Here is a 288,358-nt window from a genome sequence, read left to right as displayed (position 1 = left end):
CTGTGGCCCCCTACAAAGTGAGCGAGCTTCGAGCATTCGCGGAAATGTGTATGCAGGACCAGAGTATTCTGTACACCAAGGAAAAGTGCTTCCTGAGGGAATGGGTGGAGAGCATGGGGAGTAAAATAGCACCTGCTGCTCCTAAATCTAAATTGGAAGAAAATACCAAAGAAGGAAAAACAGATGGCAAGAAGCTGGAGGAAAACATAAAGACAGAGGAACCAAGTGAGGAAAGTGATCTAGAAATTGACAATGAAGGTGTGATTGAACCAGACACTGATGCACCTCAAGAAATGGGAGATGAAAATGTAGAGATAACTGAGGAGATGATGGATCAGGCAAATGATAAAAACGTGGCTGTCATTAATGCCCTAAATGATGGTGAACTACAGAAAGCCATTGACATGTTCACAGATGCCATCAAGCTAAATCCTCGTTTAGCTATTCTGTATGCCAAGAGAGCCAGTGTCTTCACCAAGTTACAGAAGCCAAATGCTGCCATCCGAGACTGACAGTGCTACTGAAATAAATCCTGATTCAGCTCAGCCATATAGAAGTGGGGAGGGAAAGCACACAGACTTCTGGGCTACTGGGAAGAAGTTGCCCATGATCTTGCCCTTGCCTTTAAGCTGGATTATGATGAAGATGCTAGGCAATGCTAAAGGAAGTTCAACCAAGGGTCCAGAAAATTGCTGAAAACCAGAAAAAGTATGAGCAAAAACATGAAGAGCGCAAGATCAAAGAAAGAATAGAAAGGGTTAAGAGGGCTTGGGAAGAACATGACAGAGCCCAGAGGGAGGAAGAAGCCAGAAGACAATCAGGATCTCAGTCTGGCTCTTTTCCAGGTGGCTTTCCTGGGGAATGCCTGGTAATTTTCCTGGAGGAATGCCTGGAATGGGAATGGGAATGCCTGGAATGCTAGGAATGGCTAGGCTCAATGAAATTCTTAGTGATCCAAAGGTCCTTGCAGCCATGCAGGATTCAGAAGTTATGGTGGCCTTCCAAGATGTGGTCCAGAACCTGGCAAATACGTCAAAATAACAGAGCAACCCAAAGTTTATGAATTGTCAGCCAAATTTGGAGGTCAAGCATAATGCCCTTCTGACGTAAAGCCCCTGATGGAGGAAAAGCAACTTAGATCACCTAATGGATGTTGCAATAGTACAAACCAATGTATCTCTGACCTTCTCATGAAGAAAGCTGGGGTGCTTTGAAGATAATCCTTACCCCTTTCCCCCAAATTCAGCTGAACACATTTTACAGTGGTTTGCCATTAGGGTATTCATTCAGATAATGTTTTCCTACTAGAAATTAAAAACTTTAAGCAATTTTAAAACCTTACAAATACTTAAAATTAAAAGGATGTATTAACCCCTACATTTTTCTTTACTAATCATTTTGATTTTTTCCTTTGAATTAATTAGGCAAGGAAGATACATCAGTGTGGAAGATTTACTGTTCCAAGTTTGAGTGAAATAAATCCATGGGAAATAAATGGGGAAACAGTGGAAACAGTGTCAGACTTTATTTTGGGGGGCTCCAAAACCACTGCAGATGGTGACTGCAGCCATGAAATTAAAAGACGCTTACTCCTTGGAAGGAAAGTTATGACCAACCTAGATAGCATATTCAAAAGCAGAGACATTACTTTGCTGACTAAGGTCAGTCTAGTCAAGGCTATGGTTTTTCCAGTAGTCATGTATGGATGTGAGAGTTGGACTGTGAAGAAGGCTGAGCGCCGAAGAATTGATGCTTTTGAACTGTGGTGTTGGAGAAGACTCTTGAGAGTCCCTTGGACTGCAAGGAGATCCAACCAGTCCATTCTGAAGGAGATCAACCCTGGGATTTCTTTGGAAGGAATGATGCTAAAGCTGAAACTCCAGTACTTTGGCCACCTCATGCGAAGAGTTGACTCATTGGAAAAGAGTCTGATGCTGGGAGGGATTGGGGGCAGGAGGAGAAGGGGACGACAGAGGATGAGATGGCTGGATGGCATCACTGACTCGATGGATGCGACTCTGAGTGAACTCCGGGAGTTGGTGATGGACAGGGAGGCCTGGCGTGCTGCGATTCACGGGGTCGCAAAGAGTCGGACACAACTGAGCGACTGAACTGAACTGAAAGATTTGTTAGTGGGAGGCAAATACAACATTTAAATAGATAAAATTTCAATCGGACATATGGTTACTGAGGCATTTTGATTTGTCTTTTTAATTGCTTTGTTATTACTATTTTAAATGATTTGCTTCTGTAAATTCTTGGGACCACCAGTATTGTAGTAGGACCTGGGTAAGGACTGGAAGTCCTTGGCAGGACAGCAGCCATCTTAACACATTTTGTATCACATGTCCCCTTGTGCACACGCAGTTAAATCTTACACTGTGGTGAAGGGATGGCTTTTATAATGCTGCAGTAAAATCGGATTACTTAGCTCTGTCCTTGTCTGATACCTAAAATAAATGTTTCATATTTCCACAGGGGGGAAGAAAAAGCATCATGAGAGAATAAACCTGAGCCTCTAAAAATTCTATGAAGCAGAAATCTCAAGTTATTTCTATCTTGTTTAAGTCAGTGTTGTTGTTGTTAGGATTACCTATAAGTAACAGAGATACTAAGCAAATAACAACCACCCCATCATTGTACGTGAACACATGATTCAGACTGGCCCTTTATAGTGTTCCCTATCCCCACAGTGCTTAGAATTCTCCAAGCCAGGCTTCAACAGTGCATGAACTGTGAACTTCCAGATGTTAAAGTTGGATTTAGAAAAGGCAGAGGAACCAGAGATCAAATTGCTAACATCCATTGGATCATTGAAAAAGCAAGACAGTTCCAGAAAAACATCTCCTCTGCTTTATTGACTACGCCAAAGCCTTTGACTGTGTGGATCACAACAAGCTGTGGAAAATTCTTCAAGAGATGGGAATACCAGACCACCTGATCCGCCTCCCAGGAAATCTGTATGCAGGTCAAGAAGCAATGGTTAAAACTGGGCATGGAACAACAGACTGGTTCCAAATTGGGAAAGGGGTACATCAAGGCTGCATATTGTCACCCGGCATATTTAACTTATATGTGGAGTGCATCATGAGAAATGCCAGGCTGGATGAAGCACAAGCTGGAATCAAGATTGCCAGGAGAAATATCAATAACCTCAGATATGCAGATGATGCCACCCTTACGGCAGAAAGTGACAAAGAACTAAAGAGCCTCTTGATGAAAGTAAAAGAAGAGAGTGAAAAAGTTGGCTTAAAATTTAACATTCCAAAAACTAAGATATGGCATCTAGTCCAATCACTTCATGGCAAATAGATGGGTAAACAATGGAAACAGAGAGAGACTTTATTTTTTTGAGCTCCAAAATCACTGTAGATGGTGACTGCAGCCATGAAATTAAAAGACACTTGCTCCTTGGAAGAAAAGCTTTGATTAACCTAGACTGCATATTAAAAAGCAGAGACATTACTTTGCCAACAAAGGACCGTCTAGTCAAGGCTATGGTTTTTCCTGTAGTCATGTATGGATATGAGAGTTGGACTGTGAAGAAAGCTGAGCACCGAAGAATTGATGCTTTTGAACTGTGGTGTTGGAGAAGATTCTTGAGAGTCCCTTGGACTACAAGGAGATCCAAGGAAATCAGTCCTGAATATTCATTGGAAGGACTGATGCTGAAGCTCCAATATTTTGGCCACCTGATGTGAAGAACTGACTCACTAGAAAAGACCTTGATTCTGGAAAAGATTGAAGGAGGGATGAGAAGGGAATGACAGAGGTTGAGATTGTTGGTTGGCATCACTGACTCAATGGACATGAGTTTGATTCAGCTCCAGGATTTGGTGATGGACAGGGAAGCCTGGCATGCTGCAGTCCATGGGGTCACAAAGAGTGGTACAAAACTGAGCAACTGAACTGATCAACACAGTGGCAGCTGGCTTAGCAACAAGCACAAACTCTAAGTTGGATCAATCTGGGGGCTTCACAGAGACTTAATCAATATAAATGTCTTTCCTTTGGGCTGCTAGTCTGAATGATGTAAGTATAGCAATGGTTGCAACCTCTTAATGTCTCCTACCACATGGAGACCGTTTCCACAGTAAAAGAGAATGTGGAAGGAACACAGAGGAAAACAAAGATTAAAAAAAGAGTAGAAGAGACAGAAAAATATTTGACATCATGTAACTTTATGATACCAACTGTGCCCATAGATTTACCAGTTCCTTACAGTACTCATTTGGTGGTGAGGGAGAAGTTGACAGAATTAAGGTCCTTGAGTTGAGTTTTCTGTTACTTAATCCTATAAGAAATCTGACTTAACAAGTCACTTTTTATAAAACGGCCATTCCAGAAGATTAATTGTTTCGGGTGTCATACACACTTCCAATCCTCTTGATTTTTGTAGATGTTTTTACTACCTAAGTTACAATGGGGAAAAAAAAGAGAATCCATCACATGAAATTTCCTTTAACTTTTCAGACCACCCTAATAATAGTGTGTGATAAGACCTGTTCTATCCACCATTATCCTTCTCTCCTTTGGTACTATGATTGGGAAATCTGCCCAACTTTCTTTCCCAAACTAATATTCAGCCTCATCTTTCATTAATTTCTTCTCTCAACAAGCACTGAGCATTTGTTACTATGCACTGGGCACCAAGTTTAACTCTGGAAACATATGGGTGACTAATACTCAGCCCTTGTGCTATTCTGTGCTTAGTTGCTCAGTTGTGTCAGACTCTGTGACTCTATGGACTGTAGTCTCCCAGGTGCCTCGATCCATGTGGACCCTCCAGACAAGAATACTGGAGTGGGTTGCCATGCCTTCCTCCAGTGGATCTTCCCAACCCAGGGATTGAACCCATGTCTCCCACATTGCAAGTGAATTTTTCACTGTCTAAGTCACCTCTTAAGAAACTCACAACCTAGAAGAGTACACGGACATATAAATGGACAATTGATTGTTATTGTATTAAATGAGTAAAAACATGCATAGAGCTTTGGGGAAGGAAGGAAAGCAGTTCTCTAACCAAGCATGCAAGCAAAGGAAGAAGGAATGAGAAATAATATCTGGGAAAATCTAAGAGAAGAGAGACGCTCTAATTATAAGAGTGGGTAGGAGTCAGGCAAATAGGGAGAAAGTACTCCAGTCAGAGGAACCCACTATAGAGGACACAGAGGTTAACAGCAGCATGGTATGTGCAGTAAGCCACAGTCCTGAGTTGGTGACAAATTAAAGTCAAATGAGAAAACCAAGAAATAGAGTCCTTATGGCCATTGTAAAAGGTTTAACAGAGGGTCCAACCTGGAAAGTGGAATTATTGGAACATTTTAAGCAAATGAGTGACATTATAAAATTTCTATTTTATAAGCTTACTCTGGATGCTCACAAATATTGTAGAGGGGTATGAGATGAGACAGAGAAATCAGCTAAGAGAATATTTCTGGAACCCAAGGGATGAACAATGTGGCTTGCAAAAGGGTGAAAGTGGTAAGAAATATTTCAAAGATGGAGCTAACAGGATTTTATCAAGGAGTTAGAAATGGACAAGAGAGGAAACTAGAATGGTACCAACAGTTTTGGCCTGAGCAAATAGAAATGCAGAGTATCAGGATGAAAAAGATTGGAAGAGAAACAGTTTCTAGAAGAAAATAAGGACATTATTTATGATCACGGAATGATAGACATGAAAATTAAACATTCATATAGAAGTCTGGGCTAAGAGGATTAATCAGGATTGAAGATAAATTTAGAATGAAGTAGTATTATGCTAAAGCTGAAACTCCAGTACTTTGGCCACCTCATGCGAAGAGTTGACCCATTGGAAAAGACTCTGATGCTGGGAGGGATTGGGGGCAGGAGGAGAAGGGGATGACAGAGGATGAGATGGCTGGATGGCATCATGGACTCAATGGACGTGAGTCTGAGTGAACTCCGGGACTTGGTGATGGACAGGGAGGCCTGGTGTGCTGAAGTTCATGGGGTCGCAAAGAGTCGAACACGACTGAGAAACTGAACTGAACTGAACTGAGTACATATACATTATCTCAAGATAGGAGGCTATGTAAGACGACTCAGAGAACAGACTATAACCAGAAGGAATCTGAAAACTCTAAGATGTTTCAATATTCAGGGGCCTTTACAAGATGAGGATTCAGCAAAGGAAAGAGAGGAAAGAACTACCAATGAGATTCAAAGGTATCAGAAAGGAATATATGAGAATGTTTCTAGGAGGAAGAAGTAACCAAATGCTACTGAGCACTTCATTTTCAAATTTAGGGTTAGAAAACGTTTCCAGCAATATCATTCTGTCACCATTCTGTGCATCCCCCAGCTCCAACCTTAACCCTTATTCTGTCTCCATTGTAGTCCTGCCACCTGACAACTGGTTCTGGCCTAGTAGCTAGGAAAGTGGCCCTTCTAAGTTTTAGCATCTCTTCCCAAAGATAGGGTAACCTAATCATATTTAATATGTATCAGGGGGCAATAGTTTAATAGTGCATAAGACAGCAGAAGCCAAGAAAAACAGACTCAAAAAGCAATTACCTTGGACATAAAATTAGAAGGTTTTTAAATTGGGTGAAAAATGTTGCAATCCTTTATGCTTTTCTAATTTTCTTGCTTCAACAATTCACTGAGGCAGCATTACATACAGCTCAGGGATTACCCCAATTTGAGAGCTTCAGTTCTTTCCATTTGGAAAGTGATTCTGATGGATAGTATTAATATTATAGTACTGCATCAGAAAAGCTATCAAATATTCATTTTTAAGTAATTGTAACACCAATTTTCATTACCTAGAATGATAGCAGAGATCACCTAGGACAGTACTGGCAATTTCACAAATAAATCCTAAGATGGATCTAAAGTTTTGTTGATTTAACTTGAAAGCAAAGACCAGGTCATCATGTCAGTTAAAGAAGTGCCTTTTAATGTATTGTTCCTGGACCAGAAGCAGCAGCAGCCCCTGGAAATTGCTGGAAATACACATTCTCAGGTCCCAATGCAAATATACTGAATTAGATACTCTGGGGGTAGAGACCAGCAATAGTGCTTTAACAATCTCCCAGGTGATTCCAACAAATAGAGTTTGATAAACGCTGGGTTAAAGGATGAGAAAGGGAGACAGGAGGACCAGGAAGAAAAGAGTAGGGAGGAGAGAGACAAAGGAAAAAAAGAGAGGTGGGAGAGAAAGAAAAGGTGAGGGCACAACAAGGGGACGAGGGCTAGGGAAACTGAGTGGAAGGCTGAGAAGAAAGATGGGAGGGACATAGGAGTGTGAGAGGAAGGGAGAACCACAGGTATACTTTGATGGATATCTAGGGCTTTCCTGGTAGCTTAGATGGTAAAGAATCTGCCGGCAGTGCAGGAGACCAGGGTTCTATCCCTGGGTCAGGAAGATGCCCTGGAGAAAGAAATGGCTACCCACTTCAGTATTCTTGCCTGTAGAATTCCATGCACAGAGGAGCCTGGTGGGCTACAGTCCATGGAGTCACTAAGAGTCAGACACACCTGAGCAACTAACACTTTTCAGTTTCACATGAGTACTTACACGTATGTGATCAACAATTTTGTTCTTGTTTACTCACTAAACCATGTTGAATTCTTTTGTGACCCCCGAAGACTATGGCCTGCCAAGCTCCTCTGTCCATGGGATTTCCCAGACTAGAATACTGGAGTGGGTTATCACTTCCTCCTCTAGGGAATCTTCCTGACTCAGGAATCAAACCCACATCTCCTGCATTGGCAGGTGTATTCTTTACCACTGAGCCACCTTTGAGGTGGTATTTGGAAGTTAATAATAATTACCTCACAATATTATAAGAATTCATCTGAGAAAATTAAAGTAAAATGCATTTCTGGCACCTAATATGGGTAATATCTGTATAAAATTACTAATCCCCAAACAGCTTAATATTAGCTCACAGCCCCTTCAAAATCCTAATTTTCGTCCTTTATTAACTATTATTTATTTTCTCCAAGGCACATCTGTCTTAGGAGGCCTATTCTCCATCTAACTTGCCTCTTGGCTTACTTTAATTTTGCTTTCATTCTAAATCCTTCATTACTTTCTTGAAACCCCTTTACTGCCTATGTTCAAACTCATCCAGCTGATTTTCAACTAATAAAAAAGTTGAAAAAGATGCCAGCTGGGGAGTGGTGAGACTTAGACGGCCATGTAAAGTCCACTGCTGTAACATCTTGGCAAAGAACCATAGATAAGATTAATGTTTGTTCACATGGAGACAGGAACACTTTCCATTTAGAGCCAGAGAGAAGCAGAGTCAAATTGTTTTTAGTATCATTTGACTTCCTTATGGAGACCTAAGATTTCCTGGAGTTTTATTATCAGCAGAAAGTACCTGAGAGGCCAACTAATTCCAAAGATTCAGCTCTTCTTCATTGTTGAATAAAAATCATAAAATCCACCTGGCTAGGAAATTTAAAGCTAAAAAAACAACTAATTAAACTTAATTGGGTCAGTCTGGGCAGGCTGATTAGTCTGATTGGCCTCGGGAGAATCTGATCATGGATTCACCAAGAGAAACTTGGCAAAGGAAAGCTTGAAATCAGGACAGGTGCTATATTTCTGTCTGACTGGAGATGTGATTTTTAGTGAGAAATACACAAAAGAGGTTAAAGAGGAAACAGGGTATTGGGGGAAGGCACAATCAACTATAAGCAAGTCATTTCAGGCCCAGCCTAATTTTTCAGAGGGAAGCAGAGGGAATTATTATAATAAGGTCACAGGCTTATATTATAGTCCCTGGATTTCTTTTACCTGAATTAATCAAATACATTTTATCAGGTTTTATTTGTTGATATTTTGTTGAGGCTTTTATTTTTTCTTTTGCAAATGCTTTCTTGCTGGCAACCCAGAAGAGGAACTAAAGAAAGCCGTGTAGAACGACCATTAATGATGGTCTTATCTGTCTGAGGAACCCAGACCACCATACAGTAGGAATGTCAATTCCTAGAATTTGAGTACAATCTTATCCCACCAGCATATATGCTTATGATAATTATTTACTTGGAACCTCTTCTTTTGAATGTAGTATTACTCTGGTTAATTAATATTGATTTTGATTACATCAAGATAAAAATGTTTCAGCATATAAAAATGATTTTTGCACTTAGAAAACCACTTTGGAATTTCAGCCTTACCTTATAGAAGAACTCCAAGGATTCAATGTTTTATTTAAGGTTATATAGATCCATGCTTCTCAAACTGACCCGTGGAACTCCTGCACTTAACTCATTAGAAATATGGCTTAAAAATATAAATTTCTAAGCCCTAACCCAGGCTACCAAATCAGAGTTTCTTATATTAGTTTCAGGGAAATGTTCTTTTTGTTCGTTTGTTTTCCAGTGCTTCCAGGTGGCTATGATTCACTCTAAAACCTGAGAAATATACTTCCTGATTATGAGATAAGAAATGCCTGGCTGAGTAGCAAAGTAGTAAAAGGTGCCAGCTCCATCATACTATAAGCAGCTTAATTTACCTTAAGTAAGTCATTTTAGTACCTTGTACCTTGTTCCTAAAATGAAAATATTAAGAGTCCTTATCCCAAAGTATTATGGCAAAGATTAGCACATGGCAAGTGTTTAGTACATTGCCTTGGCTCTCACTGTTGTTATTAAAAAGAAGGTTACCTGGGTAAAAATGGTATGATCCTGTTTTACTCTTGCACGTTCAGTTCCTGCACTATTCTAGACACTCTTTATTAAAAGCTAATTTTTATGGTTGTTGGACCTTCTTTTTTGTCTTTTACTGTTATTCCTAACACTATGAATCTCTTGAAAGAAAATAAAGCAACAGAGAAGGAAACTTTCTAAGACACAAAGATAACACGAGAGATTCAGGTTTAAAGAGATGTGGCAGGGATATCCATACATGACCATAGGAGGAAATAGCTGTAGCTCTTATGACCCGCAATTACCCAACATAAAGGGTGATGGCCTAGAGAAAAAGAGCCTAGAGAAAAAAACAAACTCAGACACAAACCACATTATTTAAAAAATTAGTTATGTGTCTTATGGAGTATGTTTCTCATCACTCTGAGATATGTACATTTTTCATCAAAAAATAACAACAAAAGAAGATAATGAGATGCATACCATGGAAAAGCCACAACCAAGTTATCTGTGCTTCATCAACCATAGTTTTTATGCTGTTCCTATAGATTGATATGTGTGACTTCATTTACTTTAATTCTCAGAAAACCATGCAAGGCAGATAGTCTTTTTCACAGGGAAGGAAAATAAGTTTAGAGAGATTAAGTAGCCTGCCTAGGGTGGCACTCTGCATTCAGCTCTCAGCTGATTGTTTCTGGCCCCAAATCCTGTTCTTTATCACTTGACCTGAGCAGTAGATACACAGCAGCCTGCTGGGTGCCCAACATTACTAGCAGCTGAGGACACAGCCCCAGCTTGTCCTCCAGGACCTTTCAGTCTAGCCGGAAAGCCAGACAATGACTACATTCTGAGCAGCGTTACAAGTGGACCATGGGAGACATAAGGAGTTCTAAGAGCATATATCATGGAGACTAGTTTTACTGAGAGGATGTGGAAAGGCCTCCTCAGGGAAGGGCCATTTAACCTGAGAGGTGAACTGTGAGTAGGGTCAATAAAGGATAGGGAAATAACGTATTGGTAACGGAGGGAGCAGCGTGTATGAAAACACCCAAGCTACACTGAAGGAAAACAATATCCAGGAAGGCTGGAGCACCGAAAGCAAGAGCTGAAAAGAGACTAAAGAAAAAGTAATGGGAAGTCTTACAGGTTATGTAAGGTTCTGGGAATTCATCCTAAAATCAAATAATAATAATACTTTAAATTAAAAATTCAATAGAAATTAAGTAGATGAAAGACATGTGCAGATTTTCTGATTTATAAGGCTCTCCCACATCAGTGACTGGCATAGAAGATTCTACACACTATGCCCAATGTGTGTTTGAGCATCAGATCCATGGTTCTCAATACTGTACTCTTGCCAGTTAAACTGATGCACCACAAATACAATAAATACTATAAATACACTGCAATTTCTACTAAACTATAGCTCTAAGCACCATCTCTTATCTTGATTTCAAGATGTACATCATCTGTTTCTCTCTTGGCTTATTGTCTGCAGCTGTGTAATAATGACACCCCAAGCACCCGTTAGAGTCAATTTTATTGGTAACTTCTGCTTACTTAGGAAGACTATCATTAATCAGCCTCTGGCAGTCAAAGCCAACCACAGCCTCTGCTCTAACATATACCTGCAGTCTACCAAGTACTAGAACTATGAGGAGAGACAGAGCAATTAAAAGCAAACAAACAAAAAAACTCTGTATAGAGAAATGGCCCTTCTGTGTCTCATTGATAAGTCACTGGCTACCTTAGTTTTTAGTTGGAGTCACTGCTGACTGTAGAATGAAATTCACTGTGTTCATCTTGACTAATATCTTAGCCTTGAATGCTCCTCACACTTTCTAAACTTTAAAAAAAAAAAAATTCATTTAGCTGATTAACTGAAGATTTTAGAAGGTGTGTGTCAATAGCTGAGCTGATTTTATTCCTTTTCTTTTGATTTGCTACTGAACTGTAAAGCAAGATTACAAAGTCCTTCCTTTTGTCCCCTTGCTGTTCTTGTTCTTATCTCATGTATACATTTGTCTCCTAAAATCCTCCCCCTGGCTAACCCAGTCCTGCTTCTTCACACCTTTCCTCTCCCAAAGTTCTCACTTTCAACATTGAGTTTGGAACTAACAGTTTGCAAGGAAAAACCCTACTCCTCGGAGGCTGAAGCCACAGAATGTAAAGGAGAAATGGAAAATAAATAACGTATGTTGTAGTCTGATGTTGTGGTTCTCATCAGAGCCTGCAGAACAAATAGAGGAAGATCGGGACACTCCCTGGATTCTGCATCAGGGAGGCTTGGAAGGAAGATGTTGATCCTGCTTTTCTCCGTGAACTGACTGTTCAACTAGTACTCGCCACTGACTCTCCTAAAATTAAATAAAACCTTGAAGACTGGCGAGTGTTAAGCATTCTTTCAAAATGTTCCTAGTATAGAAATTTAGTGGACACATCCTAAGGTGACCCCAGTGAGACATGCCCTTATGTAACTACCTCCCTTGGAGCAGGGATGGAACCTGCTAGAGCTTCTAAATGATAGATTATGGCAAAAATGATAAGATATCAAGCCTTTGATTAAGCTGGTTTGTATAGCAAATGTGATGCAATGTCACCCCTGTGAATATTGCATAAGACTCTGGCTTAGAAGACTGGAGAGAGAAATTCTCCTGTTGGCCTAAACGTAAGGCTCTCATATTGTAAGATGGCCCATCAAGAAGCTCACGTTGTATTGAAGTGGGGGGCCTCTGGTAGCTGAGAACAGCCAACAGCAAGCAATAAAACAGGGACCTCAGTTTCACAACTGCAAGGAGATAAACTGACAGCAACCACAGAGAGCTGAGAAGCAGGACTTCCTCCAGTCAAAGCTCTGATGAACCTACAGCTTGGCTGGTACTGAGAGAGCGGACTGTGAGATCCCAGAGGAACCATTTCTAGCGAAGCTGAGCCTGTGCTCCTTCCCGACAGACACTGTGAGATGATTAGCTGGGTGTTTCCCACCCCCGCCCCCATTTTCCTTTAATACTTGAGTAATATTTCATTATCTTCCTACAACTAGTTTTCTGTTGCAAAAATTGTGACTTAAAACTGATTTGCAGTTTTTCGTAGGTGATCCCCCCTTGTTCTACTGTAGTTGTTAGAATTTTCATTTTGTCTTAACCAAACTGGGATTTATATGGATGGCACAATCTCAAGGAAGCACAGGTACAGATGTTTCTGAAATGGCACAATAGGAGCTCTGTTGACCCTATCACTGGTGAAATAACCATAACCGGTGAATATTAGTGACATTAAAAAAAAATTAAGCCCTGGATATTGCCCTAAGGACATAAGCAAATGGAAAAACACCTAAAATACATGCAGCCTTGGTAAGAACACAAAGTTTGTGTTATTTTAACCCTCTACTTTCCTCCCCCCAGCTCACCATGACTGTGACCTTAACTCCACCTCAGGTTCAACCAAGAACCCAGGGATCTCTTCCCCTGGGGTCGCACCATCTTCCCCTGGCAGGGCAGGCTGCCAGGGCATTTCATGCTCCAGCTCTGTGCTACAGAAGCCATATTCCAGGCAAGTGTGGCTGAGTGATCCAATGATCCCTTCTTCCACCCAGCTCTCACTCAAATGGTGGAAGCCGACTTCTCCGTGCATCAGATTAAAAATACTGGTTCCTGACTGGCTCATCTCTACTGGCTTGTAGATAAGATAAAGTTTCCATATGTGAAGAGGCAAGCCAAGGCCAGAAGCTAATGGCACACCCAGTGGCCCACTTGTGAGAAAGGAATGTCATCTCTTGAGAAGTGGGTTATAGCCCTTGGCCTCAGCTCTGGACCAGTGGTACAGAGGTTCAGTGGTAAGCAGTTAAAAGGAGGCCCATAGCTCCATAAATAAGCAACCAGCTAAACCTTAGACCCAGGAGAAGTTTAACAAAGAGCACCAAGGAAAGAGACAGACAGCTAAGAGGATCCCTTCTGAGGTCAGAACAAACCTCAAAGGCAAGCTTCAAAGACTACCCTGCAGAGAATGGACTTCAGTTGGATTGGACTGTGGAGTGGTTTATGCCCCAGGACATTGTCAAAAACAATAGAACAATCAGCCAGCAATTAGAGGAGGCTGGCAGCGGGTGTGATACCGTCAGAGGCAGACAGTTTAACAAATCAGGGAAACAGAGAGATCAGCTAAAGCCACTGTCGTCCCAGGGTACCTGTGTATACTACAAAAGGCTACATTCTCTGACACTGCGTGCTGTGAGGAAACAGATTTCACTGAAATGTCCAGCCAAGCAACTAAAAGTATAAACAAACATCAACAACCACAGCGAGCCCTGGAGGGACAAATCAGCATCCAGAGGTAGAACCCACATAGAAGACTGACAGAAATAAAAAATGGTGCAGTCACTTTGGCAAAGAGTCTGATGGTTCTTCCAAAGATTCAACAGGCAGCTACCATATGATCTGGGCTTCCTGGGTGGCTCAGTGGTCAAGAATCCACCTGCCAGTGAAGGAGACACAGAAAAAACTGTTTGGATCCCTGGGTTGGGAAGATCCCCTGGAGGGGGGTAACTGACTCCAGTATTCTTGCCTGGAGAATTACATGGACAGAGGAGCCCAGTGAGCTACAGTCCATGGGGTCACCAAGAGGTGGACACGACTGAAGTACGGAGCACACACGCACACACCACATGATCTAACAATTCCACGCCTAGGTGTACACTCTTCCCCCACAAAAGAAAGCACACATCAACTGAAATAAAAGTACACAATGTGAAAGCGATGAGTTTCCGTTTTTATTTGGTGACTTCCTGAGGACTATTACAGCTCAGGTCACAGTCAAGGACTGCAGTCCTTGGGTCAAGGACCCAATTCTTGTAGAAGTGGGTTCAGTTCAGTTCAGTCGCTCAGCCATCCAACCATCTCATCCTCTGTCGTCCCCTTCTCCACCTGCCTTCAAATCATTCCCAGCATCAGAGTCAATTCGCCACATCAGGTGGCCAAAGTATTGCAGTTTCAGCTTCAGCATCAGTTCTTCCAGTGAATATTCAGGACTGATTTCCTCTAGGATGGACTGGTTGTGAACAACATTTCTTGTTGCCACAAGTATGGGTAGGCCATTCAAGATGGCTGTTGTCTGGCTCTCTGTATATCTCATGTTTGACCAACTCTGATTCACTCATAGGACTATCCAATCCCCTTAATTATGGACCTTAATTAGTAACTGCACACAAGCTGTCCCCTGCACCAGCTGCTGGTTTCTGTGATAACTGATAAGCCACCTTAACATCAACTCCCCTTATAAATGGTAGCCTCCTCCCCTAAGTGGTGAAAGTTGCTGCCGTGTTCTTCCTGACTTCTGCAATCCATGATGGGGTGTTACTCCAGAACCTTTGGTTCAGACATGTAAAGTCCCCTGTCCAATAAATTGTTGATTTCTCTGCTGCTGTCTTCAAGGTCTTTGTTCAGTCTTAAGACTGGAAAACTATCAAGCTTGCAGGCCTTCGGGGTGCAGCCTAATTGAACAGGTTGTTGTTGTTTATTCAGTAAGTCATGTCCAACTCTTTGCAACTCCATAGGCTGTAGCCTTGCAGGTTCCTCTGTCCATGGAATTTCCCAGGCAAGAAAACTAGAGCAGGTTGCCATTTCCTTTTCCAGGGGATCCTCCTGACTCAGGGATAGAACCCACATCTCCTGCATTACAGGCAGATTCTTTACCACTGTGCCAGCTGGGAAGCCCTAACAGAACATGTCTCCACACAAAAACATACACAAATGGACATAGCATTATTCATAATAATCAAAAAAGGTATAAAAATCCAAATATCTAACACTGGTAAATTTACAAATGAAATGTGGTCCATATATCCATATAATGGGAATATTATTTGGCAATAAGAATGATGAAATACTGATACCTGCTATAATACGAATAAACCTTGAAAACATTTTGCTAATGAAATGAGCTACTCATGAAGACCACAGTTTGTCCATAGAGAGAGAGGGTGAGTGGTTGCCTAAAGCTGAGGCTGTTGGTAAGAAATGGAAAAGGACTGCTAAAAGTTATGAAATTTCTTTTTGAGGTTATTAACAGTTTCTCATGTTGATTGTGGTAATGGTTACACAACTGTGAATTTTCTAAGCAAAACGGAACTGTACATTTTAAAAGGGTGAATTGGATGGTAGGTAATTTATATTTCAACACAGCAGTTTTTAAAAAACTAGCAATTCAACCAGTTACCTTCCTTGATGAACTAACATACATACACTATTAGGATTTTACCTAAAATTTTGTGCTTTTTCCCAACATTTTTAGAGTATTCCTATAGTTATGTGGTGGAGAGAGGGGACATTTTTAAACTACTTTACAGTCTCTTTTTTCCAATCATAAAGTACGTATTGCTGTAGATGAACCCCTGGCCAGGAACTGAAAGATTCAGTATTGCTCTGTGATGTGAGATTTGCCTCTAAAGACCTGAGGCTTAGTAAATAAGATCCATAGTTTTCCTTCCATTCCCACATCAGTGATTGGCTTAATTCATTATTAGTTATGTATTCTGGTATACAACGTGCTTCGATGCCGTGCTTTGAGTTTAGGAGAGTCAGCTTTTAAAATTAGGCTTATTTACCACTCAACGATATTAAACCCATAGTTTTTGTCACCACACCACATCTATGCTTTTTAAAAAAGCTATTTATATTTAAGAAAAGAGATTAGAATATATCTTATGATTCTTAAACATAACCCTTTATTAAAGCAAATAAATATAAGGAATATTAGTCAATGAAACATAATTCTTTTAGAGAAAGATTTCTTTCAGAAATAAAAACCTAGGGTGTATTTCTTAGTAATTCCTTTAAAGGGGTTAGGGGGTGGGGAAGACCTCAGACATTTCTCTTTTAACACGCATCTCAGTTTGTGCTTAAAAAACCTCACCAGAAATTTATTCTCAGCCATCCCCAGTATTTGAGTGTCTGAGGGTCTCTTAACTTCTCTGCCACAACTACAGACTGTAAATCTGTGTCCACATTAATTAAGGAAAACATTGGTTTACCTTTTCTACGTGAAGGTAGAACTTCTGTATTTCTTCCGTGCACTTAGCAGAAAAGATGAACTTCTGCACATTTCCTTATATACCTTTCACATTATTATGGTTATTCAGAAACTCCATTTTCAAAGAGAGCAGTACAGTCATTGGTCATTTCTTTCCATGAATCATTTTAACTCCTCCCTCCCAGCAGTCATTTGTCATTTGGTGCCAGATGTCACTTAATTGATGTGTATCTATTTATATTTTGAAAACAATCTAAGGTAGGCCCCACCAAAAAAACTAAATTGCAGAAACTATCCTAAGGCACTGAGGTTCCTTAAATGATCACAATATTTTGAAAACAACTTAAACTAGACTTTTAAATAGAAATAGTGCTTGTCAAGCATGGCAAAATGCTGAACCATATTGGGCACAGTAAGAAGCCTGTATCTAGCCAACCACATCCAATCCAGCATCTCCCAGCTTGTGGCAGCAGCAATAAATTGATGGCAATGATGGATCATTAAATTCTGGTAATTAGTGGGATATTATTCCTTCTATCAAATTTAAAGTATAATTGATTAATCCCTTAACGTCGAGATATGTCATATCAATTTATTTTGCTTGTCTCAATAACAGTCTTTCCACGCTCTTAATAGTTATTCCAAAATTATAGGTCAAGCAATCAATACAAATTTACAAGTGACAAAAAGATGTGAGTGATTATGCTGGACTTTACGAGAAATACATTAGATAAAATCTCTTTTGTTACTAAGTCATTTAGATTTTAGATGGACAATTGGGAACCGCTAGGGAGGGGGAAATTTCCCCTCTACCCATGTTGTGTTCTTGCCGCCAGACCAACAATGAAATTGACAAAAAAACGGTTAATAGAAGAAAAAGAACCAGATTTTAATTCAGGCATTTGGAGGTCTCAAAGAAATGAAACCTAAGAAGTGGCTAAAGCAGGCAGCTTTTATACTTTTTTGACAAAAAAAAAAAAAAAAAAAAAATTAACATATAAACAATTGACAGGATGGTGCTGAATTAGCGAAGAATCCAAACAGAACTGGGGCTTGGGTGGTAAATTAAAGAGGTAATAATATTTGTTTATACAGGCTTCTGGGCCTAAATTCCCTATCTCTGGCATTAAGGGTGTCAAGACAGGGATCAAGACCATTCCCATGGAAAAGAAATCCAAAAAAGCAACATGGCTGTCTGCGGAGGGCTTACAAGTAGCTGTGAAAAGGAGAGAGGCGAAAAGGAAAGATAAAAGCATCTGAATGCAGAGTTCCAAAGAATATCAAGAAGAGATAAGAAAGCCTTCAGCGATCAATGTAAAGAAATAGAGGAAAAGAACAGAATGTGAAAGACTAGAGATCTCTTTAAGAAAATTAGAGATACCAAGGGAACATTTCATGCAAAGATGGGCTCGATAAAGGACAGAAATTGTATGGACCTAACAGAAGCAGAAGATATTAAGAAGAGGTGGCAAGAATACACAGAAGAATTGTACAAAGAGATCTTCATGACTCAGATAATCACGATGGTGTGATCACTCATCTAGAGCCAGATATCCTGGAATGTGAAGTCAAGTGGGCCTTAGAAAGCATCACTACGAACAAAGCTAGTGGAGGTGATGGAATGCCAGTTGAGCTATTTCAAATCCTAAAAGATGATACTGTGAAAGTGCTGCACTTAATATGCCAGCAAATTTGGAAAACTCAGCAGTGGCCGCAGGACTGGAAAAAGTCAGTTTGCATTCCAATCCCAAAGAAAGGCAATGCCAAAGAATGCTCAAGCTACCGCACAATTGCACTCATCTCACATGCTAGTAAAGTAATGCCCAAAATTATCCAAGCCAGGCTTCAGCAATATGTGAACCGTGAAGTTCCTGATGTTCAAGCTGGTTTTAGAAAAGGCAGAGGAACCAGAGATCAAATTGCCAACATCTGCTGGATCATGGAAAAAGCAAGAGAGTTCCAGAAAAACATCTATTTCTGCTTTATTGACTATGCCAAAGCCTTTGACTGTGTGAATCACAATAAACTGTGGAAAATTCTGAAAGAGATGGGAATATCAGACCACCTGACTTGCCTCTTGAGAAATCTGTATGCAGGTCAGGAAGCAACAGTTAGAACTGGACATGGAACAACAGACTGGTTCCAAATAGGAAAAGGAGTATGTCAAGGCTGTATATTGTCACCCTGCTTATTTAACTTCTATGCAGACTACATCATGAGAAACGCTGGACTGGAAGAAACAGAAGCTGGAATCAAGATTGCCGGGAGAAATATCAATCACCTCAGATATGCAGATGACACCACCCTTATGGCCGAAAGTGAAGAGGAGCTAAAAAGCCTCTTGATGAAAGTGAAAGAGGAGAGTGAAAAAGTTGGCTTAAAGCTCAACATTCAGAAAATGAAGATCATGGCATCCGGTCCCATCACTTCATGGGAAAAAGATGGGGAAACGGTGGAAACAGTATCAGACTTTATTTTGGGGGGCTCCAAAGTCACTGCAGATGGTGACTGCAGCCATGAAATTGAAAGACGCTTAACTCCTTGGAAGGAAAGTTATGACTAACCTAGATAGCATATTGAAAAGCAGAGATGTTACTTTGCCAACTAAGGTCTGTCTAGTCAAGGCTACGGTTTTCCCAGTGGTCATGTATGGATGTGAGAGTTGGACTGTGAAGAAGGCTGAGCGCCAAAGAATTGATGCTTTTGAACCATGGTGTTGGAGAAGACTCTTGAGAGTCCCTTGGACTGCAAGGAGATTCAACCAGTCCATTCTAAAGGAGATCAGTTCTGGGTGTTCTTCGGAAGGAATGATGCTAAAGCTGAAACTCCAGTACTTTGGGCACCTCATGTGAAGAGTTGACTCATTGGAGAAGACTTTGATGCTGGGAAGGAATGGGGGTCAGGAGGAGAAGGGGACGACCAAGGATGAGGTGGCTGGATGGCATCACTGACTCAATGGACATGAATCTGAGCGAACTCCAGGAGTCGGTGATGGACAGGGAGGTCTGGCGTGCTGCTATACATGGGGTTGCAAAGAGTTGGACATGACTGAGCGACTGAACTGAATCGTGCTTCCAGATGCAGGGAACTTATCTTTCATATGAGAGATTTATTTCCTGTTTTCAGGGAGTGGGAAGGAAGGGTCAGAGTGTCCCTCTTGTGTTGACTGTTTTTTCAGTTCAGTTCAGTCACTCAGTTGCGTCCGACTCTTTGCGACCCCATGAATCGCAGCACGCCAGCCCTCCCTGTCCATCACGAACTCCCGGAGTTCACTCAGACTCACGTCCATCAAGTTAGTGACGCCATCCAGCCATCTCATCCTCTGTCGTCCCCTTCTCCTCCTGCCCCCAATCCCTCCCAGCATCAGAGTCTTTCCCAATGAGTCAACTCTTCGCATGAGGTGCCCAAAGTACTGGAGTTTCAGCTGTAGCATCATTCCTTCCAAAGAAATCCCAGGGCTGATCTCCTTTAGAATGGACTGGTTGGATCTCCTTAAAGTCCATCTCTAACACCACAGTTCAAAAGCAGACTGTTTTTTAAGTAGCTTTAATTCAAAATAATCAATATGCCATTGTGGCGTATTTGGGGGTAGGCTGCCTTGAGACCCAACAGAACTAAATAAATATATTTTTTAAATAAAAGAGAAAGAGAGAAAATGGGATGTAATAAGTATGCCAATGAGTGGTTTGAATCTCTTTAAACCAATGACCACCATATTGGTCTTCAGATTATTATGCACCAGGTTTATTGCTCATAGTGTTCACACTGGTTGACCAAAACTTCTCGTACTTAGTGGTATAAATAAGAATATTTTCACTTTCTTCTAAAATGAAAACCACAAAACAGCCCTATTTCTAGTGGCAAAGGTATTTTTGTTTTGACTTGGCATTGAAAAATATTCGCCTTCAGATTATTGCTGAAAATATTGCTTAAAGCATTCTGATAATCAATTATTACTTTCCATACTAGGCTTTCATATTTATTAGTGAATATTCTAACAACTATGGTATAAATACACATTTTTGAAAAATGTAATCTACCAAACCAACTAAACTATAAACTGCAGAGTTGCCTATGTTGCAGTGAAAAGGAATAAAGGGGAGTGAGTTTTTCTCTTTCCCTTTCCTGAAAACAAAGAAGATGAAGAAATAGTGAGTAGGCTTGAGCATTCCTAGTTTTTTTACTTTAATTGCTCCTAATTCTAAATGTCTGTAACTAAGTTTGCTTTTCTGCCCTCTAACTCTGCAGGAGCGAAAATTCACTTTTTTTTTCCCCTTTGACTGTATGCTAAATACATCCCCTATCTAGTTTTCCCCTTACAACACCATTCCCCTTGTATGAGAAAGTAGGCCTCAGAGCCACCAAACCAGCAGCCTCAATTACTGGGTTACTGACATGAGTTCACGACTGTCTGAAACAATGCAAGAGGAAGGAATCAAGATCCTATCACCTTTATTCCTCATCACCGACTTCTGACTGAGACCCTTTCCTTATATAAGACCCTAGGCTCCTCATGGAGGGGGGCACAGTTCTAGAGGCATGAGCCTGGGTTCCCCTCTCCTCCAGCTGAGAATTAAAGCCACCTTTTTATTTCCTCCGAACTTTGTCTCTGTACTTTTTAAATTCAGCGTTGGTGGGCAGAGAGGGCCAAGATTTTGGCCAGCAACACCTACACTTCACACACCAAGAAAGAAAAGCAGTGACAATTTGGGAGAGTTTTGAAATATATAGATTAGGCAAGCCACTGGGTGTGCAGTCGTAGCTCAGTTACTTTAATTTTCATTGCTCTTCTTTTAAAAAGGAAACTTTTCACATTAGATTATTTAATTAATGATAGATGTGTGACCCTGTGTACATTTCAATCCACTCTAATTGCTGGCTACACCAATAATTTATATCAAGGAAACTGCTTATATAAAGGAGAGAGAAGCAGTGACCTGGAGCACCATTATCAGCTTCATCTCTAGTAGGTGTCATATTATAATTCCTTCTTCCATTTCCTTTTAAATTTGATTAAACAAGAGCAAATATGTTACTGCTGTGCAAGAATGACACATTCATTAATCACAATACAATTTACAACTATGAGCTACATTTGTTTTTTATAGTAAAATAATAGCTGTCATAAGACTAACTAATCTGACAATAATATTCTGTTAAGAACATTCAACAGCGCATTATAAATCTAAACTATAGAGAGAAATTAGAGTGATTGGAGAGTCATTGTGTTCCAAAATAGAAGCTATCATATGCCAGCTATTGTCATGAGATGGTCAATAGAAAATACATAAGGCACAAATTCCACTGTGAAGATACCTACAAGTAAACACAGAGAAGAAATATTTCCTTTTATCCTTCTAGCATCTTAACTTCAGTTATAAAAGCTATTATTCAAAGAGTACATGAAGGCTTAGGGTTATTAAAGCAATAAGTTTTATGATATGTGCACAAAGATAAAGGTAACTACAAATGTCTGCCTTCTAACTCACGCTGATAGTTCAGAATTTTCTCTTTTCACAAATTCATGTTTCTTCTAGATAACAAGCTGCCCTGGGGAAAAGGGCCCTGGAGAGAAAAGGGTAGTAGCTATTACTGAGAGTTTACAAAGTGCTGCACTCCATTAACATTTCTGGTTCCCTGGGAGGCTGTTTCTGAAAGCTCCCAAAGCTCAGTACTAATGCAAAAGCTTAAACAATTGGATGGTGGGCTGTTATACAGGCACTGTTGCATTCTGGAAATAACACAAGTTTAAAATCACACAGATCTGGGTTTGAAACATAACTGCCACCTACTAACTCTGCCTGCCTTGGGTAGATAATAACCTCCTGAGTTTTAAGTCACTAATATGTAAAATAAATAGAGAATTCTCTACCATCTAGGTAAAATGATATAATTCATACAAACATCTGGTAAAACTATAAAGAAAGTGAAATGAAAGTGAAAAGTGAAAGTGAAGTCGCTCAGTCGTGTCTGACTCTTTGCAACCCCATGGACTGTAGCCTACCAGGCTCCTCTGTCCACGGGATTTTCCAGGCAAGGGTACTGGAATGGGTTGCCATTTCCTTCTCCAGGGGATCATCCCAACCCAGGGATCAAACCCCGGTCTCCCGAATTGTAGGCAGATGCTTTTCCATCTGAGCCACCAGGGAGTCCTAAATCTATGTGTTCAATTAATTAAGCTAAGATTTACTTGAAATGCTTAAGATCCATAAACTTTTGGTACCTGACATGAAGTGCTGACTCATTGGAAAAGACCCTGATGCTGGGAAAGATTGAAGACAAAAGGAAAATGGGACGACAGAGGATGAGATGACTAGATAACGTTATAGACTCAATGGACATGAATTTGAGCAAACTCCAGGAGACAGAGGAGGAAAGAGGAATCAGACACAACTTGTTGTTGTTCTGTCCCTCATTAGTGTCCAACTTTTTGTGACGCCATGGGCTGCAACACGCTAGGCTTCCCTGTCCTTCACTATCTCCCAGAGTTTGCTCAAACTCATCTCCATTGATGCTATCCACCATCTCATCCTCTGTCTCCCTCTTCTCCTCCTGCCCTCCATCTTTACCAGCATCAGGGTCTTTTCCAATGAGTCAGTTCTTCCCATCAGGTGGCCAAAGTATTGGAGTTTCAGCTTTAGCACCAGTCCTTCCAATGAATATTCAGGACTGATTTCCTTTAGGATGGACTGGTTGGATCTCCTTGCAGTCCAAGGGACTCTCAAGAGTCTTCTCCAGCACCACAGTTCAAAAGCATCAGTTATTCAGTGCTCAGCCTTCTTTATAGTCTAACTCTCACATCCATACATGACTACTGAAAATACCATAGCTTTAACTATATGGACCTTTGTCAGCAAACTGGTGGCTCAGTTTTCTTTAATACATTGTCTAAACACAATTTAGCAACTGAATAACAATAACACCATGTGGCAGCTACCATGCTGGGAGATAGTGGTGACTAAAGTAGAGTGGCTTAGCATGACCAACTGTCCTCACTGGTCCAGGATTTTCCTGGCTTTAACAAAGAAAGCTCTTCATCCCAGAAACTCCTCAGTCATGGACAAATAAGGATAGTTTGGTCATCCTACCAGGGTATTCAGCCAAACAGACTATACCTAGATGCCAGCAAGGGTATGAGTATAGCATGAAATCATAGTTTCAGAGGGTGGTCAAAAGGGAAAGTAAAATTGTCATCTCACATCCTGAATTGAAGTGAGCCTGAGAATTATTGGATTCCCAAGGGGTCAGTGAGAGAATAAAGAACTGGGTTATGAACAGGGAGTTCTAGAGAAAACAGCTCAGCAAAGAGATAACAGAGCCAGACAAGATTCCCTGAAGCTCCAGCCTGTCTTTGAGGAAACTTTCTATAGTATGTAACCTATCTGGAGGCAGCCAATTCAGAAAGAAAGTATCAAGGAAGCTAGGCATGTGTGTAGGTAAGCACACCACTTGATGAGGAGCCAAAACATAGCATATTTTGCAAGAAAGGATCAGTGGGCAAAGCCTGACTAGACTATAGATGTGAAGTGTTGTATGAAAGTAAGAGTGACTCAGTCATGTCCAACTCTTTGAGACCCCATGGACTGTAGCCATGTAGCTATAGTCCATCAGGCTCCTCTGTCCATGGAATTCTCCAGGCAAGAGTACTGGAGTGGGTTGCCATTCCCTTCTCCAGGAGATCTTCCTGATCCAGGGATTGAACTCATGTCTCCTGCACTGCAGGCAGATTCTTTACCATCTGAACCATCAGGAAAGTATTGTATACACTTGGATAATATCTCCATGGTGTCTCCATCAAGTAGTGATAGAGACTAAAGCTCCAGATGTTACTCTCACTCTTGCCTTTCAGAGCCACTCTTCCTAATATAAGTGAATCCTCTGGGGATTTCCCTGGTGGTTTAGTGGCTAAGACTCTGAGACCCCATTGTAGGGGGTCCAGGTTCCATTCCTGGTCATGAAATTAGATCCCACATGCCACAACTAAGATTTACAAGACCCAACCGAGCCAACTGGGCTTCCCTGGTGGCTCAGATGGTAAAGAATCTACCTGGAATGTAGAGACCCGGGTTCAATCCTTGGGTTGGAAAGATCCCCTTGAGAAGGGAATGGTAACCCACTGGAGAATTCCATGAACAGAGGAGCCTGGGAGGTTTACAGCCCATAGGGTTGCAAACAGTTGGACTCTGAGTGACTAACACTTTCAGTTTCAATGCAACCAAATAAATATGATAAAATAAAGTTTCTTTTTTAAAAAGGCTCCTCTGTTTTTTCTTCCTTTCCCAGATTTTTATTCCAATACTGCTCCAAGCTTTCTGCCTCCACTGCTTCCTCCCACTGCCTGCCCTCCCAATCAAACTTTCCTACAGCCTCCAAAACCTGATATTGTTATTGGTATTTCCAATCAGATTTTACCTGCTTCAGCAACATCCCCCTTGTTTATCCTCTCCTCTCCATTCCATTGCCACTGCTTTTGTTCACACCAGCATTGATGTTCTTAAAGGCCACATCAGGATCTAATTAGTCTCTCTGCCCCTTTTCCAACATAGGCTCCAAAGCTGGCAGCATCCAAACTTTCAGAGAGAGTTCTAAAATAAATGCTTCATCATATCTGTTCCCTGCTTTAAGACCATTCACACACACACAAATAATAATGAGGTAGGAGGAAACTTCTGGAGGTGCCAAATACATTTAGGGCATAGATTGTGGTGGTAGTTTTATGGGTGAATGCTTATCTCCAAACTCATCTAGTTTTATACATTAATTCTGCACAGCTTTTCATTAGTCAAAAAGAAACTTTTTTAATTATTAAAAAGAAAATTTTAAGTTGTTTATGGCTAGCAGAATCATGCTAAAGGAGGTATTTATTATTAAAGAAATATGATTCTAAATAAAAATACTGATTTCAGAAAAATATAATGATGATTAATGACATTGACAAATGTGTTGAGTTAATGTCAAAACTCCATTCAGCTGTCTGCCCACATGTTCCCAAAATGAAATCTTTCTTTCTCTGGGTTGCAAAAATAATCCTGACCTTTTCTTCTATACTAGGTACATGTTTCCCAAAGTGAGCACTACAGAGTAGCATTTTTGTGTATTGAAAGTGTTGTATTAAAACAGGAAGTTCTTTGGTACAATAGGTTTGGTATTAAATAAAGTTTAATAATATCAATTCAGTTCAGTCACTCAGTCATGTCCGAACGTTGTGACCCCATGGACTGCAGCACATCAGGCCTCCCTGTCCATCACCAACTCCTGCAGCTTCCTCAAATGCACGTTCATCAAGCTGTGTTGACATCCAACCATCTCATCCTCTGCTGTTCCCTTCTCCTCCTGCCCTCAATCTTTCCCAGCATCGGGGTCTTTTCCAATGAGTCAATTCTTCACACCAGATGGCCAAAGTATTGAAGCTTCAGCTTCAGCATCATTCCTTCCAATGAATATTCAGGACTGATTTCCTTCAGGATTGAGTGGTTTGGTCTCCTTGCCATCCAAGGGACTCTGAAGAGTCTTTTCCAACACCACAACTCAAAAGCATCAATTCTTCAGCTCTCAGATTTCTGTATCGTCCAACTCTCACATTCATACAAGACTACTGGAAAAACCATAGTTCGACTGGAGAGACATTTGTCAGAAAAGTAATTTCTCTGCTTTTTAATATGCTGTCTAGGTTTGTCAAAGCTTTTCTCCAAAGGAGCAAGTGTCTTTTAATTTTGTGGCTGCAGTCACCATCTGCAGGGACTGTGGATCCCATGAAAAGAAACTCTGTCACTCTTTCCATTGGTTCCCCATCTGTTTGTCATGAAGTGATGGGACAGGATGACATGATCTTAGTTTTTTGAACGTTGAGTTTTAAGCCAGTTTTTTCATTCTCCTCTTTCACTTTCATCAAGAGGCTCTTCAGTTCCTCTTCAGTTCAGTTCAGTTCAATTCGGTCTCTCAGTCATGTCCGACTCTTTGCGACCCCATGAATTGCAGCACACCAGGCCTCCCTGTCCATCACCATCTCCCAGAGTTCACTCAAACTCACATCCATCGAGTCAGTGATGCCATCCAGCTATCTCATCCTCTGTCGTCCCCTTTTCCTCCTGCCCCCAATCCCTCCCAACATCAGTCTTTTCCAATGAGTCAACTCTTCGCATGAGGTGCCCAAAGTACTGGAGTTTCAGCTTTAGCATCATTCCTTCCAAAGAACACCTAGGACTGACTGGTTGGATCTCCTTGCAGTCCAAGGGACTCTCAAGAGTCTTCTCCAACACCACAGTTCAAAAGCATCAGTTCTTCGGTGCTCAGCCTTCTTCACAGTCCAACTCTCACATCCATACATGACTACTGGAAAAACCATAGCCTTGACTAGACGGACTTTTGTTGGCAAAGTAATGTCTCTGCTTCTGAATATGCTATCTAGGTTGGTTATAACTTTCCTTCTGAGGAGTAAGCGTCTTTTAATTTCATGGCAGCAATTACAATCTGCAGTGATTTTGGAGCCCCAAAAAATAAACTCTGACACTGTTTCCACTGTTTCCCCATCTATTTGCCATGAAGTGATGGGACCAGATGCCATGATCTTCATTTTCTGAATGTTGAGCTTTAAGCCAACTTTTTCACTCTCCTCTTTGACTTTCATCAAGAGGCTTTTTAGTTCCTCTTCAGTTTCTGCCATAAGGGTGGTGTCATCTGCATATCTGAGGTGATTGATATTTCTCCCGGCAATCTTGATTCCAGCTTGTGTTTCTTCCAGTCCAGAGTTTCTCTTGATGTACTCTGCATGTAAGTTAAATAAGCAGGGTGACAATATATAGCCTTAACATACTCCTTTTCCAACCAGTCTGTTTTACAATGTCCAGTTCTAACTGTTGCTTCCTGACCTGCATATAGGTTTCTCAAGAGGCAGTTCCTCTTCACTTTCTGCCAAAAGGGTGGTGTCATCTGCATATCTGAGGTTATTGATGTTTCTCCTGGAAATCTTGATTCCAGCTTGTGCTTCATCCAGCCTGGTATTTTGCATGATGTATTCTGCATGTAAGTTAAATAAGCAGGGTGACAACATACAGCCGTTATGTATCCCTTTGCCTATTTGGAAACAGTCAGTTGTTCCATGTCCAGTTCTAACTGTTGCTTCCTGACCTGCATGCAGATTTCTTAGGAGGCAGGTCAGGTGGTCTGGTATTCCAATCTCTTGAAGAATTTTCCACACTTTGTTGTGATCCACACTGTCAAAGGCTTTCAAGTAGTCAATATAGCAGAAGTAGATATTTTTCTGGAGTTCATTTGCTTTTCTATGATCCAACAGATGTTGACAATTTGCTCTCTAGTTCCTCTGTCTTTTCTAAATCCAACTTGAACATCTCAAATTTCTCGGTTCATGTACTGTTGAAGCCACACTTAGAGAATTTTGAGCATTACTTTGCTAGCATGGAAATGAGTGCAATTGTGCGGTAGTTTGAGCATTCTTTGACATTGCCTTTCTTTGGGATTGGAATGAAAACTGACCTTTTCCAGTCCTGTAGCCACTGCTAAGTTCTCCAAATTTGCTATCATATTGAGTGCAGCACTTTAACAGTATCACCTTTTAGGACTTGAAATAGCTTAGCTGGAATTCCATCATCTCCACTAGCTTTGTTCGTAGTGATGCTTCCTAAGGCCCACTTGACTTCAGACTCCAAGATGTCTGGCTCTAGGGGAGTCATCACACCATAGTGGTTTTCTGCATCATTAGGATCTTTTCTGTACAGTTCTGTGTATTCTTGCCACTCCTTCTTAATATCTTCTGCTTCTGTTAGGTCCATACCATTTCTGTCCTTTATTGTGCCCATCTTTGCATGAAATGTTCCCTTGGTATCTCTAATTTCTTGAAGAGATCTCATTCCATTGCTTTCCTCTATTTCTTTGCATTGATCACTTAGGAAGGGTTTCTTTTCTCTCCTTGCTATTCTTTGGAACTCTATATCCAGATGGGTATATCTTTCCTTTTCTCCCCTGTTTTAGCTTCTCTTTTTTTCTCAACTATTTGTAAGGCCTCTTCAGACAACCATTTTGCCTTTTTACATTTCTTTTTCTTGAGGATGATTTTGATCACTGCCTCCTGCACAATGTCATGAACCTCTCTCCATAGTTATTCAGGCACTCTGTCTATTAGATCTAATCCTTTGAATCTGTTTGTCACTTCCACTGTATAATCATAAGGGATTTGATTTAGGTCATACCTGAATGGTCTAGTGGTTTTCCCTACTTTCTTGAAGGTAAGTCTGAGTTTTGCAATAAGGAGTTCATGATCTGAGCCACAGTCAGCTCCTTTTCTTTTTTTGTTGACTGTATAGAGCTTCTCTAACTTTGACTGCAAAAAATATAATCAATCTGATTTCAGTGTTGGCTATCTGGTGATGTCCGTGTGTAGAGTCTTATCTTGTGTTGTTGGAAGAGGGTGTTTGCTATGACCAGTGTATTCTCTCGGCAAAACTCTGTTAGCCTTTGCCCTGCTTCATTTTGTACACCAAGGCAAAAGTTGCCTGTTACTCTAGGTATCTCTTGACTTCCTACTTTTGCATTTCAGTCCCCTATGATGAAAAGAACATCTCTTTTTTTCTTTTTGGTGTTACTTCTAGAAGGTCTTGAGGGTCATCCTTAGAACCATTCAACTTCAGCTTCTTTGGCATTAGTGATAGACTTGGATTACTGTGATATTGAATGGTTTGCCTTTGAAATGAACAGAGATCACTTTATCATTTTTGAGATTGTACCTAAGTACTGCATTTCAGACTCTTTTGTTGACTATTAGTTAACACTATAGGGTTTCTTAAAATGATAATCTAATCACATATTTTTAAGTCTCCAGAAGAAGGATAAAATTATTTGTTTCTTCAAATCAACAAAGTCCAAAATAGTTGTCTTCATTGCTTCTAGCAAAACTAATATTCTTCAAAAGATATTTGGAAATTGTTATTCTAGCCTCACCTTCTACTAACCTCTACATTTACCCACTACCTATGGAACTTCTGGAATCCATCACACGCTTGTCAACCTCTTATCTTTTTAGTTCCAGAAATGTTCTGCTTTCACTCTTTTGCCTAGCTAATTTATACTGGATCTTCAAGACTAGGTTCAAACACATCCTAGGCCCCTCTATCCTGTTTACATTCCCTGCCCATACCTCTAGAACACCCAGTTCATTCCACTTAGCTATCTGTTTCCCAAGGGAAGTGGTCCTCTTCTTTGCTTATGTTATTTCAGGGATTTTTATAGTATCTGACATATACTACATGTTTGCTAATTGTTGAGCAAATAAGATTTGAAGACAATAGAGAATAAATCATTGAAATAAAATTCAATGGAATTTGGACAAGCAGTATAGCAACTGCAAAATTAATAAGAGGAAGCAAAGCTGTCTTTCTGGAGTGCTCTTAGAACAGGAAAATGAACTGCATGACCTCTGGGGTCTTCTACTTGCCTTTGGAGTCTGTAAAGTTCTGGGAGAATAATACATATCTCTATGAGTTTGATCTAGTCCTTTCAAATGGATTTATTATTCTTTATTTAAATAATATATGACTTATGCTTTCAGCTGAATATCAATAGGAAAAACAAATCTGATCTTAGATTTCCTAATATCTTCAAGTTAGAATCACATTCAAATTCAATGAGATTAAAAGACCTTAGTCAAAAATTATTAAGGACTTCTCTCCATTCATTTAACTGTCACGTGTACGGTGTTTTTATATCTATTTTGACTTCCCAAATCTTCCTTGTAGAGATTTAAATTATCCTTTCTTGACTTGTTTAGTGAAAACATTTGAATATACAGAGGAAATTTGTTGCATTTATAACCATCTTTTTTTTCCCCTTTCAGATTTTTTTCTGTTCTTTTATGACATTTTTTTTCACTAATCTACTCTGCCAGGGACTTTGACAGCTGAAATATGTGATTATTGCCATTTTATATCTCAGTGTATTCATCTAAAGTTAGTCACAGTGGTTCTAGTTGAAGTTTTGATTTGTCAAAATATTTTAGTCTTAAATGAAAGCTACCCACACATGCTTTTTACAAAAACAATTCTTGCATAAAAAAATTTATAACATCTCTTTCTTAGTAATTTTGAATAGGTGACCTGACGCATCTAAAACTAAAGGTTTCATTTCATTTTCTATATTTTGGGCTTAGATAGACACAGTAAAATTTTTCATGCACACCAGTACTTAAGATTTAATAAATGAGCTAACTTTCTTCTCTTTGGAAAGTACTATCTGCTGTCTTCTCTGCCCCCACTTCCTGTTCACAACACACTCAAGTGTGGCTTGCAATCCAACAATTCATGAGAACATTGTTTAAATTTTTTTAACCTTTGTGACATGCCTCAGCATTGTATGAGAATTAGGGGGAAATTAAGTATTTCAAATTCTTATACAGGTAACAAAAAATAAAATTTTGTAAAATTTTAGCTTTTAGGGCTTCTCTGGTGGCTCAAACCATGAAGACTCTGCCTGCAGTGCAGCAGAGCTGGGTTCAGTCTCTGGGTCAGAAAGATTCCCTGGAGAAGGAAATGGCAATCCATTCCAGTATTCTTGCCCAGAGAATCCTAAGAGGACATAGGAGCCTGGTAGACTACAGTCCATAGAGTTACAAAGAGCTGGACATGACGGAAGCAAAAAAAAAAATCAAAATGCGAAGTTAGAAAGCAAAAGCAGTAATATGTTAAAACATATTGCTCTATAAATAACTTGGTTTTAGTCTAAATATGGATTTATAAATGTAAATTTAATATTTGAAGTTACAGAGGGGCCTGGTGGGCTTCCATCTACAGGGTTGCACAGAGTCAGACATGATTCATGCGACTTAGCAGCAGCAGCAGCAACATACAGTAGAAGTTTGATTGTGTAGATAGATCACAACAAACTAGAAAATTCTTAAATGGGAATACCAGACCACCTTACCTGCCTCCTGAGAACTTTGTAGGCAGATCAAGAAATAGACATGGAACAACTGACAGGTTCAAAATTGGGAAAGGAGTACATCAAGACTATATATTGTTATCCTGCTTATTTAAATTATATGCAGAGTACATCACTTAAAATGTCGGGATGGATGAATCATAGTTGGAATCAAGATTGCTAAGACTAATAACAACAACCTCAGATATGCAGATGTTACCACCCTAATGGCCGAAAGCCAAGAGGCACTAAAGAGCCACTTGATGAGGGTGAAAGAGGAGAGTGAAAAAGCTGGCTTAAAACTCAACATCCAAACACTAAAGCCATGGTATTTGGCCCCATCACTTCATGGGGAAAAAGTGGAAGCAGTGACAGATTTTATTTTCTTTGGCTCCAAAATCACTGTGGACAGTGACTGCAGCCATTAAGAAATTAAAAGGTGCTAGCTTATGGAAGGAAAGCTATGACAAACCTAGACAGCGTATTGAAAAGCAAAGAGATCATTTTTCTGAAAAAGATCCATATAGTCAAAGCAATGGCTTTTTCAGTAATCATGTATTGATGTGAGGTTGGACCATAAGGTCTGAGTGCCAAAGACTTGATGCTTTCAAACTGTTGTGCTGGAGAAGAACTCTTGAGAATCCCTTGGACAGCAAAGATATCAAACCAGTCAGTCTTAAAGGAAATTAGCCTTGGATTAGTTGGAAAGACTGATGCTGAAGCTCTAATATTTTGGCTACCTGATGAGAAGAGCTGGCTCATTGGTAAAGATCCCTGATGCTGGGAAAGACTGAAGTCAGGAGAAGAAGACGGTGACTGAGGATGAGAGGGTTGGATAGCATCACCGACTCAATGCACATGAGTTTGAGCAAACTCTGGAAGATGGTGAAGGACAGGGAAGCCTGGCATGCTTCAGTCCATGGAGTCACAAAGAACTGGACACAACTTAGCAACTGAAAAACAACAACAAAAGTTTTAATGCAAATATTAAGAAAACAATCTCTTTAAACTCAGAACATCATGAATTCCTTGCTTTCTGTTTCTTTATCTATAATGACTATCACACAGGTAGGCACACAATGTTAGTGTGTAAAAAGCACTCCAAATTGAACTCAAAATGAATGATTAAGACAAATGATGGAGTAATCAAGGATAGGCAGATTTTAACTTCTGACTTCAAAAGCCACCTGTTGGCCTTACCAGTCACCGCTCCACAGGGAGATTTTATTTAAGATAGTAGAATTACCTTACAGAGTAAACCTGCCACAAGACTTTCCTCAATTAAGCAACAAAGGGAGTTTGCTTTCAAGCTGCTTCTCTGTGGTCTGGTATTAAAGTACATTGGAGAGAGACAACACAGAAACTCAGCCAGGCTTGTGTTGCCAGGGTCATATCTTGAATCTTTCTTTTGCTGTTATTGTTGTTTGTTGAGCATTTAAAAATAAATTATTTGGAGTATAGTTGACTTACAATGTCTTGTTAGTTTTTTAGATAGCTCCAAATTGTTGGAGAGAAGTAACATAGTGGGGCAAAACTGGGAGTTGGTTATGTTTTACCAACTCATCAAGGCCCTTAGGACTGCCTGCCTTGCTTTCCTACTCTCATTTCAACATTTCTGCTTTCCCCTAATTTTCAATCCTTCTCTATCCTCTGGAATTTCAATGCAAGATCCCCTCTCTGATTTTGCAAATAAATTAGAAGCACAATTCTCATCATCAAATACATAGACCTACTCATATAGGCTCCCAGATTCACCTCTTTTTCTACTTTAAAATTGGAGGAAATATCCCGCCTCCTTAAAAGGGCCTTACCTGTCACCGCCCATAACTCCTCAACTAGAGGTTATCTTCCCTGCCCTCTCTGCTTTCTCTCTTTTAGGCCCTGTTTTTGTTATTGTTTGGTTGCTAAGTCACTTCAGTCTCTGAAACCCCATGGACTGAAGCACATCAGGCTTCCCTGTCCTTCACCATCTCCTGGAATTTGCTTAGATTCATGGCCATTGAGCTGGTGATGCTATTCAGTCATTTCACCCTTTGCCACCCTCTTCTCCTTTCTCCTTCAGTCTTTCCCAGCATCAGGGTCTTTTTCAATGAGTCAGATCATCACATCAGGTGGCCAAAGTCTGAGCTTCATCTTCATGAGTCATTACAATAAATATTCAGGGTTGATTTCCTTTAGGATTGACTGGTTTGATCTCCTTGCTGTCCAAGGGATGCTCAAGAGTCTTCTCCAGCACCACTTGAAAGCACCAGTTCTTCACTGTTCAGCCTACTTTATGGTCCAACTCTCACATCCACACATTACTACTGGAAAAACCATAGCTTTGACTACACAGACCTTTTTCAGAAAAGTGTTATCTCTGCTTTTTAATACGCTATCTAGGTATGTTTTAGCTTTCCTCCCAAGAAGCCACTGTCTTTTAATTTCATGACTGCAGTCACCATCCAAGTGATTTTGGAGCCCAAGAAAATAAAATCTGTCACTGCTTCTACTTTTTCCCCATGTATTTGTCATGAAGTGATGAGACCAGACACCATAATCTTAGTTTTCTGAACATTGAGTTGTAAGCTAGGTCTTCACTCTCCTCTTTCACCCTCAAGAGATTCTTCAGTTAGTCTTTGCTTTCTGCCATTAGGTTGGTATCATCTGCATATCTGAGATTGCTGATGTTTCTCCTTGCAATCTTGATTCCAGCCTGTGCTTCATCCAGCCCAGCATTTCACACGATCAATTCTGCATAGAAGTTAAATAAGCAGGATAATAATATACAGCCTTAATGTACTCCTTTCCCAATTTTGAACCAGTCAGTTGTTCCATGTCCAGTTCTAACTGTGGCTTCTCGATCTGCATACAGGTTGCTCAGGAGACGGGAAATATGTTTGTGTGTGTCTGTCTGTGTGTCTTTTTGTCTATGTGCACATGCATTCAGTCTCTCAGGTGTGTCTGACTCTTTGCAACCCCATGGACTGTAGCCTACCAGGCTCCTCTGTGCATGGAATTTTCCAGGCCAGAATACCGGAGTGGGTTGCCATTTCCTACTCCAGGGGACCTTCCCGACCCTGGGATAAAACCTGCATGCCTCGCACCTCTTGCACTGGCAGGCAGATTCTTTCACCACTGTGCCACCTGAAAAGCCCCCTTTTTATATTTAAACTTGCTTTAATTATTCCCTTAAAACACAAGAAAGATAAACCATCCTTGGATCCTACGTTCTCCTAACCTGTTCTTCCCTTTTCTCCCCTTAACTCTTGTAAAGATTTCTCTGCCTTTACTCTTCATACTTTCTATTAGCTCTTCAAGCCATTCCAGTGTGGCTTCTGTGATAGCACCAATGAAAGCATATTTCAATAAAGCAAATAATCTTTGTGACTCAAAGAAAATTTTTACTCTTCATTTTATAGGGCTTCATAAAAGCATTTCGCATAATTGGCCTCTCTCCTTTTTACAATACTTTCTTCCTTGGATTCTGTGACCACAGATTTTCCAGGGTTTTATTCTAGTTTGCAGTGACCAGCCGTCTCTGTTTCCTTTGATAAAATCATTTTAAAATACTTTAAGAAGGAAAAAATAGAAAAAGCAAAAGGCAAGCAAGAAACAATAACCAGAAAAAATGCCACAAAGCAGATAAAAATATAGGCCAACCTTATTGCCATGTTCAGAGTAACTAAGTAAATTAGTAAAAGAGCTCAAAGAACTACAAATCTCAGAAAAAATACACTGAAACAGTAGAGTGAGATGAAACATAATCATAATCCTTAGTAAAAACTAAGGAACTATGACCAAAGTATTGACTTTAGTTGATAATATGTCACTATTGATTCATTAATGAAATATACCATATTAATATAAAAGGATTATATTAGGGGAAACTGAGTATAGATTATATGTCAACTTCCTGTACTATCTTTGCTATTTTTCTGTAATTGTAAAAGCATTCTGAAAAAAAGGTTGACTTTCAAAAAGCCCAAAATAGCAACAACAAAAGAGGAATGGACACATAAAAATCAAGCCTAAATTTTGATTATGTGAAATAAATGCTTGTGCATTTAAATAAATGTGACTTTGAAGACTGAAAAAAGCATTATGAACAAAGGCTTACCTATCACAGACAAATTTAAAATCAATAAATAATAAAATCAAAATTTGGCCATAAACATAATAGCTAACCAAGCTGAATATAGAGACAAAGGTATTAGTAATAAAATAAGGTAGGACATTTTTAATGATATTATTCTATGTCAATGGAATATGCCATATACAAAAATGCAATATACTATATGCAATAAAGATCATTCTACCTTGAACATTTTGTGCTAAACAAATCATTAAAATTCAAAATATAAAATCTATAAGAAAAATACACAAAAGTAAATTTGCCTATCTCTGCATGATATATCAAGTGGACAAAATAAATAAATATCAAACACTATACATACTTTCTATATACTCTTGGAAATTCAATTATACCCACCATATGTAAAGGGAAAAAAAACTTCCATTAAAAATTAAAAAGTGTAAATATAGCAAACAATATGATTTTTTTTCAAGATGTATAAGTCTAATTGCTGTTGTTTAGTCACTAAATCATATCTGAATCTTTGCAACACTATGGATTATAGCCCGCCAGGCTCCTCTGTCCACAGAATTTCCCTGGCAAGAATCTTGGAATAGGTTGCCATTTCCTTCTCCAGGGCATCTTCCCAACCCAGGGATCAAACCCTCAGCTCCTGTATTGCAAGAGGATTCTTTTTTACCACTGAGCCACCAGGGAAGCCCGTAGATATTAATAACAAAACACAAAAGCAGTTAAAATCCAAATACTTGGAAATGTACAGCTTTTTATTAGAGAATTATTTGATTTAAAAATCAGGACTCAAACTGCAGATTAGTTAGGAAATACCTGAAGTAAAAACGACAGCTATGAGATTCTATTGAAAATTCATATAAAACGGTGGCTTAGAGTAGTATTCTTAGCATTGGAGACACATTAATTATAGAGAAAGAATGAAAACAAATCAGTAGATCAATCATCAAATGATGTCACAAACAAAATATAGTAAAATAATGTAAGAAAATTGGAGGAATAAGTCAAGGGAATAGTAGAAATCAATGACAGGGAAAAAGGAATTTTTAGAATTATAAATAAATCTGGATAGATTAATTGTGAAGAGAAGGAGGAAAAAGTGATAGAATACCTTACCTATTAATTAACACAATGAAGGAATAAAGGATTGGGGAAAGCACAAATACACAAGAGAAGCATGGTAATGGGGATCCAATCATATAAAAATTTTAAACATGGAGATATCTTGCTTAACTCTAAATAAATTTATTCTAAACCCCAAATTAAATAAATAACTTTTCTTGAAAAATATAAAGCTCCAACAAAGCTCCAGAGAGATTAAAAACCTAGATAGAAAAATTATTTTAGATTAAGTGATGTTCAGAAATCAATAACTCCTCCACAAAAATAATGGCAGTCCTGGAAGCTTCACATTGGATTGATATCATGTCCTTAATTTTTAAAACTTAATATATCAGAGATATCCAACTAGACTAAGATAAAACATAAAGGCACACTTACAGTCTAATTCCATTTACTAATATGGATATAAAAATTCTAGATACAGTAAACTGATATTTTTCTTAATATGATTATGCTTAATGGAAAAAATAAAAAAACACCCCCCCTCCTTAAGATCAGAAACACAGCAAAACAACAGCTATCATGACTATTACTTATAATTCTTTTTGAGAAATAGCTAGAAAAGAGAGGAGTGAAAAAAGTGAAGGTGAACAGAAAGAGGAAAAAAATTCTTTGCTTAAAAAACTCAAGGAACTGTCAGTTCAGTTCAGTCGCTCAGTCGTGTCTGACTCTTTGTGACCCTATGAATCACAGCACACCAGGCCTCCTTGTCCATCACCAACTCCCGGAGTTCACTCAAACTCACGTCCATTGAATCAGTGATGCCATCCAGGCATCTCATCCTCTGTCGTCCCCTTCTCCTCCTGCCCCCAATCCCTCTCAGCATCAGAGTCTTTTTCAGTAAGTCAACTCTTCGCATGAGGTGGCCAAAGTATTGGAGTTTCAGCTTCAACATTAGTCCTTCCAAAGAACACACCCAGGACTGTTCTCCTTTAGGATGGACTGGTTGAATCTCCTTGCAGTTCAAGGGACTCAAGAGTCTTCTCCAACACCACAGTTCAGAAGCATCAATTCTTTGGCGCTCAGCTTTCTTCACAGTCCAACTTTCACATCCATACATGACCACTGGAAAACACATAGCCTTGACTAGACGGACCTTTGTTGGCAAAGAAATATCTCTGCTTTTGAATGTGCTATCTAGGTTGGTCATAACTTTCCTTCCAAGGAGTAAGCGTCTTTTAATTTCATGGCTGAAATCACCACCTGCAGTGATTTTGGAGCCTCCCAAAATTAAGTCTGTTTCTACTGTTTCCCCATCTATTTCCCATGAAGTGTTGGGACCAGATGCCATGATCTTCGTTTTCTGAATGTTGAGCTTTAAGCCAACTTTTTCACTCTCCTCTTTCACTTTCATCAAGAGGCTTTTTAGCTCCTCTTCACTTTCTGCCATAAGGGTGGTGCCATCTGCATATCTGAGCTTATTGATATTTCTCCTGGCAATCTTGATTCCAGCTTGTGCTTCATCCAGCCCTGCATTTCTCATGATATACTCTGCATGTAAGTTAAATAACCAGGGTGACAATATACCACCCTGACATACTCCTTTTTCTATTTGGAACCAGTCTGTTGTTTCATGTCCAGTTCTCACTGTTGCTTCCTGACCTGCATACAGGTTTCTCAAGAGGCAGGTCAGGTGGTCTGCTATTCCCATCTCTTTCAGAATTTTCCACAGTTTATTGTGATCCACACAGTCAAAGGCTTTGGCATAGTCAATAAAACAGAAATAGATGTTTTTCTGGAACTCTCTTGCTTTTTCCATGATCCAGCAGATGTTGGCAATTTGATCTCTGGTTCCTCTGCCTTTTCTAAAACCAGCTTGAACATTTAGACTGTAAATAACTATAAATAATAAAAGACTTCAGTTATGATGGCTGGATACAAAATCAATATATGAAAATAACAGCCTCAATATATACAAATAAAAGACTGCTAGATGTTGTGATGGAAGAAAACATGTTCTTTATAGAGCTAATCATGGAAAAAAAGTAATATAACTAGGAATACTCTTAAGAAAAATAAAAGATCTTAATGTAGAAAAATCTTAAAGTGTTACTTCAAGGATTAGAAAATACCCAAGGAAGCCTAGGATAAATATAAAAGCAATCCCTCATCTTAGATGTCAAAGCTTCATGAATTAGCTTATAAATTTAAGATGACCTCATTAATTAAAAAAACAAGCAGTATAATGGAGATAACTTTTAAATGAATAAGATTAGGAAAGCAATTAATCCTAACTACTCATAATACTTCATATTCTGTAAAAATAAGTTCTAGATGGATTATAAATGTAAACATGAAAGAGAAGTACTAAGTTCCTAAATTTAAGATATAGGCAAACACATTATGATATTTAGTTGGGAAAAAAATCTGAAATGGTGCATGAAATATCCAACCAAAATGTAAAATATTGTTAAACTTAATAGTTTAAGCTTAAGAATTGTCAAAATATGTCGTAAAAATCTGAGAAAAGCAAATCATGGACTAGAAGAAATATTTACCCTACACAATCACACACATTCAACAATAATCAACAAAGGGCTCAAATTTAGACTATACAAAGCACTCCTATAAATTAGTAAGAAAAGAAAGATAACCCAATAGAGAATAGATAAAAGATTTAAATAAGCAGTTACAATAAAGTGTGTCCTAATGACCAAGTATGAAGAGCCATTCAGTTTCATTTATCATCACAGAAATGCAAATTTAAACCATACTATAGCATCACCACATGTCCACCAGGTGAGCTTAATTACAAAAGAAAAAGGAAAAACAAATTTTGATGAGAGTGTATAGCCAATAAAACATTGATCTTTGGCAGGAGTGTAATAGTTTCAGCAACTTTGAAAAATTGCTTGGCAGTATCTGCTAGAGCTGAAAATGTATGCATACTCTTTGACTCTACAGTTCTCCTTTCAGATAAATGCCCAACATAACTAAACTCCTATCCACCAAAAGAGAACAGGATGTTCATAGCCGTATTATTCAGAATAGCCAATTAAGATAGCTATTTAATGAGGTAGATGAACCTAGAGCCTATGATACAGAGTGAAGTAAATCAGAAAGGGAAAAACAAACATCGTATACTAACATATATATATGGAATCTAGAAAGATAGTACTAGTGAACCTTTTTGCAGGGCAGCAATGGAGACACAGACATAGAGAACAGACTTATAGACATGGGGGCAGAGGTGATGGAGAGGGTGGGATGTATGGAGAGAGTAACATGCAAACATATTTTACCATTTGTAAAATAGATAGCCAATGGGAATTTGCTGTATGACTCAGGGAACTCAAACCAAACATGGGCGCTGGAACAACCCAGAGTGCTGAGATGGGAGGGAGGTGGGAGCGAGGTTCAGGACGGAGGGGACATAGGTATACCTATGGTTGATTCATGTTGATGTTTGTTAGAAACCAACACAATACTGTGGAGCAATTATCCTTCAATCAAAAATAAATTAATTTAATTTAAAAAACAGCTGTTTAATAACAGCTCAAGTCCCCATTAAGAGTTAGAATGGATAAATAAGAAATAGTATATTCACACTACAGACTATGATTTAACAATGAGAATGAACAATCTACAGCTATACAAAACAATGTGAGTGAGTATTATTACCATATTTTTAGCCAAAAAAGTCCGATACCAAAGAATACATATACAATTCTGTTCTGTAAAGTCCAAAGCAGGTACAATGAATTTATGGTGTTGGTGGCAAGGTAATGGTTACCCTGTGAGGAAGTAGAGGCTAGAAGTGGCATCTAGGGAGCTGGTATGTCTTTCTCTTGGTTTGGGTGATGATTAACTGTGTATGTGAAAATTTGTCAATCTGTATATTTATGACTGATGCACATCTCTGTATATATGTTATAGTTCAAAATCAAAGTGACTAAAGCAGACTTTCAGAAAAAGATAGGATAAATTTTATATACAAACACATCAACAATTAGCTGGGAGATTATAAAAGTTGAAATATAACAAGAAAGGACAAATCTTTTATTAAATCATATCTCAATTAAACATATAATAGTGTAAAATAGTTAATTTCTGCTTTTTTCCTACAGATCCATTGTTGTCTTTGGCGACCCCGCTCTGGACAAGAGACATGACTATCCTGGGGGATAGTTATGGCAGGATGACATACTTTCTTTTCATATGTACTGTGTGTATAAACTACCTATCTTAAAAGTGAATTAGTCATGGTATTTTAATACAATATTTTCCCACTGCTCTTAAGATATAATCTAAACATTTCTTGTTGCCCAGCCTCATCCCTCTCTCAGTTGGCTTGGTGAGGCTGTCAACAGCTTGAGAATAATCTTTGTTATGTTGTTTAGTTACTAAATCATGCCCAACTCTTTGTTACTCCGTGGACTGTAGCCCACCAGGCTCCTCTGTCCATGGGATTTCCCTGGCAAGATTACTAGAGTGGGTCACCATTTCCTTCTCCAGGGGATCTTCCAGATCCAGGGATCAAAGCCATGTCTTCTGCATTGGCAGGTGGATTCTTTATCACTGAGCCATGTGTGAAACCCTGAGAATAATTATCTCACTCTTATTTTCAATGCAGCCCTCTATCAAGAAGGCCCAAGGACCCAGGTTATAGAAAGCAGACTGTCTACACTGGCTGACTTAACTGGTGAAATATCTGTCTTCTCCCTACCCCAAGAAAAGACCAAAAGTCTGAAAGAGGGGATGTCTGTATATACTGATCACGTGTGTTATTGTCATCAACTAAGAGTAGCCTCAGTGGATAACTAATTTTGTCACCTTATTACTAACAGAAAGTATGGCTTAATATACCTACTTGAAAGCTTTAAAACCTTTTGGCAGGCTTCCAAATCTTAATTGGCTTAAACTTAACAACTTTATATCATAGGTCAATTCAATTACTTATCTAGATGTATGTTTTTCTCATCACAGTTTATGTTGGAGATATACCAGGAATTGTGTTGGGTTAATATTAGGCATTCTGTTGTTTCCTTTTTGATATTTTTATGGCTACTATGGACAATTGAGAACATCTTCTTTGGCTTTGTGTTTTCAGAATCAAATATTTATAACCATGATATATAGCTATCTGGCATAGAATTTGGGGAACTCAAATGCCCCTTCACTCATTTGTTGAGCTATACCTGACACTAAAAAATGCCTGGGATCATATGGCTTGCAAAATGTTCTCCCCAAATTCAGATAATAAGAAGAAGTGAGAAACAGCTTTTAACAGAATTTCTGATTCCCAAGGCTTATTGGAGAAGATATTTTCAAATCATCTGATGTTCAATTTTTTAAATAGACAGGAAATAAAATTCAAAGAGGATTTCAATTACCCATTTTTCTAAACATTCCAAATCCTGAAACCTGTTTTCCACTGCCCTTAGAATAAAATCCACACATTTTACCACAGATTACTATGTCTCCTAATTCCATCTCAATTCCATTCACTATGGTCCAGTCACACCAGTTTCCTTGTAATCTGTCCTACTAACAAAACTGTTTCTTTCTCTGGAATCTTGAAATTACTTTTCTCTAATAACTTTTTTTCCTAATCTTGTCATGTCTATTTACTTATCATTAAAAATGTGCCTCAAAAAAAAAAAAAAAATGACTTCCCTGGTAGCGCAAGTAAAGACTCTGCCTGCAGTGCAGATCAGAGTTAGATCCCTGGGTCAGGAAGATCCTCTGGAGAAGGTAATGACAACCCACTCCAATACTCTTGCCTGGAGAATCCCATGGGCAGAGGAACCTGACAGGCTACAGGCCATAGGGTAGCAAAGAGTCAGACACGACTGAGCGATTAACACACAGACACACACATATATTCATCCGCCTAGTTATTCTCCATCACATAATCCTGTTGTATCATTTTCATTACTCTTAACACTGTTTGAAACAAATTTAGTTTTGGTTTTGATTGTTTTATTGCCTATTTTCCAAACAGTACCTCACTTCTGAAACCTTGTCTATCTCTAGTGTCTAGAACAGAGTTCACCACGTTGCAAATGCTTAACATTTTAAGTATTTTCTAATTGAATAAATAAATAAATCTGGATTTTTAGAGTAGTCACCTACATCGAGGGACAAACAGCCATAAAATCTCTCATTTAAAAATTTGAGAATTTAATCTACCATATTTCACAGTATTCCTTTAAAGGACTCATAGGAGTTATTTATTTTACATATTTATATACAAGAGCAGCTAGCAACTTGTATACTCAGACCTGGGATCACATATCTCTTGTACCCTATCTTGTTTCTAATCTTTGCTGCCAAGAAACCCAGGACCAAATCTGAGACCCATCTCCAAAAGCCAGACAGAAATTTATGGTGCATATTGGAAGTCCTGAGCTCAACCCCAGAGTCATTGCATAATATCATTTTATCCATCTCTTATTTTATTTTAATGTTGACCTGTATGCATTTCCATAAGTTGTTTCAAATTCTATTTGGAATAAGACAAGCTGAAAAAAAGAAAACTACATAAAATATGCATGTCATTTGGTGTCTGTAGGCAGCCTAGCTCAGGATTTCCTCCTGTGTAAATTTTCCAGGCGCTTAATTTTTTCAGAATGAAGGTAGCAGTCCATGAGGTCGCTAAGAGTCGGACACGACTGAGCGACTTCACTTTCACTTTTCACTTTCATGCATTGGAGAAGGAAATGGCAACCCACTCCACTCCAGTGTTCTTGCCTGGAGAATCCCAGGGACCGGGGAGCCTGGTGGGCTGCCGTCTTTGGGGTCGCACAGAGTCGGACACGACTGAAGTGACTTAGAAGCAGCAGCAGCTCTTGTCCATTGACTACAATCATATCTGTTGGTTACAGTTCAGTATTTGGTCAAATACTCTCTTATAGTATGTTCTAGTTGCTTTGTAACATAGATTCCATAAGTTTTTAAGTCCTTGAAAGTGAAAGTAAAGTCGCTCAGTCGTGTCCGACTCTTTGTGACCCTGTGGACTGTAGACTACCAGGCTTCTCTGTCCATGGGATTCTCCAGGCAAGAATACAGGAGTGCGTTACCATTTCCTTCTCCAGGGGATCTTCCCGACCCAGGGATCGAACTGGGGTTTCCTGCATTGGGGGCAGACGCTTTAACCTCTGAGCCACCAGGGAAGCCCTTTAAGTCCTTAGGTATCTACATACGTTCTCCACAGCACTAAGAATAGTACCTGCCACATAATAGGTATTCAATAGACCTCTACTAAATTAGTAAATGAGCAAATGGCTTAATATGGCCCATGGCTCAATGAAAGGATAAAATTGTTTTAAAACTTCTAGAAAAAGAGAAAAATCAGTTCAACCTTTCTAATAGTCTTTAATCATACGAATCAAAACAACAGGAAATTAGGGAATTTTTTTGTCTAACAGGTTTCCTACAAGAATAAAGAAAGCATTGATGATGTTAAACTGTATGAATATTAAGAGACAGTGTATGCCATGCTTTCAAAATACAGAATTTTACTAGACACAGATTCGTCAACTCTGCAATGTTTCTGTATTGATTTTAAAGTGCTTTTTGGATGAACTTTGAAAGCCATTTGCTGAGTGTGGGATTTTGCATGCTTGGGGTTGTCAATAAATATGTTTTGCTGTAATTATTAACTATATGTTCTTGCACCTGTGGGGACGATGAAGCATCTAATTTCACGTTCAGCAATAAACATGAGAAACTGTCTGCAGGATTCCTCTTTTGATTCCAGCTGCCAACAGCTTGGAATGCTTTGAGTCCAGCTAACTCTACATTCCCTCATTAGCTGGTGTCCCCATTTATTTTTCTGCCTAAATGGGTAGAAAAGTCATTTTGTTTAGCTCATTCGGATCTGTTGAGAAAGATACCAGCAAATCAACACCTGTCACTTTTCAGTAAATCCTAAGAGGCACTGGGGCTTTGTAGCAGATTTGCCTTGGCAGGAAACAAAATGCTTGAGGGTTGCAGTAAATGACTGGATTCTCTGAAACTGCCATCTCCTCCCTTAACATGGAGAATGAGCATCAGTCTATTATGGACATAATCCAAATCACTTTTAAGATAATAAAATTTAATTATGTATTCTTAAAACTGAGAACCCACCAATTGTTGTTAACAAGCTTTTCCTCATTTGTAGCTAGTGAGTTAAATTTGTTGAGGCTATTTTTCCAACAGTTAATTTTTTAAACACCATTTTATTTTTAGTTAAGTAGCTTTGGTATAACATTGCTTTTAGTGGTAGATTAAATACATCCATTATTTTCAACTTTCCTACATTTTGGAAACCAGGAACTAAATTCCTGGGTTTGTCTTTATATAATTGTCATTCTCTGCACCTTAGAGACTTTCTCTGTTTATTATCTATTAGGAGAAGTATTTCCCTCTCATCTCTGAACAGCTGGGCATCTGTCTTTGCATTGATTTTTAGGTACCTCTGTGCTTGAGAGCACAAACATGGCAAAGCATTTCAAAATTCATTCTGATTTGGTCAGATCCTGTTTTGAGTTAACTGTTGTGAGTGAGATCGTCCCTTAACAAGGACATTATGGACTTAATGACCTTTATATCCACAAAAGGTTAAACTGACCCCAGAAATCTGCAGTTCATTCTTAAAAAAGTAATTTAAGAACTGACACATTAATTGTTTTGCCGTATACCTGATATTTTTCTGTAGCAGTCTCCATGGTTTATCTTTCTTTTTCTTTTCCATGGATTATATTATTTACGTGAACTAAAATATTCTATAAACCAGATAATATTACCAACTCTCCTTCAGTTCAGTTCAGTTCAGTTGCTCAGTCGTGTCCAACTCTTTACAACCCCATGGACTGTAATAAGCCAGGCTTCCCTGTCCATCACCAACTCCCAGAGTTTACTCAAACTCATGTACATTGAGTCAGTGATGCCATCCAACCATTTCATCCTCTGTCATCCCCTTCCCTTCCTGCCTTCAATTTTTCCCAGCATCAGGGTCTTTTCCAAGAAGTCAGTTCTTCGCATCAAAGGTGGCCAAAGTAATGGAGTTTCAGCTTCAGCATCAGTCCTTCCAATGAATATTCAGGACTGATTTCCTTCAGGATGGACTGGTTGGATCTCCTTGCAGTCCAAGGCACCCTCCAGAGCCTTCTCCAACACCACAGTTCAAAAGCATCAATTCTTCAGTGTTCAGCTTTGTTTATAGTCCAACTCTCATATCCATACATGACCATTGGAAAAACCATAGCCTTGACTAGACGGACCTTTGTTGGCAAAGTAATGTCTCTGCTTTTTAATATGCTGTCTAGGTTGGTCATAACTTCCCTTCCAAAGAGCAAGTGCCATTCAATTTCATGGCCACAGTCACTATCTGCAATGATTTTGGAGCCCCCAAAATAAAGTCTGTCACTGTTTCCACGGTTTCCCCATCTATTTGCCATGAAGTGATGAGAACGTATGCCATAATCTTAGTTTTATGAATGCTGAGCCTCAAACCAACTTTTTCACTCTCCTCTTTCACTTTTATCGAGAGGGTCTCTAGATCTTCTTCTCTTTCTGCCATAAGGATAGTGTCATCTGCATATCTGAGGTTATTGATATTTCTCCTGGCAATTTTGATTCCAATTTGTGCTTCATCCAACCTGGTGTTTCTTATGATATACTCTGCAGATAAGCAGGGTGACCATATACACCCTTGATGTACTCCTTTCCCAGTCTGAAACCAGTCTTTTGCTCCATATCCAGTTCTAACTGTTGCTTCTTTACCTGCATAGAGGTTTCTCAGGAGGCAGGTAACATAGTCTGGTATTCCCATCTCTTAAAGAATTTTCCAGAGTTTGTTGTGGTCCACACAGTCAAAGGCTTTGGCATAGTCAATAAAGCAGAAGTAGATGTTTTTCTCGAACTCTCTTGCTTTTTCAGTGATACAAGGGATGTTGGCAATTTGATCCTCTGCCTTTTTACATCCAGCTTGAACATCTGTAAGTTCATGGTTCATATACTATTGAAGCCTGGCTAGGAGAATTTAGAGCATTACTTTACTAGCATGTGAGATGAGTGCAATTGTGTGGTAGTTTGACCTTTTTGGGGGGATTGGAATGAAAACTGACCTTTTCCAGTCCTGTAGCCCAGGAAATGAAGCACAAAGAGTTTAAGCAGCTTTCCCAAAGTTACACACAAGTCAACGGTGAAGACATACTTTAAACCCAAGAAATCCAGATTTTACTCATGATACTCCTATTATCTCACTTGGCTATAGAATAGAAAAGTATGCATATATATATGTTGACTCATTTCCCTAAAGCCTATACCATGCTTACTGTCACAAACCACTGTGATCAATGCCATAAAATTCCATAGACTATATGTAGGTGACTTTTTGGTAGATCATGTCCAAAGTAATAGCTTTGCCAGATGACAAGTTGCTCCTAGTTGTAGCTACACAGCTGTTTTAGAACTCACTGCCTATCTCTTTTTAAGCCTTATCCAAATAGAGATTTCTGGCAAGGATTCTCTGTTTTACTTTGAGTCAGTCAGAATTGCTATTATTATAGATCTTGACCTCAGTTGACTTTAAAGTATTGTCTAACCTTCAACAGAATTACTCTGTACTGTGGGAGAGTTGGGTTTGTCTTCAAATAAGAAAATACTGTTCACACACTGCTGATGAGATTTGCATTGTGAATGGTATTTGCAGCCATAACGGTGATGATGCACAGACTCCGTCAGGCCCATGAATCAACTGAAATTATTTGCAAGTTATCTAATTGGAGTTACGGGTGTGTGATAATTAAATACAGATATAAATTCTTTACTACTTCTCCCACTGAGAGGTGGAGTTTAATTTCTCCCTCTCCTTGAATCTGAGCTTGCCTTATTGGTGTATTTGACCAATTTCAATGGGGAGAAGAAAGTGATAAACTGGGAATTCCAAGGATGGGTCTTAAAACAAGAGCTTCCACTTAGGTCTTTCATTTGCTTACTCTGGGGGAACCCAGCTACCTTGTGAGAACTTCAACTTCCCTGAAATCACATGTTGTAGATGCCAAATATAGGTGCTCTGGTCAGCAGTCTCCACTGAGTCCAAGCTTCCATTCATTCTTACTATCTATTGAGTGATGCCAGTGTGGACCTTCAAAACCAACCCAACTACAATCTGAGTACACGAAGTGGCCTCACGCAGTGCCACAAAAACAGATGAGTCATACAGCCAAGTCTGTTCCAAATATCTAACCTACAAAATTATGAGATACAATAAAACATTGTTTAAAGCCACTGAGTTTGGGAGTAGTTTGTTATGCAGCAATGGATGAATAACCACAACAGAAAATGATAGATGGCTCTGCCACAAAGGAATCAAATATGACATTCTACCATCACATAACCTCAAAGTCCCCAGGCTCTAAAGAAGTCAGTTCACATTTAAAAGCAGATTTCACATCCATTTTTGGATTCAACTCAATAAACATGGGTTTCTGACTCTACTCTATTGCTGGCCACTCAGAGTAAATGCCCAATGTATTCAGAAATGAGTCCAGGGACTTCCTTGAGGGTCCAGTGGTTAAGGATCCACTTTCCAATGTGAGTTCAATCCCTGGTTGGGGAACTAAGATCCCACATGTCTAGGGGCAATTAAGCCCACAGGCACAACTACCCAGCCTGTGTGCTCTGGACCTCATGTGCTAACACAAGACCTAAAACAGCCAAATAAATAAATAAATATTTTTTAAAAGAAAAGAGTCCATACAAGCTGACTGCTTTCTTGGAAGAATTCTTTATCCCTTGGCCAATTGAAAGAGCTTCAGCTCCCATAGCTTCTGACCATAATTCATATTTTCATTGACATCTTCACCTAGACACAAAAATCAGTTCATGCAACTAAATAAGTATTCAGACAACATCCAATTCTTTCATCTGCATTTCCTCCCTGTCTGCCCTCCTCTGTCAACTTCTTGGATCCACCCCTTGCTCTCATTGATTCTCTCCTCTACAGCTCCATCTCCTTCCCAAACATGCTGCTTCTTTCTGCCTCCTCCTTTCACTTCTGTTTGACCTCAGGCAGTCTCTTTGCCTCTCCTCATATTTGTAAATTAGGGATGCAGTGAACATTAAAATTAGGTCATGTGTGCATGCTAAGTTATTCAGTCATGTCCAACTCTTTGCAGCCCTCTGGACCTGGCTATGATTTTTCCAGTAGTCATGTATGGATGTGAGAGTTGGACTGTGAAGAAGGCTGAGCGCCAAAGAATTGATGCTTTTGAACTGTGGTGTTGGAGAAGACTTTTGAGAGTCCCTTGGACTGCAAGGAGATCCAACCAGTCCATTCTGAAGGAAATCAGCCCTGGGATTTCTTTGGAAGGAATGATGCTAAAGCTGAAACTCCAGTACTTTGGCCACGTCATGCGAAGAGTTGACTCATTGGAAAAGACTCTTATGCTAGGAGGGATTGGGGGCAGGAGGAGAAGGGGATGACAGAGGATGAGATGGCTGGATGGCATCACTGACTCGATGGACGTGAGTCTGAGTGAACTCTGGGAGTTGGTGATGGACAGGGAGGCCTGGCATGCTGCGATTCATGGGGTCGCAAGGAGTCGGACAGACTGAGCAACTGAACTGAACTGAACTGAACTGGACCTGGTAAACTGCCAGGCTGCTCTGTCTATGGGATTCTCTAGGCAAGGATACTAGAGTGGGTTGCCATGCCCTTCTCCAGGGGATCTTCCTAACCCAGGGGTCAAACCTGTATCTCTTGTGTCCTGTATTGGCTGGTGGATTCTTTACCACCAGTGCCACCTGCGTCACATAATTTAAACATGAGCACAGGATACAGAGTAAGTGCTCAAAATATTTTCACCTTATTAAAACATCATTACTAATATCCTTCAGCCTAAAGCAATAGTGAACTTGACACTCAACTCATGCCAACACAGGCCAACAAACACTTGTCTGACTACAACTACTACAACATGTCAAAACTCCTTCTCATAAAAATCTAAATTCCATTTGGGCTCATTCAGGATCACTTCTACCATAATCAAAACCTTCAAATCAAAGTAACCACACTTCCCACGAAAACAGTGTGCCATGGTGGGAATAAGTATAATGTCCAACCCTAGTATGCAAAGAAACTATCTATCAAACTGTCACTGAGGTCATTCCAGAAATCCAAATTGTGCAACAAAATTACTCTTTTTAATTTCATAGTTTTGTTCAATATGATTGTATTATTTCTAATGGACATATCAAAATTATTTTAAATTGAATTAATCTGATTACCAAAATATTAAAATTTATTAGGACTTCCCATTTGGCCCTAGTGGTAAAGAAGCATACTATGATACTGAAATACATTTTTGTATCAACCAAGAAAAATATAATTCTTCCTAGAATACTTTTTAATAAAAATTCAGAGATCTCTAAACATTTTAACATTATGTGAATTTCACTTTTTATAATACGATAAGGTCAGTAATAACTATTAGAATTTCCCCTTTAGGATTCTTTTCCTCTCAGAATATAACAGATATTGAATAAGATGGGTACTTACTAATAACCAATTTGTAAAAATAAACATACAGCTGCCCACTAGACTTCTCTATTCAGATGTTCCAAAAAATAACATCAACAACAATCATAATAATGACTGAAACTTGCCACAGCACTTACACTGTACTCAGCACTATTTGAAGTACTTAATTTACATTTTCTCAATCTTATCATCACAGCTATCATTGCAACAAGCCTATGTATCGGCATTACTATTCCCATTTTATAAGGGAAACTGAAGTATGAAAAGTTTAAATAATCTGCTCAGGATCACACAACTATTGAGTGTCAGAGCCTGGATTTAAACCCAAGAAGACTCCAAAGTCTGGCTTTTAACCACTGCTTATACACCTGGCCTGCCTCTTGAGAAACCTGTATGCAGGTCAGGAAGCAACAGTTACAAGTGGGCATGGAACAACAGACTGGTTCCAAATAGAAAAAGGAGTATGTCAAGGTTGTATATTGTCACCCTGCTTATTTGACTTATATGCAGAGTATATCATGAGAAACACTGGGTAGGAGGAAGCACACGCTGGAATCAAGATTGCCAGGAGAAATATCAATAACCTCAGATATTCAAATGACACCACCCTTATGGCAGAAAGTGAAGAAGAACTAAAAAGCCTCTTGATGACAGTGAAAGAGAAGAGTGACAAAGCTGGCTTAAAGCTCAACATTCAGAAAACTAAGATCATGGCATCCGATCCCATCACTTCATGGCAAGTAGATGGGGAAACAGTGGAAACAGTGGCTGACTTTATTTTGGGGGCTCCAAAATCACTGCAGATGGTGACCACAGCCATGAAATTAAAAGATGCTTACTCCTTGGAAGGAAAATTATGACCAACCTAGACAGCATATTAAAAAGCAGAGACATTACTTTGTCAACAAAGGTCCATCTAGTCAAGGCTATGTTTTTTCCAGTGGTCATGTATGGATGTGAGAGTTGGACTATAAAGAAACCTGAGTGCAGAAGAATTGATGCTTTTGAACTGTGGTGTTGGAGAAGACTCTTGAGGGTCCCTTGGACTAAAAGGAGATCCAACTAGTCCATCCTAAAGGAGATCAGTCCTAGGTGTTCAGTGGAAGGACCGATGTTGAAGCTGAATCTCCATTACTTTGGCCACCTGATGCGAAGAGCTGACTCATTTGAAAAGACCCTGATGCTGGGAAAGATTGAGGGTGGGAGGAGAAGGCAACAACAGAGGATGAGATGGTTGGATGACATCGCTGACTCAATGGACGTGAGTTTGTGTAAACTCCGGGAGTTGGTGATGGACAGGGAGGCCTAGTGGGCTGCAGTTCATGGGGTCTCAAAGAGTTGGAAACGACTGAGTGACTGAACTGAAACTGAAATACACCATTTCAATTCTGCCTTTCACGGACACCTGAAAATCTCATGGCTAAAACAGAATGTACCATCTTCAACCAACACTCAGCGCTAACTCCTGGGTTCATTAATGCCAAAAATATCATATGACCTCTTACCTGTTGCTCAGGCAAACAGGCAGCTCTGAATCTGAGTAACTTCTCTGAGTCATCCAAACACATTATGCCAGTTCTTAGTCCCAAATATTAATACATCATTCTTCTTCTTGCTTTCTCTTTCCTGTGATTCTGTGTGTGTGTGTGTCCTAGATCGGATCACTGTATTTGCCTCTTAACTACTCTCTGCCTCCAATCCTAGTTCATTCGGTCCAGTCTCAATTCTGCAGTCAAAGTGACTTTCTCTAAAATACTGAAGCAATTATGTCACCTTCTAACTTAAAAAACACTTCAGCAGCTTCCTGCTATCCTTAGCCAAGTGTCCAAATTCTCTAACATGGCTTCCAGGGCACTTAGGTCTTAGTCTGAGCTATTTTACAGCCTTACCATCAACCCTGCATGCACAATGCTCCAGCCACACTCAGCTGCCTTCAGTTCTTCAAACTCAATAAATTTCCTTGCCTCGGGGTCTTCATACACATTATTTTCATTGTGCATACACACTGTAGAACACACCACACTTCTTCACCTGGAAAATTCTTACTTATCCCCTGGGGTTCCAGTTTAGATGTTCCTTATGGAAGCCTGCCAGGATCCACCCAGGCAAGTGTTCACACAGACCCTGAACTTTCTTATGACAGCATTAATCAAGTTCCACTATAGTAGTTATCTTTAAATTCTCTTCATCCACCTCTAAACTATAAGCTTCATTAGTCCAAATCTACTCTTTTATTTATAAATACTCAATAAATGTTTGTGAATTTAATTAATGAATTTAAGACACAAAGCACTAAAGAAAGGTGACATAGATATTCTATGTATAAGAAACTACACACTCCAAAATTGTCTATTTTCTGCCAGAAAATAGAGTTGCCTGACTATTCTATATGAAATATTCTAAAACAAGCCATTAAAAAGATGAAAAATGATAAGTGAGTGGTCATGAACAAACTATAATGGAGAAAGAATAAAGGAAGGTACAGATTAAATATAACTTTTGGAGGCTGATAAACACCTAACATGGTTAGATAGCACCACTGACTCAGTTGACATGATCTGAGCAAACTCTAGGATATGGTGAAGGACAGGAAAGCCTGGCGTGCTGCAGTCCATGGGGTCACAAAGAGTGAGGCACCATGGTCACAGAGATATACATAAGTATTGATAAGATTACTGAAATAACTAAGATTGAAGAGGATTTTTTGGATCTATAATAATCTTGAGGGGAAAGTTGATTGAAGATTTTGGAAAGTTAGTGTTTTCAGGATTTCCTTTACAAACTCTTCAGCCCCCTGAATATATGAACAGTGAAGTTAAGACTGGAGGCCCTATGTAAACTGGGCCTCCCTTAAGCCAAGGGAGGAGATAGGAACTTATAATTCAAAAGGAGGACAGGAAAACAATTATTCTGATGAAGCACTTCGCACCACAATCATTTTTTGGAGTCAAAACTGTGTGGAAGCTATAATTCTGAACACCTATTAGGTTCCAGGCATGTAATAGTCAATAGCACAAGTATGTCCCTACCTTCCATAGATCTGCATAAGAATCAGAGCCTCGAAACTGGCTCTCAGCTTTAGCTTTCAGGTGGAAGAATAGGTGCTGAGATGATCTGAAATAATTTATAGTGGAATAGCCCCAATAGATCAAAGGAAATCATCATTCATTAAAAGCAACCCTGTCTTAATGACATTAGTACAAATATAGAAACCAACAAATCATATGCTTCATGTATTTCTAAAAATATCTGTTTGAACTCACCTTTCCAGAGAGATTAGCATGGCAAAACCCAAACAGGGTAAGCCAAGGACCATTCTCTGAGAAATCAGTCTACAAAGTACCATCTGTTTACATTTAGAAGTCCCTGAGTGCATGAGAGCTAAGTCACCACAGCTGTGTTCAACTTTGCAACCCTATGGACTGTAGCCCGCCAGGCTCCTCTGTCCATGGGATTCTCCAGGCAAGAATATTGGAGTGGGTTGCCATGCCCTCATCCAGGGGATCTTCCTGACCCAAGGATTAAACCCAGGTCTCCTGTGGCTCCTGATTTACAGGTAGATTCTTTACTGCTGAGCCACCCAGGAAGCCCTTATAAGTCCCTATGGCCCCACAGATCCATAGATTTCAACAGAATCAGACTCTAGTGTGACCAAGTTACTTCTGAAAAGAATAGGACTTCACAGAGTACATCAAGGCATGTAATGATAGATTTAGCACAGGGTAATATTTTTTTGCTCTAGAGGCTCGCCCAGCATTGTGAAAGTTAGTATTGCTTTGTCTTATTGTGAGATAATGAATAAAGTATGAGCTTAATTTGCATCAAATACTTGTGCCTCATGGTTTTGAAAATCTCTGAAAACTCCTACTCATTCACATCTTAACTGCAATGAGACCATTTTCCCCCTGAAGCTCCCTATATATTTTAATTATGAGTGGGAAGGAAAGTGTATCAAACCTGGCAAATAATATGACATTATGTCCTTAGTTTAATTGGAAAACATTCTTTAAAAAGGATCCATATGTAAATCCTCTTGAATGGAGAGATTAAAATAAATGTTACAGTCTAATTAAATTATTTCATATAAATTTCCTTTGCAGCATTCTATGTGGAAATTTGTAAAGAGTTATGGGAAACACTTAGCAGAATATTTCTGTTATGCTAATGACCTCAATGCCTTGCTATATTTCATCCTTCAGGACCTTGCATAGGCAGGTAGAAGAGAGACTATGAAAGAGATTACTGAATGTGCTTAAATTTCAGAAAGAAAAATACAATTATCTGGACACTGGATATTAGAATGTATTTTTATTAATAAAATACATACATTTTCTAATTATTTCTTTTTTAATAACTTGCTTTGAACTTTAAGATTCTTTCTCTTTTCTATGTACTCATATCTTGGTCTTCATTGCAGCTGCCAACAGCACTAAGATTTGTGTGGGAATATGTCATTTGGGACACAGCATCTTTGACTTTTTTTGTGTGTGAGACTGCTGTGTTGCTTCCTTTGATGAACAGAAGCACTTCTCTGGGGTTTGTGTGTTTCTTCTAGGAAACACCTTACAGAAATAATTAGCTAGGCTGGTAGTTTCAGGAGAGAAAGTGAACCTTTACTGCTATCAGAAAAGCCTATTTTTTGTTTTGGTCAACAATCAATAGCTTTCTTTGTGAACACAAGTCCTTTATAAAATGAAAGTTGTAAAGACTCTAAAAATGATCTTTCAAAAACAAGGGGCTCTCACAAATGGTGCAAATTTTGATTTGCTGAGGTTTTGTGTGTTTTTTTTTTTTCCATTACTGCATGAGCTCAACAGCTGTAGGTACTTAAACTCTCTTCCTGGAACCCTTGCACCCTACATTATGCACAAGAGAAGTAGGGACAATTATTACCAATTTTTCACAGAACCTAGGGAGCCACTCAGGAGGATAGACATTCTTATTCCTGCCACATTCCCTTCGCACTCACCAACTGCAACAGCATCTCATAAAATAGCACAGTAATATTCACTAGGGAAAATAGAATTTTTATATATAAGAACAAAGGAAAAGGAAACAGAGAAAGAAGGGAAAGAAAGTTAAGCCAGTCTTTTTCTAGCTAAGGTTGTCTAGAATGATATGTAATGAAAGGTCTTTGTGGATTTGATTGGGTGTGTGTGAGTATTCGTGGCACCTGTGCCTGCAGGGGGGCCGCACCAGCAGCCAAATGGTAATACTGGTGTGTAATTACAGAGCACTTAACTGCATTCAGCCTTGGTTTGTTTCTCTGATAATTTCCACTTTCATTGTTCAAGAGGCTGTGGACACTGTGGAAGCTGAGGTTCAAGTACCTGCAGCTGTTGAGATGCACGAATGTAGTAGCTGTTTTTAAAAGTTTCCAGTAGGAATGCTGTTTAAGAGGAAAGTTTAACAGAAGTACAGTTAAAATATTCTACTTACCTTTCCAAAGCCATAAAATCCTCCACCTTTAACTGGATCATTCTTTAGTCCTCTTTCTTCTTCCTTTCACAAGCTGGCTAAGCTCTCTCTTCACCCCACCACTAGAGCTGGTCCTCCTTCCCTGCTATTAAATTCTCAGTGTGGAAAAAGCTACTTCAATTCCTGTTCCCCTCTACAGACATAGCCCCATGTTGTATGCAGTTGTGATATATAACAGATTCAGACATTTTAAAATGTGTTAACCTATTAATATAAAAAAATACAAATATTCCAAAAGGACAAAGACTTGCCAAATCTGAACACAAATCTGCTTCATTTGCTTCCATTTCCCTCCTCCAACCAAACTGTTGAATACAGTATTTGTGTTTAGTTTTCTTAAAGGTTGGAATATTGGAAAATACAAAGGTAACACAAGCAAAAATTAATATAATTTCATTTTCAGCACCTTTGGAGAGAGTGTATGTCATCTGTTTTCCCAAAACCCTAAATTTCAGGAACAAAAATATAGGGATTATTTAGAAACAATACTGCTTAATTATTACTCTACCATTTTATCATATTTTAGAAATAGCCTGTTCAAATTAATATACAAATTGAGAGCCTTTATTAAATTTCCACAGTATGAACCTTAACTATTGCTTCCCTGATAGCTCAGTTGGTAAAGAATCCACCTGCAATCCAGGAGACCCTGGTTCGACTCCTGGGTCAGGAAGATCCACTGGAGAAGAGATAGGCTACCCATGCCAGTATTCTTGGGCTTCCCTTGTGCCTCAGCTGGTAAAGAATCCACCTGCAATGCGGGAGATCTGGGTTCGATCCTTGGGTTGGGAAGATCCCCTTGAGAAGGGGACGGCTACCCACTCTAGTATTCTGGCCTGGAGAATTCCGTGGACTGTATAGTCCATGGGGTCACAAAGAGTTAGACACAACTGAGTGACTTTCACTTTCAATTGCTTTGAATATTTGGTACTTTCAGCAAGCAATTCTGTTTGTTTCAAATTATGAGTTAACATTTTTAAATTGGTTACTAACAGCGTGCTTACTTTTGTCCAAAGTGTAATTGTTCTCTTCCTCTGAGTGTGCATATACATATGCGTATTTAGATAGTTGGTGATAGATATTAATAGATTGATTGATAGAGGATAGATGGGAGTAAGCAATAATAAATCAAATGGGATAAAATATTACCAATAGGTAAATCTGGATAAAATCTGAGCAATTTTTATGTTTGCAATTTTTTAAGTCCAAAATTCTTTCCAAATAAAAAGTTTTGAAATTTCTGTGTGATTCAAACACGTACAACCAAAAATTCAGTCTCAACCTCTGCCCTTAGTCCTTTCTCTTCAAACATAGCCTGAGCTCCAGTTATACCACACTGCTTGTAATTTCTTCAGATTAACGTGCTTATCCTCTTATCGACCTGGAGAATGACAACACATGGTACAAGACAGGGCGTCTCGCCAGAAAAGCATTTCCCTGATCTCTGCAGGCAAGTGTTTTCTTCACCATAAGAAATGAATTCTTTTACATATCTGTCTTCATCAAAATACAAGATTTTAAAAAAAACGAAACTGCATTCTTTTGTGACTCTGGGCATTTTGGTATTTGAGTTTCTTTATCTGTAATGTGGAGATGGTAGCACCTACTCATAGGGATATTTTGAGGATTAAATGGGTTACCTCATATAAAGGACTTAGAACCACCTGAGGAGTAGCAGGTAGTTACCAATAGCAGGTAATGTTACCAATAGTTACTTATTATGCTGGTACTCGTGATGCGATGGTGTAAAGTAATACAGCATCAGAAAAGTACTAGACTAGTCAGTGTAGGAGGGATCATAGTGTATTATACACTAAAACTTTCATAAACTCATTAAATATTTTCAGGAAAATGAATGGATGACCAGGGAGTGCACTGCCATGATCTTGTGGGGAAGAAGTAATGAAGGTCTCAACCAAGGCCATAGAAAGAAGGAAATAAGATAAAATCAATTCTGAAAGACTTGGTGCAGATCTACATCAAGGGAAGGGATAAAAGTCATGTTGTCCTCATTGTCTTAGAAACTTTACAAATCCACATCTTAGGTGGTATTTCTAGGCTAGCTGTGGTGTCACTGCGGCCCTTGATACTGTCTATCAGACAATATGGATTAGCCTCTGACTGCCTTCAAATACTTTTCTCTGTGTTCCACAAGACATTTTTTTAAGCTTAATTTATTATATATGCATGGAAATCTTTGGTTAGTATGTGATTTTCATTCATTCATTCAGTCGCTCAGTCGTGTCTGACTCTCTGAGACCCCATGAATCGCAGCACACCAGGCCTCCCTGTCCGTCACCAACTCCCAGAGTTCACTCAGACTCACATCCATCGAGTCAGTGATGCCATCCAGCCACCTCATCCTCTGTTGTCCCCTTCTCCTCCCGCCCCAAATCCCTCCCAGCATCAGAGTCTTTTCCAATGAGTCAACTCTTCTCATGAGGTGGCCAAAGTGCTGGAGTTTCAGTTTTAGCATCATTCCTTCCAAAGAAATCCCAGGGCTTATGTCCTTCAGAATGGACTGATTAGATCTCCTTGTGATTTTAGCTATATATTTGAAAGAATCTGGGCATGCCGTACTGGTCCAGGGGTTAAGAATCTGCCTGCCAATGCAGAGGACGTGGATTTGATCTCTGGAAGGGAAACTAAGAGCCTATATGCTATGGAGCAACTAAGCCAGTGCGCCACAACTACTGAAGCTCGTGCAACTTGGAGCCCATGTGCCATAACCAGAGAATCTGTTATGATCTTTGTTGCACTGCAACAAAAGATCTCGCATGACACGACGAAGATCCTGCATGTTGCAACTAAGACCTAATGCAGCCACATAAATATTTAAAAAAAAGAAAGTATACAGATCAAAGGTAGTATATAACCACGTAACAAGAGAATGAATTTTTAATGAGATTTATAAGCAAGGAATAGGAGGAGGAAAAAAAGAGAAATTAACAGCTTAAGCTTCATTATGCTTAATATTAATTTGCTCATACCCTATAGGGCTTTGTGTGGAAAAAAGAATAAAAAAAGATATAATCCTGGCACCAAGCCCTGTTTCATCAGAGAAATGAACAGATTTTGTGGATCAATGCAAAGATAAATGAATCAATAAATGCGAGAATACCACTGTCTTATCTCTCAATAGTATTTTATTTAAAAGTTCACAATTAGAGCACTTGTAATAACACAAAGTTTAAAAGTGACAAAGGCTGCCCTGTAGCAAAGATTTTTCTTGTATGGAGAAGGAACAAGGACTTTGTGCCTAAAATGTATAAAACTTAACATTGTATCAGGGGACTCAGTAGATCAACAGAATCTCTCCTCTGAAGGGAATGAACATAACTTCCAAGTTATTCCAAAGTGGGCAGAAAGGAGGGGTATGGGAGAGATGGCATAAATCTGAAGATTTCACTTGGCTCAGGTTAAAAATCCAAAGAGAAACAAGAACAAAACCTCGGTGGTATCCACCATCTGCTGACATACTACAAAACACAAAATTGCAAACCGGTATCCTTTTAATAAATCCATACTTTAAAGACCTCTGCTACACTTCTCAATTTCAGCTCTGTGGGAGGGGATGATGATATTCCTGTATAAGCCAGAGAGAATGATTATTGAAAAGAAACAATACACAAACATCACGATGGAGGAGTTCTTAAATTAAATCCGTATTTCATTTGAACCATTTTTAGAGTATTCTGCCTTGTTATATGAAAGTGTCCTGAGTATGGCAGACGCTATTTAAAAATGGCAATAGTGTCTGTAAAGGATATATAGAAAGAGTTCAGAAGACAGAGCAGCAATTTTTTCTACCTTGATCATCATTAATCAGCACTATACAATGTTAGCTGCAAAGAAGCACGTAGATAAACTCGGCCCACCAAAAATAAGGCATTAATAAGCGAAGGCTCTCATGAAGAACAGTTACTTGGGGAGGACTCTCTAAGTAAAATTTTTTAAAGGTGACTGACAACAATTTAATTGTGAGAGAGAAGAATATTAAGGCACACCTAAGTACACTGAAATAAAGTTTGATATCAATATTTGTTTCTAGGAAAGAAAGCTGCAAATCAGTTCCTTTAGATAAAAAGTGGCTTAGGTTGATTTAAGAATGGAGACAGAGTGTCTCTATTTCTCTATAGTTTTTTCCCAGCACTGTACTGCCTGTAGTGGAAGAGACTCTTGGAGTCCACATTGCGAGCTTTCTTCACAGCTTCAGCAAAAAGTTTGGTCACCTGAAAATATGAAGTTAGGAATCTTAGCAACACACATGAAATGAAAGTGAATGTTCAATGAAGCAGGAGCAAAAAGTCACAGTTTCTGTTCCTGATTTTCAAAGGGGTATGGCATGAAAGACACAAACATTTTTATTTAATGGGGACTTTCTCCTATATCTCAGACCTCAACATGAATAAGTTTATTTCCCCTCACCATTCACAGAAATTAAAACTGACTCGGGGGAAAAAAATACAATGGCCAGAAATTTATAGGGTCTTTACAAACAGTTCTCCAAGTGATAAATTCGTTGGGTCATGTTCAAGTAGAAGAGAACATGCCTTCAGTAATCATTTCCTCTGGACTGGACAAGTGCTTGCACTATATCTGTGCTTTCAATTACCATTACCTGTTGCTTTTATGAGGTGCCTTTCATTTAGACACAATGGAATAAAATTGCATATCATTATTATATGCCATACCACACTTTTTATTTAGAGGATATTTGTATGTGTAATGAGAGAACCATGGTTATCCATGGCTTCTGGTTATCTCAACTCCTTGATCACCAACTGTCTCAGGCCATGACCTACCATAATAGACCATTAATTTAGATTCTATTTAGAAATTCTTCTGCTTTCTGAAAGTTACAAGAAAGAGAAAAGAGAGACGTGTACTCTCAAGAGAGGCACAGAAATAAAAACCCTCGTGTGGACTATGTTTGAGGAAAAGAACATACCTGGAAATTAGTGAGGAGAGCAATTCCACTGTCAACAGCTGTCCTCCGAATCACATAATTATCGTGGACAAATTTAGTGTTGTTATTGGGGAGGTTAATCACCAGGTCAATGCTGCCATCTCTAATCAATCTGAAGAAATAAACAAAATAAATACAAGCTTGCAGGTGATGATGTATATTTTATAATTAGTTTTCAAACTACTAACGTGAATTAGTCTCAAAACCATTCAAGTCAATGGCATACTGAGTTGACTGACACCTGCCCTCCTTTATTTCTAAGTAGAGGTTCAAACTATACACATTCGGGGGCTATAATATTTTTATTGTGTTCTTGAAAGAATGCTGTTGAATGTCTAACTAATCAAATGGAAATATATGGTTTATCTTTGAAATGCTACTGATAGCGAGAATTGGTAATTTGAGAGACAGTTCCTTATTTTACAAGAAGGTGGTTCTTCCAGCATCGAAGGCCATTCCACTCCCCACCCCTCACACCCACTTCAGATCAACTTGACTTCACCGCCTGCTTCCTAGTGTCTCTTCCTAGTGTCATAAATCAGCTGATGTTATGAAATACAGGCTGCCTGATTTTGAATTAAACCACTTCACATTCTGTTGCTGGGCTGCGATAAACATTAGGAGATATTTAAATGTCAAAAGCAGGAAGCAGTACTAATTCTTGTTTTACAAAGCCCTAAGAAGGGCCTCTGGGCTTCCCTAGTGGCTCAGTAGTAAAGAACCGCCTGCCAATGCAGGAGACACAAGACACGCAGGTTTGATCCCTGGGTTGGGAAGATCCCCTGGAAAAGGAAGTAGCAACCCACTCCAGTATTCTTGCCTGGAAAATTCCACTGGACAGAGGAGCCTGGCGGGTTACAGTCCATGGGGTCACAAAGGGTCGGACACAACTGATGGACTAAAAACGACAACAAAGAAAGGCTTCTAGCATCATTGGAATAATGTGCCTTCTTTTATTAATTTGATGATGATTTGTAGGTTACTTTCTCAAGAGCCCTGACAGATAGTATATCATATACTGTTTGTTAGTTAGGACTTAGCCATCCAGTAGGTTGCAATGTCCTGGAGCAACTGAGAATTTTCTCCTATGTACCTACACCACATAGTTCTGTATGTGTTAATGTGTCAGTGTTTCTGAAGGTTCAGGTAGTGTGCTGAAATAAATGTCTTACAAAACCTAATGAAGAAATAGCCTAAGGCATAATAACCAACCTAATCAAAGAATGGCAAATCAGGCAGTCTAATAGGTGACATTATCATATCTCTCCCCATGGTGCCCTTTAAGTAGCACGTTCTCAATAAATTGACTGTTTCATTGATGCACAACCTCAGTGAATGCAGCTGGTTAATCTTACACTTGATATACACATATATACACAATGCAAGTTGACATAAAACACAAAGCGCTGCATTACTTTCTTTGGGCCCATGATTCTCATCACTGAGATCTTGGTTGCTGTCTGTCAAAGGAATGGACATTTACTTGGAAATATTTTGAAAGATGCTACATATCACCATGTACATATATGGCATTATGTGTTTTACAATAACAGCAAAGTTCATGAGAAGGAGGCTTTACCGTCATGCACAAATTTCCTCATTTTAAATTGGTTAACTAAAAAGATTTTTAGAAGACTTGCAATAGGGTAAAGTATATTTATATCATGTGTGTGTGCATACTCAGTTGCTCAGTCGCAACTCTTTGTGACCCCACAGACCGTAGCTCGCCAGGCTCCTCTGTCCATGGGATTTTCCACGCAAGAATACTGGATTGGCTTGCTGTTTCCTCTTCCAAGAGATCTTCTTGACCCAGGGATAGAACCGGTGTCTCTATGGCCTCTTACACTGGCAGGTGGATTCTTTGCCACTGAGCCACCTGGCAAACCTCATACTTATATCATATTAGTTCCCAAAGCTAATTCTCCATCTATTTTGTTATCTCAGAATAACCTGCCCAGTTCTTACTTTCTGATGGGTGAGAGGCTGGGGTTCTGTCCTTCTTGAGATGGCCATGCCACTGGGGTAGCAGGTACATTGTTGGCATTGAGCCAGTCAGATGTGGCTTCCGTGGCGAAGAGCTGTATTTAAATTTTTTTTAAAAGTCAGTTACTGTAGCAGGGAAAAGCTTTCATGAAGCAAAGGGACCCATTGGGACACTTGAGTCATTTAAAACATAGAGCAGGAAAAAATGGTGAATAGGAGATGCAAAATGATGTCAGAAATAGAGATTAAGACAGAATCGATTGTTATAGGCATTTTAAATATTTTTAAAATATTTTCAATAAGAAAAAAATTAATAACCTCAACTATAACTGCTTTTGTAGGAGAGAAAAAGAAAGAGTTATTGGTGACTGAAAATTCAGTTATCAGACCAATAAAGCCTCATGACCACAGGCCCACCTTGAGCCTTGGGACTCATTCTGTTTTACAGAACCAGGCTTTGTGTGCAGATATTCATGGCAAAGAAATTTTGCCTATAACTGTTGGAAACTATGACTTCATATGGAAACAGGAAAAGGAAAAAGGGAAAATATATGGAAATCCATTGAAACTTTATCCCAGTTCTGTGTTAGAAAAAGTCTCTAGGTTTTTAGCCAGCAAATTTAGTAAGTTTGTGGTAATTGTGCTAAAACTTAAACTAGTCTTTCTAATTAGTTTATTTCATTGAAGCTTTGAAATTATAAAGTTAGTCATAGTTTTCATATGGAGAGGTCATATCCTGCATGATTTTATTCCCCAATATTCTTAAATATTCTTTTTTGTGGATAGATTGCTGACAGAAAGCAATTAAGAAAAATAATATCACATACCTTGAAGCCTTCATTGTGTAATTGTTCAGCCACACCAAGGAATTGTGGACGGAATGATTGCTGAAATTAAAGGAATTTAACAAAATTCACTTTCTAGATACACGTTATTAATTTAATCATGCAATACAGCATTCTGTTATGCCATAAAAGGAAATGCCATGTGTTGCCTGGTGCTTTATATTCAAAGATGACAAGTTTCATCCTCCTAGAGTGATTATAAACTCTTACTTATTTTCTCATATAGATGAAATTCCATCCACATTGTCTTGCTTTCTACTGTCTTACTTTTTACACCTCAAATTCCTTTACTCATTGTTTAATCTATTGAGTGTCTGAGTATAGAGTCAGATTTACCCCTGGATTTACTTCTGGCTGGATCATTTTCCTGGTTAGAGAAAATTTAAAGTCATCTCTCTCAGGTGCTCAATGCCACATCAGCCTTTTTGGATGTTCTGCCTTTCAACCTGTTCTAATGGCTAAATTCTAAGTTTGGACTGCACTTCAATTCTTAGGCCTTGACCTAGCAATTCATGCAAAGTTCCCTACAAGTCAATCATTTGGAACTCAGTTGGGCATTTACTCTAAAGCAAAGAGTAAAAGAAAAGTCACTAAGCTGCATTTCACTCTGTCTTTACCATGCATTTGTATGAAAAGTTAATGTCTTTGAGCCTCCATTTCCTCGTTTATAAAACAGTGACTCCGATAGTGTATCTACTTCTTGATGGTCCACAATAAATTGGGTGACCTTGACCAACTTACTTAACCTCTCTGTGATATATTTTCCTCAACTGTTAAATAGGAGTAATCGTACAGAGGATGAGACGGTAGGATGGCATCATCAACTCAATGGACATGAGTCTGAGTAAACTCTTGGAGATAGTGAAGGACAGAGAAGCCCAGCGAACTGCAGTCCACGGGGTTACAAAGAGTCAGACACAACTGAGTGACTGAACAACAACATAATGTCAGAGGGTCCCTGTGAGTATTCAGTGAGTGAAGTCCGCCATAAGCGGTAGTACAGTGGTCATGCTCGATTACACAGTTGTGTCCAGCTCTTTGCAACCCCATGGAATGCAGCCCTCCAGGCTTCTCTGTCCATGGCATGCTCCAGGCAAGAATATTGGAGCAGACTGCCATTTCCTCCTTGGGAAGGGGATCTTCCCAACTCACAGATCGATCAAACTGGGATTTCCCACATTGGCGGATGGATAATCTACCACTGAGCCACCTTGGGAAGCTGTCAATTTAGCACAATTGCTGGCTCATTAATAGTTATCATTAAATGTTATTATTATTAAAATAATTGTTTTTTCAGCCTCACAGAGGCTATATTCCTGTCCCTGCACTCTAGCTCTGAAGCCTGGGTTCCTCTACTGGCTGTCACACTTAGAACACAAACCAGTATCATCCTCATATATGTTTTCCTTCCTACCAGGCTCCCTAGTATTCAATCTTGCTGTTCAGATATTTTCTTAGAATTGTGTGCTCTTCTGAAAACCCCAGCTGGACCCATTCAGTTTCTGGGTCCTGCCTTTCCTGGACTGTCTGTCGCCATCAGGGTTCCTTAATTCTGAACACACTTCCTTCCTGTGACCAAAAGCACATATTTGCAATACAGTGATCAGAGTGGAAGAAAACAAGCTCAGTAGCCTACCCAATCATGAACTTCTGACCTTGATCCCATTAACATGAATGTCTGAGTAACTGAGCTAAACAATATGCAAAATTGTACAATGTTAAAAACATATCCATTCTGCTTCAAATGAGAAATTTTCACTTTTTTTTGAACTATTTACAAAAGTTTGTAAACAGATGATACAATTTGGTTACTTTTAAAATATTTTATAATCTATTAGAAATTATATTAGTAATGGTTGAGAAAAGTCATGGATATGATCTTATTTCAGTTTTAGAGAAACTAAGAATTGTGATAAAACATCCAGATCCTTGCACAATTTTGATAATGTTCAGCCCACAAAACTTCCTAATACTTGTAGAGGCTTTTTGAGAAAAGATCTAAATCCTAGGTAGAGACCCCAAGACTATGTTCAAATATAAAATCCTTTCAGAATCTGGCCCTCTCAATCCCAGAACTGCAATTTTATGAGAAGAAACTATTGGCAAATAGAAAAGATAAATGCAACAGGATGAATCTCAGCTAAAGCAGGCTCAGGGGTTATTCACAACAGCCTTCTAGAACACAAATTGTAACCATGCCCAAGGCAGTAGCTTTTCATTCCCACTTAGGACCCAACAGGAAGAAATGGGCTTAGATGCAAGAAGTTCATGGATAGATATAAAATTAAATAAGTATAAAATCAGAAAGTAATTCAAGACATTAAGGGAATTTAATGAGTTTTGTGGCAGTTTCTTTAAGAATAGATTAAGCAAAAGATTAGGACAATCTTTTACTCATTTGATTCTGCTTAAAAAGCAAGGGACTGAATTAAATGGCATTTTAGGTTTTCTTGGTGTTTTAGATTTCTTGAAATATAGCAAACACATGTGAAATATTATAAATAAACCTCTGAATTTCATCAAGCACACCTAAAATGGAACATTACCTTATGAACCTCTGCTAAACACACAGCAGACATAAGGAAGCATCAGAGCACACTGGAAGCTCACCATAAAGGTAACCAACACTTTTTGACCTGTTGATACATTAGTCAGGTACTAATCTCAATCTCTTACATTTCCCCCTAGCAAAAAGTCACTAATAACATATGGCCATATGATAACATAACATTGCATCGATTTTCTAGAATACCATTTCACACGCATAATAGTTCTCAAGATGTGGCCTCCAGAGAATCAACATCACCTGGGAATTTGCTTAAATTATGAAAACTTGGGCCTTACCCCTAGATCTATAGAATCAGGAACTCTGGGAGTGGTTCCCAGGGATCTGCAGTTTAACAAACCCGCCAGTGCACATTCACATTCACATTTACATTTAGGGATAGGAAGTAAGAGGGGATAAGAGGACTACCCTTCATTCATTTTGTAATTCAAGGTGAAGATGCGTTAACCTTGGCCAAAGACACTATGAAAAAGGTTGAGGGAGGAGTACCAGACTATAATTTTTTTTTCTTTGCTATTTTAAAGTAAAATAAGTCAGCAAGACCTCTAAGTCCTGCAGACACCAGTCAGAACCTCATTATGGAGCTGTTTCAGTGCTGTCCCCCAAGTGGAAAAGATAAATATTCGACATGACAGTATTGGCAGTTTCCAGCCAGGGAACTACTCTGCCTTCTGGTCTGGGGTGTTGGCTTTCATAGTCGCATTATAAACTTCTATCAAACATGTATTGAACACTTGTGACACATAAAATAGCCTCTCTACAAAAAGAAATTACAGCTGTCAGCTTTCATCTGAGTAGCCCCAGATTTAATAGCTGAATGAAAATACCTGGGTAAGAAACCATTTGTTACTAAAGGTGAAAAGTACAAGCTGATTTATTTCCTGGAAAACATTTGCAAGAAAGGAAGTCCTTTAAAAGTGGAAAAAAAAAAAAAATATATATATATATATATATTTCCTCCATTTATCATTTCACATTAATCCAAATTCTGGCTACAGAACCAAAAGCCAGGTTAAGATGGTGTGATGTCTGTGGACTCTACAGGGATGTCAGGATTGACAACTCTATGGTTGTTCATAATGATTCTGTATAGAAGATAAAAGGTTATTCATGTCACTTGGAGTTGTCTTTTTCAAATAAAATTCTTGCTTTGTGTTTCTGAGCCATGCTGAAGCACAGATATCAGGATGAGGGCTGTTTACGAGCATCACTGAATAGCCCAATCAGAGGGCGAAAAACAGCAAGGGCTCTTGATTTGCTCTAGAGTAAATCATTTATTGTTGGAAGAGTGTTCCAGAAACCTTCAAGACAAGGCAGATTGCCCACTCTTAGATACTAAAAATAAATCATGATGGGATGAAAAGAGGCTGGAAATATTGCAAGAAAATCAAAGATGATTTTGTTGCCACATAAACCTACATTATGCCTTTCTTATATTAGGGTCTATGCTTAAAAAGGCTCTTGGTAGACACACAGTGCCTGTAACAGTTAAGTTGACAAGAATCCTTTGATAAAACCTAAATCTTGATTTTTCCCCCTAAATCCTAGTTAGGCAAGATTGATGTTACCAAAATATTTCAAATTTCCCAGGTAATTTGACCATAGGATTAATAGTAAATGGACAGAAACAGTCTGTGTGCATAAAGGGGTAGGATAAGAAAAAGAAAAGAAAGAAAAATTAGGAAAATAAATATAACCAACAAGCGTGTATATACACCCGCATGCACATACACACACACACGATCTATTTATTAAATGTTGAAAAGTGGTTGATACTTGCTAGCGATAAACTGCTACTTAAAATATGAGTTAAACAACCAACAATAAGAAAAAATATTTCCTGTATCAGAGTCACTTTTGCCTTTCCTCCATAGTTCTCTTTTCCCCCTAGTTTTCTCTTGCAACCTGTTGTGAAAAATTAGAGGTAAGGTTTCTTCAATTAAATCCTTTACTCCTAGCAGCAGCTGCCTCAGGAGAGGGTGATGAAGAGAAAAGAAGGTCTTTTGAATGAGTTTATATGAATTCTTCTGGCTAAGTGAAATCATGTTAAGTAAGATGATTTTTTTAAGTACAGTGTATCCTGAAACATAGGTTCTAATTACTTTATTCACAGTTGCTATGAAGTTTAGGTTTATACCATTCTACTAAGAAGATGCCCAGTGAGTTAGCTATTAACTCTGATTAGCACCTTCTATCATATCGTTCAGTCAAATTTATGACTATACATTTGAAAAAAATCACTACAAATTAAAATCTTCCATATAGTAATGAAGATATTATACACTGACTATTGGTGACGGCAGCTTTTCTTTGCTTCCCATTTAAAGTAGGTTAGAAAATGGTTCTTACCTATCTCTAGAGATTTAGAATCTTGATGATTAATTTTAACACAGCTGCAAGTATTTTGTTAAATGTCAGTTTATTAAATATTTCCTTGAATTTACTTTTAAGCTCTGTAATTAAAATACGTATATATTTAAATTCCTAATATTATGCATGCATGTACAGAAAGAAAGTTCTTTGCAAAAATATATGTAGCTGCTAGAACACTGATTTCTTTAAAGAAGAATAAACTGAAAGGTAGAACATTGCTTTTAGAAGTCTTCTTGTTTCCCTATGAACTTCCTTCTTTCCCTACAAAGCAAAAATTCTGTTCACTCTTGCCAAAATCATGCTAGTACTTCATAGGGATCAAATTAATTTTTGCTTTATATTTCCCTGCAGCACTGAAACCAAACAAGGCACAATTTTATACATCACTGCCTTCTTAAAGTGGTATTTTAAAATGTTAGCACTATTATGATTAGTTGTGAGGACAGGGACTAAGGGCATGGTCTCCTCTGAATGCCCCCAGGTTTCACATTAAACTTTAAGCCGTAACTGGAAGCTGGACAAATACTCTCATACTTGTGACTTAATAATACTTAATACCCATTATAACGTGATGAGTCTCTCATATGGTGTGATGTGTCTCTAAACTGCCATTAAGCTTCACAATTGCAAGTCATCTTGTTAGCCTCTGTTCTAACTGTTCTCCATCGCCCTTCTGGCACCTTTGTGAAGCAAAATCCCAAGTGACTCTTTGCAGAAACTTCTCCAAAGCCACCCATCCAGTCTCCAGAGTCTAATTTGCTGACACTAAGGCACCCTAATGCAACAGCATCTATAATAATAACCCACTACTTGAAAATACCTGGTATTTTTCTAATTATAATTTTATTGATGTGTACAGAACCGTGCAGGGTTTGAATTGATTGAAAGAATGGCAGGGGTGATAGATAAGACCATCTATTGTTTTTATAGGCCCAGGGATTGCTAACCTCCAATGAAAGTGAAAGATCAGTTGAGAAACATCTAGTATTTTTTAAAACTTTATAAACAAATAGTTTGTATATTCTTGCAATAATTATTCCAAAGAGTAATAAGAGTTCCCTGGCTCCCATTTTGCCCTAAGATTTACATGTGACTTGCAATAATAAACCAATGATGTCCTTTTCATCATATGAAGATATTCACTTACAATTACTACACCCTGCTTTGACTTAGAAGGTTTACTAAGTAATAATATTTCAAGAACTTCCACAGTACACTGTGGGATGGGCTGACTTTCTTAAGCCCATTAGGTGACTGTCCTTTAAGAACTTTCACTCAGTCATGGAGAACTTTTAATTACGTTAAGAAAATTTCTCAAATAATGCCCATGTCTTCTTCAACTCTGAATCTTTGATATTTGTAGAAATTGAAATGCGAATGAATTCATGAATATAATGAAGGAAAGAACAGAGGTTTGGAGCGGGTAATATTCATTTCAGTTTGGGATATACTGGTTTTGAGACATCCAGATGGAGATATCCAGCAAACTGCTGGAAACAGAGGATGGCTGAGGATTAAGATTTAAAGATGATAGTTTGAAATGGGAGAGTGGATAGACATGAATAAGCTGGCAAAGGGGAAAGTCAAAAGAAAATGCTAGACACAGTCACAGAAAAAAAGCCATGAGACCAACTTTATGGAAAGCTTCTATTCAGAGGCTAAGGAGATAGTACTAAGAGCAAGCCATGTAGAAAAGATGCAACCAAGGGAAAGAACAGAGTGCTTTTAAAGGTACCCTGAATCCCACTCAGAATAAACATCCTTCACTAGAGCTTTTTTTCTTTCTTTCTTTCTTTCTTTTTTTTTTTTGTTTGTTTATTCACTTATTTGTATTGGCTGCTACAGAAGAAAAAGGCAAAAATTCAAGGACTATACAGAGAAAAAAATGTCCATTATTTCTCAAATTTGCTGGCTTTTTAGTGGAATCTTAAAAATATTTCCCCTCTTCTCTAGCAACATTAAGGTCACTTCCCCTACCAGCTCCCAGCATGCACACAACCACACACTACCTACCTGAATTCCAATCAGGATGCCTTTCTGGGGTATCTTAAATCCTGTCGAAAGCATTGCCTTTAGGAAAGCTGTATGAATACCTTCACCAAAGCAAGCCACCTGTTTAGAAGAAATGAAAAAAAATAAAGTAAAAGGAAGCAAATGACAGTCACCCAGCTCTACCAAAAAAGAAACACAAATGAAGTCATAGATTCCTATGCTAGATTTTATTGAGTCGCCCAAAGACCATGCAATCTGAATCTAGGGATTAAAAGTCTGGCCAGGGCAGATGTATCTTATGTTTTTAATTAAACATAATGAATGAATAAGCAATTCTTTCTCCATCCAACAACACTCCATGGAGCAACATAACTGGATTCTACTGTGAGATATTTGGATACAAATTACAGCTTCTGGCCCATAACATGGTGAGCTGCCAAATGTTAATACGACTTAATGTTTAAATAATAGTATATGTATGTGTACTATGCAACAATGCATGAATTCATGGGTCAGTAGCACAAATACATAACTGCTAATCAATTGGTTAGGAGTTATTTCATACATATGGGAAAGCCTTCTGAGAAATTCAGTAAATCTGTGAAAATCTCAAAGGAACTTCTTCATTTTTATTACCTTCATAAAATGAGGCAATATACCTTGCTATCAGTTCTTAATACTACAGCCCAAAGTTAAAAAAAAAAAAAGAGAGAAAAAGTCCAAATTAATATAGTGTTGGGATATACAGAGCCTTCCTGTAGGGTAATAGCACTACAATATAACTACAAGTTGATTAGCTACCCTAATGATGGAATAAGGGGTTAATCTGAGCAGGATGGAAGTACGCCTTGACTTGTACATCATTATTTGACAAAGGTAGAGAATCACCATTAGAGTAAATAACACTGATGGCTAAATTTGTTCCTTAAGCAAATGACTCCTTTACTGTCAAAGGAAAGTTCTCATGACTATGATATTCTGTGGACCACTAGGACCTGCTGCTTTTTACACCACAGTGAACATTTTCTGTGTTCAAGTACTGGCTAACCAACTTAAGAAATGTCAACCTAAGTTAATGGGACCCAAACCCTACCGAAAGAACCTAGGCAATTTCATCATAAGTGCATATACAAACACAAGGTTTCAGCAGTCTTCTACAAAAAAACAGAAAGTAGTTAAGGAGGTGCTAATGGTAAAGAACCTGCCTGCCAATTCAGGAGATGCAAGAAATGTGGATTCAGCCCCTGGGTTGGGAAGATCCCCTGGAGCATGGAATGGAAAGCCACTCCACTATTCTTATCTATAAAAGCCCATGGACAGAAGAGCCTGGTGGGCTACAGTCCATGGGTCACAGAGAGTCAGACACAACTGAGCACAAAGATTAGGACTATCATCCCCACCTCATCATTAGGAAAGCTAAAGTTTTATTTAATCCCACAACAAGCCATTTTAACACTGAAAATGTCTCTGGAGCATAACTGAGATTTCACTGAGCTAGAATTATTATTCTGATTTCAGTAATAACAGAACTTGTAACATCACACTAAGTGACATTTGGAAATATGACTCTAATAATGGAAGAGGAATTATCTCTCTGTACTTCTAAAACAGATACGAGGAAGGGGAGGGCTGAATTTCTAATTCTCTCATATGTTCATATTTCAACAATTCCAATAATGTATGTCTGAGGCAGAATGGACACAGGTGCTGAAAACAGGCTTGCCACACCAGAGAAAACAGCACGAAGGAAAGCAGATCTCACCCTGATCTGAATCCTAGGCTAGCTGAAAACAGCCCTGCTACTGAGTGACCCTGAGATCAAGATGAACATCAGAGGACCTCCTTAAACGGCAGGGAAATTCAGCATTATGTCCCTTGTCTTCAAGTTAGATTTTCTCGTCTATTAAATTAACGGAAGCAGCAAAGATACTAAGAGAAGGCAATCATCAGTCCAAATACAAACAAGATAGCCATTTATTCCTCACTGCCTCCCTTCCTGTCTCACTTGGCTTCTCATCACAGATTTTGCTTGTAACCAGGCAACCATATAAAACATCACATATTTGTTGCAATTAAGTCTTTTCCCCTCTCAGGTTTTCCTCAACACCAAGAGGAAACAATGATGCCTCCGAGTCTGATGTTGCCACTCTGGTGTGCACTGATGAGAATCTGAAGGTTGTGTACAGTAAGTCTGTCAAGGGCTAGGTGATTCATACAATGTCCTGACACTGACATGTAGGGAACTCTCTGGAATCTGACAGCTTTCTACAAGAAACACATTTCACATTCTTAAAGAAATCTCCAGCTGACAAAGGCTCCAACACAAGTGAAGAGGGACATCCAGTGGTCAGTCTCATTATAGTTTTTAGATAATCTCCAGGTGACTACAGTTGCTTTGGAAAACAGTGGTTCTGGGACTTTGCATATACCTACAGATCCCACAGTATTATGGCCCCATTAGCTTTCTACTGTTGTACCTTCATTCTACATGTTGCTATTAAAAGCTCAATGATCTAATTTCACAATAGCAAGGCAAATTAGAGGGGATGAGAGGTGCTTTACAGAGAGAACTGAGAACCTTTCCAGAGAAACCTGAGACCTGAGAACCTTAAGTACCTAGGAAGGTATTTCCCTAGACATCTAAAGAAATCTTTGAAAGATGCTCTCAATTTGTAATGTGAAAATTAATGAAACACACAGACAATATAGCCAACTGTTGAAATATAAGTGAGAATTTAGACTCTGGGCTACAAAATTCAAGGATTTTTTTCTTAGCTCAAAATTCCCAGGCCATTTCAGACTTATTCTGATCACAAAAGAAGTGTCTCGCTTCCTACTTACTAAACTACTTTACTATATTCTGATCATAAAACCATAGACTTTGAAGTAGATTTAATGAAAGTGTTCATGGATCATTAACTAGTTACCTCTCCAGTGGAAGCCATCTCACATCGTAGAATGGGGTCAGCATCTCTCAACCGGGGCCAGGAAAACATTGGAGCCTATCAAAATAACGGGTAGGAAAAATATGTGAAAGAAGGCTATAGCAAGACTAAAGGAGGATAAATACATTTAGTGAATCATCTCTCAAAGGATTCATTTAGGCTATGGTAGACACATAAAAAAACGTGTTTGGTCCAAGCATCTGACTTGAAAAATAGCTTTAAACCTGTGTTCCAAGAATTTCTTGAGCTTTTGGCCCAAATTGGGTTAAATAATCACAATTTATTTCTGTAAATAGGGCCCCAGTGACCAGTCTAAGCCAATGTTTCTGATCTAGCCTACACGTATTCTTACTGGAGTGATTTCAAACAAATTCTACTGGGCATTGGTCTCCCCAGACAGAGTTCAAACACACTTTTTCCTTGGTAGGCTTTTGAAACATTCTTCTTCTTGTTCTGATCATTTGGACTTACAACAAGCCACCTTGCCAGAAATGTCTGTCTGCAAGCTGACTTCTGAGACATTAAGCTGTTCTTGACACCTCTTAAAAACCTTTGAAAAGTATTCTGCTTGGAAATACTTTTGCCCAGAACTTTCATATGAACTAGAACATAGATAGGAGTGCTTTCTTTCCATTTATTTTATCAATGCAGTTCACTAAGAATCAAATTTTTGTTTTTTTCATATATCTATTTATCCAGCCTAGACTATTCCTTCTTTGATTCAGGCATGCCTCTAAGTCATTATGGGAATTCTAGCTTGGAGTTATTTCACTGGGTCATCTTAGTCATTATTACATTATATTCCTGCCTTCCAGCCTCTCTCTACCTCAACCATTGATATCTACCCACCTCACTAGTACAATATTAAGATTGACTATGAAAAAGTAATTTGACAAAAAAATCAAGATTCATGTACAAGGATAACTAGGAAAGACATAATCTAGAAGATAGTGCATTTTGAAAAATTCACATCTATCCATCAGTATTGTTACCAGTTGGAAATTGTTACATACACGTGTGTATATATATTTGTGTGTATATTCCTGTGTCCAAGAATAAAGAAACATGAGTTTGAAATTCATATACAGAATCTCCAGTGGAAAAATATTTGTGGGGGTCCTTCTACTTACTGGTCTCAAACAATAAAACCCTATGTATATATAGTCCCATTGAAAATTTAACACTTTATGTTGTGTCGTAGCATCCAGGAATAAAATGCTACCCTAAAACATTCTACCTCAGTGTACTGTAAAATCCAGGGAATCCTAAATTATTAACTTAAATAAGATTAATAAATATTTTTAATTTATAGCTTCAACTTAAAACTTCCACTGTAAAAGTCAGAAGTCAGAGTCTCAGTTGTAACATGATTATGGTTGAGGTCACTAGTATATATAAGGACAGAAAGCTCTGAAGTCACCCAGAATATATAAATATCACATAGATATATTATACAATATAAATTAATCTCATTGTGTACTTTATTTTAAAAAATTCAGATATATTTACATAATATCTCAGTAATCCTCATACTGTCCAGTGAGGTAGTTAAAGGTCATAATTATAAATACTCTGTTCATGGCATGCTGAAGCAGCTAGAGGAGCACAATGGATTTATTATTAAGTTATTTGAAATATGCAAATATATACAGGCATTTCTTGTCTTATGATGCTTTGTTTTATTGTGCTTCATAGATACTGAATTTTTAAAATATTGAAGGTTTGTATATTATGGCAACCCTACATCAACCAAGTCTCTTGGCACCATTTTTTCCAATAGCACTTAATCACTGTGTCTCTTGGTCACATTTTGGTAGTTCTCACAGTATTTCAAACTTCTTCATTATTATTACTATCGGAAAAAAAGATTGTGACTCATTGAAGCCCCAGATGATAATTAGTATTTTTGAGCAATAAAGTAGTTTTTAATTAAGGTATGTGCATTGTTTCTTTAGATATAATGCTATTGTGCACTTAACAAACCACAATATAGTGTGAATATAGCTTTTATATGCACTGAGAGGCCAAAAAATTAGTGTAGAATTAATGTGGTGGGTCTGGAACCAAACCCACAATATCTCCAAGTCATGCCTGTATTTAGTGAACAAACCTTACATTTTCCTGGCCATTCTTCATAAAGGTACCATCAATTTCATTACCCTCACAGTACTGCTACAACAAAATTATACCACTAAAGAAATAGGAACTAAGCAAAGGTGGTCAAGGCAATACAAATTTAAGTAACTCCACAAGGTAACACTTTTACAAGACTCATGCATTCCTGAAAGCCTTGGCATAATTCAAGCCTTATCCTACAAGTTATATCAGAATTTCTATTTACCAACTAAACTGGCAGCATTAAGCATCAACTTCATAAATGTAGCTTATGTCACTCGGCTAGTTGGTTTTGAAGTTATGTAATTCTAAATTTTTTTTTTTAATTTTTGAAATGCACAAGAGTACACATAAAGTTGCCTATAGAGAAACTGCATTGCATTATTCAAAGCAAACATTATAAATCCCTAGTCTAGCACTTTAGTTAGAAGGTTCATAAAGTATCAAGATTATTTTTAAAAAATTATTTTTGACTAGGATGGGTCTTTTTTGCCCCGTGGCATGTGGGATCTTAGTTCTGGGACCAGGGATCGAACCCATATCCCCTGCATTGGAGGGCAGATTTGTAATCACTGGACCACCAGGGAAGTCCTAAGATCATTTTTTGATGAAAAATCATTCCTTTAATTCCTTTGGAACTTAAAAAATGACTAAGATTTTTTAAAATATACCTTAATAGCAACATAGTCGGCTGGAATTATGGGATGCTCCAGTGTTGGAAGGGGTTTCTCATCAATGTGCTCTCCAATCATCACCTTGGTGGCCACATCAATGAAGTCTATTCCAAGTGTCTTGGAAACGAAGGGGAAGGATCGAGAAGCTCTCAGGTTACACTCAATCACCTGGAGAGATAACAAATTCAAAAGAAGAGAAAGGATGGTGAGAGACAATGACCATATTAATGCTCCCTGCAACTTGGCCCGGCTCTTGCTTTGCCAGCCTCTTCCTTGTTTCCCCCTGATAGACTTTTTTTTTAATTGATTTTTTAATTTAAGGATAATTGCTTCACAGAATTCTGTTGGTTTCTGCCAAACATCAACATGAATCAGCCATAGGTATACACGTTCCCTCCCTCTTGAACCTCCCACTCACCTCCCTCCCTGTCCCAACCCCTCTAGGTTGTTACAGAGCCCCAATTTGAGTTCCCTGTGTTATATAACAAATTCCCATTGGAGATCTATTTTGCATGTAGTAAATAAGTTTCCATGTTACTCTCTTCAAACATCTCACCCTCTCCTTCCTCACCCCTGGTGCCATGTCCATAAATGTGTTCTCTATGTCTGTGTGCCACTTGTAGACTTTTGCTAACTGGTTTCCTTTTTGGTCCCATGGTGGCTCAGATGGTAAAGCATCTACCTGTAGTGCGGGAGACCCAGGTTCGATCCCTGGGTTAGGACGATCCCCTGGAGAAGGAAATGGCAACCCACTCCAGTACTCTTGCTTGAAAAATCCCATGGACAGAGGAGCCTGGTGGGCTACAGTCCATGGGGTTGCAAAGAGTCTGACATGACTGAACGACTTCACTTCCTTTCTTTCTTTTCAGTTAGTGTCTTTGAACTCTGACTTTTTCCCACCCCTTTCTGCTATTTCATCCCCGCACTCTTTTGACATGAGTGTTTGTGTACTCGGCAGTTCAATCGTGTCTGATTCTTTGCGACACCATGGACTGTATTCCACCAGACTTCTCTGTCTGTGGCATTATCCCAGCAAGAATAGTGTAGTGGGCTGCCATTTCCTCCTCCTAGGGATCTTCCCAATCCCGAGAATCAAACCCACATCTCCTTCAGCTCCTGCACTGACAGGTGAATTCTTTATCACTAGCGTGACCTGGGAAGCCCCACAAGCTCTTGACAGATTTGTTTTTATGCAGAGTTCAGATCATGCCACATCCATACTGGAAAGTCTTCAGTGGATTTCTACTAGCCCTGAGAGTGAAGTCCAGTCCTTGACAGCCTTCTATCCTCTTGCTTCAGTACAGCCTTCTATGTTATCTTGTACCACTTTCCTGGTCTCAGTCTTTCTTTCTTTTTTTGTTCTTTTTTTTTTTTAATTTTTATTTTTACTTTATTTTAGTTTACAGTACTGTATTGGTTTTGCCATACATTGACATGAATCTGCCACGGGTGTACATGAGTTCCCAAACATGAACCCCACTCCCACCTTCCACCCCATATCATCTCTCTGGATCCTCCCCATGCACCAGCCCCAAGCATCCTATATCCTGCATCAAACATAGACTGGTGATTCATTTCTTACACAGTCTTTCTTTCCAAGTTTACCTTCTATGATTTCCCTGGAAAAATAATCTTGATAAACTGAACTGGTCACTATCTCCTAAAACGCACTGAACTTTCCCATAGATGTTGTATGTGTACTGCCCTCTCTATCTTCCTTTATTTGTTATTCATTCCTTAAGACCCAGCTCAAATTACAAAATCTTCCTTGAAATATTTTATTATCCACCCAAGCCAGGCATATGACACTCAATTACATGCTCATACACACGTGCAGGCACAGACCCCCACCCTCACCACCCCCACACACACAGGCACTCCCTATTCTATGCCTCCAATATCACTTTATTTGTACATTCCTTCCAGCAGCTACTATATTCTAACTTATATTTATCTACAAATTCATATTCTTCCCAGTTCTCACTAAATTATGAATCTTTGAGAGCAAAAGCTGGGTTCTATACATCTTTGTTGCCACTTTAGGACTTTGCGTAGTAGGTGAGGAGCAATATTGGTTACTGATTAGTTACATTAAGTAGATTAAATTAATTAAGACTAACCTAATCACCTTAACATTTTTTTAATTTCTTTCTTTCTTTCTTATTTTATTGTATTTATTTATTGGTAAATGGTATCCAAAAGAGCTTTCTTTTCCAGGAAATGAATAAAGCAAAACTCCAGTGCATGTAATTATGACTATTCCACAGTAATCCGAACAGATTAGTTTGTGATGGGTCACCGCATCTATCTACACTCTACTGTAGGTGGCAGACAGTGATCTTCTTTCCAGTGCATCAGGGTGTTTACAAAGCTGTCACTGACACATCAGTGCCTCCAAGACCAGTGTTTTCAAACAAGGCAGGTATTATATGCTGTGCCACAACCCACACTAAGACACTGTCAGCTGCCAGGGTCTCAGCTGCTCTGTGGCTGTGTTCCCAGAGGGACATAAACTAACAGGACCTAACATAGCAGTGGTGTCCCCTCAAACCGTTTGGCATTTCTTACCAAGACATCATTTCCTTTGACAAGAAACTGGACGTTGAATGGGCCAGAGATGGCAAAAGCCTTTGCGATCTTTCTGGTAGCATCCTTCACCTAGATCAAAAGGACAATGATACTGTACTAAAGAGCATTTCTTAGTTTAAAAACAAACAAAAAAGGTACATCACCTTAAATTTAGATTTTTTTCATTTCTCTTACAGAGAACTACATCTCTACAAATAATAGAGTAATAATATGTAATAATAATAATGGAGTAATAATAATGAAGTAATAATGGAGTAATAATAGAAGCCATTCTTAGGTTTCTATTAACAAAATAATAATTTTACTAAATGTTCTAAATATTCACACCAGGACAGCAGGGAAAAGAGCAAATAATGGTACAGGATTATCTTTTTGCCAAATGCCCCTATCTACCTACCGTCATATACTCTGGTTTCATTCTGAGGGCTAACTGGAATCCTTTCAGTCTGTTTGCTTCAGCACCAAAAGCTGCAGTCCAAACTGTATCAATCTAATGACCTACCTGCTGAAAAGTACAGGCCCTGAAATTACATGGTACTGCAAAGAGACCAGAGAGATTTCTTTTATGTGCTTTCCTTTTCCCCTGGACTCTGCAAGGGTGGCTATTACAGTCAGAAGGAAACACATTCCCATGCAGGGAGGTGTGTGTCATCTACAGGAATTCCCATATCCAACTAGAGCCAGAAGGATCACATGCATAGAGAGGGCACTGGCTGCTAGAATCAACAGCTTCTCATTCACTGATCTTACATGCCTTTGCAGTTCAGCAACTCAATCAGTTACAAAAGGAAATGGGGTCCATGACACACTGAGCTTTGAGAGATTTCAAAATATATGAGTTTTGAGATCATTTATTCCAATATGAAAAATTAAAGCACATTTGAAATCCCAGGATACTGTTCCTTCATGCTGCTGCTATTGCAAAGCAACCTGCTATCTTCACACTCTAGAACAAGGCAAGACCTTTGGAAACCAGCCCAATGTACAACTAGCCAGACCGGCTGCTGAGATTCTGATGGCAGGGTTATTGGGAAGTCTCATTTTAAAAGCTAATCCTCACCTCACATACCTGAAGACTAAAGGAACATCCCCAGGTAGTCTTTAAGATGAAACCTAGCAATGCATATTGAATACTGAGGCAGAATCATCATTCTTGGAAAGGTCATTAAAGTAGCAGTTTCAAAACCACTGGAAGAGACATATCTTAAAGTACTTTTTGAGTGAGGGTAAGAGTAGACAGTGAAAGCATTGGTTCCAGAAGGTTCTCAAGTGACTACTGCATATCTGCTTCTAACAGAAATATTACTTTAGGTGCTGCTCACCTGTAAGTGGCTCAAATATTAGAATCATCTGCAGCAGCAGTTATACAAATGTAGTCCCCAGACCAGCAGGAATAGCATCACAAGGGAACTCAATAAAAATGCAAATTATGGGCCCAGGAACTACAGAATCGAAACGGGGATGGAATCCCACAACCTTTCAACAAGTCCCCCAGGTGGTAACAGTGAGCACAATTAGAGGACTATTGTTCTAGAATACAATCAAGAGTTCTAAAGGGCAGAAAAAGAAGCTGTTATCTTTAAAATACACAGCAAACTCAGAGGAAGAAGTCCCCTTCATAATTAAATTTTACCTGGGTTATGTCCTATCCTACTACTTAGTTTTAAAAGCTTTTAATCATTTCCCCTCTTCCACCTTTATTTATAAATGATGACCTTTTCGATGGCTCCTTGGCTGATGGTTTGTGTCGGCAGCATCAGAGTAGCATCCCCCGAGTGGACGCCTGCATCCTCCACGTGTTCAGAAATGGCATGGGAGATGACCTGGCCAGAAGAAGATTTGAGAAAGAGTTGTCAGCTGTTCTTCAGTGAAGCTGCTGCCTGGCATACCCCCTTAATTCTAACAGATACCTCCAGCTTTGAGCAGTTTATTTGCTAAGTCTCCAGTGAGGGGTCAGAAGGAACCGCACATGCAGCCTCACCAAGCCTCCCTGTTCAGTGACAGACCACCTTGTGGGCAGCTGAGAATGTCTGGGAGCTTGCCTCCCTATTCCATTGATTAGAATCACTATAAATGCTAGGAAAAGAAGGTAAATAAGCCAATTCATGGCACTACTGGTAAAGAATCCAACTGCTAATGTAGGAGACACAAGAGACATGGGTTCAGTCCCAGGATTGGGAAAATCCTCTGGAGAAGGATACAGTAATCCACTCCAGTATCTTGCCTGGAGAACCCCATGGACATAGGAGATGTGTTGGGCTACTGTCCATAGGGTCTCAAAGAGTCAGACATGACTGAGTGACTAAAACTTTACACCAAACTTTCAAGCCAACTTGTAATGACTTTTAAGAATAGATAGGAAACTAATGCATTCTGGGGGCACTGGAGACATCTTTGTCCTTTCCTTCCAGGTTAAGTTTTAAACACTGGAAAAGAAAAGACAGAAGAGGTGAATTCAAGCTTAAGTAAATGTCATAACTTAGGTGGATCAGAAAGAAAATGTAAGATCTGAAGATCAAGGGATTCTTATCACCTCCACACCATAACCAAATGAGCTAATTCACCACCTACAAGAGATCTTTAAATGAAAATTTGAGACAGGAGGGAGTGCGTGTTTGATCACTCAGTCATATCTAATTCTTTGCAACCCCATGGACAGTAGCTTGCCAGGCTCCTCTGTCCATGGGATTTTTCAGGCAAGAATACTGGAGTGGGTTGCCATTTCCTCCTCCAGGGGATCTTCCTGAAGATAGAAGGAAAACAAGAGGGAAATATTCTTGTCCTCTTTTAAAGGTAAGAAAATCAAGGCAATATAAGAATAAATAATGCAAGTACAAGTGTCTATATGACCAAGACAGGATTTTGAACCCTTATCTGTCAGATTGCAAAGTTTATGGCCTCAGTCACTATAACCTAAATGTTAACAGTATGTGTGTCTTCAGAAAATGATAAAGCTGAGAGTATGGGAGAATAATTGGGTAACTGTAAAAGACTTAAATAAGTTACAGTGAAAATTTGTTTGTCAGATTTACAGATGACTTAAAGCAAAGTGACATTTGAGTGCCAGTACTCCTGCTGTTACTTCCCTGATAGCTCAGCTGGTAAAGAATCCACCTGCCGTGCAGGAGACCCGGGTTCAATTCCTGGGTCAGGAAGATCCGCTGGAGAAGGGATAGGCTACCCACTCCAGTATTCTTGGTGCTTCTCTTGTGGCTTACCTGGGAAAGAATCCACCTGCAATGCAGGAGACCTGGGTTCGATCCTTGGATTGGGAAGATCCCCTGGAGAAGGGAAAGGCTACCCACTCCAGTACTCTGGCCTAGAGAATTCCACGGACTCTATAGTCCATGGGGTTGCAAAGCGTCAGACATGATGGAGTGACTTTCACTTTCACTTCCATTCCTGCTGTCACTTATGAGTTCTGGGACCTGGGCAAGGTACTTTAGATGTTTAGCCATGGTTGCCGATAAGATAGGAATGAGAATGGTATTTGCCTCATAGAATGTTTGTAAGGATAAAAGAGAACACCAGTACAGTCTGGAATGATATTTAGTGTAGAGTAAGCTCTCAAATTTTTTATACTGTCTAACAATGGGCAGGCAATGTCCCACTGATCAAACCAGTCAATCCTAAAGGAAATCAGTCCTGAATATTTATCCGAAGGACTGATGCTGAAACTGAAACTCCAATATTTTGGCCACCTGATGCGCAGACCTGACTCATTGAAAAAGACCCTGATGCCAGGAAAGACTGAGGGCAGGAGGAGAAGGGGGCAACAGAGGATGAGATGGTTGGATGGCATCACAGACTCAATGGACATAAGTTTGACCAAACTCCAGGACACAGTGAATAGGGATTCCTGGCATGCTGCAGTATAGGAGGTCACAGAGTCAGACACAAATGAGACACTGAACAGCAACGATGTCCTATTGAGCTCTGAAAACATTATAACATGTCTGAAGTACTATGTACTTCATGAGTACATCATAAGAAACGCTGGACTGGAAGAAACACAAGCTGGAATCAAGATTGCCGGGAGAAATATCAATAACCTCAGATATGCAGATGACACCACCCTTATGGCAGAAACTGAAGAGGAACTAAAAGCCTCTTGATGAAAGTAAAAGATGAGCGTGAAAAAGTTGACTTAAAGTTCAACATTCAGAAAATGAAGATCATGGCATCCAGTCCCATCACTCCATGGGAAATAGATGGAGAAACAGTGTAAACAGTGTCAGACTTTATTTTTGGGGGCTCCAAAATCACTGCAGATGGTAATTGCAGCCATGAAATTAAAAGACGCTTACTCCTTGGGAGGAAAGTTATGACCAACCTAGATAGCATATTCAAAAGCAGAGACATTACTTTGCCGACTAAGGTCCGTCTAGTCAAGTCTATGGTTTTTCCAGTAGTCATGTATGGATGTAAGAGTTGGACTGTGAAGAAGGCTGAGCACCGAAGAATTGATGCTTTTGAACTGTGGTGTTGGAGAAGACTCTTGAGAGTCCCTTGGACTGCAAGGAGATCCAACCAGTCCATTCTGAAGGAGATCAGCCCTGGGATTTCTTTGGAAGGAATGATGCTAAAGCTGAAACTCCAGTACTTTGGCCGCCTCATGCAAAGGGTTTACTCATTGGAAAAGACTTTGATGCTGGGAGGGACTGGGGACAGGAGGAGAAGGGGACGACCAAGGATGAGATGGCTGGATGGCATCACTGACTCGATGGACGCGAGTCTGAGTGAACTCCGGGAGTTGGTGATGGACAGGGAGGCCTGACGTGCTGCGATTCATGGGGTCGCAAAGAGTCAGGCACGACTGAGCGACTGAACTGAACTGAAGTATTATGTCCATTTCTGAGTGTGACTGTTTAAAAATTATGTGAACAACCTGAAATACTTCCAAAAGAAGGAATCCAGAATGATAAGCAACGCTGGGGTCTAAGAGAAGCTTAGGGAAAGAGCATATCCTAGCAAATTGGAACTAAATAAGGCCAACAGACCAGAATTACTTTACAGCACAATATTTGAGAAAGCACAAATGTATGTAGGTCAGTCTTACATTCTCCACCTCCACATTGGTATAGTCACATTACTCTTATTTTACACCTCAGCCTCAAAGAGGTAAAGTATTGAAAAGAGGAAAAGATTAAACAAATGCTCCATAACTCTAGAGATCAGGAGGTCAGGGATGAAAATTCTAGGGAGGCGTACATTAGAAAAGGAATATATTAGAAGTCCAAGAAATAAAAGCAAAAACTATACACATATAAATATACATCATGTTGCAACTTTTTATGCTTTGTATAACCAAAAGAGTTAAACAGAAAACAAATGACATCTTTCCAGGGATAGGAAGGAAAACTAAGACAAACTGAGATAACATATTATAAAGCAAAGACATCGCTTTGCCAACAAAGGTCCATATAGTCAAAGCTATGTTTGTTTGTTTGTTTTTACCAGTAGTCATGTATGGATGTGAGAGTTGGACCATAAAGAAGGTTGAGTGCTGAAAAATTGATGCTTCTGAACTGTGGTGCTGGAGAAGACTCTTGAGAGTCCCTTGGACTGCAAGGAGACCAAACCAATCAAACCTAAAGGAAAACAACACTGAATATTCATTGGAAGGACTAATGCTGAAGCTCTAATACTTTGGCCACCTGATGTGAAGAACTGACTCATTGGAAAACACCCTGATGCTGGAAAAGATTGAAGGCAATGGGAGAAGAAGGCAGCAGAGGATGAGATGGTAGATAGCATCACCAACTCAATGAACATGAATCTGGTAAACATTTCATGCAAAGATGGGCTCAGTAAAGGACAGAAATGGTATGGACCTAACAGAATCAGAAGATATTAAGAAGAGGTGATAAGAATACACAGAAGAACTGCATAAAAAACATCTTCATGACCCAGATAATCACAGTGGTGTGATCACTCACCTAGAGCCTGACATCCTGGAATATGAATTCAAGTGGGCCTTTGGAAGCATCACGATGAACAAAGCTAGTGGAGGTGATGGAATTCCAGTGGAGCTATTTCAAATCCTAAAAGATGATGCTGTGAAAGTGCTGCACTCAATATGCCAGCAAATTTGGAAAACTCAGCAGTGGCCACAGGACTGGAAAAGGTCAGTTTTCATTCTAATCCCAAAGAAAGGCAATGCCAAAGAATGCTCAAACTACCACACAATTGCGCTCATCTCACACGCTAGTAAAGTAATGCTCAAAATTTTCCAAGTCAGGCTTCAGCACTACATGAACCGTGAACTTGCAGATGTTCAAGCTGGTTTTAGAAAAGGCAGAGGAACCAGCGATCAAATTGCCAACATCCACTGGATCATCGAAAAAGCAAGAGAGTTCCAGAAAAACATCTATTTCTGCTTTATTGACTATGCCAAAGCCTTTGACTGTGTGGACCACAATAAACTGTGGAAAATTCTGAAAGAGATGGGAATACCAGACCACCTGACCTGCCTCTTGAGAAACCTGTATGCAGGTCAGGAAAACCAATAAAATATTGTAAAGTAAAATAAATAAATAAAACTGAAAAAACTTTTTTAAAAAAATAAAGTTAATGTAGAAAAATGGAAAAAAAAAGAAAAAGAACTGGACATGGAACAACAGACTGATTCCAAATAAGAAAAGGAGTTGTCAAGGCTGTATATTATCACCCTGCTTACATAACTTCTATGCAGAGCACATCACAAGAAATGGTGGGTTGGATGAAGTATCAATAACCTCAGATATGCAGATGACACCACCCTTATGGCAGAAAGTGAAGAAAAACTAAAGAGCCTCTTGATGAAAGTGAAAGAGGAGAGTGAAAAAGTTGGCTTAAAACTCAACATTCAGAAAATGAAGATCATGGCATCCGGTCCCATCACTTCATGGCAAATATATGGGGAAACAGTGGCTGACTTTATTTTGTGGGGTCTCCAAAATCACTGCAGATACTGATTGCAGCCATAAAATTAAAAGACGTTTACTCCTTGGAAGGAAAGGTATGACCAATCTAGACAGCATATTAAAAAGCAGAGACATTACTTTGTCAACAAAGGTCTGCTAGTCAAGGCTATGGTTTTTCCAGTAGTCACGTATGGATGTGAGAGTTGGACTATAAAGAAAGCTGAGCACTGAAGAATTGATGCTTTTGAACTGTGGTGTTGGGGAAGACTCTTGAGAGTCCCTTGAACTGTAAGGAGATCCAACCAATCCATCCTAAAGGAGATCAGTCCTGAGTGTTCATTGGAAGGACTGATGTTGAAGCTGAAACTCCAATACTTTGGCCATCTGATGTGAAGAGCTGACTCATTGGAAAAGACCCTGATGCTGGGAAAGATTGAGGCCAGGAGGAGAAGGGCACAACAGAGGGTGAGATGGTTGGATGGCATCACCAACTCAATGGACATGATTTTGGATAGGCTCCGGGAGTTGGTGATGGACAAGGAGGCCTGGCATGCTGCAGTTCATGGGTTCCCAAAGAATCAGACATGACTGAGCAATTGAACTGAACTGAAGGAGATGGTGAAGGACATAAAGCCTAGAGAGCTGTAGTCCATCGAGTCACAAAGAGTCAAACATGACTTAATGACTATTCAATAAATGGGTGCTTAAACTGTAGATTATATAAGAGGTCATCATTACTATAAATGTAATTTTTTTTAACAACACTACTTTGAACGGTTAATCTGGAAGACAAAAACAAGCAGACAAAAAAAAAAACTTTATCATTTTCAGTAGAGTGTAAAGTAGAAGATGAAGTCCAAGATAAAATCCATTTTATTTCCTTAAAGCAAATAGAATGATATGGACTCTAAAGTATAACTTTCTCTGTTTCAAGATAAGTAATAAATGCCTTACTAGTACAACCTTAAAACTAAAGAAAGGCATTCTTCACACTTTCATTTCTCCCTGAAGTTAGAGACATTGATTTTATTAGTGATACCAGATGTGATGTGGTAAGTCAATTTTATATTATCTTTATCCATCAGCTCTGTTTAGTTTGTCTTTATTAACCCAATAAAAAGGGGGAGGATGGAAAATCAAGAGAGATGAAGAAGTAGGGATTCAATTAGGAACTTCAGAAAGAAAAGTATCAGATTTTTTTATGATATCCACTGAAACATAAAAGGAAACCCACAGACAAAGGAAAATTAGAGAGAAAATCTATTCAAAAAGAATAAGTACAGGATGATAATTAATTTTGAATATCATCAAAGAGAAATTCTAACATGAAAAGCAGAAGAAATGATACCTATGACACAACTGAATTGTCAGTGAATTTGAACATTTGTTTGACTGAGCAGCTTGTCCATTATTATTAGAGACCTATTTTGTAGAAATCATGAGCTCTAATCTGTGCTATGTTTCTAAATTGCCAAGGAAAAAAATTGATGGGAAGGCAGAGACGGGGGAAGTGGGGGGTGATGCAACACTTACTCGTCCATCTTTGCCAACAGCATCCATTTCCACTTCCCGGGCCCCCTCAATAAATTTCGTCAGCACCACTGGGTGTTCCTGTCAAGGAAAACAGGGTGGGGAGAATCTTTAGCTGAAATTTTATGCAAAGTGTCAAGTAAATCATGTACCTTAAGTCAATACTTGGGCAAAACTTGAAAAAAAAAACTCCTCAACACACAGCACAAATTCATTAGCCAATTTGTTTGTTAAGAACAAGGTCACTCTCTGCTTACAGTGAGGAACAGGAAATCTTTCTCCAATTTTGAGTCCTCAGTGTATTGAACATGAGTTTTGAAGTTTCAAATGTAGACTCTAGGTGAGTTAGAGAAAAAATGGAGGCAAAGGAGAGGACAGAATGCGGGCGGCTCCTTTACTTGTCTCCAGAATTATAAATATCTCTCTATTTTATTTATATCAGTTTTTAGTTCAGGTATTTTTTCTCTTCTTTATCTTTTCCAAGCACTACAATTTCCTCAATCACTTCTCTACATGAGAATTGAGAATGAACTTAGAAGGAGAGAAGTATTTTGTTTCAGTTTTGTTAGACCAAAGATGGAATTATTTACCTGAAATTGGCATGCTTTAAATCACTTCTACAATATGACGTTTGCAACTGCAAAATCAAACATTCTTCAAAGTGTTCTTGCTTTCTCAGCTGTTTCAGACCCCTTAATATTCTTTAACGTCTTCCCCCACTCAGCTCCTCCACGGCAGTACTGCAATGCCCTCCACAGCCCAATCACTACGTGCTTTTTCCAAACTAATTGAAGCGATTGAATGAATACCTCAAGAGTTTAAACATCTCTTCTCCTCTTTGCGCGAGACCCTAGCACACTGCACACTTGCTGTTTTCTTGTCAAAACCTGCCTTTACCTATCTCCATGCCTCTCCTCCCCCATTGAACACCAGCTTCTGTCCTCACTTCATCTTTCAAACTTCAACCCATCCTTCAAGGCCTGGCTCCAATACCACCTCCTCCCTGAAGCCTTCTCTAAACATCTCTTTTTATTCTGAACACAAACCCCTTTTGCCCACTATCATGGAGTTCATCATCTTTGGCGTGTGTGTTGAATTTAATATATCTTATCTCCTTTAGCAGAACACTTTAAATAGAATGGAATTTAGTGAAAAATTCAAAATAACCCATGTCTTACACCATAAATGAGCTGTTCTCTTCTCACATTTATTATTAAATGAAGAAACTTTCCCCACTCCCTTTTCTTCAAAAGCCTATTAGGCATTAAATTGTTGATTAGCCACACACATACACACACAAAAAAACATTTTAATCTCTGTTCCTTCTTTTAAAAATATTGAATATTTGGTGTTGGCAGGCCTGGAAGAGCTGTATTGGGACCTTTGTGGGAATTTTCCACAAAATATATAATGATAACAATATAATTGCAAAAAATAAAAAAAAAAAAAAAGATAAAGTTCAATAGCTGTCTTAGTTTCTCTAGCCAAGCCTAAGACAGAGGTTCTTGTTCAACTGATTTATTAAGGGATTGAGAAAAGCAGGATGGGACACAGGGAATAACACTAGGTAGTTTGTGGGGTCACTGGGGACTGGATTCAGCTTCACCCCACAGGGAGCTCTGAGTTACAGCACAGAGTAAGTCCTAACTTGAAGCAAAGGGCAGTCACTGTCCAGGGTTTGAGGGTGGTGGTGAGGTGAGGGGTCTTGCTTCCTGGTGCCAGAAGCTCCCATTTGACTGAAAATAGTCATCCTGAGTGGGCTTCCCAGGTGGCACAGTGGTTAAGAAGCTACCTGCCAGTGCAAAAGAAGTGAGTTTGATCCCTAGGTAGGGAAGAGCTCCTGGAACAGGAAATATCAACCCACTCCAGTATTCTTGCCTGGGAAATTCCAAGGACAGAGGAGCCTGGTAGGCTACAGTCCATGGGGTCACTAAGAATCAGACACGACTTAGCAACTAAACAACAAAAAGTTATCCTGAGAAATGTAGCTGGGAGGTATCATCAGCTCTCACAGCAGCTGAGGGGTGGGTGCTCCCACAGGTAAAGGATCTGAGGGGGGCAACAAGATCATTCTCTATCTTGACCAATCAAACACATTTGCAAATAGCCCTTACTATGTTGAGGAAGAAGATTTCTTAATAAACTTCAACCTTTCAGCAGTTGGCTTTCTTAAAGCACTTTCTTCCTTAGGGATCCATGATCACATTTTCAGGCTTCTTTCTCAGACTCCTTCATGGTTCTTTCTTCCCTACTCAGCCCTCAAATGCCAGTATTCTTTTCCTCTCTGTTTTAACTGTTCCTTTTCCTCTATACTCTTCCCAGTGACTTCTTCCAATCTTAAAACTTCAGTTCCAATAATAAGCTATTGACTTCCAAATATATATTTATCTCTCTTTAGCTGTGATCTTGATCTTCAATTTTGAATCTGTATAACCCTCTCCTTTCTAAACATCTGTATTTGAACTCTTCACAGGCACCACATATACAAAAGGTCAAAAATTAGATACGATTTTCCCCTCTAAAATTTCTCTCCTTAAGTGTTCCTTGTTTCAATAAATGGTGCCTCTGTCCATCCAGCTGACTAAGGCAGAAACTCGGGAATCATCCTTCATCCTCTCTTTACCCTCTGTCTCCATCCATTCACATCCTGAATGCACATCCTCAATATTTCTAGAACACATGCCCTTCCCTCCATCTGTACTATCACTGATCTTTTTTTTTTCTTTTTTGGCCCCAACACACAGTACATGGGATCTTAGTTCCCCAACCAGGGATCATACCTGCACCCCTTATCTTGGAAGTGCAGAATCTTAACCACTGGACTGCTAGGGAAGCCCCTTTACTCTCATTATTCTTTTATATAAATATATGTAATTTTATTTATTTATTTATTTGGGGGTGGGCCGGGTCTTTATTGCTGCACGTGTTTTTCTCTAGTTGAAGCAAGTGGGGGTTACTCCCCAGTTGTGGTGCGTGGGCTTCTCACTGCAGTGACTCTTCTTGTTGCAGATAGGGTGTGAAGGCTTCAACAGTTGCAGCAAGAAGGCTCAGTAGTTACAGCTCCCAGCTCTAGAGCACAGGATCAATAGTTGTGATGCACGGACTTAGTTGCTTCACGGCCTGTGGGATCTCCCTCAGGAACTGAATCTGTGTCTCCTGCACTGGAGGATTCTTTACCACTGAGCCACCAGGGAAGCCCCACTATCATCATTCTGATCCAAGGCACTGTCATCTCTACCCTGAGCTACACAATAGCCTCCTAACCTCTCTCCATGAATTCAGTCTTGTCCCAGATTTATTTCACTCTCTGTACTGCAGAAGAGAAATTTTTCTTAAGCTTTCAACTGCTCCTTTTTTAAAATGGAAGTATAATTGATTCACACTCTTGCATTAGTTTCAGTGATTCAGTGATTCAGTAAGAAAATATGACTGAAATCTAAACTCAGTGACTGACAAGGTTCTCTCTATCTGCTCCTTCACTTTCTACCCTATCATCATTATAATTAGCACTTCCTACCATGTTTGGCATCCTAGGCATAAAAGTGAGTGCTTTGTCATTTTCTAGCCCATTCTCAGCTTCAGGCCTTTATACTTGCTGTCCTTTCTTACTTCATATCCACGATGTAAACCTTTTAATTCTGAATCAACAATTCTGAACCAAATTAAAAGTCCCTTCTTCAGAGACTGGTCCCTAATTCTTTTACACTTTCTCTCAACATCATGTATTTTTGCTCATCATATTTAATCATCATTATTTGACGTCTTATGTTCCTAATAAAGAGAGTCATCTGTGAGCACAGAGACTCTCTTTTCATGAATGTAATTCCTGATTCTGAGAATACTGCCACTACATAGCAGGCACTAAATATGAATGGGGAGAAGGCAATGGCACCCCACTCTAGTATTCTTGCCTGGAGAATCCCATGGGTGGAGGAACCTGGTGGCTGCAGTCCATGGGGTCACTAAGAGTCAGATACGACTGAGCGACTTGACTTTCACTTTTCACTTTCATGTATTGGAGAAGGAAATGGCAACCCACTCCAGTGTTCTTGCCTGGAGAATCCCAGGGACGGGGGAGCCTAGTGGGCTGCAGTCTATGGGATGGCACAGAGTCGGACACAACTGAAGCGACTTAGCAGCAGCAGCAGCAAATATGAATGGATACATAATAGCTCATCGAACTTGGGTCTCCTGCATGTCAGCCAGATTCTTTACCATCTGAGCCACCAGGAAAGCCCGACATAGAAGGTCATAATGAATGGTAGTTTAACTCTGCTGCTGCTGCTGTCACTTCAGTCGTGTCTGACTCTGTGCGACCCCATAGACAGGAGCCCACCAGGCTCCCTAGGCCCTGGGATTCTCCAGGCAAGAACACTGGAGTGGGTTGCCATTTCCTTCTCCAATGCATGAAAGTGAAAAGTGAAAGTCAAGTCGCTCAGTCATGTCTGACTCTTAGCGACCCCATGGACTGCAGCCCACCAGGCTCCTCCGCCCATGGGATTTTCCAGGCAAGAGTACTGGAGTGGGGTGCCATTGCCTTCTCCAAGTTTTACTCTAAGTTCACTGAATTGAGAATCCCAGGTCCTGCTGTAGTTTAATGGAAGACTTCAACTTAGTACTCCATTAGGACATCTCTATGATACAACTTTGGGCCTGTTAGGATTCTATCCATATGAAAAAAAAAATTATTTAAAAAATATTCTACCAAATAGAGGGCCTATGAAATCCAATATCCCAGACAGAGAAAACCTGCCTCATCACTCACATGAGACTACCTGGGTGTAGCTGCTGTTTTCTCAAAACATCAGAGTTGCAGGATCCCTCTCAGGGAGTGCAACAGAGAAGAGGACCATGTCCGACTTCAGAACACATTAATGAAAACTGGCCTGTTGGAGAAAGTCCCTCCTCAGTTATCTAACTTTCACAAAGAGTGAATTCAAAATCCACTTGGTTGCTTTTTTTTTTTTTTACTCTTTGTCTCTCCTCACTCTTTATCATTACCCATTTTTTACACTGAACAAATTTCTATGGGGAGCAGCTACCACACAGAGAGGAAGCCCCACTTCATGCATGCAGGAACTATCCACACTCTTTATTCCTCTTTGAAGTGCCTCTGATTTCACTGCTTGGCTCCCTCCAAACTCTACTGCCTAACATCAAACTCTTCTCTATGAGTTGTGCTTTCTCTCTCTCTCCTTTTTTTTCTTTTAGCCCCAACTAGCTTTTGAAAGCTTTTAAAAAGAAAACGTTACTTTTATCCTCTACAGTATGAGGTCTGCAGATCAATAACCCCACTGGGTAAATCTTAAATGGATCACACTGAGGTAATGCCGAAGGAGAAAGTAAAAGCTGGGGGTAGTGGAGGAAGGTGGTTGAGTGGCCAGAAAATTATAAACATTTTCATTAACTTACAAATGGAATGTACCAGAATGAGAAAAATCAATAGGTGAGTGAGGGGATTTACTATTAAAGTTGCAGCGTTGACTAAGGCAAAGAGCATCTCTCCAGGTCTGAGAATTAAAAATCAGGGAAGCCGTCACTTGTTCGTGATGACCATGGTTGGGCTGCCTGTAAGACGGGGAATCCCATGGGTAACTTGACCAGCATCTAACTCGTGAACAAAGTTCATGCTTATTCAGGCTTGCTCCTGGAGACTAAAATTGTATAAAACTCTATTATGATAAAATATTCACTGGTCTTCCCCTTCCATTAACCCCAAGGATCCAAATATAATTAAATGCATTTGCGTTTTCTCATTTCTGTATTTAGGAGAATAATGGGTAGAAGAAAAAAAAAAAGGAAAAACATCCTGTGCAAAGCAAAACAACATATAAACAAGGTAGCAGTTAACACAAGAGGTAAAAGTCGCCAAGAAGAAACAGGACACTACCTGAGAGACTCTAGTGGCCTCCTCTAGGAATTTTTTCATTTCATCCTCGGAGAATACCACATTCATGGCAGACCCGCTGAATAAGAATGGGGAAAAAAAAAAAGAGGTCAATTTCTTTCACCACTTCGGACGTAAAGCATGCTATACACGATTGCTTCTCAGAGTAGTTCCAGGAAAACTCTAGCTCCAATTTAGGGTAAGTAAGAAGGTGTCTCTTTCTGCATTGAAACTTTATGTAATCAACAGGACAATCAACCAAAGTAAAAAGTCCCCCAGGTTGGGGATGGGGAAAGGGGGTGAGAACTGTGAGAATACCCAAAGAGAACAATGGTAGGTCTTAGAGATGACACATTCTCAAGGTTCATCCTTTCTCTTTATCATTTGAACTCTCTTCTGGTTCCAGGTAACACTTAAAACTGTAACAAGATCCCTGCCAGGACATAGTTTTCTAAACTTGCGTCTTCTGAGTTCACTACCTATAGCAGATTTTAACCCACAAATATGCTGTCAAAACAGATCATTCCACTATCTCAGCTGGGTTACAAAAGAATCAATTTTTTTTAGTAACATTTGCTAATATAAGGTGCAGTATCTGATTGAAATATATTCAACTGTGTCCTTTCAAATTCTTGAGAAAGAATACTATCTGAAATCAATTTATTCAGAAAGCTGGCATTTGCAGAATGGGATAGGAGGGGAGGAAAGAACGAAAACTAAGAGGAAGGGAAGCCATAAGGAAGAAAAATATCACTTTCTACTTCCTTTTAAAAAGTAGCATTCGCCTTACCTTTTCTACTATACTGCAAATTTTATGCATAAAGAGCTTTCAATTTCTTCATCTATTTAAGGCAAGAAGGCTAAGGTAATAATAATGTTGATAATTCACAGGCTAAGAAACTAAAAGATATGGAATGAAATGATGAGAAGCAGCACAGAAGTCAGAGTTGCTTTCTGAAAACCTCCTTAAATGTCTATGTTGTTGAAATTAACTTACATTAATACCTCAGAGAAGTAGTAGTATCAGAATGTGGTTTACACAAAATGTCATTTAAATAAAAAGGAAAGTTTTCCACCTCATTTGAAATTTTTCATTATTTTAAAGGGTCGCATCTCCAATTTCATTTACACTTGCAAATTGTGCTCAGCAAATTACGCTTCTCTTATTTATCCCCTGTTCACTGAAATTGTTCCTCACATGTGGTAACATCTGAAGAAAATAAGTAACAATTGACGGCTTCTTCTTTGATGATAAAATTTAGTTTCCAAGTTTATTATAAAAGACACTGTCCATGTCCTCCAACATTATAATTCACTTATTAAAAATTATGATCTCAAAAAGAACCCCACAATATTCAAACCACAAGCACTATTGGAAGGAGATGACAAGAGTCAAAGATTAACTTTCATTTCTGAGTATCAGAAAACAGACACTGGTGAGAGACACCCCAATCTTGTTTTGTTTTTGCTCTTCGGTTTTTTAAATTGTCCTCTTCTCTAATGTAAAGGTATATCCTCCCTTCACTTGGCAAGGAGAGGGCATAAGCCATGCTTCTAAGAGGTAGGACTGGAGACACTATTGTCACTCCCAGAAGGAAAAGCACGAACTGCGCTGAAGAATAGTGCCCAGGTCCTCACCCTGGCTTTGTTGGTGGCGGGATTGTCGATGGATTTACAAATTACTACACATCAAAGCCTAGTGCTCCTAGCATACAGAATGCAGTTTGGTATCTCCTATTTCTGAATAATTGTTTCAGAACACAATATATTACCTCAAAACATAGGAAGGTCTCAACAAGCAGGGGTAGCCCACAGACTTCGCAAATTCCAATGCCTCATTCTAATTAACAGAAACAACAAAATGCATGAATAGTGTAAAATAGTCAATAAAAATGCAGAATGGTATCATTAGAACAAGTGGTAACTCAACGCCTTTTATTCTTCCTCTCAAAAGACACCATTAAAATGTAAATTGGACATAGAAATACATAAAATTTCTAGTTTCTAATTCTAAATATCAAATCTAGTTCAAAAATAGTGTGAACTTCTTTTCATTGTCAGAATCTTAATGAGAATACTCCTATCAATTTATAACCCCCATTTAACTGCAATCATGGAAATATAGCGACTTTAAAAAGTAAATTCACTCAGCATAGTGTATTCTATCTGCCCTGCAGTTAACATCCACAGTAGCTAGCATTCAGGTCGTGACTTTTCAAAAGGAAATGTTAAAAACATACATGTAGTTCTCTTCTTACCAAAGTGTTAACAGCTTTCCATGGTGCCTGAGCCACCTTCAGCTCATCCAAGACAGCTGAGAAGATGGAGCGATCCTCAGCCCTGTCAATCTGCAGAGGACTTGTGCCCATGATCTTGACACCATTCTTGTACAGGGGGACTGCCAGGTTGTTTGGAATCTGGCCCCCAACTGATATGATGCAGCCACCACATGCCTGAAAAATATGTCCGCAATATCAGCTATCGGATGATGAACAACTGGGCTAATACTACTGCCTCCATTTCCTTACTGAAAACGTGGAACATGATTGTGATATTTTCATTACTCCCATCAATGGATAATATTAAGTTATGCCACAGAGAGATAAATGGATTTCTTCCTGACTTTCCAGGTACACACACATGCACATGCACACTAGTCACTCAGTCGTGTCCACCTCCTTGCAACCCCATAGACTGTAGCCTGCCAGGATCCTGTCCATAGAATTCTCCAGTCAAGAGTACTGGAGTGGATAGCCATTCCCTTCTCCAGGGGATCTTCCCAACCCAGGGATCAAACTTGCGTGTCCTGCATTGCAGGTAAAGTCTTTACTGTCTGAGCCGCCAGGGAAGTCCCCAGGCACACACCATCCAAAATCTTTGTTAAGACTCCCAGAAAACTACATGTGATTAGCATGAAAGACTCCTGAATATGATTACCAAGTATGACTTCCATACAATTGCATGTCAATGTATGACATTTGCATGTGTGGCAATTAGAAAATCAAGTCAATGAATATTTTCATCCTGTACTTTATATTATATTCAATTAATTCTTGAACTACTGTTGTAATTTCCTGAATGGATACAGATCTCCCCTTTTAACATTCATCTCTGCTGTTCCTCTCCACTCCAGCACTTCACATTCAGACTGTGCATGCGTACTGTCGCTTCAGTCACGTCCGACTCGTTGTGACCCCATGGACTGTAGCCTGCCATGGACAGGCTCCTCCATCCATGGGATTCTCCAGGCAAGAATACTAGAGTGGGTTGCCATTTCCTTCTCCAGGGGATCTTCCCAACCCAGGGATCGAACCCATGTCTCTTACATCTCCTGGACTGGCAGGTGTTTTGTTTTTTTTTTTTTTTTTAACCACTAGTGCCAGATGGGAAGCCACACATTCAGACTAATTGTTCACAAGACTCCTCACCAAGTTACTCCTATATTCAGAGTTCTCCAAATGCTTCTGTTGCCTAAAGGGTAAAGTGTTAACTCTTTACCGCCGGGGCCATTAAGGCTTTCCAGTCTCACTTACAATCACTCCTCTCAGCACCAGGAAGACCACCTACCTACTGTCACCACCTACATGCATTCCCACCAGCAAGCTCTCTCACCGCTTAACCTTTCCCGGCCTTGTTTCCTTCCTTCCTTCTCCTTCCCCTTATCTAAACTAACCACCCCCGAAGCGCAGTCTAAATCCTAATTCTCACTTTGACATCCTCTCCCCTTTATTGCTGCCTTGGTACCTGAACAGTACCCATAACTGATTTTAGTTCCTATTTCTGTACTATTTGCCATATAAGCAGTCCTTGAATCATTAACATTAATCTCCTATGAATAGTCAAAATAGTAAGTTTTTTTTTAAGCCCCCAAAATCTCAAATTTCTCAAGACTAGTGTTATAGAGATGATGGGGGAATCAGTGAGGGACAGTGGGGAATTGGATTTGGACTTAAAAGTCCCTCTCCTTCCTGGTTCCCTCTGTGAAACTCTCCCTGGGGTTCCATCCCCTTGTCTATAAAATTAGGATAATAATACCTGTCTACTTCATAAGATTTCTATGTATGTAGATCAAATAGGATAATAAACATTAAAGGTGCTACCCCTTGTAAGTGTATAAATAAGACGTTATTATTTATATTAGAAAATATTACAATATCAGATAGGCCGTTGATCTTGGCATAATTTACCTTTGCCATAACAACCTACAATTGAATGTTACTGAAGTAATAGACGGGACTAGTGTTAAAGAATCTACCTGCCAATGCAGCAGACAGAAGAGGCACGGGCTCAATCCCTAGGTGGGAAGATCCCCTGGAGGAGGAAATGGCAACCCACTCCAGTATTCTTGCCTGGAGAATCCCATGGACAGAGGAGCCTGGCAGGCTACAGTCCATAGGGTTACAAAGAGTTGGATATGACTGAAGTGACTTAGCACACACACAAATGTTTTTTTGTCACTGTTTGAAATTATTCTGAAATATTACCGAAAGGGGCGAAACTAATTTCTCTCTGATAAGAGAAATTATATACTGCCTAAGCAAACACCCTGCAATTGAGTATTTAAATGCATTGTAAACATTATGGAAAATAACGGTCCACATTTCTGCATACTTATGAGTACACTTAAGCTGCTTTTATCATCATTTTTATGTTCACTATTTATTTTTTGTAAAACTTTCAATAAAAATTATTTTCTTAACTATAGTATTTTTATTTGCTAATTATTTTAGTTTATTAGTGGCATTAATATTTTAGAGACTAAGAAACTAATTCTTCAATTAAATATTAAATATATACAAAAAGTCTCTTATGTGAAAGTCTTTAAAAATAAATTCTAAAATTAAGGGAGAAGTAACCAGCTATGAGCAAATATTAGAGTCAATTGGACTAAAATAGGCATTTAAAGATGAATAAAAAAGCTGCGTGTAATAAATACATCAGTAGTTTCCAAAATAACTCTATGGAATTGATTTCAATTTTTCAATAAATTAACAACTTTAGAAATAATAATACAAACTGCTGCTCCTGTTTTGTGTCCAACTGTTTGCAATCCCACGGACTGTAGCCCACCAGGCTCATCTGTCCACGGGATCCCAGGCCAGAATACTGGAGTGGGTTGCCATTTCTTTCTCCAAGGGATCTTCCAGATTCAAGGACCAAACTGGGTCTCCTTCTTGGCAGGCAAATTCTTTATCACTGAGCTACCTGGGAAGCCCCATAATATAAACTACTGCTACTTAAATACATTGTGTGTGTGCATGCTAAGTCACTTCAGTCATGTCTGACTCTGTGACCCCATGGACTGTAGCTCATCAGGCTCCTCTGCCCATGGGATTCTTCAGGCAAGAATACTGGAGTGGGTTGCCATGCCCTCCTCTAGGGGATCTTCCCAATCCAGGGATTGAACCTACATCTTTTATGTCTCCTGCATTGACAAGTGGATTCCTTACCACTAGTGACACCTGGGAAGCCCATTTAGTACATTACTATACACCTAAACTACATTTTGACCCTCATGGTTTTCACTCTGAGGCAATTATTACTTATACCATTTTTACAGCTAAATAAACAGGCTTGGTAAAGGTCAAGTGACTTGCTGATATTTCTTACCTAGCAAACACAGAATTACTTGAATGAGATTCTGCATATTGTAAAGCAGCTATGCTTACCTAATATGCCAAGTCTGAATTTGAAATCAATCCTGATTTTCCTGGCTTGTTTCAAAGGTGGTGAATGTTAAATGGTAGAAGAGATATTTCTTAAACATTCTTTTTGGGAAGTAGTAGATAGAAACACTTTCACTCCAATATCCTATTCTCATCATTGACCTCCAAAAATAAAGACCATTATTTGGAAGATAAATCATGTCCATAGGAATGTTTCTGAGTAATGGTGTGATGGTTGAGTGCAGATTTTGCCTGCACAGCAAAGGGAATTCAGTAAAAGAGAACATATTTGAGGGATGAAGTTAATAGAGGAGAATTTTGTGGAAGAATTTTATTTTAAATTGGTCCCAACTCTAAGCACAGAGCTTGTAGAGATAAGAGAAGAGAATCTGGTATCCTACACAGATGAATTAATATCATATACAATCACTTACACTTAATTTCAAGTAATTTACTGAAGCAAAATATTCTAAAATACAGATTTGTTTCACAGATTTCTAAATATGTTAGGCCTAAAATAATTCCACTAGGCTCCCAAAGTTCTACTGATCTTACCTAAACTTGTTTGTAGCTTAGTTTCCTAGTTTTTAAATCTGATATCATGAAGCTAAGGCATCACCTTACAAAAATATTTCTCCAATAATTTTTAAGCTGAAATCACACCACAAATTTATTTTTAGTGGTGAGGAATAAACAGAAAATACTTCAGATGTATTTCAGATCATTTCAGTTTCTTTTACATATTAATCACTTAGATCAGTCCTTATTTCACAGACAAATTAAATGTTTTAATATAGGCAGAATACAATATAAGAAAGTTTGTCTTACCAACAGAAATATCATTTACTTCACCAAAAAATAGCCCTGATTTTTGTAATTTCATGTATTTTCTCTAATTTACATTTTCACTATTTACACGTCAATCAGTGAGGTTGCGCATGCATTATATTTCAGTAATTCACATTTTAGTAAAACATTTGTATCATTTCAGACAGGATCTTAAGATAATATTTAATTGCAATGAAACCAAATGCTAGGAATGAACCCCATTCTAGTCTAGAGTGATCCATTCCCTAAGGTGTTTTGCCTATCACTGATTCACGTCTGTCACTCTCTGATTCACTTAACTCAAGCTGTAGTACAAAGGTACCACTGTCTATTATAATATGATGTGCTTAGTTGCTCAGTTGTGCCTGACTCTTTCCAACCCCGTGACCCACTTGCTGACTGTAACCCGCCAGGCTCCACTGTCCACAGGATTCTCCACACAAGAACACAGGAGTGGGTTGCCATGTCCTTCTCCAATACATACAGCATTAGGTGTTAAAAATAGAAGAATTAAATCATTAATCAGAGTACATCCTTATAGGGTATGATCCAGTAAATTACACATCGTAAAAGAAAAAAAATACATAATCAGGACTCAAATCAGACAGGACATCATAAAGTGTCAAACATGTTGCCTGAATTTTTAAACTCGACCTGTTTTTTAATGAGCAAATACTAAAAGAATTAAGAAATGGGTCCCAAATAGGGTTTGGAAGTAAAAGAAAATTAATGTGCTTTGCTTATAACTTTTCAAACCATGAGTCTCCAAAGAAAGAAAGGGAAATGTGAAGTTAGAAAGGATCTGTGAGAGTCTCCCTCATCGTCATAGTCTATAAAGATTATTGCATAACCCATCACGATGGAAGCGACTTAGCAGCAGCAGCAGCAGCATCCCAAGGAAACAGATCTAACAATAGATCTAATAAAAGAGGGGCTTCCTAGATGGTGCGGTGGTAAACAATCCATCTGCCAATGCAGGAGATGCAAGAGACGTGGGCTTGATCCCTGAGTTGGGAAGATCCCTTGGAGTAGGAAATTGCAACCCACTCCAGTATTCTTGCCTAAAAAATTTCATGGATGGAGGAGCCTGGCAGGCTACAGTCCATGGGATTTCAAAGAGTTGGACAAGACTGTGTGACTGAGCACACTACTAAAAGAGAAGACCAGTGTTAGCACTTCTATAAACAAAGTAATCATTTTCAACTCATATGCCTCAATATAATTTGAGAATATCTTTTTCCTTTTTAAGGAGTGTCCTAAACAAAACTGAACCAGGCAAAAAATATCATCCATCAAAGCCATGTAGATGGTGTGCTAAGTCGCTTCAGTAGGGTCCTAGTCTTTGCAGTCCCCCAGGATCCTTTATCCATGGGGGTTCTCTAGGCAAGAATACTTGACTGGGTTGTCCTGCCCTTCTCCAGGGGATCTTCTGACCCAGGGACTGAACTCGTGTCTCTTAGTCTTCTGCATTTGCAGGCAGGTTCTTACCACTAGCACCACCTGGGAAGCTTTATAGATGGCAGACACCCAGTTCTCAATGTCTTGGCTCCTCTCCACACTCACACACCAAAACATAAAAAATAAAAATGTAAAGTTCTTCTCAGGGAGCAGAATCCATGAATACAATCATAAGGAATTAATGGCTTCAGTTTAAAGGGTTTGCCCTTTACAAGTATAAAAAAAAAAAATGCCTGCAGCTAAAGGGATATATCACTACAAATGTTTCTATTTAAAAAAAAAAAGAAGAAGAAGAAGAAGAAGAAGTGGAAGGAGATTTCAGCATTTCTAGCATCCTCTCTCACTCAACTTCTGATCCAGACATCCCTCCAAAGCAGCCTGCTTTTCTCACAGGGCACATCACTTTTCTGACTTCCCCTCAAGGTTTTCTTTCGAGATGCTCCTTTGATGCCATGGAAACAAGCTTGGTCCTGAACTCGACCAAGTGACCTGGACCAAGGGACCTATCATGTTTTCTATCATCCCATGTAGCTATGTATCCTTGGGAAAGCCTATTGCCCTTCTAAGTGACTCAAATGCATGCTTTTAAATAAGATTAGACGTGCTTCCAATTTTCTTCAAATTTACTACTGAATGCTTCAGTGCCTTCCTGATCACTAGGGGCATCCAAGGTCGAACAAGGGCAGCCTCCTGAAGGTTGATGCACACCCATTATGAGAGACAATGCCTGTAAAGCCTGCTGTGAGGAGATACATAACAAGCTTATACGAGGAAACGTATACACAAATATACATACGTATGTGCCTGATGTGTGCATGTGATATATTAAAATCACATTTCTTGTAGGGTAGCATAAAGAATGTATCAATGGTATACTGTTCTTATGCTCTTCAACACAACATTTAAAATTACCTCAGTATATGTAGTGGCACTAAAAAAAAATTTTTAGCTTCAAATAAGGGCCAGTTTATTTATTTCTATCATACTGAATTCAGTTATAAAAGGACTTCATTAGCATTCATATGTATGAAGGCAACTATAGAAGTTTTTCATCTTTCCTTAAACCACTTCATACAGAAATCATTAACTACGTGTTAAATGCCTGCCACTACCGCTTGTAATGCTTCTTAATATTTTTTAATAATTATGTAACTTTTCAGATATTATGTCATTAATCCCAGTTTTATTTCAATGTCTCAAAGGTAAGGGCCTGGTTTTACAGCTCTCTATCCTCCCTGAATATTTCTCCCTTATGGCAGAAAGCGAAGAAGAACTAAAGAGCCTCCTGCTGAAAGTGAAAAAGGAGAGTGAAAAAGTTGGCTTAAAACTCAACATTCAGAAAACTAAGATCATGGCATCTGGTCCCATCATTTCATGGCAAATAGATGGGGAAACAGTGATAGACTTTATTCTTTTGGGCTCCAAAATCACTGCAGATGGTGACTGCAGCCACGAAATTAAAAGATGTTTGCTCCTTGGAAGAAAAGATGACTAACTTAGACAGCATATTAAAAAGCAGAGACATTACTTTTCCAACAAAGATCTGTCTAGTCAAAGCTATGGCTTTTCCAGTAGTCATGAATGGATGTGAGAGATGGACTATAAAGAAAGCTGAGCACTGAAGAATTGGTGCTTTTGAACTGTGGTGTTGGAGAAGACTCTTGAAAGTCCCTTGGACTGCAAGGAGATCCAACCAGTCCATCCTAAAGGAAATTAGTCCTGAATGTTCATTGGAAGGACAGATGCTAAAACTGAAACTCCAATATTTTGGCTACCTGATGCGAAGGAGCTAACTCATTGGAAAAGACCCTGATACTGGGAAAGATTGAGGGTGGGAGCAGAAGGCGACGACAGAGGATGAGATGGTTGGATGGCATCACTGACTCAATGGACATAAGTTTGAGTAAACTCCGGCAGTTGATGATGGATAGGGAGGCCTGGCGTGCTGCACTCCATGGGGGTCGCAAAGAGCTGGACGTGACTAAGCGACTGAACTGAACTGAACTGATCTTGCTGAACCTGATTTTTAAAAGATACTCAAGAAATATTTGTAGAATATGTACTTGCTTTGATCCCCACCAGTTTATCTAAAATGAATAAAGAAATTATGAGAAAAGTCTGGTCAGTGAAAGAACTGAAAATTGTGTATATTTTACCTAATGGTTTGTGTGCTGTGCTCAGTTGTGTCCAACTCTTTGCGACCCCGTGCCAGGTTCCTCTGTCCATGGGACTTTTTAGACATGAATACTGGAGTAGGTTGCTATTTCCTCCTCTAGGAGATCTTCCTGACCCAGGGCTCAAACCCTCATCTCCTGCATTGGCAGCCAAATTCTTCACCACTTAGCCACCTGGGAAGCTGTACCTAATGGTTTCGTTTCATTATATTAAAAGATTAGTAGGCCAGGCCTAAATAAAAAACTATGATTATACATTAATCCTCAATTTGTCTATTTCTTTTCACAATAATAAAATCATCACATTGTTCTAGCACTATACTTTATATTCAACAATGCAATCTCAACCACAAATCTATGCTACCATCACAGTACCTACATGTACCATGTTTTAACACTCATATGATTCATTAACAACAACAACAAAGATGAAGCACAGAGAATTTAAATAACTGGCACGAATCAACAAAGTTTCAAGTCAAAAATTTAAGTCTTGTGGCTCCAGGTTAATTGTTTTTTCCTTAAGTGACCATATTTTGTACATAGGGATGATTCTCTGCGGTAGGAAATTAATTATAATCAACTTCAAAAGGCAAGACTAAAATTTTCAAGTAGGCATTTTTTTAATTGTAAAATAACTTGTTAACCTAGGATCATATAAATCCACAGTGAACATACACTCTATAATATTGAAATTGAAGTAGAAGAGCTACTTAAGAGAAGGCTATAATGCTACCAAAATCATTTAGAATGAACTCATTGATTTTTACACTGAATTCTAATAGCTTCATCTGTAGCACAAAGAATTAACCAGTCTTTTGTGAATGACTAACTTGTCTCCTCTGAGAAGTGGTCATCATTAAACAACAGAATGTGAACTAAAGAGAGACTTCTTATCGTGGGTCTACATGATCAATTAAATGGCTTTACAAAATATCTATTGGGGCTGTCTTATGCTAATTAATATGTGTCTAGCACATGTTACCAAGAAGAATTTTCAGTATAGATGGAATGCTGAGAAAGAAAAGGTGTATTTTATATGAAAAAGAATTACTCTGTGCCACGGCCTCAAGAATCTAAGGCTAGAGTGATTATTTTTCAGAGTTTCATCTCAAAATTAGATAATGGAAGACACCAGAAGCTCTTTCCCTGAAGGTAAATTGCAACATAAATCTACATACATGGATACACATATATAAAGTATGCATTGTATATATTTTTATTCTTTTTTTACCCTTTTTTTTTTCTTTTTTTACCTCTTGATGGTAGATGTCCAGGATTCTCTCCAAAGACAACTCTTCAAAGTACAGTTTGTCACACTCATCAAAGTCTGTGCTCACGGTCTCAGGGTTACAATTCACCACCACTGTCTTCTTGCCAAGCTGACGCAATGTGCGGATACTGGAGACAGCACACCAATCAAATTCTACACTGCTACCTACAGAGACAATGAAATTGGGGAGAGAGGGGAAGAGAATCCTGAAGTTATAACACAAAGAGAAGCAGAAATATATTGCCATTCACTCAAGGCTAAGGAAGCTAATGCCCTTTCAATTCAATGTTTTTCCAAAATATAAATGTCAGATCTATTGATAGTATGCACACTAGTTCCTACTATACTATTATTAGGAAAAACGGGGACTCATTAAACCACAACAACAGGCTAGCTTGCTTTGTATATTAAGTTCTGCGAGAGGTAATCTCAGTATTTGGAACATTCAGAACCTCAAAGTTAATGGAGGAGAACTATAATAATAATTTTTACAAACCTCATTTACTGAAAAACTCAAAGTGAACATATTGACCTCAGCACACACAATAAAGTTTGTGATCAGAACACTTGAGTTCTTGTTTAAGTCCTAACTGACCCTGCTGTCTGAGAGCCAAACCCAATGATCCCTGAGGTGCCTTGCAGCTCTGACATGTCTTGATTGATTGGAAAGTCCTGGCCTTTCCAAGCATATCCTTTTAAGCTTGGCAAGGCCACCCCATGCAGAGTGAGTGACCTTCTAGGAAGTGATTTGATGTATAATAATGGCCTAAATGCCTCAAAATATCACCTCTACTGAGATGCCATAGAACTGAAGTTCAGGGATTTGTACTAATCCTTTGCATTAGGACTTTGTCTCCTAAAAATGCTTGTCAGCATAAGTTGTCCAAATATAGTAGCATGTTAAACCTCACTATCAATTAAGTACACACTTGATTATTAGCTCAGCTAATCTTTCTTAGACCCTAAAGCAATGTAGAATGGTTGCATAAATTAAGTGAAATTTGAAAAGGAAAGAAGAAAGGTTTAGAGAAAGGTAGGTCCTGGTGAAGGTGTCCAGGCTATTTAAGCATAAGATAAAGTGGCAAAGGTATAAACACTTTCGGCCTACTTTAAGGTTTGGCCAAAAATTGGCAAACTACCATATCCTGAAACAGTTAATTGTAAAAACTGTAATAAACTCTATGTTTAAAATACATTTAAATCATATGTTTCATCATTTCCATATTAGAACACCTTGCAGAGGCTAGATGTTTGATATATTTGCTAAGAAATATCTATTTAAATATATACTTTGCAACTGTAATAGATCTTGATTCATTATTAAATATCTAATTTTAAGTGACTGGGAGAAATACAACAAATTCTGGTGAGAATGTTTTAATTAAACTATGTGATACTCTTCCTGGGTCCCAATGAGATGAGCTCTTTGCATCTGATGTCAACCCACATCATATGTTAGGTCAGACATTGAATCTACAAAAATGATTACTCTTTTATGTATAAAATTATTGAGCAAATACAGATCTTTGTGAAAAATTATACAGGAAGAGAAAAAGTTAAAGTGTAATTCACTCGCCAACCCCAGTAAGAGGCTAAGTTTAGCTCATGAGAATGAAAATGAAAAAGGGATAACAAGATAAAAGGGAAGGAGATGGAATTTGTGGTTGAGACCTACATTTGAGTCCTACTTCTTTCATTTGCTGGTGGCTCAGATGGTAAAGCATCTGTCTACAATGTGGGAGACCCAGGTTCGATCCCTGGGGTGGGAAGATCCCCTGGAGAAGGAAATGGCAATCCACTCCAGGACTATTGCCTGGAAAATCCCATGAACAGAGGAGCCTGGTAGTCTACAGCCCATGGGGTCGCAAAGAGTCAGACATGACTGAGTGACTTCACTTCACTTCACTTCTTTCATTTAATAGCTGTATACACTGGGATACATAGCTCTGAACCTCTGTTTCCTAATTTGTAAAATTTTTATTTTGATAGCTTTTACTTTACATAGTTCTTAGAATAATGGAATTAACATATGTGAAAAGTACTATATAAACTGAAAAGTTCTATGTAAATATAAATTATCACTTTACCAATGTGATATGGACCACAGCCCAGCACCATCATTCCATGATCATCAAAATCGATATCATGCTCCTAAGGGGGAGAAAAAGGAAGATGTGGCAATTATTATGTTATTCTTCCCTCTAGTTAAACTGTATCATGCCTTTGAGTGTGTCTTTCTCATTCTTTCTTTTGTTGATATGCATCTTCTATTAGTCTTTGGGAATCCATAAGTATAAAATGTTTTATAAACCCTACTTATTTGTAAAAAATTATTCAGTTTCAATTAGCCATGAGAAAACAGTATAATTTTATGTTTATGTATGTCACCAGTCTTTTTTTATTAATTTATAATGTTGTATCAATCATGTAACCATTATCTTTATCTCTCCCTTTGTTTTATTTAATCATCTTAAGGCAATTCTTAAAAGACTGAGTATAAAAGTACATCATTACATTCAATTCAAATGATGTCATTTTTATTTACTAAATATACTAGTAAATAGACCATCTACTAAATGTAGAGCTTTCTGCATTACAGAACTTTGGCAGTTCCTACCTGACCATTGTAGGTAACATAGAGGTAGTTTGTTACTGATGGGTATTCTGCAGCCAGTGTATCAATCTGAAAGAGAAATAAATACATACATGAAATAAATACATACATACATGTGGATTTTTATTCCCCTTTAATACAATTTTTTTTTCAAGAAGATTGTGGATTTTTTTTTTGTTCTGCATTCATATTCTTTTAATGCCCATTTCTATCAAATATAAAGACAAGAAAAATGTATGTATCATCCAGTTGCTTTCTAATTACAGAAGTGAGAGCAGAGAAAAAAAAACAATATGATTTAGCTATCTCTTGGGCAATGAATAACAATACACATTACAGAGTATGAGATTACTATATATTAGCTCTCAGGAACACGAAAAAGTGTTCATTATAGTCAACTGGTTACCAGGAAAACTTACCCAACCATCTGTCTTAAGCAATTACAAATAAAACCTAAAATCAGAACAAAATGATCTCTATATATATGGATGTCTTTGGTTTGCAGATTAATGCATAGGACTGAGGTTACCTATGGCACTGCTCAATGGGATGATTAAATACCACAAAGCATAGACAAGTAGGGAAGGGGACTAGATCTCATTGAACATATTTGGGGAAAGTAAATCAATTCAGCTCTCAAGGGCCAGGAGCTCAGCTTAGTGAGCAAGATTTTTGGGGCCAACAGGGCAAACTAATGTAAGGCAAGTGAGAAGGAAGAAAGATAATAATCGCTGAGTAGGAAATATTTGGCATCAAGTCCCAGACCTAAGGTTATGTGTGTGCCCCCTGAGCACACAGGGAAAAGCCAATGATTTTAAAGGACAAAAACCAGCTGGTGGTACTTTAAGCCAAAGCATCTCTTCTCCTAAAGGCCAAAAAGAATCACAACGGTACACCTATGAAAGTTCTAGTGTTATTGTCATGAATACTAGATGAGCTCATTATGCCCAGCCCTATCACAATGAATACTAAATGGATCATAATGATAGGGCACTTAAAATAAAGTATTACCCTGTAAAAAGTCAGTGCCAAAAGAGATAACTATTCAAGAGAGTCAGCCACTACACTAGGGCATTTCAAGCCTTTCTATTACACTAAGGATTTCTCTTACTACTGATATATTTGCACATGGGTCAAAAAGTAGAGGAGAGGTCATTTTAATTTTTTTTTCATTCAGGCCAAGAAAATCATGTTCTCACTCTTCCTTCTACATCCCAATGCCCCTACATCCTTTCCCCTTTAAATCATAAATCAATCCTGTGCTGAATAAAATAAGTGACATCATGCACATCAGATGAATAAGTAAATTCACTTTCAAATTCCACCTCTTTCCATTAAAAATGGCTCCCGTGATTGGTGCCCATATTTTACCCATGGAATCCTAGGAAGAAAGAAAAATTCTTTTATTCCTTTACCTGTTTAACCCAAGGATGAATGTTTTTCTTTAACCTCAGCTCTCTTGTCTGGGCCTCAGTCAGCCCGAGGCATTTTGAAATCTGCTTGTCTGAGAACCCAATCTCCTTTGCCTTTTTCAGAGTTTCTTCTGTAATGGACTCACTAGGATTTAATGAAAAAGAGAATTCAAGTTTAGACCAGACACAGTAAGAAGTAGTGAACTAGTCAATTTTGAAATCACCAGTCTCCTTATTTTCCAACTTTCCAAGTAGGTCTGCTAACTTTTAAAAATACACACATACCCCACTAAGTGGTCTAGGCTCTATGAAGTCTACTATTAGCAGTACCAGCTTTCTCAAACATGTGGTTTCCCACTCCCACATCCTATATATCCTCTTCTCTTCCTATTTCCTGAAAAGTGGCTTCTGAATCTACTGTCCTAATGAAATTGTTCTTTCAAAAATAGTCAGGACCTTCTAAACCCAGGAGGCTTCCCTGGTGGCTCAGAGGTTAAAGTGTCTGCCTGCAATGCGGGAGACTCAGGTTCGATCCCTGGGTTGGGAAGATCCTCTGGAGAAGGAAATGGCAGCCCACTCCAGTATTCTTGCCTGGAGAATCCCATGGATGAAGGAGCCTGGTAGGCTATAGTCCATGGGGTCGCGAAGAGTCAGACACGACTGAGCAACTTCACTCACTCACTTACTCTAAACCCAGGAGCACTTTCTTAATTTTCATCCTCACAGTCTGTCAGTATGTGACCCTTTTGATGTTTCATTATTTAAAAATATATGTCTCTGGCAATAAGTTGCTTCCCACCCTACTTTATTACAACAACAATTTACTGTTTATTCTCTATGGCTCTTTCCTCCATTGCCTGCTTACATCTGGCCACTTTCTCTCCCTTCCTAAATTTAGCCACTGCCATTGGCTCATAATGACCAGTTGTCCTACATAACTAGTTGATAATTCCCAAATTCACAGCCCCTCCTCCAGTGTCTGACCTGTGCTCCAGGTCTTTATGGGCTTTGAGAATTTCTCTACCTAGGCATCCCAACATGGCATTGGGCTGGGTGTCCTCTTCATAAACTATCTCTATTTACTAGTGTCACATATCTCTCTGTGTTGAGAAGATAGTTCTGTGATTTTGATATTTTTTTCCACTCAAACCAGATTTGTCTCCTCACTTTCCCATGATGATTTCCACAGTGTAGACACCATTCACGTTACGTCTCTCACCTGTAACGCCTTTAACATTCCCATCACCTACCTGTCCTCTCTCCAAATCCCAGCCATGCCCCCTAGGTCAGTTAAAGCCAAAGCTCATCCTCAAAGCCTTCTTAGTCTGCCCTAACCCACATGGATCTTTCTGGACCTTTAACTGACTCTTGTTGGAGCCAGGGGCATAGTTGGAACCATATCCTTTAGCATGACATTATCTCCTGATATTTTTAATGTTTCTTAGTTTTTCTTCAGTATCCAGACATTTTTCCTGCTAGATTCAAGTTCCAGGAGGGCAAAGATATTTGTCTCATTTACCAGATTATTTCCAAAGCCTAGCTCACTGTCTGGCTCACAGACAGCATTCAATACATATTTATTACATGAATGAAGGAAACTGTAATTCTAGAGCTTTTTTACTTTACAGCAAAGAGAAGCAATTAAAATACACTTGTAACTAGAATTCAAAATGTATACAAAATAATTTTCAAAGGATTAAGGTACAAAAGAATTAAATACTACAAAAAGTATCTCTAACCAAATAGCTGCGGCCAAGCTGTTTCAAGCAGTAGTCGATACAATAAAATTCAATTAAAACAGTTTGATAGTCAATACAATGATTTTAAAATATAAAAGTTTTTGCCAGAAGATGTAATAATAAATAAAACATTTTCATCAAAATTCTAATAGAGTATGGTTGAATTAAATCTACAGCATTTTGTTCATTCTATCCTTCAGTTTTCTTAATTTAATTAATTCATATTCTAAGTTCACAGAAGAAAGAATCAAGCTGGTACATTAAATAACTATTTCTCTAGCTTTTGTGTATCAGCATTAGTTTGGATTTCTGAAGCTTCAGCAGTTCCTAGTCAATTTGCTTTCTCAATGGGACCTATTTTCTCTTCTATCTCTCAAATCTATTATTTCTCCTAGTGAATTTAATTTCTTTTTTCCTATTTCATTTTGATTTCTTAAACTTCTCAAGTATTTGATAAGCATTCTCCCCAGAACAACACATTTTCCTGTCAAATTTCTAAACACAATCTGCCTATTAAGTATTATTAGTCATTTACTATGTGCCAAGCACTGTGCTAACTAGAACTATGTCATCCCAGACGGCAGCCACTAGCCACACACAACTACTTAAATTCAGATGTTAATTGGCTTAAATTTTTTTAAATTATTCAGAGCCACACTTTCACTACTCACATTTCAAGTGCTCAGAAGCCATATAGGCAAGTGGTTACTATGTTGGACAGAGTAGATTACAGGATATTTTATCCTGTAATCCACTTGTAGATTACAAGATATTTTATCATCACAGAAAATTCTACCAGACAATGATGCTCAAGAAGATACAAAATAGTATTTGAGACGATGTAGCAATAGAGAGTGATTCTGAACATTTTATGGAGAAATAAGCTATGTAATGGTGAGGTCAGAGAACAGAGATAACCATGTGAGTGGTTGTACTTGAAAAATACTATGGCAGTGGAGGGATGAATACAAAGCCTCAAATAAATTCAAGTTTATACAGAAAAAAAGGGTTGACAAGCCAAGGGCACTGGGTCTGCAATAATGTGAGGAAGCAATGGGCATGGCAGGGCATATAGGAACTTACAGAGGATTTGTTGTTGGAAATCCGAGTTAGTAGGGAATTGTGGATGGTGAAGGTTAAGCAACACTAACTGTCATTCCTCCATTAGTGTTTTAACACTTGGTGAACAAGCACTCTGTGTATCAGAGCTCTGTCCTATGTGTTTTAATGATGGAGAGATTAAAATAACAAATCTCTGCATTTATGGAGCTGAGAGTATATTACAAGGCAACTGAATCACTATTTCTCTGATAGCACAGTGAGAGGTACTATGAGATAAATGCACACAAAAGAATGATGTGGTTCAGGGGAAATGCCCCCAACTTCCACTGGGAAGGGCTTCCCGAGGAGCTCCAGTTGGTAAAGAATCCACCTGCAATGCAGGAGACCCTGGTTTGACTCCTGGACCAGGAAGATCCACTGGAGAAGGGATAGGCTACCCACTCCAGTATTCTTGGGTTCCCTTGTGGCTCAGCTGGTAAAGAATCTGCCTGTAGTGTGAGAGACCTGGGTTCAATCCCTGGGTTGGGAAGATCCCCTGAAGAAGGGAAAGTCTACCCAACTCCAGTATTCTGGCCTGGAGAATTCCATAGACTATATAATCCATGAGGTCACAAAGAGTCAGACATGACTGGGTGACTTTGACTTTCAGTTTTCCACTGGGGAAGTCTGGAAAAGTTTTACCCAACAGGTGAAAGTGACTGATGAGCTTCTGAGGGCCCTTGAAACACTCAAAGTGATGGCATTTACTTTTAGTTTTACAAAAAAAAAAGTTCCAGACAAAAGCAGAGAAAAGATTTTTTGTTGTTGTTTCTACTTGTTTTAGAAATGTATATTTCCACTCTCCTTGCCAAGACTATGTTCCTACACCAATTGCTCATTTGTTTATGTGCAAATGTGCATTCAGGCTCAAAATGGAAATGCTTGACAAATACACTATTTTCCTAAATTAAAACTTTGGATGATGTTCTTTCTAAATCATGACTTTACTGAACAGTTTCAAATCATGTTTACCTGTGTGAGGAAAGACTACACATTTTCTCTGTGATCTGCAATCTTATTATAAACACTGGTATGAAGCTTGAGTTGGGTGGAGAAACACTGTACATATAACACTGAGTAAATTCTTACCCATAGATTTTTCTAGATACCTGCCAGAACACTTTCCCATCATTGCGGGATAGCAGTAAAAGGAAAAACAAGCAATAAATAAATAAATCTTTAATTAGACATTTCTTCATTATTGCAAAAAACTACCTGAGGCAAAACCTATATTATGTTACCATATTAACAATCACTTTAACTAAAATGACTACATTCTAACCTTGAACAACAATGATACAGACACACTAAGAAACATGCCTTGAAAAGAACCATCACACCTATAATTATTACTATGGACTAGCAGAAATGCAAGTTCTTCAAGTCAAAAAATAACCAGAAGTAACATAGTTATCTTTAGCCCTACTGGTGAGTCTTTTTATTTTTTTGCTTCAAATGATTTATTTTTCTTATAGTACAGAGGATCAGTCAGTTCTTCAAAGATTGTGATAATAATTTAAATAAAAATTATAAATAATAGTATTAAACAAACAAAAAAGAAACCATTCAGATTCCTCAAATTTCTATTAAGGATGCAGAAATTTGCATTTTTTTGTCTACATTCAGCTATGCATTTCTATTACTGAAATATGCATAATTCCTCTTATTCTTTCCCACCAAAAAGTCCAATAGAGCATATAAAGACATCTCCAGTGAATATACAGTATTCCTCCTGCACCCACCAAATAAAATTGAACTCTTACCAACAAACAAATTTAAAAAAAGAAAAGAAAAAGAAAGGTTGATTGATAAAATTGGCCCTCTGCATACAAAAGTAAACTGAATTAATTTTGTGTTCAGCTTTGTGGCAAAAAAATAGCTAAAACTAACTCAATCATTACTGCTCCCATAGCATCCCCACCACAGAGAGTTTTCATTATTTAAGGGGGATGCTGAGGAAAGCAACAGTAACATAAAATAATGAATAATGAATGACAGAGTTTCAGAATAGGGGTGAAAACTATTTCTCCATGGGTGCCCCTTCAAATCATACCTGGTGAGAGTTCTAAAATAGATACTTCAAGCTAGACCTGCAAAGTGCACGTTTTAAGCTCACAAGCTGATTTTCAGAATATTTTCTTGGTGAGCCAAAAATTGCTTTAACTTTCACTCAGTATTCAAACAACTAGATCAATAGCATGATATTTTTACATATCTTAAAAATTAGGGTGTACTAATTTGGAATGGCATATGAATATATTCATGTTCATCTATTTCAACTTGAATGAAAATCTGGGATAGATACAGTCCTATGGAGTTCAAAGTGATATGTCTTCTATAGGCCAAGAATGAAATCATGGCCTCACTGGTTAATAATTTCGACTCTTTAGACATGTTCATGAAATAGTGCAAAGTACATTGCAATCCTCCTCACTGAAAAAAGAGATGAGGATTCTGACCCAACATGGCAGTTACAAAGATACAGACAAGTTAGACTTCTTCCCATATTGACCAGAGTCCTTATTCTGTGAGGTGTCCCTAACCCACAGGATGACATAGGTGGCTGCTCTCCAAATTTCCCTCATTCACTCTCTCCACTGTATCCACTGCATCACATAAGATTGGCTGGCATGTCATTACACACAGTAGAAAATTCACTTCATTCCCTACTTGTTCTGATACAAAATTTTATTTTGAGTTCCATTATAATAAAATAAAAGAAGAGACAGTTTGAAGACACGATTCATTAGCTTTGGGCCAGTGATTTAGATAAGGTTAAATCTCTTCAGAATCAGATACAAGATGAATAATCTGAAGTGAACATAAAGCTCATTTAACAATGTGGAGACTTAGATATATGTTCCTCATCTTCATCAGCCTGTGTTGGGCTGCCCTCCATTTTGTCTGCTATAAAGAACTTGCATCAGAATGAGACTTGTTTTTTAAAATCAAGCTAGGTAAAAATTATTTTAGGGACAGGGCTATCATATTTCTATCTTTTTCAAAGGGAAATCTTAATTCAGAACAAACTTAAAAACAGAATAATTACTAAAATAAAGACAAAATTTGAATTTGTAATTCAAAACTATTTTTTGAATCCTCAATAGGAAATGTTCTATTGATATTATGTTGTAAATTGAAAAAGCATTATAGTAAGTGAGAAATGTGCTCAGCAGAATGGAGCATGTTGCACTAAAGCACACAGTTTTAAAATCTGTACAATAAATAAATTACTCTTCCATTATTTGATATGTATTTGTGTGTACTAGTAAGTCTATGTTTATCTTTACTGTTATGAATATGAACACATTAAATCCATATTTCAGAACTGTATCCTCTAAAATACATATACAGCTTTTCTTTCTCCTAACAGCTTTCCTTGCTTTCGGAGTTCAAGGGCAAACTCTTTAAAGGTTACACTTTCAATATCGCTTAATAGAATCTAAACAATAAAACAAAGAAACACCAAACAGCTCTGAGGCTGGCCTTTTCATAACCTTCAGTTTTTCTCTCCTGAGCAGCACAAAATGACAGTCTGAAATTTTAGAGGGGGAAAAAAGTCTTAAAAATAAGACGATCATACTTTTATACATTCTCCCATCATCTTTTAACCGTAAGACAGGATGGCTCAGCTTCTACAGGGAGAAGTGTTCTCTCCCGCCTTCTCTCCTTTTATAAACAAAATAAGCCTCTCTCTCTTCTACTTCCGGTGTAGATTTTGTTGTTTAAAATTCTAGCCTGTCATCTCTGAGGTTTCCTCCACTCACACTTAGTCTTTAATAATAAATGATAAAAGGAAATGGAATAAATTCCCCTTAATGAGGAAATTTCACCTGGCACAGAGGAGCTGGGGAAATCTATTACCCGACCAGAGGAACGCCTGCAGCATTGCAATTACCTGGGGAGCCCACGCACTTCACACAGTCCTCTCTTCCACTTGACTGGCTTTTATCTGATCCACCAACTCATAAGTAATACTAAACAAATTTCCCTCCAGATTGCACAAGGCCCTAATGTGAAAATGAGTGCTCCACCTGGCCTACAATTATGGGATGGGCTTGCAATTGTATTATTATCTTCTCTTAAAAAATCCCCCCAAAGGCAGGAGCTAAGAAAAGCTACGGAGAAGGCCTGAGGTTCAGTAATGACAGCAAATCTCAAAAGGGAAGAGAACTGAGTAAGATGTATGTTCTCTGTTCCAAGACCCCTCACCAGCCTCTCTTCTGAGTTCTGCAGGGCTTCATTGATTAGTTTTGGCATTTCACGGGTTCAAGCCCATGCCACAATCTCAATAATGCAATCAAGTGGAGAAGTTATTTGTCTTCTCATCTTTTCTTTCAAGGAGACAGGTTGTTACCTCTTTCCTTGAGAGAAATGAGATAGACATTTTTCAAAAGCAGCAGTAGCATTTAGGAAAGAAAATTATAAAAACCCAGGAAATTGGGTAAGTAGCAGCATTTTCTCTTAATTTTTGAGAGCACCACGCTTCATTTCTGTACAGCAGTGAGGTCCTCAGAGGATTTAAAGAAAACCTTAATCTTTTATCTCTCGTGTCCAGGACAAACAATTAGATCCCATGTTCATATGAAACTATGTGAGTATGAAAAGTATTTAGGATCTGAGTTCACTTAGCACTATCACAATAATGCTATAAAATTGCAAGTGCTGACGACACACGTAAAATTATACTTCACTTTAAAGGGTGTTACAAACAACAAATCACAACACGAAAGAAAATACCATGAGAAATTTATATTATAGGTATTTTTAAGTAGGATATTTTTAAACTCCTGAATCCTATGTTCATTTTTAACCAATCTGTAGCAATCCCAATAATCCAGAAATATTGTTATATAACGTTTAATCTGGTATATTTATATACTGTCGATTATAATATCATAATTGTATCCTATGAATGTGTATGCTCAGTCCCTCAAAAGTGTCTGACTCTTTTGCAACTCCGTGGACTGTAGCCCGCCAAGCTCCTCTGTCCTTGGGATTTGCCAGGCACGAATACTGGAGTGGGTTGCCATTTCCTCCTCCAGGGGATCTTCCCAACCCAGGGATCAAACCCGCATCTCCTGCATTGCAAGCATATTCTTTACCACAGAGGCACCATGTTTAATAGTATATAAAAAAAGTGCTCTGCTACACTCAAAAGAGCATATTTTTATTAAGAAAATAGCTTTTACCTGATCAGACTGAGCTAAAAGGCGAAGTTTATACTATGGGATAGTGCTTCTGTTATTTCTGCTTAACAAATTTATTCATAATTTTAAATGAATTCAGTGTATTCTTTTTTAAAAACATTAAGAGAACATTCAGTAAGCAAAATCCTAAACTTTTCTATGAACATAGGTTTGTTATACATCCAGAATTGAAATCCAACAGATAAAAAGAAATAATGTATAAGGCTCCAGTAGAAAACTGACACTGATTAAGCATTCTTTGATATTTTAAAATTTGTTATTTCACAAACAAGTTTCTTTGGAAGCCCTATATTTTAAAATGTATCCATCATCTTTGTTTAAAGCATGAGACTTCCCTGGAGGTCCAGTGGTTAAGACTTCAACTTCCAGTGCAGGGGATGAGGGTTTGATCCCAGGATGGGGAGTTAAGATCCCACTCATATGCCTTGCAATCAAAAAACCAGAACATAAACAACAGAAGCAATAGTGTATCAAATTCAACAAAGACTTTAAAAATGATCCATACCAAAAAAAATAAAAATCTTAAAAAAAAAAGTCATGTTCTCACAGAGGAGTTATCCAAATATCACATATATTGTCCAAGCAACAAATGTATTATAATTCTCAATATGTGAACTTCCTTTTACTTCTAGAAATTGTTACTTAGAATCTTGTGTGTTAGTCACACAGTCGTGTCTGACTCTTTGTGACTCCATGAACTGTAGCCTACCAAGCACCTTTGACCATGGTATTTCTCAGGCAAGAATACCGAAATGGGTTGCCATTTCTTCCTTGAACCCAGGTCTCCTGCATTGTAAGCAGTTTCTTTACCGTCTGAGCCACCAGGGAAGCCCAGAATTACATGAAGCCTATTTACTGATAATGGAACAACAGACTGGTTCCAAATAGGAAAAGGAGTACGTCAAGGCTGTATATTGTCACCCTGCTTATTTAACTTATAGGCAGAGTACATCATGAGAAATGTTGGGCTGGAAGAAGCACAAGCTGGAATCAAGATTGCTAGGAGAAATATCAATAACCTCAGATATGCAGATGACACCACCCTTATGGCAGAAACTGAAGAGGAACTAAAAAGCCTATTGATGAAAGTGAAAGAGGAGAGTGAAAAAGTTGGCTTAAAACTCAACATTCAGAAAACGAAGATCATGGCATCTGGCCCCATCACTTCATGGGAAATAGATGGTGAAACAGTGGAAACAGTGGCTGACTTTATTTTGGGGGGATCCAAAATCACTGCAGATGGTGACTGCAGCCATGAAATTAAAAGACGCTTACTCCTTGGAAGAAAAGTTATGAACAACCTAGATAGCATATTGAAAAGCAGAGACATTTCTTTGCCAACAAAGGTCCATCTAGTCAAGGCTATGGTTTTTCCTGTGGTCATGTATGGATGTGAGAGTTGGATGGTGAAGAAGGCTGAGCACCGAAGAATTGATGCTTTTGAACTGTGGTGTTGGAGAAGACTCTTGAGAGTCCCTTGGACTGCAAGGAGATCCAACCAGTCCATTCTGAAGGAGATCAGCCCTGGGATTTGTTTGGAAGGAATGATGCTAAAGCTGAAACTCCAGTACTTTGGCCACCTCATGTGAAGAGTTGACTCATTGGAAAAGACTCTGATGCTGGGAGGGATTGGGGGCAAGAGAAGAAGGGGACAACAGAGGATGAGATGGCTGGATGGCATCACTGACTCGATGGACTTGAGTCTGAGTGAACTCTGGGAGTTGGTAATGGACAGGGAGGCCTGGAGTGCTGCGATTCATGGGGTCGCAGAGTTGGACACGACTGAGTGACTGAACTAAACTGCTTAGATTTTTTTTTTTCTTGCTAAGAGTAACATATGTAGAAATAACTTTTGACCGATATTCCCCAATTCTTGAATAAGAAAATGTAAACCTTTTCTAGGAAGGGGGAAAATCTGAAGCCATTTTCAGGAGGATATGGAAAAATTCTCAGATTAAAGTCTTGTCACACCATGTCACACTAGATCTATGTTAATTTGAGGATTACTATCCACATGGAAGTCAAAAATCTTTGTCACTGAGAGTTTTTCAGAAGAAAACATATAATATCCAGATAGCAAAAATTCTCATCTATTTTATACTTATGACTGTAGATTCAAGAACTAACTCAGTAGCCCCCACTTCAAGCTAGCTAGAGCAAAGGATGATCAATTAAACCCAACCATCAGCCAAGGTAGATAGCAGGTGCAGTAAGAGGCAGTGTGTGTAATATCAACGTAACCATGTGATGGCCTTTACATTACCATCACTATATTTACATAGGCAAATCGTGCCTAACTGCCTACTCAGCCTGAGATAAGCCAATATTGCTGGCTGAATCTAGAGTTAGGCTCCAGCTAACTACACTAAGATAAAAATCCCGTTAATCAGATGAAGTGATGAACGTGTCAACTGTTTAGCACAGTGCCAATTAGTTAGTAAGTGGTTCATAGATGCCAAGGCCAGAAGACAAGAAAAAGGGGAAGGAGCAGGTATAAGAGAGGAGAAAGAGGAAGAGGAGGTAGAGAAGCAACAGGAGTTTAGCAGAACAAGACTGGCAAGTCCCCTAAACGTGGCCTTAGCACCTTGGGTTGTCTAAGTCTCCTCCCTCTTTCTGTAGCATTCCTGTATCCAGATCTTGAGGGGGCAAGGCCCACTATACTTCATATCCCTTGCAAAGCATAAACGATCTCCTGGAGATAATGTTCACTCAGGCATTTACTCCGGTCAGAAGTCAAGGCCACTGCCTCACTCCTCGAGGGAGGCATCACCCACTTCAGCTCCCAGCATACACGCGGTGGTCCTACTCCCATTTAAGGCATTTCAGGAATGAATGAACAGGTGAAAAATCCTGGGAGCCAGTGAGTGATTATCTAGCATCTGTAATTATTGCTCAGGCAGACTATTTTGACTAAGTTTTATTTCCATTGTATACTTCAGGAGCTTTAAACTCACACCTTCATTAACACGGGAGATAAGGCATTTACATTTTATTTAAAGAAAAAATATACGTATTTGTATGTATGTGTGCATACATACATGCAGAGATGTCTGTCTTATAAATACAGCAAAATTTCAAAAGAAAATTCTTATGCTAGCTCTCCATACCCTTGAAAATTCTGTTTACATCTTTTAAGGTGACTCACCAAGGCTTTCTCCCTGCCAGGCCCCCATGTTTTCCTCACAAGAGTTCTAGAGAAGGGCACATCTCTTACAAGGCTTCTGCTCTAAGTGAGGTCAACAATTCAGGCAGGAAAACATGCAGCTCGCAACTTGACAGCTAAGGAGGAACTGATCTCCAGCTGTCTGATTTAAAAGTCATATCTCTACAAAGAAGCTTTTGAAAAGGGTTAGTGACTAGAACTGAAGGCAGAAGCCCTGGGCTGGATTTATTGCTTCCCTCTGACTGGTGTGACATAAAGCAGGACACACACCTCTGTGTGACTCAGTTTCACCTTCTACAAAAATAGAATAGTAATTCTTTTACAACTGTATCATAACAGAAATGTACTTTGTCACGAGAGAAATATAAATCCTTGTATTATAAATATTATAGCTATGTACTTTTGCCTTAGTTGTGTTTGTTGGTTAATTAAATCATAGCCTTCACTACCACTCTACATATTTATGAATATTCCTTATAAAAACTTTTCTAAAAATTTGCAATTTTGAAGACTTAGATAATTTTTAAAATCAAAGCTTTCTTAATTGTAGCTCATTCCCAATAGAGTTTATAATGCCCATGTTAAGTATTATAATGCTCCCAGTGTATAAAATCTCTATTTGACAATAAAAAATAATTAGATAAATCCCCATTTATTAGAAAACAGTTTATTCAGAGCCTTCCTAGTAAATACATGTGTGCATGTGTGTATTCTAAGTCACTTCAGTCGTGTCTGACTCTTTGCGACCCTATGAACTATAGACCACTAGGCTCCTCTGTCAGTGGGATTCTCCAGGCATGAATACTGGAGTGGGTTGCCATGACCTCTTCCAGGGGATCTTTCCAACCAAGGATTAAAGGATTCAACCCATGTCTGTTAAAATCTCTTGCATTAGCAAGTGGGTTCTTTACCACTAGCACTACCTGGGAAGACCTTCCTAGTAAACATATAGTCACTTAAATAATGAAAACCTAGAGATGCTGCTTTCTAGTGTCTTCCAACTCAGAGCTTTTATATTTTGCACTACACATTTGCCAATTAATAATTTTGTGAGTCCCTTGGGCAATCAGGAATTATAATACATTTTCTTCCACTCCAATTTCCCTTCTGTGGCATGACTGAGAAATTCTGATTTTTACTTTCTGCCAAGAATATACTTTCATTTATTTAATGGGACTATTATCATACAAACATCATTGAGTTTCACTCTATGCAATATCAGTTCCCAAGAAAATATATAGTAAATAAAGACTTGGAAGCCATTCTTATCTATTCTAGAATTGACACAACACTTTAGAATGGTGAGCTCCATTCTTTAGTCACACAAATCAGCAAAAGCTCTTAAGAAAAATCTCCTAATAAAAGTAAAGTAAGACGTTATGGCCTTTGAAATTTACCATAATATAATTTACAGTTTAATTGGAGCATGTTAATAGCAGTAAACAGTGGCTGACTTTATTTTGGGGGGGCTCCAAAATCACTGCAGATGGTGACTGTAGCCATGAAATTAAAAGATGCTTACTTCTTGGAAGGAAAGTTATGACCAACCTAGACAGCATATTGAAAAGCAGAGACATTACATTGTCAACAAAGGTCCACTAGTCAAGGCTATGATTTTCCAGTAGTCACGTATAGATGTGAGAGTTGGACTATAAAGAAAGCTGAGCACTGAAGAATTGATGCTTTTGAACTGTGGTGTTGGAGAAGACTCTTGAGAGTCCCTTGAACTGCAAGGAGATCCAACCAGTACATCCTAAAGGAGATCAGTCCTGAGTGTTCATTGGAAGGACTAATGTTGAAGCTGAAACTCCAATACTTTGGCCACCTGATGTGAAGGGGTGACTCATTGGAAAAGACCCTGATGCTGGGAAAGATTGAGGGCAGAAGGAGAAGGGGACGACAGAGGATAAGATGGCTGGATGGCATCACCGACTCAATAGACATGAGTTTGAGTAAACTCCAGGAGTTGGTGATAGACAGGGAGGCCTGGCGTGTTGCGGTTCATGGGGTCACAAAGAGTTGTACACGACTGAGAAGCTGAACTGAACTGAATAGCAGGCAAGTTGTAATTATGAGTGAAACTGTATGGCTCCAACTATTTACATTGAGTAAAAAAATAGATAATCACCTTACTTTCTCTTCACAGCCTTAATCTTCTCATAGTAAGATTTTCATTTTTACAAAACACAACAGAAATATAACAGAAAAAGAGCAAACACAATTTGTCACTTCCTAAGTAGAATTTATCCATTTACCTACTTCCTCTTTCTCACTGCACATTTGTTCTTTATAATCTAGCTCCTACTCCTATCTCCCCATCATCAGTTTTGGTGGACTTGCTCAGTTCTCTCCCTTTCTGCTCTCCCTAAACCAGGCCATACTGTTAAAAGTGTCTTTTCCTATACTATTTATTCATAATTCTCTTTTCCTTTGGTTCCTATGACATAGGTATATATTGAAGAAAAGATACTGTCCTTGGATTCCAAAAGTCCTGAACTCAAATCCTGGATTCAATATGCACTTACCCTGAAATCTTGAAAAATTTACTTAAATATACTGAGTCATAATTTTGTTTATAAATTATGGGATAGGGATGGATACAGATGAACTCTTCAACTGTGACTTAGATAACATACACAAAGGTCTTAGAGCTTTGGTTTTTAACCTGCATTCTACTTCCCTATGGAGAAGGACATGGCAACCCACTCTAATATTCTTGCCTGGAGAATCTCATCGACAGAGGATCCTGGTCATGGGGTCACAAAGAACTGAACATGACTGAAGTGACTTAGCACACATGCACGTACTTTGCTGGCTTTGCATTTCTGCCTCTTGTTGGTCCATTAAAAGCATCCTGTCTTACGTATACCTAAGTGTGTACAAATCTTCAAATCCAAATTTGAAGATTACATAAATTTTCAAAAATAGGTTACAAACCCACTGAAGGGAACTAACAATATCATTTGGTCTAATAACATCTCCTAATAAAGAGAAATGTCATCAAGCAAATATACATCCTATCAAGCTGAGATCACTGATATTGACATAGGGAAAAATCTGTTAAGTCCTGACAATTAATAGATATATTAATATATACATACAAAGTATATGTTATTTTAAATTAACTTAAGGGTTTTGGAACTATCAAACATATGCAGAAAATAAATAATATTTATTTTATGAGTGATGTGGCCATCATTGAAAATATTTTAAATGAAACATGAATCTCACCCATGTGAGATTCAAGTTATCTCATATACTTTCAAAATGCACAATTATTTGTCAAAACAAAGAAAACATGGTTTAATAAATTCAATGAGATTTCTCAGGACATTAAATGTTTAATGTGAAATTTTATTCTATTCAAGATGTAACTGATACAATTCATTATTAACTGAAATTAATAGAGGCCTGTCAAATCTGTGACAGTGCATAAAATATCCTATCTTAACACATGGCCAATACTTTGGCCACCTGATGAGAAAACTGACTCATTTGAAAAGACCCTGATGCTGGGAAAGATTGAAGGCGGGAGGAGAAGCAGACAACAGGGGATGAGATGGTTGGATGGCATCACTGACTCAATGGACATGAGTTTGAGTAAACTCTGGGTGTTGGTGATGGACAGGGAGGCCTGGTGTGCTGCAGTCCATGGGGTCACAAAGAGTCAGACACGACTGAGCAACTGAACTGAACTGAACTGAACACATGGAACATAAATGTAAAAGGAAAAGTCTTTTTTGCATTAGTTCACAGGCATGGAAATTCCCATAGTAATGTTCCTATTTTACAGAGAAAAAATAACCTTTTATATAAGGTCCAATAATTAGTATTGTTTGTTAGATAAATGGTTTAGGGTATTGAAGATTAAAATCATTGGCTACTAATAAATAGTAACTAATAAAATTATTTTGCTTTAGAGTCAATTAATTTATACATAGTATATTATATATTCATCTTAGCAGCACAGTTAATAGTGAAATAAAACAATATATTTTTTAAAACTAGAGTGAAACTGAGACTTAGATATGTTGTATGAGTTGATAATGAAGTCAGAGGACACAAACTATTTTTAGTAAATCAGATCAATGGGTTCCACTAAAGTGAGCAACCATTTCTATTCTAGTTCTACATTCAAAATAATACACAGCCACATACCTAGTGTGCATATACATACATACACACACATATATATATATATATATATATATATATGAATTTCCACAGGATATAGTGGAGAAAACAATAAATGATATTGCAAGCCAAAGTAATAGTGCAGGCGTGCTAACTTATGTGTGATTCTTTGTGGCCCCATGGACTGTAGCCTGCCAGGTCCCTCTGTCCATGGGATTTCCCAGGCAAGAATACTGGAGTGGATTGCCATTTCCTTCTCCAGGGGATCTTCCCAACCCAGGGATCAAACCCGCATCTCCTACATTGACAGGTGGATTCTTTACCACTGAGCCACCAGGGAAGCCCCATAAATCATAATAGAGGATCATAAAAATATAACATGTGTTATATATTATACATAGTGAAATATATCTTTCCTTCTCTAAATCATTTCTATATTTAATACATTTTAAAGATATTTGCTTATTGCTATGTTTTCTACCAGAAAGTAAAAATTATCTTTAGAAAGTACTGATCTTTCTCCATCTTATGCTTAAGTTTTTAAAAAACATTTTATAAGAGTATAGTTGCTTTGCAATATTGTTTTAGTTTCTTGCTGCATAGCAAAGTGATTCAGTTATACATAGACATATATCCACTCTTTTTTAGATTTCCTCTCTAGGTCACCACAGATCACTGAGTAGAGTTCCCTGAGCTAAACGACAGGTCCTCATTCGTTACCTATTTTGTACATAGCAGTTGTGCCTAAGTTTTAATAACTTTTAGGTAACACTTCTCCCTTGAAAACTTCAATTAAATACAAGCACAAAACGTTTTGTCTGGTTTTGCCATGCCTCCTGAGCAAGTTACATAAAAAGGCAATAGAAACGAACACATGTAGAAGAGGACATTCAAAGGGAGTGTTCCAGCTAAGGTGATACTTGAATTATTATATCTGCCAGAAGTTTGTGGCTGCAGGGAAATGGCCAGCTTTACTGAGCTCAATTTAGCACTTGAATGCCCAAGTGGAACTCACCAGGCTTGCCCTAGATTGTTTTCCTAAGCTATAGGCACACCTATGACTTTTCAGCACCCATCAATGGATGTAGTTTATCACACTGAACACTGAGATGCTCACATGAAAATTAGTGTCCTTCAAAAGCGCACTTTATTCTTTTTTACTACACTGAGTACAGCAATACGTGGGCAGTGTAGAGGGAAGAGATATTAATATTATCAGAATTAGTACTTAACCAACACATGAATAGCGGACAAAATCTAAACAATCTGCACATTAATTCATAGTAAATTAAGCTTATATCAACAATTAATAAAGTAAATCAACTATACTCCAATAAACATTAAAAAATAATCATTTTAGAAATAAATCCAAATCTTAGCCTCATATATGGTATAAACTGTATCACAATGGTTATGCCCTCTACTTTTGAACATCTAAAGTGGGCGAAAGCAGAGTTCTTTTAAACAGTCAAGCATTATGTTACTAACATATATAGCAGCATTGTGAGGAAAAAAAAATAAAAACAGCAAAATGGACCATACTGGGAAAACTGCCCAATTTGAATGAAATGCAAAAGAACAGTCATCAAAAATGGTGGAAACTTTCCATTTGGCGACTTACCAAGAGACAGCACAAGCAGTGGCTAGCTGCCTTCTTTAAGCTAATAACTGAAAGAAGGACTCAAAACTTAATTCAATCTAGTTTTAGCCAGTAAAAAAGCAAAATTATACAATTTAGAAGGGTATAAGAAAATTCTTGAGCTAGACATGTCAGTCAGAAATAACAAAAGAACCTAAAAATTAAAACAAGGAAATAAAAAAATTAAAAATAATTATAAGCAGATGTTCAAAGCTGCTAATTAGCACATTCACATTTTTTTCTTGCCTGTTCAGATTGGGATTTTTAATCATGAGAGACAACCATGATTATCTTTCAATCTAAAATTGTTAATTCAACCTGGAATTATAAATAAAAAAGGTTTGGAGTGTAGTGTCTTGAAATAGTTCTTGCTCACAAAGAAGCTTTCCTACAGTTAACTTCCTTCCTTATTTATAGTGAAAGTGATATTTTGTACCTGTGCTTATCTATTAATTATTAATATTGTTGAAACCTTTATCAAACATATTAGTTCTGATGCTAGATCTGTGGTATGGGATTATCATCCCCTTATCAAATACTGTTACTGAACTGGAAGCATCTACTACATGTAATCTGGTTTCCAACAGATGTTATATAATCTACCTTTTTACATTTTCACAAACTTAAATATTCTTGTGTGTGTGTGTGTGTATGAGTGTGTGTGTTCCCAACCTAACATTAATCACTGAATTCACTGACTATATATCAGGTTCTGTTGTAATTACATTTAATCCTTACCACAACCTAAGAAGGTCAGTAATCATCCCAATTTTATAAATATGAAACTGAGGCTCTTGATATCCCATGCTAATAAATGATAGAATTGAACTCCAGAACCTAGAATATTTGATATTAAACCCTTAATGTATACATAAATGTGTATATGTATACACACAAACTTACACACATACTATTGAGTTGGTCAAAGTTTGTTTGTTAAGTGGATACATTGTTCAATAAGGTTCTTAGTGAAAATGAAAACTATCTTTAACTTTTACTTAAAACCATAGGAACTTTTTGGCCAACCCAATATCTTACACTTGGAATGTGTTTGAATCAAAATTCAGGTTTCTATATTAATAGAGTTTTAAATCCATTCTTTTTTTTTAATTTTTATTTTTACTTTATTTTACTTTACAATACTGTATTGGTTTTGCCATACCAGCTATGTCAAGAGAATCTAATGATAAAGACATTGACATATTTATCTATTTACTTACAGTACCGGTAATTCTGTCCTCCAATCCAGTTTTATTTGCACAACTAAAACTAAATCTGCCTATGAACCAATGGAGGAGAGAATTTCAGGTGAGATTTTTGTAATCTTTACCAGATCAAAATAAACATATTTTTCTTCTAGTGAAAATGCTATATGGGAGGAGCAATGTATATTCTTGGGCTTCCTTTGTGGTCAGCTGTTAAAGAGTCTGCCTGCAATGCGGGAGACCTGGGTTTGATCTCTGGGTTGGGAAGATCCCCTGTAGAAGGGAATGGCTACCCACTCCAGTATTCTGGCCTGGAGAATTTCATGAACTGTATAGTCCATGTGGTGGCAAAGAGTCAGACATGACTGAGTGACTTTCACTTTCACATTATATGTGAGTCAGTGTTGGTAAGATGAGTGAGTATGAGAAAAACAGATGTACTAAAGTCTGTATAGCCACTGAAGAAAGGTTTTGTAAATGTTGCAGTTACACAGAAAATTCTGACGGGCTTAGTTTTTCTTAAACTTGCTAAGTGATCCGGTAATATGCGGTTAATAGATCAAACATATAAATCCCAGTACATAAGCGTAATATGCATTGGAATCCTTCATGACACTACTCATCACATTAAGAGAAACTCTTCAAAAGCTAAAGAAATCCACTGTGAAATATGTTATCATTCTAGGTCAGTTCATGCCACTACAGCGGCTTATAAATCTGGGGAATGCCTAAAACAGTCAACTTTCCTAGCACACCCTTGGGCAGGAATAAACAATTTAAAAAGAAAAAGAGAAAGTCAGTGAACTGAAGCATAGAAGAGAATTTTTTTTCTTCTTCTTTTTTTTCCTTTTTTTGCTGAAGCTGTCTGAATAATGATTAACACCAAAGTTGGGAAGAATGGATATTTGCTCTGGAAGTTTCCAGAGCGTTGCCATTGCTATGCTCATACAGTGAAGACAGCAAACTGAGTTCTGATGAAAGCAAGCACTCAGACCTGGGATACTGAGTTCATTATTCTAACACCTAACTTGGCTCATCATTGAATAAGACTAGGATTTCAACATGATACATGTTAATCTCCACCCTTTAAGAAAATAAGAAAACTGTAATTTCTACTTTGTCATAGACACATAAAACATATCAGTTATTTCCATGGTGCTAACCTTGTTACAATCACTGTTGTTGTTGTTTTTTTTTCTCTACTCTAATCTGTGGACATCCATGTATATACCTAATGCATGGGTATTCCATTTGGAATTAAAATTCTGAGCTTCATTTCAGGTGACTATATGTAAATACAAGTAATAGATTGCCATCAATCTAAGTGCTAATCTCATCTGCTGCTAGTGAATGTGTTTATTGCATTTAGAAAAATTTTAGCATGATTGGGAATATTTGCTCATTAGTATAAAGGAGTATTATTGATCTTTTGATAAGAATGGCATTTGTATTATTGCTTCCTTATAAAATATGTCTGGTGTTAATAAGTGACAATGCATCATAAAAAATTAAGAAATGATATGTTATAAAATATATATACAAATGCAAATTATGACTCAAAATGAGCATATATCTAAAATCACAAAATAATCTTTGGTATAACAAGTAACATTTTCATTTTCAGGGGCCATAGAGAAAACTTTCCTGGACACTCATCTTGTTCAAGGAATCCTTTGTGTTTATATTATTTAAGCTCCAAAACAAAACTATAAAACAGACATTAGCAGGAAGAGGTTGGAGAATTGAGGGAAGTGACATGCCCGTGATTCCACAGTGGGTAAGACTGTACCTATCTGACTGGTTCTACAGAATATACTCCTTCTAATGTACAAGGCAGGAACCAGTTGAAATTTAACAAATGCCTATAATTCTATACTTTATCCTCTCTTTAAGTTTCTCCTTTTATCCTAATTAAAATTCCCATTACCTATTTTCCCAGGAACTTAGAAGAAAGTTGCTGAGGGACCTGGGCACACAGGTACCAGGGATATGATCAGGTAAGAGAATTTGGGAGTTGGCCCAAATCAGACCAAATAAAATAGCTACTTCCTGGGCCTTCATCTAACATCAGCCTTTCCAACATGGAAGCAGTTGAGATTTTGAAACAAAGTGAACCACAAATAAAGATGACCTTGACTTTCCTCCAAACTGGCAATACTTAACTGAAACACATAATACCAAATGTTATTAGAGAACTATCACTATTGGAGTAGTATCTGCCTCAATGACCAAGCTTCCTTGGATATTTAGAGGCTAAATTAAAAAAAATAAAAATACTGGAAGATGTCATAATCCAGGATAATCATGAAGATAATCAAAATAGGGGGAAAAATTAAAAAAAAAAAAACCTCCAAGTCCTACACTCACCCTCCATCAGCTACAATATCCTTCAACTTCATATCTCAATGTACCACAGAATGATTGAGACAGGTAGCTTCAGTAGTCATCTATTCTTATTTCATTTATCCAACTTCTCTAAATAACAATCATTATCAAACTGCTATGTGTATATCTAAGATACTTTTAAAAATAAACAATGAAGTGTCCATCACATAATAATAAGTTCAGGTTTTAAGTTTACCAGCACCATGGATCCTCTGTTGAGGTCTTGAAACAAGATAATTGTTAAGTACTATATTTAGATTCTTTTAAGTTATTAAGTTTCACATTAAAAAGTTTATTGTAGGTCATTATGAACAATAGAAAAATCTCTACTTACAACTATAATTATACCAGAAAGTGGAGACTTTATTTTAAAATGTCAAATTAACAGCAAAAAATACAACAGAATGTTGAAATCAGAACAATGTTGTAGGTGATCTACAACTGTGAGTGGTTCTAATAAGCCTCCAAGGAGCTTTTTCACTATCAATATACACTTTTTTTCTTAGTTAGAATTTCAACCTGCCTTCTGGTTGTAACAAAAACTATTCAATTAAAACACTGAATTTGTTCAAAAATCAGAATGTATATCAAGTGGAAATTTAAATCACAATAACATCTGCTGTTTTTCACCCCAGGTCTCTTCCACGGCTGCAACTGGCGTACTGTAAGTTTCTAGCACCCTCATGTGGTTTAATTGGAATGGTTTCATAGGCATTTGAAATCAGATGTCTGAAACCGAAAACAGTGGAACAGACTATAATTCAACACAGAAGTTCTGCTGACATCGTAAACCAAGAAAACAAACCTCAAGTCAGCAAAATTCTAAGACGAATGTACAGGCTCAGTCCTTAACTTCAATCTACTGTTCATTTTATGTGATCACTACAAAGGATGACTTACAAGCAACTATTGCTAGTTTCATTTTTGACAGATTGGAATCCCCCATTTTCAAAACTAAGAATTTGTTGTGGGTGATTGTTGAATAAATGAAAAAGAACCTCATTTTGCTCAAAAAAAAAAAAAAAAAGGCAAAATTTTTTATTGCCCAGTTTGTGTATTTTGATTAGGTAAACCCAGTAACCCAATTATATGTTGCAGTTTCTAAATAGTTGTGAAAATCAGGCTTTGAGAGCTTCCTCTCTCTTCATTATTTTAAGCGATTAATTCTTTTACATTTCCTAAAATCATTTGAGAACAATTTCTACAAACAAAAATTTTCCGTCTCTAAACATATGCCTAGGCTTTAGCTGAGATTTTTTTTTTTCCCAATAGTGGTGTATTTCAAAGCCTTCTTAAAGGAGACAAGCTAAAGAGAATTACACCATCTTTCCTAAATTGGTAATACATGCCCCTATTATCACAGATCCAAGTTTAAAAATCTATTGTGACTTATATGCCTGGATAGCCTCAACAAACATTCTCAGGAAATAGAAAAATGTAGATTTTAAAGCACTGACATTATCAGAATATTCTGAACATAAAATAAAAATTTTTAAATAATTGGTAATGAAGGAAATAAAAATGCAAATAACTGAGAGGTAAAAGTCTATTAACAAAAATTTGAGTGTGGCTTATTTGTATGATTAACTGGATGTCCTAAAATTAAAAATATCAATAGAATGCAAGAGGAATATGCTTGCTCACTCCAGACACAGAAATGAGTAGATTGATGTTAAAAGAGAAAAATAGATTTCAGCATTTTGAAAATGTATAGAAAGCAGAAATAGTTTCATTATTGATTAATAAAATTTAAATCTAGGTCATGTTTGAAGGGCTTCCCAGGCAGCATTAGTGGTAAAATTACCCACCTGCCAATGCAGGAGACTTAAGAGATGCGGGTTTGATCCCTGGATCTGGGAGATCCCCTGGAGGAGGGCATGGCAACCCACTCCAGTATTCTTGCCTGGAGAATCCCATGGACAGAGGAGCCTGGCAGGCTAGTCCATAGGGTGGTAAAGAGTCGGACACAACTGAAGCAACTTAGGACACACAAAGGTCATATTTGGTAATTATATAGCACAATAATTCATAAATGTACATAGATTTTTCATAAATTCAAAAGACCTAATAAAAACATCACTATGTTTCATGGCAAGAGACAGGGTAGAAAAGAAATAAAGTTATTAATAGATGCCTTTCAAAAGGTAAACATCTAAAAACTGCCATTTCTTCTGACTATGACTATGTCTTTCCAACTATTTATTTCATTGAAGCAGAATTTTGGCCAAACATGTAAGGAGAAAAGGAAGACAAAATTGCACAGAAGATAGCTGGAGTGAATCAGAGCGCTAGGGCCTTACCTGTTGAGCCCTTTCAGTGTCTTTTCCATGTTTAAAATGTCACGCATCTTATACAGAAACCACTTGTCAATGGATGTGAGCTTCATAATCTCATCAAGTGACATGTTATCTTCCAAGGCCTGCCAAAAGGAGAAGAGATGCTTTCTTTGGCAAACATCTCATAAACGTCTTATTTGGTTGAAAACATGGCAGGCATTCCTCTGCATGTTACTCAGAGAGCCTGAGGCTATATCATATCATTGACGTTTCTCCCAATAAACCTACAGATACTGCCAGCTATATCTACAAATGGGATACAAAGGAGGTGCCCTGAGTTAATCAGAGCAGTGTGTGCTCAGAGAAACCCCCCTAGCAGGCTCTGCTTCCTTGCTTTTTACATGACTGTGTTAATAATTATGTTCTAAATCTGCTACATCTTTTTGGCATTAAGGAGAATCTCTTGAAACTACAGTTGTGCCAAACTGGTAAGAAAATGTAGAATCAATATAGTGATCATTTAACTTGTATTCTGGATAATTACCCTTTAGCATATTTAACAAATTTTTATCACTTCATTCCACAGTCCAAAAACCAGTCATTGAGAATTTATGAATCATATCTGGCTTGGTGTTATTTCTCTCAAACATTTCCTCACAGAGACACTTCAAACAAGCAAAAAAAAATTATTTTGAATCAGTTACTATGACTTTTGTCCTAAGACAGGCATTTTATAATATCCTAATATATTCCAAAACAATGTAGTAATAACTTCTGATGGGCAGCTCAGCTTTTTATTCAAGCCTACTTTAGCAATTTCTCAAAAGTAAAATTACAACTATGGGTCATTAAGCTGAGTACAAAAGATAGCTGAAAGAAGAGATAAACTCTCAAGCCAAAACCTTCACTTTCAAAAGATGTCTACTCTTCTTCTTTACAATGTTTATATACACATTCATATCAATGAAAAATGATAATCACATAATACTTCAAAACACATAGTTTAGAATGGCACACTATGGTTTTAAATCCCATTAAGAAATATATGTAACTAATAACTGCTGCTATAACTCAATTCAGAGAGCTTAATTAAAAAAAATTTTACTCGTTTCTAGAATCAGAGAAACCATGATCATACATGTCGAGAGACAACATACCTCATAATTCTACAGATTAAAATAAAATGACCTCTAATGTGAATACTCAAAGACATGTTTTTTTCCTAAACCTATTTCTGTTTTTCGTTTGTTTGTTTAATTCTCCCTCTAACTACAGCCAGATTCCCAAAGACTTAATTCTGCCTTATTTGCCAAGTGATTAAAGGGACAATTAGCTATTTGGCCATCAACACTGTGAGGGGGTAGAAACTTAAGGCAGTGACACTTTTGACAGACTAAAGGACATTTTCATACAGTTGCACAGAGTAATTATCCTGCGACTGATGGAGGACCCAGAATCTGTAGTCATTTTACTGTGAGAAAGGACAACTAGAATCGCATCCACAGTTTCAAACAGATCCTGCCTGTCTTTCAAGCGCTGCAACTTTGCCATGTCACACAGCTGTAATGAAGTTCATAATGACCCCAACACACTTGAGGTGACTCTAATGTTCACCAAATCTAAAATAATGCCCTGTATGCTCCCCAAATCAAAAGAGGTGATGATCCAGTCATCCTGAAATGAGACTGCTGCAAAAATCAGGCCTCAGAGCAAGTCGCCCTTTCTAAGAATCATGAAAGCGAGTGAAGATTTACTCACTCCCTTCATTCTGTTTCCCCTTCAGCCCTCCACACTCCTTACACTCTTTGTCAAAATCACCAAGTTCCTGGTTGCTGTGGAAATGAACAGTAATGATGACCTCTAACAAACAGAAATCAGTTCCTTCTCCCGGCACGCTGGCAGGCAATAATTTATACCTCAGGCTCTGCACTTCATGCTCATACTCTGTACAAGAAAGAATCTCTACGCATTTTCCCTGAATTCTCATCCTTTATAAGTCTGTTAGAAAAGAATGAGAGATTTTCTTGAGTTTTACAGCCTCACTAGGAACTTGGAAAGACTCCCCTTTTTCATCCACGTCAAAATGGCAGAGGATGATGACTAGACTCAAGTGGGGAGATCTATTTACTGTTCTTTGTCTGGAAAAATAATTATATGTACACATACATACGCATGCACATATACAAACATATATAAATGTGACAAGTTGCTTTTTAAACAGAAGTCTGAAATAAGAACAAGAAGCGAAATGGCTTTCTAAAACAACTTCTCATCATTAGTATCATTCCTACCATCATGGAACAATGTTGACTATTACTCTGAGATTCAACACTGAGAAATGTCAATCAAAAAATACTAATATCTCTCAAACTACTTCAGAATTGATGAGCCAGGTATAAATTAAATGTAATGAAGGAAGCATTCCCTCCCCTCCTTCTATATATGAGCATAAAAGTTGCAGAGTTTGAAATCACTAAGAGCATTTTTCTGTCACCACCAAGACATGTTTGGGCTTCCCAGGTGGCACTAGTGGTAAAGAACCCGCCTGTCAATGCACGAGAAACAAGAGACATAGGTTTGAAGATTCCTACGATCCAGAGAAGATTCCCTGGAGGAGGGCATGGCAACCCACTCCAGTATTCTTGCCTGGAGAATCCCATGGACAGAGGAGCCTGGTTGGCTACAGCCCATTGGTCACAAAGAGTCAGACATGACTGAAGTGACTTAGTACACACACATTCACAAAAACAAGTTACAGAGACAGATTCCCATGATTCCCATGATCCCAAATTTCATATTCTCACCAACTCATTCCACATGTACACATACACACATAAAATGGTCAGTGGGGCTTTGCAGCTTCAGTGTGGCTTGATACTGTTGGAGGATTAATACCTAAGCTTCCTTAAATGTCAAAAAGCAATTCAGGGATTTCTGACCAGACAGATCTCAGCTGCCAAAATCACCTTTTATAAAATCAAATGAACTGAAACCTCAAAACTCTAAGCATAGTAAACATGAACGGAGATTAACATGGCATTTCATTTACATTAAAGGGAACTAGTGAGTGGAAGTGAGTAGTGTGGAGCTTTTTGGTCTCTAAGAACAATAAAATAATTACATAGAAAAGCCTATAATCATGGTAGTTCTTTAGAGTTTGTTGTTTAAACACAGAAGAACCACCAAATAAACAAAGTTTATTTTGGAGCCTTAGGTAGCACATACTAAATGACACCATTTTATGCATCTTTCTTTTTAAAATGTAATTTTGCCCATTTTTCAATAAGTAAGTAATGAGAGTGATGGGAAATCAAAAGTCAGTCTTATCAAATATCTAAGAGTATTGATAACATCTTTACTAAAAGGGAAGAACATTTAATCTATGTGATCATCCTTTAAAACTGCAATGTTGGAACTTTCCTGGCAGCCCAGTGGTTAAGAGTTCACTTTCCAATGCAGAGGGTACAGGTTAGATCCCTGATCAGGGAACTAGGATCCCACATTCCTCGTGGCAAAAAAAAAAAAAAAAAAACCACCCAAAACATGAAACAGAAGCAATATTGTAACACATTCATAAAGCCTTAGAAATCATCCACATTTAAAAAAATCTTTAAAAAATAATGCAGTGTTCTCCTTAAGTCCAGGCTTAAAGTGAAATAAAATTTTTCATTAATTAGGGAATGATCTGATGGTCCATAGAAATAAATCTCCAGTTTAATACTATTAAAAAGAATTAAAAACTTTCCAAAAGTCCCTGAATTCAAGACCACTTTGTGATTCAGTTTTACATTGAAGTCCAGACTGACTATATTATGAAAAGAAAATGAAAGGTAGCTCAGGGCCCCTTGTCACACACTACCTTGGCAATGGCGTAGATGCGGATGCTGGATGGGTCAGCCAGCTCTCTTCTGAGATCAATGTCGGATGGCCACTCTTTGTTCATTGGGAGACGGGAAGTGAAACCATCTATAGAAGGATGGCACATCCGTAATGCCTTCTGAAAACTCTCCTCAAAGGTGCGACCAATAGCCATGACCTGTAACACAGGTTTAAGACTCATATTTTTAAAAATAGCTTGAATATTTTTAATTTGTAACAAAGCAAGAAACTGAATATTTTGCAGAAAAGACTTAGGAACAAGATATATAAAGGAAGGATGCTACTAAAATTTAAGTTATTTTTCTTCCTCGCCTTTTCAAAAATTATTTATTTTTAATTAGAGGATAATTGCTTTCCAATGTTGTGTTGGTTTCTGCCATACATCAACATGAATCACCCATAGGTCATCCTTGCCTTTTTACCGTGGTTTTGATATAATGAGTCTTTAACATCATTAGGTCACTCTTTTACCACTTAGGGAATTTAGCTTGATTTGATGAGACTGATGAAGAAATCATCTGTACTTGCTCTGAACCATAGCATCAAAAAATAAGAGTCTGTGGCCAGAACATTAAGACCCTTCCTTAAAAAGATCTTGCTTTCATGTAGATGTCCTTTAGAATAAAAAGTAAATGAAGAGAAAAGACATATATTAACACAAAAACAGAACTATTTCTAAATGGCAATCAGTCAGTATCCGAGACAGGTTGGCTTTCTTTACAGCTAAGCATTAATATTAATACAACCTTGAGAATCACAACAAATACTGACCGATTCAGATTCTGAATATAGATGGAGACTAAATTTCCCATGACAAATTCAACATATCTTCCCCCAATCTTTGTAGCTGATTGTACACTAATCAATTAGGAAAACCACATGCTGACTTAGTCTGGACAAGTTACAAGTGAGAACTAAACTTAAATTAACCTTAAAGCCTACCCAGTTATTCAGTGGATAAACACTGGCTTTGATTCTTTCCATGGAATAATAGATTGCTATGCATTTTTGGTCTACAATTTAAAATAATAACAGGCATAACACTGCCTTCAGTAAACTTCCATGAGGCCTCAAATAGACTGGAATTCTCATTAATGTCAATTTGGTAAATCTTCATGTCAGTTGTATGACAAGCTGCATATTCCAAGATCACTAAAGTCAAACAGATAACCTTTTCACACTGCTCCAAACCTAATTAGAAATAAGGGAAGAGTCTCAAGAAAAGGATAAAGAAAATGTTAGCCCAATTCAGATATGCAATTTGTGAAGCATAGTGGTATTTGAACAGTTAGACAATGTATTCATAGATTTGCTAGTCTAAGCATAGGAGAGAATAGCAGAAATTAGGTATTTTATAGTATTACCAAATTAAGAAAATATTTTCAGAGTACTTTATAAAATTTTTAGTATCAGTAACTAGTTCTATAAGTAACTCAGCATGAATTTTCATTATTTTTGAGTGTATGACAGGATATGGAGAACATTCAATAAAAGAGAAGGAAATGTAATAATAAAAGAATATATAGCCATGTTTATTCAAAATTTGTGATTTTCAATACATTACATTATTAAAATTCATATCCATTAAGTGAAGAGTGCACCATTTTTCAGTGGAATAACTATTGAGGCTTTCCCTGACCCTAGCCAACTGCATTCGCACAATGCCTGCCTGTAAATACTGTGTTCTAACTTTTACCACAGTTTAATTCATATTATACTTAGGTCTGTTAATATATTCTGAATTTACAAGCTGGAGATAATGTGTCACCATTATCTACATCTCATTCACTATTTCTATCATTCCAGTGTTTATATGTAGTAGTTCAGTTCAGTTCAGTAGCTAAGTTGTGCTCAACTGTTTGAGATCCCATGGCACACACAGGCTGCACACCAGGCTTCCCTGTCCATCACCAACTCCCTGAGCTTGCTCAAACTCATGTCCATAGAGTCAGTGATGCCATCCAACCATCTCATCCTCTGTCATCCCCTTGTCCTCCTGCCTTCAATCTTTCCCAGCATCAGGGTCTTTTCCAATAAGTCAGTTCTTCACATAGGTGCCCAAAGTATTGGAGCTTCAGGTTCATCATCTGTCCTTCCAATGAATATTCAGGATTGATTTCCTTTACAATTGACTGGTTTGATCTCCTTACAGTCCAAGGGACAAACTCAGGAAATGTTTACTAATTTGAGTTGAACTGATTATGGCATCCAGTCCCATCACCTCATGGCAAATAGACAGAGAAACAGTGGAAACAGTGAGAGACTTTATTTTCTTGGGCTCCAAAATCACTGCAGATGGTGACTGCAGCCAGGAAATTAAAAGACACTTGCTTCTTAGAAGAAAAGCTATGACCAATATAGACAGCATATTAAAAAGCAAAGACATTACTTTGCCAACAAAGGTCCTTATAATCAAAGCTATGGTTTTCCAGTAGTCATGTATGGATGTGAGAGTTGGACCATAAAGAAAGCTGAATGCCAAAGAATTGATGCTTTTGAGCTGTGGTGCTGGTAAAGACTCTTGAGAGTCCCTTGGATAGCAAGGAGATCAAACTAGTCAGTCCTAAAGGAAATCACCACTGATGCTGAAGCTGAAGCTCCAATACTTTGGGCACCTGATGCAAAGAACTGATTCACTGGAAAAGACTCTGATTCTGGGAAAAATTGAGGATAGGAGGATAAGGGAGCAACAGAGAATGAGATGGTTGGTTGGTTGGAATCACCGACTTGATGGACATGAGTTTGAGCAAGCTCAGGGAGTTGGTGATGGACAGGGAAGCCTGGTGTGCTGCAGTCCATGGGCTCTCAAAGAGTCAGACATGACTAAGCAACGGAATTGAACTGAACTGAAGCATCTTCCAGTCAAGAGCCCAGTAACCAAGGAAACTTAAGACTTTCAATGACATTAAGGGTTTGACAAAATAACTGAGAAGAGTGAACTAAAGGAATTAACTAAGGACTCACCTCTCCTACACTTTTCATAGAACTACCAATTCGGCTAGAAGTTCCATGAAAACGATCAAGATCCCAGCGGGGAATCTTGGTAACCATGTAATCCAGGCTAGGTTCAAAGCAGGCTGATGTCTTCCCTGATACAACGTTCTTGATTTCTGGAAGTGGAATTCCCAGGGCAATCTTTGCAGCAATGAATGCCAATGGGTAACTGTAAAAGAGAAGACAATTTTTTCTTTCAGCAATAAGTATTAACAACAGCTCAAAATATAAATTGGCTTTTCTTAGAAATTTTTGTATTATTTCACATCAGGGTATAAAGCATACCTGATTTTTGGTTCTGAATGAAAATTTAATAGCTCCTTATAAAACATAGTGAGTCATAACAAAGTACAGAGGCATGAATCACAAAAGAGTTCACTCTCTATGCCTGACATGCAGTGTTACAACTCCCAACCTTCAACTCTTCAGTCCAAAATCAATAGTTTCCTTGATAAATAAAGTACTCACTTGTGTATAAACTTCACTAAGAATCTACAAAATATTCTTTTATAAAAATATATACATGGGAAGACGGGGAAGCTAGCTGGTACTATGGCGTATGTGGGCTTCCCAGCTGGCTCAATGGTAAAGAATCTGCCTGCCAATGCAGGAGATGTGGGTTTGATCCCTGGGTCAAGAAGATCCCCTAGAGAAGGAAATGCCAACCTATTCCAGTCTTCTTGCCTGGAAAATTCCATAGACAGAGGAACCTGACTGGCTACAGTTCATGGGGTTGCAAACAGTTGGACATGACTTAGCAACTAATCAACAGTAATAACAATGGAGTATGTAATGATCATAAAATGCAGTCCTTGAAAGTTCGGGTCCTTGCTTTGTCTCCATATCATCTTTGAACTTTGGGTTCTTTACACAGCTAATATTCTGGAAACTTGATTATACTCTTCTGGAATGTCAGCTTGGGTAATTGTATTTGATAAATCAATTCATAGAACTATAGAATTATATATGAGTCCTTTAGTACAACTTCCCAATCAAATAAGTGAGGAAAATGACAGAGACAATATTGATGCATCCAAAGTCCCACAGTCAATGGAAGAATGAAAAGGATAATTCAGGTTCTCTGACTCTTTCTTAGGTCAAAACTCCATGAAACACTGTAGCTACATAAAAATACCTTTGTGTGTGCTTAGTTGCTCAGTCATATCCGACTCTGTGACCCCCATAGACTATAAAGCCACCAGGTTCCTCTGTCCATAGGCCTCTCCAGGCTAGAATACTGGAGAAGGTTGCCATGCCCTTCTCTAGAAGTTCTTCCCAGCACAGGGACTGAATCTGGGTCTCCTGCATTGCAGGCAGATTATATACCATCTGAGCTACCACCACGGAAGCCCCCAAAATACCTTTAGAGGTAAATATATTTTCATATAAATGGCATGGAATTTAAATACCAGATGTTAAATATATTAAAAGATACAAAAGGCATTAATTAATTTTCCTTCCAGTTGTGCTTGCTAGCAATTGTTAAATAGATATAAATTCCTTTAGTTGTGAGATTTACCTATAGACAAACCATATGTTACTTGGTCTTGTGAAGTTTTGCTGAAATAAATAATGTGATTACATCCTTGCGTCAAGAGAACTATATTTTTTGTCTAACGCTTGCTATACACCTGAAAAAGATAGTTGAGGACTAAAATTAAGGATTCATTTGCACTTTTAACAACATCTGCAAAGTGCAATTAAGAAGCAGATTTTTCACAGCCGGTTTTGACCACCCAGATTTTGATTAGTTTATGATTAGCCAGCAAACAAAGGCAGCTCACAAAACCGTTTGCCTCAATCTGGCAGCAAGCTCATTAATAACCACGTTTATAGAGGACGTGACTGGGAGCCAGCCTACATAAATGGGAACTATAATTTGCAAATGCAGCACAGTCTTTCACTAGCTGTCACTCTTCCAAATCAGTCTGTAAAGAATCTGCAGACCCACGGTCAATCGTTCTGGTCTTACCCGGTAGCCTTTGAGGCCAGGGCAGAGCTTCGGGACAATCTGGCATTCACTTCAATGATGCAGTATTCCATGGAGGTAGGATGAAGGGCGAATTGAATGTTGCATTCACCCACGATGCCCAAGTGGCGAACGACATTGATTGAAACACGTCTCAACAACTGAAACTCCGCGTTGGAGAGTGTCTGGGCAGGGGCCACAACAACTGAATCACCTGTACATCCAAGAAACACTTGTTATTTGGAAGCATATCTAAACCAACTTAGTGACTTAACCATCCATTTGCGTGACCCAAGACACAGAATAGGCTAAGGGTTTGCTGGGAATAGAATTATCTTAAGGAAATACATACAAGGCACGTTCCCTCTGATTGTTTCACCTATGTTACTTGGACAATAGACTACATAGTCTATGGAATTCTCCAGCTCAGAATACTGGAGTGAATAGCCTTTCCCTTCCCCAGGAGATCTTCCCAAACCAGGGATAGAACCCAGGTCTCCCACCTTGTGGGCAGATTCTCTACCAGCTGAGCCACAGGGGAAGCTCAAGAATACTGGAGTGGGTAGCCTATCCCTTCTCCAGCGGACCTTCCCAACCCAGGGATTGAACCAGGGTCTCCTGCATTGCAGGTGGGTTCTTCACCAACTGAGCTATCAGGGAAGCCATGATAGCTCAGACATGTTTACAGAAATCACTCTAAGCTTTCCCAAACACACCCAGCAATCAAGGCTTAGTCATCTACTTACTCGACTGACATTAACTTCTTCAGTTTCTCTTCTCTGTATCATAAATCATGTCTCAAGTTCTTCCTTCCATAAAATATCAACTCCTCTTCACCTATCCTGGCTCATCCATCAGTTTTCTGCATCACATCCCTTCCCATTTTCTCACTTCTCTCCCATCACAGTCCCTGTATCTTCAACACATTGTTCCTTAGTCACCATCCTTTCCGCCTACAAACAAGCTCTAATCACTATAGCTCAAAAAGCCCCTTTCCCAACTGCCAGATGGTTGCAAGAAACATCTCTCTCATTCCTTAATGACTAAACCTCTTGAAAGTTTACCAGTTCTACTCATCACTCATAGCCATATAATTCCTTTCCACATGGCTCACATAACCGACCTTGCATTCAAACTGTTCTCTTAAATATCCAAAAGCAACATTAAATCCTCATTTTTTAGCTTTCATAGTATTTGCTACAGCCAAAATCAAAGCTCTTTTATAAAATTTGTGCCTACATTGGCTTACTTGGTAACTATCACTCCCTTTCTTTTCTTCGACACCAATCCTTTCTTTTTCTTCTGCCCTATAAATCTGTTTCCCAGGGTTTGATCATTGACTCTAGTTTTTTTTCTACACCTATGGTCTTGAATACTTAGTCAATGCTTCCAGTTTCCACTATTTCCTTTATACCAAGACTTCCAATAACCTTGCATTAACTTCTTTACTTTTATCCTTTTTCTTGAATTACAACTCTATATTCTCAAACCTCTTTTAGGGATTTACACCCACCCTTCAAATTTAGCATTTCTAAATCCTAAGTCATCATCTTTGCCCTCTTGTCTAACCAGCTTCACTTCCTGAGAAACCTATTTATTTCATCTATTTCTATTCACTGTGACTATTTTCTTATTCACTTGGTGACTAAAACTCAGTCTGCTTTAAGCCTTCTTAATCTCATGCCCTATGTCTCAACATCAAGTCTTACATATTTTACCTTCACTATATTGCTTATATTTGACCCCTTCCTCAAGTGAAATCAAGATAATAATACATCCCCTACTTCAGAGAGTTCTTATGAAGATGCAATTAAATATGGGAGTATTTTCAATCCTGTGAAGCAGGTATGTGTAAAATTTTATCACTATTGTGCCTGCTAAGAATAGTAATTTAAAGAAAGGAACTTAATAACAAGTGCTCTGAGCCATCAGAGACATGAGTTGAAGGCATTACCATAATGCTTGGAGATTCTTTGCCTACCTGTGTGAACACCCATGGCATCAACATTTTCCATGTTACAGACAGTGACACAGTTGTCATTAGCATCTCGGACCACTTCATATTCTATTTCTTTCCAACCTGTCACTGACTTCTCCACCAGAATCTGGTTGGTCATAGCAAAAGCCTGGAAATTGGTGAAAAAAGAAACCAAAGAATAAGAAAGGAACTAGGTTTAATGTATTTGGCAAAGTGCCGCAGCCTAAACCCTGGTCCCACTAAAGTCTCAAGCCTAGTCTCCATCCTTTTCTATGCTCCAGAAGGCACCATGTGTCAGAAAATCAGTGAGGTACTAGGAATAGCATCCTGCAGTGAATATGCTTGATTTATATTATTGAGGCTTGCCATTCAAAGTGCTGATATGACATTAAATCAAACTAATTTAGGCAAAAGAGAAAATAATTGAGCAATCAGGCAAAGGAAAATGAAATTATTTCAGTAGCTAGGCTTCTGTGAAACCCGAAAATGTGATAAGTGCAAATAAATATGGAAAAATAAGTCTAAAGACTCTGTCTTTCTCTAAAATAGCTGAGGATGCTTTGTAAAGAACATGCACAATAAAAGTCACTTGATGTTGATGAGGAGAAGAAAGGAGATGATGATGGTTGTAAACAGTTAGCCAAGATGGCATATGAAACTTGGGAATTAGAAGAATCATATGCAGCTATTATTATGGGTAATCACTGCCTAAGTGCTTAAATATTGAGTCATATATCATGCATGCCTGATTAAACAGATATGAATTAGTATAATTATCATTCCTTATTTACTCTGTACCCATTGGTAAGTAGAATGCTGAACCCCAAATCTGAAAGAGGCAGTCTCTAACCTTAGGACATTTAGTTGCTGAAAAATCCAAGGAAGAAATGTCCCTTTGTCTCATAATAGATTTGATTTGTGAAGGCAATAAAAGCAACTGGACAAAGTAGTCTGAAATTTTTCAAATTATTAGCAGGTACCGTAATGAAATAATAACTCAATGTTAGTTATTCTGTGATGTGCCTCAACACTATTTTTTTTAACCTCAGTCAACACTACAGGCTCCAGCATGTGCACTTGAAAATGTAACACTTTTGGCCTCACCGCTACCCATGATGAGGTTTTCAAAGTGGTTAAGAAACTCTGTAGCCAGTGTGAACAACTTAATAAAGATTAATTTATCATTTGGATTACCTGCTAATAGAAGAAATCTCAGAAACAAAGGAGATGAATAGGGGGAAGCCTTTTGCATTCTAATGGAATAGACTGGACGCAAGGACAATTAAGATCAGCTTCTGCTGTTGCCTCAGCTTCTTTTTCTTTCAAGTCTCAGATTTTATCCAAAGATTAATTTAGGGACCTACATCAGGTTAATGCAGTTTCTCATGATGCTAAATATAATCTCAAGAGAGTCAGGGGTAGCTTGAAAGTGAAAGTGTTAGTCACTCAATTGTTTCCCACTCTTTGCGAACCCAGGGACTATAGCCTAGCAGGCTTCTCTGTCCATGGGATCTCCAGGCAAGAATATAGGGGTGGGTTGCCATTCCCTTCTCCAGGAGATTTTCCCAATTCAGGGATTGAGCCCAGATCTCCTACACTGCAGGCAGATTATTTTGCTTAGACTATAACAATACACATCATTTTTCTCACGGGAAAAGCTAGCTGTATAAATAATTTTAAAGTATCCCATTCCAAAGTTAATCTTCATTGTAAATATTTTGGATGACTGAACATTCAGAGTGCTTTTATACTGTAAAAAAAAATGTTAATTGACAATAAATATGCCTTCACGATTGACAGTAATAATGAGGTAATTAATATTAAAAACATTAGGAACATCTAATGTGCTAGAGGAAAAAAAATGTATACCTCCATAAGCATCTTTTCTTTAAATACAGGATTCAAAAGTCCAGAATGGAAACAAGAAACATTCATATTAGATATGTTTCCCTTTGTAGGGGATTGTTTGGCAACTTTAGAAAAACTCAGTCCCAGTTTTGGACGTGCAAATTTGCCATTGCAGTTATTTTGTTGTTGTTTAGTCACTAAGTCCAAATCCGACTGTTTCGCAACCCCATGGACTGTAGCCTGCCAGGGTCCTCTGTCCATAGCATTTCCCAGGTAAGAATACTAGAATGGGTTTCCATTTCCTTCTCCAGAGGATCTTCCTAACCCAAAGATCAAACCCATGTCTCCTGTTTGGCAGGTGGATTCTTTATCACTGAGCCACCAAGGAAGCCCTGCAGTTATTTAAGCACATTTAACTTTATTTATCTATTCTCAAAATCTTACAATTCAAGGACCTCATTTTTTTTTCTTTCACTCCAAAAAGTAATGATAAAGGTATAAACTCTGCTTGATAGTTACTCAACACCCCCCCAAAATAGCCATCACAATAATTCTGTCAGCTTTGTATCCATAACTGCCCCATGGAAAGTTATATGAGCCTCTTGGGCACAAACACATTCATTAACTGTGAACAAAAGTCACTGCTTTCATGGAGCATGGTTTCTTTGTTAATATCTATTTTTTGGAGCATATCTGAATTTTCTCAAGATTTTCCCTTTAATACTTAAGAAAAGAAATGTTCAGAAATACGTTAGAGTGATTTTGCTGAAAAGTGAATTGGAAGCACTCAAATCTCACTTTTGCTTATATGTGTGTGCGGCAGTTGGCAGAGATACCACTCATTCATGACACTATGAGGTTTATACTGTATTTATTTTAGACACCTAAATTTGAAGTAAAACTAAGCTGCTCAGTATGTTACATTTCCCTTACTGGACACCATCCACGTCAAATTGTTTCAAAACATAACAGCAAAATGGAATATTATATTCTGGGTGTTTCTTTAAGCCACTAAAATAAGCTTAACATCATATGTGTTTTGGAGCAGATTTTGAAGCAGAGGGAGATGGAATTGGATTGGCTGCCCAACAATGAAATCAGTAGACCGTACAGTGAAGATGGACCTTGGGTTAAGGCTGCTGCTACTGCTAAGTCACTTCAGTCGTGTCCGACTCTGTGCGACCCCATAGATGGCAGCCCACCAGGCTCCCGTCCCTGGGATTGGGTTAAGGCTGTGTCCAGTGTAAATAACTGCACTGTACCTCCATTTCAAAAGAGTCATCTCTTGGACAACAATTTAGAGATGTGGCAGTGATTTATAAACAGAAAAAAGGTCATTTTTTCCATCTATGTGACTTTCTTTAATTGAAAGAGTATATCAGGGAATTTTCTTGGTCGGTAAGAATTTGGTCTGCAAAAACACGTACCTTTGTGCTGAGGTCGATTAAGGTCTCCCTATTGGGACAGAGGCCTGAGCCTAACCCGCCCAGGGCGTAAGCAGAACGGATCATCACCGGGTAGCCAATGGCATCTGCTGCCTTCAGTGCGTCCTCAATCTGTCAACAAGAACATGGACTCAAAGCTGTAAATGCTGACCACACTAGCAGAGAAGACCAACCAAGAGAGTCTGGTGATTCAAGTGTGTCAGTTTATCTGGGGGAAAAGACCATGTTCGATTATTCCCTCATTGCCTTCTGAGAAACAAGTAGTATTTTAAGGATTTTAAGTTAAATTTCAGGATTTTTTAATGTACAGTGAAGGCTCTTTTCTAATTCCTTTGGGGTAAATTTTATTAAAATTTAATAAAAATATTAAAACAATGATAAATTGTTAAAAAATAAAAATAATGATCAAAGGCAAAATAATTGTCATTAATTTGAGAATGAGGGCCATATTGAAATTTTAAATTCAGTGTAAAAGTCTTCATCTCTTAACCAAAAAAAAGGCTTTCTACTACAGAGTCTAACTGGAATGCTACATAGAACAAGAGTTTTCATTTTTGAAGTTCAGTCAGAGAGTACTCCCAGAAACTTGGAATTTTTTTTTTTTTTAACTTACAGAATACAACATATGGTGGCTATATTTTTCTGTCATGGAATATTATTACACTACCAATGGGAATGTAATTACACCTTTCCCATATGCCTGTTTCTCATCCTAAGGAAGCAAGGACATAATTAAATAGGGCAATGAAAGAATAAATGTATAGCAGGAGCTTTCCAAATGTTCAGCAGAGCTATCCTGGGACTATTCCTGATTGACAGCTTTGCAACATGCTATGTACTTGATAACGCTCTTTTGTGAAAACACACATAGCCCATTTTTAGTTGTCCCAGCAGTATCTGCCTTATCCCAGAAGATCTGCCTGTTTCTATAATGGGGAAGTTGCATCAGAAACTGCTTCCACTACCCCCATTTCACTGACTGTATGCCTGAAATCAGGAATAAAGTCACAGACAAAAACAGATATACAGAAAGTCTGACTTTTTCCTGGCACCCAGTAAAAGCCCATCAATAGGTACAGGACACTATGGAACATGATTAAGAGAAATGCAAAACAAACTTTCCTCTTTAAACAACTAAGCCACAGGTTTCTCAATTATAAATATTACTGATTAGATCCAATGGCCTTTTTTTGTAGATGATTTTATTGTAAAATGTTTATTACATTCTAACAAAAACTTTTAAATCAATCATTTCCTGTTTGTAGGACATTCTCACAAAATGTGTGACTAATCCCAGGAAGAAGATAAAAATTACTTTGGCATTGCAAGTTGATAGGCTTCTTTGTTTTGATTCAGGAGATCTGATACTCAGGGCACTTCAGCCATTGATAAACCGTATCACCTGTGGGTTTATGCTTCCCTTTTCATAAAATAAAATATTAATATGTATCCCTAATGTTTCAGTTGAATGTTGCAATTAATACACAGTGTCTCTGAAGTACTAACACATTTCTGGAAAAAATATATGTAAAGAAATTTTTTTCAGCATGATAAATCATTCTCTCTAAATGCAAGACAGATAATGGCCCTGCTTCTCTAGAACAATGACTTCTTACCGATTCCACTGCAAAGCTTGGGGCAATCTTTTCATTAATTTCGTTTAGTTTGTCTGAGAACAGCTGTCTATCTTCTGTGGCCATAATGGATTCAACTGAAGTTCCCAGGACTTTCACGCCATATTCCTTGAGCACACCTCTCTTGAATAATTCCACTCCTACAGAACAACAAAATAAATAAATCAATACATAACAATAATAAATAAGCAAAATAAATCTGTTTTTAAAACATTTTATGTTTTCTATAACAGATATCTGAATGCAACTTTTTAAAAAAAAAAATCTTAACTACAAAAAAACCCATCAGCCACAAAAGAATTATACTTAGGGTAAATAAAAGTTTTGAAAGAAAAATTCTGAAGACATTTTAGCAACGTATTTTGTTGGTGCTAAAATATCTTCAGAATTTATTTTTCCAAAAAGTTTTTGTTGGTACTGGGCTTTTCAGGTGGCACTAGTGGTAAAGCACCTACCTGCCAATGCAGGAGGTTTAAGAGATGTGCGTTTGATCCCTGGATTGGGAAGATCCCTTTGAGGAGGGTTTGGCAACCCACCCTAGTATTCTTGCCTGCAGAATCCCATGGACAGAGGAGCCTGGAGGGCTACAGTCCCTAGGGTCGCAAAGAGTCAGACATGGCCAAAGCTACTTGGCACACACATGCACTTTGTTCTTGTTACTATTATATGTATGTTCACTTTTATTCTCAGAATAAAATTCATTATTCTAATTAATAAAAATCATAGGATTACTGTAAGGCTTAAGATTTTAGTATATTTCCTTTCCTTCTAAGAAAAGTCTATTTCTATAATGAACTCTTATTTAAATAATCCCACTGATGCGGGTTTCTATCTGGGCTAAAAATTATAAAAATTGTTTGTGTTCCCATTAATTTGACATCAATTTTGTCTGCTTTTTACAGTTGATATACACATTACATCACCAACTGCTTCCTGGAACTAGCAATGGGATTCTCAATAATGATCTATTTCTAAAGGTTTAAAACATTTTAAATAGAACAGAGCTTAGACTCAGCAGTTGTGTGAAGGGATGATAGAGAGACTCATCTATGTGACCACGAAAATATATGTGACACATAAGAGCACAGAGCACTTAATCAATGTTAATTTTCATTTTTCATTCATAATAGTTCTCAGAGTTTCACTGGAAGCAGAGAAAAGCAGTATCATGGGACAGAGGAGGGGATTCAAAAAAACCTACTTAACTACCGCAAAGCATTAAAGGAAAAGGTTTCCCTTTTGTCCCCCAGCTGTTCTGGGAAATAAACTGGTAATATTCATCATGTGACATTATCAAGTGGCTGTCTGATAAGCTTCCTCACACAGAGGAAAGCTTTTATGAACACATAGAGCTCAACTGTTAAATAAATGAAAACAAATTGCTATATATAAGTACATAAACCAAAACTCTGCAAATAAAAGAACTCACCACAATTCAGAGCTGTCTGGCCACCCATGCCTAGAATTAACCCATCTGGCCGTTCCGCTTTGATGACCTCTGTGACAAACTGAGGGGTGATGGGAAGAAAGTAGACAGTATCTGCTTGCTTTAAGCCCACTTCATTGGTTTGCACCGATGCAATATTTGGGTTCATCAGGACAGTTTTGACATTTTCTTCCTGAAAGAAACAAAAGGATCTAGAATCTTAACACATGATCTAAAGAGAATAGTCATAATTCAAATGAGGATTATTGGGTAACAAAATTTTAGGTTGTGGGCTGCAGAGATCAGTAACAGGACCATTGTGAATGGAAGTTAAAAGATGGCAAACATTTGATGAGAGGAAGAAAGAAAATTGCTTGTAAATAAAACTATCCAAAAAGAGCTGCTGCTGCTGCTGCTGCTAAGTTGCTTCAGTCGTGTCTGACTCTGTGCGACCCCATAGACGGAAGCCCACCAGGCTCCTCCGTCTCTGGGATTCTCCAAGCAAGAACACTGGAGTGGGGTGCCATTGCCTTCTCCAATGCATGAAAGTGAAAAGCGAAAGCGAAGTCGCTCAGTCTTGCCAACTCTTAGCTACCTCATGACAATCATTCTAAATTCCTTGTCGCTACACGTATCAAGGAAAGCTGGAGATGTTTTCTATAGAATTTGACCAGAGGTCCGCAAATACTACACAACTTTACAGCTCAACTGACCTTAAAAAAATAAAATATTCTGATTTTTTCTGAATGAGTAAAATATAAAATGGAAAAAGACAACATCAAAACTGCTTCCTTTTCTAACGTTTCTTGAAAAATAACATTGAGCATGTGCTTTAAATGCAAGATAATGTATTTCCATCTAGCTGGAAGCACTGAGAGCCTTCTGCTGGTTTCCATTTTCCTTAGATTTTCATGCCTACTGTAGTGCTTTGACAAAGAGCATTATACAACTGTTTCTACATATAATATAAAAAGAAAATGACCGTATGGCAAAGAAAAAGAAAAAAGAAAATTTTGTGTGTATATGTGTATGTAACGATATTCATAGCCCTATCTCACTCCTGACATCTGGCTGCTGCTGCTGCTGCTGCTACGTCACTTCAGTCGTGTCCAACTCTGTGCGACCCCATAGACGGCAGCCCACCAGGCTCCCACATCCCTGGGATTCTCCAGGTAAGAACCCTGGAGTGTGTTGCCATTTCCTTCTCCAGTGCATGAAAGTGAAAAGTGAAAGTGAAGTCGCTCAGTCGTGTCCAACTCTTAGCGACCTCATGGACTGCAGCCCACCAGGCTCCTCCGTCCATGGGATTTTCCAGGCAAGAGTACTGGGGTAGAGTGCCATTGTCTTCCCCACCTGACATCTGGAGAGACCCCTAAAATAATTCTTCATGTAGGGTACTAAGGATAATAACTATATAAACCAGGATAAGGGTGACAGTAAAATAATTATTATGAAATATGGCCTGATGGTTCTTTTTTGTTTACCCATCAACATGTCAATTTTGAACTCTTCTAAAAAGTCAACAAAATATTCAAATGAAAGTATAGAAATCATCCTTGAAAGCCCTACATATCCTTAGGGGAAGGGTCTGGATGAAAAATGAGATATATTTCATGCTACCTTAAATTCAAATAGTGCCTTAAAACTTGTGATGTTATTTTTACTTGATTTACATTATTTTTATAGCAAAACTGTGAAAGAAATTTTCATCTTACAGATGAAGAAATTGAGATTTAACAAGATTAAGTGACTTGCCAAAGATGACACAGGTGATAAAAAACAAAATTAGGACTGTAATCCAAGTCTTAGGATTCAAGTCCTATGTCCTTTCCTCTCTAAATAAGGAATTGTTTTTCAAAAAGAGTATTATTAACAAAATATTGAATGGATACAGATAGATAATCAGATGCATTTAAAATATGTTAGAATTTAAATAATTGAGTCCAAATGAAGAACACATCATTAACAGAAGTTATAGAAGGTCTCACTGCTCTAGAAAAGTAACAACAGAAAAGTATATTTGTTAAGTGTTTTCTTGAATGTGCTATACAATGAATATAACTTTTTATAAATCAAATTACATAGGAAAAGTTCCCATAAATGCATGTAATGAGCTTCTATTCGTTTTAAAACTTAGAAATAATTTCAAACCTTTTTAATAAATGTTACATCATTTTTTCTATTTCCAGCTATAATGTATGCATAAGTTTTTACATATTTATTCATAAATTCATATCTATTAACCTCTTAATTAATTATATCTAATAATTCCTATTCTTCATCTAAAATGTATAACTTCACCTTTTGGATACAATGCATATAAAATATTAATACAAGCTATGAAAATATTAGTTCTTAATAAAACTACCAAATAGGATAAAAAAAAAACTGCAGGCTAGTTTAATGTGTTCTAAACTCCAAACAAATTTAAATTGTGTTCTAACCAATCTTAACCATTGGACACCCACTAATTATCTATCTAAAGATAAGTTTAACCTCAATACAGTGAAATAGAGGATGAAATGGTTGGATAGCATTACCAACTCAATGGACATGAATTTGAGCAAACTCTGGAAGATAGTGAAGGACAGGGAAGCCTGGCATGCTGCAGTCCTTGAGGTCGCAAAGAGTGGGACACAACTGAGCAACTGAACTGAACTGAACTGAACTGAACTGAACTGAACTGTGAAATAAAGCACATTTTGAAAATGTACATAAAAAGCCTGTGTGCACGTGGGTGAACACACTGTATGGAGAAGAGTATTAAAAACAAATGGAAAGAAGAGCAAAGTAATTGGGGCTGGGGGCTATGTCTATTTTCAACAGACATCTGTTGGGAGAAAAATCTCTGTATATAGAGTACTGAATAAAATAAAGAGAAAAACAAAAAATGTGGCCATCTTTCATGTTGGTTGGCCTCTTGCTGCCTTCCCTATGTAGCTCTCTCCTAGCCAAGTCTCTTTGTAAGAGTGGCTTGACACCACAAAGCCTGTGGCAAGGTCACAGAGAGCACACATTGCCTTTGTGGTTTTTTTTTTTGTTTTTTTTTTTTTGTTTGTTTGTTTTGGGGTTTATTTTTTTTTACTTTACAATATTGTATTGGTTTTGCCACACATCAACATGAATCTGCCACGGGTGTACATGTGTTCCCAATCCTGAACCCCCTCCCACCTCCCCCCACCCCGACATTGCCTTTGGATGGCCTGATTAACGCTAAAATGTGGACTATTCTGTAAATAAGGACACCAAAGAGAAGCCAAGTTAGTTTTTCAACAGAAATAGCATACACGTACAGTGAGTTATCTACAGGTTTATTTTACTATGATAAAGATGGGGGAGATTTCCAGAGACTGAAGAAACAGGGAGGATATTCTTTGCAACTTAGTTATTAAACCCTCTATTCCACTCAAAAATCCAGTTATACTATCCTGGTAAGTCATCCAGTCCAAGTCACAGACAGTGAAATTAGGTGGCCCACAGTAACTTCTAAAGATCGGACAAAAGGTGTTGTTGCCTTTACTCTTCTGGTTGGGTCTTCCCCATTTCAACCGAAGAGAAGCCTGAAGTATCCCTTAGAATATTCGAAGTACTTTACAGCACCAGGTATGCCCAAACTCCCTTTTACACGAAAGACAAACGTTTCAAAAGCTCACTGCCTTAACAAGTACTATCTATAGTGTAGACTTATATGTTTTTAGTTTAAATAGAGATATCTTAGATAATTTTGGAGATCAATCCAATCTTCTTAATTTGCAGGTGTGCACAGTTGAGAAAGCTAAAACTCTTGTCTGTGATCAAACTTCCTTTTATATAAGATGTGTAAGGAATAGTGAAGGAAATTAATTATAGTGACTTTGAAAAGAGGTAGTGTCATAAATCTAAATTATAAAACACTAATTAGACTCATCAAAGGGAGTATATTAATTCCAGGAAAGATCATGGTCTCTCACCTTCATCGCTTTCACAGCTTGCGATCCCGAGTAATCAAATTCACCTGCCTGGCCAATGGACAGACCTCCTGATCCTAGGATAAGGACTTTGGAAACCTGTAAGCAATAAAAAAATGACATCACTTTTATTACTAATATAGGAAAATAAGTCATTTTTAAGTATGGTAAATATAAACTAGATTGGCTGGCTTTATGTGGGGATTTAAAGTACAATGTTTTGAAATATACATGAGTAAAAAGATCAACAATTTAAACATCTCAAAAAGCAATTTCCAAAGATCATGAAGCTTTTTTTACTTAAACAAAAAATTTTTGGAAGAAGTCTACATTTTATTTAAACATATATAAATGTCTAAAAATAACTACATATATATGAAAGTGTATATCTATATATGTTTATAATAAATATAATTTATATATAATTTTTAGATAATCTCCTTAAAATTTATTTGGCTAAATGGATTATTATTCCATGGGTTTCTGCTGGACAAATAATGGGCTTAAACGGAAACAAGCCTGTGAGCATTTCCTAACAAATGAAGAGAAAACACAGAAGGCAAGGGGAAACAGGGACACCTTTATATTTACATTTTGACTTTACTTTGTGGTTCAATCCAGAAATATTTACAGAAAATACGATAATAAAAAGATTATGTTTTAGCTACATCCTGAAATTCATACAAGTTATACATATGACTTCAAGCAAGTAATAATACTGCTTATTTTTAACCACAACTGCCAAGCCATTCAGAGGAAGAAGATGTTCTAGGTCACTGCAAGAAACAAGGACTTAGGAAAGAGTTTGTATTAATGGAGTGCCTACTATGTGTAATGCAATGTAGAATCCCAAGTTCCCCTTTACCTCACCATTTAAAAAAAGGAAGGCATCTGAAAAAGATGAGTTGAGAAAAACACTATATGGTGGATGGCTTCATTAGCTATGGAGAACCCACAGTCTGATTTCACATGGAGTGGCTGGATTACCTCCAACCTCTCCATCTCAGTAAAAGAGGCTGTCATAGAAATCTTTAAAACAAACTGTCTAATTCAACTTATCATTTTATGTAAGCATATAAATCAATTATTTTTGTTCATAAGAGGATTTTACATACATATGTGTGTATGTGTGTATATATATACACACATATATATAATATACATATATGTGTACATGTATGTGTATACCTATATATACATATATAATACATATATATGTATATGTACGTATATATGTTTATATATACTTAAAAATACATCTACAGCCTTCTACATTTTATGTAATAATGATGTAGGTGTGCCTTAACTTTGAAAGAAATGAGTGAAGCCTTTTCATATTAACATACATATTCAAACAAATAAGAATTCAGGTCTTAGGCTATATTAATCCTTATCTATCTGCTCTTTAGAGGTAAAATAATATTATTCCATTCATGATGTTAAATAATAGATCTTCTAGTTAAAAAATGTGATCATTATAACGACTGTAGCCTGAACTGTATCTCAAGTACGCATCGGGCTCTGGTTTATTGAGTAATGGACAATTCATCAAATTTGAAATTAAATTAAATCTTAGTCCTCATTAAATTATTTTTATTAAAAATGTTCTAGAAGAGGTGAACTTTAAAAGACATGATTTTTAAATCACAACATGATGATTCCAGTGAACATCTAATGACTCATGTAGAGCAGACCAAATAGTTAGCTGCTAAAACGACGGGTGATTGCAATATTACCAATCATCTTTCATAGCCATCAAAACAGTTTACTTCATCCACTTAATAACAGCATCACACAACAGAGAAAATCCAAAATACATACACCAAAAAGGAGCCCACACATACTGACCTCAACTCGAGATGCTACTAGGCCTGGCTTCGGGAGTACCGATGTAATGGTGTTTCCTTTCTCCTTCTTTATCAGTGAGAAAAAGGAATCAAACAGGTACTAGAAAAATTAGAGCCAACTAGTTAGAAGTTGCAAAACTCACAAAACTGTCACTTAGAATATAGTATGTCCAGTTCAACTTGAACTTTAGATAAGCAACAAATAACTTTTTAGGATAAGTATTCCTATGCAATATTTGTTTGGGGGTGGGGGTTGCCAAAGCTAGCAAAACTAAATATTTATTACTATAAGAATTAGATCAAATAAACACTTCTAACTCCTCGTGTCAATTTCTATTAAAAGAACACTTTCAGCAGACAATGAACATTTCAGATAATGCCTTCTGAAAATGTCATTTTAGCCCCTTAATTAAGAAGAATTTTCTCCTAAATAAAACTCTAGCTATGCAAAAAAAAAGAAACAAAAGGAAGCTATACTACTTATGTACCCTACTGTGAGAACTAACTGGATTTTTAATTGTCTATCAGGTCTAAAAATATCTCTGAAGATTGTGTTACATATACAAATATTTCTAAGATTCATAAGCTTTACAATGAATTTATTTCCACTGTTACACTAGACACGACAAATTTCAACAAATATATTCATTTTGCAACTATTTGGCAGAAAAAAAGAACTAAGTGAGACCAGATATCACATATTTTAATTTCAGTGTTCCTAATCTGAAGTAGGCAAATAACAGGCAAATAATCTAAATTTTAAGTTAAAAAAGTATTTAGCACACATTAGGCAATAGATGTATATGTATGTAACTAATGTTATTTTTGAGTGTAGATAATGTTGTACTGACTTTGGCTATTAAGAACCATTCTTTCCTAATAATATCAAAACAAGAACAAAATATAAATATCTGAAAAGGGCAATTCAGGGATGAGGAAGTAGAGTCTACAAAGGGAAAATTCCTATTCTCCTCTTCATTTTGCCTAGCTGTCTTTTCTGAGAGCATCTGCCGACAAGGAAGAATTGCCAGTATCACTAATGCAGGCCCTAGCAAGTACAAGAGGAAGAGTCACTTCAGACTTCCCAGACTTTTCTGAATATCTCCACAAGCCCTTTTTGGAAAAATGTTCTTGAACACTGAAGCAAAAACTCACATGAAATAGTAAAAATATTAAATTTAAAACAAAACTCCTCTAGGCATTCCTTATGGTTCTTTGCTTAAGCTATCTGACTCATATGTGTGTGCAAGTATACCTTCCCCACTCCCCACAACCCTGCTCTTCTTCTTGCTCCCGCTGCTGTTTATTTCCCCTTTATGGCTACACAACCAGTTGCCATAGGGATTTTCGTGAAGTCACAGATGGGGGATTAAAATTTCATTTCAGTTATGAGAACCAGAGAGCAAGAGGGAATTCATTTGCATAGTGCAACAATTGTAAATTTCAGAACTAAATATATTAAAATGATAATCATTTAAATAAAAATCACATTGCATTAGTTTCTTAAGGGCTTTCTGACTTCAAATTTTTAAAAAGATTGAAGTTTCCTCCATGATATTCATGAGGAAATTTTTCAAACAACACAGGCATTATCAAAGCACTCTTTTTAAGAATGTTTTGTACCAAGACCACCTAGGTAATTATTTTGGTTTCTCAATTTTTCACATAAGTATATTTCTGATTTTAAAAAATTTTAATATGTAATAGACCTCATCTTTCTGACATACCTCAGTGTCTGTTGGCCCTGGGCCAACTTCTGGGTGGAACTGCACACCAAAGAAGGGTTTGCTCTCATGCATAATCCCCTAAAGGAATAAGAAATTGGAAGAAATTCATACAGTAACAATGAATGTCAACCAGGAATAGGTATGAATCAGTCGACAATGAAGTTCAAATTTTCAAAACTAAGTTAAAAGTTTGAGAACGTTTTAAAAATAAACAGTACTAATAAAACTAGGCCAATAAAGACACAACTGATGTGGTTCCCCTATTTAAAAAAAAAAAACTAGCTTGTTCTATAACATTTCAGGCCCCTCTAGGCTCTGATCAGAATCACTTAAATCCTCTTCTTTTAACCAACTCCTAAATTACTTCTCCAAGGGTTTCTCAAAGGCTACTTCAGTGCTGAGTTGCAGAGACATGCATAGACTGGTCCCAAACAGATCTCCTTCCACCAATAATCCATTAGCATTGAATGTGTAAAACAGTCATTGATTAACCATTCAAATTGTGGGTCTTTAATGAGTCAACTGATAAGGGAATAAAACAGAAAAAAATTACTTTTTAAAAAAGCAGAGGGCTATGCCGACTAAGGTCCGTCTAGTCAAGGCTATGGTTTTTCCTGTGGTCATGTATGGATGTGAGAGTTGGACTGTGAAGAAGGCTGAGCGCCGAAGAATTGATGCTTTTGAACTGTGGTGTTGGAGAAGACTCTTGAGAGTCCCTTGGACTGCAAGGAGATCCAACCAGTCCATTCTGAAGGAGATCAACCCTGGGATTTCTTTGGAAGGAATGAAGCTCCAGTACTTTGGCCACCTCATGTGAAGAGTTGACTCATTGGAAAAGCCTCTGATGCTGGTAGGGATTGGGGGCAGGAGAAGAAGGGGACGGCCGAGGATGAGATGGCTGGATGGCATCACGGACTCGATGGACGTGAGTCTGAGTGAACTCCGGGAGATGGTGATGAACAGGGAAGCCTGGCGTGCTGCGATACATGGGGTCGCAAAGAGTTGGACACGCCTGAGTGACTGAACTGAACTGAACTGAACTGATGGAAAATAATCTATAACAAGAATTATTCCTCATACATACCCTAGAAAAGCCCACATAATTAAGGGAAAGGTATTTGCAAAACAGAGTATTATAACTCCTGAATTTCTCTTCACTCACCTCATTTGTTCGATCATTAACATTCACAAAAAGTGGTTTCCAGCCAGCCGGAAGGGTGCTGTCCAGGGCATAGCCATGATTCTGAGCAGTAATGAAAGCCTGTCTGTTTGTGATATTCAAAACAGGTTGATTCTGCCCTCTGGATAGAAGAGGTGAAAAAGGATAGAAAAGAAAAAGCAAATAAAATAATATAAATGCATTAGATGTAAAATAGAGAGTAAGAAAAGACAATTAAAATTCAAAAGTTTCAATTGCCTAGTGAAAAATTACTCCATGAGAAAAATCACAGATTCTTAATCCCAATAATTTTAGCAAAAAAAAATAAAATAAATTCAGGAAGCTTTGTTGTATGCTAAATATCAGGTCTATTAAACTTATATGATCGGTTTTAAAAAAGGGGAATTGCACTCATAACAAAAATGTTAAGATATGCTTACTAGCTTAGAGACAGACAAATATAAGCAATTTCTTTTAAGGCTGCTACAGTAATTTTAAAGCCAAAAGAGAGTACTTGGGGGATAATAAAGAGGTTACTCCTCACTCCTGAATCATTTTGAATTATACTTCATGTGGAGGGTGGACTGGGAGGGAAAGTTCCATATTGAATAAATTAACATCATTTAGCGTAAGGAAGTAAAACCAATAGGATCTGAAGATTTCTGGGTTCTTGAGTTACACTAGTTTTATAATATTGTCAGCAGCAGCAGTGCTCTGAAATCAAGCTCAAAATCTGAAAAATTTCCCTCGGAATATCATTTGAGTATTATAACTTCAATTTAAGTCACAGAAAGGAAAATAACTTTAAATTATGACAAAGTTATTGTTAGAGAAGGCTGCCTTTCCAAAATGTGATAAAAATAGTATCAGGTAGTCAGACAACTGTGAACTATGTAATAGTGTGGTTATCTATTTATTCTGAAGAAAATGGCATGTAAGTTCTCTAAGCCTTTTTGGTTTGGTTACTAACAGTATTTCAGAGCCAGTCTGACATGTAAACAGAAGCATAACTGCCTTACCTGTTGGCCATGGACATCTTGTAGACTTGGGCACCAGCAGCCAATCCTGTTATTAAATTTCCTGTACTGATTCCAAACAATGGTTCCTTGCGATCACTCTCCAAGATCTAAATTAGGAAAAAAACTTTATTACTCCAAAAGATCAGGTCCAATATATATATATATATATATATACATATATATATATATATATATACACACACACACAACCTCTGAAAGAAGTAAAATGAAGCATAATTGAATAGTAATTGAATAAAATTGAAAATAGTAATTGAATAAAAAGTTAGATTATGAATAAGGACAGGATTGACAATTTGCAAGCATTAAAATTCATTAGAATATACTTAACATCCAGACTAAATTAAATCTAGTTTACTATTTCTCTAGAAATTCGAAAGTCTTGTAGGTCCCAAGATCACGGTGAGTAACACAAGTTATCATTTTACAATTGTTCAGACAACACATTTGGAAATCAGACTCCAGCTCTCAACACTCAAGGACACAATCCCAGTTGCTCTGCCTGAAGGTCTTTGCTCTTTCTCCTGTAGAACTCTCACCTAGCTCGTTCCCCCTATACACTATCTGTGCTGACACTACCTCATAAGTCACAAACAGAAGTACAAAAAATATTTTTGTATAAATAAAGTATATTACAGAACAGACTCCCTCCAGTTCATACACAGACACACACTCTCCCGGTTCACTATACCTTTTTTACATTCTGAATTAGTGGTTGTGCAAGAGCTGGGTTACCAGGTCCTCCAGCAATTAAAAGCCCATCATACTCCATCTTGGTGAAATCATGATTCCAAGGCACTACATGCACTTCTGCCCCTCTCTGGAAAAGAAACACGAGAATGGTCAGCTGGGGACTTCCCTGGTGCTCCACAGGGCGTATGGGCTCGATCCTTGATTGGGGAGCTAAGATTCTCATGGCCAAAATAACAAAACATAAACAACAGAAGCAATTTTCTAACAAATTCAATAAAGACTTTAAAATAGCCCATATCAAAAAAAAAGAAAAAAAAGAATTTAATAGTATTTAATAATTCAATTTAATAATATTTTTCTTTGCCAAAGTGCTTAACCTTCTCTTGGCTAATTATTCCCAAAAGGGAAGAGAAACAGAGTACATGATTCAGATAAATAATTCTGAGCAAAAATTTTTTAGGGTGACATATTTTGTGTGGTGGAACTGAAAGGGACTCTACAATAAAATGTGGAAAAAATAGCATGTAAGTTTTGATTCTAAAAAAATAGATAATGCACTTTCCCATACTTCCTCTCACTTCAGGAGGTTGCAAACCTAAAGGCTTCATGACTGGGCACCCAAGAACACAGGTTATCTTCACTTACTCCAGGAAAGGGAGTGGCAAAACAGAAGATAACCCTATTTCCTCCAATATTTATTTTGGTCCACCTCTCACCTTTTTCAGTTCCTCATTTTTTTACCTTACCAAATTTTAATCAGCCTTCTTTCCTGGGGTTTTTTCATATTTATATTCTAATAGAAAAATTAGAACTTTTCTATACAAAAGTGGATGGAAGATGGCTTTGATTGTTTTGCTAGAAGCATTTAGCAAGTCAAGAATTTGAGAGAAAGAAGTTTCTTTGGAAAAGTTTCCAAGAAATACTAATAGCAAGCAACATGGTGAAAGACCCTAATAAAGTATGCATTATCAATCAGATACCACAACGCACAAATAGAGCTTTGGATCACTGGGGAACTCTGAGAGCCAGTATAGAATATTCACCTGAAAACAGCCTACCCATGTGGCAAAGGAGCCGGGAAATTGACACTGTCATTGATTGAGACTGCTCCAGGGATCATTAATTCTATATCATTTCCTGCCTGCCAGCAGCCTCCAACCAACCAAAGAGAGCCCTCAGGCAATGAGATGCAGACACTTGCAATTGGAAGATGGACAAAATGGCTTAAAATGATAAAATAAGAGGGCCATATGGCTAAGCCATCTACAGCTTCTACTGTTTATGAGTCCACGCACATTTTTGTTAATAAAATTTATCAGTGCTTGTGCCAGGTCTCAGAATGTCAATCAATAAGTGAAAAGAACAGTCAATATTTTCTTCTGTGTGTTGTAACCTTTGAACGTTTTTTTGTTTTTAATAGCAATCTACATCTCTAATTTTAACAGGGATAAATGTATTATCTCATAGACCAAAGGCAGCGAGAATATATCCTTTGACATTCTGAGAAAGTATACAAGCTTTCTCTGAAACAGAGAAAATCAGATTAATACTAATGATCAGTATTACAAACCCCCATCCTTGAGATGGAACAAATTACTTACCTTTACTAATAAGCGGATTACATTGTTTTTTATCCCACAGTCTACAGCTACCACTTTCATGGGATTTCCTTTGCCATACACCTTGACATCCTGCCATTTTAAAAACCAGAGTCAGAGGGAATGTCCAGCCATGAGCAATACATCAATATCATAAACACATCTCAGGATGCTTTGCACTTGGTAACAGATTGATAGCTAACTACTAGGGAGTGGCTGGCAGTTAACAATCAGTTTGTAAGAAAGACATAGCAAATGCCACAAACTCTATCTTGTTCATGAGAACAAAGTATTTTGCTGTTTTGTATAAAATGTTGATTACAGTAATAACAATTATCCCTAAGAAATTGGTTGCTTCTATAATTAACAAACATTTTTTCCCATGTTTTGCCTCATTAACAACCAGTAGCAATGGAATTTCCAAGTACTATTGCCTGATTCAGCACTAAACAGATGTAATAATAGATACATCATGCTTTAAACACCTCTTGATCCTCAACTTGCAATAAAGCTTGGATGAGGTAGAGCTATTGTGCATGAGGCTTAGGAAGTGGGACTAATGGATAAAATCAGTCTGAGTCAGAGGAATTGCTAAGCTAGTGTAGACCACTGGTCCCTTTAGGTTACTGTCTAATCATTTGCATTTAAATGGTAGACTTCATAAAAGGATCCCAGAGCATATCATAACCATTATGTACGTTTTAAGCACTGCTTGGAGTCAGATCCATTTTCACAGGCATTTACCCAAGAAGCAGTTCCCCAAAGTCATAAAAGAAGAAATAATAGAAATAGAAAGCCTAGAGGGCTGGGTGCCTTCACTGGTTCCAGCTTCAAGAGTCAGCAAACACACTCTGAATTTACCATGATTTCGAAGTTTCTTAAAAGTTTTGGATGAAATTTGCAATCTGGTCTCTTCACAAACACACCATATACCCTCTGTACAGAGTAAGCAAGACCTCATAGAAATAGGAATACATGAATTTTCTAGGACCCTCCAAGAGAGGAATACATTATGCAGTGTTTTTCAACCTTATTTGACCATAGAATTTTTTTAAGGTGACTTTCTCCAGGCCAGTGGTTCTCACATTCAGGAAATGCAACCCCAAGTTAGTTCTAAACTCTAATAAAATTCTATAAAAATAGCCCTCTATCATGCTGTGTCTCATCTCTTCATAGGGAAGTGAAGTGAAGTGAAGTTGCTCAGTTGTGTCTGACTCTTTGCAACCCCATGAACTGTAGGCTCCTCTGTCCATGGGATTTTCCAGGCAAGAATACTGGAGTGGGTTGCCATTTCCTTCTCCAGGAGATCTTCCCAATCGAGGGACTGAACTCAGGTCTCCAGTGTTGGAGGCAGATGCTTTACAGTCTGAGCCCCAGGGAAGTCCTCATAGAAAAGTGTGTTGAAATCTCTATCTCCTATTTGTTTGCTGCTGCTGCTAAGTCTCTTCAGTCGTGTCCAACTCTGTGCGACCCTGTGGACTATAGCCTGCCAAGCTTCTCTGTCCACAGGATTCTCCAGACAAGAATACTGGAGTGAGTTGCCATGCTCTCCTCCAGGGGATCTTCCTGACCTCGGGATCAAACCCACATCTCTTACGTCTCCTGCATTGGCAAGCAGGCTCTTTACCACTAGCGTCACCTGGGAAGCCCTCTATTTGTCTAAGCCACCTTCTTTCTCCTATTTGTCTAAACCATCTTGCTGTTTCTTTTCTTGCTATTCCTGGTCAGTCTGGGCTTTCATGACTTTTGTCCGAATTAACTGCAATAACTTTCTAGTTACCTGCTCTTTTATCCAGTTTATTTTGCTCCAAAATGTTGCTGATTTTGGAGTTCAGTTGATTAATTGAGTCAATGACACTAAACCCTCCAGCTCTGGCCCCGTCCATCTCCACTCAACTTTAGCCAAATGTGAACAGTTGTATTTGTGAGCCCGTTGGTCAGACACACCAAATTAAGCATAACTTTTCAAACACACCATATTGTTTCACTTTCAACACGCGCCATTTCCTCTGCCTAAAACAAAGCTCTCCTAGTTCACCATCTACTGACTTACTCTTTATGTCTCAGGACAAGCCTGAATCCTTTGCAGGGCCTCCCCTAATCGACCTCTTTAATTGGATGTTTCCCCACACATGACCTTATGGTGTCTTGTGCACACTCCAAGGACAGCATTTATTACAGTATTTGCTCCATGATGATTGCTTGTTTGCGTACCCCGCCAAACTCTACAGTCCCCAAGAACAGAAACTATAGCCCAAGAGACTCACAACTTTAATCAATATCAACACATGTATTGATTTTGTAGAATACTTAGATGTATTGTATGCCTTCTTGTAAATATACAATATACATATCTCACTTTGGAGTGATATAGCCGTCCTGAAGAACACTTAATTTTTGAAGGGAGCTATAATACACTAAATTTTCAGTGTGCACAGGAATTCTTTTCCCTGGCCAAAATAACCCCAGATTCTCATTACAATATTGGGTCTGAATTCTATAAACTGCTCTCAACTCTCTGGCAGACCATTAGCTCTGTACCTATCTTTGGCAATTGAATGACCCTTGTATTTGACATTTTAAAGTCTTGAGTGAAGGAACCACAAAAAGAAATAAGAAAAATTAAAATAATAGTAAACAGACTCTAAATCAAGCCATGCAAGTTCCCTATAAGTAGAAGTTGCTAACTTTAAATGCACTGTTTTTGCAATATATCAATTTATAACTGTTTTCCCTTCAATTCTGATGCTTGTGGAAGATGATTTTTGCTTAAGTGTAGATTTGGTATTATAAAATAGAAAGGTCTAAAGGGGATAAAATAAAACCACAAAATGTGAAAAAAAATCTCTCACCTTGGTTGAAACCTCAGCAATCAAATTCTGCTTATTTGGATCCACAAAATCCACAGACTGACCTTCAAATTCAATCTTCCCAAGCATGGTACCCTATCAAATTAAAAAATTAGAGAGTTAACAGGGGGCAATGATGCAGGTGCTGGCAGGATAAATTCACAGGAACTTACACAGCTGCTCCAATATTTAGATGTCTTTATAACTACTCATAACCATCAGCAGATCTTCATCTTCTCAACTTGGAAAGATGAAGCAGTTTGTATGGTACATTTTGGGAGACATGCTCGGTAGTAAAATTACTTCTGCTAGGGCTGAGATAGTCACCTGGGGTAAGTGAAGTCAAAGGATAACAGAATTTGCGTTGCCAGGAAGTACAAATCAGAGTATTTAGTGTACTTATGACCTAAAACTATTTCGTTGGCTATGTGGCAAGATAATAGATTGAGAAAAAGAAAGGAAATATGAAGCTTGCTGAAAATTGAAAAAGAATGGAAATAGTTTAAAGAGTAAAATTCACATGCAAAAAAAATGTGAAATGTTGTATAAGTCACAAACTTTGAGAAATGGCAATGAAAGTTTCATTTTTCACATATGCTAATAAGGGCTTGAACTTTAGAGAAGGCTTAACCTTCTATAAAGTTTTCACAAATTAGCCTTGCTAGCCAGAACATGACAAATGTTTTCATATTATTCTTTGCTGTCCTGAGATTAGCTTATTTATTAGTAAATCTAGTTTGACCTATTTAGAAAAATGTTATATTATGTTTAGTAATGGAGACTTTATTGAGAGGGGAAAAGATTTATAAAAAATGGCATATTATGTTTCATAATGATGACTTTATTGAGAGGGGGAGGAGATCAAAATAATTTACTGATTTGCTTTTCTCCAAGGAAATTGTTGCACTGAAGGGAATAGAAAAAAGTCTTTATTTCCCTCTGAAACATATTTCTTATGGGAAGAAGTAACTTGGGAGTGAGGTGATGCTAGCACATCATCCAGACAGTTATTTCAGTGTGATTATTACAACCAGAGTACTATCTCAAACTCTGGGAAAGACAGTGAAAACCACCTTTCACTTCCATACTGGATTATTAAGTTTCATGGTGGTCTCCACTTACTTTTATAGTCCAAATCACAGAATTCCTTGACTATATTTATGGATCCCTAATTTTGAAATTTGGTTTTCAGTTCTTATTCCCTTTTACTTTAAGCATGCTGAATGAAAAACACCCTTACTCTCCAACCTAAGACTCACAGAACTAAAAGCCACAACATACATTTTTAATATGAGCCCATATTACTCATAATCAAATATAATAGGCAATACTACTATTTTGCTTGCTAATCTATTCAACCAGATTTTGAAAACCTAACTACTTCTGATAAAAGCAGTGCTCAGTCGTGTCTGACTTTTTGAGACTCCAGGTATTGCAGTCTGCCAGTGTCCTCTGTTCACGGAATTTTTCCAGACAAGAATACTGGAGTGAGTTGCCATTAAATACTCCATTGACAAAAGCAAGGTTCACCTTAAACTAATATATCACATGAAGAACATAATACGGTCTTATATTTTCCTAAATTACTAAGCCTGTCTATATTGTATCCAATCTGCCAATTCTACAGCTGAATTTCCCAATTTTATTCCCCTCCCATCTGGCACTCTCATCATTCTTTACTGCTCCCACAACATCATTGGGCTAAGAAAATGCAAAAGTCTACCTGGGATGTATAATCTACATATATAACCTAGACCATTTATTCTCAGGAAATCATGGAGGAGGGAATGAAATCAGAGGTAGAGTAGGACTGCAAACATCCTCTCTGTCTTCCTTCTGGTCCTAAGTATATGGCCATGTTCTTATTTTTAAAGCTTTCTTTCTCTTTACAGAGATCCTGAGTCAATATGTATTCTAATAAGGAATCTACAACAGATTTTCTTGGAGAACCTTTTTCACTTTGAAATTGTATCTTTCTTTCCTTTTCAAGCCAATATATAGAATATAATGAGAAACCTTTAATGGCATTTAGGGAATTTAGTTAATATTCACGAGATAAAGTTTCTTTCTGGTCTGAGATATGAAGTTTTCATTTAAGAAAAAAGTGTCCACCTCTTATAACAAGGAGAAGGAAGCAGATGGTGACGAGACATTCTCAGGGGAAGGGTCAAATATTTCAGCAAGCAGATAGAAAAGCAATAGACAAACTCACCTTCATCTTGGTCACTAGAAAAACTTTAAGAAAGACTAATTGAGGTAGCACATAGAGGGCTCATTTAATACACTCACAAATTTCACAAACTCCTTCAAGAGGACTAAATAAATAACAGCCCTAGTGCTGCACGCTTCCTGCTTTGCATTTTTCAGCAGGTAGGTATTCAATTTAGGCAAAACTCTTATGCGTCTAGTTACCTTCTCCACTTGTCTCACTAGCCCTGTCACATGAGCTGAATCTCCAAGGCTTTGCCTGGGATAGTGAACATAGAGTGGGCACTCAATTAACTACTGCTGAGGGAATTAATCTCAAAACCACTCATGAGCAAACATCCCAATCAAGTATTCAGTCTTGAAAGTCACATCAAGTAACTTTGAAAAAGTAAAACAGGATGACAGAGACCCAAGTGACAGAAATGGGCTGGATTTGTTCTTTTACATACCAACGGGTTCCCTGGGCACTGAGAAAAAACATATGTACATACAGACATATGTATATATACACGTATACATACACACATATATGCATATGTGTGTATATATATGTGTGCATGTATACATGAACATATATATATAAACATAGATTTGGCTAAATATGATTATCATACCTTATCTCGAATTATTTTAGTCAGCATTCTTGTATCCACTCCATAAATTGCAGGGACCTGTGGAGGGGAAAAAAAAAAGGGTAGTGACAGTAACATTGGAGGAAATTAGGTCCAGCATAGTATTTTCAAGTTACCAACTTAACATCATCTGTCTACTTGAGCAGTAAATAATTTCCCTACGCCTTCTTTTCTCTGATGTAGCGTGACTGTGTTGTGAGAACAAGGTAAATTGCTGTTCCTCTTGGGCATAGGATTCTTAATACCCAGACCATTCCTCAGAATGAAAAATGAGAAATTCTGAACATCGATCTTCTACTACAGTTTTGTTGCTTTTAATCCAGGATGTTAAACACGTAACAAAATTTTATATATACGTGTCTATTTTAAACTAAAAGAATTTGTGAAGTGAATTTCGTAAGCAAAATTACATAAATTATATGCAAATCCATGCTTCTGACACATAGTAGGCAATCAACGGGTTTACCTGGAGGTTGTTCTAGTTGTTCAGCTGCACAGCTGTGCCCGCCTCTTTGTGACCCTGTGGACTGCAGGACACTAGGCTTCCCTGTCCTTCACCAACCCCCAGAGTTTCCTGGAGGTGCTTCTTAAGCACCTGTGTTAAATTTGGCCTAGTCTATTGGTCAATTAGGCAACACCTCCCCTTGATTTAGTTTCTTTGACTAGATTAGATAGGGATAAATGTGGTATCTATCTCTCGTATCCAGTTTTGCTTTCTGTGGTTTCAGTTACCTGCTATTGCCAACAGTCTAAACATATTTTTTAAGTGGAAAACTTCATAAATAAACAATTCATAAGTTTTCAGTTGTGTACCATTTTGAATAGTGTATGTAAACCACCCCTTTGTCCAGTGAATCCCACCTTGAGTCACTTAGCAGCCAACTGAATTATCAGGTTTATGGCTGCAATATCTCAGTGCTGTGTTCAAGCAGCCCTATTTTACTTAATACTAGCTCCAAAGCACAAGTGATGTTGGAAATTCAGATATTCATTTACTGTGCCTAATTTATAAATTGGACTTTGTCATAGGTATGTATATATAAGAAAAAATATAGCATTAGTATATATATCAGTTCAGTTCAGTCGCTCAGTCGTGTCCAACTCTTTGTGATCCCACGGACTGCAGTACACCAGCCTTCGATGTCCATCACCAACTCCCGAAGCCTAATTAAATTCATGTCCCTCAAGTCAGTGATGCCATCCAACCATCTCATCCTCTGTCTTCTCCTTCTCCTCCCACCTTCAATCTTTCCCAGCATCAGGGCCTTTTCCAATGAATAAGTTCTTTGCATCAGATGGCCAAAGTATTGGAGTTTCAGCTTCAGTATCAGTCCTTCCAGTGAATATTCAGGACTGATTTCCTTTAGGACTAACTGGTTTTATCTCCTTGCAGTCCAAGGGACTCTGAAGAGTTTTCTCCAACACCACAGTTCAAAAGAATCAATTCTTTAGTGCTCAGCTTTCTTTATAGTTCAACTCACATCCATACATGACTACTAGAAAAACCGTAGCTTTGAGTAGACAGACCTTTGTTGGCAAAGTAATGTCTCTGCTTTTTAGTATGCTGTCTAGGTTGAACATAGCTTTTCTTCCAAGGAACAAGCATCTTTTAATTTCATGGCTGAAGTCACCATCTGTAGTGGTTTTGGAGCCCCCCAAAATAAAGTCTCTCACTGTTTCCATTGTTTCCCCATCTATTTGCCATGAAGTTAGTTTTCTGAATGTTATTTTAAGCCAACTTTTTCACTCTCCTCTTTCACTTTCATCAAGAGGCTTTTTAGTTCTTCTTCAATTTCTGCCATATTAGTATATATAGGATTTGGTACTATCCACAGTTTCAGGCATCCACAGGGTGTCTTGGAACATTTTCCCCATGGATAAAAGGGAGGGGAAAGAGCAATGAGTTAAGAAGGAGGAAACAGATTCTAGTTCTTTTTTCTTCCACCAATTATCTGAGTGATGTATGAGCAAGGTGTTTCCCCTCACCTGTCCATAGAAGGAGGAAAACTAGCTATAATTTTAGACCCTATTCTGCTCTATGTGTCTATGATTATGGAAGAAGACTCAAGGCACATTTTTAAAACAAGCTAACAAACCATGGATTAAGCTTAAACTATTAATTCTGACACAAAGCAGCTACAATATCAGGTGCCTACATAACACAAAGGAAGCATTAAGGACAACTACAAAGAGGTAAATTCAGATAATGATTGAAAGAAACTAGAAAAGATCTGGGAGATACTACAGATACTTTACTGTCTCTTTTAACATTTAGCAGTAATGATATCCAGGAAACCAAGATCAATATTCTTTTTAATTGTTAGGAAGAGGTAACATTGAGCCCCAATTATTAGATGTTTGGGCTTCCCTGGTGGCTCAGATTGGTAAGGAAACTGCCTGCAATGCAAGAGATCTGGGTTCAGTCCTTGGGTTGGGAAAATCCCCTGGAGAAGGGAATGGCGGCCCACTGCAATATTCTTGCCTGGAGAATCCCATGGACAGAGGAGCCTGCCGGGCTACAGTGCACAGGGTCACAAAGAATCGGACACAACTGAGCATCTAAGCATACATATGCAGTAGGTGCTCATCGGAGTGTCAGAATTTTTTCAGATTAAAATTCTGTCAGTTACAGGCCCAATAGCAACTTAAGAAAAAGCAGCTACTATAATGGTAGAAATGAGGTTTAATATAGCAGGTCCATTAACTCTAATTACTCTAAGTATGTCTGACATTCTACCCAGGAGAATACTCTTATTTGATTAGAAAATAATACTCAAAGAAAGGCAGATATAGAGTTTCCCAGGTGGCACTAGTGGTAAAGAACCCACCTGCCAATGCAGGAGGCATAAGAGATGTGGGTTCCATCCCTGGGTGGGAAAGATTCCCTAGAGGAGGTGATGGAAACCCATTCTAGTATTGTTGCCTGCAGAATCCCATGGAGAGAGGAGCCTGGTGAGCTACAGTCCAAATGGTTGCAAAGAGTGAGACATGACTGAAGCGACTTAGCATGCAAAGTAAAGTTAGTAACTTTTTTCATTTATTACTTCAAATGAGATGATATCCAATTATATGTCATTGAGTCATAACCTTTAAGCCCACCAAGACTTGATGGCTTTCTGTACACATTCATTAAAAACTAAAATTAAGAAAGTCTGGTATGATTGCATGACCAGAGCAAGGTCACACAGCTAGTTAATGACTGACCTGGTACAAGAATCTATGAAACAAGTTACATATCTGGTTAAAAGGGGAGGGAGTAGTTAAATTGTTCCAGACTACAGAGAATTCTAAAATTTTCTCTAACCCTTTTCCAGATTGAGAAAGGCTTCCCTGGTAGCTCAGTTGGTTAAGAATCCACCTGCAATGCAGGAGACCCCGCTTTGATTTCTGAGTGAGAAAGATCTCCTAGAGAAGGGAAAAGCTACCCACTCCAGTATTCTCACCTAGAGAATTCACTGGACTATATAGTCCAGGGGGTTCGCACAAAGTTGGACACGACTCAGCGACTTTCACTTTCACCAAGCATGTATGAGTGCCACCTAGTGGATAAACTGAAAATATAATCTCACATGCCAGCAAAGTAATGCTCAAAATTCTCCAAACCAGGCTTCAACAGTACTTGAACCGTGAACTTCCAGATGTTCAAGCTGGATGTAGAAAAGGCAGAGCAACCAGAGATCAAATGGCCAGCATACACTGGATCATCAAAAAAGCAAGAGTTTCAGAAAAACATCTACTTCTGCTTTATTTACTACACCAAAGCCTTCGACATTGTGGATCACAACAAACTGGAAAATTTCTTAAAGAGATGGGAATACCGGACCACCTGACCTACCTCCTGAGAAATCTGTATGCAGGTCAGGAAGCAACTGTTAGAACTGGACATGGAACAACAGAATGGTTCCAAATAGGGAAAGGAGTATGTCAAGGATGTATATTGTCACCCTGCTTATTTAACTTCTATGCAGAGTACATCATGAGAAATGCTGGGCTTGATGAAGCAACAAGCTGGGATCAATAACCTCAGATATGCAGGTGACACCACCCTTATGGCAGAAAACAAGAAAGAACCAAAGAGCCTCTTAATGAAAGTGAAAGAGGAGAGTGAAAAAGTTGGCTTAAAATTCAACATTCAGAAAACTAAGATCATGGCGTCTGTTCCCATCACTTCATGGCAAATAGATGGGGAAACAGTGGATACAGTGACAAACTTTATTATTTTGTGCTCCAAAATCACTGCAGATGGTGACTGCAGCCATGAAATTAAAAAAACGCTTGCTCCTTGGAAGAAAAGTTATGACCAACATAGACAGCGTATTTAAAATCAGAGTCATTACTTAGTCAAGGTACATCTAGTCAAAGCTATGGTTTTTCCAGTAGTCATGTATGGATCTGAGAGTTGGACTATAAAGAAAGTTGAGTGCCGAAGAATTGTTGCTTTTGAACTGTAGTGTTGGAGAAAACTCTTGAGAGTCCCTTGGACTGCAAGGAGATCCAACCAGTCCACCGTAAAGGAACTCAGTCCTGAATATTCATTGGAAGGACTGATGCTGAAGCTGAAACTCCAATACTTTGGCCACCTGATGTGAAGAACTGACTCATTGGAAAAGATTCTGATGCTGGGAAAGACTGAAGATGAGAGGGGAAGGGGAAGACAGAGGATGAGATTGTTGGATGGCATCACTGACTCAATGGACATGAGTTTGATTAAGCTCCGGGAGTTGGTGATAGACAGGCAAGCCTGGTGTACTGCAGTCCATGGAGTTGCAAAGAGTCAGACATGACTGATCGGCTGAACTGATAAGTTCCTTTGTTTAAAGAATGAGTTCTGGACATTCAGCCTGTAGTAACAGAAGGAAGCGCTCTCTGAAACAAAAGGATCCCAAACTACGTGATCTACCGCATCTGTTTGGCCCTTTGCAATTACATACACCTTCCCAACTTTCCAGGACCCCACCAATCATCCTTCGGTGATACTGGCTGCTGGATATTTCTCACCTTTTCTTCCCGTAGCCACTGTCCTAGACTCTTGGTAGCCAGCCAGTGGTGGTAGTCATCACTATAATTCAGCACCAACAAACCTGCAACCTAGAAAGACAGGCAGTCAGTTTTTTAAAGTGATCACAAAATGCTATCCAACTCTTGTAACTTGAGTCAGCTCGGATTTTTTATTACCAATCAACAAAATGCTTAAAATTTGGAGACTTGAAGAACAAAATATGATAAAAAAAAATTTTTTTAAGATATATAGTCACTACCTTAATTGTCATGTGGCAGACAGTCTTACCTGGTTTGCCAAATCAGAAGGCTAAACTAGATCTCCTTTCTCAGCACCCTCTATAAATTTTTGAATAATTTATATAGTTCATATCCCCATGATATTACCCAAATTTACATTGAATAGGAAATTTTCATTGTGTTTACTTCTACTTTTAGGCTGGCATACAAGTTATCTTTTATTTATCTCCCAAAGAGAGTAAGATTTAAAATATAAATAACTAATACAGATTTGATTCTTAAAATCCTTTTAAAAAGTGATTCAACACAAATTCTTATAGCATCACTGTTATCTGAACTTAAAACAACATTTTTCCAAATGAAGCCACATTTCATCCACAGCATTAAGAATAAATGCAAAGTGCCCTGAGAAATGAAATTCAGAATAGTTCCATGATAAAACTTATTCTCATATACCAAGGAATGAGATTGAGACTATAAATTTAATTATTTTTACTACAGGACAGAGGCTGAAACTTTGTCCAGCCTAGATTCTTAAAATAAATCAACTATACTTTTTAAATAGTCATCACTGGTACTACCTTAATCCCATCAGATTCCAAATATTTGCTGAGTCCCAGTTCATCCAGTGCAGCGGTGTCAGGGACTCCACCATTCCCAACAATAGGATTGGCCATGGTAAGAATCTGCCCCTTGTAAGCAGGGTCAGTAAGAGCTTCCGGGTACCTGAGTAAAGAAGCCAAAATATTACCAACAAATTCTTGATTTGTACACATGATCTAATTTATTCTGATTCTGCATCCATGATCTGAATTATCTGACCCTTGAAAATTAAAGAACATGAGAATAAAGTCTTACAAGCTTGTCTCTGCTGCTACTGCGGCTGCTAAGTCGCTTCAGTCGTGTCCGACTCTGTGCAACCCCATAGACAGCAGCCCACCAGGCTCCCCCATCCCTGGGATGATCCAGGCAAGAACACTGGAGTTTGTCTCTAGATTTTGCCAAACTTAGGGTAATTTTGCAGTAAAATATGGAAACGTATCCCATGATATTACTGATATGAAAAGACTCTTAAGTACTATGGCATATTCTCATTTAATTTCCTATTCCCTCACTTTCTTAAATTTTTAATACCTTGAAAAATTCTTCATAAGGTATTAATTTTTTAAATTAATCTATTTATTTTAATTGGAGGCTAGTTACTTCATAATATTGTAGTGGTTTTTACCATAAGCTGACATGAATCAGTCATGGGTGCACGTGTCCCCCATCCCAATATTGCTCTGTTTAAAGTTTGCAGATATTTTAATTCCCAAAGATTCCCCTAGTACCAGATATGAGTGAGTCCAAACTGATATTTACTACTGATGGATGACAGTTTTGCCAAAATATTAACTGTCAAAAATTGAAAAGTCTTTTTATCTTTTAGCATACTGAAGAACATACTGATTATACCAGTGGTGGCTGCCTGGTATATATGTTTGTTAAAATGTATTGAATATTTAAAATATTGATTTATTTTCTATGAAAAAATTAATAAATTTTTAAATACTTGATTTTTAAATATTTTAGTTATAGAAAGGTATATGTTTGATAATTATCAAGTTATTATTGATAGTATATGTTTGATAGGTTTTTTTTGGAATGAAATCAATGCTACAAAAATTGATCAAAAGCATTTCTGTCTTCTAAATTAAAAGATTCCAAGTAACTATTTTAAAGTAAGGATATGGAATTAAGAATAAATGCAGAGGGTTTTATTTTAAAGTGTAAGGAGGGAAAAAATAAAAAGACATGTATTCTTGTTTTTGTTCTATAATAAATAAAATTATATATAAAATGTTTATTCTTAATAATATGAAATTTTATTCAGGATCTATCTATAGCTATTCCATATTTTGAAATATACTGCAACGAGATTTTTTCACTCTCCTACATTTTTACTTCCCACAGAGCAAGTTAAACCTAGTCTTTCTTGTGGATTACTATTGAAATTGAATTTAGGTGCTGAGGGGGACAGAATGACAACTTCAAAACCTCAGCTCCGGCAGTAGGGCAGTAGTCAACATGAATTCTTTAACCCCCACCCAGACTAACTCCTCCCAGAACTCCCCTGTCAACAGAATAGCTTCTCAGCTCAGCAAACTCTTAAGTGACGAAAGTGCTGTGATATTTACACATACCCACACCCCCATCAGCTAATTTCTCAAATGCTCTGACCTGTCAGGAACTAATAATTTTTAAAACCAAAGCTTACACACAATATAAATGCATTTCTTGCAGATGAAAAACAAAATAACCCCTTTAATTATTAACCACCTTACTGGGTGAGCCACTCAATGAAGGAAAGCAGCATTTCTCAATGGAAAATAGGATCTGTGGACTAAACTTATTAATGAACGCCTTTCTCTACATGAAAAAAAAAAACCCTTTAATTAATTTAATTTTACTTCCTTTCTTCTTTCTCTCCATAAAAGAACTGGCTGCTCTCTTTAAACATAAGCTTACAATGCTCTCTCCAGTAAATGAATAAATACAGCTTGTCTTAGAGAGCTGCAGTGTTGGAAGCAAATTAATCCATCAGGTCCTGTTTGACTTTTGTGATGTGACAAGATTTATTACCCGTAATCTATCACAGAGAAGAAAACTCTAGTGCCCTCCATCATTCTGATCTATATTAAACAGTTGTTTGTTGGCAGGTATATTAACACAGCTAGTAATTAGTGCTGTCGAAAGGCTTAAATAATTGCCTGGTGAAGCAAAACTTTGCAAACAGTTTTCATACTCTGTAATTTAATGTTCTTACCAGTAGAACTATTTTAAAAATCATCTAATATTCTTTATTTCAAACAGGGAGCAAGAGTCTAGTGAAGAATGTACATTAATGATATAATGGAAGCTTGGTCAATCAATATCTTCAATATCAGTTAACCCAATGCCCCTTTGTCTTTATAAGGTAAGACTAACTGAATTTCCCTAAGAATTCATCAACTATTTTACGTTTAGTCTTTTGAATCTTTAATGGAAACTTTTTGAAACCACCTAATTTTTAAGACATAATTTTTAAATCCCCAGCTATAAATTACTAGCTGATCCAATTCCCTCACTCTTTACATATGGAAACTAAGACTTAGAAAGCCTGAGTGATTTTCTCAATATCACACATCAGTTACCATTAGCACTGAGACCAGAACTTCAGCCTCCTGGTTGCCAGATGAACATTTGTTGGCTAGATAAAAGCAGCTGCATAATTTCTGTAGCAACTCTTACCTTCATTGATGTATATCTATTAGCAGATCTTAAATACTAAATTCAGTCTCACTTGATAAATTTTGAAAATATCAGATCTATGTACCAGGTCTCCCATGGATTACCTACCCTAAGTTTCTAGAATTAATTTTGTTCTTTTTTACCAGGGGAGCACCAGTGTCTATATTCTCTTTCATTTACAGCCACAGGGAGGAGTTTGTGTCCAAGGTTCGAGCTGTGTACAAGCACAAGGCAACTTCAGGATAATGTGTAGTGTGATGATGATGCGGTGATTTCAACTTCCCACCATGAGTCATATCATCCAGTTATTCCTCTATATCAAGGAAGAAGAAAGCCCTGGAAGAGAAGCATTACTCACCCTGCCAGGCCAGTATTAAAAACCACTTCACCAGCAACAGAGGATGGATGGCCAAAGGAGTAACCTTTCATCTTAGTTCCATCTTCCAGGACAATGTGTGCTGTCTGTGCCTACAGAAACAGATGTGTGAATCTTAGCAGAATACAAAATATAAAGCACAACTAGCTGAAAAAAAATCCAAAATTACAATATGCAAATGTGTTAAATAAATGCACAGTATATTTGATGAAACCATACTCTAGATTTGAAGTTGATATCCTGTTACTGACCACTTTTCTTCAAATGTATGGCTCTTCTCACTGGCAGGTGTTTTGATTTGCTTGAAAGAGGAACTGAAGCATATCAATACTTTGTCTATCCTCAGTCCACTTGTAGAATTATTGACAACCCAGAAATACTTCAATTTAGCTGAAATGCTATGTGTCTGTCTTTTCCCTGTCTTTTCCCTATTAGTATTCCTTCGCTTTGCTCAAGTGTAACTTAAGGGAAATAACACTGAATTGTACCATACAGCTCATCAGGATTCTGAGGCTTAGAACTAAAAGGGATCTTCAAGGTTATCTATCAAACTGTATTCCACAGACCTCTTGTGTTTGATGAACTTACCTCAAGTGCTGCCCCTTCCCTGAGCTTTAGGATCATAAAGAAACTAAAACTTTATTGTTCTATGAATACTGATGCAAAAGCAAGCACTTATGGAACATCTGAAAATACATCGCATTTTGCTTTTTAGTAGAATTAATTATATCCAGGATGCTTCCCTGGTAGCTCAGTAGTAAAGAATCTGCCTGCCAATGCAGGAGATGCAAGTTAGAAGACGGCAACCCACTCCCCTGTTCTTCCCTGGAGAATCCCATGGGCAGAGGAGCCTGGTGGGCTGCAGTCCATGGGGTCTCAAAAGAGTTCAGACACAAGTTAGCCACAGGAGCTAATCTGGGCCTCTCACTGTTGTGGCGTCTCTTGTTGTAAAGCGCAGTCTCTAGGGCACGTAGGCTTTGGAGTTAGAGCACACAGGCTCAGAAGTTGCAGCTCCCAGGCTCTGGAGCCCAGGCTCAATAGTTGTGGCCCATGGGCTTAGTTGCTCCACAGCATGTGGGGTCTTCCCAGACCAGAGATGGAAGTCATGTCTCCTGCATTGGCAGATGGATTCTTTACCACTGAGTCACCGGGGAAGCCCCCAGCATTTTGATGTTATTAAAAGTAAACTATAAAGAAAAATATCTCAGCAATAATTGAGGAAATATAGAACTAAATTGATATTTTATTGTATTCAGTACAATTTTTAAGACAGATAATAGCATTATTATATTTTTAAGAATTTTCATTTTTTAAGATATATACTGAAATACTTAAGGATAGACTAATATCATATCTGAGATTTCTTCAAATAATCAGAAGTTGGGGGTGGGGGAATGAATAGAGATGTGAATGAAACAAATTTGGCCATGAGTTGAAATCATGTAAGTAAAGATGATCACGATGCTATTCTCTCTTCAAGGGTGAAATGCAGCCATCAGAGATAGAAATATACTAATTCTCTCCTTTCCTTTCCTCACATTTTTAGCTCTGGATCCCATGGTGTCAAATCTTTTTCTACCCTACCACTCACCTCCAGTCTTACCACACACACACACATATCCCAACCTTGGTATACAATAGGAACACAATACATGATTTCTAGACCTCTGTTTCTATGTTCTTCTAGTTTAACAAAGTGCATGATGGTAAAACCTCATCATTTTTCTGTTGTACACTCCTCTTTAGAAATACAGTGCCTCCTTTAGTAGCAAAGTACACAAGTTCCTTTCAGAAAGTTGGACAAAGTGCTATCTGGCACATTTTATAGGTGTTTGTATCAGTGTGTATATGAGACTCCAAGAGCAGAGTTAACCAAAAGTATGTTATCCTTCACCTAACTTATCAAATAATCTTTGAGGCAAAGTTTTCTTATATCTACAACCTTGGAACCAGTGTTCAAGATCTCAAGCTTGATACTTTATCTTTAAATAGTCATGATTTACCTTCTCAGCCACTAAACTAAAAAGTTTTTGGAATTAGCACAGAGGAAAGCACAATAAGTAATTAATGTATGTAATTAATTAATGTAATTAATGCATGATAACAAGACTTCCCCGACAGACACTGGCTTGACACACAGTTAGCCAGTCTGAATTCTGTTTCTGTCTGGGAAATCATCTTTGCATGTCACTTCTCATAATATGATTTTCTTATTTTACATGTTAACTTGTCAGCCATTCTTTATTTGTAATTCAGGACAGAGGCTGATGATTTTAGGAAGTAAAAGTGATCATGTTCAGTACATTTCCAAAGATTATAAGTTAATCAAATGTATAAGGTGGTGCTTCTCAGTAGGGGTAAATTTATTGGGAAAATGTCCTAGGTATCTCTGATGTATTTCAGCAGATGTAAACCCTCATTTCAAGTCATGGAAATACACTGTCAAAAAATAATTTCTACTGAAAGTATTATTTTCTGTTCTTGAAGTCATGTGTAGCCAAATGCTTTCATAAAATGGAGGTAAGTCAGAAAACATTTACCTCCTGATATTTTTTAAAATAATATTTAACTTTCTTAGAACCTAAAATAACTGTACTTAGCTGGCAAAACTTGGCATGTGAACTGAAAATTTCAGTTGTCTTATATATGCCAATTTATCCACTGTACTCAGTTGTACCTGCCTAAAATAACACCTCTGTTTATACTTTTCCCTTCGCTTTTCTCTATTCTTTTCTCTGCCAACAAAGGTCCATCTAATCAAAGCTATGGTTTCTCTAGTAGTCATGTATGGATATGAGAGTTGGACTATAAAGAAAGCTGAGCGCCAAATTGATGCTTTCAAACTGTGGTGTTGGAGAAGACTCTTGAGAGTCCCTTGGACTACAAGGAGATCCAATCAGTCCATCCTAAAGGACATCAGTCCTGAATATTCATTGGAAGGACTGATGCTGAAGCTGAAACTCCAATACTCTGGCCACCTGATGCGAAGAACTGACTCATTGGAAAAGACCCTGTTGCTGGGAAAGATTGAAGGCAGGAGGTGAAGGGGATGACAGAGGATGAGATGGTTGGTTGGCATCACCGACTCTATGGACATGAGTTTGAGTAAGCTCCTTGAGTTGGTGATGGACAGGGAAGCCTGGCATGCTGCAGTCCATGGGGTCACAGAGTCGGACATGACTGAGTGACTGATCTGAACTGATCCTCTTCTCATATAAGAATTTCAGATTCCCTGATCTACCTGACACCATCTAATTATTTTAAAGAAAGGTAAAAATTAGCATAAGCAATCTGACTCTTATTAGCCTATTCCTACAATTCTATTTGGTATTTCTCTTCTTCTCTCCATGGGACTATTTTCTACTTTGTCTTTTAAAGATATATTTGAGGAGACATTTACTGTTGTCTGAAATAGTCCCTGAGATTGTGTTCAGTATGTCTTTTTGCCCCTTTAATTATATTTTTTGTTCTTTTTTGCAGCTTTTATTGATCTTCCAGTCTCTTTTCCACTGCACATTATATTGTAACAAGTATTCTGTTTACTGCCTGTACTATCCTTTATATTCCACTTAACTACATTGGCCTCTGATGAGTTTCAAATGATAGGTGCCAATTGACTTATCTATGAATCACTGGAGATACTCTGAACAAAGAGCTATTATTTGGAATCCCCTCTTCTAGCTAACAGGTCCCCAAATGCTATTTCATTCCAATGAGTCTGAAAGAAATCACTGTTACCATCAAAGGATATTTTAGTTGCCTCAGTCCTAGTAGAAAGAGGTACATGGTCTAGGATTTAGACTATAACCTTAAGTGATCATTCAAATGCCTACTACCAGAGCACTTTTGTAGTTTGAATGATAAAACTGCAAAGTAAACCTTAATGAAGAGAAGTCTACACACTCATAGAATGTCAGGAAAAGTAACCAAAAACTATATAAATATGAATTCTATAAAATAAATGACCTCTATCATGACATGGTCCCTAACTGTTTAATAAAAAATGTATATGTCAATAAAACAGTTTAGATTTTCAGGTCACATTATTTAGCTCCTACCATGTGCCAAGTACCATGCTGGGCTCTGAAGATACATGGATAAATGTCCTCAGTCCCCCTCCCATTGAATCTAGTAAAAAGGCCGGATATGTGCTAGGATGGTAAAATAGAGGAAACCTCAAAAAGGATACCTCTAAAACACCTGGAAATACAAAGATAAAAATACATCCATTCCATTCAGAGGTTTCTCTTTAATAAAACAATTTCCCCTTTCCTTCCCATTCATGATCTCAGTTATTGTTGTTCAGTTTCTAAGTAATGTCTGACTCATGGCAACCCCGTGGACTGCAGCACACCAGGCTTCCCTGCCCTTCGTTATTTCCCAGAGTTTGTTCAAACTCATGTCGATTCTGTTAATGATACCATTCAACCATTATCCTCCGTTGCCCCCTTGTCTTCCTTCCTTCAATCTTTCCCAGTATCAGGGTCTTTTTCCAATGTGTCGACTCTTCATATCAAGCAGCCAAAGTGTTGAAGCTTCAGCTTTGGCATCAGTCCTTCCAGTGAATATACAGTGTTGATTTTCTTTAGGATTGATTGGTTTAATTTTCTTGCAGGCCAATGATTTCAGTCAGTAATAAAAGTTAAAATTTTAAGAAGAAAACATCAAATTTTGACTCTAAAGTTAAACGATTCCTTCACGTCTTTACTCGAAGTCATTTGTCTTCTTGGCAAGACCTATTTAAAATTGCAATATGCCTAAATGTCCATTGATAGAGGAATGGACAAAGAAGATGTAGTACATATATGTAATGGAATATTACTCAGTCATGAAAAGGAATAAAATAATGCCATCTACAGTGACATGGATGGACCTAGAGATTGTCATACTGAGTGAAGTAAGTCAGATAAAGATGAATATCATATGATATCACTTATATATGGAATGTTTAAAAAAAGTGGTACAAATAAATCTATGTACAAAACAGAAATAGAGTCGCAGATGCAGAAAACAAATTCATGTTTACAGAAGAGTGTTAAGGGGGTGAGGAATAAACTGAGAGATTGGGATTAACACATATACACTACTAAATATAAAACAGATAACTAGTAAGAACTTACGGTATGCCACAGGGAACTCTACTAAATGCTCTGTAATGACCTGTATGGGAATAGAATCTAAAAAAGAGTGGAAATAAATAGCAATATGCCCCTCAGCACTCTATTTCCTTAGTTTACTCTTTCTTCACAACACTCATTGCCTTCTAACTTATCATCCAGTGTCTTATTTAAAATATCTGTCTTATCCCACTAGAAAGTGAACCTCATGTGGGCAGAGGATTTGGTTAGTTTTGTTCACTGATGTGCCTGCTTCAGGACCAACATCAGTGCCTGGTACAGAGCAGACAGTCATTTAAATTTTATTGGATGAATAAAGCATCACTAAGTGATTATCTAAAGAAAATACTACCTTAAAATACTGAAAAGCATGATTATACATTCAGTTTTAGTTTGTTCTAGGTATAAATTTTGAAATAACAAATATCTGTTTTGAGTTGCCTTTTCACAACAGTGGCTTAAGTGCAGTCAACTTGGAGGTGCTATGGTGGGAAAGAGATGCGACTGACATTGAGGGAGAAAGGTTAGAAGATGGTCATCCCAGGATATGCATACTGAGAATGCTGCATGTGAGTGTTCAAATACATCTTATGCTGAGTTAAAATAAACATTATGGTAATTTAAAACAAAAGGATCATTTACATCAGTTTACTAGGGATTTCACATGAAAGAGGCTGAAGTGCTTGAGTTATATGACAAATTATTTCAGTCCCTTTCTCACTTTGAAGATATAGAAAAAATGAGAATGCTATCCTTACCCAGTGTATCCTAAAATATAGGAGTATGGAAAGAAAATCCTGTATTCTACCTAGGTTTAGAATAGCTTATACAAATGAATTTTGCAGAAACATCTTTCCCATATTATTTTCACATATTTTTGCCATAGCAAATTCAAGTGAAAGGTCTAAGCCAGATTCAAAGAGATCAAAAGTTATTTGGAACATTGAAATCTCTTAACTTTTTAATCATCAAAATTGGTTGAATTAGCAGGGACTAAGATTGACCCAGTTCAATTTGAAATTTGAGTCTGCTGCTTCTCTCTAGGCTGATCACTACAGGGCAATAAAGCAGACAATAAATTCTAAAGTGAGTTTAATCTGACTCCTTCTTAGTAGAATTGAGGATTTTGATCAGTTTGCTTTCACTAGACACAAAGAACAACTTTTCTCTTTCCAAAACATGAATATGTATATAAACATTATTGTCAGATGACTACTTTGGGTTTTTTTTTTTTTTTCCTTTCACTTTACTTTTTTCCCTGATTCGGAATAAACAGCCTCAATTCTTTTAATATGTCCTGCAGCTCTTCTTTTCACATTTTCTCCTCTGAGTCTCTTAGTAAAATTCCAATAACTTTTCTCAATAAAACCTCCTTGTAAATTAAATTCCACATATGACAAGATCCACTTAGTGGCTTAATTTTAATTGGGTACTCATTTTCATTATAGTCTAATTCTTCATCACTATTTAAGTGCATATGAAATCATAAGAATATTCTTCCACTCTCAAGATCATAGTCAATTAGAAAAAATTAACTTTTAATTCATTATCTGATTTTAGATTTAAGTGCTTCAGAGTCAAAGAACTAGTTAGATGTCGTTGATGTTATCTTTTATTCATATTGACTTAACCAGTTTGACATAAAATACTGAAATATAACGAAGTTTCAGGTTCTACTGGTACTAATTTTTGACTTAGAAGTTAAGAGATATTTAAACTGCTTTAGTTAATCAAATGTAAATCAATCCTTGACTCAAAGTTGTTTATCAACCCAAATATTCATAGTCCATTAAAGATAATAATAAGAACTTTATGACAAGGGGCAGCAGAAACATTAAGCTTCTATCTAGAAATCTTCTTTCAATAGCTTGGCAAATGCTCAGATCATAGATTTTGAAAGATAAAATAATTATACATATATATGTATAATCTATTACTATTCCCTAAATAACTATTACCTAAATCTGCTTACATACTCTTAATCTAAATTGTAAACCAGCTTAAAAAGACATTTCCACATATGAGTAGAATATAATTTTTCATCCAACTACAGAGGAATTATTTTAAGTATAAAGAGGACATAGTTCTGAAGAAAAGCAGTGAGAAGAGCAGATGCATGAATAAAAATAAATAAAATTCGTAGACTAAATCACTTTCTGTTCCATGTCCCTATTATTCCTGCCCTAAGCAGCCCTATCCATTAGGAACTGTTTGAAATTGTGCTCTGGTGTAAGGGAAGAAGGGGTATAAATGGGGTTGGGCTGGAGAGAACAGTTTTGATCATCTCTTTCACCTTTCATTATCTGGCTTTCTCCTTCCCTTCCACACCCTGCCTGTTAAAATACGGATTTTACTCATTCAGGGGTTTTGTTTGTATGTTTGTTTGCTTAGTTTGGGTTTTGATTTGATCAATTGTTCCATAGTAAAAGCCAACTCTGCAGATCTCTTGGAGACTTCTTGGAGACTTCTCTAAGAAGCAAACCTTGAAGACCAATGGGCATAATGACTCCTGAAGGCCCAGGTACTTACCCTCATTCCTGCCACATATCCTCTCTTCCTTCCACATACCCAAATTCTACCTCCTGCTAGAAACTAAAGCTAATCATCTTTTAACATTAACTAAACAGGCATTGAAGGAATTGTCACTTTTAAAGTAAAGGTTAAGTAAAAACGGGGCTTCCCAGGTATCTCAGTAGTTAAAGAATCTGCCTGCAAAGCAGGATAAGCGGGAGATTCAGGTTCAATCCCTGAGCCAGGAAGATCCCCTGGAGGAGGACATGGCAACCCATTCCAGTATTTTTGCCTGAAGAATTCCATGGACAGAGGAACCTGGTGGGCTACAGTCTATAAAGTTGCTGAGAGTCGGATACGACTGTAGCGACTGAGCACACACACAAGCTAAGTAAAATTTGGCACTTAAATTTTACTGCCCTATATCCAAGTATATGACTAATTTCTCCAATAAGATTATGGTCAACACCACACAATATCAAGCAGAGAGACCCTGCCTTTTCAAGTGTCAAACACAGTATCACTGACATATAACACAGTATCACTGACATATAACACAGCATCTGGCACACAGTAGGTGATCAGGGAGGCCATTTTGCTCCTCTGTGAATTCATACCAAGGCCAGTGATGTTAAATTTTCAGAGACTTTGGAGTCATTTAACCCCAGGTCCACAAGGGAAAGTAACAGGTGTGATTGCTGACTTTGGAAAACGGAATTGAGCAAGACTGGTTCAAATCTTCTCAATAATTTTTTCAAAGAAACCTATTTACAGTTGCACATCAATGTGGGAAATTTGCAACTGTGAGCAAATACATTTGTTTCAGGGAATGGGGGCTCTAAGAAGTCTATCTGGTTACAGATCTAGGCCTGGTTTTCCAAATAGCTTTAATAGTAATCAAGCTGATATTCAGATCTCTGTGTCTTCGGACACTCTGTTTGTTTCTCAACTGCTCCTAAATTTAGAGGTTAAGGAGGAGGTGTGATTAATTATCACTGCTAGATTCCTATTTATTGTAAATACCTAACAAAGAGAGTCCCTTGGACTGCAAGGAGATCCAACCAGTCCATCCTAAAGGAGACCAGTCTTGGGTGTTCTTTGGAAGGACTGATGCTAAAGCTGAAACTCTAATACTTTGGCCACCTCATGCGAAGAGTTGACTCATTGGAAAAAAACTCTGATGCTGGGAGGGATTGGGGGCAGGAGGAGAAGGGGATGACAGAGGATGAGATGGCTGGATGGCATCACCGACTCAATGGACATGAATTTGAGTGAACTCCGGGAGTTGGTAATGGACAGGGAGGCCTGGCGTGCTGCGATTCATGGGGTCGCAGAGTCAGACACCACTGAGCGACTAAACTGAACTGACCTAGCAAATACTGACTGGTTGAATGAATGTACGCATGAATGGCTATCAGGTAGCAAAGATGCTGCATAATTCTTCTGTTTCTCTGAGACATAACTGGCTTGCAAATTGCATTTTTGCTATGCTCCAGTTGTATTTTATATCGGAGAAGGTGATGGCACCCCACTCCAGTACTCTTGCCTGGAAAATCCCATGGACAGAGGAGCCTGGTAGGCTGCGGTCCATGGGGTCACAAAGAGTTGGACATGACTGAGCGACTTCCCTTTCACTTTTCACTTTCATGCATTGGAGAAGGAAATAGCAACCCACTCCAGTGTTCTTGCCTGGAGAATCCCAGGGATGGGGGAGCCTGGTGGGCTGCCGTCTATGGGGTCACACAGAGTCGGACACGACTGAAGTGACTTAGCAGCAGTTGTATTTTAACTATTCCTCTTAGGCTTTACTCACAAATGTGAGAAGCAATGAGCAATTTTTAGCTGTATTTAATTCTATGTGATTTACTTCCTGGGAAACTAGTTAAGGGAATACAGATCACCTGCTTCAACAGTATTTTTTCTTCCATAGTTTACCAATAGAGATGTAAGCGGGTACAGCAATTCCTTTTGATAAAACCATTACATCATGATTAAATTTTATGCACACTAAAATTACTTCAGTCAGAAAATCTACTAATTATTTAGTAGACTGCAGCTAAATTATTAAATAGCTAACTCAGTGAAAGAGGAAAGGTTACAACATGAAACAATAAAAGTATACACTCTCTTAACTTACATGTATCACCCCTATTATTTCTTTTCATACTTAAAATATTAAACATTCATTTTTTTTCATTTTATATTTGGTGTAAATTTACTTATAACCACATTTTAAAATTAAATTTAATTGTTTTATTTTTGGTTGAACTCATTTCTAAAACATAGTTTTCTAATTCAATATTTTTCTAGTAGTGGTTCATCTTACAAATCTTTCAAACCCAAAGACATTAAGTGTAGCAGGAAGATATTAGAGTTATAGTTTCTCTCCCTTTGGCATCTTTTTCCTAATATTTCTTGGGAATAAAGCTCAAATCACATCTGGAATGTAAAGTTACTTAAATAATCATTGTTCTAATTAAAAATAATTCCACTAGTGGTGAAAATGCAAGATAATACAACCACTATGGAAAACAGTACATAGTTTCCTCAAAAAGATTAAAACTGGAATTATTTGATCCAGTGATCCTGCTTCTGGATATTTATCCAAAGAATTGAAATCAGGACCTCAAAAAGATATCAGCACTCCAATGTTCATCACAATAGCCAAGATATGGAAACAACCTAAACGTCTATCTAAGATGAATGGGTAAAGAAAATGTCACATACACGAACTATGATATATTACTCAGCCTTTAAAAAGGAAGGAAATTCCACCATATATGACAATAGAAATGACTCTTGAGGATATTATGTTAAGTGAAATAAGCCAGCCACAGAAGGACAAATACTACATGGTTTCATTTATCTGATAAAATGAGAATAAAAAAGCAATTCAATCATAAGCTTTAGTTAAATTTACTTATAAGAATTTTAATTCAAAACTGCCGTGGATAAGCCACAACATAACCAGATCAACCCAGAGTTACCTATCTATAAGTCTGTAAGTCATTAGACTGAAATGGCAATTCATTAATTACACCCTATAATCTGAAGCGAATAAGCAGATTTTGAGAACTCTTTACACTGATTCCAGGCCCTTGACTTCTCAAGTTCTCAAGACTGTTAGGACCACAGGTAATATAAGCGTGGAGATGCTTCTCTCAGTCCTCCTCCAGGAAAGACCTGCTACTCTGCTGCAAGGAGTGAGGTCAGTGGATGGTCACCAGGGTCTACCTTCTTGCAGGATCTACCTCAGTTGCAGAGGGCTACCTTGACTTTCCTGAACTGAAAGACACTCAGTCGTGTCCGACTCTTTGTGACCCCATGGACTATGCCAAAGGGTGTTCAAGCTACCACAAAATTGCACTCATTTCACATGCTAGCAAGGTAATGCTGAAAACCCTTCAAGGTAGGCTTCAACAGTATGTGAAGCAAGAAATGTCAGATGTACAAGCTGGATTTAGAAAAGGTAGAAGAACCAGAGATCAAATTGCCAACGTCCACAGGATTATCAAGAAAGCAAGGGAATTCAAGAAAAACATCTACTTCTGCTTCATTGACTACACTAAAGCCTTTGACTGTGTGGATCACAACAAACTGTGGAAAATTCTGAAAGAGACGGGAATACCAGACCACCTAACCTGCCTCTTGAGAAACATATATGCAGGTCAGGAAACAACAGTTAGAACTGGACATGGAACAGCAGACTGGTTCCTAATAAGAAAAGGAGTGTGTCAAGGCTGTATATTGTCACCCTGCTTATTTAACTTTTATGCAGAGTATATCATGAGAAACACTGGGCTGGAGGACACACAAGCTGGAATCAAGACTGTGGGGAGAATTATCAATAACCTCAGGTATGCAGATGACACCACCCTAATGGCAGAAATCGAAGAGGAACTAAACAACTTCTTGATGAAGGTGAAAGAGGAAAGTGAAAAAGTTGGCTTAAAACTCAACATTCACCATACACAAAAATAAACTCAAAATGGATTAAAGATCTAAATGTAAGACCAGAAACTATAAAACTCCTAGAGGAGAACATAGGCAAAACACTCTCAACATAAATCACAGCAGGATCCTCTATGATCCACCTCCCAGAATACTGGAAATAAAAGCAAAAATAAACAAATGGGACCTAAAATTAAAAGCTTCTGCACAACAAAGGAAACTATAAGCAAGGTGAAAAGACAGCCTTCAGAATGGGAGAAAATAATAGCAAATGAAGCAACTGACAAACAACTAATCTCAAAAATATATAAGCAACTTATGCAGCTCAATTCCAGAAAAATAAATGACCCAATCAAAAAATGGGCCAAAGAACTAAACAGACATTTCTTCAAAGAAGACATACAGATGGCTAACAAACACATGAAAAGATGCTCAACATCACTCATTATCAGAGAAATGCAAATCAAAACCACAGTGAGGTACCATTTGACCCCAGTCAGAATGGCTGCGATCCAAAAGTCTACAAGCAATAAATGCTGGAGAGGGTGTGGAGAAAAGGGAACCCTCTTGCACTGTTGGTGGGAATGCAAACTAGTACAACCACTATGGAGAACAGTGTGGAGATTCCTTAAAAAATTGCAAATAGAACTGACTTATGACCCAGCAATCCCACTGCTGGGCATACACACCGAGGAACCAGAATTGAAAGATACACGTGTACCCCAATGTTCATCACAGCACTGTTTATAATAGCCAGGACATGGAAACAACCTAGATGTCCATCAGAAGATGAATGGATAAGAAAGCTGTGGTACATATACACAATGGAGTATTACTCAGCCATTAAAAAGAATACATCTGAATCAGTTCTAATGAGGTGGATGAAACTGGAGCCTATTATACAGAGTGAAGTAAGCCAGAAAGAAAAACACCAATACAGTATACTAACACATATATATGGAATTTAGAAAGATGGTAATGATAACCCTGTATGCAAGACAGCAAACGAGACACAGATGTGTAGAGTGAACTTTTAGACTCAGAGGGAGAGGGAGAGGGTGGGATGATTTTGGAGAATGGCATTGAAACATGTATAATATCATATAAGAAATGAATCGCCAGTCTAAGTTCAATGCAGGATACAGGATGCTTGGGGCTGTTGCACTGGGATGACCCAGAGGGATGGTACAGGTAGGGAAGTGGGAGGGGGGTTCAGGATGGGGAACACATGTACACCCATGGCGGATTCATGTTGAGGTATGGCAAAACCAATACAATATTGTAAAGTAATTAGCCTCCAATAAAAAAAATTTAAAAAGAAAAAGAAATAGATAAAAAAATTTTAAAAACTCAACATTCAAGAGACTAAGATCATGGCATCCAGTCCCATCACTTCATGACAAATAGATGGGAAACAATGACAGACTTTATATTCTTGGGCTCCAAAATCAATGCAGATGGTGACTGCAGCCATGAAATTAAAAGACCCTTGCTCCTTGGAAGAAAACTTTTGACAAACCTACACAGCATATTAAAAAGCAGTGACATCACTTTGTTGAAAAAGGTCCGTATAATCAAAGGTATGGTTTTTCCAGCAGTCATGTACGGATGTAAGAGTTGGACCATAAAAAAGGCTGAGCACTGAAGAACTGATGCTTTCAAACTTGGTGCTGGAGAAGACTCTTGAGAATCCCTTGGACAGCAAGGAGATTAAACCAGTCAATCCTGGTTTGACTGGAAAGGAAAGGAAATCAACTCTGAATATTCACTGGAAGGACTGATGTTGAAGTTGAAGCTTCAATACTTTGGCTACCTGATGTAAAGAAGATCTGAAAAAGACCCTGACACTGGGAAAGATTGAAGGCAAGAAGAGAAGGGGATGACAGAAGATGAAGATGGTTGGATGGCATCTCCAACTCAATGGACATGAGTTTGAGCAAACTGGGAGAAGGTGAAGAACAGGACTGTGTGCTGCAGCCCATGGGGTCTCAAAGAGTCGGACATGATTGAGCAACTGAACAACGTGCACTTGCTCCATTTTTAGTCTTTCATTTCATAATTTTATCTTTCTCTACATTAAAATGGATTACATAACTATATGAGCCTTATTCTTATATTATTTTAGAAATAGGCATTTTTAACAAACTGGGCAATCTTTGTATATTGTGCTTTCTGCTGCTAAGTCGCTTCAGTCGTGTCTGACTCTGTGCAACCCCATAGATGGCAGCCCACCAGGCTCCCCCGTCCCTGGGATTCTCCAGGCAAGAACACTGGAGCGGGTTGCCATTTCCTTCTCCAATGCATGAAAGGAAAAGTGAAAGTGAAGTCGCTCAGTCCTGTCCGACTCTTAGCGACCCCATGGACTGCAGCCTACCAGGCTCCTCTGTCCATGAGATTTTCCAGGCAAGAGTACTAGAGTGGGGTGCCATTGCCTTCTCTGTATTGTGCTTTCTAGTACTTATAAACTCTGAGGATTCTAAATTTTAATTGATTTTTTCTTAAAACACATATTTGTAAGGGAGATTGCATGTAAATAGATAAATTTACATGCAATAAATTCTCTACTGGTTGGCTTATCTGCAATGGATGTTACTATTATGTGACATTTCAAGAATGTGTACTGGAACCTCCCTGAGTGGTTAAAACTCTGCACTCCCACTGCAGGGGAAGCAGTTTCAATCCCTGGTCTTGGGTGAGATCCTGCATGATGCATGGTGTGCCCAAAAAGTTTTTCTAAAGAATGTAACACTGCAGGTAGACGTGACATTTTCTCTAAATGTCTCACTCTTTAGGATTTTTCATTTTCCCTTAAAATTAAGTTTTATTGCAAACCAGTATTTAAAGACCTATTTCATTTCCTGATGATAGAATAGCTTTAGTATCAGTGTTAGTCATTCAGTTGTGTCTGACTCTCTGGGACTCCATGGACTATAGTCCACCAGGCTCCTCTGTCCACAGAATTCTCCAGGCAAGAATACTGGACTAGATAGCCATTCCTTTCTCCAGGGCATCTTCTCAACCCAAGGGTTGAACCCAGGTCTTCTGCATCACAGGCAGATTCTTTACCATCTGAGCCACCAGGGAAGCCCTGATTAGCTTTATGGGACCACAAATAAATGACCAGAATTTTATACTCTAATACTATCAGTCTGAGATCAAGTTTAAAAAGTTAGATATCCCAAAGCAATTTCCAGGACAAGAACAATGCAAAAATAATTAATGGAAGACACAGCTAAATTTTCCTTCAAAAAGCTTTGAAAATACATCCCAAGTACCTACGCTCAACTGACTTAGAGAGTTTTGTCTTAAGAAGGAACAGTCAAATTCATACAGAATTTATAATATGACCCGTAAAAGTCTGTAAAAGTTTTGAAACAGCCAAGCATGCACTACTACTATTAGGTTTTCCTTTGCCTAATAACAGGGTGTTGTGTTTTTAAAAATTATCCACTTGCTCATTAATCATTTCATATCCCAGCATCATACAGGACTAACTTTGAGAATACCAATTATTTACCATGAGCTAGCTTTCTTTGAGTCCTTTCATTCACATAAGTCAAGATAAGACTTATTTTGGTTCTAAGAAGGAGCCAAAACTTGCTTATATGAACACGTACCACATTAGACTTTTGTGCATGTAGTTTACAGGACTACAAGAGAGAGAAAGAAACTGAAAATTGAAAAGCAGCATGTTTCACTACAAACACATGACAATGTTTAGGTTGAAATGGAAGAAATATGTCAACAAAGTAGCACTACCCTAAAATACCATATTTATCGAATTACAAACAGCCATATAAAGCAGGAATCCTCACTGATATTTTGACTTAACCTGTTCTTGAAATGAAACCCAAAAAAGGAAAACGGGGTAGGAAAGGAAAAGAAAAACCTGATTTATTTTGTACGGAAATATAGTATTGAATACATAAATGGACTCAAGTAAGAAATAAAATTTAACAGGGGAAGCCATGTTAAACAACAAATATGGCTTCAGATATTCATAGAAACACACTAACAAAATGCCAAATTCAAAAGATCCATATAATGTTTGAGGCCCAGTGAAAACTCTAGCCAGATTTGCAACGTATATATTGACTTTATATGCAGAAACAGACATCCACATATCCTTATATTAACTACAGCACTTACACATCTATGAAATGGGAATAACAGCACTGTTTCTCCCCCTGGGAGTGAGAATTCATCAACAAAATGTTCTGGATGTAAAGCCTCAAGCCAATTTAGCAATGAGTTTCATAAAAGATTTGAATATAAAGCATTATAGCTATTAAATACAATAATCCCCTTAAGCTAGTAGTAAAAATGAAAATTATTTACTCTGGGAATTTAATTGTATTGCCATTAAAAGATTTGTCTATGTAAATTACTTGCATATCAAAAAAGATAGAAGCCCCATCTGTTTATTTCTATTTTCACCAAAGCCTAAAGCTATATAAAACATTTGATTTCTGGCTCACCTGAGGTTTCTTAGTTATTAGTTGCCATTAGTGCTCATCCTCTTAAGAAATAAAATAGATCTGAACCAAGCTTTGGAAGGTAAGAAGCATAAGCCAGAATGTATTTTAGTTTACTACTGCATAGATAATAAGATAAAAAATTAAAATCTTCAAGTGTCCTTTATTAGTAAGTGAAATCTTATTTTTTTTATTTTGGAGTTAATACTTTCAAAATATGGATTCTTAAAATTCAGATTTAAAGCAAAATTTGCTACATCTAGAATATTTAATGAGATTTCTCTGCAGTTACAGTGCCTAATACTTCAGTATTTCAAAGTATTGTAACAGCAGTAATCAATTAAGCCTTACAACATCTTAGGTTAATACCCTTACAACATCCTAAGTTAATATTAAGTCATCTTCCTTTGGTTAAACATAAACCAATGTTGGGAGGAAAATTACAAGGTTAATTTACTTGAATATTTCTATGTTCTGGACATTTATAAACAAATGAGTCAGATTCATAAGTAATTTTTATTCTAGTTATGTTTCTTATTATAAATAAAAAATAGCATTCAGAAAAATTCTACCACAAAAACATATAAAGTGAAGGTTTACTAACAAGCACTTAATGGGCATTTGCTATGTGGTAAATCATTCTGAATCTGGGAGGGATCTGCTATATTGTAAGCTGTTTATTTTATGATTATAAATTATTATGGGTCTTATATTTAGTTCTACATCATAAATATATTCAGTAAAATTCTTAGTAACACAGCAACTTTATTAATTCATTTGTAAGAGCCTCACATTAGCCAACAACCTCCCTATGATATTTAGATCAATATAAGGCTGCAGTCCGTGGGGTCGCTAAGAGTCAGACAGGACTGAACGACTTCACTTTCACTTTTCACTTTCATGCACTGGAGCAGGAAATGGCAACCCACTCTAGTGTTCTTGCCTGGAGAATCCCAGGGACGGGGGAGCCTGGTGGGCTGCCATCTATGGGGTCGCACAGAGTCGGACACGACTGAAGCAACTTAGCAGCATGACATTTATTGGGGCTTCCCTGGTGGCAAGCAGCCTGCAATGCAGGAGCTGCAGGAGGTGGGGGTTCAATCCCTGGGTCAGGTAGATCCCCTAGAGGAGGGCATGCTAACCCACTCCAGTATTCTTGCTTGGAGAATCCCATGCACAGAGGAGACTGGTGGGCTACAGTCCCTGGGGTCACAAAGAGTTGGACACAACTGAAGTGACTTAGCATGCACGCATGGCATTTATAAAGGTGAAAAAAAAGAGAAAAATAATCAAAGAGCCTTGAAAATGTTTTCATGAGTTGAACTCATTTAGACCAGGCTTCCCTGGTGGCTCAGAGTTTAAAGTGTCTGCCTGCAATGAGGGAGACCTGGATTCAATCCCTGGGTTGGGAAGATCCCCTGGAGAAGGAAATGGCAACCCACGCCAGTATTCCTGCCTGGAGAATCCCATGGATGGAGGAGCCTGGTGGGCTCCAGTCCACGGGGGTCACAAAGAGTCGGACACGACTGAGCGACTTCACTCACTCAGACCAGATGAAGGATGAAGGAAATCAAGAGTAAGCTAGGGATTGCTAGGGATGAGCAGTCCAACAGTAGGCCTGACCTTGACCCATGTAGATTTCCTGAACTCTCGGTCAGTGTAAAGACCCTAGGAAATACTGGTCCCATCAAGGACATTTGGTCTTTCATAGCAAATTCCAAAAGCCTTGAAGTGAGTTCTGGTATGACCATTGCCCAAGAGATACTGGAAACTCTCCACTACACCCTCCAACTGGAGTGGGTTGCCATTTCCTTCTCCAGGGGATCTTCCCAACCCAGGGATCTAACCTGGGTCTCCTGCATTGCAGGCAGACACTTTATCCTCTGAGCCACCAGGGAAGCCCCTAGAAACATGAAGAAAGAAGATGTGAGGGCAGAGTAATGTTCTCTATTTCCACAGCAGTGAAATCTATACTTGTTCAAACTATCAGCAAATCTGGTAAGCATGGTCAGATAGAAACTCAAGGCACCATCAGCAGGAGAGGGCTGCATGAGGACAAGATGAGCACCAGTTCTTCTGGCATTTCCTTATCCAGTATTAGCTTCTGATCCAGGGTTGGGACCAGGGGAGGTGAGTGAGATGCCAAGGGCACAATATCAAAGGGGCCACACTGTCAGCCTTGTAGTGAGAACTTCCTTCAATGCTGGACATTAGACGTCTCACTCACCTACCTTAGCCTTAGCCCTGTCCAACTATAGCTTGCTCAAGGGCTTCATGGCAAGAAGTTTGGGCTTCCCTGGTAGCTCAGTGGTAAAGAATCTGCCTGCAATGCACAAGACCTAGCTTCAATCCTTGGGTTGGAAAGATGCCCTGGAGGAGGGCATGGCAACCCACTCCAGAGAATTCCATGGATAGAGGAGCCTGGTAGGCTACAGTCCATACGGTCACACAGAGTCAGGCATGACTGAAGTGATTAAGCAGTAGCATAGCTGCTAAGTCACTTCAGTTGTGTCCAACTCTGTGCGACCCCAGAGATGGCAGCCCACCAGGCTTCCCTGTCCCTGGGATTCTCCCAGAAAGAACACTGGAATAGGTTGCCATTTCCTTCTCCAATGCATGAAAATGAAAAGTGAAAATGAAGTCGCTCAGTCATGTCCAACTCTTCATGACCCCATGGACTGCAACCCACCAGGTTCCTCCGTCCATGGGATTCTCCAGGCAAGAGTACTGGAGTGGGTTGCCATTGCCTTCTCTGAGTAGCATAGCAAGAAGCTCATAATACGAAGAAACTGCTGATGACAAACAAACAGATGAGTCTATACCTTAAAAAGGGAGGTTAAAAGGTAGAGTAAATAAACAAAAATGTTCAAAAGAGAGGATCCCTCTCAACTAATAAAATATTGTCCACCAAAAATATGCCAAGTTGCTAAATCATCTGAATTAATTCTTCAACATCTCATTTGGGATTGGAACCCAATTTATTATTTTAAAAAGAGAATTATCATGTAAGAAATTCAGCCCTAAAATGTATTTATATGTAGTAAAAGCCTAATACAATCATTATTCTTAAATGTGTATAAGAAATTTATTCCCACCACCACTTCTAATATGTACAAAGAGGACTCTTATATAATGAATTCTATTTCCTAAGAATGTCTTTAAAACTACTGCAAGATAACTAGATGCTTCTAATTGTAGGAGTTTTTGCAGTTGCCAATTTCTAAGCAAATAACAATAGCTCCTCAAGGTTAAACTAGATAGTTACTTCTATGTTAAAATCAAAATACAACATCTTAGAAAATGAAAACCTTTCAAAAGGAGTGGTGATTCCAAGGGCTCATTTGTATCTGAAGTACCAGAGAGAAGGACACTTAGATTGTTAGATTCTTGGCTTAATTATAACACAGGTCACCATTTTTTTTTAAAGAGTAGATTAATGTTAGAAATAGTACTTATTGAATCTTTTTCTACTCATAAGGAACTTAACCTTTTTTTCCTTTTTTTTAATCTAATAAGAATTTATCATATTATTTGTTAGTGATCTTTTCAATTTAATACCTTTGATTTCCAAATTCATTTGCAAGTAAAAATAAAACTATTTAGTCTTAGTGACTTTCTAAGACTTGCAAACTCAGAATTTTCTAATTTGTATGTTTCCTGCAGTCAGAGACTATCCACTTATTATTCTGCATGTATACTCCCAGGATACAAGTTTCATATTTTTTTGCTAAGTAAATAAATACATAGGATATTAAGATGTACACAATTCACTGTACTTTTGGAATTGAATTTACCATAGTGAAAAAAAATTATTTGCTTCATAGTCCTTGAGTCTAATTTGTTATAAGTAAACCTAGTGATAGGTTTACTATTACGGCACAGGTGAAAAAAATCATTATAAGTATTTGAGAATTTTTATCAGGTATTATGTCACTGTAATAATTTATAGTCCAGAAACACATGAAGAAACTCTGATCTAAGTCTTTATGAGGTCCTTATACTAAAATGTGTAGAATAGAATTTTGTCTAAGTAACCAGTTTTTACTTTTTGAAAATCAAGCCCTTGTTGGTTTCATCATTTGTGCATATTTTCTCTCAGTACATAGGTTGTCTTTGCATTGTATTTATGATTTCTTTTGTTGTGAAAAAGCTTATAAAATTAATTAGGTCCCATTTGTTTATTTTTGCTTTTATTCCTATTGCCTTGGAAGACTAACCTAAGAAACCTTTGATTTGTACAATATGTATAATGTACGATTGGTACAATTATGTCCAAGAATGTTTTGCCTGTGTTCTCTTCAAGAATTGTTATGGTACCTTGTCTTAATATTAAAGTCTTTAAGCCATTTGGAGCTTAGATTGGTGTGAGGATGTGTTCTGAGCTTTAATGATTTACGTATGGCTGTCCAACTTTTCGAACACCACTCGCTGAAGAGACTATCTTTTCCCATTGTATATTCTTGCCTCCTTGGTTGAATATTCATTGTCCATAGGTGTGTGGGTTTATTTCTGGGCTCTCTATTCTATTCCATTGATCCATATGTCTATCTTTGTGTCAATACCACAATGTTTTGATTACTGTAGCTTTGCAGGATTGCCTGAAATCTGAAAGGGTCCTGTTTCCTCTTTTGTTCTTTTTTCCCAGGACTGCTTTGGAAATTCTGAGTCTTTCATGGTTCCACATAAATCTTAACTTTATCTATTCTAGTTCTGTGAAAAATTTCATGGATATTTTGATACATATTGCATTAAATCTGCAAATTGCTTTGGACAATATGGCCATTTTAACAATATTAATACTTCCAATTCAAGAGCATGGGGGATATCTTTCCATTTGTTTGAGTGATGACTCAATTTTCATTATTTATGTTTTGTAGTTGTCAACATGTATCTTTCACTTCCTTGGTGTGATTTGTTCCTAAGTTGTTGTTGTTGTTGTTGTTTTGATGTGATTTTAAAAGGGATTGTTTACATTTCCTTTATCATATGTCATTGTTAGTGTAAAGCAATGCAATCTATTTCTGTATATCAATCTTGTACCCTGCTACCTTGCTGAACAGTTTTTTACTAAAATACATTATAGATTTTTAGCACTGATCATGTTTGGTGGTCACACAATTCTTGGAGTAAATCGAGAATTGTTTCCACACTAAAGACGGCAAAATTTAGGTTTAGAGAGAATATGTGGCCTAAGTTTAGAACATTGATAAATGCATGAGAAAGGTTAGAATCCAGGTCTTTTGTTCCTATCCAGTGTGTTTACCACTGCACAGATAAAAATGACTAAATATAATAATGAGCATCAAGATTACTATCTAGAGATTTGTACGTTATGATAGTTTGATACTCTTGATATAAAACTCCTTTAAAACAAAGAGTACCCTGAAATTATTTCTTCTTCCTTACAAATGAAATACAACTGTGTCTATTAACAAAGAAAGTGAAAGTGAAGTCTCTCAGTCATGTCCAACTTTTTGCAACCCCATGGACTATAGCCCACCAGGGTCTTTTGTCCATGGGATTCTCCAGGCAAGAGTATTGGAGTGGGCTGCCATTTCCTTCTCCAGGGGATCTTCCCAAGCCAAGGATCGAACCCAGGTCTCCCACATTGCAGACAAATGCTTTACCATCTGAGTCACCAGGGAAGCCTATGTCTATTAACAAGGTACACTCTATAAATATTAGCTACAAATACATGAGGAAGGTCCACATAGAAGTACCAGTGCATCGCTGCTGCCATCTAACTCACTCTCCTTATCAATTGCCAAGGAGATGGTGACCTCCAAAGACATTGAAAAGGCAATCAATTTACACTGCAGTGCTTATATATCTGATCCCAGAGTCTCTTCCACAATCCATTTAACTATTTATAACTGGCTATAAAGCTATTAACCTTTTGTGATTGTTCTCATTGCCCTTCACTAACCATATGTAACTATATCCTAATGATTTTAACTGTCTTTAAAATAGGATGCTCATATAAAAAGAGTTTAAGCTTAAATATATCTTTCCAAGAGAACTGAGTTTTAAAAGTGAAGGTATGAAGAAAAGTAGGTAGAGGACTGTTTCAAAATAAGTGAATAATAGCACAAGTTGCCTTGGACTGCTGTATAGAATTTTTATTCACTATTGTGAAGTTTAAGAACTTCTATTTTTCATGCCTGGCATTCCTCCAAAACTTTGGCCAGAAATGATTGAGTGTGAGTAATGGCTTTTACACTATGAAATGATGGCTTATTCCTCCTACAAATTTGTCATTCTTAGCTGTGAACTTTGGCAGACCCTTAAAACAGATCTGCCACCATGAGCTAAAACTACTTTCACAGTGGACCATCCACATAATTAAACCATTTTATTGTAGTTGTGGTTGTATAGAGCACTTATTATGACAGTGGAGAATTGGTTTCTCATATCAGTCACATCTATGCCATTTTATGTGGTCACTGAATTTCTCTGTTTCATATGATAGAGATACACCTAACTCTCTACCTGTTTTTGTGAAAAGGAAAAGCTATTCCAAGGCACACAACATTGAAGTCTTAAAAGGCACATCTAACTTTAGGTAATTCTATTCATCACTATTTATTCTCTCTGAAGTGATATATGAGTACCCTTGAGATATTACTAACACAAATGTTCACTCTGATAGCTTATATGTTGTCACTCTATCTTTGATGATGATAAACACATCTCCTTCTGGCTCTCTAGTTCCAAATACACCAAATCCTAGAAAATAGTTGTTCCTGGGTTTCTTAATTTAAAACGGTAGTTTCTTTTTTTTAATTTTTACTTTATCTTTTTAGCCATGCTACATGGCATGCAGGATCTTAGTTCCCCAGTCAGGGATCAAACCCATGTCCTTTGCAGTGAAAACATGGAGTCTTAACCACTGGACCAGCAGGGAAGTCCCTAAAATGGTAATTTTTTATATTTCTCCTGAGATCTTGAGCTTTCTCATTCTCTTTTTTCTTTCTCTCTCTCCCACCACCATAACTCTTCCTTCACACCTCCTTTCTCTTTATGTCTCCCTCTTTCTTCTGTTTATTTCACTCCTCTTTCTCTCGCACTCCTGTCAGTGGAGGTCACAAAAATCTATAGGCATTGCTTAACCCTGAAGATATCATTCAGGGCTAAGGTCATGCTAACCTCTTACTTCAGCAACCTAAGCACTTGAAGCTGGGAAAGTATTTGGAGGACTTTTAGTCAACCCTCTGAGCACACAAAGTAGAAACAGAACACTCAAAATATTACAATCTATTTTTACATCAACAGGGAGAGGTTGTTTGGGGCTTTCTTCCTACTTCACTTTTACAACTCTTACTACTAAGAAGCAATATATTTAAAGCTTCTTTGATTACTTAAATTTTATATTCACTAAAGATGACTTTTATTGGCAAAGTTTCCTTGTAGTAATTTCAGACTTCTCTGGTAATAAATGTCTTCATAAAAGTATAAGAAGGAACAGAAGTTCCTACTGGAATTTCCTAACTCAACGGTGGGGTGGGGGAAGAACATCTAATGTCTTCTTCCTGGACCTGCTCCTCAGTTATGTACATTCAGAGAGACAGACTCATCAGCTGCTAATTGCCTTAATGTCTTAATCTTCAAAATAAAAGTAATAAATTTGTCCTTCTAAAAAAAGAGGCTAAGAGGAAAAAGCAAAAAGCAAAGGCAGTGTCTACATGATGATCTGTAAATATCAAAATTATGTAGATATTTTCCTTCCAAAATCTTTTCCTAGAATACTTGACCAGTGAGCCAACAGAGAATAAGAGGCTGAGCACACTATCTACTGCCATCTGGCTCATGCACATATATACACCTCCATGAGCAATGCTGTCTAGGCACAGAGCCCCAATAGCCTTTTTAGAAAATTGTTTTCTAAACAAAACACTTATATTTTACATATTCACAGGACATGTGATTCTTCTTTACATTGAGTGAAAACTCTTAATTTTCAGAGCATAATTATCAGAGCAGATAATGATTATTTGCAAAATATGTAGGTTCTCTAGCAAAGCAAATTTTAATAAGCAGGCAGTTCAGAACTCTGGTTTTCTTTTGTTAGTGACACCTTTGCTTCACACTAAACTATACCCCATAAAATTTTTTTTTAATGAATATAGGAATATTACCTTGACAGAAAGGAGTCTGATGCCAGGTCTTGCAAATTTCCATTGATGGTGTGCCGTCACTTTGGTTAAGCCAAAGCTTGTCTTCAGGGTCTTCACCACTTTGCAAGCTGTCAAAATCCTTGTCATTTTGAAGATGATTTGTGACTAAAATCGAATAAAATTACATATATTTTAAGAGAATTTTGTTATAAGGTTTTTTAATTAATGTGAAGAAAGCTGGAGATGTGCAGTCGTGTTAAGGCTGACTGCACAGTGATCTTTGGATTTCCATTCATTCTGTCATTAAATGTCTTCAGCCACAGCTCCTCCTTCTCTTAAGCCCTCCTCCCAAGGTAATGTCCAGAGATGTTCCGTGGACATGTAATACAAATTGCAACACATCAAACACTACCTTCTCCTGCTGAAATAATGCTAGTGCTGTGGAAAACCAGTCATCTGTCAAAGGAATTGCTTATGCAGCTGAATAGAATGACCTAGACACAGTGGACAACCTTAGGAATATCACTTACCCTAAAGAGTAACAAATTCCTAATAATGCTAAGGGTCAAAGATTTTTGCTTGTGTTAGATGGGATGTCTAATTTGCCTTAAAAGACATTTTGAATTCCCAAAGAAACTCAAGACTAGCCATTTTCTGCTTGGAAAAGACAATGGACACCACACATAGGAAAAAAGACATTAGAACAAGCTTTTATCCACAAATATAGAATAAACCCTTCTACATTTTTTTTAGTTTAACAGTGTATTACATTCTTACTATTGCATTGTTTTCTGTTCCAAATTTTAAAGCAATCAGTAATATTAACTAAAACACAACTGAAGAAAAGCAGCCTATTTTTATCTCTCTTACTTTTTCAATATGTAAAAAGTATATGGAACATATACTTTGGTTTAAACCAAAGTAAACATTGGTTTTAATTAATGCTCATTCCTAAATTGAATTTTTTTTAGCTTTTAAGCTATTAAATATAAAATTCCCCAAATGAAAATATTTGCATTTCAATCTGAGTTGAAATCAATTCACTTAGCCCTCAATCCCACATTTAATCAGGCAACCAAAAGGTCTCATTGGCTTAAGAAAGTTCTCACTTAAGTCATGTGCTTATATAGATTATATTCTTGTAAAAGAAGACAAGAAATAAAGACTTCCTTCTAGAGCTTTCCATTGTGGGAAAGATGACATAGAATGGCATAAAAGATTGTAAACTTCACCAATGTAGGATAAGTGCTAGAACTGGGAGAGGGGTATGATGAGATTTTTTTTTTTTAAAGAACAAAGTTTAAACTCAGTCTTCTTCTATCTTACTTAAAGTAATAATGTACAAACATTCTCTGAAGCCAAATTACTTCATATTACCTGGTGTTAGAAAAGTGAAAAAATAAGGCTCAGTCTAGTGCATATAATTAATAAAAATAAGCAATGTTATGCTAGTGTGTCCAAATACAATGCAGAAAGAAAGAGGAGAGGGAAAGAAGGTGAGAAGAAGCAGGAGACAAGGAGGGGAGATAAAGAAATAAGGAAGAAAGGAAGGAAGAAAGAAAGAAGGGAAGGAAGGAAAAGATCAGCTCCCTGTGTATGTCCAGTAAAATTTAAATATGTGATCACATTGAACCATATTATCTTGAAGGATACAAAGAGTAAAAACTGTAGCTAGAGGGGTAAAAAGCAGGAGGGACAGCATGAGCAACAGCACAGACACGTGAAATCATACGACATATTAAAATAAAAGGCTAACACACTCTGCTAAATCCTAGATGCACAGTACAGGCTGGGGAAATGAAAAGGAGCCATTACATGGAAGACTTTGTGTGCTTTAAAATGGTTGGTCTTAATCCATAAAGAGCATTCATGGTAGTCATGGGAATGTTTTGAACAAAGGTGAAATCTGTGTGAAGGAAAGATTATGCAAAATGAATGAGGGTGAAATAGCAGAAGAAAAGCTCTCAACTTAGAGAACTAAGAATCAACACTTACTGGTTTGGATCAGTAAGTACAATGGGCCTTGAACTCATCCTGTCTGCATATACATACATATGTTTATATAGGGGCTTCCCTCAAAACTCAGTTGGTAGAATCCACCTGCAATGCAGGAGTCCCCGGTTCGATTCCTGGGTCAGGAAGATCCCCTGGAGAAGGAAAAGGCTACTCACTCCAGTATTCTTGGGCTTCCCTTGTGTCTCAGCTGGTAAAGAACCCACCTGCAATGCAGGAGACCTGGGTTTGATCCCTGGATTGGGAAAATCCCCTGGAAAAGGGAAAGGCTACCCAGTCCAGTATTCTGGCCTGGAGAATTCCATGGACTGTATAGTCCATGGGGTCACAAAGAGTAAGACACAGTTGAGTGACTTTCACTTTCACTTTCACATGTTTACATAGAGAAAAGGAGGTTTGTCTTTCTCTAATTAGAAAAATTGTCATTTTTCAATTGTTAAATTGTGTATGACTCTTTGCAACCCCATGGACTGCAGCACACTGGGCTTCCCTGTCCGTCACTATCTCCCAGAGTTTGCTCAACTCATGTCCATTGAGTCAGTGATGTCATCCAACCATCTCATCCTCTGTCACCCCCTTGTCTTCCTGCCCTCAATCTTCCCTGGCATCAGGGTCTTTGGCAGTGAGTCAGCTTGTTGCATTAGGTGGGCAAAGTATTGGAACTTCTGCTTCAGCATCAATCCTTCCAATGAATATTCAGGGTTGATTTCCTTTAGGATTGACTGGTTTGATCTCCTTGCTGTCCAAAGGACCCTGAAGAGTCTTCTCCAGCACCACAGTTTAAAAGCATCAGAAAAATGACATGTACTTATCATGAAAGTCTTCAAGATGCAGAGTAAATTTAAAACAGTCATAGCCTCATTACCCAGAAGTACCCATGAGTGAATACTGTGGGATATTTCCCCCTTTATTCTCTGCACTTTGATTAAATATGACAGTTGGGATACTGAGGAGTTCAGAATTTGAACAAGGAAAAGACATTAGTAACTGACTTCATAATCACTTCTACCAGTTGGCCAAAAAGCATGGTAAATTAAACTTGGTTTTCCAAAAGGTATCAACAACTTTAGGATATAATTCCATGACTCTAGAATCTAACAAAAACTATAAGCCTGACAGTTGTAATGGGCTTTCATTTTTTTAGTAAAACATGTTGGATGTAGGGTACAGTCCATGTTTCTAGTTATCCTAATGAAAGGAGAAGGGGCAGAAGATTTGGAGTTTGGTAAAATATTCTGAAAATTAGTGCATCATGATTCTACAAACATCTTGGGAATTGGAAAGACCAGTAAATTAAATGGTGGGTAGATTCAGATTTAAGTGATCAAGATGAACTGAAATCTACAACCAAACTGAAAAAGAAAATTACATCAGTGAGGGAGTTTACATTAGAACAACAGGAGACTCAGGTTCGATCCCTGGGTCAGAAATATCCTCTGGAGAAGGAAATGGCACCCCACTCCAGTATTCTTGCCTGGAAAATCCCATGAACAGAGGAGCCTGGCAAGCTACAGTCCATAGTGTCGCAAAGAGTCAAACATGACTGAGTGACTAAACAACCAATCAAGGGAGTGGGGTGATAGCTGATTAATAGTCAATATGAAAGAGATAAAAATATTAGTAGAAATATTACATTTTTATGAAAGAATTTTTAACATATTTTAGAAGAATATTTTTTTAGACTAGAATGATTTTTTTTCTCTAGTCACATTTACATGGTCCTCCTCTCACATAAGCTGTCTGCATACCACTAAGCAGGGAAAGGCGTGCACACACGTACACACAGAAGATTGAGGGAATTTGTATTTGAAATGTATTTTGGGTGACCCATGTCATTCAGAGTCCTCTAATCATATAAGTCACTCACTCAAAACAGCGAAATATTGCTTATGAATTTACCCCCTCTTTTCTACTGGTACTTTTATCATAGTTATCACTGTTTATGATACTAGGCTACTGTTGCTATACAATGCCATTTGGAAAATTAAGAATTATTAAGCTAAATATTTCTCAATTTTGATGGAGCAATGCTCCACTACTTTTTTTACATTTTTTAATCAAAGTACAGCTGATTTACAGCACTGTGCCAATCTCTCTGTTGTACTACAAAGTGGCTCAGTTATACACATATATACATTCTTTTTTTGTATTCTTTTACACTATGGCTTATCACCATATATTTTCCTTTGTTATACATTAAGACTTTGTTGTTTATCCATTCTAAATGTAATATATTCTAGTACTTCTCAATCTAGTGCTGATAAAGCTTTTTATTTCTTCCATAAATTGGAAAATGCCTTAAATATTTGTATGAATAAATATGTATATATGTATGTATATAAGGAGATTAAAACATATACATATTTATATAGAGAGAGCAAATAAAATATCCTTAACATAATTATTTATCATTCCTTAAGAGAAATAGAAACATTCAGTCTTCCAAATCCCTGAGGAAATTTAATTTGATGAATTTTTCATTAGGATATCTGTTATTGAAAATGTTACTATATCCATCACTAAATGGTATTTATTTTCATCTGTTATTTAAAGAAACGTGGATAATACTGAAAAATAGATAATAGCTTACCACCCAAACATAAACTCTATTCATGTTTTAGCATATCTTCCTCTATCATTTATTTCTATATGCAAATCATAATTTTGAAAACAGTGATCATATACTTTTGTAGGGTAATACTATATTTAAGGTATGTTCAATGTTATTACATGTTCTTTTCAAACTTTAACTGAAATGGCTACAAAAATCTTTCATCTTTATTGCTTCTATTGTTGCTATAATGCATATCAATATTGCCATATTTTATAAACAATGCCAAATCTCTCTTCAAAAAGAATGCACCTCTCTACATGCCAATCACAATATGTATATGTCTCTTTTAATGCACACTTGTCAACTTCAGGTATTATTCCTTATTTGCTTATTTGAACACAGGAAATTATATTTGTTTTCATTTGAATTTTAAATTACTCATGAAGTCAAACACTTCCATATGCCTTTGTTTAGCACTATTAGTTAGCATATTCTTGTATCTTTTTGCTCCCATTAATCCATTAACACTAATGATCAAGAAAACCTCTTAAAATGAAACATAAAACAACACTGATTAACAGCCTATATTTGCACTAATTTCAAGTGTACTAATTCCTTCTTTTGGATGATCCACTGGTATAAGTAAGGGAGACCTGTTACCAGTTGGAAGAAATGAAACCAGCTCATCCTGGATAATAAAGGCTTTAGGTTTTAGAATAAAGAGAAAATATAGCATTAGCAATTCTTTTTTAAAAAGTGCAAAAACTGCCAACAGCCTTCTTGAAGTGTATCTTGCTAAGTAATGAATCTGAAACACTCTAAGATAGTGATACATCTTTCAAAAAGTCCCTAATATAACAGGCACGCAAGAGGTGTGTTTGAAAAATGATTGAATGAATGAATGGATTCCTGTATATTGAGTTCCTGCCTGATCAGTGATGCTTATTTAAGCAGAAGCAGGTAAAATTATGTCACATGAACATAAGAGGAAATAAAGATATTTAGGAAAAGGAAAAGAAAGCTGTCAGTTAAGAATTCTACAAAAGGCTATTTTGAAAAGATAAACTGACAGCAAGAAGCAAAGTATGTCTGGAGAGCAAACAATTCAGAGTAAAAGAAGGTAAAGAACCACCACTTCCGAAAAAAGTTTTATTTAGTATTTGAGTAAAGACGCATGAAAATGGAATAGAAAAGGTAGAAGTGATTTTTTGGGTTCAATTCTGATTTTTATTAGCCTAATATAATAAGAAACACTGTCACAAATGAGAATATGGACCCAAAAAGGGCTACTCTTTGAAGAAAAGCATCGCAGGTTTGTGCTCACATAAAAAGGAGTACTTTCTCTCATCATAGAAAGTAGGATAAGCTAGAAGAAGGATTCCTCAAAGTCTGACCAGGGAGAAGATTTGTCTATAATGACAATAGATGTTAGGCTGTTAGATGAGGAGATTTTTAAATAATCAGATGTCTTTGAAAATCCAATCATTAAGACACATTCATTAAGATTCAATTGGCATTTTAAGAAATAGAAGCTGAAGAACCAATTTTCATGAATGTGCTTATCAATCTAACACTTGATAGCATAAAGGTTGAAGTGATTCAAAGGAAGAGAAAAAATGAAGCTGGAAAAGAGACCTTGTCAAAATGATTTCACATATTAAAATTCTAGGTACATGTGATTATATTCTAGGGCAATAAAAAAGAAATCATTTTTAAGACTGAAAAAAAAAACCTTAAAGAGAGCAAGTTAGTTGGTACAAGCAGCATGTATTTGTAAAGAATAAATCTTGTCATACCAATTTCTGCCTTTAAAAAAGACATTATTACTAGACTCTGTAGAAATGTTAGACATGAGCTACTTCAAGTGCATTGAATATACATTCTAGGGCATTATTAGGTACATATACATTTACTGGAGAACACATATAAATGTAGGAGGAAACTGAATTACACAGTGAGCAAAACAATCTTTCTATTTGTGGGATGAGAAGAACATAGTGGGCAATGGCTTAGAAAGTTGATTCAGAAATCACAGTGACCTTGGCAAACTGGAGACATAGTCAAACACAAACAGATGAAAGTACAAGCAAAGTGAGGTCAAATGTAAGTTAGTCCAAAAAGAGGAAGAAAAGCAAGTCACAAACACAAATTGTAGAGGATTATATAGAAATAAGCCAAAAAGCATATATAGTAGTCATAAAATATAGCAGCTGCCCAAAGTTAATCATAGTGTGCTGTAATCATTAAAGTTATAAGTCATTAAGTTATAAATTATACATAGAAGGCAGAATTTAGAGTCAAATTTAAGAAAGAAAATTCAAAGTTCACTAAGAAGTTAAATATCGAATAACCTGTAACACACACAAAAAATAAAATTTTGACCGTGAGAGAACTACAGACTTAAAACCATGTCATGTAGGATTCCTAATCAAAAATTTTCAGTCTTCCTAAAAGTCTTTAAAAAAATGTTTTAAAGGGGAAATTCTTGGGTATTGAATTTTTAAGATCCTACAATAGAATTTAAAACATTGTAATTTGTAACCATAATATATTAGCATATATTTACATCTATGAGATATATACATTACTCACTATTATGCCAGTAAGTGCAAATAAGTACTTAAATAAATCAATTTTAATGAGTCCAATGATGATAAATATGATGCTGCTTGATAGTTGAGGTATTTGCCATTTTTTGATCACGTACTAAGTGCCATATCTTGGGCAAGGCACTTGGAATACCAGTTTTGCTAACCTTAAAAGCAATCTCTATGCTAAATTGTGGTTAATTATATCCCTGTTTTACAGATGAAGATATTGAGTGGGTCCCAGGGAGTTAAGTAGCTTGCCCATGATCACACAGCTAATAAGTTGCAAAGCCAAGATGAGAACTCAGCTCTTAGCCAATGTTCAGCCTCTTTCCAACATGTCAACTATATCTGGGAAAAAGAGAGGCAGCAACACGAAATGATTTAGAAAGAGTGGGCTGGTTAAGATTAATTTCACAGGAAGAATACATGATTGTAGAGCTTGCAAGGCTAGAAATACTATGACATGACCTGGAAATGGATAAAATGTAAGTTCAGTAAAAATCAAATAATGAGAAGAAAGCATTCATTCTTCTTTGATTTATTATCATGTTTAAAATTAAAATAATATAAACATGAAGAAGGTAATATAGAAATGAAACTATAAAATTTTTCTAGCAATCTATCTAGTGAAACTAATTGGTCTGAGAGTCATACTTCTAGTTGGCTGATTCAGCCCAACTTACCTAAAATAGCAAAGGAAATTTTATATTTTTCTATGTTAGATCCTATTATTTTAAGTTACTTCAGAATCTGAATAATTTAATGTCATTGAATTTTCATCATTGCTTTTAAAGTCTAGAATTGCTAAAAAAAAGAAACTGGTTTTAGAAAATAATTTAGGGACTACTTCTTGAGTGCTTTCTATTTATCAGAAAGCAGGATTGTTTCCAACTAAAAGATACTTTGTAGGAAATTAATTTCTTTTTAAAAGTATTGCCTAAATTCTCATCAATCAGATAACATAATTTTGTGATAGTTTTATATAGCTGAAAGTTATTTTTAAAATCATCTTTTCCAACTGCTCTGTTTTATAGATACAAGAAATAGATACCTAAATGAACAGTTATCTCATAATTTTTGAGTTAAACACCAAATCTAAAGTTTTTAGTAGAAATCATTGTAGAAACATAAGTTCCTAACAATTATTACACTTCAAATAGAAATAATTTTGTAAATGATGAAACAGTTAGTGAAAGAAACTAACAATTACATAAATCAAACTCTACACTTAATTTTAGCCTAAACATTTCCTTAAATTTTGGCCTAAACTTGCCTACAGCATAAACTTCATAAAATAGAATGGCTAAATCATTAGACAATTGTCATTCTAAAGAGTAAAATATTTCTAAGGAAAATTTTTAAATTTAATTCATCAGCCTTTTTTGCACAATGATTATCACTGCAACTAAATCATCTTTTAATGTGCTGAACAGAATGAACAGCTCTGATGGGCTTGTTAATTCTTAACTTCTGCCCAGAGTAAATACAAAAGATTTTGCAAGGCTCTAAAGAGCAACCCTAGCCATGAGGAGGGGTTACCAATGGTAATCTAGGTCATGGGCTGGGAGAATATTGGACCCTCTTTAAATTAAATATATTTGGGAATCACAAAGAAGCAAATTGTGCAACGTGTCTTGAAACTACCGATGTACTGAAGTAAGGGGTGGCAATTTACATGGTAATGACGTAGAAGTCTTTTTTTTCTTTTAACTAAAACAGGTCACCCACACACATTTTTACTCTACCCCCTCATATAGTACATTTGCTACATTAATGTGATTTCCTTCGTGACCTCTTGTTTTCAAGAGAACTTGGTCCAGGAAGATGTATTCAGACCTCCTAATGACCAGACCACCACTCTCACAAACAGTAAATTTCCCCGACTTCACTTTCACTTTTCACTTTCATGCATTGGAGAAGGAAATGGCAACCCACTCCAGTGTTCTTGCCTGGAGAATCCCAGGGACGGCGGAGCCTGGTGGGCTGTCGTCTATGGGGTCGCACAGAGTCGGACACGACTGAAGCGACTTAGCAGCAGCAGCAGCAAACTGTTATTACGAATTCCCATGAATGGACATACACCTATTGCTTCTTCCAGCTTTGGAAATTTCTCCTTTTTTTCTAAACTTTTTATTTTGTATTTAAATATAGCTGGTTAACAATGTTGTGATAGTTCCAGGTGAACAGAAAAGGGGCTCAGCCGTACATCTATGTGTATCCATCCTCCCCCCAAACTCTCCTCCCATCCTGGCTGCCACATAACACAGAGCAGAGTTGTCTAAGTTGAGTCACTGAAAGACAGGGTGCCTTTTTTCTTTTATCAAGGTTAAAAAAATATGGAGAAAAGTAATGTTCTAGAGGAGAAAAAAGAAAAGGAGACAGAGAAGGGAAGAAATGAGAGAAGGAAAAAATATCCTGTTACTTGAATTCTACAAACTGCCAACAGTTAAAAATGCTTATTTGGATGTTAACTCCTGACATTTCCTGGGGTGATGAAGAGTTAATTGTTTTATTCTGGTATTGGTTATTTGATACCATTTATTTTAAACCTCTTCTTCACTTATTCAAGATCATCCTCAGCTAACAGGAAGAGGGAAATACATAATGTTGTTGCAAATTGAACTCAAATTAAGGGATTAATTATTTTAAGAGAATATTCTTGAATGTTTTGTGCACTGAAAGAGCAAAATATTGATTGTTCAAAGCTGACAGTTTCAAAGTTTCAAAAATTTGTTTTTAAAAGCTAATGATCTGGGTATAGATGTTGAAGTCAATGAGTAATAATAAAAATCCTACAAAAGAAATGGTTAGACATTTTGTAGAAAGAAAGACAAATGAAAGAAAGAAGTATCAGCACTATATTAGTTGCTCTGGATGGTACACCAATACGTAACTTTGGAAAAGAAAGGATTGTCGAGTTAGAATATTATTTTCTAAAATTGGTGACTGCGTTCCTTAAATTATTAAAAATCCCAACAATAAAGTCACTTTCCGAAAGTGACTGGTTTTCTACCATTAATTAACTGGATTAATTAATAACTAATTAGTCAATCAATCAATATTTTTATATTCATATAAATTTTGAGACTTGACCCCTAATGAAAGTTACTAAAACCTTCAACTAAAGGTCTTTCAGGAGTGTTATTTAATTTCCCCATTCACATGCAAATCAGAGAACCTATGATCTAATGATCATACTATGAACATTACATGAAAAGAATTGCTACCCATGGGACTACATAACTCTCATTTTACTTTCATTTTTAATGTACAGAATAAGAAAAATTGGACATTTCTTTATTGTAAAGATATCCTAATACATATCTTTGTAATACTTAAAAGCAATTGAAACATCACAGTGAACTGAAATTGAAAACAGATTTTAAAATGTTTAAAATTAAACTTAAAATTAAACTACTGAATTGACTGCATATTTTGCAAATTGTCTTTGTGTCTAAGTCTCTGCTTAAAGGCCAGAATGAATTGCAGTGAAAATCAGTCTTTTAAAGAGAAAGTGCTTTTTAAAAAAATGATGTTTACATGAGGATGGTGCACGGGGATGATCCAGACAGATGATATGGGGTGGGAGGTGGGAGGGGGGTTCATGTTTGGGAACTCATGTACACTCGTGGTGGATTCATGTCAATGTATGGCAAAACAAATACAGTATTGTAAAGTAAAATAAAGTAAAAAAAAAAATTTTTTTAAGTTGCTTATTATGATAACTGACGCCCAAAACCACTAAATATATCTATGAAGCACCATCACATTTTTAGTTGTTATTTTCAGTCCTCGCATTTTATAAGCAGAGTCTTCTGCTCAGCTTCTGGGCAGACACAAGTTTGTGGGGGCAGTAAAATGCCCAGATGCTTCTTAAACACTCAAGGTGAGACATACAGCTATTTCATAAGAATACTATAAGGAATCAAGGCAAAGTCCTATGTAAAAAACAAAAAAAATTAACACTGAAGACCAAGACTGGTTCCTGTCAGAGACTAGAGCCCCTACTGATGTTTGTTAACTACCTTCAACTAAGGCCACCAGCTAGAACCTAAGGCGTCTTAGTACTTCCCACCTCTGACTACTTTTTTCTCTTCTTTTCCTCATCTTGCCACGCAAATTTCACCAGAGAAAATGCTTAGGACATGATAGAATGACTACAAGGAATAAGAAAAAAGAGAAGTCAAAGGAGAAATGTGTGATTTTCAGATTTTCAGACTGTACATTTAAAACTTGTAAATCTGTCTCACAGTGTCTTGGCACACTGTCAATGGTGTCAAAGACCACACAACTTCTTTATATTGAACTTGTCTCTTTATAAAATGCAGTAGATAAAGAAAATGATGAGGAATAATTAACAAAACAGATTGTGAATCATTTAACCAACATAAGATGGTAGAATCTGATGACAATATTTAGGACTGTACGCTTCTTGGATTAATTTTTTCAACTAGTCTACATCCTGTCAATTCTTCAAAGCTACATGAAATCTTACTTTACAAACTTTACGAAAAAATTTCCATCTTGTTATACCATACAGTTGCTATTTACATACTCTTAACTTATACACTGATACTTTCTTGATTAAAATCATTAAATAGCTCCTCATTGCTTCTTGACTACGGTACAAAACTAAAAATGCAACATATATTCTTTTCTACCACTTAAAAATCTTTTCTATGTCATTCACATTGTGTGATTGATCCTAAGTGATTTCTTTGTTGTCTCTGTTTTATATCAATGAATTGGAAAGAATAGTAACTGTGACCTCTCATAAGCCATAGTGATAATTAATTCTCTAACTCTTCCCTTCCTTGTTTATTGAAGGCTGTTTACGTTCCAAGGACAATGCTTAATCCTAGAATAGAAATAAGGCTGAGAACACAAACTTGCCCCCCAAACAGCTCACTCTTGAAAAGCCTTTCAGGTTTATTCTTAAGAAGAGACATGATATCTATTTTCTACTCTCAAATTGAACAATAAAGAATAAGAAAAAGAACCAAAGACTTAAGAAACTCAAGACCTGGAAGACCCAAGGATAACAAAAGCCAAATCAATATATATTCCTCTCCGGCAGCACTCCCAGGATGAAATGTGATCACCTGTTAAAAGCACTTTACAAAGTAAAAAATCCTCATATCATCTTTCATTTCCCAGATGAGTTGACCCACACCTTAGAAGCTACTTCAGATCCAACAACCTCTTAAGAGAAAAAAAAAGATTAACACTTCTTCACCAGCCAATTTTGGCTAAAGGACATAGTGATCAACACTGAACAAATTAACTAGAGAAAACTGTAAATATCCATACCACGTGTGACTACAAAGAACTAAACCCTGAACTCTCACATTAATGGCTTTAAGAAACCAAATGCTTTCTGAAGAACACATGAAAAACAGATATTTATGATAAAGTACATTTTTAAACAAGTTTAGTTTAATACTGAATTACAAACACTTAGGACATCATATTAAAAAAATAGTGAATTAAAAACAAAATCCCAAACACCCATGAATTATAAATGTATAGCTACTATCACACTCAATAGGAAAACCAAAATATAATTACTAAAAGGCAGAGAAAAAAAAGTCAAGAGTCATACCAAATTTATATTAAAGTCACAAGGGTTTAAAACTCAGGAAAAATAAAATTTCTCAAGAGTTCCTCATCAGAATCCAGTGAATCACTCAGCTCACCACTGTTCCTTCTTTTCCAAATCTTGAATACAAGCAGCTAAGAAAAGGTGAGCCACATCAAAATTAAAGCAAACAAACTTCTGACTGCTAAAGCTTATATATAGGATGGCTGGAAACAGGATTGCCATGTCCAGGCCCAAGTTAGCAAAGTCCTTTTTTAGGGAGCTTAATCTTTTTCTTCAGGCTTGAAAACCTTGTGCTATGTCTGGGAAAATAAGTACTCCACTACCTTGATACTGGATTCCGTGTTTCTTCCAGACCTAAGATAAGAGACTTTTCCTTATCTCCTCTGAAGAAAAGACATGGCTTCAAAGTCCAGGAGACAGGTTAAATTCTAATACCAATAGAATTAGAGGTCTTGCCAGATCACCTGATTTAGGATTAGTATAGGTTGAAAAAAAAAAAAAGTACTAGATACTTTAATTCAATTTAAAAAACTTCAAATTAACACATTTCCTTAGTAGATATGCCCCTATATTTCAATGAATTTCAAGATGAAATTTGACAACCATTCTTTGACATACTTAATGTATTATACTTCAAAATATCATACCATATTTTACATAACCAGCAGAAATACAATCCAAATTTTATTTGCAATTATATTTCAAGTCATATGTCATTGTTTTACCTCAGGGATTATCTATACTCTCAAACCAATGTGAGGAAAATTCTCATTAAAGCCAACTGAAACTAATTTATGGCTTAAGCATATTTTAAGTAATATTTACATGTATAAATGGAGATTCCCAGGTGGCAAAGTGGTAAAGAATCCACCTGCCAATGCAGGAGGCACAAGAGATATGGGTTCAATCCTTGGGTTGGGAAGATCCCCTGGAGAAGGAAATGGCAACCCAGTCCAGTATTCTTGCTTGGAAAATTTCATGGACAGAGGAGTTTGGCAGGCTACAGTCCATAGGGTCACAAAGAATTAGACACAACAGGTCAGGAAGCAACAGTTAGAACTGGACATGGAAAAACAGACTGGTTCCAAATAGGAAAAGGAGTGCGTCAAGGCGGTATATTGTCACCCTGCTTATTTAACTTCTATGCAGAGTACATCATGAGAAATGTTGGGCTGGAAGAAGCACAAGCTGGAATCAAGATTGCCAGGAGAAATATCAATAAGCTCAGATATGCAGATGACACCACCCTTATGGTAGAAAGTGAAGAGGAACTAAAAAGCCTCTTGATGAAAGTGAAAGAGGAGAGTGAAAAAGTTGGCTTAAAGCTCAGCATTCAGAAAACGAAGATCATGGCATCTGGTCCCATCACTTCATGGGAAATAGATGGGGAAACAGTGGAAACAGTGTCAGACTTTATTTTGGGGGGCTCCAAAATCACTGCAGACAGTGATTGCAGCCATGAAATTAAAAGATGCTTACTCCTTGGAAGAAAAGTTATGACCAACCTAGAGAGCATGTTAAAAAGCAGAGTCATTACTTAGTCAACAAAGGTCCATCTAGTCAAAGCTATATTTTTTCCAGTGGTCATGTATGGATGTGAGAATTGGACTATGAAGAAAGCTGAGTGCTGAAGAATTGATGCTTTTGAAATATGGTGTTGGAGAAGACTCTTGAGAGTCCCTTGGACTGCAAGGAGATCCAATCAGTCCATTCTGAAGGAGATCAGTCCTGAATATTCATTGGAAGGACTGAGGCTGAAGCTAAAACTCCAATACTTTGGCCACCTGATGTGAAGAACTGACTCATTGGAAAAGACCCTGACACTGGGAAAGATTAAAAGCAGGAGGAGAAGGGGATAATAGAGGATGAGATGGTTGGATGGCATCACTGACTCAATGGACATGAATTTAAGTAATCTTCAGGATTTGGTGATGGACAGGGAAGTCTGGCGTGCTACAGTCCATGGGGTCACAAAGAGTCAGACACAGCTGAGCAACTGAACTGATCTGACGGAACTGACTAGATATCACAGTTTCTCTAAAAACTGGGCAAGTCAATAAATGAAGAAATGTGTAAAATTTAATGAGAGAATATCTTTAAAGTGCTGTGATCTCAAAAGAGAGCAGCAAAGGACACCAATTTGATTAAATATCAAATAACCTTATATTAATACCCTTAGTAGAATTATTATGGGATAACCAGAGACCACAAGAGAGTTTCTTGATCCTCTGGTTTTGTACATCTAATGTATTCATCATTATCCATTCATTCATTTAGTCATACAACAAGTTGAGTACATTTTACCACATACCTGATACTTTATTATGCAATGGTGAAGTGAATTGACATGGCACCAAATCTCATGATACCTCATAGGAGATGGTTATGACATCAAATATGAATGAATCAGGACGTTCAGTGTATGAAGACAATTCAGTAATCAATCACACAACATATAATTACAAATTATGTTACAATATATAATTACAACTTTATATAAGAAAAGCAGGGTATTTAGCTAGAAAATAATTGTGGGGAGCAAAATTTAGATTTGATGGTTCGGGACAGTCTGAGGAAGTGATATTCAAGCTAAGATGGAATGGGACATATTAATGAAATGGGTAGTAAAAGAGGAAAAGTATTCTAGCCAGAGGGACACCATGCATGAAGACTTTGCTTTGAGAACCGATGCTACCTTTCAGGGATGGATTGGTGGGATAAAACGGTCCTGAACAAGAGAGGAGTATGACATGAAGAGATCTGAGATATAGTCAGCCTCCAGATCCTATAGGAGTTGGTTGTTTTGTTGTTGTTCATTCGCTAAGTCAGGTCTGATTCTTTGTGACCTAATGGACTGCAGTACACTGGGCTTCCCTGTCCTTTACTTTCTCTGGGTGTTTGCTCAGACTCATGCCCATTGAGTCAGTGATGCTATCCAACCATTTCATCCTTCAGCAGTAGTGAACTGAAAACTTCAAAATGTACTGGATTTAGAAAAGGCCAGGGGAACCAGAGATCAAATTGCCAGAATTTGCTGGATCATAGAGAAAGCAAGAGAATTCCAGGAAAACATCTACTTCTGCTTCGTTGACTATGATAAAGCTTTTAACTGTGTGGATCACAACAAACTGTGGAAAATTCTTAAACAGATGAAAATATCAGACCACCTTAACTATTTCCTGAGAAACCTATTGGAGAAGGGCATGGCAACCCACTCCAGTATTGTTGCCTGGAGAATCCCATAGACATAGGAGCCTTGAAGGCAATAAAGAAACCTGTATGCAGGTCAAGGAACAACAGCCATAACCAGACATGGAATATCGGCCTGGTTCAAAACTGGGGAACGATTACATCAAGGCTGTATATTGTCACCCTGCTTATTTAACTCACATGCAGAGTGCATGAGTGTGTGCTAAGTCACTTCAGTCGTGTTTGATTGTTTGTGACTCTATGGACTGTAGCCCATCAGGCTCCTCTGTCCATGGGATTCTCTTCCCAACTCAAGAACTGAACCTGCATGTCCTACAGCTCCTGCATTGCAGGTGGATTCTTTACCACTGAGCCACCAGGGAAGCCCATATGCAGAGTACATCATGTGAAAAGCTCCAGTGGGAATCAAGATTGCCAGGAGAAATATCAATAACCTCAGATATGCAGATGACACCACCCTAATAGTAAAAATCAAAGAGAAACTAAAGAGCCTCTTGATGAAGGTGAAAGAGGAGTGCGAAAAAGCTGGCTTAAAACTCAACATTCAAAAAAACTAAGATCATGGCATCTGGTCCGACTTCATGACACTTCATGTCAAGTTCATGTCAGTCACTCAGTTGTGTTTGACTCTTTGAGACCCAGTGGACTGCAGCACCAGGCTTCCCTGACCATTACCAAATCCTGGAGCTTTCTCAAACTCATGTCCATGAGTTTGGTTGGTTGGTTGGTGATGCCATCCAACCATCTCATCCTCTGTCATCCCCTTCTCCTCCTGCCTTCAGTCTTTCCCAGAACTAGGGTCTTTCCCAGTGAGTCAGTTCTTCACATGAGGTGGCCAAAGTATTGGAGTTTCAGCTTCAGCATCAGTCTTTCCAATGAATATTCAGGACTAATTTCCTTTAGGATGGACTGGTTGGATCTCCTTGCAGTTCAAGGGATTCTCAAGAATCTTCTCCAACACCATATTTCAAAAGCATCGATTCTTCAATGCTCAGCTTTCTCTATAGTCTGACTCTCACATCCATACATGACTACTGGAAAGTAGGTGGGGAGAAATTGGAAACAGTGACAGAATTTTCTTGGGCTCCAAAATCACTATGGACAGTGACTGCAGCCATGAAATTAAAAGATGCATGCTCCTTAGAAGAAAAGCTATGACAACCTAGACAGCAAATTAAAAAGAGACATCACTTTCCTGACAAAGATCCATATAGTCAAAGCTATGGTTTTTCCAGTAGTCATGCAGGGACCATAAGGAAGGCTGAGCACTGAAGAACTGATGCTTTCAAATTGTGATGTTGGAGAAGACTCTTGAGAGTCCCTTGGACAGCAAGGAGATCAAACCAGTCAATCTGAAAGGAAATCAGCTCTAAATATTCATTAGAAGGACTGATGCTATATCTGAAGCTCCTATATTTGGGACGCCTTGGTGTTGGAGAAGACTCTTGAGAGTCCCTTGGACTGCAAGGAGATCCAACCAGTCCATCCTAAAGGAGATCAACCCTGGGATTTCTTTGGAAGGAATGATGCTAAAGCTGAAACTCCAGTACTTTGGCCACCTCATGCGAAGAGTTGACTCATTGGAGAAGACTTTGATGCTGGGAGGGATTGAGGGCAGGAGGAGAAGGGGACGACCAAGGATGAGATGGCTGGATGGCATCACTGACTCGATGGACGTGAGTCTGAGTGGACTCCGGGAGTTGGTGATGGACAGGGAGGCCTGGCATGCTGCAATTCATGGGGTCGCAAAGAGTTGGACACGACTGAGTGACTGAACTGAACTGAATTGGACTTCCCTGGTGGCCCAGAGGTTAAAGCATCTGCCTGGAATGTGGGAGACCTGGGTTCGATCCCTGGGTTGGGAAGATCCCCTGGAGAAGGAAATGGCAACCCACTCCAGTACTCTTGCCTGGAGAATCCCATGGAGGGTGGAGCCTGGTAGGCTACAGTCATGGGGTCACAAAGAGTTGGACATGACTGAGCGACTTTACTTTAACGGGAAGAGTCAATTCATTGGAAAAGACCCTGATGCTGGGAATTATTAGGGGCAGGAGGAGAAGGGGAAGACAGGATGACATGGTTGGATGGCATCACTGACTCAGTAAACATAAGTTTGAGCAAACTCTGGGAGATTGTGAAGGACAGGGAAGCTTGATGTGCTGCAGTTCATGGGATCTCTAAGAGTCTGACATGACAGTGATTGAACAGAAACAGCAATGTAGAGCTTCTCCATCTTCAACTGAAAAGAATATAATCGATCTTATTTCAGAATGACCATTTGGTGTTATCCATGTATAGAGTTGTCTCTTGTGTTGTTGGAAGATGGTGTTTGCTCTGACTAGTGAGTTCTCTTGGCAAAACTCTGTTAGCCTTTATCCCACTTCATTTTGTACTATAAGTCAAACTTCCCTGTTACTCCAGGTACCTCTCGAATTCCTACTTTTGTATTCCAATCCCCTATGATGAAAAGGACATCTTTTTTTGTGGTTCATTCTAGAGGTCTTATAGGTCTTCATCGAACTGATCAACTTCAGCTTCTTTGGCATTCGCAGTTGGGGCATAGGTTTGGATTATTATTATGTTGAGTGGTTTGCCCTGGAAACGAACCAAGATCATTCTCTCATTTTTGAGGTTGTACCCAAGTACTGAATGTTGGACTCTTTTGTTGACCATGAAAGCTACTCCATTTCTTCTAATGGATTCTTGCCCACAGTAGTAGATAAAATTGTCATCTGAATTAAAATCACCCCTTCCTGTCGTTTTAGTTAACTTGACTCAGGATATCGATGTTCACTCTTGCCATCTCCTGCTTGATCGTGTCCAGTCTACCTTGATTCATGTAGCTAACATTCCAGGTTCCTATGCAATATTGTTCTTTACAGCATTAGACTTTACTTTCACCACCAGACACATCCACAACTGAGCTTTGCTTTTGCTTTGGTCCAGCTACTTCATTCTTACTGGAGTTATTAGTAATTGCCCTCTCCTCTTCTCCAGTAGTATGGATACCTTGCAACAAGGAGGACTCATCTCCCGATGTCATCTTTTAATCTTTTCATTCTGTTCATGGGGTTCTTGTGACAAGAATATAGAGTGGTTTGCCATTCCATCCTCCAGTGGATCACGTTTTGTCTGACCTCTCCACTATGACCCATCTATCTTGGGTGGCCCTGCATGGCATGGCTCAGAGCTTCATTGAGTTATGCAAGCCCCTTCTCCATGATGAGGCTGAGATTCATGGAGGGCATAGTGGTTTGTAGGACATGTTAAGATGTACATTTATCATTCATGGTACAATAGGATGTCATTAAAGGACTTTAACATAGGGTCGGTCTGCTCAGGCTGCTAAAATAAATACTATGAACTGAGTGGCTTAAACAACACATGTTGATTTCTCACAGTTTTGGAGGCTAGATGTTTTAAGACCAAGATTCTAGCATACTCATGTTCTGATGAGACCCTTCCTAGTTTTCTCACAATGCAGAGAGAAAGAAGATGCAAGCTCTCTTGTTTCTCTTCTTATAAGGGCACTAATTTCGTCAGGAGAGATCCACCCTCATGAAATAATTACTTCCCAAAGGGTCACATCTCCAAATACCATGGCATTGAGAATTAGAGTGTCAACACATGAATTTGGCTGGATTTGGGGGGGGGGGGATGGAGACAGGGGAACATAAAAATTCAGCCTGTAGCACAAAGAAAGTTTAATTACTTATACTATAAAGAGATGAATCTGATTGCTTTAGAGAGAATGCATCACATGTGAGGTGAGTCCATGCAAAAAGCTAACTATGGCAGACCTGACTGTGTGCCCTGCCCAGAGGCTTTCTACCAGGCCAGCATATCCATCTCACAGCCACTGTGAGGACTGGTTGCTACTCTGTTACATCTGACACCTTTTCCAGAGAATTTCCCTGCTTGATGAGCATTGCCTTGCTCCACCATAGATCATGAAAGACCAAACTCTTTCACTCCAGAGGGGACAACGTTGCTATGTGATCTGTGCTCCAGAGCACTCTCCTATGGATCAGACTAAGGCTAGAATTTATCTGAGACCACATATTTAATTTTATTGAAGTGTTGATGGGAGAAGTCAGATTGAAGCGCATACAGTGAATGGGACATAACAAAGTGAAGACAACATGGGAAGAAAAGCAGTTAAGTAAAATAATAGAAACTCGATGAAATGGTGAAGCAATTAAGAGTTTGTTTTCTGTACATCTGTGTGTTTAAAAGAAAAGTGATCAAGGTATATTTGCAGTTGATGAGACTGTTCTATCTGAAAGGGGAGTATAAATTTTCATGAGAGTATAAGCAAAAGCCGAAGGCTTTGGGAGAGTTAAGATGAAATCTAGAGAACATGATGAAGGATTCGTAGAAGGAGGGACATTTCTACCATTTGTAACAGGAAGGCCATAGGAGCAGATGTATGAAACATCCCTTCTCTAGCTAAGGGTTGGTAGACTTGGTAGTATAAAGACGTGAGCATGGCCACTTTATGGTTCTAGTTTACAATGAAGTAGGATGCATGGTTGTTAACTGAGGATGGAAAGGTTTAAAACAATTCCTGTGAAGAATTAGATCATGGTTTCATTAAAGAACCATCACAGAAGATCCAGTATACTAGTTCCCATTGGAAGTTGGTGATCACGACTTTACAGTGACATTAGAATGTTCATGTATGTGGTTTTCTCTAGCTGTGTACAATATATATCAATATAGGCAATAGGGAAAAATCCTAAAGAGAAGGGAATATTAGACCACTTGACCTGCCTCCTGAGAAATCTGTATGCAGATCAAGAAGCAACAGTTAGAACTGGAAATGGAATAATGAACTATTTCCAAACTGGGAAAGGAGTACATCAAGGCTGTATATTGTCACCCTGCTAATTTAACTTACATGCAGAGTACATCATGCTAAATGCCAAGCTGGAAGAAGCACAAGCTAGAACCAAGATTGCCAGGAGAAATATCAATAACCTCAGATATGCAGATCACTTCAACCTTCTGGCAGAAGGCAAAAAGGAACTGAAGAGCCTCTTGATGAAAGCGAAAGAGGAAAATCATAAAGCTGGCTTAAAACTCAACATTAAAAAAAACTAAGAAAATAAATAAATAAATAAACTAAGATCATGGCATCCAATCCCATCACTTCATGCCAAATATATGGGGAAATGATGGAAACAGTGATAGACTTTGTTGTTTTGGGCTCCAAAATCACTGCAGATGGTGACTGCAGCCATGAAAGATGCTTGTTCCTTGGAAGAATAGCTATAACCAACCTAGACAGCATATTAAAAAGCAGAGACTTTACTTTGCCAACAAAGGTCCATCTAGTCAAAGTTATGGTTTCTCCAGTAGTCATGTATGGATGTGAAATTTGGACCATAAAGAAGGCTGAGTGCTGAAGAATTAATGTTTTTGAACTGTGGTGTTGGAAAAGATCTTTGAGAGTCCCTTGGACTGCAAGGAGATCAAACCAGTCCATTCTAAAGGAAATCAGTCCTGAATATTCATTGGAAGGACTGATGCTGAAGCTGAAACTCCAATACTTTGGCCACCTGCTGCGAAGAACTGACTCATCGGAAAAGACCCTGATGCTGGGAAAGATTGAAGGCAAGAGGAGAAGGGGATGACAGAGGATGAGATGTTTGGATGGAATCACCGACTCGATGGACATGATTCGAGCAAGCTCCAGGAGTTAGTGATGGACAGGGAGGCCTGGCCTGCTACAGTCCATGGGGTCGCAAAGAGTCAGACATGACTGAGCAACTGAACTAACTGACATAGAAGACTGTTCACCAAAGATTTGAGTGTTTCCAGTTCAGTTAGAGAGACGGGGTGGGGAAGCTGAGAATATCTAGAAAGGAATGATCATAATGGTGTACCCTAGACTCTAAGTTACATAAGACAAGGTGCTCAAAAAATTATGTAGAGTGTGAATACTTGAGTTCATGGGGTCAAAGAATAAGGAAGCAGCATGTGGAAAGAGGGATGTTTGAATTCTGAAGGTGGTTCAATTTCTAGTAAAGACAGGTATAAATGTGGCCACAGAAGTTGGTGGCTGGAGTCAAAGTTAAGGCATAGGGGTGAGTTAGTTTGCTAAAACTGACTTTTATCATACCCTTCAGTTCACACAACTCCAGTGTTCTGCAGTCAACCAACCCCTGTCAGAAAACATGAATTCTCTTTACAAAAATAATTAACCATCATGACATTGCAAAGCAATCTCGAGTAAATTGTGCTCAATGAAGGACAAATACTTTCCAGTTTTTCCCCTCTGAGAACAGATACAGCTCAAAAATATGGGTTCAAAGAAAGTTCTAAAAACTTTTTTGTTCTGTTTTTCAGGGGTTAATAGTACTAATGCGGCCTTGAACTTCTCCAAGTCAGCACAACCGATCAATCAGCGTTTCACTGATTGCTTAATTCCTCCTTCTCTACATACGAGGGGGGGAAAGCCCTTGCAAAATGTGTTTGTTCTGCTTGTTATTCTGGACAAAGCCGATAACGAGTTGCAGCTGCTGTACAGAGTGTACTGCTTGCCGAGGCCATTGCTTTAACTTATAGATAGAAATGGAGCAGCTAGAGATGTGCCTCGGGCTGAAGCGGGTGCTGTAAATAGGACAGCACTTTTCAGCTACAGTATCTATGTTTCATTATCCATCGGTTTGTTCTGCAAGGACAGTTTGATTGGCCAGGCGAGAGAGCAGAAGAGAGGTTTTTAAATATCACGACTCAGCTGAAAGAGTTCTGTTTTCTGACCTGAGGAATTCACTCTGTCAGTCTCAATAAAGATGTTTGTAATAGCAGGTGACACAAACATTGAAGGTGTGTGTCCCTCTGCACCATGCACCCCTGATGATTAGTCTTGGGGCGATGCCTCAGGCCTCAAAATTCCTAGTCCTAAAGCTACTTGCAGAGCCAGCCCTTCATTCAACTGAGTTGTGTCCTTCTCCTATATCGCTAATGACTGTGAGTCAAAAAGATGTGGGGGAAACTATTTACCCTTGACCAGTAAATAGGTGTTTGAACTAAGAAAATAGCACTATTTTTCCATGACTTGTACATCATTTACCATTTTATCATAGATCATTAACCAGGACATGAGAAAACAGCGGTAATCAATATCATAAAGCTTAACCCCAAATAAAGACAAATGTCTGGAATGCAGGGATTAAGTAGTAGGTGTCTTATGCTTTGCTTTAAAAGGTTCCAAATTAGCCAGTTACTGTCTGTGTGACCTTGAACAGGTTGCTTTTACTTTCTGAATCTCAGGGTTTCCATATATATAATGCAAATAGAATCCCTCCTTTGAAGGACTGTTGAGAGGATGTAAGTGGAATAAGTTATGTAAAAGGTCTGATACTGATGATAAAGGATCCTCTCAGTCATTCATAGGGTGAGTGTAAATCGGTATAGTCACTTTGTAACACAATTTATCATTATATAGTAAAATATATACTGTAAAATGTGCATACTCTATGGCAGTTACAGCTCTCAGTGTGTGACTTAAAGGAAGGCTTCCCAGGTGGCACAGTAGTAAAGAATCCACCTGTCGATGCAGGAGACTCAAGAGACGTGTGTTCAAGCCCTGGGTGGGGAAAGTCCCCTGCATTAAGAAATGACAACTCACTCCAGTATTCTTGCCTGGGAAATCCCACAGACAGAGAGGCCTAGGGGGCTACAGTTTAGAGAGTTGCAAAGTCGGACTCAACTGAGCACACACATACATCAAGAGATACTAAAGCGTGAACCAAATGATATATAGATAGACAGCGCAGAGAGCAGACCAGCTCAGTCCCTCTGTAGATATCAACAAAGGTCCATAGACACTACATCAATCCAGATACCCTGCCTTTCTGCACCACCAAATCACATAAGCCTGACAGACAGATGCCCTCATGAAATCAAGTGAGCCAATGGGATATGGAAAAACTGAGCATCTATATAGGTCAACCAAGCGGGGACAGGGTTACCCAAAAGGAGTGTTTGAATTACAGCGTTGGACTCAAGACCACATTTACCAGATTAAAGATTAATTTTTAGCAGGTAACATAGATCAGGTTAATCATTAAAAAAAAATAAAAAACATAAGCTACATTTCCTTTGCAAAGTTGAGGCTTCTGTGGGTAATTTTAAACCTTACTTCAAAATATCCAATGGAGCTATGACACAGTATGTCAATTTTGTGGACTGTTTGGCATCAGGTTAAAAGATTAAAGCAGATCTTTACGCACGAAGAGTAAGAGCAAACACTGACACAGCGTTTGCTCTGTGAATTGGCTCCACACTTAGTGCTTCACATGTGTTAACCCTCTTCTTCCTTCAACAAACACGTCACACTGATTCCGTTCTTACTCTCACGTTTTGTGTGAGGAAACGGAGACAAAAATTACATTGTCTTCTCAAGATCCCCCTACTAATTAGTGCTGATGTCTTGACAGAAAGATTTCTGAGGCACACTGGTGAGTGAGAAAGGCAATTTATAGAGCAATGCCTACTGCATAATATTAAGAAAACACACAGAGGCAAAAACCAACACCCTCTGATTTTTGTCTGTAAAAAACTGGGAAAAGACATGAAAAGATACATCAAGTTGGTAATAATATTCTCCTCAGAAGCTGAAAGAGTTTTTTCATAGAGAGGAGTGCTGTCAAAGATTTTACCTTTATCCATATGCTTTAATTTTTCATTTTGAGACTACAGCAATGTATTCTTTGCATTGCTAAGTTGATAAAAATATGTTACTAAAAAAATGGTGGTGTGAGAGTATGATGATATAACTTTTTATCTTCTACTTTATCTTCAGTATTCTTATATTACAGGAAATTATAAGAAAATGCAAGCATGTGTATTGGGTAATGTCGAAAGTTAATAAATTGCACAACATTCATCCTACCATCCCCACCAGATGTTATTAGACTGATTTTTAATCATGCAACAGCAATTAAATAGGGATCAATAGCATTCTCTCAAGAACACTAACACAAACAAAAATAGTTCCTTGAGATAAGATCATTTCTATTAAAAAATAGAAGAATGTGAAGTAAATTATTGAAATTAAAATGTATATCTTTACTTAGATGCATAAAGATATCTCATTTTAATATAATGAATTAGTTTACACACTAAAATTAGTTTTTTTAATTTTTTTTCAAATATCAAATGAACCTTCACCCTTGGGCTATATCATATAATTTTTAATATACAAAATTGAGCATTTCAAGTGAGACCTAATTATGTACATATATACATAAATATGGAAAGAATTAAGGATACAGGCATATTATTAAGATATAAAATCCAGGCTCCTGTAAAATTTATAATGGCCTTTAAAACTTTAATAGTGTCTTGAGACAAGATACAAAATCTGAAAATAGCACCTTATTAATTTGGAAGATAATTTCATTATATAAGTATACAATCTCTATTGTTATTTCTGATCCTTCCACAAACGAAAATGGATCATGCAAGAGGATATTATGAAAGGATTGCCTTCCCCTAGGCCAGGAGGATCAAAGCACCCATATTCTATGGGAAGAGAATCCATTTCTACACTATTGTTCTCGCAGCCTGTAAAGATTAGTGTACTGGAGAGTAGTGTAGAAGAGCAAATGGCATGTGTTTTGTACAGACTGCTGTAGCCTCTGTGCAAGGCCAGACAGCACATCATCAATAATCACATCTGGTGATCCTAAAAGAATCACTGCTGTCTTAAGAGTTTTCACATAAAATGACATGCATGCCATTCAGGGAAATGTTGTAGCTTACTACAGATAGATGGTATAAGACATTCGCCTTGAAATCAGGGTATCATATTTGATTAAAACTGTGATTTGGGATTTCCCTGGTGGTCCAGTGGTTAAGACCTCACCTTCCAATGCAAGAGGTGCAGGTTGGATCCCAGGTTGGGAAACTAACAGTCCCACATGCACTGCAGCCAAAAAAAAAAAAAAAAAAGCAACACTCCAATAAATTCAATAAAGATATTTTTTTAATTTTTTAAAAAGACAGAGTTGAATATTGTTGCTGTAATATATAGAGAACACTGGGGTATGTCAGTACTCAGTATTTCAGGCAGCTGTTTTGGCAGGTGTTATGTTTTTCATTTATATGTGGCAAGCCTATCACTGGAAGAGGAGGCAGTTCCATGCTAGAGCAAACTAGCTGTCCTGCACATAGAGTCTTTACTAAAACCCCGTGCCTGTTGGGGCTTCCCTGGTACCTCAGCTGGTAAAGAATCCACCTGCAATGCAGAAGACCCCGTTTCGATTCCTAGGTCAGGAAGATCCGCTGGAGAAGGGATACCCACTCCAGTACTCTTAGGCTTCTCCGGTGGCTCAAATGGTAAAAAATCTGCCAGCAGTGCGGGAGATCTGGGTTTGATCCCTGGGTTAGGAAGATTTCCTGCAGGTAGGCACGGCAACCCACTCCAGTATTATTGCCTGGAGAATCCCCATGGACAGAGGAGTATGGTAGGCTACAATCCATGGGGTTGCAAATGGACACAACTGAGCGACTAAGCACAGCACCCACAGCACATGCCTGTTATTCCAACCAAACTAAATTAGGCGATTGTTCTTTCTGGAACACACAGCAATTACAAAAAAGAAAAATATTCACATGGAAAGAACTTTACCAATTATAATTGCTTTTGTCTCGTTCTCTTATCAGTAGCCCTTCTCCCCACTCATTGGTTTGAAAATTAACCCCTTAACAATGTGCTGTAACTGAACTTGGTGGTGACTTGAGGAAATAGAAATCTAAACCTGATAATTCATTTTTAGATAATATATGATATACCTCTAGATAGAGCTTATCAACATTTCAAAGTACAAGAGTCTTAAAAATTCCTGTTAAAATGCATCTGGTATCATTAAGGAAGGGAGTGCGTTTCTGGTATGTTCATAAATATGACATAAATTTATCACAGATTTCAACTGCTGACATTTCTACTACTTGAAACAGTGAAATCACCTGTTAATACTACAAAAACTTTTTTCCTATTCATATTTATTTATCTTGTGCTATATAATTTTTTAGAAGTGATCTAAAAATTATTCAAGTGTTCCATCCAATAATTTATTCTTATGTTCTTTCTGTCTTACTCTCATTTCCTTCTTAATGGATATAAGGTCTTTCAGGCAAATTAAATTCTCTAAAAAGGTGTTACGATGTAAATCCATACAGTTGGTATTTGTAATTCCAGTGTTCCTTGAGGGCATATGGACACATTTTAAAACCCACTCCCTTTCTTAATGATACCAGATGCATTTTACCAGGAATTTTAAAGACTCTTACCAGGAATTTTAAAGACTCTTACCAGGAATTTTAAAGACTCTTACCAGGAATTTTAAAGACTCTTGTACTTTGACATGCTGATAAGCTCCAGAGGTATATCATATGCCAGTCAATGGAGCTCATATCTAAAGAGTTACCTAAGCACTGTTTAATCAGAATGATGTTTTTAGATATCGAGAAAAAAACTTTGAGATAACTAGAAACTGAAGAGCTGATTTTCTTTCAAATTTAAAACTTGTGTGTAATTTCTTAGCTGTATATATGCAAAGTCTTTTTATAGGAAATTAACTTCCTTGTAGTGTATTCAGGATGGATTTAGCTTAATGTCTGTGTAGTAAGTTTGAAATAGACTAGAATTGGAAACAGCAGTATAATGTCATCTTTAGAAATTTTGGAGAGGAAATTACAGACCTGGGTTTGAATCTCAGCTTTGTCACTTCCTAGCTGAGTGAAACTGGACATAGTCTGTTGAAATCTGTTTTCTCATCTGAAAATGAAAACTCATAATAGTGCCTCTCACATAGGCAGCATTCATTTTAAATGGCCTACAGATGGGCAGCAATCGGATTTGGGGGAGCAGAGTTTAAGCTGCAGTTGCTTAGAACTCCACCCAGAGATGTGGAAGTTTCAATGTCATCAAAGAAAGAGAAGGAAAATAAAGGAAGAGAGAAAAATTTTAAGTGTGTGAAGTTAAAAAAACAGGTATCATAGCTAAGATAGTATTTTTGAAATGGTAACTAACGCATTTTCTTCCCCAGTAGTCTCTACTGTTTCTTACTCTACCCATTGAATCAAACAACTGCATTTTTTCTTCCAGGAGAGGATGAAAACAGCAGAGAAACAAAATGTCATTCCTCAACTTTGATATTCAAAACTGCCTTTTGAAATTCAGTAGCTGGGTATATGCCCAGCAGTGGCAGCGCTGGATCATATGGTAGTTTTATTCCTAGTATTTTAAGGATACCCCATACTATTCTCCATAGTGGCTATATCAATTTACATTTCTACTACTGGGCATATACCCTGAGAAAACCATAACTGAAAAAGATACATGTACTCCAATGTTCATTGCAGTGTTATTCATTAATACAGTAGGCAGGACATGGAAGCAGCCTAGATATCCATCAGCAGATGAATGGATAAACAAGTTGTACACCTGTCAGAATGGCTGCCATCAAAAAGTCTACAAACAGTAAACGCTGGAGAGGGTGCAGAGAAAAGGGAACACTTTTACACTGTTGGTGGGAACGCAAACTAGTACAACCACTATGGAGAACAGTGTGGAGATTCCTTAAAAAACTGGAAATAGAACTGCCATATGACTCAGCAATCTCACTGCTGGGCATACATACCAAGGAAACCAGAATCAAAACAGACACGTGTACCCCAATGTTCATCGCAGCACTGTTTACAATAGATAGGACATGGAAGCAACCTAGGTGTCCATCAGCAGACGAATGGATAAGAAAGCAGTGGTACATATACATAATGGAATATTACTCAGCTATTAAAAAGAATGCATTTGAATTAGTTCTAATGAGGTGGATGAAACTGGAGCCTATTATACAGAGTGAAGTAAGTCAGAAAGAAAAACACCAATACAGTATATTAATGCATAAATATGGAATTTAGAAAGATGGTAATGATGACCCTATATGCGAAACAGCAAAAGAGACACAGATATAAAGAACAGACTTTTGGACTCTGTGGGAGAAGGCGAGGGTGGGATGATTTGAGAGAAGAGCACTGAAACATGTATATTACCATATGTGAAATAGACCACCAGTCCAAGTTCAATGCATGAAACAGGGCACTCAAGGCCAGTGCACTGGGACAAGCCAGAGGGATGGGATGGGGCGGGGAGGGGGATTCAGGATGAGGGATGCACGTACACCCGTGGCTGATTCACGTCGATGTATGGCAAAAACCACCACAACATAGTAAAGTAATTAGCCTCCAATTAAAGCAAATAAATTAATTTTAAAAAATAAAATAAAAACAAAACAAAAAAGCCAAACCCAATGTTTATGGTCCTCCTTCTTCTTACCATGCCCCATTTTGAAGAGATTTGGAGTTCAAAGACATACTGTGGCATTGTCTTCTGGTTGCAGAGACCAATAGATTCTAAACCATTTTAACTAATTAACATCCCTATTTTTGGATGACATCCTAGACTCAATGGACAGGAGTCTGAGCAAACTCCAGGAGATAATGAAGGACGGGGAACCCAGGCATGCTGCAGTACATGGGGTCACAAAAAGTCAGACACCACTGACTAAACAGCAACCACAATTTATTTATCTGCAACCTCAGAGCAATATTTTATTGTTTCTACAGAGTTGGCATCTACATGAGTGGCCTGAATAAACTTGAAAAAAGGGAGTAGTGTGTATTTAAACTTGCTGAGATGAGAATTCAAATTTCTTCACAAAAAGAAAAGACTGACAGAAAAGAAAAGGGAAGAAAAGAAAGATAAATATTCATAGTGATGGATGTGTTAATTAACTAGGTAGTGGGACGCCTTTCACACAATGTGTACAAATATCAAACCAACACAGTGCACACATTAAATATTTTACAGTTTTATTTGTTGATCTGCCCAGAGGTTAAAGCGTCTGCCTGCAACGTGGGAGACCTGGGTTCGATCCCTGGGTCGGGAAGATCCCCTGGAGAAGGAAATGGCAACCCATTCCAATATTCTTGCCTGGAGAATCCCACGGGCGGAGGAGCCTGGTGGGCCACAGTTCATGGGGTCGCAAAGAATCAGACACGACTGAGCGACTTCGCTTCACTTCAAAGCTAAAATCAGTCAAAGAGTCTCAAGCCCTCCCATCTCCCAAGGAACCTCTTCAGACCCCTATGGAACTCCTTAGAGGACAATTTGAAAATGACTGCTATAAAGAAATGGAAATCATTTATTTTTCACACTTTTTTTTTTCAGGTCAAAATATTGTAAATTTGTTAGTCGGAGACTACCTGTGTTGAAATGGAAAAAAAAAAATGTGAAAAATAAGTGACTAAGCATTGATTAAAAAATAAATAAAAATGAGAACAACAACAAAAAAAGAACACATTTGAGTCAGTTCTAATGAGGTAGATGAAATTGGAGCCTATTATACAGAGTGAAGTAAGTCAGAAAGAAAAACACCAATACAGTATATTAATGCATATATATGGAATTTAGAAAGATGGTAACAATGACCCTATATGCAAGACAGCAAAAGAGACACAGATGTAAAGAACAGACTTTTGGACTCTGTGGGAGAAGGCGAGGGTGGGATGATTTGAGAGAATAGCATTAAAACATGTATATTACCCTACATAAAATAGATTATCAGTGCAAGTTCAATCCATGAAGTAGGGCACTCAAAGCTGGTGTTCTGGGACAACCTAGAGGGATGGGGTTGGGAGGGAGGTGGGAGGGCGGTTCAGGATAGGGGGACACACGTACACCCATGACTGATTCAGGTCGATGTATGGCAAAAAATCACCACAATATTGTAAAGTAATTAGCCTCCAATTAAAGAAAAAAAGGATCTGCCTGCACTGCAGGAGACCCTGGTTCAACTCCTGGGTCGGGAAGGCCCCCTGAAGAAGGGATGGGCTACCCACTCCAGTATGCATGGACTTCCCTGGTGGCTCAGTCAGTAATGAAGCTGTCTGCAACACGGGAAGTCTGGGTTCAGTCCCTGGGTTGGGAAGAGCCCCTGGAGGAGGGCATGGCAACCCACTCCAGTATTTTTGCTTGGAGAATCCCCATGGACAGAGGAGCCTGAAGGGCTACACTCCTTGGGGGTCGCAAAAAGCCGGACAGAACTCAGCAGTCAACCAAGCACAGGACAGCTCAGGAAAGGGGAGTTTTTCATTACAAAAGGAGAGCACAAGGGAGTTTTGGAGAGCAATGAAACTGTTCTGTGTTATGATCATGTGATAACTATATGACCTACACCATTTACTAAAATTCAAAATCAACAGAAATGTAAATTAAAAAAAGAAAGAAGTTGTGGTACATATAGACAATGAAATATCAGTCAGGCATAAAAAGGAATGCATTTGAGTCAGTTCTACTGAGATGGATGAACCCAGAGCCTGTAATGCACGGTGAAGTAAATCAGAAAGAGAAGCAAATTTCATGTATTAACACACATATATATATGGAATCTAGAAAAATGGTACTGATGAACCTATTTACAGGGCAGAAATAGAGATGCATAGACATACAGAATAGAATAGACATACAGAACTGACTGGACCCTGCAGGGGAAGGAGAGCGGGGGACGAACTGAGTGAAGCACTGATATGTATGCACTACCGGCCTGGCGTGCTGCGATTCATGGGATCACAAAGAGTCAGACACTACTGAGCGACCGAACTGAACTGAACTGACCATGTGTAATATGACTAATGAAGCTGCTGTATGGACACAGGGAGCTCAAGCCAGTGCTCTGTGACAACCAAGAAAGGTAGCATGAGGCGGGGCAGGGGAGCTCAGGAGGGAGAAGACATATGTGTCTGTAGCTGATTCACACTGTTGTGTGGCAGGCAGAAGTCAACACAATCATTAAAAATAAATTTAAAACAATACAAAGAACCTGCTCACTCGGACAATAAATTTGGGTAGGAGTACATGCTTACACTCAGAATATAACTTTATTAATATTTATAAACAGAAAAATAAACAGTGAAAAAGATAATAACAATCAAAATAATTATAATAATACTGTTCTCATTAAAAAAAAAAAAAGCCAGTAGCTGAGACAATAGTCTGAAAAGCAAGGGTTTCAGGTATTATTGTGAGAAAACAAACTTGTGGGTTCCCACACGTCAGAGTTTAAGTGACTCAGCATAGTATTTATAATATAAAACTTAGAACAGGGATAAAACATGCAGTCTCTCCAATACTAAAAGGTGGATAAAGCCTTTAATGGGAGGTTGGTGCAGGAGAGAAGGAGATGAACCCCTTGAGAGGCTTACAGAAGTGAAAGTGAAAGTGAAGTCGCTCAGTTGTGTCCAATTCTTTGTGACCCCGTGGACTGTAGCCCACCAGGCTCCTCCGTCCATGGGATTCTCCAGGCAAGGGTACTGGAGTGGGTTGCCATTTCTTTCTCCAGGAGATCTTCCCAACCCAGGGATCAAACCCAGATCTCCCACATTGCAGGCAGAGGTTTTAACCTCTGAGCCACCAGGGAGATGGGTATTTTATAGCACACTGACATGGGTGGATGCATAATCTTCCTACCCACCCACCCCATTATGTTTAAGAATCCAGAATTGAAGAGCAATTAAAATACCCACAGCAGGAATTCAAATGTTTTGTTTCTCAAAGCATAGCCAGGAAATACCACAAGTTCTTAGGAAAATTCAGCCTGGCACCAAAGCAACATGGTGCAAGGGCCATCACAATGGCTGGGGAAGGCAATACAGTTGAGACAGAGGAAGCCTCCTAGAGTGCCAAAAAGTCTATCTTTTGCACAAAAAGCTATCAGTTCTTGAGCATCCTCTAAGGAAAACACAGAAGTGCTCAGAGGCCCTGTGTCCTAAGAGAGTCAGGCCAAGTACGTCAGCACCACATGCTGCACATGAAGCCCAAAGGCTAGAAAGACCCGCTCGACCTCAGAGGAAACCAGGAGGTCCAAGACACTCCTCTCCCAGTGGCAGGATTACTCATAAGCTGCACAGCAACTGAGATCATGTCTAGAGACAATCAAAGAAAGGCCAGAAAGATAACCTTAGAATTTGACTGGATAGACAGGAAGTAACTGAAGCTAAAGTGGCAAAAGTAACAGTTTTCAAACAATGGAATGAGTAGGGGATTGAATTGTGGTGCTGGAGAAGATTCTTGAGAGTCCCTTGGACAGCAAAGAGATCCAACCAGTCAATCCTAGAGGAAATCAACCCTAAATATTCATTGGAAGGACTGATGCTGAAGTTGAAGCTCCAATACTCTAGCCACCTGATGTGAAGAGCCAACTCCTTGGAAAAGACCCTGATGCTGGGAAAGATTGAGGGCAGGAGAGAGAAGAAGGTGGCAACAGAGGATGAGATGGCTGAATGGCATCACTGACTCAGTGGATATGAGTTTGAGCAAGCTCCAGGGGACAGGGAAGGACAGGGAAACCCAGTGTGCTGAAGTTCATGGGGTCACAAAGAGTAGGATACAACTGAGAGACTGAACAACAATAGAGAGATAAACAATAATTTTTGTACATTTGAGTTATGACTGTAAGTTTTGGCTCTACTATATCTTATCAACTCTGTATTTCCATGTAAAGCGCATTAACTCCTGGAGACTCATTGCCTATTTCTGCTAAGATACTTTCAAGTTAACGAAAGCATGTAATCAATCCAATAAATTTGTCCCCACAGAATAATCCTAGAAATGTACAGATCTGACCCACAGCAATGTATATTAGTGTATTTGGTCATTGTTACTACAGTAGACAGTCATTTTTTTTTCCAGAACACATTGGCTTTAAACGAAAGAACACGGTGTAATTATACATGGTCCCTCCTCCTTCAAAGGTGCCCTTCATCCTTTTTCTCGGTACAGATGAAGAGAAAAGTATATCCATCAGTCACTGCAGGGCTGGCTGTGCACCTAAGCAAGCATGTGCCACTGTGGGCAGCCCCTTCTCAAGTAGCCTTTTTGCACTTGAAACATTGCTCGTTTCCCCACAGGATATCCTAATGCTCCTTTTAAGAAGGAGCAGTCGAGGTCTAGCTCATCAGAATATGTGGCACGAACATCCAGCATGGTTCTGTCACTCACAGTTCTCTTGGCCTAATCAAGGAACAGCTAAGAAAGGGCAGTTAAGGACACCAGCTTGATTCAATGTTCCGCTATCTGATTAAACCAGACAGAGAGAGTTCTAACAGTTAGTTTCCCTCTTCCCCAACGGCTTTCTTTTGAAGAGAAAGAAGAACAAAGGATCATTTTTGATAACTCTGAAATGAACCTGTTCCCAAGGTGCTTATTAATGATCATTTGATTGATTTCCCCCTTGGCCACTGGCAGCTGGTACATGATCCCTCAGGTGCTTTCCAGAAATAGATATTGAGACACCCCTGGATTGAAAAGCTAGGAAATAACCCAAAATGATTCCTTTCCAGAAAGCAGATGACTTTTTATTGCTTTGGAAATCCAGATATATAGCGTCTTCCTACTGCTTCCAGCCCTATGAATCTGGACATGCACAGCTTCACTTCATGGTGATATGCCTTAGGAATCCTGTTCTTTGTGCAGTTTTGTGACTGGGAACATGAACTTAGGAGTCTGACTGACTGGTTCAGTTCCTAACTGCACCACTTACTAAATATGTGAACTCCAGAAAATTGCCTACTTGCCTTTTCTCTGCCTCAGTTTCTCATCTGTATAGTCAGAATGAAGACATTACTTATCCATTATTATCTATAAGATAGATAACCAACAACAATGCACTCTATACACAGGGAACTGTACTCAATACTCTCATAATCTATAGAGGAGATAAACTAAAAAATAATGAATATACGAATATGTATAAAAGAATCACTTTCTGGTACACCTGAAATGAACACAACATTGTAAATCAACTATACTCCAATTAAAAAAAAAAAAAAAGACATCACTTACCCAATAGGATCATAGTGAGAATTAAATGAGTGATTTGTAGATGGAAGGCCTCCCCAGGTGACTCAGTGGTGAAGAGTCTTGCTGGCCAATTCAGGAGACACAGGCTCGATATCTGAGTCAGGAAGCCCCCCTGGAGGAGGTAATGGCAACCCATTCCATTATTCTTACCTGAAAAAGTTCATGGACAGAGGAGCCCGCTGGGCTACCATCCACAGATTCGCAAAGACTTGGACACAACTGAGTGAATGAGCATGCATGCATTATAGGAAAAAAAAGTGAAAGAGTTAGTCATTCAGTTATGTCTGACTCTTACAGACCCCACAGACTGTAGCCCACCAGGCTTCTCTGTCCATGGATTCTCCAGGCAAGAATATTGGAGTGGATGGCCATTCTCTTCTCCAGCAGATCTTCCCAACCCAGGGATTGAACTAGGGTCTCCTGCATTGCAGGCAGATTTTTTTTACTATCTCAGCCACCAGGGAAGCCATGCATCATAGATGGAACAGTATCCAGCATAGAATAAGTGTCATAGACATGTTAATTTATCATTGTCGTTATTGTTATTTTTGCAATCTCAAGACAGCCTACTTATGAAAAGTTGCTGGTTTTAAATCTCTGACCTAAGTTTAACCCTTCAGAATATTGGGAACCCTGTTCATCCTTGTCCTCTTTGAGTCCATAAGATTCCATCCATTTGAGAGAGTGCAAGGATGATGACAGGCCTGCTGATGTGAGTTTCTTGTTCTTTGTGGTTATGCCACTCTCCAAGAAAATCTGAGCGACTGAACTGAACTGAACTGAACTGAAGAAAATCTTTCACCCAAAGTCACTTCCCTTCTTTGTACTGCTCTCCCCTGCCCCTCACAATTTCATCGGTCACTGACACTCACAGGGTTGCCACTTGACCTTGACAATAACTGAGATTACATCTTGCAGGATCATTTTCATGAAGACCTGTTTTACCTAGAAGTCTCAGATAATCATGGTAAAAGAGTGTGATCTTCAGGCTGAATTGTTGCTCAGTCTATAAGTCATGTCCAATTCTTTGTGACCCCATGGACTGCAGCTCACCAGGCTTCCCTATTCTTCACTATCTCCCAGAGTTTGTTCAAACTCAGATCCATTGAGTAAGTGATGGTATCCAGCCATCTCATCCTCTGCCGCCCCTTCTTTTTCTGCCTTCAATCTCTCCCAGCATCAGGGTCTTTTCCAAGGAGTTGGCTCTTCACATCAGGTGGCCAAAGTATTGGAGCTTCAACTTCAGCATCAGTCCTTCCATGAATATTCAGGGTTGATTTCCTTTAGGATTAACTGGTTTGATCTCCTTGCCATCCAAGGGACTCTCAAGTCTTTTCCAGTAACACAATTTGAAAGCATCAATTCTTTAGCACTCAGCCTTCTTTATGGTCCAACTCTTAACATCTGTACATGACTACTAGAAAAACCATAGCTTTGACTATTACAGACTTTTGTCAGCAAAGTGATGTCTCTGCTATTTAATATGCTTCTAAGTTGGTCATAGCTTTTCTTCCAAGGAGCAAGCATCTTTTAATTTCATGGCAGCAGTTACCATCTACAGTGATTTTGGAACCCCCCCAAAATAAAATCTGTCACTGTTTCCATTGTTTCCCCACCTATTTGCCATGAAGTGATGGGACCAGATGCCATGGTCTTAGTTTTTTAGAATGTCAAGGCTGGATAGTGTATCATTAAAAAAAAATCTTCCCAACTGAACTGTGAGCCAAACCTGTTGTCAAACTCATAGAACTGGAATAAGGTACCATGTACAGGAATGATTTTTAGTACTAAACTTGCTGGTAAACATATATTTTTATTTAGAAATAGCAGCTCTTAAACCAAAGTTTTGGAGCAGGAAATGGCAACCCACTCCAGCGTTCTTGCCTGGAGAATTCCAGGACCGGGGAGCCTGGTGGGCTGCCATCTATGGAGTCACACAGAGTCGGACATGACTGAAGCGACTTAGCAGCAGCAGCAGCAGCAGCAAACCAAAATTTTAAATAAATAACTTCAAAGTAACCATAAACTATTTAATTGAATAAAACAACCCAGAATTATGAGCATCAGAATACATACCACTACAAGAAAATCTAGATATCTATCTTTCTTGATTTAAGAAACTCCAAATTAAAAGGCAAGATATAACTATTAGCTATTGCTTGTGCACAAGTATCCATTTCTAGTCACCACCCTAGTTTTAACAGAAAGATGGGAGGGAGGGGACTTCTCTGGAGATCCAATGGTTAAGATTTCACACTTCCAATGCAAGAAGCACAGGTTCAAACCCTGGTCAAGGAACTAAGATCCCACATGCCACTCAGGACAATCAAAAATAATAATAATAACAGGAAGAAAAATATACATCTACTTCAGTTTCATGTAACACTATTTCAAAACAAGAGAGTTATTTAGGACTGCTACATTGAAAGCCATTCATTGAACATTTTCTCAGGTTCTCTCTCCATTCTTCAGAATAATTTTTTCATCTTCTACTTTCCAAGTGACATGGCCCCTTCCAAAAGACCCTAAGGTCTTAGACTAATGAACATTTTCTCTTTAAACTTGGCAATGTTACAGACTTTGCTATTTTATTTTGAAGTTTGGAGTTGTCATATAACCTTCCAAAATTAATTAAAGGTGTTAGTTGTGTCTGCCTCTTTGTGACCCCATGGACTGTAGCCTGCCAAGCTCCTCTGTCCATGGGATTCTCCAGGCAAGAATACTGGAGTGGATTGCCATTACCTTCTCCAGGGGATCTTCCTGACCCAGAGATCGAACCCAGGTCTCCTGCATTGCAATCGGATCTGTACCATCTGAGCCACCAGGGAAGCCCAATTCTATGGTTTATATTAAAGTTCATCAAGGTTTTATATATTTGATAGGCTTGCTGCTGCTGCTTAGTCACTCAGCAGTGTCCGACTCTTTGCAACTCCATGGACTGTAGCTCACCAGACACCTCTGTCCATGGGGGTTCTCCGAGCAAGAATACTAGAGCGGGTTGCCATGCCCTCCTCCAAGGGATCTTCCCAACCCAGGGATTAAACCCAGGTCTCCTGAATTGCAAGCAGATTTTTTACCATCTGAGCCACCATGAAAGTGCTCCAAAATTAATTACACTTCTTTAAAATTCTCTTGGTTCTTTGTGATCTAGTCGACACAAATGACATGCCAAAGTTTCCAACCCAAGGGCCTTAAACAAACACCATGACATAAAAATCTGGAGTTAACTAACTGTTGTTGAGACTCTCTGCAATCCCATGGACTGCAATACACGAAGCTCCTATGTCCTTCACTGTTTCCCGGAGTTTGCTCAAATTCCTGTCCATTGCGTCGGTGATGCTACCTAATCACCTCATCCTCTGCCAGCTCTCTTCTCCTTTTGACTTCAATCTTTCTCAGCATGAGAGTCTTTTCCAGTGAGTCAGCTCATTGCATCACGTTTCCAAAGTATTGGAGCTTCAGCTTCAGCAACAGTCCTTCCAGCAAATAATCAGGGTTGATTTCCTTTAGGATTGACTGGTTTGATCTCCTAACTAATCAAGATTGCCAGAGAACTGTGTTCAGAGTTAACAAAACTCTGTACCCTAGGAAGAGAGCATCATGTGAGCCAATCAGTAAACCCTCCTCTTTTCACTGCCTTAGGGACCAGAAGCTGATAACCTAATGCACAAAAGTAGATTTTTTCAACAGTTAAATAGGAAAAATTATATTCAGAATCTCCACCTCATAAGAATGCAGTCTAGAGTACCACATAGAGGATCAGAAAAATAGAGTTATAACCATCCATTTGTGCTTAAATCTTAACCTTCAGTTCATCCAACAACATGGCTAGTCTCACTTCAAATCAAGACCAAATTATAATCTTGTTCCCACATCCTTTTTGGTAGTATATTGTAAACAATTTAAACAAACCATCTGTTCAAAGAATATTCTACTATAAACTACTTCTCTTAAATGATGTTTTTTGCTGCTCAAGTTACCAAAAATTCTCTGATCTTTTTCTTATAATTTTTTCTCATTCATTTAGGCCAAGTGAAACAAAGCTGGAGGCATAACCTCCTCAAATTTGTATAAATATTTGAATGCAAAGCTTCGGGTTGGATTGTCTCATTAAAATGTTCCCAATTGATTACTTTTATTGTTCACTTTTTCAGTAGGCAGGGATGATATGTACCAAAGAAATAGAAATCCTAAAATAACTAGTAAATCACTGGACAATTGAGAGACCATTACACAATGCTAAATAGAAACCACAGGAACTAAGGATTGGCAGAAGAGTTCTGTTCAAAATTCAAACTGAACATAGAATTATCTGTTCTGCAGAGTTCACACTTTTTTTCCCTGTCTTTGCCCACTCTGGCTAAAATTAATTCCCTATGGCTTTCAGCCCCAAGGCCATGATCTTTCAACGGGCATACAAGTTGCTCTTCCTGTCATCATTTTTCCTATATCAGAAACCAGAAATTTTAAGTCAGGTCTTAAAGAGCTTTCAAGTCTTGTAGTTTTATTCAACTGGTGACATGGTAGAATTTTTAGTACAATATTACCATTTGTTTTTCAAAATGAATATGTAATACTTAAGTAAGAATCAAGATTAAAAAGCCATTACCTTTCTCATGAACATTTTCCTGATATTAAGTAAGAGAGCTGTTTTCCAAGCTTACTGTGCACAAAAAAGGCACGGAATAATAGTTTAAAATACAGTCTTGAGCCGCTCTCAGGACCTACTAAATTTGAATGGCTACAGTTGGAACTGGGAGCTGCATTTTTAACCACCATTCCGGCTGAATCTGCCTACTAATGCAAGAGACTCAAGAGATGTAGATTCGATCCTTGAGTTGGGAAGATCCCCTGGAGTAGAAAATGGCAACCACTCCAACATTCTTGCCTGGAAAATTCCATGGACAGAGGAGCCTGGCAGGCCATAGTCCATGGGGCTGCAAAGAGTTAGACACGACTAAGCAACTGAGCACAGCAGTTGATTCTGAAGTAGGTGGTTGCCAGCTACTCACACTTCAGAACTAGAGTGCAAATGGAAGTTGAGGTTAAAAAAAACAGAGCCACTATTTGTGATGCTAGCTTACCTGATGGTTCAGTGGGTAAAGAATCCAATTGCAAAGCAGGAGACACAGGTTCAATCCCTGGGTCAGGAAGATACCTGGAGAATGAAACTCATTCTAGTACTTTTAACTAAAAAATCCCATGAACAGAGGAGCCTGGTGGGCTACAGTCCAAAGGATCACAGTCAGACACAAAGAGTCAGACTGAGCAACTAAGCACATTTGGGATCCTAAAGGGAGATTTTGGAACTTGACTTATCTACAGACTTTACCATCACCAGTCACAACTGCTTCTTGAGGTTAAGCTATGTAAACTCAAGCTCGGTTTCCTCATCTGAGAAATTAAAAACACTATTACCTACCCCACAGCACTATTGTAAAGTTGGCTTTACAGTATTGAAAACACTCAATAAAAGATAGCTACTCTCAGTCAAAGTAAACACCCTTCACAGCAGCCCAGAACAAAAGAAAAAATCTTTGCTTCAGTAACTGTGACGCTCATCATGTCTTTCATGTGTATACCAAAGACAACTATCTGGGAAATGGGAGGCAATAGTGGTCAAAAGTGCTGACTCTGGAGTTGAATAATTTGAATGTTAATACCACCATTTATTTGAGCAAATCAATGAGCATTTATGAGCCTTGGTTTCTTCCTCTGTAAAATCAGCATAATGAGTACCTTCTGCTGTTGCTGCTGCTAAGTCGCTTCAGTGGTGTCTGACTCTGTGCAACCCCATGGACTGCAGCCCACCAGGCTCCCCTGTCCCTGGAATTCTCCGCACAAGAATACTGGAGTGGGTTGTCATTTCCTTCTCCAATGCATGAAAGTGAAAAGTGAAAGTGAAGTCGCTCAGTTGTGTCCGACTCCTAGTGACCCCATGGACTGCAGCCCACCAGGCTCCTCCATCCATGGGATTTTCCAGGCAAGAGTACTGGAGTGGGTTGCCATTGCCTTCTCCGAATGAGTACCTACCTTATGTAAAATGATTAGCTGCGTTCTAGTCAATGCTTAATCATTTTGCTATTATTGTGACATCAAGAGGGAATTTGGTGGAGAAGAGGGAATAATTTTATCGGTGAATATAGAAGAAATGATGAGTCAAATTATCTTATTAAGAATCAGTGGCATTTAGGAAAGCAAATTGTCATTTTCCACAGACATGATTAGAACTCATGTAGAATTTAGTAACTCCACCCATTAAAAATTGTATGCACTTAATAGTATAAACAAGCTATTCTGTATAGGAGTTTGATAATTTTTCACAACTTTTAGATAAGTGACCTCATCTTTTATGAAAATCCCTAAATTGTGTTTACTATCAACTATCATGGAATAATTATAAAGTGGTAACCCAGTTGGTGCTAGCGGTAAAGAATCCGCTTGCCAGTGCGGGAGATGCAGGAGACTAGTTCTATCCCTGGGTTGGGAAGATCACTTGAAGAAGGAAACAACCCGCTCTAGTGTTTTTTTGCCTGGGAAATCCCTGGACAGAGGAACCTGGTGGGCTACAGTCCATGGGGCCACAAATAGCAAGACACTACTGGGCAACTGAGCACACAGACAGACAATCCTTACCCAGATACTACAGTCATGCATTTTTAATAAAATGTTTAAAGTCTACAAGTTTGAAAAAGTAGGAGCTTAAAATCCTTAAAATTCATTACAGGAAACTTGAAATCCATAAGGAGAGAATTTAGCTGGTGACAAGATCTGAAAATGCTTTGAGTGAAAATGCCTAGCATTATATTGTGTGTATATCTCAAGTTGAAATAGAATAGAACTGAACTGACATGGAGCAATGAATGGGCAATAAAAAGGGGACAGAATAAATGCAGTTAAGATGAAACCAAATAAAATCTGTAGTTTCCCCCTCCCCATCCATCTCCACAATACTGTCACTTATTATCAGGGCGTCTAACCTAGTTTCTGCTCTCACTGTGAAGGAAAACATTCTGTCTTTCGCTGCTGGTGAATGTATTGATTAAGTAGTGAAAAGTAAGCAAAAATATTCTGGAATACTATCTTTCCAGAGTTTTTCTTTTTTCTTTTTTTTTTTTTTTTTCAGAATCAAAGGGAAATGCAGACTTAGATGTTTTTCATTGTTTTCTTTCAAGATGCCAATATTTAGGACTTAAGTAATGCAATAAACCCAACAACCAAAGGAGGCAAATGAAAACAACCCTTCCCTAGTCATATAAACCTGACAGAAGGCAATATATGCTGGGATCTCTGGTTACATAAAGAGGTAGCCTCTAAAATAGGTTTATGCTGGCAGAGCCTTAAAAAAATGAAGATGAAATTTTGAACCAGTTCCAGGGAAAAGTGGGACTTTCTTAGCACTCTACTCTTATCTCGCTAAACTTCAGTTCCATTTATTGTCAGAATGACTTCTCTTGCACCTACTAAGTGCTAAGCCTTAGGAATCTGAAAGGTGGATAAGGCATGGTTCCTATGTACAAGGAAACTACAGGAGTCAGAGATGCACAGACTTTATTCCTGGAAGTGGAGGGTTCTGTTCTCATGGCTACACGAACAGCTGACTTTATGTTTCCAGTCCTGTTTGCACATTAACTCCTTTGAAAAACCTAAACTTGGACATCACATCATCATGATAAATTTAAATATGCATAAAGCCAAACATAAAATAATTTCCTCTCTCCTTTGCCCATAAATAGCCCTCTGCATGTTAACTGCTCTCCTCTCTACTATTTTCCCAATCACCCCAAGCTGTAAAAGCTAGCACTTTTTAAAAATTCATTCTTTTCTTTCCTAACTCACATTCAGTTAGCCCTTGTGTGTGTGTGTGTTCAGTCTCTCAGTCGTGTCTGACTCTTTGCAATCTCATGGACTGTAGTCCGCCAGGCCCCTTTCTCCATGGGATTCTCCAGGCAAGAATACTGGAGTGGGTTGCTGGGTCCTCCTCCAGGGAATCGAACCCATACCTCTTCCGTTATCTGCATTGGCAGCAGGGTTCTTTACCACTAGCGCCACCTGGGAAGCCCTGAAAAGATCAGGATATGTCCCTAAAATATTAAGGAATATAACTTTAACTGCCATGAACTCACAAACAAAATATCAGTCTCTGAGTCCCTGATGAAACCTTCTTGTTACTGACTCATCCTTCACTTCCACTCAGCGGCATTAAATTTCAACATCTGTATAATCAACCCCCTGCAAAAATTCCCCTGCTCATTCATTCATTTTTGAGTCTTTTTTAATCTGTCAAGCATTGTATTAGGTATTGAAAATACAATGGGCAGAAAAGATGGACAATAAGCAGTTTATTAATAACTAATAATTTCTTTATATCATGCCAGTGAATGTAACAAATAACAAATAGAAAGTGTATTTGGACACATAAGAGGGTAACTTATCCCAGTCAGGAGTATCAGGGAATGCTTCCCCAAGGGAAATAAGATTAGAGTTGAGTCTTGAAAGACGGTTTCAAATTCCCCACCACTGCCAGAGGAATCTCTAATAGAGTTTTCAATACTTCTCTTATGTTTAAAACCTCTGTCTACTAGCAAAATAATTAAACCAGGGAAACATATCTTTGGGAGTTGCTAAGCTAGGTAATCTCTAAGGTCTGTTATAGATCTAAAGATTCTATAATCAGTTTTCAATATGTGCATACCATTCCATATTATGGGAGTCCTATGATTAGCTGGATGTCCTTGATGGATTTTTGTATAATAGAAGTAAGTTACAAAGAAACATATATGGTTATTCTATTTCTGGGAAAATGAACAACAGTAATTTAGTATAGGTGGTTTTATTTGTATACAGTTTTATGAATGTAGAGAAATATATGGGAGGGAAACGCATCAAGTTGTTAACAATGATTTCCTAAGGGGAAGAAAGTAAGTACGAAAAAATACAGAAAAAATGGCTGTCAAGTGACTGAAAAAAAATATCAGGGCTTAATTTTAAGTGAAACTTCAAATATAAATATCCTATCTATACTAATCCTACAATACTGTAAAAGTTGAAACTAGTAGATATTTTGGTCTTTACCTAATAGAAACATCAGGGATAGATGACAGTATTGATTGGTTAGCTAACAAGATTGTTGCAATTTGTATCATCGATTCCCGTTTTCATTTTTAATACTATGCTTTCAATTAAATAATGTTTAAGCGTGTGACTTTAACTCACAAAGACTTCTACCCAGCTTCAAAGGCTCTCTTTAAGCCAGCTTCATCCTCTCTCTTCAATCAATTTTTCACTGCTTCCCAAATGCATCCACCAAGCACTTTTTATCAGCAACCTTCAGCTCTTATGGCTTTTGTGATAAATTCTAAGGTGTGTGCGGGGTAGGGGGGAGAGAAACATTTCTTGGATTCTGCTATGTGGCAGGCACCATTCTAAGTACTTTACATTCATGAATCCATGTAATCCTTGCATAATGTTAAAAAGGAGGTACAGCTACCTTTTTCCCTTTATAGATAAGGACATTGGGTTAAGTGTCTTTATTGATTTGACAGCACCAAAGGGGCAGAACTTGAATTTTCACATAGGACAACTTAATTATAAAAGTCATCCTTCACCCACTATGCTTTGTCCTCTGCCTACCTTTCCAGGCTCATTTCCCATGATCCCCCCGTGAATTCTTCTCCCCAATTCTTCATCTTGGATTATCTGTGTTTTCTAGCACAGGCCACTTCTGCTATCCGCTCATCTCCCCTTCCCAGCCCCCTCCTCCTCCTCCTCTTCCTCCATTGCCCTCTCAGCTCTCTCTCTCCCTTGTATGTGTGTCTTTGCCTCTGTCTTTTACTTTGCTTGGAATGTATACTACTCTCACTCGGAGCATTCTCGATCACTAAGTCATGTCTAGTTCTTTCGAGACACTGTGGACTGTAGCCTGTCTGGTTCCTCAGTCCGTGGAATTTTCCAGGCAAGAATACTGGAGTGGGCTGCATTTCCTCCTCCAGGGGATCTTCCTGATCTAATGATCGAACCCGTGTCTCCTGCACTGGCAGACAGATTCTTCTGGTGACAGCTGAGCCACCAGAGAAGACCTTCTCTTACTCTACCTGTATATTAACCAAACTTCTATTTGTTCCCTATGACTCAGCCCAGCTATCCTTTCTTTCTGCACACCATCCTTGGACATCTCCAAACAGATTCAAGAGCTTCTTTCTTGTTCCCATCTTGCTTACTTTCATATGCCTATTGCAGCACTTATCACTGCCATAATAGCTATTTGATTATTTAGCCATCATGTTGCTGCTACCCAACTTCCCTCCCTCTGACTATGAGTCACAGTCAAGCAGAAACTGTGATAAATTATTCTTTGTAATTCCAGAGCCTCATACAGGGCCTCCAACAGAACCAAAACTTCATAAATGCATGCTAAGTGAATAAATAATTGAATTGTTCCCAGTTCACTACACAAACCCAGGATCATTTAGAGAGGACAGGTGAGGGAACAAGACAGAATGAACATGAGAGTTTGCCCTTTGTTCTTAGAAGATTGCATAGGCTCTCAGATAAGTTAACTGTCTGAGAGAGGTTTTGCATCAGAATAATTACCGGGAGAGTACAAAGTTTCAGAGAAATTATATATATTTATATATACTAAGTTTTACATGGTGTATCTGTAGAAGCTGAACCCTAACTCAGCATGTCCAGCCACACCAAAGATTTCCTTATCCCTGGAATGGCACAGATGCTGGGGTAGTGGATATTTCAACAATGACCCATGCACACAAGTGGCTGAAGACAATGGGAACCTCCTGAGTTTTTATCCTAAAAGGAAGGAGGACTTGCTAATAAAAATTAATTTCCTGCCAAAACAGTGGATGGGCTTCCTTCATAGCTCAGTTGGTAAAGAATCTGCCTGTAATACATGAGACCCTGCTTTGATTCTTGGGTTGGGAAGATCTCCTGGAGAAGGGAAAGGCCTGGAAACTTCCATGGACTATATAGTCCATGTGGTCGCAAAGTCGGACCCGGATGAGCGACTTTCACTCACTCACTAACTCACTCAATACAGTGGGTAAGATTGAGTTGAATTTAAGTTAATAATGAGAGGTAAAGAAATGTGATACTTCTTACTTAACCAATTTAGTATAGTTAGGATTACTGGTTTCCAGGCAACGCAAAACTCAATAACTTAAACAAGAAATATTGAAGGAAAATTGCACAGAAGGAGCAGTCAAAGAATAAAGCCTTTGGAATTAATAGGAAATTAGTTAAACTCTGAGGTTCTAGGTTACAGGAGTCAGTGGCCTTTGTCAGAGTGCCATCTTTGAGTTGAATTCATTCCAATAATTTTCAGTTCATTATGCAGTTTGATGAAGCACTTGATTGGTCCAGCATGGCCATGTGCCCCAAATGGCTCAAGGAGATAGGAGTAGCTTGGGGCTCAGTTCCACTAAGACTTTAATCAAAGGAAGATGACAAGTTTGCCATAGAAAAATTGGGGGTACAGTTACCATTAAATAAGAAGGTAGATAAATGGACTTGGGGACAGCAAAAGTGAAATATCTATTACTGATTCAAATCCCTACTTTTCACCATTTAGAATGTAAGCTCCATGTAGACAGAAACTGTTATTTGCATTGTTCCCAAAGGTATCCTCCTCACTAGAATATTACCTAGCATAGTAAGCACTCAATAACTATGTGCTAAGTTAATACTTTGTCTCTAAATAAATTGCCCTTTCGTTCTATTAGCTAGTTACCTAATGGGTCCAAGAAGGAAAAATATATACAGCAGGTAAGTTTTAGTTAAAAAAAAAAAGTTTAAAAAAGAATCAGAGCCAGAGGTAGATTTTAACTGAGAAATATGGATGAAGAGAGAACAATATTTAGAAGGATAAATAGCATAGTACGTGTTGTGGGGCAAGACATAGAAGAAAATGAAGGTTCAGTTCAGTTCAGTCGCTCAGTCGTGTCCGACTCTTTGCAACCCCATAAATCACAGCACACCAGGCCTCCCTGTTCATCACCATCTCCTGGAGTTCACTCAGACTCATGTCCATCGAGTCCATGATGCCATCCAGCCATCTCATCCTCAGTTGTCCCTTTCTCCTACTGCCCCCAATCCCTCCCAGCATCAGAGTCTTTTCCAGTGAGTCAACTCTTCGCATGAGGTGCCCAAAGTACTGGAGTTTCAGCGTTAGCATCATTCCTTCCAAAGAAATCCCAGGGTTGATCTCCTTCAGAATGGACTGGTTGGATCTCCTTGCAGTCCAAGGGACTCTCAGGAGTCTTCTCCAACACCACAGATCAAAAGCATCAATTCTTCAATGCTCAGGAAAATAATATTCATTGACTGCCTATTTTCTGACAGTTGTTGTGGCAGGAATGTTTACCTATGAGTATCACTAAATTTCTTATATCAAAACTTCAGGGAACATACAAATAGTAACAATCACTGCAGAATGCACCTTCATTTACTTCATAATTGTGTGTACAGCTGGATTTTGGCCTCCACTAAGCACATGTTTGTTTTGCACAATGGGGCCCTTGGCTCTGATAAACAGCAAAGGATAAACATCACAGGTCAGAAAAAATAAAAAAAAAATTTTCCTGCCCTACACTGCCCTCACTCTCAAGCATACCCACTGCAGGAAATAACAGCAAGCAGTTTATATACATGTCTACATGAGCATTTTTTCCTTAAATGTATGCAGAATTTAGTCAGCTCACCTTTCCAGGAACTTTCTTGGACTCTAGGATCTAAAGTAGAAAAACTCCAAATTACTCTGTCTTAAAATAAAGACTGCTGGTTTGAGGTTAAAAAAGAAAATGTCTCCAGATAATTATCTAAAGACAGATTCAAGCCTAAGAAACTCTCCAATATCCAGTCCATGCTGAAGACAGCAGATCAGAATCTCAGATAAGAAAAGTGAGCTGTTCAATATCTCAAAGTTAGTTAGTCTTGGGATGGGTTCTTGAACTTGGGTCTCCCATCTCCTAAAGAAATTCTCATCTTACTTCACTGAAGATCACTCAGATATTGAGATGCCATGATGGCCTTAAGTTGTTTACAATAAAAAGTAAGAGATTAACTACCTTGATTGTTCATTAAATAGTATTTTTTCATTTGATTTAATTATTCCCCTCAATCTCTCAGAACTGCTTTTCTCAAGTCAAATTTTGCCCAGTGAAATGGAGCACAAGCTTCTCATAAGAGCCATAGATTATAAGAGGTTTTAATTTGGCATGCTATTTTTCCATTTGAGGTCTCATCAAATGATACGCTCTTTCTTTCGAATTACCTAAAAATATGATAAGATCCACGGATCCAAAAAGCTACATAAAAGGAGAAGTTACAAAAGGGCGTAAGGAAACTTTGGGGGTGATGGACATATTCATTATCTTGATTGTAGTGACAGAATTGGGTATCAACTATAACTCAATAAACCTGTTAAATAAATACATGCATCTGTTTTATATGTATATGTTTTAAAATCATATAAATTTAGCCAAAATCAATACCAAAGCATATATCACCATCGTAGCATGAACTAGGATACAAGAATAAATTTAACAACTGATAAAATATCAATAATAAATAATAATTTGTAGTTCTCAGAACTGGTTTGAAGGATATAAAAATAAGCATAAGAAAAAAATATATAAGCATATAAAAAAATAAACATAAGGATGTGCTTCCAGGAACATGGTAGAAACTTGAGCCAGTGAGAAACCACAGCTGTCATTGCTCTCTCTGAACATTGTACACTGAAACTCATCTCTGACAATATCACTATAACCACCAAAACCAATGGCACTTTTTCATAAGGAACTTTTCCAAAGCTCATTGCCCTTTCCTAAAGCCAAATATCTTTGCCAATACTTATATCAGAAAAGTGCCAACTCCACTGATGCTTTGTAATGCCCACTTCTGAACTGAAGTCTTTTTCAGGTTCACCTGATGGTAAGCCTTGGGTCATACGTCTGGTACTCAGCTACATCCAAAAGCTGAGAATATGAGCTCAAAATCCAACTAAAATAAGACATACTTTTGATAAATTAGCTTTTCCATAGACAGAAAAGTAGTTTAGAAACTAATCGGCAGCTATAAATAATGATAGATGTCCACTACAATTGTTATGCAGACTAGACCTAAGCCTAACTACTAACATTTCCTTTAACATAACTTTCTAGGAAAGAAAATTTTGTAAATTCTCATACTTCAGACTTTAGCTCTAATATTTTTCTTCATTTAATGCTTAGAAGTGATGCCAAAGAGATGCATTAAACAGTTTTACTTTCAGAATTGCATCAGAAATATGAAGTATATTAGAGAAATTTAGATACATATGTTCTTTACATCTCAGGGAATTTTCACATAACTTATTTGTAATTTCAGAAAGCAATGGTCACACCTTGGGCAAAACGCAATCAGGTCTCAAAACACTGAATTAGAGTATTAAATAGCAACTCTGCCTCTTTAGGTAGAATTAACTTATGATGCCAGAAAAATTGGAGTAGGTATACAAATTACAAGTAACAACTGGACACAACTTGGTAAGTACATTTATTTTTCTACAGAAACTGATCAAGAGACTCAATCAAGGATGTATTCTGATTTTTTCAAGACCAATTCAGGGAGAAAATCTTCTTGACTATAGTAAATTCTCTCATAACGGCATGAGAAGGAAAAGAACTAAAGATCTTTCAAGGTTTAGTTTAGAATTAACAGAGATGAAGAACATAATAGGAGCAAATTTGGACAAGAAGCTAATGAGTTAAATTTGGGTCATCTACGTGGAAAGGTTCAGAAATCAGAAGTTTTGGTCTGAGTTCTAGGAATCTTGGACTCATTACTTTCCATTCTCAACCTTTCTTTTGCTTGGATTTCATTATAATGAGAATTAGGTCCAGAGAAATAGTAGTGGAAGTTTAACAAATTAGAAACATGGTTCTCTTTCACATTCATTAAGAAGCTGGGCTGGTGGAAGGCTGCACAGAATCAGGAAGCTAGTTCCATTTCTTAAGTGACTTCTTTTACCAAAGTTATCTCATGGCCCAAGGAGATTGCTGGAGACGCAGCCATCATAGCCATACTTCAGTCAACAGAAAAAGGGAAAGATGACAAAGGAGCATGCTCTCTCCCTTTAAAAATATTTCCTATAAATTGCACATACCACTTCCGCTTTCATCCCATTGGCCAGAATTTAGTCAATGGCTACACCTATCTACAAGAACAGCTTGGAAATATGGTCTTTATTCTTTTTTTTTTTAATTTTTTATATGGTCTTTATTCTAACTATGCATGTACTCAGCTAAAAAATTATGGTTTTTTTAACTAAAAGGAAGTGACCAGATATTAGGTAATAATTAGCACTTAGCATAAAAATGTAAGACAAATGACTTCAGCACTACTATTTCTTCCCCCAAATAAAGTGGCAGTAACATCATCCAAAGAATTACTGTGAGTCCAATCTAACTGAAAAACAAAATCTTTCACAGTCTTGGGTGTCTTAATTGTTAGTGATCAATTACCTGTAAGACACAACAGATCACAACATATCAACTTGTCAGGGTATCATGAATACACAAAACCTCATTGATGGTGGTGCTGGTTAAACTATCACTGCACAACCATAAGAGGTTAGTAAACATGCTGTATAGGGGAAAATAAACAAATCCCAACCACATTAATAGAATGTATAATGGTCTGAGTCTGATATATAATTATGATATGAAATTATAGAAGATGGCTTGCAGCTATCAAAAATGAAAAACTCCCATTTTGGATAATCACTTGGTGGACAAGTTCAAAATGTGGCATACCCAGAATGTGTTTCAACAAATAAAATTATTTAAGATCCCTCTAAGAACCATGTACTGTTTTGTATAACATCGTCCTCTAGAAAAAATTCAAGAGCTATATGCTCCCATCAGTCAGATTATAAAAAGAAAGGAAAGAAAACTGGAAGAAACATCAATGAGAAAGGAAAAAGGCTAAACTGCGTAAGAGTAATAACTGCTATCATTTTTCTTTGCCATTACCTTGACAATAAAAGGTGTATATGGAAGCTCCTGATTTATGGTCCTTTCAGGCAGTCAGTGCTAAACAAAGCCACATTGATTTCCCAGGATCCAACGTGGAGCAGTTCAAGGCCATGAACAATTGCAACTCACACTTCTGTTGGTTGAATATCTATGAATTGGATTTGACCCAGACCAAATTTATGAATGGGGCTGCTCTTAGCCTACCCATCTTATCACTGACAAATAGAAACCTTACCTTGCCATAAGTCACACATATGACTGCACCCTGAACTTCTGACCCATCCCTGTGCTAGTTCTCTGATTTGTAGACTTTAAGACTCTCTTTGAAGATTATGCACCAATAAACTGTATTAACCTTTGATACAGACAAACCTTTAACTGCTGAGAACAGTATTTTTACAGTAAGAAGACTAATTTAAAGGAATTAGGTAGAAAAGTTCAATGTGTCTATTCCTGGATTTTCCTTAGGTTAATATCAATGAGTAAGCAGGACTTAAAATTTGTTTATAAAGTAGTTACTTTTCCACAAAAGAGTATAGGGCAAATATTTATAGAAATAAAGAAAGGATATAGAAAACAGTAGACCAAAACTTAGTAAATATTAATCTATGCACAAAGATAAGGAAGAGAGGGATTAATAAAAGGATAGTAGAGGGGCTTCCCTGGTGACCCTGTAGTTAAGACTGTGCTTTCAATGCAGAGGGTGTGTGTTTGATCCCTGGTTGGAGAACTACAATCCCACATGTCATGCAGCACAGTCAAAAAATAAAGAAATAATAAAAATAATAAAACAATTTTAAAAGAATAGTAGCAAAAAAGAAAAATAATATTTTAATAAGTAACTGACAAAGAGGAAGAAAAGCCTGACACCAAGGAAATGATAAAGGAAGGAATGAAAACTATTGGAGAGACAAAGAAAAATTGAAGTCTTAATTGTACAGATGAGGTCTGTCATTTAAAGGTTTTCTGGAGGGGGAGGCATGAGCTGAGTTTTGAGCGACAAGTAGGAGTTTGTAGAGGGAAATGATGTGTGAAGACAGACATGCCATAGCAAACAGCATGTAAGGGTGAAGTGGGGGTGTGCAGGTAGAGAGGGGGCCAGGGTTCAAAGCTGCAAGGGCTCCGTGCACTTAGGCAGAGCTCACTTTATCCTGAAAGTTCTATGGAACTGCTGGAGGAGTTTAAGCAGAGAAGTAACATGATCAGAAAAGGCAATGGCAACCCACTCCAGTACTCTTGCCTGGCAAATGCAGTGGACCAAGGAGCCTGGTGGGCTGCAGTCCATGGGATCACTAGGAGTCGGACACGACTGAGCGACTTCACTTTCACTTTCATGCACTGGAGAAGGAAATGGCAACCCACTCCAGTGTTCTTGCCTGGAGAATCTCAGGGACAGGGGAGCCTGGTGGGCTGCCGTCTATGGGGTCACACAGAGTCGGACACCACTGAAGCGACTTAGCAGCAGCAGCAGCAACATGATCAGATACGTACTTTTTAAAAAGTCACTAAACCAAAGAGAAGGATACATAGATATGTTGTCAAAGAGGAGAACGAAAGGCAATCAGAGAGAAGGGACAAAATCTTGAACTGAAAGGCACTTAAATAGGAAAAGAAGATAGATTCAATGGTATTACGAGGTGGAAATTGCAGGATTTGTAGATTGATAGGATGAAGGTGTGAGAGAGTAGTGTGAGATGCTACCAACCACGTTTCAGGTTTGAGCAATGAAGTAGCTCGTCTATTCTCTGAAATATGGCTTCCAGGAAAATTAAGAGGTCCAGAGGAAAGATGGTGAGTTTCATTTTGATTATGGTTAGCATTCAATCTGAACTACCTCTGGGTCATAAGGTAATGTCAGGGGGCATTTGTGAATCTGAAAGAGTATGATTCATGGTGCAGTAACTCACACAGGACAAAACTGAGAGAAATTTTGGTAACTAGAGAAGTGTACTGACATGAATAAGTTTGTTGAGAATCATCAACGCTTCAATGTATAAATGGATAATGTATAAATGAAAAAAATATGCCCAAATGTAAAAGGTATCAGTCAATTTGGAGTTTTATCTAGTCCTTTCTCACTAAGGAATTGGTGTGCCGTTCCGTGTGCTGTGCTAAGTTGCTTCAGTCATGTCCGACTCTTTGCAACCCTATGGACTATAGCCCGCCAGGCTCTACTGTCCATGGGGATTCTCCTGGGCAACCCTGGAGTGGGTTGCCATGCCCATCTCCAGGGGATCGTCCCAACCCATGGACTGAATCTGCCTCTCTCATGTCTCCTGCATTGGCAGGGTTCTTTACCTCTAGCACCACCTGGAAAGCCCAGAGAATTGGTATTGACCCTCAGTTGGCGTGGTTCAGGTAAGAGCCTCTCTAAAAGCCTTTCCATGTTGTTCTAGGCTTGCACCATATTGTCCTTGTCCCATGTGGCTAAATCAGCAGTGTGATGCGAGCTTATTTCTAAGCCTCAGTCTTTGCTTACAGAGTCATGAAGGTCTTTGAACAATGAGTTCCTCTTCATCAGCTCCTTTGGATGTCTGCACAGCAATGCTGACTCCTGGATTCTTCTATTGAGACTCTTATTCTTCTGCAGCTTCATGTTATATTGGTCGAAGGGATTTCAAAGCCACAAAGGTTATAAGTTTCTTCCTTCTAGATTTTCCATTCATAATACTATTATGTGTCCCCAAAATACCTCATTCAGAGAGCTACTGTCTGCTCTCTGAAGGCCCTAAATCACATGAATTACACTAAGAATGCTCTCTCCTTGTTTGAAGTTGTGTTTCTTCTAGACTTCTGTTGACCTAAAGATGTTAGTGTATGGCTAGGAGGAAAAGCTTCCATCCAAATGCCATCTGTTAGTTTTATATACAACAAAAAAAAAAAAGTGAAAGTGCTAGTCACTCAATTGTGTCTGACTCTTTGCAATGCCATGGACTGTAGCCTGCCAGGCTCCTCTGTCCACGGGATTTTACAGGCAAGAATACTGCAGTGGGTTGCCATTCCCTTCTCCAGGGAGACTTCCCAACCCAAGGATCAAACCCAGGTCTCCAACATAGCAGGCATATTCTTTACTGTCTGAGCCACAAGGGAAGTCCAGAGTTTTATATATATATATATATATATATATATATGTCTCTGTCTCTGCCCCCTCTCAGGTAGTGCAGAAGTAAGCCAGCAACAGACAAACAGGAATCAGGAATCATGTTCCTAGTTGCTTGTTTCTCAAACTTATTTAAGACGGTATATACATACTTCATGATGTCAATCACAATTAAGGGAGAAGTTTCCCTCCTTTTGATTGCCTAATCAATAAGAAGTGGGAATTTTGGAATGCACTTAGGTCCTCCAAAACTGTGTTTGGAGCATCTATTCAATCTTACACCAAAGGAAAGATAGTTACTATAACAGGAAATACACCCTTTCCCAATGACCATCCAATTGAAAACCTATCCTTTATTTCTGTGGGACTCTAATACCTGACTCTTTAGAACCTAGGTGTAGAGTTAATTGATCACAGTCTCTAATGTCAGGTTGCTTATGCTCAGAGTTTGGCTCATCTACTTTAAGCTGTGTAGCACTGAGCAGTTTCCTTACCCCTGCTTTTATTCAGTTTCCTCATCCATAATATGGGGATATTAATAGACCATAAGTGAAGTGAGTGAAGTCATTCAGTCATGTCCGACTCTGTGACCCCATGGACTGTAGCCTACCAGGCTTCTCCGTCCATGGGATTCTCCAGGCAAGAATACTGGAGTGGGTTACCATTTCCTTCTCCAGGGGATCTTCCCGACCCTGGGATCGAACCCAGGTCTCCCACATTGAAGGCAGATGCTTTAACCTCTGAGCCACTGGGGAAGCCCAGACCATAGATCAGGACATTAATGTTAAGATTCAATGATAAGATATATGTCAATTGTTTTAAACAATACCTGGCATACTGCACTTTTTAAACATTAACTTCTTTTTTCAGGTTTATTATTTATTTACTCCACAATATTATATTGGTTTTGCCATACACTGACATGAATCCACCATGGGTGTACATATGTTCCCCATCCTGAACCTCCCTCCCACCTCCCTCCCCATCCCATCCCTCTGAGTCATCCCAATGCACCAGCCCTGAGCACCCTGTATCATGCATCGAACCTGGACTGGCGATTCGTTTCATATAAGATAATTTACATGTTTCAGAGTCATTCTCCCATATCATCCCACCCTCGCCCTCTCCCACAGAGTCCAAAAGCCTGTTCTATACATCTGTGTCTCTTTTGCTGTCTCACACACAGGGTTATCATTACCATCTTTCTAAATTCCATATATATGTGTTAGTATACTGTATCGGTGTTTTTCTTCCTGGCTTACTTCACTCTGTATAATAGGCTCCAGTTTCATCCACCTCATTAGAACTGATTCAAATGTATTCTTTTTAATGGCTGAGTAATATTCCATTGTGTATATGTACCACAGCTTTCTTATCCATTCGTCTGCTGATGGACATCTAGGTTGCTTCCATGTCCTGACTATGAAACTAGAACACTTTCTAACACCATACACAAAAATAAACTCAAAATAGATTAAAGATCTAAACATAAGACCAGAAACTGTAAAACTCCTAGAGGAAAACAGGCAAAACACTCTCTGACATAAACCACAGCAGGATCCTCTATGACCCACCTCCCAGAATATTGGAAACAAAAGCAAAAATAAACATTAACTATTAATTTAAAGAAAGACTTTTTCTAGTATTTTTTGGTTTTTAACATTGTTTGGTTTTTGTTTTGTTTTGTTTTGTTTTTTTTGAGGGGGAGGGTTGGTTGATTGTTTTGTTTTTTTAATGTAGATTGGTATGGGATGCTGCCAGATGGAGATCAGAGAATAGTTAAACAACAAGAGTTCTTCACGGGTGAACACACACCATGCTGTGCTCCACTGTTCCGGGCAGTGACCCACTGGTATGTGTCACTCAGGAAAGAAGAAAGCACAATGGTATATCCTGGCACCAACAGCAAAGCGTCTCCCTGAAGGACAAGCAGCTGGGCTGGAACAAAGCCATGGAAGGAATGCAGTCTCTTTGAGGAAAAAAAAAAGTCACAGCACATCTTCCTATTTTGACAGCCCAGGGAAAACAGGCAGCTCAACAGAACAAAGCAGCAAGTGTGCGCTTTGAGATCTCCGGGATGCAAAGCAGTGGAGAAGCACTCCCTATTATTGTGCAAAACCCCTACTTATATGTGCACCCAGAGGTTTGGCCCTCACCCGAATTCTGCTGTAAAAAGGAGAAGATTTTGACTGTTTTTCTCTGATAGGGCACATAAAATTCTTCCTTTCTTCCTGGATTTGGCTGGTGCTGCCACAGATGTTAGAGAAGCCCCCTGAATAAGAATTTTCCCATTGTAACTGAATATGTTCCTCCTTCTGAAAATGTTAGATCTGAATCATTGTTAGGTTCCTGAAATTTTTATCAACCGCAAAGGCAGCAAAAGAAATTGTATTCTCTCATTAGTTATTATAACCAAATTATACATAGAGGTTAGAGGCAGAAATCAAGAAAAAAGAAGAAAGGAAAAGAGAGGCCATTGACAGAAAAAGAGAGAAAAAATACAGAAAGCAGAGAAGGAGCACACACACACACACACTGGAAATAATAAGAAAAATGTGAGCTAATATTTATGCAGGGGTTCACTCTCTCTCTTCAGATGATAGAACGCTTATTTAACGAGTCTCTATCAACTTGTCTAAGAAAACAGCTGCACCTCTGGGCCTCTAGCTCAGGGAAAGGAACTAACGTGTTATGTCCCCATGAAGCTTCCTAAGCTCAGTGTCTCAAGTGTATCACACAGGGAAAACAAAAATCCAAAATAACCAGAATCTTCTCGTTCCCTAGAGTTGCTAACGCCATCTAGTGGCAGTATATAATATAACGTCCAAGCGACAACAGAAATCCCTAGGGGTTCTGATTTGACTTTTCACAGCCCTGAAAATTCATTGGAAGGACTGATGCTGAAGCTGAAGCTCCAATACTTTGGCCACCCGATGCGAAGAGCTAACTCACTGGGAAAGACCTTGATACTGGGAAAGATTGAGGGTAGAAGGAAAAGGGGGTGATATTGTTGGATGGCATCATGGACATGAGTTTGAGCAAACTCCAGGAAACAGCAAAAGACAGGGAAGGCTGGCATGCTACAGTCCATGGCGGTCACAAAAAGTCGGACACGACTAAGCAACTGAACAACTAGAAAGATCTGGTTATTCACCCAGTCACAAGCTGTCAATGCTGGGAGAGACATGAGTGAGACCAATGGTCTAGACTCCGGCTGCACAAAAGAATGATATGGAGAGCCTTTTAAAAATATCCTAGTGCTCGGGTCTCATGCCCAAATGCTTATTGCAGTAAAAAAAAATAAATAAATAACTTTAAAAAACCCAATTCATTCAAATAAAATGAGTCAGAATTTCCAAGGAGGAACTGGATTTTTTAAAAGCTCTTCATGTCACTTAAGCTGAATCCAACCTTAGGAATGGCTGAGCTAATCCAACCCCTCCTTTTAAAGTGTGACAAGGAGGTAAGAATTACCCTTCCTCATTCAGTTTCTGGAGGAGCTGAGTTGGAAATCAAGGCCCTTTTCAAATTTTGAGATCTTGTTAAACCAAGGTGAAAATCATGACACTATGAAGGATCAAAGGATGGGGCTAAACGGGAGGCAAGAGCACCATCCATACTGAAATCATGACTTCCTCTTAGAGGGACTTGGTTTTGCTCTTTTATTTTTTCTCTCCCCTGTCCTAAAATATGCCCCCAAAATGTTCAAACTAAATCAATGTATGCTGATATAAATTAACATTGTATTCATTTGAAAAGATGCTCTTTACAATAAAAAAGTAAGTGTAAACTTCTCCAAAAATGGAATGTGGGAATATTTTAACAATTTAATTATATTTATTAAACTTCTTTTTAAAAACCTATATGTACACAAACTTTGCTGGTATGAGCAATTATAAAGATAAATTCCTTATCTACAACTTGCCCCACTTCAAAAAAGATCTGGAACAAATGTAGATATAATTTTAAATTAGAATGAAGGGGAATGATGATCAAATAGTAAGACAAAGTCAGGAAGGGTTAGTACACAGTTCTTTAATTAGACCTTGCACAAATTCTGCTGAGCTTATTAGAGCTAATTTTTTAAAGAGAGGGAAGGAAATACGATCAGTTAAAAAGATTCCCATTCCCAATTTGATAAAAACAGATCAGTTGTTTGGTATTCCTTGCCAGAAAATAAAGTAAATCAATAACGTATAGTATTAGATAGTGATAAGTGCTAGGAAGAAAAAATAGAGCAGAGAAGGATAGGCGTTAAGTATTAAAATTAAACGGGGTGGACAGAACAGGTGTTGCTGAGAAATCAAGGCACAGAGCCAAGCACTGATCAGCACAATGGGTTTATCTTTTGCTCAAGTGATGCTTTTGATCCTCCTTCCGGGCATATGGTAATGTTTCCCATGTTGTGGCCCAGTTCTCCCCCGGATCTTCAATATTCCTCTCTCCATTTAGCTGGAAAATGTAGAAAGAGAAAGAGTGGAGAAGGACACACACTCCTCCACCTGAGGAGGCAGGCAACATCCACTTTCATACCAGTGGTGAGGACCAGTCTTACAGCTCCTCCTGGGTGCCATGTAGGCAAGTGCTGTGCCAACCAAGGAGGGAAGAACACACACCTATTTAAGCACTAGCAGCTCCTGCCCACAACCACGTAGGAAGCTACTGCAGTTATCCAGAGGGAAGACCATGCTGATTGGAACCAGGACCATTACAGTTGAGCTGGTGGAAACTAAAAGGGTATATCCTGAGTTAGGGTTGATAAGTTTTACTGAAGAGATGGATGTGGAGCACGTGGGAGAAAGAGCAGGGTCAAACTTAAAGCCAAGACAGATGAGCTGCTGATGTTTGGATGTTTCTGCCCAGAGGTTCCTTGAGAAGACTGTTCGCCTGAGTTAACTCCTGTGTGGCCCTTGATATCTATATGGCCATAGGAGGAAGAATATTTTATTCACAAAGATCAGGGAACAGAGACAGGAAATATTGACAAGATGATGGTGATTCCTCGACCACAAAGTTCTGAGAGATGGATGGCGGACTTCTTTCCCCAAAGGGCTCTGGAGACAGAGACATACCCCTAACATTGTGTTAGTCACTCAGTCGTGTCCGACTCTTTTCAGCACCATGGACTGTAGCTCGCCAGGATCCTCTGTCCATGGAGTTCTCCAGGCAAGGATATTGAAATGGGTAGTCATTCCCTTTTCCAGGGGATCTTCCCAACTCAGAGATTGAATCCAGGTCTCCTGCATTGCAAGCAGATTCCCTTCCATCTGAGCCACCAGGGAGACACACATGCGTTTTTTTTTAATTTTTCAAATAGTAAAATGTGGAGTGGGAAATTTAAGCATCCTCTCATGTACATCTAAGATGGCAGCAGATGCCAAGGATGCTTCTAGTGCATTGGAAGTGCCCTGCTGGGTTGAAATTTTGGGTGAAGAACCTATATAAGACCTACTCAAAGAAATACTTGGTATTTGGTATAAGAGACAGGACATTTTAGTGACAAAATCATTATTTTTGAAAAATAATATAAATGCTTTGTGTTCTCCATCAATTTGCCTTTATTTTTTTTTTAATTGAACTACTGGTTCCAAATAGGAAAAGGAGTACGTCGAGGCTGTATATTGTCACCCTGCTTATTTAACTTCTATGCAGAGTACATCATGAGAAACGCTGGGCTGGAAGAAGCACAGCTGGAATCAAGATTGCCAGGAGAAATATCAATAACCTCAGATATTCAGGCGACATCACCCTTATGGCAGAAAGTGAAGAGGAACTAAAGAGCTTCTTGATGAAAGTGAAAGAGGAGAGTGAAAAAGTTGACTTAGCTCTTTCCCATCTTGCAAGGTAAGAATGGTGGTATGTCTCTTCAGGACTAGATTTCAAGATCCCAATCCTTCGCCATCCTAGCCGAGAGGGTATCAAGTCGACATCTGCAGGGGTCAGACACCCTCGGGACCTTCTGAGAGGCCTCCCGGACGCTTCATTTCTCTCTCTTGGGTTTACGATGGCGGGTGAAAAGGCTGAGAAGCCAGATACTAAGGAGAAAAAACCTGAAGCCAAGAAGGCTGATGCTGGCAAGAAGGCTAAAAAGGTGGAAAAGGTGAAGAAGGTTAAGAAGGGGAAGCCCCACTGCAGCCGAAATCCTGTCCTGGTCAGAGGAATTGGCAGATATTCCCGATCAGCCATGTACTCCAGAAAGGCCTTGTACAAGAGAAAATATTCAGCACCTAAATCCAAGGTCGAAAAGAAAAAGAAGGTTCGTGCCCTTGCTACTGTCACAAAACCAGTTGGTGGTGACAAGAACGGTGGTACCCGAGTGGTCAAACTTCGCAAAATGCCTAGGTATTACCCTACGGAAGATGTGCCTCGGAAACTGTTGAGTCATGGCAAAAAACCCTTCAGTAAGCATGTGAGGAAGCTGCGTGCCAGCATCACTCCTGGGACCATTCTGATCATCCTCACTGGGCGCCACAGAGGCAAGAGGGTCGTTTTCCTGAAGCAGCTGGGCAGTGGCTTGCTACTTGTGACTGGGCCTCTATCCCTCAATCGAGTTCCTCTGCGTAGAACACACCAGAAATTTGTCATTGCCACCTCCACCAAAACCGATATCAGTGGTGTGAAAATTCCAGAATATCTCACTGACACTTACTTCAAGAAGAAGAAGCTGCGTAAACCCAGACACCAGGAGGGTGAGATCTTCGACACAGAGAGAGAGAAATACGAGATCACAGAGCAGCGCAAGGTTGACCAGAAGGCTGTGGACTCGCAAATTCTGCGAAGAATCAAAGCTGTCCCTCAGCTCCAGGGCTACCTCCGCTCTGTGTTTGCTCTCACAAATGGAATTTATCCTCACAAAGTAGTATTCTGAACTTCTTGCAAAGAACCTAATTAAATAACTTGTCATTTCAAAAAAAAAAAAAAAAAGTTGACTTAAAGCTCAACATTCAGAAAACGATGATCATGGCATCCAGTCCCATCATTTCATGGGAAATAGATGGGGAAACAGTGGAAACAGTGTCAGACTTTATTTTTGAGGGCTCAAAAATCACTGCAGATGGTGACTGCAGCCATGAAATTAAAAGACGCTTACTCCTTGGAAGAAAAGTTATGACCAACCTAGATAGCATGTTGAAAAACAGAGACTACTTTGCCAACAAAAGTCCGTCTAGTCAAGGCTATGGTTTTTCCAGTGGTCATGTATGGATGTGAGAGTTGGACTGTGAAGAAAGCTGAGCACCAAAGAACTGATGCTTTTGAACTGTGGTGTTGGAGAAGACTGTTGAGAGTCCCTTGGACTGCAAGGAGGTCCAACCAGTCCATTCTGAAGGAGGTCAGTCCTGGGTGTTCTTTGGAAGGAATGATGCTGAAGCTGAAGCTCCAGTACTTTGGCCACCTCATGGGAAGAGTTGACTCATTGGAAAAGACTCTGATGCTGGGAGGGATTGGAGGCAGGAGGAGAAGGGGACGACTGAGGATAAGATGGCTGGATGGCATCACCAACTCGATGGACATGAGTCTGAGTGAACTCTGGGAGTTGGTGATGGACAGGGAGGCCTGGCGTGCTGCAATTCATGACGTCACAAAGAGTCGGACACGACTGAGCAACTGAACTGAACTGAACTGAACTGTTGCTTTATGCCACTGTGTCAGTTTCTGCTGTACAGCAAAGTGAATCAGCCATACATGTACATACAACCCTTCTTTTGGGGATTCCTTCTCGTTTAAGTCACCATAGAGCCCAAGTAGTTCACTGTGCTGTACTGTAGGCTCTCCTTATGTTCTCATTGTTATCTGTATTATACACAGTAATGTACATATGTCAACCCCAACCTTCCAGTTCATCCTACTCCTCCCTCCCCACTTGCTATCCATAGGTTTGTTTTCCTCATCTGTTTCTCTATTTCCGCCTTGCAAATTAGACCATCTTTACCATTTTTCTAGATTCCACATACATGCATTAATATGCAATATTTGTTTTTCTCTTTCTGACTTATATCACTCTGTGTGATAGTGTCTGGGTCCATTCACATCTCTGCAATTTGTTTTTATTGAATGAGAGGAAAGAAAGAAAGAGTGAGAGAAAGGAAATAAAAAAAGGGAGAAAAAGAAAGAAAAGAACTTATGATACCTTCTTCTCCCATACACACACACACACACACACACACACACACATCACAAACTACACACACATACCTTGGGTAATGTATTAAACGTTCAGGGACAAAGAAAGGTGTAGCAAATAGAAAAAAAAATTCAAAGTCGCCCACTAATACCTTTCTTCATATACTTTGCTTCCAAATGTCTAAATCCATTTTGGGGACAGGGATAAGAGGAACTATTCTCAAAAAGATCAAATATGCAAGCCAAATATGCCAGCATGATGGCAAAAGGACTTTTCTTGGATTAAATGAGAGTTCCTCAACTAGAAGGCAGGAAAAAAATGCAGTGTTGCTAGAGAGGCTATATTTCCCACAAGGAGAATGCCTGATGATGGAGGGTATATAGCTCCTATCTTTCTTTAAAATTGTGATATATTGTTCATCATGGATTTTTTGCATTAATTTATATTTTGTAAATTTTTCATTAAATTATGATTTATGTGATAAGTGAATTTTGTAGCACTCCCTTAGCCCTAGTCTTGGTGCCTGGACAAAGCACAACATGGAAAGACACCAGTGCTCCGACACCACTAGACCCTAAGGGTCATGTGGAGAGTGGACACCCACCAGGACAGATGACCTACAAATAAAGAGGCTCCTCTGATCTCCCAATTTTGTGCTATTTAACAACACTGAACTGTGTGAGGGAGAGGATAAGCAAACCATAAGAAAGACTGAGGTTAATAGCAAACTTGAGATTAGCAACAAAAAACAATTTGAGTTCAGTTTCTTGACCACTTGAATTCAAGGACTGATATTCACACCTGTTTTGCCAATAATTCTCAGTAACTGCCTGCACATTGGAATCACCTAGCGTATTTTAGTGCATACCGAAGACAAAGTCCCACCGCCAGAGGTTCTGACTCAATCAGTATGTTTTAAAAGATTTTCAAATTATTTTAACATGCAGCCAAGGCTGAAAATCACTGCTTTATGCTATTAAGCATCAATGGGGCCTGTGATGTACACTCTAGACAGTGACTCAAGCAGAGGTCCAGCAAGACAGCAACTTCCACTGTCTTCGGTATCTTCCTCTCTCACGTGGCTTCAAAACAAATTCAGTGCATACTGCAGTGAACCATAAAACAAAACCAAGCTCACTACAAGAGTAGGAGAGCTTGAGAACATAATTAAAACAACAAATTTAAAAGAATGCCTTCACCTAAAGCTCATAAGATGTCAACTCTTTAAAAAGTGTGTTTGCACTTACGTGATCATTTCTTCCGAGATGTCAAAGCCATTTTGTAGTTAGACAAGTTAGGTAATAAAGAAAACACATTTAGAATAAAATAGCACAAAACTCACTTTAGTTCTTTTTTATGAAATTCATTTATTGTGATAGCTTAAATATTTTCTCTGTGCTACATAACAGTAACAAACACCGCATCACCTTTAAAACTTAAAGGTGAACTGTACTTCTCTACTCTGTGTTGAAATGGGCCTGGTTTACGCAAGCTTTAACCCTGGTTTTCAAGGTACTTATAATATAATAGACTATTGGTGGTTCAACATTCCGCATCATGGCCGTGATGGATGTCCCGAAAATAGCTTTTGAACCCTGTTACAACCTCAGACAGCTTTGTTAACCCATCTGTTCACTCATATGAATAAAATCATTCCTCTACAGTGTACAAATGACAATCACCTCAAATGACACCACTGCAAATGAGATCTTCAACTTGAGGGAGTATTTGCCTTCCTCTAGGGAAATGTTACTGCCAGGATAAGTAGAACCAAGAGCAAATGAAAAAAGAACTACTTCCTCTGTCTGCCAAATAAAACCTACACCTGGCATAGGAGTAGACAAGAGAAACAGTCAAGCAGGATGCGACTGAAAGGTATCAGTGATGATCAAAAATATCCCTTTATCAATCTACCCAAGTGCCAAGGAAGCCAGAAGTCCATCACTGGCATCAGGTTCCTTTGGATTAAATAGCACCTTTTCCCTGTAGCCTGTATGTAAACATACATTCTTCCATTCAGTTCAGTCTCTAAGAAGTGTCTGACTCTTTGAGACCCCATGACTGCAGCACACCAGGCTTCGCTGTCCATCACCAGCTCCCAGAGCCTGCTCAAACTCATTTCCATCAAGTTGATTATGCCATCCAGCCATCTCATCCTCTGTTGTCCCCTTCTCCTCCTGCCTTCAATCTTTCCCAGTATCAGGGTCTTTTCCAATGAGTCAGCTCTTCACATCAGGTGGCCAAAGAATTGGAGTTTCAGCTTCAACATAAGTCCTACCAATGAATACCCAGGACTGATCTCCTTTAGGATGGACTGGTTGGATCTCCTTGCAGTCCAAGGGACTCTCAAGAGTCTTCTCCAACACCACAGTTCAAAAGCATCAATTCTTCATCTCTCAGCTTTCTTTATAGTCCAACTCTCACATTCATACATGACTACTGGAAAAACCATAGCTTTGACTAGACAGACCTTTCTTGGCAAAGTAATGTCTCTGCTTTTTTAATATGTTGTCTAGGTTGGTCATAGCTTTTCTTCCAAGGAGCAGGCGTCTTTTAATTTCATGGTTAATATGTCCATTAAACTAAAGCACTTAACAATTACAGCTAACTGAATGGATCATATCACTCAGAAGCAGTGAGCACCTGACTTACAGGAAGATTAGTAGAAAGAACAGTGAATAGGCAGGAAAAAAAAAAAAAGAAGAAGAAGAAAAGAAAATCTCATCACTTTCTAATTTGATCTAGGGTTCACCCAATCTGTGCTCTGCCTGCAGTCCTCTGCTAACTCCAATCAGTTCTCCTCCAATGAAGCTACCAGTTTGCTCCCTATTTGCAAATCTATTGGGAACACCTATTTGAATATCATTCAGCAAAGCAGGTGATGAAAGCTGACTTAGAAACCCAAAGGTTCTTCATCATGAACCCACAGAAAAGGGCCCAGGGATAGAATTCAAAGGTTTCATGAACTTGAGTTTTTAATTAAACTACGTAATTTATTTTAAAGTGAAAGTGAAGTCGCTCAGTCGTGTCCACTCTTCGCGACCCTTGGACTGTAGCCCATCAAGCTCCTCCATCCATGGGATTCTCCAGGCAAGAATACTGGAGTGGGTTGCCATTTCCTTCTCCAGGGGATCTTCCCGACCCAGGGATAGAACCCAGGTCTCCCACATTGCAGGCAGACCCTTTAACCTCTGCGCCACCAGGGAAGCCCTTAAATACAAGAATACAGTCTCTCAGAAGACCTCAAAGATTTCAAGGGAGGAAAGGAAGCCAGGTTGAAAGAAGAAGGGGGAGGAGGCGGGAGAGGAGGGGTGAAAGGGGTGGCCTTACAGACGTCTCCTGCCACCTACAGATACCCAGGCTTTATGGGACTTTTCCCTGGGCCTCCAGAGAAGGGAGGACTGGAACTCGGCCCTACCAGAAATCACACCAGACCAGAACCAGAATTCGAGTTCTCTGCCAAGAGGAGGTGCTCAGTCTCCAATCCTCAGCTCAGGCTGAGGGCCCTTCGACCAGATTCCTGCGTCCAGGACTGGGGGACTAGAAAAACAGGGAAGGACAGGAAGGGTTAAGGAGAGGAAAGAGAGAGGGGAGGGGAGAGAGGACAATAAAGTCTCTTGTTTCTTACCGGTCGGGGCACTCTGGCCAGTTGTCCCCGTCAGGAGGAGACCAGGGACAAAGGGTCCCAGTTGTGGCCACTGGGTCTGGTCCATTGGCAGGCAAGCTGGCCCCTGAGTGCCCCAAGTGGTCAGGATGTCAGTCTCAGCAAAGAAGAGTCCCCGCCAGAGTCGCCATTTGTTGCAGGAAGAGGGACCCCTTCCAGGGCCCGAAACTGGGCTCTTGTCTAACACTCGGAAATGAATTGTCCAAGGAGAAACATGTGATGACAAAGCAAGAGATTTTATTGGGAAAGGGCACCCGGGTGGAGAGTAGTAGGGTAAGGAAACCCAGGAGAACAGCTTTTTAATTTATTTTAACTAACACTTAATTGAAGTTTAGTATTTCATTGAAATATAAATGCAGGTACCAAACCACCATAGTATCAGCAGCATTTGTAACCTTGTTATAGATAGAAATTACTGATGTTTCTATTTCTCCTTGAAATTTTTCCAGATATACTGAAATACTGTATATATTACTACTTTGAGCTTATGATGATTATTAGGCCAGCAATTAGATTGTGCCATTTAATGCATAAATAAGAAACATATTACTATATCAGAATTTTTAATTATTTTGATAACTGTATTTCAGTGTGGTAAACTCCTTTGTATTTTATATTGTGTGTTTTAAAACATTATGCTGAGGAGGAATGACAAGCTTCCCCAGACTGCCAAAGCAGTCACAACACACAAAAAACTTAAGAACCCCTGAAATGAACCTATCCTGTCATTGTAATCAGACCTTTGGGTACTCTTACCACATATTCCAAGTATATGATCCTAAAATTCATATTAGCAAGGCAGGCAAGTAACAAAATAGATTCTCTTCTACCCTCTGGGCTTTGAGGTGGAATAAAGAAGGCAGATAGCCTTTATGCTTTATTCAAATAACACATTAAAGTTATCTTCCGCATATGATCAAATGTCAGTGATATGAAATGCTTGTGCTTGCATTTCTTAAAAAAGAAAGAACTGTCATTCACAGTAGTCATCCTATGTCTGACCTCTCTACTGGCTTGCTAGAGGACTATAGCAATTAACATCTTGGAACCTCTACTTCCTCTATATGTAAAAAGCAAAAGGCAAGCAAACAAAAAGGAAAAAGCTGTAGGTCATTAAACTATATAACTACATCTAAAGGTTCTGGCTGCTTGGTGCCAGAGAGTCCGAGAGGAGATTCCCCACGTCCAAGGTCAGGAGCGGTGGCCAAGAGGAGATACCCCACATCCAAGGTCAGTAGCAGCAGCTGTGCTTTGCTGGAGCAGCCATAAAGAGATACCCCAAGTCCAAGATAAGAGAAACCCCACTAAGACAGTAGGCGCTGGGAGAGGGCATCAGAAGGCAGACACACTGAAACCACAATCACAGAAAACTAGCCAATCTGATCTCATGGACCACAGCCTTGCCTAACTCAGTGAAACTAAGCCATGCTGTGTATGGCCACCCAAAATGGATGGGTCATGGAGAGTTCTGACAACATGTGGTCCACTGGAGAAGGGAATGGCAAACCACTTCAGTATTCTTGCCTTGAGAACCTCATGAACAGTATGAAAAGGCAAAGAGATACGACACTGAAAGATGAACTCCCTAGGTTGGTAGGTGCCCAGTATGCTACTGGAGATCAGTGGAGAAATATCTACAGAAAAAAGGAAGGGATGGAGCCAAAGCAAAAACAACACCCAGTCGTGGATGTAACTAGTGATAGAATCAAGGTCTGATGCTGTAAAGAGCAATATTGCATAGGAACCTGGAATGTTAAGGTCCAGGAATCAAGGCAAACTGGAGGTGGTCAAACAGGAGATGGCAAGAGTGAATGTTGACATTCTAGGAATCAGTGAAATAAAATGGGCTGGAATGGGTGAATTTAAATCAGATGACCATTATATCTACTACTGTGATCAAGAATCCCTTAGAAGAAATGGAATAGCCATCATACTGAAAAAGAGTCTGAAATGCAGTACTTGGATGCAATCTCAAAAACGACAGAATGATCTCTATTCGTTTCCAAGGCAAACAATTCAATATCACAGCAATCCAAGTCTATGCCCTGACCAGAAATGCTGAAGAAGCTGAACGGTTCTATGAAGGCCTACAAGACCTTTTAGAACTAACATCCAAAAACGATATCCTTTTCATTGTAAGGGACTGGAATGCAAAAGTAGGAAGTCAAGAAACACCTGGAGTAACAGGCAAATTTGGCCTTGATGTACAAAATGAAGCAGGGCAAAGGCTAATAGTTTGGCCAAGAGAACACACTGGTCGTAGCAAACACCCTCTTCCAACAACACAAGAGAAGACTCTACACATGGACATCACCAGATGGCCAACACCAAAATCAGATTGATTATATTCTTTGCAGTTAAAAATGGAGAAGCTCTATACAGCCAGCAAAAACAAGACCAGGAGCTGACTGTGGCTCAGATCATGAACTCCTTATTGCCAAATTCAGACTTAAATTGAAAAAAGTGAGGAAAACCACTAGATCATTGAGGTGTGACCTAAATCAAATCCCTTACGATTATACAGTGGAAGTGAGAAATAGATTTAAGGGTTTAGATCTGATAGACAGAGTGCCTGATGAACTATGGATGGAGGTTTGTGACACTGTACAGGAGACAGGGAGCAAGACCATCCCCAAGGGGAAAAAAATGCAGAAAAGCAAAATGGCTGTCTGAGGAGGCCTTAGAAATAGCTGTGAAAAGAAGAGAGGTGAAAAGCAAAGGAGAAAAGGAAAGATATACCCATTTGAATGCAGAGTTCCAAAGAATAGCAAGGAAAGATAAGAAAGCCTTCCTCAGCGATCAATGCAAAGAAATAGAGGGAAACAATAGAATGGGGAAGACTAGAGATCTCATCAAGAAAATTAAGAGATACCAAGGGAACATTTCATGCAAAGATGGGCTCAATAAAGGACAGGAATGGTATGGACCTAACAGGAGCAGAAGATATTAAGAGGTGGCAAGAATACCCAGAAGAACTATACAAAAAAGATCTTCACGACCCAGATAATCACGATGGTGTGATCACTCAGCCAGAGCCAGACATCCTGGAATGTGAAGTCAAGTGAGCCTTAGGAAGCATTACTATGAACAAAGCTAGTGGAGGTGATGGAATTCCAGTTGAGCTATTTCAAATCCTGAAAGATGATGCTGTGAAAGTGCTGCACTCAATATGTCAGCAAATTTGGAAAACTCAGCAGTGGTCACAGGCCTGGAAAAGGTCCGTTTTCATTCCATTCCCTAAGAAAGGCAATGCCAAAGAATGCTCAAACTACTGCACAATTGCACTCAGCTCACACGCTAGTAAAGTAATGCTCAAAATTCTCCAAGCCAGGCTTCAGCAGTGCATGAACCATGAACTTCAAGATGTTCAAGCTGCTTTTAGAAAAGGCAAAGCAACCAAAGATCAAATTTCCAACATCCACTGGATCATTGAAAAAGCAAGAGAGTTCCAGAAAAACATCTATTTCTGCTTTATTGACTATGCCAAAGCCTTTGACTGTGTGGATCACAATAAACTGTGGAAAATTATGAAGGAGATGGGAATACCAGACCACCTGACCTGCCTCTTGAGAAACCTGTATGCAGGTCAGGAAGAAACAGTTAGTACTGGACATGGAACTGGACAATAGACTGATTCCAAATAGGAAAAGGAGTATGTCAAGGCTGTATATTGTCACCCTGCTTATTTAACTTATATGCAGAGTACATCATGAGAAATGCAGGGCTGGATGAAGCACAAGCTGGAATCAAGATTGCCGGAAGAAATATCAATAACCTCAGGTATGCTGATGACATCACCTTTATGGCAGAAAGCGAAGAGGAACTAAAGAGCCTCTTGATGAAAGTGAAAAAGGAGAGTGAAAAGGTGGCTTAAAGTTCAACATTCAGAACACTTCATGGCAAATAGATGGGGAAACAGTGGGTGACTTTATTTTAGGGGGCTCCAAAATCACTGCAGATGGTGACCACAGCCATAAAATTAAAAGACACTTACTCCTCGGAAGGCAAGTTATGACCAACTTAGACAGCATATTAAAAAGCAGAGACATTACTTTGCCAACAAAGGTCCGTTAGTCAAGGCTATGGTTTTTCCAGTGATCATGCATGGATGTGAGAGTTGGACTATAAAGAAAGCTGAGTGCCGAAGAATTGATGCTTTTGAACTGTGGTGTTGGAGAAGATTCTTGAGAGTCCCTTGGACTGCAAGGAGATCCAACCAGTCCATTCTGAAGGAGATCAGTCCTGGGTGTTCTTTGGAAGGACTGATGCTAAAGCTGAAACTCCAATACTTTGGCCACCTGATGCGAAGAGCTGACTCATTGGAAAAGACCCAATGCTGGGAAAGATTAAGGGCAGGAGGAGAAGGGGACGACAGAGGATGAGATGGTTGGATGGCATCACCGACTCAATGGACATGAGTTTGGGTAAACTCCAGGAGTTGGTGATGGACAGGGAGGCCTAGCGTGCTGCAGTTCATGTGGTTCCAAAGAGTCAGACATGACTGAGCAATTGAACTGACTGAACGGTTCTCTAGCCATTAAATCCTGCTTTTGCTTATAACATATTTTGAGAATTACAGATGATGAATGCTATATAATCATAACAAGCTATAGCACTGGAAAAGAACTCTGGAAAGACAGTGACCTCTAACTCTTGTCAGTAAGTATGTTGGGTTGCTTTCGACCTAAATTCATAGCTGCCAGCTCTTTTGGCTTCAATCCTACCACAAGGTTCTTTGTCACCAGCAAATCTTGGTCCCATGGTGTTAGTTGCTACCAATGGCTCCCTTGCACTGTCACCAGCTGCTATTAGCACTGTTAAACCTCCACTGACGCCGCTGATAAGTTTAGGAGGAAGAACTGAGACAGTGGAATGACATGATTACTCCTCAGGTTAATAGGCTGGAGGAAAGCCCTGGTCCTCCAACAGGCAAAGGGCCCCCTGCAGAAGACTCCCCTTAGGAGGGAGGAATCCACAACTCCTCAGTGCTAGATGGAATCGCACTTCTCTTTTTTGGTGGGAGCTGGTGGACACTTGGTGCCTTCGTGGTGATGGTAAGATGGTAACTGCCAATTGTCACAGGACCCTCAGAACACCAAGGGAAACTAAACAAACTCGCAGATATCAAATGCACACTTGTACAACAATGCAGTTCAGATACATCTGACATTTAAATCGTTCCTGCAGGAACTCAACACAGGCAATAACTATACCATTCAAAGAAATAAAAGTCTTTTATAACTAAACTCACTCAAGTCAATTATCAAGCAATCCCTGCCAATATACAATCTAAATCTAAATCTCTTATGGAAAGAATTTGTTTATAAACCAAATAATTGCCTCTAGAAATAGCTCCATGGAAACACTATATGGTGTTCCTATCCAGAGCATCATGGTCCTCAGGGAGATTTTTCAGTTTTGTCCCCACTTATTCTGCATCACATAGATAAAGAATCCAGAGACCACAGGGTTTTAAGGGACTTCTCTGAGACAAAAGACTCTTGAGGTAGAACAGAACTGGAATCCCAAGTTTTGTGGATAATATTCTTATTACATACCCACAAACAAAATTATAAACTGAGGTTTTTTAAGAACGACGTTAACAGACCAACAAGTTCACCGTGCACACATGTATCATGCGGCCCATATTTTAGATGATAGCTTGATGGCACAAAAATTGGACGATCCCACTTTTAATTTTCCAAGGAATCTAGCCTTTGTTAACTATAGCCATAGCTCATCATTGAAAGAAGAGAGCATTTTTTTCTCTTTGGATATCCCCTGTCACCATTAATTAGGCCAATAAATGCCATTTTTCATATCCCAACTGCCCTTCCCAACTATTCTGAAATCCTTTCTCTGCAGACCCTGTGCACCCAACTCCACAACCAGAACAGGAGTTCAAGTTACAGCAGCAAATTTAAATGTTAGCAACATTATTTAAAAATTTTGTTTTCAGACCCAGTGGTTCAGTGTTTAAGAATCTTCTGCCAAGGCAGGGGACACCAGTTCCATCCCTGGTCCGGGAAGATTCCACATACCATGGGGCAACTAAGCCCATGCACCACAACTACTGAGCCACAGAGCCCTTTGCTCCATAGCAAGAGAAGCCCCCACGGTGAGAAGCCAACGACCGCAACTATGGAGTAGCCCCACTTGCTGCAACTAGAGAAAAGCCCGAGCAGCAACGAAGACCCGGTGCAGCCAAAAATAAATAAAGAAATGAAATTCATAAAAAACCAATTCTGCAACTAAAAATGCTATTGTACAATCACTTAAGATGTAATTCTTGATTTATCTATTAAAGGCAGATGCATATATTAGATGCAAAATTATTTCTTACAACCAGTGCTAAAACTGACCTGCCAAAGTCATAATCTCATCCAGTGAAACCCTGAACTGTGATGTTGGAAAAGACTCTTGAGAGTCCCTTGGACTGCAAGGAGATCCAACTAGTCAGTCCTAAAGGAAATCAGTCCTGAATATTCATTGGAAAGACTGATGTTGAAGCTGAAACTCCAATACTTTGGCTACCTGATGCAAAGAACTGACTCACTGGAAAAGACCCTGATGCTGGGAAAGATGGAAAGTAAAAGGAAAAAGGGACAACAGAGGATAAGATGGTTGGATAGCATCACCAATTCAATGGACATGAGTTTGAGCAAATTCAGGGAGTTGGTGATAGGGAAGCCTGGCATGCTGCAGTACATGGGGTTGCAAAGAGTCGGGCGCAACTGAGCGACTGAACTGAATCTATATCAGGGATGGTTTCTGGCTCAGAGGTAAGTCTGTATACATACATACACTCCCACAATCTTTTGAGAATATTACTGCTAGCAATAAGGCTCCAGTTCTAAGAGGTTTCCTAAACATTGTTCAGAGCAGCACAATGCTGATAACATTGTTATGTGCTGATAACACAACGCAGAGAATGCTGATCACAGTTGGATCACTCTTTAACTGAGGCAAGACTATATATAAAGTTAAATTTTCTTCTTCTCTTTCTCTTTCTTCCTCTTCTTTTCCTGTCTTCCTTCCTCCCTTCCCTCTTTCCTTCCTTCCTCTCTTTCCCTATTAGGACAGTAAAAGGAAAAGCAAGTTTGATCAAGGTCCTGTAACTGGCTTATGGTTCTGTCTCCCCATTTTATGATATTTGTATTAAACTAGATTTCCATATCTTTGATGGCTCCTTATCTAATATTTATTCACTTGCTCCCATGACCTCCACATTGGAAAATGTCAAAGTGCTAGCAGATAAGTAGGCCAGGGAAGGGAAATTTCTCTCCTGCTCACATGAAAAGTGGAGCAGCCTTTTTTCTGGGTTGATCCATTCACGTGGAGTCAGTGTACAGGGAAAAGTGTTCATTCCTGACATGTGTCAGGGGTGATGCAGGGTCAACACACACATCCATACTGCACCCAACAGGAGATGCACTCTGTCCTCTGAAAGTTCTCTAGCCAGAAATTTAAACCAAATACAGCCACAGTTGAATACCTTACCCCTCAAGTCAAACCAATCCTGGGTACAAAGAGTGAAAGGAGGACCATTTCCCATTTAAATCCTGGGCTAATATTCTTCAGTCCTAAAAGGTAAATCAAACTAAAGATTTCCTTCTGGGGCTGTTTGCAGTGATCCAGGCCTCCCCCAAATTTACTTATCATCTATAGATTTGAAGTCTAGATCACATAATTTTTCAAATGCTAAAATAATAATTTTCTTGCTAAGCTGTCTAATGAACAAATAATAATATTTCTTAATAATCTATTATACCTTTAATTTCCAAGATTTGTATGAAAGTAAAGATTAGAGGGATATTCATGAAAATATGAATCTGTAGTCCACTAAGACTTCTTTCAGGTTTGCTAGGAAAATCTCAGTGAATCTACTTGGCAAATTTATTCACTTTTTTCCCCTATAGAACATAGAAAATTGAACTTTCTGTTACTTTCCTAGCTATTAATTGCAATTATAAATAAAAAATTAAACGAGATGTTGTTGCTATTGTTGTTGTTCAGTCACTATGCCGTGTCCGACTCTTTGCTACCCCACGAACTGCAGCACACCAGGCTTTCCTGTCCTTCACCATCTCTTGGAGTTTGCTCAAACTTATGTCCAAACTCATGTCCATACTTATCTGCTAGCACAACCATCTCATTCTCTGTCACCCCCTTCTCCTCCTGCCCTCAATCTTTCCCAGTATCAGGGTCTTTTCTAATGAGTCAGTTCTTTGCATCAGGTGGCCAAAGTATTGGAGCTTCAGCTTCAGCATCAGCCCTTCCAAAGAATATTCAAGCTTGATTTCTTTTAGGATTGACTAGTTTGAGTGGGAAAGGGGATGTAGGAACAGATGTAAACATGAGCTTTTAACCCCCAGTTCCCAAAGGAAACATTAATCTCCCAAGAGAGATCTTTCAGTTGTTGTCTGAAAGGTGGGTAGAATTTGTACAGTCACTAACAGATCCACTGGTTTATTTCTGCTCACAGTGTGCCCTTAATCTCTGAGGGCAATGGTACCAATGGGCACAAACCAATCAGGACCACATCAGGACAGGAGAAGTGTACAGACAAAGCAGACAGCAGGCTAATAATAAGACGGCTAGAAAAACCACAATCTGTCAAGCCCTGGAAAAGAAATGTCATGAGCAATTTAGTCTGCAATGAGAAGCAGGGACTTTATGGTAAGGGTCTGAATGAGAATGATGGGCCCAGACATATTTTGTCATCCTTCTCCACTTTTCAAACAGAAAGAATGTTCTCACTTCCGCTATGACAGAAAAGACATTACAATACCACTATCTATTGACAACTAGTTGATCTCCCATTTAAATCAGAGGAGGTGTATCTTTTACTCCAACATGAAAGGAAAGGTTCTGCCTATGATCTAACAAACAGTAAGATTCCATTCCAATTTTCTCTTTTCTGTTTCTCTCTTCCAACCTTGGAGAACAGCCAATTCGTGCAGCAAAAAAAGAATAATGCAAGCAAGCCAAAGTAAAAAGTTGTCGAGAAAATCAGATATTTAATAAAGAAAGAAAAAGGTTATTTCAATGTAGATTCAATTAGTTTCAAGTCCAAAGGTTCCCACAGGTCCCCCAGTACAGACCCATGAGTTATACTGAGTGAGTTTCAGTTGCTTTTTCTTTTTTTTTAAAGAACTGGGACATATCCCTACGGCCCCTGACACAGGCAAGAAAACTGATTTACTAGCCTAATTCCATTCTTAAAACTTGAAACTCCAGTATTGCATTGGTGCCTTCGGGGCAATTCTTGACATTTCACTGATGCTAAACTATTCTCTATTTGGCTTTTTGCAAATTGATACATATGACTGGGAGCACAGACATATGTAAAGGTAAATTTACTATCCAAACACTTGAATGAGGAAATACAAATTGTGGGGGAAAGAAAACTAAAACAAACAAACAAACAAACAAAAACAAAACAAAACCAGAAAGCTTAGCTTTTATAAAAGAGTGGGAGGGTGGGGGCGGTGCATCAAAATATAATAAACAAAATCCAAGATAAACTTGACTTCCCTGATGGTATCAGTGGTAAATAACCTGCCTGTAATGCAGGAGATGCAGGTTTGATCCCTGGATTGGAAAGATCCCCTGGAGCAGGTAATGGCAGCCCAGTCTGGTATTCTCGCTTGAAAAATCCCATGGACAGTGAAGCCTGGCAGGCTACAGCCCATGGAGTCACAAACAGCTGGACACATCTGAACACACACACACAAGACAAACGTAAAGAGAGCAAGTCATTCAAAGAATGCCAGTGCCAAAACGTGGCTTGAAGGAACATTAGTATAATTTCCATCACCTCCCTCATTTCTCATTTCTTCTTACAAACAATTGATGCTTTTTCTTTCTTAGGTAAAGGGTTTTGCAAATGCAGGTTCAGACAACCCCATTCTGTGCTTCACCCCATCACACAGCTTCCTGAGCCACTCCCATGTATGAGTTATGGAGCTGCCACAAAATTCTGATGACTCAGATTGAATCTGCTGTACAATAAAATCCATGCATGATTTGCAACATGGCTAGTTGTAGGACACCAGAACATAAATCCCACTACTGAATATCTAAATGGCTGTGCTCAGAAAAGTGACAATAGTCTGGCGGGAAGGAGGTTTGGAGGTAGGGGCACTACATCCAGAGCCACACGAGAGGCAAGTAGAGTGGCACATGGTAGATCCTTCTGATAAACTAATGCGTAGCTTCTTTAAGGAAACAAGAACGTAGGAGAAGGTTATGAATATTCTTGCGTTAAGACTTGATTTCCAGAAATTGTAACTAGGGACAAAAATGTGCTTCAATGTACATTTGTGTGTGTGTGCTGCAGTCCAGGGGGACACAAAGAGTCAGACATGACTTAGTGACTGAACAACAACAAAAGGGTAGGATTCACTTACAGAGTAAAGATTTATAGCAAGCAAAAACAGACACAGGTCCTGCTCTAGGCGTGGTTCCTGGAAACTGACTCAGAGAAAAACTTGCATGTAGGAGGTTATTGTAAGGTATCCTTTGGAATAAGGGCTGTGAAGAAGAGAGAAGGCAGATTGAGCAGATGGAGAAGCTGACCCATAATGTAGTCACAATAGAAGCCCCCACTCATCCCACTGGTAGCTCTGGATCTAAGAGGTCCCTTCAGAGTCATCCCAGATTAAAACAAGGGTTCTGGGCATTTATGCTCCCCCAAATAACCAGTCAGCTTTCCAGGTATCACACGTGGTAAAGAACCAGCTTGCCAATGCAGGAGATGAAAGATACACAGGTTCAATCCCTGGGTTGGGAAGATTACCTGGAGAAGGGTAAGCCAACCGACTCCAGTATTCTTGCCTGGAGAATTCCATGGACAGCTAAACACCACAGAATCTCAAAGAATAGGACATGACTGAATCAATTTAGCATGCATGCATGCAAATAAACAGTCATTAGATGTTCTTCAAAGACACTGTCAAGAAAAAGAAAAGACAAGTCACAGCTTTGGAGAAACATTTGCAAATCACATATCTGATAAAGGACATGTGTCTAGAATATATAAAGAAGTCTCAAAACTACTAAGAAAATAAACACCCTAATAAAAAGAGGGGCAAAGGATTTGAATAAACACATCATCCAAAAAAGGTACATGGTTTGCAGAAAAGCATATGAAAAGATGTTCAATAGTGTTAGTAACTAGAGGATGAAAATTAAAACAATAATGAGATACTACCACAAACCCAGTAAGATGGCTAAAACTAAAGGGACTGAACACACTATGTGTCAGCGAATATGTGGAGGAACTGGAACGCTCATACACAGATGGTGGCAATGTGATACAGTACAGTCATTTTAGGAAACAGTTCATTCATTTCTCAACATCAAACATGTACTGGGCTTCCCTGATAGCTCAGTTGGAAAAGAATCTGCCTGCAGCGCAGGAGACCTTGGTTTAATTCTTGGTCAGGAAGATCTGCTGGAGAAGGGATAGGCTACCCACTCCAGGATTCTTCAGCTTCCCTTGTGGCTCAGCTGCTAAAGAATCCACCTGCAATGTGGAAGACCAGGGTTCAATCCCTGGGTTTGGAAGATTCCCTTCTCCAGGGGAAGACCACCACTCCATTATTCTGGCCTGGAAAATTCCATGGACTATATAGTCCATGGGGTCACAAAGAGTTGGACATGACTGAGCGACTTTCACTTACATTCTACCCAGTCATTTGATTCTTAAGCTTTAAGCCAAGAGAAACAAAAAGAGTGTACCCTTATAAAGACTTGTATATGCCCCTAGCACCTTCATTTGCAAATAGCAAATAACTGGAAATAGTCCAAATAAATGTTCATGAATAATTGCACTCATGTCACATGCTAGTAAAGTAATGCTCAAAATTCTCCAAGCCAGGCTTCAGCAATACGTGAACCGTGAACTTCCAGATGTTCAAGCTGGTTTTAGAAAAGGCAAAGGAACCAGAGATCAAATTGCCAACATCCTCTGGATCATCGAAAAAGCAAGAGAGTTCCAGAAAAACATCTATTTCTGCTTTATTGACTATGCCAAAGCCTTTGACTATGTGGATCACAATAAACTGTGGAAAATTCTGAAGGAGTTGGGAACACCAGACCACCTGACCTGCCTCTTGAGAAACCTGTACGCAGGTCAGGAAGCAACAGTTAGAACTGGACATGAAAAAACTGACTGGTTCCAAATAGGAAAAGGAGTATGTCAAGGCTGTATATTGTCACCCTGCTTATTTAACTTCTATGCAGAGTACATCATGAGAAACGTTGGGCTGGAGGAAGTACAAACTGGAATGAAGATTTCTGGGAGAAATATCAATAACCTCAGATATGCAGATGATACCACCCTTATGGCAGAAAGTGAGAAACTAAAGAGCCTCTTGATGAAAGTGAAAGAGGAGAGTGAAAAAGTTGGCTTAAAGCTCAACATTCAGAAAATGAAGATCATGGCATCTGGTCCCATCACTTCATGGGAAATAGATGGGAAACAGTGGAAACAGTGACTGACTTTATTTTGGGGGCTCCAAAATCACTGCAGATGGTGATTGCAGCATGAAATTAAAAGATGCTTACTCCTTGGAAAGAAAGTTATGACCAACCTAGACAGCATATTAAAAAGCAGAGACATTACTTTGCCAGCAAAGTTCCATCTAGTCAAGCCTATGGTTTTTCCAGTGGTCATGTATGGACGTGAGAGTTAGACTATAAAGAAAGCTGAGCACCGAAGAATTGATGCTTTTGAACTGTGGTGTTGGAGAAGACTCTTGAGAGTCCCTTGGACTGCAAGGAGATCCAACCAGTCCATTCTAAAGGAGATCAGTCCTGGATGTTCATTGGAAGGACTAATGTTGAAGCTGAAACTTCAATACTTTGGCCACCTGATGCAAAGAGTTGACTCATTGGAAAAGACCCTGATGCTGGGAAAGATTGAGGGCAGGAGGAGAAGGGGACGACAGAGGATGAGATGGTTGGATGGCATCACCGGCTCGATGGACATGGGTTTGGGTGGACTCTGGGAGTTGGTGATGGACAGGGAGGCCTGGCATGCTGCAATTCATGGGGTCGCAAAGAGTTCGACACGACTGAGCAACTGAACTGAACTGAACTGAGGAAGTGAATGAAGAAGCAGATTGTGGTATATCCACAGAATAGAATAAAACTGAACATAAAAAAGCATATTGATATTTTCAATGTGGATAAATCTTAAAAAACAATTATCTTGGGTGAAAAAAAAGGCAGAGTACATATGATACAATTCCATATGTATATAGTATAGGAAACGCAACCATTCTAGACTAAAATGATCACCCCTGCTGATTTTTATTTAGCTCATTGTTACACTTCCTTCCAGACTCAGTTCAAGTATCACCTGCCAGGAAACCTCCCAGGCTGCCCCAGGTGAGGTTAGGTGCCTCTCCTATGAGTTCCCATAGGTGCCTGCACATCTTAGAGGATAACCTATATGCAGATTGCACTCATCTCTTTACTTGTTCATCTTACTAGACTGGTACTTTAGGTGAAACACCACACCAGTTAGTTTTCTATTCCAAAAACCTAGGAAACAATTGATGTTCCAGAAACATCTACTTGAAACACCTATTTGAAAAGTAAAGAGGTGAATGAATAAACAAAAGAATCAACCCAAATGAATCAGAGAATATAATTTGGAAGCATGTTAGAGGTCCAGCCCTTTACCAGTCCCCACCCACTACCCCCAGGCAGGGCTAAATCTGAATACAAATCAACCACGTGGAAACAGATAAAATGTGATTTTTGCAGGCAAGTGTAAAATTTTATCTCCCATCACGTACATCTGCATAAGTTTATTTGAACTCAAATATTCAAAGCACCTGACCTTCCTCCTAAGAAACCTGTATGCAGGTCACTAAGCAACAGTTAGAATAGGACATGGAACAGCAGACTGGTTCAAAATTGGGAAAGGAGTACATCAAGGCTGTATATTGTCACCCTGCTTATTTAACTTATATGCAGAGTACATCATGTGAAATGCCAGGCTGGATGTAGCACAAGCTGGAATCAAGATTACCAGGAGAAATATCAATAACCTCAGATATGCAGATAACACCACTCTTATGGCATAAAGCAAAGAGAAACTAAAGAGCCTCTTACAGAAGGTGAAAAAGGAGAGTGAAAAAACTGGTTTGAAACTCAACATTCCAAAAACAAAGATCATGGCATCCGGTCCTATCACTTCATGGCAAATAGATGGGGGAACAATGGAAACAGTGACAGACTTTAGTTTCTTGGGCTCCAAAACCACTGCAAATGGTGACTACAGCCATGACATTTGCTCCTTGGAAGCAAAGCTGTGACAAACCTAGACAGCATATTAAAAAGCAGTAGGTTTTTCCAGTAGTCATGTATGGAAAAAAAAGGCTGAGTGCCGAAGAATTGATACTTTCTAACTGTGGTATTGGAGAAGACTCGAGTCCCTTGGACAGCAGGAGATCCAACCAGTCAATCCTAAAGGAAATCAACCCTGAATATTCATTGGAAGGACTGATGCTGAAGCTGAAGCGCCAATACTTTGGCCACCTGATATGAAGAGCCAGCTCATTAGAAAAGACCCTGATGCTGGGAAAGATAGAAGGCAGGAGGAGAAGGGGATGGCAGAGGATGAGATGGTTGGATGGCATCATGAACTCAATGGACATGAGTTTGAGCAAGTTCCAGGAGACGGTAGAGGAGAGGGAAGCCTGGTATGCTGCAATCCATGGGATCACAAAGAGTCAGACATGACTGAGCAACTGAACAAAAAACTCAAAGCAAGAGAAATACAGATATGGAGCAGGAAGAATAAATAGGAATTTTTAAAGAACGGCAGGGATAATGAGTAGCCAAGGGGCAGCACTGGAGCCCTAATGTCAGCGGAGGGCAAGGGTGGAAGCACTGAGGGCTAGAGCTGCCTGAGTCCAAGGACAGGGATCATGTGGGAGCATACTGGTTCTCCCTTTGAAAGGTCTAGGGCCACCCTTTGCTCCATGGTGGCCTTGGGAAAGTGTCTTCACTTTGTAAGTTTCACTTTCCTCATCTGCAAAAGCCAAACATTAATAGTAGTGACAACTTGAAAGACTGTTGCAAGTATCAAAGGAAACTCAAGGGAAGCCCCAAGAATATTGTGTTGCCATTCCTTTCTCCAGGGTATCTTCCTGTTTGAGGGATCAAACCCAGGACTCTGGCATTGCAGGCAGATACTTTACCTTCTGAACTGCCAGGGAAGCCCAGTAAGGTTCCCAGCACACAGTATAAAGGCTTTGTATACAGTAGATACTATTATTACAATGGGACTATGGACCAGTCTCTCTCCCTTGGCCTTGTAGCCCTATCAGCATCACCAAATGCTCCAGCAAGGTTATGAGTGGCAGCAACCTCCTGCTCCCTTCAGCACTATCTGCCTGGTTCCCAGCTTGATGAGTCAGGGCTTTATTAAAGAGCTCTTAGTTAGCCCCAGTATGAAAAGGTGTAAAACACAATTATGTAAAACGCTGCCTGAAGAAAAGCAAGCTAAAGTTTCAAAAAGAAAGTTTCAACTTGTCCTGACAAGTTGTTCTCCATCTTGCTCAAAACATGTTTAAACTTCTGGTTGAGAAATATGTAGGTTAGATCTAAGAAAGAACTCCTGGAAATATGTGTGTGTTCTCAGTTGCTCAGTTATATCTGACTCTTTGTGATCCCATGGACTGTAGCCCACCAGGCTCCTCTGTCCATGGGATCCTCCAGGCAAGAATACTGGAGTGGGTTGCCATTTCCTCCTCCAGGGAATCATCTTGACCCAGGGATCAAACCTGTGTCTACTGCATTAGCAGGAAGATTCTTTACCACTAACACCATCAGAGATGTTTAAAATCCTACTCCTAAGTCATTTCAGTCATGTCCAACTCTGTGCGACCCCATAGACAGCAGCCCACCAGGCTATCCCATCCCTGGAATTCTCCAGGCAAGAACACTGGAGTGGGTTGCCATTTCCTCCTCCAATCCATGAAAGTGAAAAGTGAAAGTGAAGTTGCTCAGTCATGTCCAACTTAGCGACCCCATGGACTGCAGCCTACCAGGCTCCTCCGTCCATGGGATTTTCCAGGCAAGAGTACTGGAGTGGGGTACCGTTGCCTTCTCCGGTTTAAAATCCTAATTGGCTGTCAAAAAAGTTATGATCTGGAAGGTTCTAGGGTGAAATAGCTCCCTCTAAGTGCAGTTTGTATTAGGTTAGAATGAACGGACATTTCTTTTTCCTTTCTATTTTATTTTCTAAGGGGGTTAGTGGGGTTGTTTTTCTAACAATAGCCCCAGGAAATACTTTAGCATTATGTTATACCTAAAATAAATTGGAGAATATGATAACTCACAAAATTTCAGTCTACTTGTTACCATTTAGAACCATCAGTTTAGTTCAGTTCAATTCAGTCGCTCAGTCATGTCCGACTCTTTGTGACCCCATGAATCGCAGCACACCAGGCCTCCCTGTCCATCACCAACTCCCCGAGTTCACTCAGATTCACGTCCATCGAGTCAGCGATGCCATCCAGCCATCTCATCCTTTGTCGTCCCCTTCTCCTGCCCCCAATCCCTCCCAGCATCAGAGTCTTTTCCAATGAGTCAACTCTTCACATGAGGTGCCCAAAGTGCTGGAGTTTCAGCTTTAGCATCATTCCTTCCAAAGAAATCCCAGGGCTGATCTCCTTCAGAATGGACTGGTTGGATCTCCTTGCAGTCCAAGGGACTCTCAAGAGTCTTCTCCAACACCACAGTTCAAAAGCATTAATTCTTCGGCACTCAGCCTTCTTCACAGTCCAACTCTCACACCCATACATGACCACAGGAAAAACAGCCTTGACTAGACAGACCTTAGTCGGCAAAGTAACGTCTCTGCTTTTGAATATACTATTTAGGTTGTTCATAACTTTTCTTGTTTTTATATTCTTCCTCCCTCTCTTTCTTTCCAGCATTTTTCAAATTTTAGTCTGCAAGAGAATCCTATCAAGAACTCGTTTTTTAAAAATGCAGATTCAACCCCAGACTCCTGAATCAGTCTCTGGCAGTGAAGTTAGAAAAGCTGCTTTTTCAATAAGTTCCAAGCTGACATAGTGTATCAATTGCTCTAGAACTTGCAATTACCTGGGGGAAAAGTAACTCCTTAGGCTCCAAGTCCTGTCCCTCAAGGGTCAGGAAATCAGCCTGAGAATTCGCCCCTGGCTTTCTCAGCCACTTCCAAAGGGCAGCTTTGGATCTAGGCTTCAAGGTTCAACACAGATGTTGTGACAGTGGTGAAGGAGCCAGCCCATCCCAGGTCTGCAGCTCTTCTCTGCACCAAAGCCACTGGTTGACCAGCAATGTAGTCAGTTTCAGATAACCTCCCATGGCAGTGGCAGGGCAAATCAGCTGAATTGATTTTTACTTTTTATTTTATATTGGATTATAGCTGATTAACAATGTTGTGATAGTTTCAGGTGCACGCCGCTGAATTCTTGAAGTTTGCTTCTAAATCTGTAAGTTGTACAGCACAGTTCATATGCCCTGAAGTAGCAGTTTCTCCCATCTCTTTTTATGAACTAATCTACTCACATAGTTACTCCCCGATCCATCTGAACTGTCACCTCTTATGGCAAATACAAAGGAAAGATGAAGTGCAAATAACGTGGCTACCAGGCAGGTCGGGAAATTTTGAAGTTTCTCTTTCAGATGATTGAAAAGTACCCGCTGTGCGGCAATTTTGGAGCTTAAAATGAAGGACTGTATGTACCAGGGCGTCTCTCTGTTGGGAAGCAGAACTGCCAGAGATGCCAAAAGAACACCTTGAAATGGGACAACATTTTCCAAGGCTTTGGTAATAAATCATTTCATTCCATAGGTGAGTTTTACATGCTTGAGTGGGGATGGAAGCAAATATAAACCACCTGATTAATGATTCATTGTCACGAGAAGGCTGCTCATTTCTACCTTCCTTATGCATATTAAGCATATAGAAAAATGGAGATCTGCATAATTTTAACAACCAGTAGGGGTTCAACAATAACAGAGAAAACCTCTTTTTTTTTTTTTTTGCTTGTAAAGACATGAACTAACACTGTTGATCAAGATCCATTCTCAAATATGAAGTGTAGAGAGGAAAAGACAGTTTAAATGTTTGTACTTTTTTATCAACTTTCTATACTTTTTTATCAACTTTCTATACATAGTCTTTAATCTTGCAAGGAAACCCCAGCACACCTGTCTCACACAACAGCAGTTCTCACCCAGCAGGTACAGTTAGAGAAAGGAATCTGACAGCTCACTAACAACACTCCTGACAAGGGAGGGAGGAGATGCTACCGGTACCTTAGGAAATACTATCTCTGGGAAATTAAAAGTGTACCATAGTGCATGTGGTGTATGACTGTTTATGTTCTTGTTTCCTCCTCTGGCAATATAGTTCTTGTCAATCCATGAATTCTGTACTGTAAATAAAATAGAAAATTGTTTTAATATTACACAGTCCCAGATGGATGTTAAACCAATAGTATAGTGATATTAAACTCAAACTTAGATAATGCTTGCTTTATACTTCTTTGAGCTGAAATAAAAAGAGAGTACTCCTCTCCACAGAAGAGCTAATACTTAGGAGAAAAGTAAAAAAAAAAAAAAAAAATCATAGTCATTTGCCTGATTTTGTGCATAGGTTTCAACCTGTTTTGTTTTGAGAGGGGAGAATTTTCTAGGAAAAACAAAAAAGATATGGAATCTTACAATTTGTCTTCTATCATAAGTCAGTGACCCAGTCAATGACCCAGAAAGTTCAAGGGAATATGCAGGAGAAAACACAGATGATGTGGTTGCTAGGAGGTCAGAGGAAAAGGGAACACCATAGAAATTTAAGCATGTTGCCCCTTTGATGGGAGACACAGAGTATCAATAACTGGAATTTCCATTCTGCGTTGGAGATCAACTGTCCACCACAGCGAGTCTTCCCTTTCTTTTATTCTAGGTGGGCATTAGCAGCTCAGCAAAGGACTTCATCCCACAGCTACCCAGGCAGCTGGAGGTGGCCATGTGCCTGGATTCTCACAGATGGAATACTGTGGGAAGTGATCGGTTCCACTTCCTGCTGAGGGTGAAGGCATCAGATGGGTATTTCTCTGTTTTCCTGACCCTCCCACAACCTGGAAGAGACATGCCTTTGGCCAGCATGGATCCTGCAGATGAGGATAGCTCATTAATGGAGGAAAAAACAAGATGGAAGGAACCTAAACAAGATGGAAGGAAGCCATCATAAATGGCTACACTGAGCTAAGCTACACTCAAGTAGGAGAAAAATTAATTTCTATTTATGTCAGTGATTGTGTTTTTGAGCCTCTTTACAACTGTAACTTAGTGTTCACCCTAACACACATCATAGCATTTTGAAATTAAGATCTTAGAAGATAACTAAGAAGCTCACTGATGATACATGTTTTCTCAAGAAAATTTAATGTAACTTCCCAGATTTCTAGAGGTATTCTTTTTTTTAAGGAAATAATACAATAACTGTTCCATAAGGGTCCACACAAAACAGATTCACAAATTAAGAGAAAGAACACTATAATGGTTTTTTTTAATCTAAATTTATTAAAAGTGAATGGTCCTTGAAAAATAATCAACAATCAATCCGGTATTAACCACAGATGTATGCAGACACCATTGTCATATATGAAAACATAAGCAATATTATGGGTTGAATTGTGTTCCCCCAAATTCATTTGTTGAATCCCTGACTCCCAATACCTAAGCACATGGCTAAATTTGGAGATGTAGGCTTTTCAAGGAGATAATTAAGGTGAAATGAGGTCATGGTGTGGGCCCTAATCCAATATGACTGGTGTTCTTATAACAAGAGATTAGTTCACAGACACTTACAGAGAGAAGACCATGTTAAGACACTAGAGAAAACAACAATGTGCGAGGAAGGAGAGAGGAAAGATCAGGAAAGATCAAGCCTGCTGGAACCTTATCTTTGATTTCCAACCTCAGATCTCTGAGATGGTAATTTCTGTTGTTTAAACCAACCAGCCAGATTGCACTCTGTAATGGCCACCTCAGAAGGCTTATACCAGTATGTCAGTGTCAATCACTTTTCTTCTGAGTCGGAACCAACGAGAAATTCTTTGGGTTGCTTCTAAAACAAGACAAATGAATTCTTTTTGATTTCTAGTCATTCCAATCTTTGTTTTTTTTCTGAATAACGAAGAGAGGACTTGTCCTGCTTTGACTATATCTGAACTTTCAAAAGAATTCTATACCCTTCCAAAATAATTTTGGATCCAGGCTTTACACTATATCCATAACTTAACTCCAGAGAGATTAAAGACCTAAGCAAAAAAGTAAAAAACTCAAAAAAAAAAAAAAGTAAAAAGCTAATAAAATAAAATGTATCTCCTTTGAAACTTAGGAATGGATAAAGACTTTTTGAGCGTGAAGTTAATCCTGAAATTACAGTGTTAAAGTTGAATTGGTTTACCTTCATTTAAATGAAGAATTTTGCTTCAGTGGAGAAAATCTCAGAAAAAGTTAACAGATGAGAAGATATCTGTAACATCTAAAGCCAAAGGAGATTAATAACTGGAATAAACTCTCCCTCCATCAAAACAAAACAAAACAAAACAAAAACAAAAAACAACTACTGTAAATCAACAAGAAAATAATACAATGCCCAAAGAAAAATAGGTAAAATATGTAAGTAGGTAAATCTTAGGGAAAGGTCAGATTGTCTAACAAGTATACAAAGAACTCAATACTATTAGCAATAAAAATCCTGAAAGTTTAACAATCAATGAGATTCCACATTGCTCATTAGAATTGCAAAAAACAGAATACTAGATAATATCAAGTGTTGGAGAGGACATGGGAATGCCGGAAGCTATCAGATACTGTTGGAGGGAATATAAACTTGTCCATTAGTTCTGGAGAGCAATCTAACAGTACTGGGAAAATTAAGTATGAAGACATCCTATGATCTAGAAACCCATTTATGGTACATATCTCAGAAAAAATCACAACCAGATCCTTTTAAGCACAAGTACTTGGATATTCCTGCCTGTATTATTTGTGATATGGAAGTCAGAATCAATGCCTATCCTTGAGGGAAAGGATAAGTAGGATGAGTTGGAGACATGTCATATAAAACCTGTATGCAGGTCAGGAAGCAACAGTTAGAAATGGACATGGAACTACAGACTGGTTCCAAATAGGAAAAGGAGTACGTCAAGGCTGTATATTGTCACCCTGCTTATTTAACTTATATACAGAGAACATCATGAGAAACGCTGGGCTGGAAAAAGCACAAGCTGGAATCAAGATTGACGGGAGAATATCAATAACCTCAGATATGCAGATGACACCACCCTTATGGTAGAAACTGAAGAAGAACTATAAAGCCTCTTGATGAAAGTGAAAGAGGAGAGTGAAAAATTTGGCTTAAAGCTCAACATTCAGAAAATGAAGATCATGGCATCTGGTCCCATCACTTCATGGGAACTAGATGGGGAAACAATGGAAACAATGTCAGACTTTATTTTTTTGGGCTCCAAAATCACTGCAGATGGTGACTGCAGCATGAAATTAAAAGATGCTTACTCCTTGGAAGGAAAGTTATGACCAACTTAGCCAGCATATTCAAAAGCAGAGACATTACTTTGCCAACAAAGGTCCATCTAGTCAAGGCTATGGTTTTCCTGTGGTCATGTATGGATGTGAGAGTTGGACTGTGAAGAAAGCTGAGCACCGAAGAATTGATGCTTTTGAACTGTGGTGTTGGAGAAGACTCTTGAGAGTCCCTTGGACTGCAAAGAGATCCAACCAGTCCATTCTAAAGGAGATCAGCCCTGGGTGTTCTTTGGAAGGAATGACGCTAAAGCTGAAACTCCAATACTTTGGCCAACTCATGCGAAGAGTTGACTCATTGGAAAAGACTCTGATGCTGGGAGGGATTGGGGGCAGGAGGAGAAGGAGACGACAGAGGATGAGATGGCTGGATGGCATCATCGACTTAACGGACATGAGTTTGAGTGGACTCCGGGAGTTGGTGATGGATACGGAGGCCTGGTGTGCTGCGATTCATGGGGTCGCAAAGAGTCGGACACGACTGAGTGACTGAACTGAACTGAACTGATACAAGTATCTAAAACAACCAAGTATACATAGAGCAACATGAATAGATATAAAACACAAGTAGTTATTTATAGCACTACCCCACTTATTAAAAATGCATAGCTACACAACCCATGACATATTCTCCAAATATTATCTGAAGTAAAAATAATGTTGTGATTGCCTCCTGAAGGAGAAAAATGAGTGAGAAAAGGGAATTAAGGGAAAAATTGAAATAGAATATCGTCTTTCATGTGTTTCAGTGGTTTACAACCAGAGTCAATTTTGTACTTCCCTTTCCCCAGGGATACTTGGCGTTTGGCAAAGTCTGAAAACATTGTTAGTTATCACCACTCGGTGACAAGGTACTACTGTCGTCTAATGGGCAGGGGACAGGGATGCTGCTAAATACACTACAGTGAACAGGATAGCTTCCGCGACAAAGAGTCATCCCTTCCAAAATGTCAATAACATGAGCATGAGGGCCCCTACACTGTCTCACCACATTATCTATTCCTTTCTTTGGTTGAGAGGCTGCCTTTCAAGCTGACTAAAATGTTTCTTTCTTCTTTCCCACCTTCCTCTTCTACTTTCTCTCCCTGCATCCTCCTTCCACTCTTCTTTCATTTCTGCTCAAGCACAATCTACTGTTTTATGATGCCTTCCTTCTTCTCAGTAGCTAAGTTGTGTCTGACTCTTTCGCAGCCCCATGGACTGGGGCTCACGAGGCTCCTCTGTCCCTGGAATTTCCCAGGCAAGAATACTGGTGGATTGTCATTTCCTTCTCCAGGGGACTCTTCCTGACCCAGAGATAGATTCCTAGTCTCCTACATTGGCAAGTGGATTCTTTACCACTGAGCCACCTGGGAAGCCCAACTCCTCTAGTAGTCATGAGTATACATAAATATCACTCTGATTTTAATTGCTCAAAGACTGTGAACAGGATAAACTGATAGTTGGCCTTAAATAATTAAAGAAAAACAATTGAAAATGGCTCTCACTCCATTTCTTTCCTCTTATGAGTTGCTCCTCCACACACCTACTATAATAAGAGTTCCAATTTAAGATTCACTGAGTGCTTCTACTAAAGTTTCATGAATTTGATGA

At 38.4% G+C, this 288,358-nt stretch overlaps 2 protein-coding genes and 1 pseudogene across 6 annotated transcripts; 2 read left to right on the top strand and 1 right to left on the bottom strand.

The window, feature by feature from the left end:
* The window catches only part of LOC101102789 (hsc70-interacting protein-like), a 1,666-nt pseudogene extending 572 nt beyond the window's left edge, over positions 1–1,094 (top strand).
* Positions 1,095–58,867: 57,773 nt separating this feature from the next.
* CPS1 (carbamoyl-phosphate synthase 1) lies at positions 58,868–250,401 on the bottom strand. 5 transcript variants are annotated; one of them, XM_042244190.1, is made up of 39 exons: positions 250,247–250,401; positions 199,333–199,476; positions 175,126–175,235; positions 172,079–172,223; positions 171,258–171,347; positions 166,242–166,298; positions 163,423–163,515; positions 160,574–160,663; positions 158,971–159,099; positions 158,262–158,368; positions 157,246–157,384; positions 156,084–156,161; positions 154,358–154,456; positions 152,513–152,608; positions 148,566–148,755; positions 147,119–147,276; positions 145,485–145,613; positions 142,213–142,357; positions 140,235–140,445; positions 138,233–138,431; positions 135,249–135,425; positions 131,414–131,532; positions 108,541–108,682; positions 107,129–107,194; positions 106,599–106,662; positions 104,495–104,676; positions 95,371–95,565; positions 94,885–94,952; positions 93,116–93,191; positions 87,229–87,306; positions 80,506–80,613; positions 78,770–78,859; positions 76,199–76,369; positions 73,395–73,469; positions 70,489–70,587; positions 63,519–63,578; positions 62,674–62,786; positions 60,691–60,820; positions 58,868–59,971 (listed from the first exon to the last, which is right to left on the bottom strand). In XM_042244190.1, exons 2-39 carry the CDS (start codon positions 199,456–199,458, stop codon positions 59,873–59,875), a joined length of 4,503 nt encoding a protein of 1,500 aa, XP_042100124.1. In that variant the 5' UTR covers positions 199,459–199,476; positions 250,247–250,401; the 3' UTR covers positions 58,868–59,872. The 5 variants fall into 5 exon arrangements, with proteins under 5 accessions (XP_042100124.1, XP_060266379.1, XP_042100123.1 ...); XM_060410396.1 differs by lacking the exon at positions 250,247–250,401 and adding an exon at positions 239,300–239,368; XM_042244189.1 differs by lacking the exon at positions 250,247–250,401 and adding an exon at positions 212,072–212,469.
* Positions 250,402–259,173: 8,772 nt separating this feature from the next.
* Positions 259,174–260,245, top strand: LOC101102541 (large ribosomal subunit protein eL6). The gene has a single exon (XM_004004894.6). It carries the CDS (start codon positions 259,354–259,356, stop codon positions 260,215–260,217), a length of 864 nt encoding a protein of 287 aa, XP_004004943.2. The 5' UTR covers positions 259,174–259,353; the 3' UTR covers positions 260,218–260,245.
* Positions 260,246–288,358: the final 28,113 nt, after the last annotated feature.

This window comes from Ovis aries, chromosome 2 (assembly GCF_016772045.2).
Source record: "Ovis aries strain OAR_USU_Benz2616 breed Rambouillet chromosome 2, ARS-UI_Ramb_v3.0, whole genome shotgun sequence".
Lineage (NCBI taxonomy): Eukaryota > Metazoa > Chordata > Mammalia > Artiodactyla > Bovidae > Ovis > Ovis aries.
The sequence above is the reverse complement of the archived record's forward strand: the minus strand, read 5'-3'. Positions and strand labels throughout refer to the sequence as shown.

Excerpts from the sequence above, each read along its gene's own strand:
- CPS1 (XM_042244190.1), bottom strand. The coding sequence starts at position 199,458 with ATGACAAGGATTTTGACAGCTTGCAAAGTGGTGAAGACCCTGAAGACA. Across the intron at positions 172,224-175,125 it reads TTTAATACTGGCCTGGCAGG|GTACCCGGAAGCTCTTACTG; the intron begins GTGAGTAATGCT and ends TTCTTTACTCAG. Across the intron at positions 131,533-135,248 it reads GCATCTACGCCATTGCCAAG|GCCTTGGAAGATAACATGTC; the intron begins GTAGTGTGTGAC and ends TCCTTTTGGCAG.
- LOC101102541 (XM_004004894.6), top strand. The coding sequence starts at position 259,354 with ATGGCGGGTGAAAAGGCTGAGAAGCCAGATACTAAGGAGAAAAAACCT.